The following is a 271,773-nucleotide window of genomic DNA, read 5'->3' as shown; positions in this document are numbered from 1 at the left end:
ATGGAGATGAGTTAGTTGTAGCCTCTCTTTTTAGCCGTTAAGCAGTTCCTGTTTGCACTGGAGCTGTGGATGTTCAAACAGCTATCAGTGGATCAACCCATGGCCTCGGGGACACCCCAGAGTGCTGTTTTTTTATGCAGATGTATGGATATTCACAATTCATATCAAAGATATTGCCATATCGGAAAAGTGTACAACCTTGCCACTGCCATGGGATGAAAGAGACCAAAAACTATACTCTATACTCTAGACCAGTGGTTCCCAACAGGTCCAGCCAAAAGGTCCACACGGTTTAATATGTTTCTCTCACTTTGCAGCAGGAAATGGCACTTCAAAATAAAAGCTCTGTGCCAGAAATTCAGTGTACCAAGAAAAAAATTAAGTGTGTTTTTTTTACAAACACAACATGTTTTCAGGTCACTGGTGGTCCATGCAGAATGGACCCACGACCCGCTTTTGGACCGTGACTGGTCCACCAGTTGGGAACCACTGCTCTATACTATAAACAGGGTATACCCACCTCTTTTTCTGGCTGTCTACAGTATACCCATCATTTAGCCAAAAAGCCATTGGAATGTATAGAAGTATACCCACTTCCTCCTCGGTAACCTACTCATCTACCTTGGAGTACACCCACCTCATCAGCTACCACTACACCACTGCCAAAAACAGATGAGTATCGTGTTTGATAATCAGTGAGTCCTGAGTCAAGGCTTTTTAACTTTTATGTCTGACAGTGACAAATGTTTTTTTCCAAGTAACAGACTGCAGTTCTTAAACTTGACTTGACTATGATCCAGAGCTCCTGTCTGAGACGTGACGTCTCCGCCTACGGCATTTAATGCTTTTATTTTCCTTTGCAGGTTCATGTCATAGCAATGAGGGGTGTGTGTGTGTGCACGTGTGTGTGAGAGAGAGGGTGATTATGGTGTCATGACGTCTGCTGGTGTTAGGGCTGAACCCGAGAAAACGTTCAGACTTAGCAACCCCCTTCCCAAACACAAACACTTACCCCTTTCCCTCACTTAAACACACATGCAAGAGGACTCACACTCCACAAGCACACTCGCACACGCTCGCACACACTCTCACACACGTGATTTTGCAATAAACGGGTCTTCATAGTGGGTGAGTGTGTTTGGGGGACTGCAGACCCTTGACAGCTGATGTTTGGAGAGCTTTCTGTCGGTAACAGCCACATCAAGCTGAAAGTCAACTCGCTGAGAGACTGACTGAGTGTATATGTATTTATGTTTCAGATGTGTATGTGAGTGTGTAAACAGTGTATGTGACTGATACTGAGTTGCTATGAAGGCAAATTACTTTTATGACTGTGAAGTAAACTGCACTGCCCTGCAGTACTCTACAATAAAGTCAAGACTTCGGCTAAACTTACACACATGTGGATATGGACATACAGTATACATACATGAAAACAGACACACAAACACACACACATACACACATGCTGCAGTAGGTTAGGGGGGGAATTAAAGGAAAAGTGAATTGCTTTTTGTTGAGAGTTAGATGAGAAAAGTGATTCCACTCTAATGGCTATCACCAGCAGCTGGTTAGCTTTGTTTAGCACAAAGACTGGAAGCAGAGAGAAACAGCTAGCCTGGCTCTGTCCAGAGTTTTAAAGTACACCTACTAGGTGCTGTTAGAGGAGGTTATGCACATTTAGATTTCAGCTGGGACAAGGGGCATATAATCCCTTGTAAATGGCTAACTGTTGTTTTTACAGATACATTTTTGTACATATTGAACAAATGAGTTATAAAAGCTCTGACACACAGAGCCCACAGTTGGCCGTTGGTCAGTGTCGGGCTGTTGGAGGGCACTGGGGCCCTAGTTTTTGTGGTACGTCAGCCGTTGTCGGCCAATTCAGCATACGGAAACATCGGACATTGGAGACAGTGCAGCCTGTTGGTGAATGAAATCACTCTGAATGGTAGTTCATTTTAGTGCACGAGAAGAGAAAACGGAAGTCAAGAGGGCATTAGATTGAAACAAAGTTGTTATATGAGGTACAATTTTTTTTTAGCCATTGAGGTCTTTAGCAGAAACAGGTTGTAATTGTTTGTATTATTGTTTGCTTGCGCATGGAAAATATCCTTTGTTCTTTCACTTCAGGTTTTGCTGTTAATGTGCTAACTGGCTGACTGACATCTTGAATCTGTCCTGTCAGTCTTCTGGTTTCTCCATAGTCTGAATACAGACTATGGCCACCTGCTGGCATGGAGATATATTTCCTCTCACACAGGCGCAGAAGATTTGTGCTGGTTGGCTGTCTGCTGTAGTCTTTGCGATGTGTTCAAGTTGTACTTTTTGGCTGAGACACAGGAGATGCAAGGAGACACAACCACTGACTGTCATCACCACTAGTACTTTGATGTTGTTTTGGTGTGTCTGGGCCTTAACATGTTAATTACTGAACCTTAGAAGTGCTGGCAGGCTGATTTTGAGACCTGTGGTCACAAACAGGCTAGCCTTTTCCTCTCTGTGTGCTAAACTAAGCTAACCACTTGCTTGTGATTGCTTCATATTAGCATACAGACAAGGTATCAATCTTTTCATCTAACTCTGAGTAAGAAATATAATATGCTTATTTCTCTAAAGGCAGAACTATCCGTTTATAAGAATGTAATTAATCCACAAATGTAAATTAAATGGAAGGCCATATCAAGAAATACATAGAAACATTGAGAGCCACTGTCAATTAGGAGAATAAGACGGATAGCAGCATCAACCGTCAACCAGCACAAATTTTGAAGTCACATTTTCATATTTGTGTTCAATAAGGCAGAATTCGCAGTATTGAATTTGTCTACTTTCTGTATTATAAGATTCTAAGCATATCTTCAATTTCCCCAAAAACAAAACCAAAGCAGTGACTCATTACCATACATGTTCTCAGATGCTTGATATGTGGTAGGTTCCTCAGAAATAATAATCTGCGGTTTGTCATGGCGCTGGGTTAAGGGAATCTGGGACGTTTGTATGAGTCAGAAAACTCCCATTTCTCTCGGTTATGGAATTTCAAAAATCTATTCCCCATTCAGACATAAGATCCAACAACTTCGGACTGTTTCCTCAAGTAAGTGATAGCACAGTATAGTATAGTATAGTACAGTACAGTATAGTAGAGTATAGGTGTATGTTTATAGTATAGGTGGTGCACCTAAAATACGTGCACCTCCCCTCTTCCTGCATACTTAAAAGACAGTGAATGTCATTCAGCATTACCTATCAGTTTTTGATCTGCTAACATGTGTGGTCAATTGTGATATTACTGCATCATGGGAATTTGTGTAAAACTGAGGGCTTGTTTGAAGCCATGACCTTTGCATAGGTTTCTCACACAAAGGCAGATTCCACGCCAAAATTTCTGGTCTATATTATTATAGGAGGAAGAGAGAGAAGGAATGAATGGAGGGATGGTTAGTTGGATGGGTGGTGCACATTTATCCACATAAAGAACAGGCTGAACTACAACATAAGAGCAAGCTGCAGTGTGGCTTTGTGGTTACAGTAGTGCTTGTGGTTGGGATAGTAAATCAGAAATGAATGTGGAAATTAAACATTCAGTTTCAATTCCTGGACTCTGACATTACTTAGTTTCTAACATGGTCTTTTTTCAAATCTCCAGCTGTCCAAATCTGAGTCCAAATCTAAATCTGAGTTTCAGTAGATCTTGAAAGTTCAAACCTTTGTCAAAATTAATTGGTTATGCCTAGTTTCATTGATAATATGAATATTTTCAGGATGATCAACTTTATGTCTTGATTTACACGGTGGCCAACAAAGGCAACGATGCTGCAAATAGACAAAACACAAGCAAGTACAGAAAAATCCCCAACTTAAAGACATACGTGGCATTTAGAAAACATTCACCAACCCCACAATACACAAAAACATCAACATCCAAGCTCAACTTTATGGAATGCGCAAAAGGCTAATGTCAGTTTAATAGCAGATCCTCAATCTGCAATAATATCTACTAGGGTCACAATGTTAAAATAAGCCAATAAAACTCTTAAAGTGATTTTTCCAACACTACTGATGGATAGCTGACTTCAATAACTTCACAAGCCAAAAGCCATGATAACAACAAGCATGTCCCAGCCGCGTGCATTACTTTTTAGTGTCCCCTGCAAAGTTTCTAATATATTTTGGGCTGCTTGCAAATGTTTTTGTGTGTTGTCGAGTATATTTTTCTGATTTTACCATTGTCAAGTTCATGAAGATGTGTCTTAATTTGCTTGTGTTGTGTCTATTTGGTTTTGCCCTCGTTGACCACCGTAGATTTACAGCAAGAACATGATCCGCTTCCCATTTTCAGAGGAAATTAGTTTCCTGTATTAATTCTGAAAACGGCCATGTTATTAAAAAATGTTTGATAGAGCCTTTGATCGTATTTGCAGCATATGAATCATACAGGGATTCATCACTCTCTGAGAAGTTGAAAAAAGGTGTAAGTTTCAGGTTATTCATTGAGGATATAACGCACAAACTTCCTACATCTCCTTCTCCGCCCCTCTGTCTTTCTCCCTCAGATACACACACACACACACACACACACTAGTGTTGTGCTGGCTGAGAAAATGTTTGTATCCTTTGTGGTTTACTGAGTGTTTAGTCTAGAATAACACCAAAGCCGGCCAGCAGTCCAAAAGCTTAAGTGTGTCACAGCCTCAAGGGTCTGCTTTGCCCCTGGTTGGCTACACAGAGAACTTTCATGTAGTATGTATGAATTACTGTTGTTAAATGTTACCCAGAAGAAACAAAGAATCTCAAACCATCTTTGAAAAGTGGCATTATGCAACTTGGAGTTTACCACATGCTTTGAACAAGAAATGTTTCTGACTGACTGAAGGATGAAAAGAAGACTGCATGATATTCAGACATTTTTTTCTTTAATCACAATTTCAAACCACTGCAAAGGTTTCCCTCAAAATTGCATGGGAGCAACTCCAAAGATATTCATTCTGTGGTTTCAGGTCATGGATGCAAAAGATTGTTTCAAGCTCCACTAGAAAACAGTCCAGCTGATTATTAACAAGGGGCATCTGCTAGTAACTTTTTTCATAACTAAAGCATTACAGTGTTTTTCACGTCATATGGAGAAATGTATGGGATAATAGGAAAAACAAAGAAATGCTGAAGCCTTGCTGTTAAATTACCAGGTGAGAATGACACGGTAGTCCGGTAGGGTGAGAGAGAGCAGGGGTGATTTTCCCAAACAGATTTAGTGCCTTGATCTCTTTCAGTCTTTTGTTCAGTGGATGGAGGACTAAGGGTTTATAATGTTACTGAGCTTTTGGGAAAGTCACTCATGCTTGGGAATGAAGGGGAACTTACGTTACTGCATGTGTGTAAAAAAAAAAAACAACTGACCATCCTTTATTTCCCATGAGACAAGAGCTTCTTGTATTATTTCTTATATCTAGAGGTTAGCACAGGTTTACTCTATGTCTAATGCTCCCCAGCTCTTTAAAGGATATCAACATTTAGCTTTCTGCTATACATTAATAATATATAGGAATACAAGGCTTCACCACAGACTGTACAAAAGAAGTGGACATAGCAACAGTGTTGTCATCCATTAGTTTTTTGACTCTTGTTTTGAAGCCTTGAGTTTGGCATTTTGGCCATTGACATCTTGGTGTTTTGGCAATACTTTCTCACTCAGACCTTGTCACATGGACGTTTGGTCATGGACCTTCCATGACAACATATGATGTGAAAGGTACCCTGGGTGTGTTGATTGTTGACCCCATTTTGCAAACTTTGAATGGGCATATCTCATGCCCCGTATGTCAGAGACATGAAACTTTGCACAAACAAATTTCAAATCGATCTCTTCCTAGGAAGTTTGACCGATCTGCATGAAACTCGCTGAACATAATCTAGGGACCAATATCTAAAGTTCCTTCTTGGCAAAAGTTGGAAAACTTATTAAAACTGAGCTTCCATAAGGCAATGAATATTGCAGAGGGCGTTGCTCATCACATAAAGGTAGGCATATTACCACACATAATCTGAGAGGACCCCTCCATTATTGACCCAATCAAACAAAATGGGGGCGCTAGAGAGCTCATTTCTTATCTAGGCCTAACCGCCATATCGATTTTTACTAAACTTGATAGATATGTAGAACAGGATGCCTCAAGGTGACTGGAGAAATTTAACTCTAATTGGCAACTGGGTGGCGCTATAACAACAGAAAAATGCTTAAAAATGGCTAAAATGCAGCCGATCGCTGTGGCTGCCCCTGTGGCCCAATGTTTGTTTGTTTTTTCTAATTTTTGGTATGACTAAGTCATGGTATGGTATGCTGTACATAATCACGGAAACTGTGTCATTCTATCAGTCAGTCATTCTGTCTGTCCCACGTTTTTCTACTCACTGACGTGGTTAATCTATGTGAAACTGCACTTAAGCATTGAGGATTGGCATAGGTAGAAGGTGACAAAGCTACCAATGGGTATGTACTAGCTACTAGTATTTATCAGATAAAAGAGGCAAATCCAGTGCAGCAGCCTTGCACAGGTCAGGTACTTGCAGGGGTGTTTCTAGGATTGAGCACAATCAGGGCTTAACCTGGACCTCTGCTGGGGTGTCCTGGGGATCCTCCCCTGCATGGGCATAGATTTCAGGGGGAACACAGGGAACACATCCTCTCAATAATTAGAACATGTGCATTTGTCATCCATCCCCCCACCCCTTCAATAAGAACATCACAACAAAGTATCTGAGGACTTTTATTTTCCCAAACTGGAAGACATTTACACCATAAATTGATACAGAAAAGGCCCAAACAAAGGTACCCGTCAATACTGAAATGCCCTTGCTCCCCTGGAACCTTTTTAATGAACAAGCTCTATTTTGATGCATTTTATGTACTCTGGCACCTTATTTACATTCAAAGTACAAAGAATGTGTGAATCAATTTATTTTCATTGTGAATTAGAGTCGTCGGGCCACCCAGCATCCGATCAAAGGCCACATTTAGCCTGCGGGCTATAAGGTGAGCATGGCTACCCTGAGGTGCATCCTGCTTTATTGTCTTTTTTACTCTACATTGGACCTTATCTTACAAAATAAACACTAGTGATTGGGTCCATAAACTTATTAGGAAAATGTTTACTGAGGTAATAAATCATATGAGAAGTAGGTTCATTTTCTCGTAGTCCTGTTGGCCATTAGAAACAATGCAGGTTTAGGGCACTTCGGCATTAGCTTCACTTTTCTGACCCAGAGATAACCTCCTGGGTTTCACTGACTCAGACTGACAAAGGTAGATATTTACATAAGTACAGACGAGGAGAGAGGCCAGTCTCTCTATGGCTCCTCTAATGTTATTTTATTTATTTCCCTGGCATTTTCTGTCTGTGTGTCCTCACTTTACTTGGCTAAAATTGCCGGTCACAGCTATGTTTAGTGTTAAATTACACACAAACATCACATCAGATCCTCATTTAGGATGGATAAATACCTGGCAGGACATGACATTGCAGGTAATTTTATCACTGTGACTTATGTGCTAGACAGACAGTAAGTCTGAGCTGACTAAGGGTGACATACTGCCCAGAAGTTTCGGTCTCTGTGTTACATGGGAATATTTTTGTTGGAGATGACAGTGGGCTAAAAGCTTAAGTACTCCCTTTTAAGCTTCTGTACTCCAAAAGCAATTATTTTAGTATGTACCTATGACGCTGAGATATAAAATGCATTTTGAATTGCTGCCTCTTTCCCCCCTTTCTTTATCTCTCCATCTCTCCTCTCTTCCCATATATCTTCTTATTCTGCTGCTTTACTTTAAGCATGTCTTTGTTCTCGTCTGAATTTCATTTTAGATATTGGATTTAAGAAAAAAGATAACACTGCACATTAGAAGTCATTGTAATTCAGATAGGAATTTGGAGCGCATGAATGAGCTCAGACGAAATGACGTTTCAAATGATGATGAAGAGATTAAAAAGCTGTGTGATCTGTGCTCAATGGTTTGATTCCCAGCAGTCTGTCACTTTGATCTTGGCTTTTAAGGTCTCTCTTGCTCATCTGTGTTCAAGTCATTTAAAAAAGGGAGGGGCGGATTGCCTGTCGAGTCACTCTTATCTTTTTAAAACCTTTGCATCTCCATAAATGTAAAAAATTTTAAGAACTGGTGTCAAACTTTTTCACATCAGCAGTTCATTAAAATAATATGAAGGCATTGAAAGTCACACAGTTTGGCAGGACAGTGATGAAATCTGTTTGTGTCCTTGTGTTGTCATAGCGAACACATTGTACTGAGAGCAGAACACTGTAACTAGTGTTCAAGACGGTAACCTCTCATCCATTTGGCCCCAAAACACTCTCAGTTTTTGTGCTGTGGCAGAGATAGAGCACTATTCTGAAATCATTATATGCTCTTTTTAAGAATTTTTGACAGTGAGGGAATACAGAAACATTGGATTATTGCTTACTCTGGACTGTGAACACAATACAATCATTGTAAAAAGTAAATCAGCCTTTGTTTGAACAGGCTTGGATTTCTGAAGTGTATTTCCACCTGGCTTCATTTTCTTATGCAGTATCTTCTTGAATATAGAGTAGAGAGTAGCCCCATGAAGTCCAGTCATATCACACTATGTGCACTTGGCACTGAGGCGATATACAGTATTGTCATTTTTCATTTTGCCTCCTTGTCAGTAACTGCCCACAAGTTACAGATTAAATAGACTAAGATTCTCAGATTGAGCATAGATAGCAGGAACAGCTGCATCAACTTCCTCCAACTTCCTCCTCATGCATTTTTGCACTTACACAGACTGAATATTCCAGACAGAGGATCCAGGGTAGCAGGCTACATCAGAGGAGCAGGTTCTCTGTGGAGCTATCAGTGTGAGCAGTCACGCAGATCTTCGCTGACAGTCTCTGTCCCAGTGGTTTTGATCCACCAAGATCATCTTTCAAACCCTGAAATGAGTCCATAAAGAGCATGAACGCAGCCTCGTTGAGTGGATGCTTGGGTGGCCACTTGTCCTGAGAACTGTAGAAAACTTTGTCGAAATGACAAATGAATATGTATAAACTTTTGCATTGCTGTAAAGGTCATTTGGGTGATAAATTGTCTAAATCAGGACACTCTCAGGTTTCTACAAGTAAGTGACCAGCATTAGCAAAAAAAAATCTGAGCTCTTTCTTTATTTCAAGTTACCAAAGATCCACTCAAAGACAGTATAAGAGCATGACGTTAATCTCTCTGAGGCTTTATTAACCTAATCTTTGAAAATGGGTGGAGAAATACAAAGACATTTTCTTGTCTGTGCATTTGGCCACTGCTCAATTCGGTGTCCAAATATTGTATATACAGTGTACTTAATTGACTTTATCTATGAAAACAATGAGGAGAGGTGCACAGGCTCCAGCTGTGTGTTTTACTGAATTCCTACTAATAATGTCCATGAATAAACTGACTGCCATGAGATTATATTACTGTACTCACTGCAGCTATGAAATATATGGATTTCTTTAAACTAGAAAGCTACCAAACTGTTTCTTCTGACTGATGAAAATGCATTTGTTATAAATAAATTTTGTGGATTTAAACAAACCAGACACAAAACAGTCAATGAAGCACAAATTTATTATTTATTTTTTTGATCTTATTTTATTTTTTGTCACTTGGGAGCAGCACATCAAGCTCCAAATACAACACCAACACATTATCACCTTATACAGCTCATAGTTGTCCCTATGAGCTGTATAAGGTGTTGCCCATAACACATCCAGCAGACACAGAGCAATATGTTTCATTTGGAGTGCTGTTTTTGGACACATGGGAAATATAAGTTCAATATTTAGCTGCTAAATGCTCCAAATTGTTTACAAGCTTGTCACTATGACTTTGTCTGTCTGCTTGTTGGCACTGTGCAGGTAGTGTACAGCCAGCTAATCAGAGTTTTTCCACTGAAAACAGTTGCTTAATGTTGCTGGAAACAACATTGATGAGAGCGGTAATCGTGAAGCAAACAGTAAAGTTATGGGCCAGACAAGCAAAACAATGAGCTCAAAGACATATAAACGCACTACAGTTAGTGTATATTAATGACATGAAAGAGGCATGGAATTGTGACCCGTTCCTATACGCAGATGACTCAGCTCTGGTGGTTGTTGACAAAAACTTGGCTCAGCTCCAATAAAGGCTCAGTGAACAGCTGACTAGCATCAGTGTATGGCTCTCTAATAATAAACTCTCTTTACGCCTTGGGAAAACAGAATTAACTCTGTGTGGCTCTAAACCCAGATTAAACAAAACTAAGGACCTCAAATTACATCATAAGGGGAATAACATTTTCCTTAAAACATCTGTCCATTACTTGGGCTGTACACTCAACAGCAATGCAGGGGGTGCAGTAATGGCCCAGAGAGTGGTAGGAAAATGAATGCCTGAACTAAGTTCTTAGCCAGAAAATTAATTTTCCTGGATAGGGAAAGCCTAAAACTCATGGCATCCAGCTTAATCCAGTGCCACTCATGATGCCAGCATTATCTTCCAAGCCATGGGAGATAAAAACCCAAAATAAATTGTTCAAAATGGTCTTCAGTCTCGGCCCATAAGAGCAGTTTTAGTTACTGGAGTGCCCATGATTAGAGCAGGGTTTCTTATAGCTTTAAACAGACTGGGAACCCAGTCAGAATTGAAAAACTGGCTTATAGCCCCTGTAAAGACAGTTGTGTTGGCAGGGTCATATATAATCCATGTCATGGACCAGTTTGAGGATAGTGGGAAGTGTGTACTTAACTACAACGAGGACCACAATTACGTTTTTAATTGTGCACGTAAACTGGTGTTACAACCATGGATATGTCTTCTGAAAATACACTGTCAAATGAACTAAACAAAAATAGAGCTGATCAAAATTGCAGTTGGTGGATTATTCATTGTTGGTTTGTCACTATTAGCAACCCTTTTCACATTATACATGATCATTTGATCCATTGTTAATGTAAAAATATTAATTAGTGCAGTTTTAAATGGTGGAACACTGTGTTTTTAGAGTGTAGACCTATCGGTAAGACTTTGAGACTATAGGGTCATAAGTGTAGCTATAATTTAGTAAAGTGAAATCAGATAGCCGCTGTGGCTTCTTTAAAGTGCGTACTCTTCGTAATGGCACATATGTCATAGTTTTAAACCCAGTTCACAGCTGTGATGTACAGCATACTTACTTAAAAGCTCCCATTCATTCCCCATTCCTTGTCATTGTCGTCAGATGAAAAAGAAAATGTAATAAAGGGAATATTTTAACAGGCCAGACTTGCGGCTTGAACGCAGTGACTTGGAGAAGTGTGCCATGGGGACTTATGATAGATATAAACGCTCAGCAGGATCTTGTTCTGTGTGTGTGTGTGTGTGTGTGTGTGTGTGTGTGTGTGTGTGTGTGTGTGAGACAAGATTATTTCAGTAGCCTTGTAAGGAGCATAGGCCAGTGCTGACTGCAACACACACTGCTCCCTCTCTTTGTGTTTCTTTCTTTATGAACCTGATTATTTCACTGTTTCTGACTTTTTTGATTTGTCACACACAGGCTTACCCCACTTTCTGTATGAGTGTGTGTGTGTGTGTGTGTGTGGGTGGGTGTGTTACAATTTTTACTGTCCTGCTTGTGTGAGTAGAAGAGAAGAAAACGTCCTGTCCTACTGGGAGGGGTGGGTTTGAAAAAGGTCTTTTCTGATGTCACACACATGCTGGTGGAATTACAGCTGACGAGCATTTGAAGCTTCTAAGAAATACAGAAATCCATGCAGCACACACACAGACGCACAAAAGTTGACGCGCACTTTCAGTCCTTCAGGAACCAGGAAGTCCCCTTGTTGTTCATGAAACATCTGGAGCACAGAATCCCCGAATCCCGGGTTCCCCTGGCAACACTAAATCAACAGCCAGACCACTGCCTGCCCTAGATATGTGTGTGTGTGTGTGTGTGTGTGTGTGTGTGTGTGTGTGTGTGTGTGTGTGGAAGCATGTTATATATAAACACACACACACACACACATATATATATATACATATATATGTACACACACTCACAAATATATATGTATGTAACTGCAGCAAACATGCCCTCTTTGGTGTCCTTCCAGTGGAGAAAATGTGATTGAGTGCCCTACAGGGTGCCCTTCTCATAGGAAAAACATGATTAAGTGTTCTCCAGGGTTCCCTTCCAGTGGAGAAAACGTGATGGAGTGTTCTCCAGTGTTCCCTTCCAATGAAGAAATTGTGACAAAGTGTCCTCTAGGGTTCCCTTCCAGTGGAGAAAATGTGATGAAGTGCCCGGCATGGTGCCCTTCCAATGGAGAAATTGTTATGAAGTGTCCTCTAGAGTGCCCTTCCAGTGGAAAAATCATAATGGAGATCCCTTCAGGATTTCCTCCCGGTGGATTTTGAACATTTTGAAGGGCCCTCCAAGGTGCCCTTCAAGTGAAGAAAACCTGATGAAGTGTCCTCCAGGGTTCCCTTCCAGTGGCGAGGGCATGATAAAGTGCTCTCTAGAATGCCTGTACAATTAAGAAAATGTGATGCAGGGCCATATAGGCTGCCCTATTCTTTGTGCACTGGTGCCCGACTGCATGGAACTGGTGCCCTTTCTATTTTTTTCGCCTCTGCCCCCAGACAGCCTGAGTCTGCCACTGGACAAAGCCCATATTCAATTTACAGCCTCAGACACTTTTTGCTGTCCAAACAGAAGACTCTACTGTGTATTCAGATGTTCATGCATGAATAGTTCATACATTCATTCATTCATTTTCTGTAACTGCTTATCCTCTTGAGGGTCGTGGGTGTGCTGGAGCCTGTCCCAGCTGACATTGGGTGAGAGGCAGGGTACACCCAGGACAGGTTGCCAGACTATCGAAGGGCTGACGTATAGAGGCAGACAACCACTATAGGTATTTTGAGTCATCAATTAACCTAATCTTTGGACTGTGGGAGGAAGCTGGAGTACCTGGCGAAAACTGAAGCTGACATGAGAACATGCAAACTCCGCACAGAATGCAGAGAACCCATCCTGTTAAACTGCAGGGCCCCAAGTATTAGTAGCATTGTTCTGCTTGCAGTCAAATTATTTCAAAGTCCCTTTTAAGGAAAAAATATAAGGTTCCATGAGCCTCTTGTGTGTAGTGGCAGGCTAAATGAGGCATGTCTGACCTTGGGAACATGGAAGCACGGAGTCTGAGGTCGTTTCCCTGTAGTCTGACCCAGTCATCCCCTCTTAATCTCCCTGGGAGGGAACTGCCAAACAGTTTTATCTCTTCTTCCCATCTTTACTCCCCTCACAGTGAAAGTCACATAGTTATTTTTTCTTCTTTTCTTTATTTACACATAGTTTTATTGACATTTAAATACTTCATAAGTAAGTTTCCAACCTAATGTGCTGTGAACGTGTAGGATGATAAAAATAAAAAATAAAAACAAGCTATCTTCAGTGTTTATTAGCGTCATTATTAACCAAAGTGTTTTCGACCTCTGGTCCTAATCCTCTCAGCCTTGTATCTCTGACTCATTTCCCTTCATCCTTTCCAAAAGGGAGTCAAAATGACATGAGCCACACCACAGAGACATCTGAGAGCCAGAATCAATGTGTTGCATTGTTGAGAATCAAACCATCAGCCACAAATGACAGTGCTTCTAAATCTCATTGATATAGTCCTGCTATTTGAGTCATTGTTTCATCTGACCTCATCTGAAGTTTCTTAATTTCTCTGAGAATTGAAACCAAGAGTCTCTACGCTAAGAACAAACAGAGAGTGTATTATTGTGTGAGAGTGTGTGCAGAAGCATTTGAATGAGTGTGTTTGATGAGGAGAACTTTGGATTTGGTTGTGGCATGGGTACAGCAGCTACAGCACGTCCTCCTCTCAAAACCATGGGCCAAAACGGCACATTGATCTGACAAAGCTTTTCTTGGCGGACAACAGCAACTTAACAGCCACTCATCATCAAGACCCAAAATCATTCCAATGTTCTTCCCTTGTAAAAGCACACAAACACACACACACACACACACACACACACACACTAAATCAAACAACACAAGAGCAGTCCTGGTTGAGTTAGAGTTTGCAAATCAAATCAAGCACATTATTTTTGCCATATCTCAGCTAGCCTGACTCTGTCCAAGGAAACACGTCTTAAGCTCATTAATTTACATGCATCTCATTTGTCTAATCCGTACAGAAACCAGAGGTGTAAAAACAACAATTTACTGTTTTAGAGGGGATAATTCTACCAAACTATTTCTTGGCCTGGACCAGTAATTTCCAGTCTCCGCTGGTTGCCTTGCAATTTGTCGTTGCCAAGAAATAGTTTGGCACATAAGCTCTCATAAAACGGCAAATTGCCATTTTTACACTTTGGTTTTTGTAATTTGTTAATTTTTAAGCTTCAGAGGGGCTGGTGTGCAGATTTTGTTGCAGTTGGACGGAGCCAGGCTAGCTGTTCCTCCCTGTTTCCAGTCTTTGCACTGAGCTAAGTTAGCCAGGTCCTGGTTACAGGTTTATATATAAGACAGACATTAGAATTGTATCAGTCTTCTCGGCCAAAATATTCTCACTCTAACCTTCTTACATATTGACATTTGGTCATGGACTTTCCACGTCCAGATATGATGTGCAAGGTACCATGGGTGCGTTGGTTGTTGAGTGTCAAGTTATGCCTGTTACATGCATTGTCTTCTTTTGAGATACACATCCGTTTTCACAGGAAATTCAACATTTACATATAGTCTCTTTCAAAATAAATGCACTATGTCAGTACAACACCGCCAACTGATGTTTTTTTTTCCTTAAGCAACTAATGCACATATTTTAAGGTTTTCTCATATTCAGACAGTCTAAATATAAGAAAACCTTAAAATATTCTAAATAAGAAGACAGTATGAACCTTATCAATCAACTAATGCACATGGTTGGGTTTAGGAAAAAAGAACAGGATTTTGGCTTTATAATCTCACGGGACCGCTCTCCCTGGTGAAGGTCTGTGTTTGTAGGATCCATCCACCACCCCTCACGCCCACCCTACTCGGACTTTCACTGCCTTAACTTTCCTTCTTGACCAGTCGGGTCCCCCTGACGCCACCAAGCGCTGTTAAACTATAACAGTGACAGGCTGCGCATTCATGCCGACATTTTTCATTGGTGTCTGACACCACAAGTCACTGTCCAAGCGCCAAATTTTGCTAACCTTGGAGTGAGGCCAGGTTGTCTCGGTAAAAATGCGAATAAGTTCATTCCCAAAACTGTCAATTTTTCCTTGAAACATGATTGTAAGACAACTATAAATACGCCTCTGCTGTTGTGTAGGGAGTACATTAATTTAATTTTGAGGAAATTGGATGAAGTTTGACAGAAACATGTTAACTTTAAGAAACTGTTATGAAAAAGATTTCTGATTTTTCATTCATCACATGTCACATAAAGAAAAGGTTTAGAATGAGTCATATTTAAAACACGTACACACTGTTGTACCACCAAACTCGCTACACCTTGAGAGAAAAGGTCTGTAGCTCGCTGATTTACCGCACATGTTACATCATCTACAAACACCACAATCCAGGCAGTTCCTTTTAGACTGAAATTGCTGTGGGTACATATTGTAACCCTCATATTGCTCATGTTACAATCAAGTCAAGTCACGTCCTTCGAACCCCCTTGCTTTGAAGACCTCAACTGCATCTGTAACTGGTAAATGGTCAGCTTCCATTTCCATGAATACATTTCTCTTTAAGATGGTCCTTGTGATTTCTATTTGTGACTATTAATACCGTCTGTTGGCTCTTGCAGAAAAACTTGCTTATTCTATTTGGGAGATGACCCCATGAGAAAGGGGGCAGGAGGCTCAGAGGAGAATGGTGTGCGTTCACACGAGAACCTGGGGCGAGAAAATAATGTGTCCGTTGTGGGTTTGTGAACCTTGATGTCACCTAGTGAATCTAATCTTCCTGTATCGTACATATAGTGCACGCATATGTACACACGGCAAATAGCACTGTAAAACCTTTGCCTGAGGGAGAAGGTTTAACTTCATTTTAAGCTTTGAAGGATTAAATTATTAGTGTCTGAATCAGATGGCCTTCTGAAGCATCCGCCTGGGTTTAGAGTGCCATAAAAATTGTGAACATGTAATTACAGTATATTCACAACGACTATTAATCATTACTAACTATTAGGTGGAGTGGAATTAGCTTTCCTCATGTTCTGCGTTGCAGTTTAAAGTGTATGCATGGGGCTGAAGTGAACTTTTGTGGTAGCCTATCAGTTCATGTATGACATACGCAAATTAACATTCCTTAATTGAACTATTAAGTGTGAACTAAAAACATAAAGTCATAGTGACTTGATCATTTCATGGTGAGCAACAGAAATTCTTGATACACCCTGCACTAATTTATGCATTTAATCGCCATGAGTCATACATTTGTTAGGCATTACTTAAGTGTATGACCGCGTATGCACTGACATGTTGGTAACACATCTTACTGATAAGATACAGCTGGATTTCCCAACATGACTCTGACCTTATAACTCCGTCAGTGTCCACGCCCTGTGACACTCACCTGTCTTTAATTCTGAAATATTGCTCCACGGTCCTGATTATTTTTCCTGCTGCTCTTCTTTATTTTAGATGATTGGGGGCGGCAGTAGCTCAGGCTGTGGGGAACCAGAGGGTCACCGGTTCAAGTCCCCAAATGGACTAAGTATGGACTGACAGCTGGAGAGGTGCCTGGTTTGCCTCCTGTGAACTGCAGAGGTGCCCTTGAGGAAAGCATCCAACCCTGCAACTGCTCCAGGGGCGGCGTACCATGGTGCTGTGCCATGGCTGACCCTGCACTATCTTGTAATTGCATGTGTGTGGTGTGTATAGAGAGGGATATGCAAAAGATACATTTCAACTGCCAATTAGATTGGATTGACATATAATAAAATATTATAATCATTCATTGTCTGACTGTTTAGTTATTGTATTGTTGTATTTTTACATATTACATGAACTTTGCGTGTACTTTTATTCAAAGCAACTCAAGTATTTGAAACAGTTCTCTGTTTTAAAAGAATATAAGTCAATCTTTACATCAAACATATGCCTTTTGTTACATACAAATTTTACTGACATAATAAAAGTCATGTCTGTCCGATACGCCAGTCATCAAATTTAGGATCTGTTCAAATTGCTTAACTTAATAAGACCCTTTGATTATTTGCTTTCATTTTAGTTTAATTGTTTATTCAAAGCACATGAGCTGAAGTTAAGTGAGTTACCTTGAGTCAGTGTTTTGTTTGTGTAAATGCGTCAAGTAAGTATTTCCAAGGTCAAGAAAGAAAGAAAGAAACCCCACTGTGAATTACAATATTAGAGTGTGTTTTGTTTATGTTCCTATTGTTGGTCCAGTTCTGAATCAGAGTCCTTGATGGTTTTTTTATACACCCATTGAAGTCCAAGTTGTGGTGGTGCTCCCAGACTTGCACGAGAGAAAGCAGAATCTGTCCGTCTGAATTCTGTCATGACTGTCTGTTGTCAAGATGTGCGTGCCCTGTGCTCCCTTCATCTCGGGGGTTTCTCAGCATTCTACATTGTTTTCAGCTATAATAATAATGCTCTCGCTGTTTATCCCGGTGGGGTTTTTGGTGTTCAAACACATAAAGCTGCTCCACCCTCATTACTCATTATCATCATTGACAGCATTAGACAAATGCTGCTTTGGTTAATGGTTTTATTGTGGATGTTAACCCAATCCTAAACATTCTTGTATTTGTGGAAAAGATGATTCAAATGCCCACAGTATTGTCCTGGAAAAATAAAAACATATTCTGCCCAAGTTAAGGTTAAAATGTCCATACATATACTCCACTAGCTTCTGCTTTATATTACTTCAAGCTTGCATAGAGGATTTTTTTTCACTGTATGTCCACACAGTCCCCATACTGTCGTCATCTTTATCACCATCCAGAACCTGAAGTGGTCATCAAGCACACATAAGGAGACCCTCCCTTACAAGAGTCAGTGGTCCTTTAATCAGCTTCCACTGGGAGAGGTCAAATTTACTCAGCTTTATTAAATTAGAGTGTGTGCAATGTGCACTATGGGATTCAGGTGGTTTGTGTGTGTGTGTGTGTGTGTGTGAGACAGAGAAAGAGACAGACAGCAAACAAGAGGAAAAAATAGAGATACACAGAGAAAGAAAAGGAAAGAGGACACATGGGTCCTGTTAGGCAGGGAAGACTGGCTATACTCTGCAAATTGATAATTACACACACCCTCAGACAACAAGCATGTACACAACTCATGTTCAGTGTGATCGCCACCCTCGGTCCCATTTCTCGCTGTGGGCCCAATTTAGAGCTTGACTATCTGCCAGTTAAGACTGAGGTTACAGTACAAGCAGTAAAATGAGGCCTCCTGCAAGAAGAAGTGATTAAGATACAGATTTATTTTTTCCACACTCATATTATGAATCAGAGACTGTTTCTGCATGTAGTTTATTTATATACTTGTTTCTTTTTGCGCTTAAAACTCTGATTCATATATCTCCCCAAACATGACTGGTGCGTACAGTGACTGTTAATGCACCGAGCCTACAAAACAAGGTCATAGGGAAAAAAATGATGTAATTCCACTGACGTGTAATTGATATAAGACCAATGCAATGAGCCATATGAGCAGAAAATTATACTATTCCAAAACGTAATTTTCATACAGAAACTTAATTTAATTTTTGGGTAACAGCAGTGACACAGAAGGAAAAGTTTAATTCCCCTGATCTGTCTACACAGAAGGTCTGCATAGAAAAAAAATAAACCAAATTGTGTTCCTTATGAAGATTGACTTTTTTTTCACAACACACAGTCAAACATTACTCACCATTCTCCCAAAGGCAGTCAGTGAGGAGAGACTGACAGTCACACAGATACACACACTTATACTCTGTGCTTCATCCTCCCAGCTGTGACCTCCTCTCCAGGCATTAAGGCATCACTTTATTTTCACCTCCCTATGGGAATTCAGCTGCAGCTGGAGATCTCTTTCTCTGTCTGTCTCTCTGTCTCTCACATTTTGAGTGCATGCATACACACACAGTACACACACACACACACAGATATAACACATAGGTGTACCCCAGTGACCTTTACTTGCTACAGGTTGGTATTTGGTGATGCTAGCTGTCAGTGGTGGGAAGTAACTTAAGTACATTTACATCAGTATGATACTTAAATACAAATTTGAGCTGCTTGTACCTTACTTGAGTATTTCACTTTATGCTTCTACTCCACTGCATTTTAGAGGACAATATTGTACTTCTTACCCAGCACATTTTTCAGTGCTTAAAGAATACAATGCATTGTCAACTACTAAACAAAAAGCAAAGATCTGATCAAAAATTAAAAAAATATATGATAACTAAAAAAAAAATTACACTGACAGGAAAGCAGAAGTTTTTAATTTGTACCTCTCCCATTAGTCATCACACAACCCTTCAGATTTATCCTTTTGCTCTTTGGAGAAACCTCACCCCTACATGCTGCTGAACTGCTGAACAAAATAGCCAAACTGTATATTAAGCAGTTAAAATTTGAATTAACAGTAAAATTATACTTACACATTAATGCTTTAGTATTAACAGTCTAATAATATGTAATGTACAAATTGTGTAAAAATTAGGGTTGTCAAGCGATTAAAAAAGTCATCTAATTAATTACATGCTCTGTAATTATTTAATCTTAATTGCTTGCATACATCATTTTTTGCTGTGAAAGTATTTTAAAATTCACCAAAACAGGTCTACAGTCCATTGGAATCCATTTTGCTTAGGGAGTTATTTAGTCGCTCAAAGGTAGACTTACTCAGCTTGCGTTTGACTGCCTGGTCCAGTGTGGTTCAACTGTCTTTAGGCTGTGCTAGCTTGGACCTCCAGGTTGCTGCCAAATGCTGTGCATTGAGGTGATATCTTAAGCTTGAAATACTTCAATGGTACAAAAATCCCTCACTGCAGAATTTGCAGAGAACAGTGCTCCTATCAACAGTTCCACCGGGGCGCTGGTGACATAAAATGCATGCTACAGCTTGCTCCCACTTCCTAGCAGAGTAAACACAGCAATAAGTGAAGTTATTGCAGAAGTAGTCAGTAACAACACTTAAGAACAAGAGTATGAACTTGCAGAGTTTCTTGGAGGATAAGATATTTTCACCATTCTTCTGACTAGATTTGGCAGAAGCATGATTTATCAGCTGGCTCCGCTGGTGATGAAGATGTTTCCTAGTGTTTTGGTTCGTTGATTGGTTGAAGAAGTTTGAGTGTCAAGGTGAGTACTCCCACCCACTGAAAGTGTTTGGGACAGCACTCGGGCCAAACTGATACGAAGAGCGAAACACAATGTTGAGCTCACGTCATAAGGATGGTCTTACTAGGCTATTAAAGGGATACTTTGCCAATTTTCAACTAGATTTGTGACTCACCATAGTGTGGGCATATGAACAATGTTGCACGCCCACACCCTAAACAAAAATCTGTCATCCGGTGAATTCTGGCTGGAAGATGGGCGGGAAGCTTGATGGCATAGGGGAGAGCACCTTAACACCATTTATCAACCAACACTCCCCACACCGGGGTGACACAGACCTGGCTGAAAACTGGCAAAGTATCAGTTTAAGTGCATTTAGTTTAATATACTTATGTACTTTTACTTAAGAAGGATTTTGATTGCTCAACTTTTACTCATAGAGAAGTAGTTTTCATCATGTTATTGGTACTTGCAGCCAAATAAAGGATCTGAATATTTCCTCTTCATTGTGTCATTATAGCAAAACCTTTACCAACCTCACACTTGTTTTTATCACTCGTAATGTTTATAAGGGCATTTACCTTCCCAGGTGAATTGTAGAGATGGAGGTGTTAAATGTGTGAGTAATATCCGAACCGATAGAACAAAGACATTAGGACTGAGAACTAAGCGGCTTTACATCAGCTCACTGTGTGTTAAAACTAGAGAGCCTGCTAAGCTGTGGGTGGTCAATCATTTGGCCATGGCGTAGCAGGCGTCTGGACTCTACCAATGTCACCCACTAAAGCTGCAACTCCACAGACTGACAAAAACCATCATCAAACATCATAAATTATAAACAGCATCATTTTTGTCTTTTTATGAAGGCTTCTGTGCAAAACAAATCATGTGATAGTTAAACTTCAATTGTGTGGTGCATGCCGTGCAAAAAGAGTTTTACTATCATCAATGACTGCTTTAATTCTTTCTGAGTCATTTGAACACATGGGAGTTTTTAAAACAATTAGCCCTGCTGAATGAGGCTCATTATGTGGTTAGAGGGTTCAGAGGAGAGGAAAAGGAAGAGAAGGGTACAATGGAGTATGATGGAGGTGAGAGACAGAAAAAGGAGACTAAAGAAAGAACCAAAGCAGGATTGAATGAGGTGGAGGAGGAAGAATCATGGTGGAGAAGGACACAGGGGTGGAGGCTTCACTTAGATTATTCTACAGCACAGGGGTGTATGGGCTGCATCAAATTGTGGAAAACACTGCAGGTCAACTATCAAAGACCCCAGGACCAGTTACCATCATGCGCTGATGTCAAATGTACGGCTGGCTCTGGAAAAAAAAAAATCATATTTATAAAAAACTAAACAGCTTAGAGCTAGGACAACTGAAATGTTTGAACAAATGTTTATCAGTAAAGAAAACAAGAAACCAGGAGACCAGTCTTTGAAGGGATCAGCTGCTGGCAGCGATGTGGTCCTATCACCTCCCTGAAACCTGTGGCAGACTCTGGAAAAGAACCTGATCCTGATCTCAGCTAAAGCCATCCAATCCACTCCTGCAAAAGCAGCTGTACAGCAGCCCAGTCCCCAAAGGAAAAATTGGCATTGTACATTTATGCAAACCACAGATATGTCAGATTTGTGCCTTATGCATATCATATCAACGTTTGTGACGTAGGTCTACAAACATGTGCGCTGACTTTCATGAGGAGGATGAGGGAATGATGGATGTCGTGACACCTAGGCAAGACAGCTGCCAAGCTGCAGACCACTGTTCGAGATCAAAAAACAATAAAAGTTTTTCTTTTTCTTTTTCTTTTTTTTAGCAAGACATTGGCGGCATTTTCAGTGGCCACTAAACTGGTGTTCAACTCATGTTTCATGTTACTCAACACGTGTTTCTTTGCCAGGCATCGACAAATTTCTGGCCATGACTGTGGCACCAAAACTGGGTATTTTAAGCCAAAACATGATCTTCTCCAAACCATTACTGATGGGTTTTTGTGCCTAAACCTAATCGTAAGTTAACCACAGCAACGTAACGCAACGAAATGTAAAGAAATGTAAAGTTTCAACATATCTGTTCCATAACAACATATAAATGTTACATATCCGTGGTTTGCAGAAACATACAGACTCAACAATCAGCAAATCATTTTCATTAATCTTTAAATGCTAAATTGGAGGATACTGGTTTTTCCAGAACATTGTCACCCCCAACTAGTCAAACACAGCAAATTGTTAGTGGCCCTAACTATGGCATTCTAGGTACCCCTAGCATCAGCTCTGGATATGTCCGTTTCCACTCATTACATGCATACAGTATCTTTTCTTTCTTTCTTTCTTTCTTTTTTAAGACTATTTTTTGGGCGTTTTTGCCTTTGCTGATAGGACAGCTTCAGCTGGAAAGGAAAGGTGGGGGAGAGGGAGGAATGACATGCAACAGAGGGCCGTGTGTCAGAATCAAACCAAGCTGTTGGCAGAGGGCTATATGGGGCTTACACTCTACAGATGAGCTAGAGGTCACCCCATACAGTCTTTTTGAAATAAACTCCCATGTTCACAGGAAACATAGGTTTCAGCACAAGAACTTCTTGGTTATGTTAATATATATGTAAAAATCATGGTTTGGGTAAGAATATCATTGACTTTTGGTTTCACATGGGACATGGACAGCAGTCTTCTGGGTGAAACTCCTGTCCAGTCCTGACCTGTCCACCACTCTCACCCCATCCCAATATGGATCCTCAGTCTTTATACCATGTCAGTTGCTCTGACAATATTGCCATGGATGGGTTTACATTGAAGTCTCATACAGACACTCGAGGGTGCTTTGTGCATCAGGCGCTAAGAGGCATCACAAAGAGTTGCATTTGTGGACCCAAGAATGAGACTGTGTTGGTTTATCTATAAATCACAATCATATACAGTATGTATCAATACAACGTCCTCTTTCTTTCCACCTCCGTGACACACTCCTTTCTTGAAGGGGCTGCTGCACATCTTTTACCCACAAGTATCTTAAAATGAAATGTGAAGCCTACAATTAAAACTCCAAAGCCTCTTGTAGGGAATTAATTACACTAACACAATCAGGAAGTAACATAAGGCATAAGCTTACACGTACTATAAAGTCTATAGCCAAGTTTGTGGCCAGTTTGCCTTCCAATTTTACAGCCCCCTCTTTAACTAAACCTCTGGTGCACAAAACAAAGAGCTGCTGTCACCGAATTTTCCATGCAACACCTTTAATCTAACTTGAGTGAGAACTCTTTCTGGTCTTCTAGCCTAAAATTTTCCATCCTGTTCATGTACTGTGTAATTTATAGCTACTCTTTCGCACATGTTGCTCCAGTATTTAGAGTGTATTGTGACATCATACTGCACATAATGCATACCCAGTGCTGAAAATGTATTTGCAGATTCACCTATTTATGTACAGTTTATATCAACTAACAGTATTCACTGGAATATATGTTTCATAATTTGGCACATCTGCATTATACATCAATGTTGCTGGCAATCTGTGGGTAAATACAGCATTAAAGATGACCGTGGTGCATGCCAGCAATCAGAAGCTGATGCAGTTATCCTACTGGAACAAAGAATTTCATATGCATCAAATAAACATCAAGTCATACATTTACTTTATAGATTTTTTTTCAGTGTCTAACATCGTCTGATGCGGGAAACATATTCTCAGTGGAGGGACTGAAGGTTCGTCCACTAGCTCTGCTTAACATCACAAATAATCTGGCAAAGTTTCACCGCCAGCTGAACTACCAGTCATTCTTCTGAGTAGTCTGAATGGAAAAAGGCGGCAGGTCAATGCAAAGCAGCTTGTTCCATGGATGGATGTTATTACTGCCAATATTCTGTCCAGAATGTGTCATACTGTGTGAGTGGGTGGGTAGGAGATTGTGTATATTACAGACGTGACGTATTTTTGATCAAAAATGATTAATGTATTTTAAATTTGATCCTCAAGTTTCCTAAAGGCTGATAATAGATTTAGGCAAAGGTGAGTTTTTTTCTTTTTATTCATTCATAAACAGCATAGCCATCCTTTGCAAGCTTGTAGTCCCATTCGGCAATGGTTTGTACCATACAAACCATTGCTGAATGACTGATGAATGATGTTACATACTTAATGTAAAGTTACTAACTTAATGTAAAGTTACATAGGGTAGGTTTAGGCAAGTCAAGTCATGTAAGTTAGGTTTAGAAAAAGATACATGGTGACGACATACATTAAAATAACTCAAGCTTCACAAGGTTCAAACAACGGTCTCCTGGGCAAAAGTCCTGGTGGATAGTGCTGTGTTTTGTCCACCACCCCAAATTGACTCCTCATGCGGACCACTTACTTCTTAACTCCCATCAGTGCATTGCTCACATTATTGTAGCCTTCCCAATTACAATAGTTATACACAAATTACTGGCTCATGATTACATAGATTTAATACAAATTTTGGTGCATTACTTTTCCTACATGTACGTACAAACAGTGCATAAGAACAACCTGTTTCATTAGGTACTGATCCCTGTGTGTTGCCAAGTTGTTCTCCTTGTCGTTGTTGTCTGACCCTTTTAGATGTCTGTTTATGATGTGTTATGCCAGACAGTCGATGAACATGAGCAGAGAGAAAAATAAGGTTTCTTTAATTTTTTGGTGTGAGACTGTACCCATGTGTGCACTCTGTACTAAAGGCTCATCTAATAACAGATTAGTGTTTAAATAAAACCACAAACGCAAGTCAGGATAGCCTGGGCTAAAATAGTTTTATTCTTTTATTTATCAAACTAAAGATCAGCCAGAAGTACAAGTTTTCTTCATCAACTAACTGCACCTTACAAGTCAAGGACAGACAAATGTTAGGATGGGAGCAGTCCTGAAGAATAAGCATGTGAATTTAGCATGTGGACTGACTGATCTTGACTTTTGCAGGTAAATTTTCAAGCTTTTTCTTTGTGCTGCAGCTAACAAGGTAATTAGCTATGTAGCCTGCAAGTGACACAAGCAGTGCGCTTCTATGAAGTTACTTGATCACACTGATTTAAGAAAATCTAGCAGTTCTACTCACTGGTTTACAACATGCCAACATAATCCTACAGTAACACAACCAGAGATGTAGGCCTAAATGAAAGCTACCTCTGTGCAAGTGGAAGAGCTAAATCTTTACTGGCTGACACATCTTTATCCCCTCACAATGTATAATATTGCTCGACTATAATACTCAGATACCTCAAAAACATTTGAACCATTAAACACAGTCATGTCAGTGATGGGAATCTATCATATTTTGATTTGATCATTTTTAGCATTTCACAAAAAGTACCGAAGAAAAACACATGTCTAAAGCCCAAGTCTGTGCTCTCAGATGCAGAAGTACAACCTTCCAAAGGTTATGGTCCAACGCATACAAAAGGCATTAGACATAGTACACCACATGGGAGTTGTGAACAGATCTTTATGTCAGCCAAGTTGTGCAAAGTTTAAGACTCTGTGGTGCAATCTGTCCTTGCTGAAGTACGCTGTTGTAACATTGCAATTAAAAGTACAGTAGGTAGGGTTATGGTTAGGGTTTAGGGGTAAGGGTAGGCTGTGGGGTAGGGGAAGGCAGTGAAGTTGCAAAGCCCTTAGAAAAGTAGCGACCAGCTGAGAGGGACAAGCAGGGTATGATTCAGTCAGCTGCTGGAGACAGTTTGCCAGTAGGGAACCATTAGCTAGCAAGCAACAGCGCTAAGCAGTGCTGTAATGTATTTGGCAGAGACAAAGCAGTGATGGCGTTGACTGCTGACGCACTGAGAGAAAAGCCTGGCTGCTTCTACCGTGCTGCTGCTCTGCCCACATGTGCTATTCTCCTCTGCATGGATGAGAATTACTTCACTGAGAGGCACAACACAAGAGACACAGAAACAGAGAAAATACAACAGAGAGACGTTGTAAAAGAGTTGGTGAAGATTTTATATTACATGTTGTGTGGGAGTTGTGGCTGGGCAAGGTAGAGAAAAAGACAGTTTAAATACTTTCAGCTGTGAGAAAGGAACACAAGACAGTGGCAAGTTGTGATTGAGGCACTGGGAAATGACTATACTCTTGTGCACAGTGGCAGAAGTCCACACAGCTACTGATTTTAAATGTATACAAGATTAAAAGCAAATCTGAAAATGATTTACGCATGGTCATTATTCAGAAATGTTGGGATGTAAAAGGTGTATTAACAAATTTCACTGAGAAGAATACAACCATCCACATACCGTAATAATTTAGGACCCCTTTTCCCAAAACATAGTAAGATGGAAAATGGGGTATTTTGGGACTTCAGTGATATTTTTCAATTAATTGTTAATTGTCTGTCCACTGAAATGTCCCCTTAGTTAGGCACTGTAAGTGAAAGTTAACTGTGCGGGCCTAAGTATCAATAATTTTTTTCGTACAGTATTCTATAACTCTCCACACAGACTGTAATCTAATTCTTTCACTTATATTCAACTTAAGTATTACACTCTGAGAATAATGGTTGGAAAATTTTTAGAATGCAAACGTATATTTTATGTTTTGGGTCATTAAAGGATACAGTAGGTGTTTGTCATTAACCAAGGTCAGAGTTGTATGGTTTCTTAGCCTGTCTGTGGCACCATGTGAGGACATACATTTTTAAGAACAGGTCACTAATATATAGATTTATTTTTCATCCATATTTATTCTTAAAATAGGCTATGTCATCTCCTAAAACAGCAGGGCACTGTAGTTTTTACTCTCCCTCTCCCTTACCCTCATTACTCCAAAAGAGGGACTATTTTTATCTGTGGATTAAAACCTATTTAGTGCTCCAGTGAGTAGTTCAGGAATAACACATGTCAGGCTTTGGCTACGTAGGCAATACTTGTTCACTGGATCCATTCATTGTTGGTTTTGGACTTTCATGCATAATGCAAGGCTTTTCCTTTAATGCTATGATAGATAATTTCACCTAATATATAGCACTAATGGTAATGCAAAGAACATTCTTAGTAACATCAATTGAAAAAGCAATTTTCAAAACTCAAGTTATCAGGGGCTGCAGATCGTGTAAAGTTTCCATTATTGGTGCCAGCAAAGACAGCCAGCAGAGGAAGTCTGACAGTGAATGAAGAAACACTGTAAAACAAACAAAGAGACAGACAGATTTTTCTCACAAGGTAATTCATATCACCAATAGTGATTTAATGTCTGACTTTGAAAACAATTTTAGCAGCATTAGGACATCCACTTCCCTGAACCCAAATATCTGACTGGGACTGTATGCGTGTGTGTGTGTGTGTGTGTGTGTGTGTGTGTGTGTGTGTGTGTGTGTAGACTTGTATTACTCATGTTGTGAGGACATGAATCAGTTTACACAGTCACATTGTGGGGACTTGCCTTCCTTATGGGGACAAATTGGGGCTAGTTCTGTGTTAAATCAGACAAGTCAAGAGAAGGAGAAGAGAGGTTCTTTATCCACTAGTGTATCAGAGGGTGGACCGTTGTCAGGGCAGAAGTAAACTTATTTACTAGATACACACAAACCACACAAACCACACACACACACACACACACACACACACACACACACACACACACATTTTCTAGCTAAAACAAGCCATCACCAGTCAGCCAAATCACTGTGATCACTGTGTCCCAAATTACGTGTGTTTGCACATGTTGGGCTGTATTTTTCTTGATGTCCATAAATTTATGTATCTGTATTCCCCCTGTAGTTTTGGTTGCACACACTTATTGTAACACACATAAACACATACAGTTTTCTATTAGGGGCCCTAGATCCAAATCCGTGCTTGGAATGGCCATCTGGGAATTCTGGCAAAATTCAGATGGGTTGACTCACCTTTGGACTGCACACTTTCTCACAACTTACTTATTTACTAATCGTAGCATATTGTTTCATTTTAAAATTAAAAGCTGAGAGGTGTATCCATTATATTGCAGTTCACATAAAAGTTGGTGCTGGACTTCGAGCTCTCCAAAAGTAATAATTCAAATTTCTCCCAATTCCCACAAGTCTCTTAACAGCATTTCAGGGAAAGGTCTCCTATACACAGAAGTGATGCGTCATTGTATGAGCAGTGATGACCCCTGCTAGGCTACTGTCCAGACAAAAATGGCCATATAAAGAAACTTAGATCAAATTAAAGCCAATGAAAGAGAGCAAAATTACACTAATGGCCATGGTAAAGCTCACATGGTACAAACAGAACCACTTTGGTGCCCTAGATGGGATTAGGGTTCATTGTATTTTATTTTTTCTGTTTTATTTTATTTTTTGGAGGGCTTGCAGCTGCGCTCCCAACAGCGTGTGGTGCCCTAGGCGACCGCCTATATGGCCTATGCCAAGAGCTGGCCCTGGGTACAAATACTACTTTACACTTTAGGTCATCTGTTTGTCTGAATTAAACTCTACATAGTTAGATTATACAGCAAATATTTTAATAATTTGATTGTAAATGGTGACAAATACAGAGCTCTTATACTGAAGCTTTTCATCAGAGTTATGACTTTACTGTTGGTTTGTTGATTCACTGAGATGTTATAAAGTCACGTTACTGGCTTGTTTTATAGCTTTATGGCTTTAGCAAGTGAGGCTTTTATTGATTTTGGTGGATGATATGGGCCAGGTTTACTCCAAAATGAATTGTTGAATTAATTAAATCAAATTATTCAAATTTAACATTTTTTATTCCAACAATTTACACATACTCTTGCCAATCCCACACCTCCCACACATGACCACAGGTGGAAAGACTGTACTCTACTTATCTAAATGGTCAGTTTTCTTGCACAGAATCCTCTACGTTTAAAGGGAAATTTCGGTTTATTTCAACCCGTCTCCTATCATCCTAAATTTGTTTCAAGTCACTAGTGACATAGAAATAATAGTTAGCATGTTAGCCATTAGCCTAGATACAGCCGTAGCGTCAGACCTGTTAAAACGTAACTGAACGGGCATCCTTTCAAGTGCAAAGTTAGTCCACTAAACAAGCTTTTTCTCCACAAAGACCGCCTCATATCGTTAGGATAAATATCAGAGAACATATAGAAAACGACATGTAAACGTGTTGTCTTACCTTACCGGTGTGGTGCCATGTTTGCTGTTTACCATTTAGCTAAGGCTGCAACCGGTCCCATTCCTTGCAACAGAGGCATTCCTCTTCTGTGGACATTGGGGTACAGCATTCACAGGTAATGTTACACCACTGAGCTCCAGAGCTAAATTCTTCCAGCAGCCATTCCTCCTCTGTCGTCCTCTACCTGTTGTGCCTCTCGCTCTCTCCTCCTCCATTCTTCAATTTCACAAAGCTCTTTGTCAGCGTATTCTGGCTCAAATAAATATCGCCTCTCGATGTGGAAAGCCTATATACTAACATTCCACATTTAGGTGGTCTTCAGAGTTGTTGTCTTACCTTACCATGTGTTTACCATTTACCTCTGCTTCCCAAAGCGTGGCCGAAATATCGTGAGAACAACAGCGATATCATACCGTGTCTGAAATCTAATGAGAACACGCCGCAGCAGCTGCAAGGCAGAACCGGACAGTAGCCTGAAAGATTCATTCATTTATTTTATGAAAGATTTATAGAATAATGGCTGACTTTTTGCCAGACTTCGACTTTGTGAAGGAGGAATTTGATTTTGCAGAGTTTTATGGCCGCCCTTATTTATTTGAGCCAGAATACACTGACGAAGAGCTTTGTGAAATTGAAGAACGGAGGAGGAGAGAGAGAGGGGCGCAACAGGTAACGTTAGAGGACGAGAGAGGAGGAGTGGCTGCTGGAAGGATTTAGCTCTGGAGATTGGTGGTGTAACATTACCTGTGAATGCTGTACCCCAATGCCCACAGAAGAGGAATACCTCTGTTGCAAGGAATGGGACCGGTTGCAGCCTTAGCTAAATGGTAAACAACAAACATGGCACCACACCAGTAAGGTAAGACAACACGTTTACATGTCGTTTTCTATATGTTCTCTGATATTTATCCTAAAGATATGAGGCGGTCTTTGTGGAGAAAAAGCTTGTTTAGTGGACTAACTTTGCACTTGAAAGGATGCCTGTTCAATTAAGTTTTAACAGGTCTGACGCTACGGCTGTATCTAGGCTAACGGCTAACATGCTAACTATTATTTCTATGTCACTAGTGACTTGAAACAAATTTAGGACGATAGGAGACGGGTTGAAATAAACCGAAATTTCCCTTTAAGGTGGCAGATGTATATAAGTATTACTCTTGAGGTAACTGTCCTGGCAAAACTGACAAAAGCTGATCACAATAAAAAAGAAGAAAGAAAAGATCACATTAAGTGTTTTAGCTTTTCTCCAGTCCAAATTGTCAAAGTCAAAGAGATGGTGATTGGATGAAAGTGTATATGGAAAATGTTGATTTCTTTGATTGTTATGTTCTTGGTAAACAAATAGCTTTAGTTTAAGCTGTTGCAGAAATATATTTTCAACACATCTTCAAAATAGATCTGGGTTTCTCTATGCTAGTTGCAAGAAAACCTGTTCCAGTTAACTTACCTTAACCTGGCTAGTTTTTTTCTGAGTGCTGTGATAAGTTTTTATCAGTGTGATACCCTTCACCTGCATCATGAGCTCTTACTGTGCTACTATGTTTATGAGATGGAGAAGTTTCTTGCTTTAACTTTCAAATAACACAACTCCAAAACTAGATGGAGGAAGAGGTCCAAGTATGAAGATCTGATGAAGGAGTGTTGCTACCACAGGTGGAGCTCCCAGTGCTATGCTGGCTTTAGTCTCCTGGAAATGATCAGTCATTAGGAGTGCCATTGAGGCATTGGAAAGATCTGCTAGATGGTTTTGGATCAAATGGAGCTAGCCTAAGTGCTACTATGACATAATTCAAGGTTTGATCAAACCCAGTGCAACCAGGGTGTCTGAAGTTGAAAGACCCAAACAGGCTGTTCTCATGCACTGTTCGTACATGTTCTTATGAAAAATAATTCAACAAAATGTGCACATATTACGTATCGCCCACGTAATCATGATCCAGTAGTTTGTGTATAACCCGAGCATTTGGGAAGGCTGACAGGAGTAAGGAAGGACGCATTGCTTGTCAGGAGACAGGTTGGGGAGGTGGATGGGTCACAAAACACAAGACTTTCCTAAGGACACTGGTACTCAGAACTGTGTGAGCTTTGAGTGAACTTTGAGTCATTTTAAGGTACATCATCACCATGTTTCTTTTCCTAAACCAGTGATTTATGTGCCCAAACCTAAAGTTGTCCAACCATGATTCTTTTCCTAAACCTAACCATAGTTCTTTTACACACCTAAACATAACCTCCATAATAAGTATGTAACTTAACATTAAGCTTGTAACATCATTCATTAGGGCACTTATTTGTAGGATATCATACGGACCATTGTGTGTGCATTTTCATAGGATATCATATGAACAATTGCATGAGGATACATTGACTCAAATCACCCAATGCCCCCTCGTAACACCAATCATTGATTATATGTCCCCACACCAAAGATCCATCATATGAATAAATGAAAATCTGGATAAAAACTCCAACACCAGCAAATTGAAACAATATTTGTTTTTATTTGGCACAACACAAAAGTGCTTTACAATAACACTGCCCATGACTAGTTTGGCATGAAAACAACCTCATGGTTCATTGTTGGTCGCATTCATATAACCTCAGAATAAAACCTGTCTTTATAAGTGTATAAAAATGACCCTCAGTTTTTCTTTTGTTATTGCTCAGTAAGGCACCTTACAATTTTTCAACACATCATTTGCAGATAATTACATTTTGTGCAAATGTTATCGATTAAAGTTTTCAGTCTGTATTGGCTTTATTGTTTGTTGTATTATGGACTCAACATACCGTTGGTTAGTGTTTCAACACTGCAAAAAAATTTAAGCCTAGCAATAATGTTCACATGTTATATATATTAGAAAAAATTCTAAATGTACTTATTGTTTTTGCAGTGTAGGCCTATGGAACATTAGGGGTCTTATATAACAGAGGACATCTTGCTAAGTACAGAATCCTATAAACCACAGAATATTTTTACATAAATATGCTGGTTTTCTATCTAAGTACAAAGTACAAAAACACAGGTTCATCACTTCTCTTGAAATCAATAACTTATCCCTACAAATTGCATTTTTATTGTTGTTATTGCAGACAAACCCCCCAGCTCATAATTTCACATTGTTTGGTCAGATATACAAGTCATTGTCAGAACAGTTGAAAGCACAACAAATACATTTTCCCATTTTTCTTATAAAAACATGAGTGAAAATAAAGAATCTTTGGTAGCTAAGCAAAAATAGAATAAAAATGTCTACATATAAAATGCATCGAAATACAAAGTAACAAGAAGTAAACGGCTACAGCAAAAGGCCGACAAGGCAGAGAAATCCAGCTTTGACTTAATAAGGAAATGCGTATAAAAAAAGGACACCTTTATATTTAATATCACAAACAGATCATAAATTACTTGAGACCTTCAGAATGCATCAGTCTTTGGACGGCATCCTTATGCCTTGATACAATGCAAAGAGAACCACTGAGGTATTTCATCTTAATTACGTCAAGCATCATGCTGGACGACAGGACAGACATAAAAGTGCATAAGTAATAAACTCATGTCTGCTCCTGGTCTGTAGCAAACACTGGACTCGTTTCATTCCAAAATGCTGTTCCCTTCCATCAAGTGCCCTTATTCAAATTCCTGTTATCAGGTAGTACTTTTCTCCCATTTGGTGCTTAATGTATTCCTCTTACATTTGCTTCTTCCCTCGCAGATAAGGGAAGCAGGAAGCAAGGAATAGGAGGGATGTCACTACACTATTCTCAATACAGTATGTGAAAGAAAGGAAGAGAACAAGGGCATACAGAAGGCAAAAAAATAACAAAATCTTTGGACTGGAACACGTCCACCGTGTCTACTTGGTGGTTATCATTCAACTTGGTAGAAAGAAATACATTAACAAAAATAGTGTTAAAACCATTTTGCAACATACACCCACTATTCATAATAAAAAAAAGAAAAACAAAAGTCATTGTTTCTGTAAAAAATAAAACAGTCACAGCAGCAATGATTCACCATCTCTCTTCTGGTCACATGTTCACCTGGTCACCTGATCCGGAGGAGATTATATCTACCAATCAGTGATCAGTTTGAGATTCTTCACTTTGTAAACGTCAAGAAAAAATACTGCATTCACGTCATATGGGAATAACAAAACTTGTAAGTGTCCAGACATTCAGACATAATGGATTTTGCAGCCCCTTAATAGCATGAATGGATACTTCTATGGATGCCTCACCTTTTCACATTCAACATACAGTATAGACACCAAAGTGAGCAATGTGTTTCATTTTAAACTGCATTTCAAGAATTGTAATGTCAAGGACAAACACAACCTGCATCAAATAGCTGTGCGCTGCCATTGAACTATAGGAGTTGCAATTATGAATTGAGTTAAATGTTACACAAAAGTTCCTCTGTTGAAACAGATAAATACATTAATAAATGTATGAAGACTATGAGAAAGTATCTTTCCCATATGACATGAGTGCAACAGAAGAAAGAGAGCAGCTTTTTTTTAAATTTTAAAGCCCTTTCTGTACCCTTTCACTCTTCGTAAATTGATACCATAGCTCTTCCTAAGAGCTCTTAAAACACCGGAAAGGTAAACCAATGCTTTGCCCTCAGAGCTAAGAACTTTGAAGTTGTGTCATTAAATCTTTAAACTGATGCAATTTAACTTCTTAATTTTAGGGTTTTAATGGTAAAGTGGCTAACCTCACCTCTTCACAAGATCCAGAGACCATCCAGATACTTTCAGATTACAATTACACTAACCAGATTGTAATGGCAGCAGTCTCTCTCAAGACCTTTAGGAGTTAAGAATGTAATCCTTGACAGTGGAGACAGCCTGGCATGGCAGGGTGCTAGTTTGACTTCAACTTGAAGGTATGTGGTGTGTTTTGCTTTTGTTTTTGTTTTTTTGCTTCCCTTGGTGGGACAATATGTAGATTTGCTTATAGTCAGGCTGTAATGACATTTCTTGGAGACACAATGATGCTCTGGAGGTAAAATATTCTCATTGGCAATGGCGAAATATTTCATAGGGGTGGCCAGATGGGACCACTGAAAATCTTGGCATGGCACACCAAAACCAAAAGCAATAACTGAATTTCAGAAATTCTATTATGTTGTTCACGTTTAAAGGCTTGTTGAAAACTATGTCAGTATGAGAGTTAAAGAAAAGGACACTGATATGCATTGGTTTCTTATTTAACAGTTAATTATATTAATTATCTAATGTGCACAGAGTAATACCTTGGTCCACCCCCTTGGCGGTGCCACTGCTTACTGATCAAGTTAAACCCCAACGGGTTGTGATAAAAATCCACAGTTTCTTTGGCTGGGTTGCAAATGTTAAACTGGAGCCCAGTGGAAGTGACATGGGAAAGAGGTAGCTAATATTACAAAGCCTAGCACTCTTGCTGCCAACTGCATTATATTCAACCATGCAATTCTGACTTATCAGAAGTTTAGCTAATTAGTTTACAGTATCTGACCTTTAGCTAAACATGTTAGATCAAAAAAATGTGTTAAGCTAATTAGCTAGCATGCTGATGTTCCAAGATTGTGATAACTATGGTCATGCATGAACCAGAAAAAAAAGCAGCCACTGCCATGTTTTTGCCATTCAAGTTTGGAAAAAAACCTGGTTCTTTGCCCATTTTGGTTGAACTCAACCAATTTTGCCTCCAGAGCTGCTCTGCATCTGCAAAACATTTGTATAATAACAACATGGTGTGAGTGAAAAACAACCCATAAGAGAGTTCAGTGGTAAATGATGACAGTAAGTCATACATCCAGCACCATGTCATAGTGTGTTTCCTTCTTCCTCTTCCCACACTTATTTATAAGAACTGTATACAATGTCAACAGTATGACCCAGTAACTGGCATAGACGACTGCTCCTATGACCAGAACAATCTTTTCTGATTCAGGAAAGGGTTTTCTAGTCTGTAGGATTACTGTGTAGATAATCCCAATGAAGAGAATGGTGAACCAAACTGATATAGGAATCAGACCAATGAAGTTCACTACTATTGTTTTCCTCCCAGAGGTCCCCCATCCAGACTTGTTGATGGTTGCTATTGCAAACATTTTGGCTGGCAACAGGCTTGACATGTACAGTACAGAATAGAACGACATAAACACCATGACAATGTTACCTCTGAGGCAGCTGGCAAACGAAGCCTTGATCAGCGCCACCGCCTGCACAATGAGCAGAAACAACAGAATATTCCAGAGCCTTCCTTGGTAGAAGAGTTGGATTGCAGTGGCAATGAGGAAAAACGGGAAGAAGCCCGTGATCACAGCCTCATAAGTCATCCATAGATGGTGTTTGTGGAACCACATGGAGTTGTATAGCCATTCTCTGAAATATGACTTACTCCATCGAGTTTGTTGATTGAGCCACCGCAGGTATGTAATTGGCGTCTCGGTGAGGCACTTTGATCGAGCAGTATATTTGGTTGCATACCCAAGGCTTAGAACTCTGTTCGTGAGATGGCGGTCATCCCCAAAACTGCAGTGGGATCCCATAAAAGTCTGATTGTACCAGTCCTCAAGGAACTCGTGCAGGAGAGAGTTCCGGTACATTCCTAAAGGCCCACTGATGCACTGCACACAACCAAAGTAAGACTGGCATGCCCGCTCAATGTTGAAGGCCATCCAGTACCGCACACTGCTCAGGAAGGAGATCCATGACTCATATTTATTTAGGATCTAAGGAAGAAGTGTTGGAGGAAAAGTTGGAGGTTAACCATGAAAATGTAATCTATATGAAATATTCAGTTTGTAAAATTTATCACATGCAAGGAATGAGGAAATATTCGTAGTTATGTTACCAACCTGCACATCTCCTCCGACCCCTCCCACCATAGGGTCTTCTTCTAGAACCTTCACCATCTCCACCGATGATGCTGGGTCCAACATAGTGTCAGAGTCACACACCTGAGTAAAAGCCACAAAATAAATACTGATTAACCTGGGTTATAGGGCCAAAGGTCCTCTTTTATTGTCACTTAAAAAAGACAAACATCTTGGCAAGTTTTTCCCATAGTCATTTTGCCCATGGACGTAGCTATTATTAGTTGTGGACTCCCACTTGGAAATTTGAGTTCGGCATTTTGGAGACAGCTTCTAGGTGCCATGCAGGGAACTGCAGTTTTTGACACTCCCGCATTGGTTCATTTTTCAGCTCCAGACATTGCCACTTGTTTTTTTTTTATCTTAACCAAATCGAGGGTCTAAGGATAGAAGATGTCATGTGTTGTATTGTAAAGCCCCTTGAGGCAAATTTGCAATTAAAGGCTACAGAAATAAAACTGACTTGCCCTGAATTGACATCACTGTAACCAGTGGATGATCTCCTGCAACCAAGATTAACTGCTTAAAACTAAATCACTACCCACTATCTTTCTGATGACCCCTTTTCTTAGCTCTCTCTATTTTCTACTATAAATGGTAATTTTCCTCCCTAACAAAATCAGGTGATGAAAATAAACCTAGAGCCCAATTCCCCAGTAACAAAACACATCTGTTACAGGCTGAGCCTGATGATAGTAAAACCGCAAACAACACTGTCCCTCCTTTGTTGAAGAGTACTGGCATGATTTCTGGCAGCACTGCAGTAAGTTCTTTTGAAATCTCTGTTAAACAGGAGGTTTCTGGCAAGCTGTATCCAGCTGCAGGTGTTAGACAGCATCATTTCAAAGGGTGTTTAAGCCTCAAGTCCCCTTTTTGTGATGCAAACTCATTAGAATGGTTCCAAATGTTATTAGAGAAATAATGTTTCTGTTCAGATTTACTCATGTCTTTAAGTAATACCACCAGCTGAATATTTCAGCCCAAATGTGACATGATTACACTTTGTGTTTTGGCCAAACAATTTAAGTTACATGGTTTTATATTTCTTTTCTGGATACAGGATAAAAATCAGTACTTCTTTAGCTTGTGTGTTTCCAAGCTTGGCATTGTGATTAATGCTTTTAGCTCCTGTTTATATTCTCAGCCGCACCACCACCACCACACAGTATTGGCATTAACACACTGTATTGGCCAGCCAAACACCCTTGGGAACTAGCTTTTCCAAATAAATAATTTAGGTGTCCTTAACAGGTCTGTCTCAGTCAAGTTAAACTCTAACCTAGTTGATAAGTTTTTCACCAGCAAACAGATGCATACCAATGTGACCTTTCTTTGAAAACTGTTTTGGGTCTTGACTCTGAATACCACTCATGTAGATGATGTAACACTCAGCTCTGTGAAACAGATCTGTTATTACACTTAGACATAAGCTACTGCTGCCCTCCTTCACGCTACACTTCACAACACGATGCACACAGCCACTGTCCGTCTAAAAGCAGCACAAAAGACTCTTTGTGGACCCCATGTTTGGTTTGGCAGAGCCCCCCCTTCCCCTCTCCAGCCATCTCTTTCTCCATCTCTCTTTCTCTTCCCTTTCAATCCCATCTTCAGCTCACACTGATGTCAGCTGTCCTTGTCTTACCTGTGTGTGTTTGTACATCATCCATTTTATCTGTTATGTAATGGTGTCTAATTTGCACCACTGACACTATTGTTCCCCCCTTTCCCTTAGTCTCTCTTTTGTTTTTATGCATTCAATCTATCCATGTCCACTATCCATCCTTCCATCCTTTCACCATTCCTTTATTTCCCTTATTTAAACCCCCTTATTAACAACCATTTCTAGTGTCAGTGTCTTACCTGCACATAGTCCATGCTCCTCCCCAGTGCTTTGAAGGCTGTATACATGACCTCTCTCTTCCCTCCCCACTTCTGCATGATGCACACACACTTGTTGTTCAGCACCAGCCTGGAGACCTGCTGAAGGCTCTCAGCGTAGCTCTCATCTGTCTCCTCTGGCCCTCGGCTGTGATAGTTACTCCGCCACACGTATGTGGCCGACTTGTCCCATCCCATAATCTCTTTAAAAATCTCCATCATGTACAAGTCGTCGTCCGCGTTCCCGTCGATCACCATGATCACTTTGATCCCCGGGTATGTCAGCCTCTTCACTGACACCAGGCATTTCCTCAGGTAGTTTGGGTCCTCTTGATACGCTGCAATGCACAACGCCAAGGATTTGTTGAGTTTGATTGGCGTCTCTAAGGACCGCCTCATGTTTCGGTGTTCTAAAAGCGCAAAGAGACTCTGGATGATGAGGTGGACAACCAAGATGGCACCGTACAGGCCGAAGGATAGGTGATTGCGGGCTGTTGTGAAGAACTGGTAGCCCATGATGTAGGCTGTGGAGATGCCCACCAGGAGGGACACGCCAAACATGGTGGTCCCAAATATCCGCAGGTAGGTGAGGACTCTTTGACACCTCATCTGGGGACACAATGTGGAGAAAAGGGTTACATTCAGTCAATGGAGTACAAAAATTGTAGGACTTTTGTGCATCAATTACATGCCTAATGCAATGGGATGAATAATTAATTTAAATAATTTATTCCTGTTTTACTTTGTACAAACATCGGATGACCATCCTATGATTAGGAGAGGGTAAATGAAAAAGAAAACATTTATGTTAACATATATATAGTAGTTTTTCACATGGTGTACCTGAAAAACACTGATTTCCATACCAGCAATAAAACGTATTAAGCATTATTAAGATACAACATATAAAATAATGCTTATTCGCAGCTTTTCATTAAACTCTATGGCACACATAACTTTGTTTTATTACAACAAACCCAGGTAGAGAGAGGGTAATAAACTTTCTCCTCCTTTTTTTTACTCCCTCATTGCCCCTCTCCTTCCCTCTTCCCCTTCCCAAAATCCCTGTCTAAATGTCAGACAGTTGTGAGTAGCCGATTGTTCTAACTCTCCTTTAGTGTGGGTGGGCGCACATTACAAGTTTTCTTGACCTAATTAACCAACAAGCTGGCTGCCCCTGCCAAACGTCCAAGTGCTCTCTAAATGCCTGGGAGAAACTATTATGATATTTTTTTCTTTCTTTTGTGTTGTGAAGAAGGGGTTGAAAAAGATGTTCAGGACCCAGACCATGACGGATTATTCTGTGTGTCTTTATGTGTGGACAAGTGAGGAACATTCCCTGCTTTTGTGTCTAAACTGTGTGCGACATGAACCCTGCTGCACAAAATCTTCTGCTCAGAATCCTGAAGTTTCTTTCCAGCCCTCATTATGTTGCTACCGCCATCTGTTTGGCAGACCAGCGGAGACCCACTCAGTGTGGCTCAGCTCGGCTCAACGCAGAGCGGACCACCCTGTGATGTCATCTGTTTATATCTCCGTGGGAAGAAGAAGACAAGAGCCTTTTAGATTTTCTAATGCTGCACGTGTGCTTCTTCCCCTCTGTGTCTCCCCATAAAAAGTACAACAAGAACATCATTTTTGGGGCTAAATAGATACAAAGATAAAGATGCACATTTAGCAGAGGAAGGGTATAATGTATTGCTTTAAACATCATAAAAAAACATGCTTTTTTTAGTGTAGCGAAAAAAGGACTGACAGGAGTTTGACCCTTTGACATTATGGAGGTCAAAGTTTGCTTCTCTGGTGATTGAGTCAATAGGATGCCCCCTTGTGGTACATATTTATTTGCATATGTCATCGTCACATATCATTACCTGTAAGTTACGCATGTAAGTTTAGTGAAGACGAGCAAGACATGTAAATCAGAACAAGCAATAAAGTCATCAAAAGAAGAGTACACAAAGCCCAGCAGTGTTTGTGACTTGGCAAGAGGTTTTCACACCACACCTAAACACACAAGACAGATGGAGGGAGGGAGAGAGCAACAGACAGCGAGAAGAAGAGAAAGACTTGTAAAGACAGAAGTGAAGAGGGGCAGAGGACGGCAGAGCCAGAGAGAATGAAAGGAAGGACAGGAAAGTGGGTAAAAGCAGACGACATTGAACAGAAAAGAAGACTGATATCTAGAAAGACTGCAAGAAAGAACAAAGCAAGAGACACTGAGAGCAGCAGAAGCAGAGAGAGAGGCTGAGCTGAGAGAGAGGAATATGCACACACACCCCTTGGCTCAGACATAATGCCTTGTTCATTTGATCGGTGGATGAGAAGGCCACAACCAGTATTGCAGGCCTCCTCTGGCACGTGGCAAGGCTCTTAACGTCAGCCGCTCATTTACAAGACCCCTGACACACGCTACACACACACACACACACACACACACACACACACACACAAATGCACATATAAAAGCTTATTACACCAGGGAAGAGAGAGGAGTGTGTGTCTGTAAAAAAATATGCATTTTTTAATTGTGTTAAGCTGAGGGTGCGTTTCACCTTAGACCTCCTTTGGTTTGCGCACTACAGTGTGTGCGTCTGATGTTTTACAACTATATAAGGTAGTGCAGAACAAACTCTCTAACCCTGTCTCCCTGCATCAACTTTATATGAACTCAGCCACTGCTTAGGAGAAGACATATTTCACCATAACTATACCTAATGATTTGTGAACTGTGTTTGGGTTATAGATTATATTGTTAAAAGGTATTTGGTGTAAGGGATGGAAGTCATTGCAAATCGTTTGATATACCCTCACGACCAGGGCGTGACAGACACATTCACACATACTGGGAATTTACAGGTTCCATTTCACCCAACCTGCACATGTTTGGACTGTGGGAAATATGAGAACTTGGAGGAAACCACTGCAGACACATGGAGAACATGTAAACTCCACACTGTGTTTGCTGCTTTTTGACGGTTTGTTTATTTACGATCCGCACTTTAGTGACGATGAAACGCTCGCTCTGGTTAAAGGTTTGTGGTTAAAATATAAATCCTAACTTTTTAATTCAACTCAGGTCATAATCCTCAGATGTAAAGTTTTTGCTCTTTTCTCGACGCAGATCAACTTTGTGCTCAGTTTTGTAAAATTCAGTTATTCTGAGCAAAAACACACAGCTCAGACATTACCTCTTGTTCGGATACTTTGCTCTTCATAGCGTCTCATACACCCCTGAGCACATGATCCAAAGGTCAAGACTGACAATTAGCTCAGAGTGCAGGATTATTAACTGCAGACTAAAAACTATCAGTCATGATGGTCATCCAAACTTGGCTCCAGCCCCTGAGATATAAAAGCCTCTAATCACAACAGCATCTGTGACAGAGAAGGTGTCAGTGACATATGTGAGAGTGTATCTACGCATGTCAGTATATGACGTGTGAGAGCAAGCTGAAGGTGTCATTAGCACATGTGGATGATGCCTGTTTGTTTTTATATCTTGGTACAGTTGACCTAAAGAGCCCAATCACTACCTCTGTGTGTGTGTCCAACCCTACAGTGACCTTGGGTTGGATGCTTTCGCAGTCCCACTCTAACGTCATTAACAGTCTCTTGGGTAAAATTCTCACTGGCTCTGTCTCAGAGGTAATTTTACAAAAATGAAGGTTCACATGGATGGAGAGTAGATGTGGGTTAGCAAAAAGATGAACTGATGAATGAATGAAAGAGATGTCTGTGTCCTCTGGTGAAAACTCCATTTGGCTCAGTTTGAAATAAGATTACAGTTTTACGTGGCTTGCTGAGATTTAACAGTCAAAACAATGGTTTAATAGTAACTGGCGTGAGTACCTAGGCTAGATGGGAAAATGAGTACGCGCCCAGACATCACTGACAAATGTACTAAACCCTCCAAACTGTAACAGAAGTTAGATGTTGATAATTGTACTTCCCACTGTTGCGCTCACTGTGAAGCAGGAACATTTCTGGAGACGATTCAAACATATGATCTGTTTTAGTCATTTGAGCTATATGATCCGAGCTTATACCCCTATTAAATATGAATAGGCCTTCACATACCCTTTATGCAGAGCAAACGTTAACTGTACATTGTGTACTGTGATGCACAGTTTATTGTTTAACTCAATTATACCATATTACCATACCTCTAACATGTCTTACTGAAATCTTTACTGTACTTACACATACTTCAATCATTTGTGCATTTATATTGAAAATATGTCCAATATGTAAAGGATAGCTGGCACTGAGTTGTGTGGTTACTGACAAACAAGACCAAGACTCATGGTGGGGTTACCACAAATGTGAACCTCATGGTAGTGCCAGAGGGGATGTCAGGGGACCACCAGAGTCAGTAGGATTCATTGTCTGGGAACCATGAAAATGCAGACAAACATGCTAGAGACATGTAGGAGATATCATACTGGATAAATCAAAACTCTGAACAAGTCTTGCTAGAGGTAAAATCAGGGGATCATCCACCAAAGTCAACCTGATTCATCCTCTGAGGACCATGATTGTCCATACAAGATTTTATGGCAACCTGTCCAATAGATGTGAAGATATTTCTCTCTGTACTTCAGTGGTGAACCATCCAAACATCAGATCGGCATTGCTGTCCATAGAACTGCTAGCATGACTGACAGTGCAAACTCAAAAAACAGTTTTCAACACCATGTATTTATGTAAAAAATAATGTCAGCCAGTACGGATACAACAGCGTTCATGGGTATAAAAACAGGTATTCATCTAACTTTTATCAAGTCTTTTAAATATCCGTGTATAACTGTGTGTGTAAAAAGTTTGACAGTGCACTGAATTAAGCATATCAGCACTTCTGGAACATGGGGAACTCTGTGACCCATATAGGTCCTTTCGTATAAGTAGTGATTTAGTAGAGACATGAGAATCACCACATGCTGTAACAACTCTTATGTATGTTACGCAACAGTGGATAGATGTCAGAAATATATGTGGTTTGTCTGCTTAAATGTTGTCTCATCGTTGCAGCTGAATGCTGGCCCTGTGTGCACGTGTATCTATATGTGCAAATGCGTGAGCTAAGCATAATATGTTCAGTACATGTATTTAGCCAGCGTGCATACATGCACACAGGAAGGGATGTATGTGTGTGAGCGTATGTGCGCTGCAGAGAGGAAGAGATGGTTTGGCAGACTCTCAGGAGAGCAGTGGAATCCCTGTCAGCAGGGTCCCAGTTCCAAGGCCTGTGATGGAACGTAAAATCTAACAACGCTCGCCAGACTGTGTGTGAGTGTGTGTCTTTATACAGTAAGTATATGTGAATGTGTTTGTGTGTGTGTGTGTGATTACTGTATGCTCTGCACAGGCAGTATAAATCTAGAAGTGGAGCCAAAAAAGACAGCTTGCTGGTCCGTGTGGAGCTGAGATAACATAAAGCTTACATCTTTATTGTGACTCAGCAGTCACTGACTAGAAGTGTAACATTCGTAAATCAGCTGCTGTGGCCAGATGAGTGCTGTTCACATATAAAAATTTAATGTTGCTCTGAAGAGTGAGCCAGCTCACACCTGTGGCTGGTATACTTTGGGTATGGATACAGTATAAGACTGAGAATGGGCTACAATTCAATAAACTGAGGGCATATTTACAACAGTGACATTATCTCTATCAATCTACAATATATACAGGCAACTGTGAATATGTCAGTGATATTTATGGGTTGCTTAAAGCGTCTTAGTGTTGATCCATTAAAGAAATATTGGACAAAATCTGTGTTATCACCAGGACTGTATCCGAAAGTATGAGAAAAACAGACCTGCTGAGGTCATACACACCTTTGAAATCTCAAACGCATGATGTCCTGCCAACAGAAAACGCACACATGCAAAAATGGAAAGATACATAGTTTGGAACCTGAACAAGCAATGCACATATGGGACCTGTGTGTGCATTAGTTTGTTTGTGCATGTGTGTGTGTGTGTGTGTGTGTGTGTGTGTGTGTGTGTGTGTAGGGGCAAGGCTGGAAAAGACCAGGAAGCATTTTAAAGGCATTAAAATGTGGAGATGGCCCTCGTGACAGTTCTAGCAGGATGCAGGAAAAGGCTCACATGTTCCTAAGCAGATGATGAGGCAGAGGAGAGGGAGCGGCTGGGAAAAAGAGAGAGTTGGCTGCTGACTTATAGGCGAGACGCACTTGACATACTCAAGGCCAGCTTGTACACTTCTGGCTTGCTTTCATGAGCTGCTTTCTAAAACGGGGTCAACTTTATGCATGATAGATTTGTTTTAAACAATCAAATCTTAGTCAGATGAGTCTGTAAAGATAATGTGAATGCAGAATTACATGGCGAAAATATGAAATAGGCTATAAACACAGAGTATTTTTAAATATGGATGTAAAATCAGAAACAGTTGTGTAGCTAAATCTGAATTTTACTCATCTTGTATCGCTGCAGTTAAACGGGTACTTCACTGTTTTAGCCCAGTATGAATGAAACTGCACACTCCAACTGAACCAAAAGGTCATGAGAGTTTTCAAAGGCACCGCTAGGAAGTCACTAACCCTCCTCACTCCTCCCCTTTCTCCTCCTCATCCTTCTCCTTCTCATAAACCCCCCATGTGGTCAGAGTGCGCTGTTGTTGCGGGAGCATTGTCTTTATAAGAACCAGAGCTAAACTGTAACACCACCCACTGCGCTAACGCCGCACTGCTCCTTACATGATTGGAATCAGGTGGACAGGGCCACAACTGGCAAAGGTACAGTGTTACAACGTAACATGGGAGTTGACTTTTACATTCCCCATCTCCTCCTCTGTCTCTTTATATCCTCACCTTCTGTGTGCTATTAGAATCAGGTGTGATAAGGCTGGCAAAGACACAAAGGTTACAATATCCAAGGAGACTGTTTTGTGTTACTCAAACATCTTGTTCCTTTACCACAGCAGTTAGTGTTGCATCATTTCAGTTTTATTTGATGTAAAAGTAAAGGTGGGCAGTGAAGCTGCAACTCATTATTTAATAAAACACTATGGTACATCCATTCTCAATTTTTAAGCCAAACTATGCTGTTTGGTATTTTGGCATGTTGTCCTCCCTTTGACTCATCCCTAGCTCTCTCTCTTTTTTGTGAATGAGCAGGAGGAAGTGATGCAGCCATACTACAGAGAAAAAGATGGAAAAGGGAAGAGCAGCAGAAGGGGATGGAGGAGAACTGTATGAGGGGAAAGTAGGTTGTAATGAAGTGAGTTAGTAAGAGAGAGAGCGGCATGGCAGACACCAAAAGAAGGAGGGGGGAGACTGCGAGGCACGGTGGTGGACTTGGCTCAGTCCACTGCCAGCTGAGGCACTGGACTCCTGCCACTGTGGCAAGCTCCAAGATTTTCAGCCAAATTACAGATGCGACTCAGTCGAGAATGGCGCTCCTCTGTCAGGCTGTTTGTTTGGTTTCTTTCTTATATGGAATTTTCACAATAAATATCACAAAAGCCCCTGTTTGGTTTCTCCTGCTTCTGAAGGCCAGAACATTTCTGCCATAAAAGTTTTTAATTGTTTTTTTTGTTCTTTTCTTTGAATCCAGCCATTCTCTGTCATCCATTAATCCAACACTTTCTCTTATCTGACAACAGACAGTTATCAACAGTGCTAAAATTTTAGGCTTCCTCCCTACATGGGAGAAAATTCTATTCAAGCACTCTATTATCACAGCTAAGAGATAACTTAAGAGATGGAAACCCAGAGGCAGGCTGAATGGCTGAATGAAATAATAGTCAGAGGTATTAAGAAAGAAAAAGATTTGACTGTGACTGAAGTTTTAAATTTCTGAACTTTTGTCGTCTGATCTTTTCAACAAGATGACACCATAAGTAATATAGCCACTAAGATCAAAATAAAAATGTCCAGGAGCCAACTATATATGCTGTGCTGCAAACACAGCTTGCTTTATACAGCTCCTGGGTTACTTTATGGTATACCGTAACTCCTGGACCTATGCATTAACACTGGCATCAGCCTTCCCTGTGAGACCCTGTGACTCAGTATGAGGTAGTGGGAATCTAACTCAGAACCTCACTGACATCCAAATTTTCACTTTTACTGGCTGGCTGTAATGCTGCTTCATTGCTACTTTACCAAGGGAAGCTGGAAAAAAACTGTGGCATTAATGCAGAATAGATGAGGTAGGTGGTGGTGCCGTGGATGTGATGTGTTGGGAGGGGCTGCACATACACTATGCACTCTATGCTTAACTTCAGTAGTTACACCATGCCGGCCCCAAGGCCCTATACACTGACAGACCCATGCTGTGAGCAGTAATGGCACGTGAGACGTGTTGTGAGCCCTAATGGAGACCAGCCATGGAATGCCTTCCTCTGTTAAGTAGTAAACTGCTCTGTGCGCTGTGTGGAAGAACATCCTGTAGCACTGATGAGTCTATAGACTGAGTCACCTATTGAAGAGTGCAAAAAAGTTGCTTTTCTTCCTGTTCTGGCATCAGCAGCTATAGTAGGCAACCTTTGTGGACTACCCACATTGCTGCACATACGTATTAAATCTCTCTTTGAGTGCTTAATGTTCCACTAACAGGCACCAGACATGAATTGCCCCCCTCACAGTGGCACACTGAGCCAAATGCTCAGCAGAGGAGCTCCCTCGAGGGCTCAGATTAGGGACAGTATGTTGGTATTACTCCAGATACATGTGTGCATTGACAGAGGGCACTGATTATACAAAGAACTCCTGCTCTTAAACTATTATTTTGAAATACAATGTATGTCATACATATTGATGCATTTTAAACAAAGTAAATGCTTATTAGTGGCTACTGTAAGTTTCTCCAGTGGTGCAGTAGTACATATTCTTTTAAAAATGCACTGCAGAAGAGCAGCTAATATGAAGAACATGTGGTGGGTAAACTGTATCAGTGTTTCAGATAGGAAAAGCCAGCAAGTTTAAGTTCCTACACAGTAGAGAAGGTGGAGAACTCCCACGCTGATATATTTGTATTGACAGTGGATTAAATGCTTCATCACTCCCGACAGGTGGATGTCACGGTGGTTCCAACGTGCACTGTGTGAGCACTAAAATGCATTATGAAAGGAAAACCTAGCCAGGTCAGTAGAAAGAGGATTCCGTGTGTAGGATAGAAACTCTGTACTGTGCATTATAGATCTATGAAGGAATGTTTAGACATCCAGCTTGCAGATGGGCATTCCTTGTGTGGGTTTTTTTATGAGCCACTAGTTGTATCTGCACACAGAGAGAGATCAGGGTAGGTGGATGGAGAGTATGTCAAAGGGGTGAAACAGATGTTCATTTGCATTCATTTATATGTGCATAATGCACGTTGTGGGTGTTTGGGGAAGTTGTAATGCCAACAGTTAGGCGAGAAATGTGCAAACATTTTGTCCAAATTACACTGTGTTGAGGCGGCACCTACATAAGCTTCCCATGATGTTTGCATGCATCTATACTTTTGTGATTCCCCTACCCCTACCCAGCCACTCAGAGCACATTAATATGAACAGTTATTAAAGTATTATCTAAAACGCGAAGGCCATTCAGTTTTCACGTGTGCGCAAAAAGCTGTCTTTCACATTTGGTATCAAATTACGCGCTCCGACCACGAGGCACGCTGAACGTGTCCAAATCCAGCCTTCCCATTGGCTCGCAAACCTCAAAGAATGACGTGTAAATGTGACGTCATCAATTTAGGTTTTTTTTTTTTTTCTCAGGCTGACGGTGATGACTGGCTCAGCAAAGACCTGGTGAGGTTTTGTATGATTAGAAGTCTAATCTGGGCGGACAAGTGTGACACATTTCCACAGCTGGCACTGCCGGGCAAGGAGGAATGCATTCCAGTTAGGACATATTAAACTTTTGAGACACATATTTTCTTCATTTTACAGTAAAATTTTAATACAGCAGTTAACATATATGGCAGAAAGAGATGAAATTGCTTTTCAGCTTAACACCTGTAAGAGATGCTATTCGCGTTTTACGCACGACCCATAAAGGCGCATAAGAAAAAAAGCACTACTTTTGTGACAGCTGGCATGTCCCCCAACTTCAAGCATCACGCCCTTTATTGAGCCTTGATATTGGACAACATCCTTACCATCTATAATCATGACAAAAACCTCATATATATTCTAAATATGTTCTAAAGTGTGGAGTATCAATATGTCCAGAAATAAATACAATACAGTTATTTCTGACTGGTTCCTGATGGAACATTTATCACTGTCTGTCAGCAAGCTGCAGACTCACCAGACCAAATGATCACTGACCGCCTACCTTGAAGCAGCTGTCGTCCTCTCGTTCGCCCTTGAGGAAGGATGCGGTCAGCTCCGGCGGCTCTGGTACCGCTCCACAGGGAGAAAAAGTCTCGACAAAGTTTCAAAGGAAACTCGTTTAGTAATGAGTCTCATGAATCCGCTGACACTGATCCTCATTAATGAGAAGGAAAAAAGATAAGACGCACGTTCCTCTTAAGTTTGCTCAGTTGGATGCTCAAACAAACAAAAAAAAAAATTCACGACTGCTTGTCTTCTCTAGTTTCTAACAGCCTGTCTGCAGTCAATAACTACACACCGCATGCTTCTTAGGTGTACAAACACAAACATCATGTCAGTCAACTTTGGCATCATTCATGTAAAAAAGTATAAATAAAGAGTAGACTATGCAAAAATGATAAATATTTTTCTCCATCAACTTCTGACAGTTTCATTCATTTCTCAAAAGTTTTTAAAAGTTACAAAAACGCCATCAACCCTGGCACCGTCAATGACACTCAATTTTTAAAAAATAGCCTCCAGCTATGACTCTAATAATCAAATATGAATCAAATCATTTGTATTTGCTGTCTTAAAGGGGTGTGTAAGTATTTCTATAGTTTCCCCAAGCATCCAGGTTACACAGAGCGCAGAGAAGTGGCCAAAAGTCTCTCTGCCGCTGATGTCTAATTCCTTCCAGACGACTGTGTGTGTGTGTGGAGCCTCCTTTATGGCTGCTTCGGCTCCCAAACCCCTTTTACCGGGCTACAACAGATTGGCGTGTTGTTTTAATAAGAGGGGATGGTTTGGGGGGTATAAGGAGGAGCGAAGAGAGAGAGAGACCCACTCATTCAAACTCCTGAGGTAGCGACAGCATGGAGAGAAAGAGAGAGAGAGGGAGGCTGTCCATTCAAACCTGAGCTCAGAGCAGGATTATAGCATGTTCCTGAGAGGCTGTTAAACCTCCATGTTTTGTCTTTAATTGCCCATATACATAGTGTGAAAACTGGCACATGCTCAGAGTTTAGCACTGGGCTTTACACTGAGCCAGTGTAAATTGCCTGACAATAAAAAATGATGAATATGATCAGAAATATTCATGCAAGGAGAAGTTTCTCACTGAGAGAACAGCTGGAAGCAGAATAGCAATCCAGACAGTCATCTGCGTCAGGAGCGCACATACTGTAGGCACGTGTAGACCGGGGCTTGGATGTTATGGAATTTCAGTCATTTCATTGATTCACTGGAGCGCAGTTCCCACCTTTGACCAGCAGGCAGTGCTGCACATTGCAGAACCCAGAGTCTGGTCTCTGCGATGTACAGTGGCTCCTCTGAAAGGCGATGTAAAGGGATTACCCAACCAAAACCAGGAATCATGTCCCACCTACCACCATGAGACAAGAAGTAATCATCATCATCAGGAACTCTTCTGTTATTCATGGAAATCTCTGCAGTTAGGAGAAAAAAAGATATCACACTGTTACTGCCTAGTGAAAATCTGGTCGTTATATATTTAGATAATCTGGATAGCCTATATGTGGCACTCAAGAAGGTAATTACTTAAAAGGCCTTCAATGACTCGTGGCTATTTAGTTATAATAGTTAAAACCATGTCCATGTCTATCTGTTGTAGCTATTATAGGGCCTTCATCAGGGCAAGTACAAAACGGTCAACTTTACACTGTCCCTATACATGCTGCCAAGTGGTCACATGATCAGTATGTTGTAAGGCATCACATAATTAGTGTAGACAGGTTAAGTCACATGACAGACCATGTTCAGCAGAGAAACCACTCCAATCAAAAAAATCTAAATCAGTGACAGAAAAGGCAGACGTCAGGTTCCCCATTCTGTCTTCAAGCTGTATGAAAATATTTTGTCGCAAACCTGAAATAAAATTAAATGTTCAGTGTAGGATTTAGGGGGATATATTGACAGAAATGGAATATAATATAATAAGTATGTTGTTGTTGTGACTTTGGTGTATAGTAGCCTGAAAATAACAGTGATATGTTTTCGTTACCTTAGAATGAGACATTATTATCTATACAGATCAGGTCCTCATCTATGGAGATCACCATGTTGCGCTGCCATGTTTCAACAGTAGCCCAGAATGGACAAACCAAATACTGTCTCTAGATGAGGCCATCAACATTTTTGCATTTTCACATTGGCCACCATAACCAGCTTCAACCAGATGAAATTTCTCCATAACCTGGAGAAGTTTCAGCTGGTTGCAATCTGCTATCTTCACCACTAGATGCCACTAAATCCCCTTGAATCTTACACACTGTCTCTTTAACAGTTTGCAGATTCACAGTTATCACAGGATAGTGATATATGTGTGGATCCACAGATATCTAGGTACAGTATACAGTTGCTTGTTCTCATTTCTGGATGGTATTGTCCATCTTTATTTGCAGGTATCTGTACATAAACCATGACCTAACACAACACTCCCGCTATATTTATTTAGAAATCCTCATTGAGATCAAGATGTCTTTCACAAGAGAGACATTAAGTAAAACTTAAAAGTCCCTCAGAAGGATATATGTCTCTAACTTCAGTTTATTTTGCAGTTCCAGTAGTGTGATGCACACCAGAAGCCAGTCTTCTCACATCATTATTTTCCCAAACTTTGGAAAGCTTCTCCAGCCTAGATGTTATTCAACTAGTGTCACAGGCTGAGTAGTAAAGCAAATGTATAAAATTTGAGTTTTAATATATTTAGCTTTAAACTGAATCAGTATCAGATGAAGCGAGTATGATGCAAGTTTTTCTTATCTGAATTAAGGTTCTTGTATAAATCATAGTCTGTTAAGGCAATATAAAATAAAAAAATAAATAAATGAAACTGACTTATCTTAAGAATAATGTCATGAGCCTAAAGGTTTTCGCTCTTAATGATGTCATTTCTGTGCCAACTCTGGAATGTTTTTCAAAGAGCCAAACTCACATGAAAAGCATCCTTTTTGTAAAACATCACGTTCGGAACATGAGCGTGTATGAGACGAAGTGATGAATAGAAATGGGGCCTGTGGTAGGAAATCCCCTGTAGACTCGCATTGTTTATGTGTGGTGCAGTAAAAACACACAGCGTCCAAGCTCCAGTTGGTCTCTCCCTGACTGTACCAGCCAGTGAGCGACATTACTGTCACAGGGGCCATATATTGTTTGGAGCCAAATGAGTCCACTGCGCTTTGCTCTTGTACAAGCTCATTAACTCAAGTATTTATTTAAACAAGGAAATACACAATCACGTGCAGACCTAAAGGCTTCCTGGAAGAGAGTGTAGAGTTAGAACAGAGATGTCACTGGCATCAAGGGAAACTTCCAAAGTGAGGGCCTCAATGATTGCTTAAAGGTTTCTGTTGTTGGACTGTCATTTAAATAGTATAACGGCAAAGCAGTTTTGGGGGTCTTTGTTGAAGAGCTGAAATAGTTTTATCTACTTGGGGGATAGTTGCATTTAAGTGAACCATGAGTGCCTTTTCTTAAGCCAGACAATGTTGGACATTTTCTTTCCTGCTTGTCAGAGTATCAACAGGACATGTCATTCGTAAACAGCAAGAGCTGATGGGAGCAAATGGTAACATCTGACCACTGAAGAAAAGCTGTGCTCTGGGTATAATGTTGCTTTCAATGCCTCTAAGACCCAAATGTATTCTTTAAATAACCAGACATGGATTGCTATTTACCATGTGTGTACACTGGGTGTTGCTGTGCTTGTATCTTGGGGTCAGGTATAAAGGCAGGAAGGTCACTGTTGTGGTCAGGTGTTTGATCCAGAAGGGTGAAGGGTTCTTGACTGCTGTAGCGCTAATTAATTGTTTGTCACACTGTAAGTTGTGTGTTTGGCTTTTTGATGGAAACAAAGAAAATTGACTTTAATCCCCTTCATGCATGATGTAATGAATAAACAGGATTGTTTATATATGCAATCAAAGCCCAGTTCCTTTACTGAACGCAACACACAACAAAAGGTAGTTGACAGAATCAAATCCAAGCAAGCATGTCGGTCAGGTCACTTCTTGGTCAGACATTTCAGTAACTCAGTAAGATATAGACATAGCTCCTTCAATGCCAGTATTTATCAATAGTCGTCATAAACTGTGTGCTTAGAATGAAAAGTGTTGTTTGTAACACCTATTGCACCACGCACCAGTTGTATAGTCAGATTGCCCATATGGAAATACACAGACTCTATGTTCTATGTTTTCTGTTATACTGTGAGACTCTACAGGCAGGAAACAGCAGGAGAGCATTGGGGAATATTCGGAGCAATTATTCTGGGAGGTATGGTTAGCTGTGGGCCTACGTTCACAAAACATGTCATCCTGTCAATCTGAGGTTTGTTTTACTTTCGCCTCATCGAGTATGGCAGCCTGAGATTGAACACAAATCCCCCACACTGACGCAACCAGCCCTCAACCAACATGTAGCTTGAACATTAGAGAAGCCACATCATTCACAGAATACATCTGATTCAAGTATCCAAATCAAGACACTGTCGCAGTTTCAAGCTATGATCTGGAGCAGGTAAAGGTATGAGGAAACAACAGTTAATGATACCAGGTGAGCCAGCTGACTAATCAGGTGCATTAATTAGGCTGATGATGTCACACGTCCTACAGATCATTAACTGATATCATCAACATGTGTATCAACACCAAGTGCTCATGTATATCTTTTTAATATAAAGTTTGTTCAGGTTTCAAGTCTGCTTGTTATGTTTGGCCTTCTTGCATACCCACTTTAACTGGAAACTAGGGGCGTGCCATATCATCCCGTTCACGATAATATCGTGAAAAATTCATATAGTGATACTCGCGATATTTCGACCTGTTGACATATTGACATCATACTGTTACCCACGGCAACAACAAGCATGGCTGAAGGCGAAATTATTACGGACTGGTGGTTCCAAAAAGAGGGGCAGCGTCAGTAGTGTGGAATAAACTGTGGCATCCTGAATGTTGTATTATGAACAGCCCTGGACTTCTCAGACTCTTTTAGTGCATTGCCACTCAAAAGGAACTCATTTAGCGGCTCTGTCAAGTGGTGTCGTCAGCAGAAAACTGCATATATGTGAATGTGCAATAGTTATGGTGGCATAACAGCCTGTCACAGGTTACATGTTATATTAGGGCCATATCGCCCACCCCTACTGGAAAAGCAGCAGTCACTTAACCTTTTTTAAGTAATATTTTACTGTACTTTTAAATACTTTCATTATCCAGACCACAAAGGAAAAAACACTGTATAGAGAAAACTGCACAGGTCTTCATTTTAAAACAAAAAATAGACATCCTATTTCCATTTTCTCATATTTGTATTGTACATTTTTCTATTTTCTATATTTTGTTCTTGACTTTGCAGTATTTGATTTTTCCCTCTTGCATGAAAACAGGCAAATTCCTAGAAGCCTTATGTGAAAACTGTCTTGGCAATAAACCTGATCTTGATTCTGAAAGGGTTAATACTGCAGCGGTGTCTCAGCCAATCAGAGGGCGGACGAGACTGCATACGGAGGTCAGACGCTGGGTGACACTGTAGAGCAAAGAAGTAACTGCAGAGCCACGGGAGTGAAACTTGACAAGTAAAAAGACGATATAATGTTTTAAAATATGAGCCGCAACAGCATACATTTTGTTATAAGCCAATATATGTTCGCTAGAGAGGCCCAACTCACTGAAACCTGTCGAGTGAAAGAGTGGAACTTATGAACTGGTGAGTGGCATAACATTACAAAGAAATAAATACACTAACATTATGCTAACGTTACCCCATGAGCAGCAATGCAAAGTTTGCTTTGCTGAAACTGTGGTTTTGACAATTGAAGTGTTAAATGTCATTTGTACAGTGTTTAATTGCAGTGTTTTTTTTCAGTGGGTGGTTAAGTTACCTAAAGTATTTTATGCTAAAGTAGTGGTTCCCAACTCCAAAAGTGACTCACAAATATGTCAAGCTTGTAAAAAAACACTTTATTTTAAAGTACAGTGAATTTCTGGCACAGCGTCTACATTTAGAGGTGCTGTTTCTTGCTATAGAGTGGTTGAATAATGTACTTGACAAATATGACAAACTAGCTTAATGACATGGCCAAACACAAATATGACACCAAATATATTGAACTGTGTGGGCCTTGAACCAATGACTAAGGAGAAATATGGACCCTGTGGCTGGACCAGTTGGGAATAACTACGCTAAAGCAACATTTTAGATATATTTTGTCAAATTTTCAGTTAATTTAAAATGAGAGAAATTTACTTAAGCACAGTACTGTGTGTAATCTTCACATTGAACTGTTACTGGTTGTAGAAAATAATCAACAGATGATAAATTCTGGCCACGTTAATAACTGCAGGTCAGATCACTGGAGTTGACTGATGGAGAGGCAGCCCAGTCCAGACCTGTAGATCCCTGGAGTCCTGAGCTGAAGATCCTAGAGCCAAGACCTGCCGAACTCACCCTCTTCCTGCCACGGCACAAGGATAAATCCAAGGTTAGCACCACACATATGCTCAACCAGCTCCACTTTCACTGACCCCGATTACAGCCAGGTTTGACTTGACTTGGAGGAGACTATTTCACTGCATAACTCTTTGAACTAATTCCCTGTGTTTGTGGGAGAACTAATTCATGAACCATCACTGGTTAAGTGGATGGACTGAGCATTCATGTACGGTGTGTTATTGTTGTCCCTTTCGTACAGTGATTTTGTTGCTGTTACCCTATAGTGGATCGCTGTGAGGTTGGATTGATGTGTGATAGTTGAATATTGCAATAGTCTTTTCTCCCTCCTGTTTACTGGTATTTTCTGAATGTCGTCTGTGGCAAATATTATCACTAGTAGCTCTAAATTGTAGTCACTCAAAGTGCTGCCCCTGGGCCAATGGTGACTCTCATGAACATTTTGTGCAGCCCCCAGATGACATGAAATGCATGCATTACATTTTGATCATCATCATCATGGTCCATTTCAATATATTTACCTTCAATAGCATTCATTTAATACTCCACATGGTTAGTACATCAAACTGTGCACCCCTAACACGTGTCTATCATGCTAGGAAGAACTTGGAGAAAGCTAATGGTTGCATGGCAGCTAGTGGCCCCTGTCATGGGAATTATCATCAGTGCTAGTGCTAATATCTAAAGTTAGCGATTTCTGCAGACAGCCGAGTAGTTTAATGTGGAAGTGAGATGTGTGCATTTCCCGCATGCGGCCCTCAGTTATATGCTGGCTACCTTGCCTGGTTTCATAAACTTTGAGAACCCCTACTCTAAACAGTAATTTAATGTTTTATGTCCACTACAATCAAAATTAGGAGACGTGTGCTACATTTAGGTGTAGGATTTTCTGTGGATATGAAGTATGCTTGTAGTCCTAGGCTATATTGTTATGAACTTGACTTATGTAGTTAAATTAAAGTTCTAATTGTTGATAGAAATCCTGCTAGAATTTGTTGTCAGCATCTTCCAGTAAACAGTAGATGGATCCATATCATAGGTCAACAGTCCGTCTTGGTGTTACAACATGGTTTATCTCTGCAGAACAAAGTAAAAGCAGTAAATAAGGTGAGCCCAAGCAAAATACTATCATAGAAAATACATTCAGAGTTTCAAAAAAATAGTTCAGCTTGGTCACCTTGAAGAAATGCTGTTAGTAATTAAAGCTGTGTTAATAATACGTTGCTTCCAGCTCTATAATTTTTACTGTATTTACAAATGTCTGTAGTATTGCTCTATGTTGGCTTCAGGTGTGGAGATGAAAGGTTGCAGGTGTGTAATGGTGCTGAAAACACTGTAGCTAGCTGTCTTCTCTTGCTCTTCTAACCTTAAGGTTTGTGCTTGTGTGTGTGTGTGTGTGTCTGTGTGCGCGCACTGTTTTACTCATCCTACAGTGACCTCTTTGAAGTGAGGACCATTCGTATGATCTCTCATCAACCCTTTGGTTATGCAGTGTTTGAATTGACCAGTTGTGGTCCCTTTTTTTTTTCCACTGACATGCCCCTATAGCCCTGCCAGATGAACTTAAGTACCCCTTTATCAACTCCATGTGTCTTGTTCCAAATGTGTTCCTTTGAACTGATTTTAAACTGGATACTGTTTAACACTTGTTAGTGCAAGATATTAGATAATGTTGCAGCTAAAGATGGGAATTGATAAGATTTTATTGATACCAATGTCTTTATTGATCCTGCTTATTGGTTTGATTCCTTATTCATTTCCTTATTGATTCCTGATCTGTTTTGTGCATGGAAAAAAGTAGGCCTACACAAGTTTTCAGCATCAACTCATTGGTTTTATTATCTCTGAGTCTGAACACAATGTAGATGAAATGACAGAGTATTTGTACAGAATTCATGTTCAAGCCTGCCTCCTTGGCCCAATGTTATTATAACTGGACATTTACCCTCAGTAATGGATGTGCAGCTTGGTTGGGAAGCAGCGGCACTCGTGCATAGTGTCAAATATAATGCGTTTCCAGAATTTAAGCCCATGTTTCTGCATATTGCTGTTGTTTCTACTTGAGACTGATATTTTTTAGACACTACAAGCAGCGTTGTTGTCTTTCTTTGTGAAATGAAGGCAGGCTTTGGACCGTTTCCTCCTCTCTGCCATGACTGCTTGTTGTTGCAAGTTTCCAGCAGCATAGATGCATCAGTCTGATATCATTTTTTTGTAATGCGTCAAATGTCAGAAACATGCCTGGCATCGATTAAATGAATTGATAAGCTCAGAGGCATATGATTCTGATGGATCGGACAGTTTGGAACCAGTTCTGTGATCCCTGGCTGCAGCTTTTGTTATACACTTGAACTGGCAATGTTTAGGTCAGTCAAATAACCATTTCCCTGTTAAAAAAAAAAATCAATTAATTAATTAAAAATTCCCTGTTATGTTTTTCGTACGTAAAGGATGATCAAAAACTGATTTGAAAGTATTTCCTAAACTTAATGTATTTTGCTTGTTGACATGATTTCTTTCAGTTGTTTCTTGTGTTTTTAGCATTCAAAAACTTTGATTTTGATTTGATTTTGATTTTTTTTTATTTATTTCGAACATGTAAACAGAAATGTCATAAGAAAAAAAGCAAACAAAAGACTCTCAACACAATTTCGCAATTCGGTTTACATTTCCAAAAAGGAGTGGGAGGAAGTACATACTTATTTAATCCCACCCCCTATCCATAAATCCATTTTTTGTTAATTAACTAGCTTCCCATTACAATAATTAACAACATAAACTTTTCCTTTCAATTAACAAAGTCTTACAAAATATTTCAAAAACATAAATTCAGTCAACATATACCAAAATACAGTTTTACAAAACAAATGTGAGGTAATCTAGGAAAATAACTAGCACCATAAATAAATAAGGCAAACAATATACAAATAAACTTAATTGCAGTGTCAACAGAGCGATTTTTCTCCATCATGTTTATCTATTAGATTTGATTTGTTTGTTGCTTATGCACAGTTTCAGGGTGTTTGTTGTATGAGCGTAATAAATAACTTAATTAGATTTATTGTAGGAGGCATATATCAACTTGTGTGCTGGAAAATCTACATCCAAAGTAGCTGTCTGGTGCTAAAAGGGCAGTCAGTACACATGGGTTGAAACTGGGTCAGATATTAAAAAAAAGACTCCATGTCCAAGGGATCGGCCTTGAGTTTGATTGACTGTAGTTGAATGGTTGGGTGGTATAAATCAGAGCTCAGTCAAGTTTAACCACAGTCACAAATCAGCTGTGTCTCCGGGCGTGGTTTTAGGGCGTGAAGTGTTGTTCCGAGACAGCTCAATCAGAAAGCCACTAAAAAAAGGCCGCTGATTGGATGTTGACATCGAGTCTTGCGACTGGTGGGATTATGTCAGAGACGGAGACACAAGCACTGACACACACATACACAAAATGGGTTGAGACATACATGAAAAGGGTTGAGTTGGGCGTGACACAGTCATATAGTAATACCCTGCACACACACACACACACACACACACACACAAAGTAGGCTCCATTAGTTTCCCTTCCTCTGTCCTCCCTGACATAAAGTTTAGGTCCAATTGGTACCACGTGTCTGTGCTTTCAAATACATGGCAACCTTCAGTCTGTGATTTCCTCACGTCTCTCTGGAGGGCTGTATGTTAAACTGTGATTTTCCCAAATTTAGGAAAATGGGGAAAATGTTCTTTGCCGTCCTTCCAAGAAGCGCAATCAGTCAGAAGGAGGGAATGATATTTATGCAGGGCAGAAGTCAAGCAGGGACTTTGTCCGATTAAAAAGCCGTAAATGTAACTGTTATCTTACACACACACAGATACATCTTGCACAAACTACCATTTTCAGCAGAGAGGGCTCCAGAATTGTTTAAACTTTATTGTGTTCACAAAGTTACAGCCATGATCTTGGGAAAATGTTGATCCTTTCACACCCAGATGGATGCTGGAACTCGTCCATCAAAGCTATGGTTGAATGGCAGCTGGAATGGATATTATAAAAGCTGATCCAGCAGTTTTCCTCCTCAAAACATGGTGACATTTAGAGCCGTAATTTATGACAGCAGTGTGACCAAAGCAGAGGCTGAGTAAACCAATCAGAGATCTTTGGTGACGTCTTTCATTTGCACTGAAACCTTGTTTAAACCCAAGGAGCTCAAAGTTGAAAAAAATAATTACATTTTCTTTAAAATAGCACGTTATATTCACTATGTCATAGCTAATGTTCACCTCCTCAGAAATGTACCATCATACGCACACCAGTACTATGTTGGCTATGGAGATATCACCTGGAGACCTGTGAGAGACCTGTGATTGGTCTGCTTGAGTTGAGTTTCCTGCTACAAGTTTCTGATGCTGGTAGAGATTGTTGAGAGCGATGATGACAAAGGGCTTGAAAAAAAGCCTCAGTTAACGTCTCTTTTTTCATGTAACACACATCTAGCTGAGCCAACTCCTTTTGCTTACCTCACCGCAAGCAACGCTCTATTAGAATTAATGAAAGGACAGAAATACGGTGACTGCAGGGAATTGTCTCATATTCAGTTATGAAACAAGGCGGGCTTTATCACCCCTGTGTATCACAAATTGATTAAAAGAATGAAAACACAGTGACTTTGGAGAGCATAATTAAAGCACTCATGATACGATCATCAAATGTTGTTGTAGTGATATCAACTGGAGAAATCAATCTCTGAACTATGAATGACAGTTTGGGTTCAACAGAAAGAAAAACAAACATAAATCGAACGGTGCCGACGTGCCTACGTGCAGTCTTCAACAAAGATTCAGCAGAAGTTGTGTTAAGCAAACGGGCTTGTAGGCTGTAACCCTACTGAGATATGGAGTGTTTAACATGTAGAGCAACAGAGGAGTAAAGACACTGTCTGCAACCTCCAGTGATCCTGATGAGACAGGGACGAAACCACACACACATGCACATACACACTTTAATCTCTTCCTCCACACAGACAGTCAGTTGAGGTGGAGCAGTGTCGGTAATGGACAGAAATAACCTTTGAACTCCAAGAGGAAAGCATCTTCCTCCTCCTCCCTCCTTCCTCTGTGTGCTGGCTCAGAGTTTCCACCAATGCCATGATGACCTGGTCAGCTGCTTTCGTGTGTGGGTAGAACCTATAGTCAGACACACACACACACACACACACACACACACACACACACACACACAATCATCAGCTTGGCCACGGAAAAGAGAGTGAGCAAGAGAGAGACTTGTTTTTTGGGAAAGAGCGGGAGAGAGCAGAAGATTGAAGCAATCAGGATGGTACTTGTGTTGATTTGCTTAAAGTGAGTGTGTGCACTCATTCGGGAGTTGTGGTTAGACATGAATGCCTCAGTGCAGGAGAGTATGTGTGTGTGTGTGTTGAGAGGCAGCATAACCGGGGAAAGAGGGTCTGGACGGGGATACCCCACCCATCTTGTTGTGGTATTGTTACCATGGTGATTTCTAAAACCAGACCACCGTGCAGAATTAGGAGAGTAATTTAAAAGTTTTAAAGGATAACGCTCTCCTTACACTTTCATTTGTCTGTCTCTCTCAGTCTGTCCCTCCTTTCTTTTCCCATACTGTTTCCATATCTCACCACCCCCCACCCCCTTCTCTTCTCCTCCAGTGGCCCCAGTTCTTCTCAGTCTGACGTCTCAGCCTCTGCTGGGTGTTATTTGAGGTCACACAGACCTCAGGGCCAAAACCTGTGAGAATTACAGTTGACATGTATTCAATCATCATCCCCCCCTCACAGGACAATGAGCAGCATTTACTAACAGCTCCATATGTTTGCAACATGGCAGCACAGAGAGATTATAATATTACAAGCCAAACATTACTCACATGTAGATGTGTGTCAAATGTTGGTGATGAGTATACTGTACTTTGTGACTGGCAGAAACATTTCTGTTAACATTTCAGCACAGACAAGCTAATTAAAACCTTTTTCAGATATGAAATATGTTAACATATTCCACTTCTCCTTAATGAATCCCTTAATATAGAGGGATAAGCTTATTAGAGTGCTCTCAATAATGCAAACAAGATGTGCTTTTAATTTCTCTGACGACATTCATTTTAGATGTGTGTTGTGTTCAATGTGTTACAGAAATGTTGCCAGGTCTGACCTAGTAAGATTACAGTCATGGCTTTTATGTTAAAGTGACTCCAGAACTTGTTCAGACATGAGACCGACATGTTTAATTGCCCTAACATTTACATATTGAGCTGCATGTCTGACAGGGCTAAATCATAATTTATCAAATATGTCCATTCCCTGAATGTATTTGTGAAGAATATGGTTTGTTCAGTCACGCTTGTATTGACTGATTGACATCAGCTGTTTGCACTGTTTTTGATTGGCTCATTTAGAGTTGTGGGGCTAGTAACATGCAGTCATATTCATGCAGGTGTACAGCACAGACATTGTAACCTTACACTTATCACTGTTACTCTGATAATCATTCATGTCAACGCAGTTTGCTGCCACAGCTCCCTCCACCAACGCAACCTCCCCCTTTTGTGATATTTCATATTATTGATTTACCCCAGTTTAAATGTTCATGTGTTTATTAAGGGGGATTGGCTCTCTTAGAAGAATCCTTGTAAATGTGCAGTCCTTAGGAGTTCCCACAAACAGCACAACCACTTCCATATAACTATCATTTACTGTAAATGGTCATTGTCTTCACATTTTTTTAACAGAGCAAACAATGTAAAACTAAATCAGGGTGAAAGGCATAAAAGATTCTCAACCTTTTTGTGTCAGGAGGTGTCAGGTGTCAGGACACCTATATTGATACACATTGGCCTATGGACCCCCATTTGATAAGATTTCACTTTAGGGACCTCCACCTAAAAAGATTTTGATTGTTAGATATGATTAAGACCAGACATCTATAGTTGTTGTCAACGACAGGTGAGGAGATAACTGTGGAGGAAGTGAAACCTATGATCAGAATAATCACTGATACGACTTTTACTCACACTGGGCCCACTTCTACTGAAAATTAAATAGTGAAATTAAACTATTTCCCATTTTTCTGGGGACTCCCTGAAACTCAAGGACCCCTAGTTGAGAACCCCTGTTTTGAATATGCTCATTCATACATGTAACACAGTGTATTTTTGCCAACCCTGGTGTACTGAATGGATAAACATTCCTAACTTTTGTGCTATTAATGTACAGCATGTAGTGTTTTCCGAGTTGCAGAAATGCAACTGAACGAAATCACAAAACATGTCATAGCTAGTCACTGTTCTTGTATAAAGGATAAATACTTTGTCATTGTCTGTAGCTGACTTCTAAATCATATCATCAATTTAAAATCAGGTGTCTGAGCAATTCTCATGAATATAGAAAAAGTCTTTAAGTATAGACGTGATTTAAAAGATTTAAACATGGCCCAGGGTCTTCAGGAAAGCAAAAAAAAACATTAAGGTTAGCATATTTGTTTCATCGAGGTAAGAAAAATAGTTGAAATGGTTTTGAGTACACAGATGATAATAAAGTTAGTTTACATTGTCTATAAATGTTGACGTATCTCCTCGATTTATCTGGCCGCTTGCTGAGAACAGAGGATGCTGTGATGCACTCATGACACATCAGCTCTGATGCCATGTTGTCATTTGTGTAAAATACCACACCACCATCACATTTGGGTCATCTGCTCCTGTAACTTTTTCTAACATGCACACACAATAGTTTACATTTGGGGTAGGACTAGGACTACAGATTTTGTTTTTATCAAATTTATTCAAAGACCACCAGAGCTATAGAAGCCACGGTTTATAAATAATGACTTGTCAGTCTCCTTCACCAGCAATTATCATTTTCAAGACAGATTGAGACACAAATATTCCCTGTGCAAAGAACAAGTGCACAGTGATTCGACACTCAGTCCAAGATGTTGGCATGATTAATAATCTTCAGAGTATTTAAGACAACATGGAATTAAAGACTCAAATTGATTGACTGCTCCATATATAATTCCAGGTGAAATATGTCATCAGAGCCCCCCGTAAAGTCCTCTGAGAAACATCCATCTTCTTTAACAGCCTCACAGTTCCAATGCCAAGACATTGAAATGTTGGCTGAACTTTTTACATTATGTTTGATGGATTGGTTCAGTCATTAGAATGCTATATCTTGAAACTCTAAGGATGTCAAAGGGGCACTCCACAAATTTTACATATGAAGTCCAGTTTACTTGTTGTGAAGAGATTTACTCAGCCTGTAAAGACGGTTGTATAAAGCTTTCTACAGTAGGAAGTTTTCCAATGTTAGGAAAAAAAACCATTGATGTCACAGTGATGTAATCAGGGTTACTTTACCTTGGGCTTGAGACTAGGGCTGTGTCCAAAATTACTCCCAAAGTACAATAACACCCACAATATTCACTGTCAATTATTTTTTATTAGAGTGTCTGAATTCAGAATGTTAAAATTTTTCCACTTTGCCCAAATATTCAACAATGGGATGAAAAAGCAGTCTCCGTCGCATGTACACTACTTTCTGCTAAGATTCCCACGAGGCAATGTGCTGTGTTTTATAGATGAGAAAATGACTGTTGCGCAAGTCCACCATAGATCTGTATATATATATATATATATATGGCATCAATATGCCAATGCCAAGTGAGCAACTCTATAGGACTGCACCATCTTAGCATCTGGTATCTAGTTTCTAGTAGTACCTAGTCTTATATATATATATATATATATATATATATATATATATATATATATATATATATATATATATACTTCATACAACAATAGCTCCACAGTCCATAATGACTTGAAGATGATGGAGTACGTGACAGTAATAAGGGTGGGCTGTTTGCTGTTTCAAAGCATCATGGTGATTTCTGTGACATGTTGCTCAAAGCACAAACCATTTCCATAACATGAGAGGGAAAAGTGCCATAATACCTATGTTACCATATTTTGGTCAGTTAGGGTTAGGTAGCATTGTTTTGCTTATGCTTAGTATTATAAGTCAGGGCACATAAATTTGGATGGCCTCACAATAAAAAGACCTAGTCAAGGTAAAGGCTTTATTAAAGGACAACTTCGGTATTTTTCAACCTGGGCTCTATTTCCCCATGTGTATGTGTGCGTATGAATCATGGGTACCACTCGTTCTAAAATTGGCTCAGTATTGAGCCGCGAAACGAGCTAAAATAGTAATGGGGGCAATTGCGTCCCATATAAAAGTGCTTTTTTTTGCCACTGACCGGTTCAGATCGCCAGTTTTATCTCTGTAGATAGCATATTGTAGCGGCCCTGGGGCAGTGGTGAGTGTGAATGAGTGGAGTCAGCTGTCAGTCAGTGTTGGAGCAGAGAGGCGGAGGGCATCCCCGCTCGGTATTGTAATGAGTCTCAATACTGAACCAATTTTAGAACGAGTGGTACCCATGAATCATATGCACACATACACATGGGGAAATAGAGCCCAGGTTGAAAAATACTGAAGCTGTCCTTTAAGGTTTAGGTTTGATGCATTTGTGAAACAAAATTCATATGAGACTGCACGCTCATCTTGGTGTTAGTAAAAAAAACTTGCAGTATCAGTCCTTCAAGTGTAGAGAAAAATGGAAATCTAAACAACAACAATCCCACCACAGCTGGGAAAAGCAACTAAATCAGGCTTGCGGTGTGACTTTTTTGTCAACATTCACATGAGCACATTGGTTCAAAAAATGAAATATAGTGGGTCTGCAAAGTAATCGTGCCATTCTTTGGCAGCAAAATAGGTTGTGACACCACATCACAGATCAGTTTCTTTGCTGTTTCATGTGATTAACGATGTCATATAGTTTCTGTCTTTGTGGTACAGATCCATTACACCATGTGCACTGAGCTGCACCACCCCACTCGTCTCCTTTATGTGGCCGGTACCAATGTAAACGTGTCTCACTTCTCATCATTTACAGCCAGTTGACGGCAAAAACAGCAAAAAAAAAATTATGTCTACAAACAAGTAAAAACTTAGTTGTTAACCTTAACCCACTTTTAATAAGGATGTTGAAGTATGATAATAATCACGATCCATTACGCTATGGACAATATTAAAGTGATAAAACATTAAAGACTGTTTGGTCATTATTTCATCAAACACTCATAGTCATCATTTAGGTCTATAATAAGAGTCATATTTCTCATGGAGTACTTGCTCCATCCTTTGTAGCATGCATTACAGGAAGCATCCCACACTGAGGCCTGTTTGCTTTTAATATCCCCTTCCACTCTCACTGTTGCTAGTGAAAAATGTTGTCATGCTCATTTACCAGACAAGGGCTGGGTTCCATTGCAGCGTCTGGAAGTGCTTTCAGCTTTAAGATACAAAACTGAAGTCAAAGCCAGCAGTTGAGTAATTAGTAATGTGTCTTTACAGAAGAGAGTGAGATAGAGAACAATGTTACTTTTAGTGTTGTAAGTTCGAATTACTTGTAATTCTTAACATTTATGTCATCACTCAACCCCAGTGAAAGTTGGACATCTCTTGGAAATAAAGGTCTTCAGGCTGGCTTATGAAAAACATCTTGTAATCCTGAAACACAACATCTATAATAGTTCTGACAACACACTGTATGTCTGTTAACCAACAGTTAAAAGGTCAAACAAAGTCAAAAGGAACCCATTAGTAACTTACAGCTGTCACTCAGCTCTCAGATAAAAGCCACTGAGTCCCCTGAGCGCGACCATTACCCTGATAACGGCTGCTCTTTGAAGCTAGGCAGAGGACAGCAGAGGCAGTAAAGAATGACCAGCAGACTTCCTGCTTCACACATGTTGTTCAGACCTGCTCAGTTAGGGGAGTGTGTTTTAGACTGCGACCATCAAAGAGGAAGTGTAAGCGAGTATTCATTAATACTACATCAATATGCCAATGCCAAGTGAGCAACTCTATAGGACTGCACCATCTTAGCATCTGGTATCTAGTTTCTAGTATATATATATATATATATATATATATATATATATGTATATATATTAGACTAGGTACTAGGTACATAGTCTATATATATATATATATATATATATATGGCATCAATATGCCAATGCCAAGTGAGCAACTCTATAGGACTGCACCATCTTAGCATCTGGTATCTAGTTTCTAGTAGTACCTAGTCTAATATGTATATATATATTGCCCCCATTACTATTTTAGCTCGTTTCGCGGCTCAATACTGAGCCAATTTTAGAACGAGTGGTACCCATGATTCATATGCACACATACACATGGGGAAATAGAGCCCAGGTTGAAAAATACCGAAGTTGTCCTTTAATAAAGCCTTTACCTTGACTAGGTCTTTTTATTGTGAGGCCATCCAAATTTATGTGCCCTGACTTATAATACTAAGCATAAGCAAAACAATGCTACCTAACCCTAACTGACCAAAATATGGTAACATAGGTATTATGGCACTTTTCCCTCTCATGTTATGGAAATGGTTTGTGCTTTGAGCAACATGTCACAGAAATCACCATGATGCTTTGAAACAGCAAACAGCCCACCCTTATTACTGTCACGTACTCCATCATCTTCAAGTCATTATGGACTGTGGAGCTATTGTTGTATGAAGTATACTTGCACTACTGACTGCACTGTCCTAATGCACAGAACTACTTTGTGTTATGAGCAGAAATTCAATTAAATCCAGTTTTTATGTTGGATAAAACAACAGAATGAAGAAACTGGATAATGATTTGAATGGCAGTGGAGAGTATGAGATTTGAGAACACTCGGGACTCGTTTTTTGTAATTTTAAGAATTACCAGATTATGTGTTCTCAACCTCTTGTCCTTTCTTGAATACTGTAACATTTTCAAATTAAAAGTCACATTTAGACACACTATTTCCGCTGCAAATAGAAATACAGACTGTCAGCAGAAAATTTGCTTTTTTCATTTACTGGTTTGGTATCAGCTCATCAAAAACAAACAAGATTTCTCTATAGAGCTGCAGGTAGCAGACATGTTGCTCTTTTTCTCAATTGTAAAAACAATAAGACTCTTACTGACAACCAGAAGCCTCGATCAGGACATTCCTGACACAGACTGACAACTGATGGGTAAGAATTCTTCTTTAAAGGACTGCCTATTCATTGGTTTTGATTTACAGTAGAATGTGTTAAAACTATTCATCAAATTAATCGGCTTGATACATTCAATCAGTCAGAGAATGAATGAAACAATTACTTTGACACACGAGATGGGAGAACAGGTGGAGGAGGGCCTGCTGTGTAGATCACAAGACTTAAACACACACTTCATAGAAAAGCCTTAAACTCAACTGTTCAACAGTCACAAAGCACACAGTGGGTGATCACAAGCATGACATTAGTTACTGATGTTTCACCAGTGACCTGCCCTTCATTTATCATTCTGTGTTATGTAAGAGGTCTTCATAAGGGCAGGTAAGACATGCAGAAATTATGAATGTATTGTGAATTGCCCACAGTGACTGTCTCAATCTACCAATAAATGTTCCGTCACTGCTTGTTTGTAAATGTGTGGAAAATACAACCTGAATTTGAACCTAGTTTTTAGTTTTGTGCTGCACCAGCTGATTATTCTCAAGAAGTGGGGTGTGATGGAGAATATGGGAGACACAATATGACATACAATGAACTGGATATGAACCCAGGCACACATGCATTTATCATGTGACCTCTGGAATCCTGCATTAAAGGGATATCCTGCAGTTTAGTACTTTTACAAATCAAATTTAGGACAAAGAGGACATCTATTACGCAACCAACTACGTCAGCTGCTAATCCACACTGCCTTTATTCTTGTGTTAGCTTTATTTTTGTGGGGTGAATGTTATCTACAGCCTATTTTAACCTGTTAATTATCGTAATCTGTATGTTGTCTTAATTTTGCATTTTCCTCGGGGTGTCGGTGGCTTAGTGGTAGAGCAGGCGTCCCATGTACAAGGCTGTTGCTGCAGCGGCCCGGGTTCGACTCCAGCCTGTGGCCCTGTGCTGCATGTCACTCCCTCTCTCTCCCCCTTTCACACGTGTCTGTCCTATCCATTAAAGGCTAAAAATGCCTCAAAAAATATCTTAACAAACAAACAAAAAAAAATTTGTGATTTCCTGGGTTCGGGTTCAGCTGCAATGACGCAATAAAAACATCCAAACTCATCTCTTACCTTATTTGTGATCTGGACTCTTTGATGATGTTGGCATGTGATATGGGGGCTTTAACCCATTACATTATCAGAGTACCCTGCTGTCTGACCACGCTGTGGACCCTTTTCTGTGTTCGTTGGTCTTATCTGAACAGACAGGTGAACATGTGACAGAACTGGACCCCTGCTAGTCCAGGATCAGAGAAAGTTTGGGTCAAATTCTTCTCTCTGCAACACCTCCACCTTTGGTGTGAGACACATCAGCTCTCTCATGTAGAAATTCACACGCACGCACGCACACACACACACACACACACACACACACACACACACACTCTCTTAAGTCTTCCCAAAGATGATTTGTTGACTGGTTGGCCATAATTATCTGCCTAACACACTCGCACACAAACCAACCAAAGCTCTGCTTTTCCTTTGATTCAGATGTGGTCAGTGGCCAGACATAATTGCCAGCGTGATCCCTAGCCTCAGAGGTCGAAGTGCAGAATGTTCAGGATCCCAGAAGTTCAGGGGTCACATGTGACCCTTCAGGGCTGTGGTCACAGAACCAGCTGGAAAGTAATGTATGAAAGAGCTACAAAATGAAGGGTTCTGAGACCTTTATAAGCCTCTAGCAAAAAGTCTGAAAAGGCTGCAATATATAGAGGTCTGGACCCTTTTTTGGCCTGTGGTGCAAAGTTGTCTTTTTAGAAAGTGGTGGTGCTTTTATTCCAGATGAATATTTGAGTCACAGTTTGCACCAGCTCTGCACATTATTACACACTGAATTACTGACAGTCATACTCTACTGAGCATTATATCAGAAAGTCTGGAGAACTGTTGGTTTCCTCAGTGATTTTACTGCCATTTCTTTTCTGTTTTCCCACAACATTTGTAGTTTTGGCATACATATCCCTGTTTTATTTTATCAGGAGTCAGCCATCAATGTGGTCTCTCCCAGCTGCTTGTCATGAAGTCATCCACCTCAGTTTCTTCTGCTTCCGTTGGTCTGAATCTCTCCCAATGCAGGGATTAGGACCCCATGGGATCTGTTGATGTGAAAGTGGAGATGGATAATGTAATATGATGACTAATATCACCTGACTCCATCTTGGTTGATATGAGGACATAAAATTAAGGTCATGACATGTAGTTTCCTTCATTTAAAATGTGGGAAAAGAGACCAAAAAACACACACCCACAGAGTGGCCTATCAGCTCTACATCTCCTAGATACATCACTGTCACTGATTTGTAAACACTGCTTCCCACTTGAGGATCCTTTGGTGCTGTCGCTCCAACCAGCCACCCTTCAGGATACCTGTTAAGTCAGTGATAAGAGGCACAAAGAACATCCATGGTGTTGTAGGCAGTGGCTGACAGAGAAGAATGTGTACCTACTAATGGGAAGGTATTTAAATTGCACTTTTTCTTTCTGCAGTCCTGTCTTGTCACAGCTTTTTAAAGAGAAGGCCTGTCAGTCTTGTTGTTTTCATTCCTCTCCCAGCAGGCCTGGTGGAGATAAAGCAAAGACAATATAGGCCAAGCAGTTGAGGTGCAGGTATATTTCACCCTAAGGTCAGAGTGGACAAGCCACAGCTGTACAGGGGTCAGTTAGGCTGGTGCCTGTAGTCATCAATAATCTGGAGGTTCCTGCCACCAACCCCCACCTCCCCACCCTTAACCCGCTGACCGACCCATTGATCTCTCACTTTGTGGCTCTTAAGACCTTCTCATTCATGGTCAGCTGATCTTTCATACTAATTCACCCGACCCAGAAACTGAAGTCTCTCAATCAGTACTTTACTTCTGTGTCTCTGTGTCTGTCTTATGTGTTTCTTGTGTTTAACATCATTTCACTAATGATTACACCTTTCATTTCTTTAGCCCCCCCTTTTAAATAATTTCTACTTCTCTGTGCCATCAAATAGATTTTCCTTTAATTTAACTTCACTCATGATTCTGTCTGCATATTTCCAAAGGAATTTTAGCATTTTGATGAATAAATTTAGCTCTGGAGTAAAAGGAATATAATACAAAAGCTTTTTTTTATTTCCAAAAATCATCACACATCTTAAACCATCCACTAGGGGAGTTTTTCCTTATCTGCTGCGAGGGTCCTAAGGACAGAGGGATGTCGTATGCTGTAAAGCCCTGTGAGGCAAATTGTGATTTGTGATATTGGGCTTTATAAATAAAATTGATTGATTGATTGACATAAGGACTTATAGGGAAAAAAGTCAGAACAAGACTATGATCACATTCAGACCAACTTCAGCCCTGCATGCCCCTTTATTCATTGGAATAGGGTGCCAATGCAAAATAGTTGAACCTGGCACTGTGGTGGCCGGTCAAATACACATAATCACACATTTGGTAGATTACTTTAGTGTATTTCTAAATAGGGGAAATAGAAAAGAAATGTATATTTCTACTATTTCCCTCATGATTGAAAACAAATGCTGCTGTACCTTTCCTGAGTTGTAAAATCCTGTCTCAGGGTATTTTAAACACCATGAAGTGTTTTTGCATCTGTTAACCTTTAAATTCATGGTTCTGTAACATTGGACCTACTGTTGCACTCTAATGCAACTTTATTCTTGGTCTTAACTCTTTCTAGGAGTCCAACCATGCCAGCAGCCTTGCGAGGCTGTATATAGGCACAGTGGTACCTTGAGCTAAAAGCTAACAGCAGCATGCCAACATGCTCACAATGACAATGCTAACATACTGATGTTCAGCTGGTATAATGTTTACATAAGTTCGGCATGTTAGTGTGGCATGCCAGCACGCTAACATTGCTAACAAAGTACTTTATTTTTTTTTTGTAGGTGTAAGTGTAGGTGAACCAAAGTTTTGTACAAATAGGATCTTAACCATGTTAGAATGCTTCGGGTTTCATCTAAGATTAACACTGGGCTACCACTGATAAGTTGTTGACATACCCTGATATGTCATGTTTATGACATATCAGGGTATGCCTAATTGAACCTGATATATGTGTTCCTACAACACTTTTTCAAATTTGTTCAAGAACGGAAAGAAAGATGAAAGATGTTTTAGGGATAAATATAACAGAACTACCAGCAAGCGCCTACCATCCAATTCAAGAATGCATTTAAAACTAAAACCTCTGAATCTATTGTACACTGATGCAAAACTTTGATTTGTTCAGATTTTAAGTGATTACTGACTGAAGTACTTCTACCACTTATTTAACCACCAGACAACAGTCAGGTTAGAGGTTGAAGAAAATGGAGCCAGTCTCCAGTGAAGAAGATGTCCTGGTGCTCTTAGCGTAATCCTTGGTATGAAGGCAGGTTAAAGGTCAGCTGATGTCTATCTTGGCCCTCTTGTTCGCAGTCTAAAACTGTCCGGCGTCATATGAACAAATGATGTGAAGTATCTGTTTTGGAAGAGGAAGTACGGTTTAGCTACTGAGCTAATGGACTTATGGAGCTTCCGTGGTAAGCAAAGTGAATCATTTCTCTGCTTGGTCAGTTTGCCTTGTTTGACTTTGTCCTTTGAAGAAAGTGATTAACGCCTTCAGGGCAAATCCATCATCACTTTGTGTCAGCCATGGTATGAGTCCAATTAGAAGGGCAACAGATCTTTTTTGCCGAGTAATTCCTCACCTAGAGACCTTGTCTAAACTGACAACATTTGACACTCACTCAGCCTTTTTTGGCCCATTGTCCAGCTGGCACTTTACACACACAAAAATGCATTTGTATTTAGCTTTACTAGCATAAAATAATGGTTTGATTGACAAAAATGTAGCAGTGAAATCACTATGTTGTACTTGTTCTGTTTTCAGATAATGAAAACAGAAAAATGTGTCAATGGGAATGCCTGTCTGGCAGAATGTATGTTTAAACTGCTGGAACTAAGTGTACTAAAGGGGCTGTGTCCGTGCCTCTCCTTACCAGATAGTGGCTGCAATGCAGTTTGTTTTTTGCAAACTTAAAAGGAAGGAAATAGGTTTGATTTTTGTCCTTTGTCTTTGTGTGTTTGGATGGAGAACTTTTTGAAAACAGCTGAAAAACACTGGCGTGGACATTTTCAGCTTTACCTTATTTAATTAGACCAAATCAAAGAAAATATATTTATATACTAATGGTTTAAAGAGGCAACAGATAGGATTCGTTTTTGTTTTTTTTTTTAGCTTGGCATCACCTAGCGTCAGCGGTGTTGCTCACACTGTTGCAACAACCAAATTGACCGTGGGGATCAGAGATAATCAATAAAATGTAGGCTGTAAAGCCACCAGTATATCTCTATGTATATGTAGAATGAGAAGGTGTGTGGACACTCTACTAAATAAATGAGTAAAGAGACCGAGCAACAATTATCAGATTTATCTGAAGAAAAAACACATAATAATGCAAATAATTATACCAGAATGCACAGTACCAGTACAAACAACTCACAGTAAATTATACCAATATGTACAGTATCAGTACAAACAACAGTAGACACGTAAGGGATGATGGATAGTGAGCCAGTGACTGTTGAAAAATAACTCCCGACAGGGGAATGGAACCTCAACGCACAGCCGAGTTATTTTTCAACTGTCACCGGCTCACTATACATTATCCTGCTTAGAACATGGCTTACTACTAAAAGATTCAAATGTTACAACTGGCATCAATATTATTAAACTGCTGGCAGAGTGTATTGACAGAGGAGAGGCGTTCACCAGACAAACGGGAGCAGAGGAGAGGATTTTACTCCACTTCTCCCGGTCGGAAATGCTGGGTGTCCAGTAGCTGCTGCGGCGGTGGCGTGGGGGTAATCACTGTCCGAGGGCTGCCGTAGAATGGCAACGAGGATGTCAGCCGACCAACACTCATTACCCAGTCCCCGGTTGCAGTGATCTGCAATGGTGGCCAGATAGGAATTAACTAGTAGCCAGTACAGTACAGTCCTCTCTCGTCTAGCTAACATTAAGCCGTGTTACTTACTGATCCATTAGAAAGAAAGCTAGCTGGACACCGGTTTTGAAGCCTCTTTGGTCACGGAGCTCCCTCCATCTCTTCAACGCCTGACTGAGGTTTACTCTTGTTTTTCCTCTTCTTTTATCACTCTGCTTTTTGCTCTTCTTTTCCTCCTCAGACAGAGGAGCTTGTTTTTTCTTTCGCTAGGCCGTTTTTCACTTGTTTCCAAACTTTGTCCGTCTGCATTTATGCTCGTGACTCAACTATGTCATGCCCAACTCCTCATAAGGACCAGCTCCAGTCCCTGATTGGCTGACTGACCAGTTTCACAATACACAGGGCTCGACAGTGCAAGCGTTTCACTCGCATTTGCGACTAAAAATAGGTGTGTGCGAACTGTAAAAAATATTTAGGGGCACATGTGCGCATAAAAAAAATCAGCCGGAGCAGCCTATATTTTTGTCAATAAAAAAATATCATAATCTAACCGCAAATGTTGGAGGAACTCCAGCCGCCTTCCCTCTTCCCTCTTCCCCGTGTGACACGGTTATGGGCGGTTTTCCAAGCCACTGTCGGCACAATGAATATAAGGCCCACTGTCGGCAGGGTGGAAATAAGTCAAAGTGTGGAGGAAGCGGCGGACCTACGGGGAAGCCTGCTCTGTTCTCCCCGCAGTTAGGGACCGTTCGCTATGGTACCACTGCTGGGCAGGGTGGAAATAAAGCCCTTTTCACACAGAGCGCGCAAAGCACAGACCTCCGCCGATGAACCCATTCATTGTGTATGTGCTACCGCGGCGCAAGAGCGTGCCGAGCTAAGCGGCGTGTGAGAGGATAAGATAATCATATTGCAAAGATAATATAAGATAAAAACATTAAAGACAAAATTAAATTGCAATACTTTTTCAAAACTTGATTATTTTACCATTCTGTACATTTTGTATACAAATTCATTAAATAATTTTGCTTGTAAATGTCTATTTGCATCACGTTTATTATGGAAAACACATTATTTGATCAATTTACATTGTGCCCCTAAAGTTCTTTGTGTGCTCCTTACTTTTTCAACTTTGGAGCACATGTGCTCCTTGGGAAAAAAGTTAGCGTCAAGCTAATGACACATGATACATGACGCATTTCCTGCCGTAAAGCAGATTTCTTTTCTGCGAAATTTCGCACCCAATGGCAGAAGCTTATTACAAAGATTGCAAAGCCACTAAGTAACCTATGTAAACGCTGATAGTTACTGTTACCACTAGTTAATGTGGCCACTACCATGTGCAACCCACATTACTTTCATAATGATATATTTAGGAAAAGATGCTATCTGTTGCCCGTACTTTGATTAAAGGTGACACATTATGCTCATTTCTGCTTCCTGACATGGTTCCCTGATGTCTAAATGGAATGTTAGTAACATGTTTGGTCGAAAAAGCTGAAGGATTGAGCACAGCAGGGTTCTTGAAACACCAGATGGCTGGTTTCAGTGCCTTTTCCTTTAAATGCTAATGAGCTACTGCGTGTGCCGCCCAAAGACGGTATTTACGCTGCCCACCTCTTCCTGCCTGCGGAAGACGTGAGGCCGGCATCGTGTGACCATGGCAATGGCTGAGTTTGTGGAAGAAATTCCAGCTGAACCACCGACTGCGGTGCAACCGTACATGTTCGAGCCGGAGTCCGACCCAGAACAACAAGAGGCTCCAGAAGAAAGTCAGCAGCCAAGAATGAACATGGATGTTTCTCAGTGGTTAGTAGTTAAGTTTGTTACCTCGACATTACTTTTATGTTACTGCATAGACTAACGAAAGTTTTACGGGCTTAGTGGCCATCTTCCTATATTGTTACAGATCACAACCCCCTTCTCCTGCCTCGAGTGTTTACATTATAAAGCTTCGCCAAACCTCGGCTGGCATTTACTGCTGGTTCAGTTGCAGTAACACGGATGCAATTGAGCACTCGCCCATACTAGAGAAAAGCATAACCCCATATTATTTATTTATTTTAATTTACCTTTATGTAAGTCAATTGAGAACCTGCTCTTATTTGCGGTGATGACCTGTAATTAGCTACTGCCAGCAATTTTCAACAACTGTAGTTTTCAGTAAGCCACAGTTTCCTCCCATCACCTCTCTACCAGCAGTATTGTTTTTGAACCGGCTCCAACAGTTTATAATCTTTAAATAAATATTACAAAAGAAACAACGCGATGTGATTGATTAGCTATGTAGTTTCCAATGAATAATACAAATTCTGCTTAAAAACAGGTGTTCCTGTGGCAATTGTGAACAAATGCCTACAGAGCCCGAGAATATCTGCTGTATGGAAATACCACAAGCAAGTGTGAACACTGGGCAAACATGGTTGTCATTTTACAGTCTCTCTTTTCTGTAATCCATTGTCACTCAGTTACCTTTCATAATTTCTAGGTTACACGAAGACTACAGCAGCTTCCTGAGCCACCATCATGCATGGTGGACCATCCTGGCCTAGAACCTGTCTGCCTGAATGTATTTTCACTGCAGAATGCACTGAACATTAATCGGGCAGACTATGGACCTTTACATCTGAGGGGAGTAGTGCAGTAAGCTTTTAGTCCCATAAATACTATTAATTTATTGCAAAAGTGTTATGATGAAAAGTACATAACTGCTTTCTCTATCTTACATTGCTTATAGTTTATCTTTACTATATTTTATTTGGTAACATGAAAACTACATATCAAACAGTGAAAACACACAGAACAATTAGTAAAAATGTTTTATTGCAAGAAACATTTGTAGACATACAAAATAAATATCTGAGGTGGAACAGTTGAACTTGCCAGTTGCCATAGATGTGAACATTCAGTGCTGACTTTCTATTGAATTGTGTCCAGCCAATATAGATACCTAGCCTACAGAAGCTTTGTAAGTTGGTGCTGGGGCTTTCTGGGGCGGAGAGTGAGAGTTGTGTTGCCTGCCTGCGTGGTGCTGAGGATTCGTTCAGAGTTCCCTGACGCAGAAGGACAGTATGTTGGGTTCAGACCTGTCCTTGGTTGAACCTTGACACGTAACTGGCTATAACGTCCAGCTTGTCGGGTCTTTCATACTGAGCCGAGAGGTCTTCAGGGATTGTAAGTTTCAGCACCTCATTCACATATGGGGCAGGGTCCTGGAAAACCACCTCGAAGATCAGGTCCAACAGTGCATCAACGTAGTCTGCAGTGCAATAAACAAAAATTAATGTTTACAAGAAAACTGCACTTGCACACCAAAAAGCCTTGTGCTGCAGTGTTGTAAAGTGTCTCTTTTTATTTCTCCTAATTTATACATTCTCCTTATTTATTATTTATTTTGAAAACCATCTTAAAAGAATTCAGATTTTATTTGTTTGTGTTTATTTTCAACCTTTTGTGTTATGCCTGTGTGTCCATGTTTATTTTAATTTGTGGGGTTCAAATAAAAGATTGTAAAACTTACGGAATGTTGGCTCTGCTTTCACAGGCTTTGCGGTGCATTCTGTGGTGCGGTGCATTGACTCTGTACAGCAGCTCTCCACTTGTAGATGTTGCCTGTGGTCGACCACTATTTTCATTGTGATGCAGGGCAGCCAGGTAGAGTCTTGGGTGGAAAAATAGTACTTTAAAAATCATAGCAAGCACACTAAACTATAATGAACTAAACAGACAGTGATGTTTTATTCACCTGCATAACATTCCAAGGTAGGGGAAGAAAACATTCTTGGGTGCAAACTGCAGAATGACGCTGTGAAATGCCTCCAGCGATGAGGTCTGATAGTGAGGGCTGAGCTTTTCCACATCTTTCAGAATTCTCTTATTAGTCAACGCCTTTACTAGCCTGCAGAAAGCTGGTGTTCCTGGAAAAAAAAAAATCACATGAATTCAAATGGTTTAAACATCTTTTAGATATATAAAAAGACATATTTTACACACAGTACACACAGTTTTGTGTATGTATCTACCTGCTGTCAACCATTTGCTCTAGTCTCTAGAGGTGCACTGCAGATGCAAGCACTGGGGGAAAGCAGGATCTTGATGTGTGTGGATGTCTTGGACATGGTTAAGAATGGAGGTCCACTTAGCCACTCTCTCTGGCCCTGACATAGAGGAGGCTGCTGTCCAGTACACATAGTTCTTTATGCTGCGAAGCCACTTCTTCAGCTTCTCGCAATTTTTGTTCTGGGCTATCTTGATCAGTTTCTTGGACAGTCCTAATAAAACAATATTTCAGTCACGTTCAGACAAACAGTATATGTTGAAAACAAAATACCTAACCCTAACCCATGTAACACATTAGTAATTATGATAGTAGGAAAATATAGTGTGTGGACCTGTGAGCAAGGGCTTTTTATCCTGATTTTCACCTTCTAACACACAAACACAGTAACGAATACCTTTTTCCATGTGCCAGACATTGTAGTACTGTGTCACTTTGGCCTCCCTCAGGAACTTCTGGATCTGAGGGTGATGGTCTGTGACAATGCTGTCCAATGCAACACCACGTGCCTCCAAGAGAGCAAGGCTCCTCTTCAGACCTTCTTTCTCCATGTGATAACTTCCACCAACTTCGTTGCTCTGATCAGAAAAACACAAAAACAGAACATAAGTCTATTAAACAAAAATGATTTTTAAAAGCAGATTAGTTAACTTGAATACAGATCACACCTTTGAACTCACCTGAACCAGCTGTATGTCAATAATAGTGTTGCTCCTCAGGTCCATCACTGAGTAACTGCCAAACTTGGCAGAGTGGCCTTCAAAAATAAATGTATCATTTCACAAAAATTACATTTTACATATCACTTTGTTGTACTTCATAATAACCACTTTTCTAAACAAAAAATTAGAGTAAAATGTATCAGAGAATCTTGTATACCTGGTGAGTCAGCCCTTAAGTTGCCATCTAGGATAACACTCTCCTGCTGACTAAGCTGCTCCATCATGCCGTCCTATGTATGTCCGTGCATGACGGTGAAAAGTGTCATACTGAAACATCTTCAGCTGCATTGCCTGGAAGATCTGAGGACAGACGACAAGATGTGTCATAAGTACTGCTCTATACAACATACCGTCCTCTCTGCGTGTTCACGGCGGAACAATAGCTCACCGTCCGTGAACAACTGAGACCATTTCATACCATCTGCTCGGCCGTGAGCATGTGGAGGAGACGGTATCCCATGCGTGTTCTCGTCGGAACAGTAGCAGTAACAACTGACAAGTTGTTCGCGGACGGTGAGCGCTAGCTAGCCGGTGAACCACTGCTCGGCCGTGAACATGCTAGCGCTAGCAGCTTGATTAATAGCTAGCAGCCTTGATTAATGATTGTCCTCCTAAGTATGAGCACTTAACACAACTAGAAAAGTGCACTCAGTAGAGTGCACATGTCCACCAGGCCGCCGCCAGTGTCAGTCACAGCCACTCAAGACAGTTCTTGTAATTCCAGCAAATGTGCCGAAGCATGTTTCAGAAGTGTCCCAAAAATTAATAAAAATACACATCTTGTCTATTTGTGACTGAGCCACAGGGCATTGCACAGAGCGGATCGAGTTCTTCTGCTAGCAGGCACAGTGTGTGAAATGTAAATATGATGTAATTTTGATTATATGTAATTATGGCCACGGAACAACCAAGTTAGAAAATTTATGGTCCCTACCGGCCGGCTTTGAATAGTAGAGCGGTCAGCAGTCAATGACGAAGTAAAACAGTCAATAAAGCAGGTTTTTTAACAACTGTCAATCACTGCAATGACAAGTCATAAATATGCACACCAAATATTAGGCCCATTGGTCCAGTAGTTTGAGATTAACTGCAGAAAGACCGATACACACACTTCTATACTTAGAAGCACACACATGGCAAAACAATGATCCCCTCCAGGCTTGAAATCCTCCTTCCTGGGGTGGAGGTGTCGATGGGACGTTACAGAAAATTACTCTCCAGTCAGATATGGTTACAGGAGTTGTGGTCCAATTGAGGTTTGACACAAACTTTCTGAGAAGTAAAGTGAAATCTGTCATTGACTGATGAAAAGCAGACTGGACACTCAAGCAGAACTTGTCAAGAATGCTGCCAATATAAATGCTCAAAGGGTGTGGCTAACATTTCAGGTGCTACAGATGGTCTATATGATACAGGCCTGTTTTACCTCAAGAAGTGATTTTGTTTTTTTAAAAGCCAAAATATATTTTCAAGCCATGTTTAGCTGACAGGTAGTATTGGCCCTTGAATCCAAAGACAAGACAATGTTTAATTCAGATTGAATGTTATCCACAGATAATCAGCCAGTGTTCATCAGAATAAAGAACTGTGTCTGTTTCAAGGAAGAATTTAGGTCCATGTTTCAGTAGGATTATCTTTATCAGATGATGATGATGCAGCCCACCTGTTATATCTCTAATAGAGATTTATTATGGCCTGATTAGTAACAATCGATTGATTTGTGCCTTTCACCATGTGTGGCACATGACAATTTATGATCTTTTACTCTTTTCACCTGCTGAGGGTCACTGGAGCATTTCAGTAAGCTCTACATTAAGGATCTATTGGCTCCATTTTAGATGGCAGCAGATTAAGTAATGTATCCTGAAAAGTGTCCTGGTTATCGTCACTCACTACTTAATACATAATGGTCAGGAAAGTTCACAGTTTGAATGACAATGTCTCATAAGTCGAGATAATGTGGGCATACTGAGGTTCTTGGAAATCTGGATCTTGTAACAAGAGAATGAGACGCTGAGCAAATCATACTTCAGGTCCATAAAAAATTTATGTGATACAGTTCTGCTAACCTCATTTCACCTCTTTTTTTTTGCCCCAAAGGGTTCTCTTTTAGGGGGGCAGCACTGTACAGCAAGCATCATAACTATGTACAGTATATCTTGACATTTATTAGGTGGTTGTCTTACAATAAAAATGGACAGAAACAAAACCTGAATTACCCAGATTCCTCTGTGTGAAAGAGGGCACAGATATCCAGCAGTGCAGCAGTATTTAAGGGTCAGCCAGGTCTGGGAACCAACTGACAAAATGTGACCTACCTGGATTTAACATGGCGAGGCTTAGCTCTGGAGCCTCATAACTAGTGCATTTTTATTTTAAATTATGCAATACTGCTCCTAACATGGCTCTTTATAATTAGAACCACATCTTGGTGAAACTCTGTCTTTAAGAATCTTTGAGACATCATGTTGAGCAATCGAGGTTTAGCCTAGAGGTAGGTTTTTTAAGGCTGTATTATTCAAAAACAGAAACATCTCAGTCAGAGACATTTACTTCAAGGAATTCATTATTCATAGTAAAATGGTGATACAGTCAGGTTTGGCGGAAAAGCCGCCACTTTTTAAGGAGGGCTTTCAAAAACTGGACAGCTAATCCCCCTTACGAAACATATACATGAACATAAATCTCAGTAAAGTCAAAGGTTAGGGTGGTGGAGGGAGCTGCAGCAGCTTTGACATAAGCGTATTAGCAGAATAATTGTGAGACTTGTCAGGTTCAAATGGCAAAACTGTACACTTATGGTTGAACAATACTCATCAGCTGGTTGCCAAGCAGCCAGTGAATGGGAATAATAAATCAAACAGGTGATGCCAGCAAGCTAATGCAAGCACATCTTTAGATCTAAAGCTGTTTATGTGCTTCTTCAGACATCATCTATAAGAAGTAAAACATGCTCTTAAGTCAAAGAAAGAAATGTCACGGATGGGCGTCAGTCATTTTCAGATCACTTTTTGCGAGGGAAGACTTGCTATCTACTGCTTGTACTTGTAGCTTTTGTAAGAAGAGGTGACCTTTGAACTTGTTGGGCAGATTTTTTTCTGAAGAATGTGTTTGTGCAGTATGGATTGAATTTACACCTCATTGAGGTCTGATCACAATGCAAACCAGACCAACTTAAGACCGCAATATAGTCTGATAACACTGTTTTCTGCGTGCATTAAACCTTGCCTGGACATGTGTTTTTCTTTCGTCAGATGCAGACACAGATGTAAAAGGGTCTGTGGTGACATAGCTTTTTGTCGTTGTTCTCAAAGCCCACATATTCACCTTTACAGTGTTTTTAAAGTGTCACTCTTGCCTCGTGTCCACAGTACCGACTGTGAGTTTTATTTTGTTTCCATTTGTTCCAGAAGTCCAAACTTCATCTCCATGATCTTATGAAGTTATCTAATAACAGTATTACAGTCCAGTAATCAGAACCATTATTAGCAAGAAAAATCAGAGAGACCTCATGTTTCCAAGCATTCTTTATTCTGTGCACAGACACAGGGATCAATTAGGCCGGTGACGTCATGATGCTGTGAATGCGTCAAGAGCAGAGTTGCCTTTGATAATACTCATTTACACCAGGGAAATGGTGTGTTTATTGTGATGATGTGAGACAGATACTAATAGAAGGACTTAGGATAAGAGAGAAAGTTGGCTGTGGCACAGCAGTGGTTCACTTGGGATCTCTTGTTTCATCCTCTGATTTCCCAACATTAAACATGAACATATGAGCCTCACAACCCCTTTTTTCCACTCTGTCTTCTCCACTTTCTTTGAGTTTCACATTTACCTTCTTGTGTTACACCTTCCTGTCGCTCTGTCACCTCCCTCTCTTCTGTTTCTATCTGCCTTTCTGCCTGCCTCACACAGGGGACAACTCCAACTCCAAACACTGCAGAGTTAAAACAAACCCATTTTGCCACAGTGAAAATAAACCACTTTCTCTTCTTCTCTCCCACTCTCTTTCTCTTCCTCTCTCTCTCTCAGTCCCCCCTATTTAGCTGCAGTGAAAATAAACTGCTCGGTCTCTATTTATTTTTCATAGGAAGACCTGACCACCGCAGAGTTTCCTTTGGGCCATTTCATCCTTAACCTGCTTAATTTCTCTGTTAGAACAATGTAATCTGGAACCTTACGCTGCTAATTTGTGACGTGTGAACTTATTAGGAAACCAATTAGATGTCAGTAACCTCTCATGCCAAAGTCCATCATCCCAATTTGGCGATTACCCTTTACTTGATCTCACAGCAGATGTGATTTCCTAAATAAGGAAATGTTGTTTTAAAGTGCTACGTGTACACTGATGATGCATTGTCCTATGTCAGAAACTTTTGAGGTCAGCGGTGAAACTTAGCAGCTTTTTCCTCTATTCCTGAAAAGGTGACACATTACAGATGCCAGGAAGTGCAGCATATATGTGGACGTCAGTGAATCCATGGCTCATGTGCAGGAGATGCAGGGAGAATAATGATAGCTTTGCACGTGGGTGTGTTGTGGCCAAGCATGCGAAGGGGGTTTCAGCAAGTGTTAATGACCCAGGAGTCCCAGGACACACCGATCTTACTCATTTTGGCTTCAGCAGTCGAAACAACTCAACAGTTGCTGTGGTTACACGAGCCAAATGTTTTCTGTCTAAATAAAATTGATGGCTACCACCAAGGTATTTGCATGAGTGCTGAATAAAATGATGGGATAAGGTGTCCTTTTTACACACTCTACAGCAAGTCATTTGAAAAAGGAGCTCTGACATGCATAATAGTCTAAATCCAGCACTTCATCATGGGCGAGGTTTAGATAGAAATAAAACACACACCAACTGCACTAATATTGGTTTACATGTGTAAGCAAGAATATCAATGAAGAAACCAACGATGTATCCAGAAATTCATGAAAAGTAACAGAAGTCTCATAATCCAAGCATGGATACTATTATGAAAAGACGAAGTAATGGAAAAGAGTAGCATGACATGTTTACATGACTATTTAAATCTGGTTACAGTTTATCATGATTAAGGTGATTACATGACACCTTTTTGAGACTTCAACTACACTGAGTGACCAATGATATAGGGAAATTTTTAGAATGTAATTCAGTGCAAACCAATAGCCCTTAATGGATAACTAAATATTAGGTATGGTGTATGTTGGCACTGCTGCGTTTCTGTTACTGATTAAACTTCTTATTTTGTGCATTGTTAGGGTTCATGTCCATGTTGGTCAGTAAAGGTTGAGCTTGACAGTTCATTCTTGACCATGAAAATGCTGTTTGAGAGAACAATATGAACTCAAAGTCTCCTTACTTGCTTGTTATGGATTTCTAATCAGGATCTTTTTACCATTGAGTGAATTTATGCCTCTACACCGGCGGTAGCCATAGCTGGAGGTGTTATGTTTTTGGGTTGTACATCCATATGTTCATCCGTACCACGCTTGATATCTCAAGAACACCTCAAGGAAATTACTTCACATTTGGCACAAATATCCACTTGGACTTAATGAGCTGATTACTTTTGATGGTCAAAGGTCAAGATCAAGGTGACCTTACGTCTATCTCATTCTCCTGAACGCAATGTCTCAAGAACAATTTTAGGGAATTGCTTCAAACTTGGCACAAACTTTCCCTTGGATTCAAGGCTAAACTGACTAGATTTTGGTGGTCAACGGCCAAAGGTCAAAGTTGCTGTGACCTTACGTCTATCACATTCTCGTAAATGCAGTATCGCAAGAACACCTTGAAGGAATTTCTCACATTTTTTAAATCTTTGTGACATGCATTACCTGTCCTCTAGCAACCATATCGCAACTTTGCAATGACTGAAAATGGTGTCAATGAGGCCTTTTGGTTCGGGCAAAACCAAGGTGTTATCTCCGGGTCTGAAAAGTGAAGCTTTAAACCTGCATTCTTTCTAATGGCCAGCAGGGGATGACTCCACTGATTAAAAAAAGACATCTGATTGCATCAGTCAATCAGTAATTTATTTGTCACATTTAATTACACAAAGTACAACTCCAGTGATGTGATAAAGAGGTCTATGTAGAAATTACCCTACTTCTAGTCACTTCTGGCTCCAAAATAAAAGATGAAGACAAAATGCCAGACTCAAGGCCTCAGAAAAGTAGTCCACAAACCAAGGGGAGACAATGGCTATATCCACTTTTTTATACAATCTATGAACAAAATAACCCATAAATAACAGAAAAATTGGCTAACGTGATCATCAGGCTGAATGAACGGAGTGAAACAACAGCAACTCTGACAATCAAGTTTGATATTGCAGCTGGAATTAGACTGTATGTTGGAGGATCAGTATTTCAATATAATAGTTCTCCATGCAGTCTAAAAAAATAAATAACAAATTGGCATCTAAATAATAACCTGAAGTGGAGCAGATAAACCCTCTGACACAGTGTCAACAACGTTTTAAAAAGTCTCAGTTTCACAGCAGTGATGTATTACATTGTTGGCTTACTAGCGTCTGTATTTTTCCATTTACTCAGTGTAAATGCAGCTAATGTGTTTTGAATGAAACTTCTATTCACTTTATTTGAGACTGCATAGCTCACATGCTCTGTCAACAAATCAGCAAACATTTTATCCGCACATCATTTGTTCAGGCTGATTGTAGGTTGATAAATGTACTGTAAGTATTCTCTGCCATCAACTGTAGAAGGTTGGCAGCTCCATGTGCACCAAAAATGTTGATACTAGTGCCAGAAATTTTCTGTACAGCATAAATTTTGCCATGTTTTATTTATGAATTCTCTCATGCTGTATCTCTTACTCCCTCGTGCCACTTTTCATTCTCCCTTCTTTTGTTGCTTTTCTGCATTCTCCCACCTCTGTCTTTTGGTCTCACCGGACTCTCTTTGAGTTTCTCCTACTTTCACACTTATCTCCCCCCAGCTCTCATTTTTCCATCCCATTTCCCGGGAGCTCTCGTATCTGTTTCTCCTTGCCTCTCCATCTCCCTCTCACACACTGCCAGCTCTCCTCTGTTTTCCAGCTACACCATTATATCATCATCATCATCATCATCATGTAGATGTAGTATGGTGCATTGTTCTACAGTAGAGCTTGAACTGTGTAAGAAAAAGACAGACTACCTTTTGTCTTGTAAAATCACTACCAGCTTGTTTCCAGTTTGTTGGCCATGCCTGTATTTGGGTGATAAACAGCACTGTCTCCTCTTCCCAGAATCCCATCTACTTTGAGTTGATTGTTACTCACTGAATGAGTCATTAATCACTATTTACCCTCTTTGAGGGTTTCTTCTTTGGGGGTAACATATACACTTTTTTCTGTTAGTGTTTAATATGTTATCTTTCCCATAAGACAGTAGTGGGAAAGGCCTGAATCTGCCACAGATATGTTTTATCAAGCCAGTGTGTGCTCTACTGTTTGTGCTGTGAAAGGCTCACATTATTTTTAAGGACACTAACCTTAACTGAAATAGGAAAAGGATGGTTGGAGCATCAACCTTGTACTGACAGCATGTTCAATATAATACCGGCACACAAAGTAAAATGTGAATGGGATGTGTCTTTGTGCACATGCATATGTGTGTACACACTTCCAAGAAATCTGGACAGAGAGCTTATTCATCTGTGCGTCTTGTGTGAGCCTTTAAAATGGAGATAGTGGGTCTGCGGTGTGTCACTTTGCCGGATCAAATGAGGAACACATTGAGGGAAAACTGTGTGTGTGTGTGTGTGTGTGTGTGTGTGTGTGTGTGTGTGTGTGTGCGTGTGCATGTGTATGTGTATGTGTGTGTGTGCGTGCGCATGTGTTTGTGTATGTGTGTTAAAAGCCAATCTAGTAGACAGCTACCCTGGCAACATCTGGCTATGCATCCTTTTTAGCTCCTTTAGCAGAGAGAAAGACAGTATTGTTTTGAGGCAATTACACTAACACACACAAACATCCTGCAGCAAAGCATGTGTGTGTGATTGACCTACCAGAATGTAGGCATACATGGGAGTATTTAAGTGGGCAGTTTAGTGTAGGACAGCGGTGTGTACTTTGACAGTTGATATTAACATGTAACTTCTGTGTATGTATTGCTACAGTTGGATTTAAAACAAAACAAAACATTAAAACACAATACAATTTATGCTTTCTCATAATATATCATCATTAGTTCCTGATGCCATTTTGGAGCATAAAAATAAACACTTGAGTGTAAAGTGCAAGAGACCTTAAATACTCTGAATCAAAGGTTGTTAAGAGGCACTATCAAGCAGTGCTTTCTGCCAAAACTGTCTGCTGCTGCAAACTACATTTGCTGAACTAAACTGTGTCTGAACAGCTCTGGGTTTACACAGTACCTGTCGTCTTGACAACAGTGACCCATGATTGCCTTATGACATCATTGCTGGGTCTAATTAGGTTGCTGGGGAAAATCCCCTGCTCTCAGCCCAAACAGCCAGACCACCACGTTTCACATCAGCTAGCTAGCATTCTAGGAAACACTCTGTGTTTGGGTGGAAACTCGTACACACATTAGAGCCTGCACTAAGATAAAGATGCACTCAAAGACGTTTGACATGCCTACCGCTGGAAGACAGTGTGCAGATTTTACTAAAGTATAAATAAATAGACCTCATAATGTCCAAATACTTTTCAGATTACAATATATATGTATTTTTGCACATTTATCTGTTTACACACATACACATGCACTTGTGTGCATGAACAGCACAGCAGCTGTGAGTAGAGGGAGCCAAATGACAAAAGCACCCCACTTCTTAGAAGGAAGGAAATTGCTCCAACCTTTTCTACCTCACCAAATGTTTTAAAGCAACACATGCATGCTTCAAGCACATACAGCATGTCACATCTGCAGCATAAAGGCCCTCTGTTTCTTCATCACTGTTTTCAAGAACAGAAATTGCTGCTTAATGAGAGACATTTATAATGTTTTGAGTCCATCAAACTTTTTTGTACTTGGTTATTCTGGCTAACCCCCCTCTTTACTTCTGTAATTAACCATTTTTTTAATAGTGCAGTTAAATTAAAACATGCTCTCTTAAACTGAGAATACCAAGCCAAAAGACAACAATAGCTATTAGGTAAAATATTTTAGAAGATTAGTTTCAAAAGATTTTGTTCATTTCCTCAAACTGCAGCTGTCAGCTGACAGAAATAATATGTGTCAGACTTTTTTTATTACACTCAACTTTCCAAATATTGTATAAATGAAGATTTATTTTGCAGAGATGAGAGGAAAAATGTTTTGGAACGCAGTGTCAATATTGAGCCAACGACAAGACACATAAACAGTAAAAAAAGAGGAGAACATGGGTTAATGAGTCTCTGAACAACTTGGCATGTTCAGTGATTCATCTGTCAGTAAATCCTCTTTGTGTGGGTTTTTGTGTGTCTGTGCATGTGAGTTTGTGTGCACGTGTGTGTGTGTGTGTGTGGGTGTGTGTGTGGGTGCTGCACAAAATGCCAAATCACCCTCATTGATATTACCCGATGGGAAAATGGGTTCTTACCCACTTTGTCCAATTGGAACCTGAGCCAGAGAAAACAGGGGTGTAACCTCGTAATGCATCAAGGCGTGACTCCACCAGGGTGTGGTGCCTCAAATTTATCTGTAACTGCATGTGTATGTGTGTTAGAGAGAGAGTGTGTGGGTGCCTCAGTCTGTGTGTTGCAGAAAGATAAGGTGGATGAGAGAAAAGAAGGAAAAAGAAAATGTACAAGGTGGATGGAAAATTGGGAATGAAGGAGAGAGGAAAAATCACAAGAAGAGAAGTACAGAGAGCAAGAAAAGCAGAGGGACAGAAAAAAAGAGCAGAGACGGAGAAGGAAAAGGAAACATGTTCATTATGATGTGGTTTTAGTGATTCACTGATTGATTGATTGATTAACTGACTGATTTATTGTTTATTTGTCTCAAAGACCAGTGACTTAAATCTGAAAAACCAACTAAAATCACAGTCAGGAGCCTGGACAGCTGATTTAGTGTTTTTGCTATTGACTCATCTCAAGTATGATTAATCATATCAATCCATGAATGTCAGAAGAAAGAAACTGGAAAAGTAAATAAAGTGAATAAGCATATTTCCCAAAATGTCAGACTGTTTCTTAGTAGACAAGCATGCATGTTTTAGTGCCAAGAAAAAAATGAAGCTTTCTCTGATATTCTTAAATGGACCAATGGATTGGCACACCTGGGGTGTTAAAGTAGAGGGCTTTAGCATAAAAACATAAACAAGGGAAAAAAAAAAAAAAAGTTGATCCTGGCTCAACCTCTTCCCTCAACCAGCCTTGTACTGTTTACCATGCCGTTGTCTAAACAGAGACAGTTAAAATAATTGCCTCCAAGATGACTTCCAAGATTGGTAAAATGTTGTCTTGTAGCACAAACCATTGTGATGTTTTTAGCATCTGGTAAGTCTTCAAATTTATCTATCTCTATCAAACATGACCCTTGTGGGTTACATTTTTAACCCATTAAGCTCAATCTGCTTCATTAGGACTTTGTGGGTGTGGTGTGGTTTGATTGGATTTTATTGACAGCACTGGCAAGATTAGGAACAACCTTACAGCTGTCAAAATGTTTGATTTAAACGTAATGTTATGGAGATATGTATCATCACCTGTAAGCAAGTTGTAAAGAGAACAGAAGCATATTATCAGCTTTTAAGTTTAGACCATAAACTTGTTAGTGGACAACTGCATATTTACAAGTCCAGTTATCTCTACATATGTATATGCAGAATCTGTATGGGACAAGAATGGGGCAAGATTTTGGTATCGAATAGAGCTGCCCTCTGAAAGTCAGAGATTTGAATCATCAGTCGGAGATCCCTCAGTCAACTGAGATTCCTTCAAGTTTTTTTTCTTTTGGTGAGTCAGTGTGCGGTGTACTTCCCACATTTTGGAACAGGCAGCTAGGGACACGGTGGCACGGCCCAGAGGAGGAGATGTTTTGCCCTTTCAGGCTCAGAGATGACACTATCATCTGCCTTCTGCTTCGAAGTGGTGAATTAACAGCTCACAACTTAATACAATACAGTGCCTGACTTTTATTTGATGTTTGGTGTCGGCAAAAAATGTTTTTGTACATTTCTGAACCGTTGTAAACGCAGTTAACTTATTTACTGTATTACCTGAATGTCACTGTCACTCTAAACATCCTTCTGAACCCCTTTCAAACTCTTACACTCTACGTTGGAAAAAATTTGAACAAATAGTTGAATATTTGTATTGAATAGCCAAAAATGTGGAAGAGAAAGTCTTGGCCCAAATATGGCTACACCTGACCCCTCAAAATAATGGCTGTTGCCCCCAGAGTCTTACTGTTGTCAGATTGATACCTGCAGGGTTCCGAGATTGCACATCCACCAGACACAAAGCAATTTTAGCATTTATTTGTAGATGTGATTCTGCACAGCCGACAAATATAAGCACGGTTATCACACTTTTGTAAACTTTGTTTTGGTCTCCACCAATTCCTGAGGGACGTATCTGGCCCCTTAGCTGCTCTACTACATATATTCACCAGCTGGTTGCTAACTGTGTCTGTCTGCTGCTTTGGTGCTGGGCAGGGAGTGTACAGTGGGATTTTAAGCTTTTGTTTTTTCTGAAAACAGCGGCCTACTTTGGCAAATTAAAAAGATGATACAAGACCAGCAAGAGTGAACCAAGATAGTAAAGGTGCAGATTGGGAAATAGGAACAATGGGCTGCATGATGCTGTGAAGCTCAGTACAGCACACAGGAACCTTTTATAGTGATGTGATTATTTGCTATGTGTTCATCACTAACATTGATCCATTTCATATCACACACAGTGAACAGCTACATTTTTCAAACCAGTTTGATATTAAGCCAAACACCAGATTGGGCCGACATATTGAATTTTACCAGGTGTCATGGCTCCCGAGTGGTACATAATGCACTGTGTTCCAACAGCAAACAAGTGGCAGTCTGTTGTGTCACATCACCTAACATAGGAGCTCCCTGTGCACACCGAATCCCTTGAATATGCACTTGTGTTACTCCATGTAAACAAATCAAGTAAATAGCAGCTGTTTGCTCTAGATCAGATTAAGGACATAACCGCTTCAAAGATGGGCAAGTAGACTATTTGCTATCTTCCTACTTTGTAATGTTACTTTTTCTAAACAAAAAACACACATTATATTTCATGGAAATGACATACATAGCCAACAGCTAGTGGCCTAGCTTGTTATTAGCAAGGGTCATTTAGCCCACCAGACATGTTCAGCTCCCTGGTGATCTTTCTCCAGCCAGCCATCACCTTATTTAGGTTTTTTTATGGTGAAATCATGAGGTTTCATGAAGATAATTCCTCAACTTAATTTCATTAATCAACTGTTCATCATCCATTGTGTTTCAAATCAAGCGACAGATATAAATAGAAAGATGCCATCCAAAAAGATAAAAAAAAAAACCCAGAAGTTTGGCTGCATCACCTGCTGTCATTTAGGACAACTCTTATGTCTGCTTCAAATCCAAAATGTTGCCATATTGGTGCAGTTTGTGTTTTCTTTGCATGTCTCCTCTGGTTACCCCAAAACACATAAACTTTGTTATAAACAAATACCACATGTGCCACTCTGCCTCTCCCATCTCCTAAAATGTTATCTCAGTCATGTTGCCAACACCAACCTCAGCTCACACCTGGTCAGACACTATTGGCTTCATTAGTCCATTTATAAACTCATTAATATGTTAATCACATTGTCATATTGCTTATTATTAATGCAATACATGTTGGCTTTAGCGCTGCAATGCCATCAGCACAAGTTCCCAATTTAGGCTACGTTTTACAGGGCTCGACAGTGCGAGCATTTCACTCGCATTTGCGACTAAAAATAGGTGTGTGTGAACTGTAAAAAAATATTTAGGGGCACATGTGCGCATAAAAAACAGCCGAAGCAGCCTATATTTTTGTCAATAAAAAAATATAATCTAATTGCGCTCAAATTGAAAATTTTTTAATTTCACCGCAACGCGCCGTAACGACACCTCGGCGGGTCCAGTAGTAGAGAAGAGCCTGAAGTAGACCCGGAAGCGGTCACCATGGAGCTGTACCTCTTGAACGAGCCTGTACTCCCCCAAATCCTGTCTTGCGCGCCTTGCTCTCCGCTTGCTCTGCGCTCTACGCTGCGGTGGGCGCCGTGAAAGTCGCGCTCTGTGTGAAAGAGGCTTAAGTCCTGCAGAGAGAGGATAGTAATAACATTATATAAGATAATCATATTGCAAAGATAATATAAGATAATAACATTAAAGGCAAAATTAAATTGCAATACTTTTTCAAAACTTGATGATTTTACCTTTTTGTACATTTTGTATACAAATTCATTAAATAATTTTGCTTGTAAATGTCTATTTGCATCATGTTTATTACAGAAAACACATTATTTGATCAATTTACATTGTGCCCCCCAAAGTTCTTTGTGCGCTCCTTACTTTTTCAACTTAGGAGCACATGTGCTCCTTGGGAAAAAGTTAGCGTCAAGCCCTGTTTTAATTTACCAGAATGTGTTAAAATGAGAAATTTTGTTTCAGTCAATTTGCATAAAATCTAACTGGTTTAAGCTCGTACACCTGACTGGGCCAGCAAAACCGGAAATTGACCCAACTCTAGCAGGTTTAAAAATGACATAATTTATAACTACATTGCAAATTTATAAAATCTTGATCAAAATTTAAAAAGAAATTAAGATTGACTGAATAGACTAATTAATAAATAATTAATAATTAATTTCTCTCTTAAGTCAGTTGAACCAAGACCCCTACAGTACTTGAATAAATAATATAAATATTTTTTGTGAGCAAATCAATTTTGAATATTTGTCTTGACGTGGATGAGTCAAAAATGTGATGATAACTTGATAGTTGGAAATTTGATTTAATGAAATGAGCTGCCCTGTCTCCAGACAGTTTGTAAGAACTCATTAACGGTTTCTGTCATCCAGAAACGTGCTTGTTGAATGCTGTCACCTCTCTCTATTCCATGATGCCATTCTTCTCCTAGCACGGCTGTTGCTTTGGCTAATGGCTCCCATGAGATCACTTCAAAGCCAGCTTCGAAGCCCACTGAAAACTGTCTGTTGATGGAGACAGGGTCAGAGTGACACACATACACAACATTCACACATCCAGGCATGCATGCGCAGACACAAACGGTCAAATGCTCAGAGCACAGAGTCCCGTCTGTCTGTGTTGCTAGCTGACGTCACCTTTTTATGAAGTGCACCCTGTTTTACAGTGGCTCAGACCTTGTTTGGATTGGGCTGAGCTATGAATTGAGCCAGGCTGAAAGTAATACTGCTGAAGGGAGGATCAGGGGAAGGAAACCTGGAGGTGTGACTTAGAGAACGTAACCAGACCTGAGGCCAGGGCATTTTAGGTCTGGGGAAGTTGGGGCCAGAGCAAAGGTTAGTAGGCAGGCCAGAGCATCTAAAGCTGGAGATGGGATTGATTTAGTGGTGGAAGGGGGATGGCTCCTGCTCTGGCTTGGAGCACTTAGCGCAAATACGGGTATTTGTTGGTGCTCAAGGGCAGGATCTCAGAGGGAGTGGGGGTGGGGTGGGGTGCGGGGGGGGGGGGGTGTTTAGTATTGCACTGTTAGGTTTGGTTTGGTTTATACTTATGAATGGTAAGCTGGAGTTACAGAGTTAAAAACAGTAACAGATTTACTCATTTTATTTAATTTAAAAGTGGGCTCTGCCCTATTACAGACAGCACTTGTTGGAGGAGGAGCCATTGTATCCTAATTCTTTTTCTCAGCTGGAGTTTAACCAGCAACCATCCAGGCACCTTCCTAACCAGATGAGCAGGGTAGGAAACATGGGACCTGAGCTGGAGAATGGATCTGAGAATAAAACTCCCCAAGTTGAAATCACATTATATCACATCATTAATCTCACTCATTTTACACTACTCATCATGGCTCTGACGAGAGCAAGGCGCTGCAGTTGGCAGGCCAGCATGTTGAGATAGACATTTTCCAGCAGGCTCTCGGCACACTCTGAAGCAGTCTTTTCAGAGGATTAGACGGACCTTGTGGTATGGTGGTATGTCTCTCATACCTCAGCTGCTCTCACCGCAGTTAAAAGGTTTTTGTCAGGAATGCATCTGGGTGGGTAGCTGTGGGCATGTCAGTCAATGCGTCAGTTTTAGCTGCTAAAAGAGACAGAGAGAGTGACTGAGATAAAGCTAAAGGCCAGTGACATTTATCTAAGCTGCTGTAAAAAAAAAAACCTCCTTGTCATTTTTGATATTTAAAGCACTGAAAAACTGAATTTGAACTCAACAGAAATGTGTCTTTTTAAAACCATGCACTGGTTACTCAAGTTCATATGCAGGGTATAAATTACACAGCTCCTTTCATGCAGTTAATGTGCTCTTCTTGAGCTTTGTGAGCTTCTCTGTTGCTACGGCTACACATAGGTGAGCCTGATTATTCCTCAGTCTGACTGTCACACCTGATCACAGTCAACTGGTTATCCTCCTGGCCATGGAAAAAGACAATCACCATCCTGCCCCAACAAGCCATAAAGAAAAACATTCCACAGTATGTTTGTTATTGCATCTAAAGACAGTCTTTTTCTTTTCCACAATCAAATAATTGCAAATATGGTTGGGTACAAAATCAGTATTTTTAAGGGTACAAATTGAGTTACATTGGTAGTACCGAGTACCCATTCACGTTAAAGTCATCTGTGCCAAACAGATGCCTGAGGGTGCATCTGGGTGAGAAACACTAGATTTAGACAAAAGGTGGAGGTGCTGTGTAGTGCTCCAAGGCCTGAAAACCAGTCACAGAGCTCAGATGCCAACAAAGAAGCTCCACAGGGCTGCCGGATTCAACTTGGGGGCAGAAGTGCCCAAAAGCCATGAAGCCTGCCATGTGGCCGCCTTGTTGGCTTCCTAGCTAGCCAAAACGATTGCTGCAGCATGATCTGGCACGACAGTTTCGGCGTCTGGTCTGTTTCCTTAATAACCCTCTATCACTGCTAGATGAGCAGACGCATACTTAACACATACACAAGCAAGACAGACAAAGACTGAAGATCAGCTTAGCTTAGAAAGTAAGTACCGAAAAAATGTGTGGTGACAGTTCTGCAGTTCTTCCCATGGTGCTGACATAGGAAGAAATGTTGTCAAGGAGCTCTGTAACAGGCAGTCCCATTGTGATTGTATTTTTCAATAAACTAACACCCACTGACTACAGCAAATTGCCTCAGGAAATTTAACAGCTGCCATTGCTGCTACAAACAACGTAGCAGTGTGAAATAACCTGAAAGTTTAATCTACCCTTTGCTAAACACCTACCTAGAACAGCTACTGTCCAGTCCTATGTTGGCAACTGTAACTAGGGTCGGTAGGCCTGTCAAACTTTCAGAACAACGGAAAATGCCAAAACAGTATGCACAAGGACCTTTCATGTCTTGACAGAGAAAGGTGTCTTATTTTTCACTTTTCTGAAGCCAAAAGTGCTAGAGGAGAGATGTGAAAGATCTCACTCCTTTGTTTGTTCCAAGCTTAGACACTAACTAAGGCTAGACATGAGACATAGACATGAGCACATCAAGGCAGTTGAACATTGATTAGAAGTTACTGAGGTTTTAACTTTCAGTTAGGTAATTGTAGCAATACCATTTGAAGTTGGTTGTGCTTTAAATTAATTGAAAAGTAGGATTATTTAGTTTTGCTAGCTATGAGTTAAAACATGTATAAGTTAGACAATGAAAGACAAATTCAGTCATAAATAAACATTGGCAATATTCTGACTTACCCTGCTGGGCAAGAACATTGTTGTTCTGGTTAATGTTTGTCCTTCACGTGAATTGCCAAGATGTGGGGTGCCTGATGCTTATATCGGGACCAGTGAGCTTTTCCCAGTATTTTTTGTCCTCTTCATTCACAGTACTCTGCTGACAAGCTCTCAAATGCACATTGTAGTCTATTCTGTCTACTCCGCACTGATAACCATTATTTCAGAAATTTGCTGTTATGTCCTTTTGAATATCTTTCACTCATAGAGTTAAAGATGACATATTGACATGCAAGGTGCAAAAGCTTGACAGGTTTGACAACAGTAACTAAGTGGGGCAAGACTTAGCAAAGGGTCTGTTTCATCAGAGACATTAACATTTAACATTCACGGTATACTGTCTAAAATGGATCTCTTAAGTGCAACACACACCGCCGCAAAAGGCTGTGCGTCAAAATGTCCGTCTCCATTATATTCTATGAACAAACCCACACCGGCGCCAGACGACGCGCTGCTCTGCTTCAGCCCACTGCTCTATTTCCAGCAAGGCCGGCTTTCAAAGGGGTATCTGGATGCTTAACGTTAAGTTTTTCAAATTTTTAATAAGAGGATTTTGATAAGAACTCCCCCGTGAAATCTAAGTTGTTGTTGCCTCAAAGTTTTTCCTCTTCTTCTTCCGTTACTAGCAGTTGGCAACCATTGGCAACTAGTGTAGGTACAGCCACCTAGCGGGCTGGGGTGGGAAATACACTTTAGTGTCGATGGTGCCGCTGCGCGCTGCTGCCAGTGTGTGTTGGGGGGTGGCACTTGACGGCCACAGCACTACGCCGGCGGCAGTGTGTGTCCCACTTTAGAATGTTGTTTTTGTCTGTGCACTTAAGCATAATATTGGTTGCTAACAGTACAGAAGCTGGGTGGTGGCTCATGGCTCAAGAGCTATACTTGTGTTTGTATAAATATATGTGATTGTACTTTTCTGAAGAGTTTGTTACTATGGATACTCTGCTGCTTATTTTAAACATCAGTGTTCATCAATCATCAGTGATTCAGCTTGTCATGTCTGATCGTGTCTGTGGATGCTTTTTTACGTACTGAACAACTTTAAGGTCATTGGGCATGAGATTACTGATGGGTCTCAGATGAGTTGACATAGCATGCATATGATATAGTTATAATGTTGATGACCTTATATTTAAATGTTCAGGTCATCAGTTACGTGCTAAGACATGTTTTCTAGCAGGGTCTGTTATTGGGTCTATATGTCCAGTGTTCACCACTGACCTCTATATAACATGTTCTCTCAGTAATGCTGGAAAGAGGTAAGAAAATGGGATTTCCCCATGGCTGCATTTGTAGCTTTTGTTTTCATTTGCTTTACCTTCTGTTGGCCATGTGTGTGCACTGATTATTTATGAAGTCATGGAAATGCATAACGATATTCAGAGTACTACTTGTACTGAGCAAATGAACTGTGAGAGTTGGGGTTATGTTTTGATTGTCACTTATATCACCACGTCACAATGGCAACTTAACATAAATGCTCTTTAACTCGCTCAAAACCTGTAACCTCTCTGATATTGGTAACAGAAGTTCCTTTGGCGAGCAGTTTACCTAGAGCCAGTAGAAGAAAGCTTTCAAGCAACTAAATCCAGATGATTTATTTCTTCAGCAATCTCCCTACCTCACCATTAGCAAATGAACAAACTTGGATTAATGATTTTTTTCAGCATATATCACAGAATAAAATTCCAGTAGGTAAAGTACACTTGAAAATGTCAGTCAAATATATATCTGCATTCATGTCTGAGACCCTGCAATTGCTTTGGGAGGAGGTTTGGGCAAAAGGAGAAACATATTTGAAAGTAAAAACATTACGCTTCTCATTATATGATATCAAATACTACTGATTTCCCACTATTAGTGGTATTGTGGGTGACTACTGTATTACAGTTATTCACTTCTAGCAAAGATCAGCATGATTTGGTTTTGCTTTGGCAGAGGAACACTTCTTTTTTAAAGACTGTTGAGAGATAAAGTGGACATAATTCTAACTTGAGTGAAAGACTTAGATCCCCCCTGTTGTTTGGTGAGTGAGTTTCTGAATGAGATCATTTTGGTCATGAGTGATAGCCCTCTTTTCAATTGAAGTCAAAGTGAATTCATCATTTTAGGATATATGCATGAAGCCACTGATATAGGACTGTTGGCTCATGCAAGTGTTAGTGGAAGGAGAAAAAGAAAGAGGGAGAATAAGAAGAAGAAAAAGAAAGAGCTTTTCAGTCCTATAAAGATGTCCCAGGCTAATTGAAACTACAGTGAGGGATTATGCTGACAAAAAAAAACTGCAAGAAAAAAGTGAGGGCAGATCACATACTTTGCGAATTAGTGTGATTGCCAATACACACACTTTTGAGAGGTGATGTGAAAATAATGTGAATAGTCTGAAGACTGATGAATTCTCAGAACACTTTATTTTTCAAAGCTTCTAGGAACGCTCTGAAGGGACTCTGTGGCTTCACGGTTGTTGTTCGCCAACAGGAAGTGCTTGCAAGGATAGTGGTCAGTTTATTTGGTCAGAGTTGGAATGTGTTTATGGCAGATTGACACATTTTCAACACTGATTTGGTTCCATTTTCTGTCAAAGAAGCTGTCATCCAGAGCCATCTGCCTAAGAGTCTTTGGCCAAACAAGTTTCCACCAACAGTTAGTCATTTATACCCCACAGAGTGAAGAAATATAATGTGTTGAGGGATGGTAGTGGAGGATAATCAGTAGTTCTACATTTACTACTACATTTATCAAGACTTTAAACTTTATGTCATATTTGATTGTACCTTACGGAAAAGTATGAAAGAGAGAATAACGCTATTCAGCAAAAGTAGTATATGACAATCAAAGTAACAGTATGATAGACACAGGAAATACACCAAGGTACTATGTCAAAGGTGAAGGTCTTTACACACTGGAGGCATGACATGTAACATGAAAACAACAGCAATGTGAATTTGCTTAATTTTGAACCACTCAAAAAAGGTTTTGATGCAAATAGATTGATAGATGCAAATTTGTGACAACCGAATCTGTCGACTGTCCGGCAGTCTGTCTCAGGTGTTGTTGCATTGCCTAAGATACTGAAAGATGTTTTATAATGTTTTCTTTTAGCTAAATGCCACAGATAAATTAATGTGTATGAAACCATGGAGTGGATATGGTATGTGCTGCCTTTGTCAAGGTTGAAAGGAATAATAAAGTTTGCTGTCTTGGTTTAGACTATGGAGCCTCCGTGTTGTTTATTAATCTTTCTAAGTATAGGTGCATTGGCGTGATTAGTTGATTTCTTTATTTGCAGTACAAAAGCTCAGAAAAATCAACTTTGTTACGAAAAATAATTACGCTGCTTTTTGTCACATAATATTCATGTTCTGCATCAAAGTACTCTTGACAAAAAAAGTTTTTCAATGTGTGAAATAATTAAACAAAAAAAAGATATGCCCCCTGATGTGCCTGATGTTTAGTCTGTTCTTTCTTGGTCTGGAGTACAGATTCAATGCTGCTCAGGTCAACTTTTGTCATTTAAATCCAATGCCATAGTTATGAAGCTACCAAAACTTTTTGTAATCACAATTTTCAAGCTCAAAGGTTGGAGCTTTATGTATCTGTTCACCTCAGGCTGAGAGTAGCTGACTTTTCACAGTGACACAGCAATATTTGCTGACCATAACATCTAGCTTTCACAGGGGTTCTGTGGAACTTGTTGCTAACATCTGTGAACTGTAAAGAGACAGATTGACCCTGATGAAGGCCACAAGCCAAAACATATCTGTCTTGCAGTAACATTGTTCTGTGTGCTACAAGTATTGCTAGACTTGCAACTTCTTCTGACTTCTTTCCCTTCTCCATGCACCCTTGGAGGTAGGCGAAGTTGAACCAGAAACCCCCACTCAACATCTGTGATTTGCCACAACTCTAACCATTAAATTATTGCCGCAGTAAATTCCAGTCAACTTCAACCTTCTCCCCCTGACTCCTATTAGAAATAGTGTAGCGCAAATGAGGCTTTGTGAAGAGTATAACCAAGTATAACCAAGTATGGACCACTGATACCTCTGAATGCCGACCAAATAATATCTCTGATTAGGAGAGATGAAGCCATAGAGGTCAATTAAACAGTGCATTTTAATTTGTTCCATCTGTCCCAACATATCACTGGGTAGCTGAGCTTGCCCCAAAGCCTGAAAAATATTGAGATTGATTTTTTTACCATACCTTCCAGCTGCACTTGGGAGTTGCAGTTATTTTATGGAGCTATCTATCACACAATTATAGGTAAATTACAGATGATTTTCTGTCATGTGAAACACATATTATTCAAACACATTAATACAAGAACCCTCTTTGAAAGAAACAGTCACCTAAATGAAATCCCATATGGTTATTTGGAGAAACCTTTTAGACCTAAAATAGATGCATCTGCCTGCAAGGACCTTTGGATTAGCATGGTGACTTTTGCCCCACATTTGAGGCCACATCCTCTCCTGTGATCTCCAACTTTAATGTCTCCTTTCCTTCCCCTCTCCCTTCACTCTCTTTTCACCTCTTCCCTTGCACCCCTGCCCCCCTGCCCCTTTCTCTCCGAGAACCTCCTTTTTCTCAATTTTCTCTACCCTCTTTTCTAGTTCTCTTGCCTTTCCCTCCTCTCTTCACCCCCCACCTCCTCGACCTATCCTTTTGGTATGTTAGTAACTAATGTTCCTGGGGGGGCTGTTCAATTTGCAGAAAGCCTTACCCCCTGCATTGACATCTGTTGCCTGCTACCAGTGAGTCACACATGAGCACGCACACACACACACACACACACACACACACACACACACACACACACACACACACACACACTACCTCTGCTTCTCTTAAATTGTGTTAACCCCCTCACATTCTCACTTCTTCTACAATCCTCCAAGACCCTGTTTGTCCCCCTCTTTCTCCATCACTCACTCATCAATTTCCTCCCTTTTTGCAAGCTCCCTCTCTCCTATTTATTTCTGGCCTGCTCTTACCCCCCACTTTTGTCTTTATCTCTCCCATCAGGTCTGTTAGGGGAACAGGGCTACCCCGAGACCAAGACTGTAAAACAGTAGATATTGCACAAGATACATCACCTTTGGTCATTCACAGTCCTTCTGTTTAACTCTGATTCACAGTCTGGGTCTAATGTGCACGGAGGTTGTTGGCTGTTAGTATTCCAAAAGTCCATTAATACGCTCTCAGTGTGTGTGGTGAAAAATGGCCCTTGACCCTTTTCCTATTAGCTTCCTTTCATTTTAACCACTGCTCATGGGTTACTCATCTACAGTCAAAGAAGTCATTCGACTCATTGTACAAAATAGTTTCAACAGAGTGGATGAGAAATGTATTTCTCTTTCTTGTCATGTTATCCACGATAATTTCTTCAGTAATAACCTCAATTGCCTCCAGTTTTTAGATGTTTTAGCTATGTGACTTCATGGGTGGCTATGTTGGTTGGTCTTCTTTGGTTCAGACTGAAATATCTCAACAAACACAAATTTATACAAGGTATACAAGTTTATGTAGACATTCATGGTCTCTCAAGCATTTGGTGATCCCCTTACTTTCCATTTAGTGCCACCATCAAATCAACGAGTCATTTGTCAAATACTTGTAAAGTTTGTTACATCACATCATCCTGTGCTATGCTATGCTTTGCTAATAAGCAATTTTAGCATGCTAACAGGTGAAAATAGTAGCATTCTAAACTAAGATGGTGAACACAGAAAACTTTACCTGTTAATACATCAACATGTCAGCACTGTCACTGTGAGCATGTCAACGTTTCACTAAAAAGCACTGCTGTGCCTCAGCGAAGCCTCGAGGCTTCTAGCATGGCTGTAGTATGTAGTTTGAAATGATTTATTGTAGAAATTTTAACTCTTAAGGCAGACAAACTCCTTTCAAAACCTCCCTTAAGAACTGCAGAAAATGCATGCTGGGGGCAATATACAGTCACATGCCTTAGTTAAGCAAACACATGTAACAAACACACGTTGACTGACCAGAAGTGTCACATTGCAAAAACACACATTTGACACACCTTCGTTTAAGGTAGGAATTAGGTGTTGCTTAATCTCGATAAATAGATATTTACATATGTATACAGAATCTAGGCAACGGGACAAGATTTTGGTACCAGAAGCATTCTGGTTTCCCTTTGTAGTCCAAGTAGTATTGACCAGTCAACTTTGAGTGGGCTTTGGTTGCATGCAGCTTAACAGTCCCAGCGGAAACCCAAAGAGGCGGAACGCTTTAGCTGAAATGCAATCCAGGAGCCCATTGGCTATGGTCTGAAAATGATTTATCTTTTTTTCAAATTCATCTGCATTCATTTGCAGATATCTGTTTATGGAGATTAGTTACAATGTTGTCTGCAAATGTTATATCATTGTCATGCCATAAGCCATAGGTTTAGAGACTGCAGTCTCTAAACTATGGCAAGTTTGATTTCAACAGCACCCATGGGTCAAACTTGTGCTTTTCCATGACATTCAACACTGGAAGTACACAGGGCCACCCTGTTATGTAACCCACACAGTTCAATCCCCACAGTCCTCACTGAAATAATCGAATTCGGTTGAATATATTTGAAAAGTAAGTGTAATGAAAATCAGACTGTCTGATCATTTTTATATTATAGAACCAGGTTTAAGGCCAGCTATGCCCTTTATAGTAGAGCACCACTCACAGAGAATAGGACTGAGAGAGTTAACAGGCAACTTTGCGCAATCAAAGATGCTCTTTGCCAGGTGGCATGTTATCTATTAGCTGTTAACTGTTGGCAGATGTACTTTTCCTGATCAAGTGTTAGTTCATCCCATTCATGTTAATTCACTTTCAGTACCAGGCTTCATCACATTTTCAGTTCCTTTGATTGATGTTGTCTGAGGGGGTCCCGGGGGGAAAGAGAGAGAGGAAGTCAAAGAGAGAGAGCGAAAGAAACAAACCCTTCTATCCATCATGATCACTGATCAAATCCATGTCTGAGCCTTATGCCAAGTGAAAATCAAAACATTCCCCCCTTCAGGATTTAAATGAAAACTCCAAATCTTACAGTCAGAGAGCCAGAGGAACTTGTTGTACCCTAAGATACAAGTAAACCACCTCATTGGCCTGCGGGAAGATCAATGGGTGGTCTTATACACAGGCTTTGAGTGGCTCCAGAAGGTTAAGCTGCTGATCTTGTTTAATGAAAACACAAGGAGGAGTGGTTTTCCAAAATCATACAGGTATTATTTTCTTATTTAACCTATATTACTATGGCTGTTCCTGTTTAGCACCTAGTTTCAGACTCCTGTATTGTGTAATTGTCATGTCACATATCAACAGCAGTTATCCAAGTCAAATTCAAAGTGCTCTTATTGCACATGACAAATAAAACTTATACTGTATCTTCAGAGATGCTGTCATTTGACAGATCTGAGTTGTATCAATATGTTGGCTCTGCACCCCCGCACAAGTGTTTTCACTTATGAACATTTTTGGTCTTTAAAGCTCTAAATTGTCTGTCTGTGGATGTGTCTCCATGTGCGATACAGGCCCACCAGCTGACATCAAAAGATCTCATTTTTCTCACAATCAACATTTTTCATCTGGGACAGTTCAGAGTTGTATAGTGTATAGGGTTCTTTCAAGACACTTTAGAAAGGGCAACTTAGTTCAAGGGTTGCATGAGCAAATCACTTTAGTAAGCTAGGTCTGAACAACTTTGTATAAATTTTGTCATGATATTGTAATTTCAAACATTGATACAATACCCTGAAAAATATTCAATACCATTTTCAGTACTACAGGGGAAAATTGACATTGAGACTATACAAGACAAAAAGATAGGAACCATTTAACTTGGAGAGCGTTAGGGCGTGCGCTTTTATGGCACCTGAGGATTATGGCAACTAGTATTCTGACACAACACCCTTTTAGCCTCTGATTTTTATCACTGGACCTTTACAAACTAAAAGAATATTAATAATTGAGGAACGGACACATATTCAGACGTTGCAGTACAACAAACTGAACAATTAAATTGTAGAAGTTTTAACTAACCTAAAGGTATGTATAATGTCCATATTGACAACAGTTTAAATATTTAAATCTGTATGCATGATCTGAGCAGCAAACTAACATTAACTCTAGCAGGTAGCTGAAGACCCGATGGGCTTCATATAGTTTTATACATCCAAAGAACCAGAAACAACCAGATCCAGTGTATAACTGAGACCTCCATTTATTTGTGAAAACATGTAGCCATACCCGGCTGATGAAAATTTGATTGAGCCTCAGCTTTGACAACAGCAGAATGACTGTAGCTGGTACAGGTGTAACGATACTGCAGAAAATTAGTAGAATAACTGTCTCAGATATTTAGAATTTATATATATATTGATGAATACATTTTTGTACACCACCACTCTGTCTTTATTTGGTTACAATGGATAAATAATTGGATGTAAGACTGTCCATAGTGGAACATCACAGGCTTGCAGCAGGGACACAGTATTGTCAGTATTAGTTGTCATTATGAATTAAACCCCTGCTCTTGTGTTTTTTACAACTCTAAAGTTGGTCTCAACATTTTTATTGCTATAACCAACTCACTTAGAGGCATGAATTGCATGATTGGCTTGGAAGAAATTCCTCAAATTATAATATGTGCATAAAGTTGGATTTCAGCCACAATCCTGGCAAACCACTAACACTGGGAAAATTTCTGCATTTCTTTCACGCATAATTAAATTGTCCCTGCCACTTTGGGAATAGACCGTTGAATTTGCCAAGAGCCAAGATGTGTTAATGATTACGCAGTTTGATTTTAATATAGATCAAACAAGACAATGCTTCTCGCAATATTAGGCTCATTTCAGCTTTTGTACTTTTTTCCGTATATGTAGGGTATTTTCATTGTGTTTAGAAGCTATCCTCATAGGGCACATTGCTACAGAGACAGGTATAGCATCTGTGGTGTGATTTTGGTGCTTGCATTAGATTAGTTACAGTAATACTGAGGTTTGATTAAGACATTTTGCAAGTGCAGGGCACCAACTGTGTGTACCCATGATGTCACTGGGCTTGTGGCTATGCTACTTTTCAAGAGACGCATTCACACATGCTGAAGCTCGATGTTTCCACAGGGGACAATAATTGTCAACTTTAACAAGAAAACTCATCAAATTGTGCAAAACACTTCTACTGTAGATTTGATGCACAACGCAAAGCTCCACTGACATTCTGCAGAACGCAATGTGCACAGTATGCCAAAATGAAAGACGTCACCTACATTATATCTTTCTGTGAGTTCATTGTAAATAAATCTAAATCGTTAAGGTTTGTTCAGATCTCACCAGTGTTGGTGTAATCATAGGAAAGTACCACAGCTATATGTTTAGTTTGTATGTATTCAAATTTTGGTGTTTTCCTTTTGCTGATCCATCCCTTTGGCTTCTTCTCCCCCTTCCTGTGTTCATTCTGCAGCCGTCCCTGCCTCTTCTTCGCAGCGCTTTAACGCTGTTCCTCAGCTCCATCGTCATGTCTACCATATGCTGCGTATGTTTCCGGGACTGCAGCCAAAGTTGAGTCAGGGAATTACATTGAGATTTACTGGTGCCAAGAAACACAGCAGTGTGTTGCTTTAGACACAGACACTTGTCCAGTTCTCTGGAGGGAAAAATCAAGTATTTGGCTATGATGTAATGGTATTCCCCCTGAATAGACAACTAAAAATGACACATGCTTCATGTTCAATTAAGAGTCAAAATTAGGACTTTGAAGAGTATGTTTTTGACAATGATTTAGAATCCAGATTTGGTTCATTTTTGAAGCTACTTAATGGAAACTACGGAGTGAATAAAGTTCTCTTAATGGTAAATACAAGTGAATTGTATTACCAGTGAAATGAAATGAAACCATTAATAACAAAACTCACAGTGCTCATGCTCAGGGTGTTACACTGAACCATGCTACTGAACAGAACCAGAGTGAAACAGCTATTCTGAATCATATCCACAATTTTAACATCAGTTAGACTGCTAGGAGTGAGTCAAGGTTGAGTCAACAATCATTGTTCTGAATAAGAAATTACACTGAGGCCTGCAAATAAGTGTATTTAATGCTTCCCACATTTCTTAACAATTAAGCTGTATATATAAAGTGTTTGTGATCACACATTGTGTCGTCATGACCTCTGGGAAAGTTTATCTTACTTTAAAAATTAAAATTATTGCCATGTTTTTTTGGGATGTTGAAGCTTGACGTTCCATTGTAGTTTGTTTCCTCTGATACAGTCAGATGTCTGTCATTTGAAGAAATGTGTGGGTGTGTTCGTGTCTGTTTGTTTTAGTCATACACTGTAGAGAAATGTAACACATTTGCTGCTACGTAGGTTTTGGGGGAGTTTGACACAGCATAGAACAAATAAAAAAAATGTGTCTGTTTATCAGACTAATCTGCCTAAACTCAGTAGTTCAGAAGCAATGACGGTTAAGTTTCCTTGTTAATTTATAACAGCAGACGTTGCAACATGACATTACAGGAATGACTTCCTGGGTGGGACTATGGCCCTAAAGGTAGCTCTGTGTATTTTGCCGTTTTTGTATTGTTAAACAGTATTTGTCATGTCACAGAAATCATTCTGAGTGGATCTTGGGATTTGAATGTTACCTTACTGTCGGATATGTTGGTGTTTGTGTTAACGTGCTCTGTACAGATTTGACACCTGCCTGCCCTTGTTCTCGGCTCTCTAAAGCTTTGTGCGCCTATTGCAAGTTGTGCTGGCTGTGGCACGGAGGTCCTTGAACACTGCTAGTGGACGATAACCTTATAATTTTAGGTATATAAAATGTACCTGAATTCACAAATATATAGGTTATTACTATGAACATTCCTGTAATCTTATGTTGCAACATCTGCACTCACAAATTAACTGGGAAACGTAGCCATCATTGCAACTAGCTGATCTGACCAGCTAGAAGTTGGCAGGCGCGCATTTGGTGGTTGACCAGCCTGGTCAAGTAGCCTTGTAGCTATTGCAGTGTATTTCACAATTGGAAGTGCAGGAGGGGTGGTGCACCACCACCCTTAATGGCCCATATGCCACTGCTCAAATTGTCATTAAACTTTATAGAGTAGTTAATCAGACAAAACTTACAACAGATAAAGATGCTAAAGAGGTTAAGGTTTATGCTTGAAATGTACTAGTTCATAGGACATGCTGTCCATCTTCGACAGAAGGTCAAGTGTTTATAGCTGTTCTTAATGGCCTGACCCAAAGGCGAGGTAAAACGATGCAGTAATTTTTCTAGTGGGGATAAAGTCGCAAGCTTTCAGAAATCTCATGTGGAAGATATTCAGTATTGCACTTGGTTGTATACATTAAAATGCCAGTAATAGTGGTGTATAGAAAGAAACACGAGAGCATGAGTGATATGTTTAAACTCTCCCTGTTTTTTTACCTTCATGCACCGAATAAATTGCTTCATGAAGTGGGTGTGAATGCTGGATTGTTCATTATGGACAGTTATTGATAATGTCAGACGCAAAGTTTAAGATACTGATCGACCATCCAAAAAGGACTTTGATTGGAGTATACAGTATTTGTGCACTCATTCAACAAACTACAAAGCAGTAAAGGAGCAACATAATATTGATACAGTAGCAAATCTTGTCCTGTGACAAATGTCTGGCAAAGAAAAATAAGATTTAAAATTCAATGGCAATAACTGACTTCTTAACAAGGACTTAATCTTAACAAGGACCTTCCACAATGGGAGGAATTTGTGGCACAGTTTCAGAAGATAATTTTTAGCACTTAACCACCCACTTGGCTTTCCCACAGATCTGCCAGACCAAGATTCACTCTCCAGTGCAGAAGCCAATCAGTCTCTTGGCGAAATTAGTATAATTCGACACAATCTGTAACTCCTTGAAAACGTTTTATTACCAGTAGTGTGTAACCACAATCATAGATCTATATTTCAGCCTGGTCTTGCCTTTATATTCTTTGGACATGAGGACAGCCTCTCTCATGGCCAAGTTATAAAAGGTTTCATGAACAGCTACAACCGCGCTGATGATAATGATACACAAAGCATCTGCTGGTGGTCTGCATCCAAACCAAAGCTATATAAAATGGTTACACTAATGGATCATTTTGTCTCAAAGCAAATATATCAGTGCTTCAGTATGGTAAGAGCTGGCTTGTGCTGATGTTTCACACACTCAAGTCTTAAAATGTATTCAGCAGTGTGCAGGACATAAAATGCACTTTATATCCTGCAGAAATGTGACAGAGAAGCTTTCGGAACACTGAAAAACGTGGTTCAATATCCGTTTGACCGTCATGCGTCTTGGCATTTTAAAGTGCTCCACCGTTAGCTTGATTCATGATTGAAGAAACATTCAGCTGTACAAATGCGGCGTTGTCAAAAGTCAATGTCAGGCAAAAAATTACAGACATAAAGTTTTTGTGGGGTGCTGAAAATAGAATACCTTTGAACATACAAATTCAGTATATCAGTGATCTGTGTAGCAGGTGTTTGTGACCAGCCGTGGGATCCAGGCTCTGAAAAAGATATGTGGGTGTCTTCATGTTCAGACAAATACTCAAAGAAATGTTGCCATATGTGATGTTTCATGAGGAGCTGAACATCCCGACAGGCACTGGTTTACCAGTTCTTGATAATTTATCTCCCTGTGGAGTTGGATATCTGTGGTGTGAATATCATCTGGGAACCACTCCCATGATATACGGTCAGCACTGTTAATCCAGCTGACTTCTTCTTTTGTTTTTTTTGGGTTTTTTTCCCCTGAATACTTTGGCATGTTGGACCGCTCTCCACATGGGGCACAATGACAGATTACTTTGTTAGATGGGACCAGTGTATATCCAGATGTAAATGTACTGCACCTGAATCTTTGGCTGCAGTTCCATTTGGATGCATTCCTAGAACAGGACATAATTCATATACTGTATGTATCATGGTCAGAGCACTGATTTTTCACTTGGCTAGTTGACAGATTTGGCACTGCAAATCAGAGTGATGGGTATCACATAAAGAAATACGATGATGCTATACCGTTTCTGTCGGCATCTCAGTCAGGACGCTCTGCTCTGACCATTCAAATTGGATTGTGTCTTTTGCATCACTCACAATGCAACACACTATGAAAAAACGTCAGATCCAGGGTGAAGGGAGTGCTGAGCAGAATCTGTGCTGCTACAAAGTGCTATGTTGGAGTTTGTCTGGTGTGACAACTTGACAGTGTGATTGTGTTGAGGGTGAAATTTCGGACCTCTATTTTTTCTCATGCTTCTGCATTTGAAGTTACCAATGTAGCTAAATAGTTCCTGAAGCCTGCGTCGTTACCACGCCAGTGCAGATGGGTTGGTGATGTCTGGACACAAAATCACTTGCAAATAACAGTGCGAATAACAGATCTGATTCTAAAAATGAATCTTATTTGCCTGCAAGTCAAAAGCCTATCTGAGTGTGGGCATGTGTCATCCATGATGGAGGCATCTGTTTTAGAGAGGGAAAATTCTGGTTTATTTGGTCTTGGGTCTTGTTTTTGTAGCTTTGGCCAATGATACTTACACCAAGTTTTAATGATATCTGAGAATATGGTAATAAAGTCCAAGGTCGAAAGGTGGCAACTGTGTCGTCAGTTTACCCTGAACACTTAATCTGGAAGTTAAACTGAAAGTGATTGCACCCCAACATATATGTAATAATTCCTCATTACACAGGAGAATTATGCCTGCACAACTACAGCAATTGTTTTCAGACTGGGCTACTTTTTTTTATTGGGCGGGAGAAATTGTTTTGGGTGGGTTGCTTAATTTTGGATATTTTATTACCGTTTGGGTGGTTTCCACCAATGAAAAGTTAGGCTATATTCCAATAAATCAGCCCTTTCTCTCATCTGAGTAGTATGACTGAAAATGTAAGGGCACTAAGTTCAGCAGGCTCAGCTCGTCACACAGTGCCTGCTAACTGATGACCGTCAATTACCAAATATCATTTCAGTTTACTACGAGTATGCAAAACTCTTTTTTTTCTTTTCCGAAGTGCATATCACAGCCAATACACTGGCTAAACTATTAACAAATGATCCTGATTATAATCAAACAGAGTTATACTTACAATGTTAATTCAGTATGATAGAAAGAATGTTTCCTTCTGTGTACTTACACCATTCAGACATGAAAATCTCTAAAGCCGGTAGACACGTTTCCTTTTACATGTCAGAGGTCATGATGCTCCAGCTGTGATGCATTTGGATTACATTTCACATTAATATGATGGAGAGTAAAGAGACTCTTCTCACAAAAACACCTTGACTATTGAACGCAACATTTTGGACAGCTCTCATTTAGATAACACACGTTAAAGTGAATCAGTCCCAGTGTCATTAGTCTCACTGTGATATGTTTTACATGGCTCCGTGCCATGTCTCACATACTTTCACAGTTGGAACAGTGTTTTTCATCAGATCACCAGAGGGGTTACAGTAGCTGTTCATTTTTAAAAGTCTGCCTGTAAATTTCAATATCCTCCTCTGCAGCTCGGCTTGTCAGGTATACAGTTTATCAAACAAAGACTGATGATGTCCAACTGGCTGGGGAAGTTTTTATTCTTATCGATATGATAAAGACCCTTTGCTACAAAAATATTATATCTTTTTAATTCTTCTAACTTGCTTTATTTGTATTTATTTTTTACAGTGTTCTCTAACCTGGCACCAGTTTTAATCTGACCTGTGGCAGCAGAGAGAGCATGACGCACATATGCATTGCTAACACTGTAGTCAATTCATTGAGTTGTTAGCTTCAAAGTACAGGAACAGTATGCCAAGTTAAGGCCTGTAGCACAAAAACCTACGTACTCACACACTCACACACAACCTTTCATCCCTCTAAATGCATTCAGCTGCCCAAAGTGACCCTCCCTGCTGTTCTTACACCATCTCGTACTCAGAGGAAATGAAGGAGGCCAGTGCGGCTCTTAATTGCTGGCAACCGATAACACGCAGCATTGGGGATGCACATGGCACTTACAAAAAGTCACAGATGTACCACAATAAGAGCAGTGCAGTATTATCTTATCAGCAGTCACTGGACCAATTTATCTAAATAAGTCAAATGTCTAGTCAGACGGCTGTTCAAGCTCCCATCACACCTTTTCTTATCACAGAGGAGAAGGAGTCTGTGGAGTCCTGTAGTTCAGGGACAAACATTTCAATCATCGAAACAAATGCTGCCATTGTGTGTTTCTGCAAAGCATGAATATGTTACATTTGTACATTTCATGTGCAGTGGATGTATTAAAATTTAACTTTTTTTACATTACAATTTAATTTTTTTGTTGAGTTTGTTATGTTAAAGCCTGGTTAGGTTTAGGTACAAGAACCACTTGGTTAGGGTCAGGAAGACATGTTTTGGCTTAAAATACCAGGTTTGGTCGCCCCAAAGACAGATGGACATGTCTCAAACTGTTGTGAAGAAACACCTGCTTTTGTTGCTACATGTACAACTGGACATGTCTCATTCTGTCATTAAAAAACACCCACTTTTGTCAATACACATACGGCTGGACACGTCCCAAACTGTCATGAAAAACTAGGGCTGTATCCAACTCAGACTTTTGTCAGTCGAATCAGATTCGGCCATTTAATGTGAATAGCCAACAATTCAGGGTTTTTTTTGCCATAAAAAGTTTTAAAGTTTGATCTGGCTCAGTGGACGTTCAGTGTGGCAGTGGTGTTCATGTAATATAGTAAACAAGCTAATGGTACTAATAATAGATAAGAAATGTGCAACATTTTTTGCCAACACTAGATATCAAATAAAAACCAAATACTGTGTTGTATAAAGCACCTGTGAGCTGTAAAGTTACCACTTCCAAGCAGAAGGGGGAAGATAATGTTATTTTGAAGCCTTAGGCCTGATTTACACCGCAAGCGATTTGTTCGCATAGCGCTCACGAACGGTCGCTGTTTACTCGCATTTTTATTTCAGCGAGCATGTTAACAGGTTAGAGCATTCACGCCGCATCCGTTCTACACGCTGCTCGACTTGCGCTGCTTTCGTGAGCAAGCTCGAAAACTGTGTTTGCGTGTGTTGTGACCTCTCTCGGCCACCGCAGACATCTCCCCCTTGACCAAACGAGACCTGACAGCTACATGTTTCATGTTTTGGAGATGGACGACCACAGATTAATCAAGGAGGTCGAAAAGCATGTTGACCTTTATGATGTCCGATAGGGCTGTGATGGTATGTATTTTTTCTCACAGCGGTGACAGAGTGACGTATCACCACCATACCGCGCCCCCACCCCGTCGTATTTCCTCGAGAAACTGATACATCTTTCCGACAAATACGGCATATTGCCTCATCCAAATTCACTGGCTGCTCCTTGTCATCTGGCACAAATCCAAAATGTGCCCAAATTGGCGACTTAAAGGAATACTCCGACGATGTGGGAGTTATGCCCTTTCCCTATCATTTTCATATTGAGACAACATGATGGATATCGTTGCCTACAGTAAAAGTGAACAAATAAACATTACAGAAACCCTGAAGCTGGCATTTCTGCACGTGCATTTAAAATAAACGTGTTTAAACATTAATTCAAAAAACGAGAGTCCGTTTTAGTCGTTTTAGAAGAGTTTCGATACACGGAACTATAGTGTGTTTACGTCCTGTGCGGAGGGATACACCGGTGAGCAACAGCTGCAGCTGGCTCTGGGACAGGTACGCTAGGTCACTCTGTAAAAGCAATCAGAGACACGACACGGACGATATTACTCACTTGACTGAAAGCTGTTCATGAGCTCCTGCGGGCCTGGGCATTTTTTCCAGTTTAACTTAGTGATTGCTGTAAAGTTTTCACTCCTTGTGATGCACTCTCTGTGGCGGTTTTCCTCCTGATAATATATCTCCCCAACGATGGTAGCACCGAATCCCATTGTGTGCAGCAAAATGATTCCACCTCCATAGGAATATGTTAGCTAGCCCCACAGCTACACCACCAGTCCTCCCCTGATCTCCGTCTCCCCTTGGCCTGTGGCCTCTCTTCTCGCCCACTCAGCATCCAACACCTGGGAGTTCCTCATCTGTATGCTCCGGCTCAAACAGGTATGGCTCTGGGTCTGTGTCCGCTCCAAGAAACTCCTCAAAATCGCGTTCAGAGTCGTCCATTGCAGCTACTATAGTCCGGAGATATCGCTAGGCTAAATAAACAGCTGAGTCTTGTTTACAGGCTACGTCTGTGCCTGTGCCTGCTCACCGGTGTATCCCTCCGTGGATCACAGCGCAGGATGTACTGACCACAATGCTAACCGCTGAGACCCAGCCACTGGACGTACAGACACACAAAAACGATATCCATCATGTTGTCTGAATATAAAAATGATAGTGAAAGGGCATAACTTCCAAATCGTTGGAGTATTCTTTTAGCATTTGGCTTGGGAACCAGATCCGCTGCCATGACGAATCAGCTTTTTTTTTTTTTTTTTTTTTGTGCGGTGATGACCTCTTCACCGCGGTAGGCATCACGTGACCGCGGTATTGCGGTGATGCAGTTATTGTCACAACCCTAATGTCCGACATCCATTGTATAAAGACAACCGAAGGAAGGACGAGGCATGGGCAGCGGTCGCCACAGCAATTGGCTTTGATAATCCTAAGTAGCTAATACAGTTTTGCCATGTATGCTTTGTGACAGTTATGCACATGCTAGCGCAAACCTGTCCAACCTGGGTTTTGGGTCCAAACTCACTTCTTCTTCTACTACCACCAACTGTTAAGGTGTGGTTTGTATTTCGATGGGACAGCAGCGGTGACTTCGCAATGCGTCTGTTTGGTTTTGGTGTGAATACATGTGTGCTGCCGCTACGCTTGTTGACCGCTTTGCAACCGCTTTGCTAACGCATCGCTTGTGGTGTAAATGAGGCCTCATGGAGTCCCATTCCCCACCCATCTGTGCTGTTGGATCACATCCACTGCTGACTGTACCAAAGAGTATTGTGAAAGTCAAGAGCGCTCACTTCGCAGCAAAATCTTAGGACCAAAACATCCCCAGAAGTACACTACACATCCCACTGACTAGCAAAAAACAAACAGAAACGACTGCTCGACTTGAAGCAATCTCAGTCGAATGAGGGGTCTTTGACTGATTATCTGCATCTCTGACTTTCAAGGGGCAGCCCGTTTAAAAAAAACCCCAAAAAAACCCAGCATTTTTGTCACTACAAATACGGCTGGACATGTCCTAAAAAAAACCTGCATTTGTTGTACGTAGGGATGGGTATCGTTAAGATTTTAACGGTACTACTACTCTTATCGATACTGCTTATTGATCCGGTATTTTAACGGTACTCTTATCGATACTTTTTGAGAAAGAAAAAAACAAATTAAGAACATAAATTGCTTTATTTTCTCAATTCTCATTATGCAACAAAATGTTTTTTTAACAAAACATTTTACTTTTTACAACTTGAAATGTAAAATACATAAAATAATAGTCTTGTCACGGTACCAAAATTGGGACCCACGGTATGATACCAGTGAAAGTATCACGGTACCACAGCAAAAATGAGGCGGATGTGCCTTTTGTCATTTATAAAAAGATAAATCACTTTTCTATAATACATCAATGATATTTCAATGGAATAAATTACTTATTGACTTATTCATAATTCAAAAACAGCATCAAGAAGTGATTAACATAGGGGGGATCAAAGTAAAATAAATAAATAAAATAAAAATCAACAAGCCACCCTCCTCCCCTGACAAGTAAAGAACAGTCCCTTCATAAGTAAAGAACAGTCCCTAAAGTGCGCTGAGGTTTGTGGGCCGTTACCTGCCACAAAGAGAGAAATGTGAATGGCTTGTTTCCCCTCTGACATGTCACATACCTGTGTGCCGCCATGGCTCTGCTGTTCAGGTACTTCTGGACAGTCATGACACCAACAAAGAGGAAAATATTGGACCTGGAGCCGGGCTTCTCCATCGCTGGTAAGCCATTATCTTGCGCCACGGACCACTATAGCCGCCGTATTTGACAGGAATACGTATTCCTGTCTGTGTCTGTGACCCCCGTTCAACCCACAACCGACAGGATTCGCCTGCTGCTGTTTGAAATCTGTACTCACACAGCGTGCTCCTGAATGATTTCTTTTACTTGCACAAAACTATTTTTATTCACAAATGCAGTGAAATGCTCGCACCGTAGAGCTCTCTCGAAAACAAATCACTGTATCATATATAAACAAATCTAACCTACAAGTAAAAATATTAGATATTCTAGGTATGTTGGTATTCTAGGTATTTTATATGGTGGTGTAACATTAATCAGTATGGATATATAGACCGGGGGGGGGAAATCCCACGCACCCAGCCCAGGCTATAATTATGGTTATATTCATGTATTTAGAAGTATCTGAAAAATTCACACAAAAAAAATCCCAAATCTGAAACCCTATTTAGTAAATAGGGTCGCAAAACAGGTAATGGTTATTAACTCCACGTGTTGGCTGCTACCATAATGTTACAAACCTGGACTGGACGTAGATGAACTAGCTGTCAAATACTGTACATATTTCTTTCTGAATATGATGCACTTTCGCAAGGTGTTTTGACAAATTACTAGTGTTGCCGCCCTTACATGCAAAACATTTGTCACACTTGTGACAACGCACTGTGTCTGCATCAACTATTGTAAAGTAAAGCCACAATTTTGACCTTTTGGCTCTCTCCGCCATCATTATCTATCTAAAGGTAGGCTACGAGCTTGACTTGGTGTATGCGCTGTCTTGTGTGTGTGTGTGTGTGTGTGTGTGTGTGTGTCACTGGAACAACAGCCCTGCCCCCCTGCTCTCCACTCACACACAACAGGCAGCCAGGGTGAGCAACACAGATCTCTTGTCTTCAGGGAGAATAGCAAAAATTATGATACAATGACGGATAATTGACAGAGTTGGTGAGATAAATGTGCAAGAAAACGTTTATCTTGTTTAAAAACAAAAAAAAAAGTACCGATAGCAGAACTGTTAAGGTCAGAGCTTATCAGTACTGCGGTCTTGAAGAATGTAGCCCCAGGGCTCGTTCAATACCGGAGTTCGGTACCCATCCCTAGTTGTACAGTTGGAAAATTTTGTGAGTTGTTGTTAAAAAACACCTGCTCCAACATTTAAATGTTGTATTCAACATTTTTTTCTGCCGACTGGGTTGGGACAAATTAAACTTTGTGTACAGTGTATATCCTATGTTTATTTAAATGTGTTTATTTAGTCATTTACATTAAAATTAGTAGGGCTGTACCCAAATATTCGGATATTCGAATATTTGTTTCTATGGGTAGGTATTCCTTATGAAAATTTGGTATTCGATATTTGTTTTTGTTTTATTTACTTCTTTTTGTTGTTGGTAAATGTAGGTTATCAATAAAAATCAAAACTTTTAAATTGCATTGTTAAAAAATGTGAAAATATAGTATAGCCTACCAACTGAGCTTGTGCGCACAGCAAGCTTGAGCGCATCTGTCTGAGGCTGTGGATCAAAGCCAAGTTTTAACACTTTATCACTATTCCCTCTAACTTGTAGCTGTTTTTTTGTTATCTTTTGAATTTAATATGAATTATGGAACCGTTTTTGTCAACGTTTTTTTCCCCCGTTTTGTACAATAAATTATTGTATAAAGTTTCAACAAGTTTCTTTTGGAGTGTGTGACACAAGTGTGTTTTGAAAACGGCCGCGGACTGTCACCTGCTCAACGCATCAGTACCTTCAGATGCCATGACAGTAATAGCCAATAATGTCAAAATATCATTTACAGACTGATTTAACAGACGATCAGTGCTGCCCAACCCACAGGTCCATTTGCGGGTCCTGCGGGTTCCGCGGGTTACGAGTCGACTGCTCACCTCAGTCTATAAAGGCTGTACACAACAGTAGACACTATATTCTATTCAGGCCGGCAGAACCAGCAGCGCATCAGCTCTACAGTGCACGGTACTGCTGATTAACCATTTAATTGCAGCACAGAGTGTCTGCCAGCAACCAATTACTTGCAGAGGCTTCCTACAACTTGTTTCAATGGTTCAGATTTAATCAGAAGACAAATTAAACAGGATGACTAGCCAATGTGAAAATCAAAAGAAAGCATAGAATAATGTACTGAAGGAGACATCACATTTTTTTGTGGTTTGAGAGCAAAGATCCGGTCGCTGCTGTGCAAAACTCCGCAATACAATTAGGTCCGCAAAAACCCCGGAGGAGTGCTTCGCAAGGAGTCTTTGAAAGGAGCCGAGCCTGGCGCAGCAGCTGCCTGCCCCCGCCCTGTCGTGAACGAATATTCTTTATAAATTCTGCCGAAAGACACATTAACTGTGTATAAGTAAGCATATTGACATCACATATAACTTGTTTTGAAGTAACCACTGTGATGTTTTTTCTCACTAACTAACCATAGAGCCTGTTCCCAGAGACTTAAAGAAGACAAAACATTAGGACAGCTTCCCTATATAAACATGCCTGATTTACCAGCATCAGAAGAGAGAAATTTTTGGGGGTTTTCGTGTCAGTTGTCAACAAGTGTGATAAGAAAAGAAACTTGCTGCCTGCAAGATTACATCAAACCAGTCACTTTATGGCAGTATTTGGATTTTACCACTAACTCACTGGAGTGACGAAGTTCGTAATCTCTATTTCAAATTCAAGCCATGGCAGGGCCTGCGCAGCCACCCAACACCAAATTTCATTGTGTCTGTTGTATTTATTCAAGGATTGGGCCATTCCCTCCTTTTCATCAAGCGCTGTGTTATAACTGGCGGCCACTCTGAAAAGTAAAGACACAGACAAATTGAAGCGATTTTCATTTTGTCAGCTTACTGTGAGCTTGTCCAGAATGAGAAATTAGATCTGTTATTGTTCAAATAAAACAGCAGTGGGAAACTTCAAACTGTTCAATTTGTGTTTCTCCCTGCAGACGAGACAGAAGCCAATCCAGCTGGGGAAGAAAAAACCCTGCAGTTCAGGAGTCAAGATGTTTTGCCAAATCAATATGAAAGAATTACAGGAGAGCCAGCTTGTTAGAGTTGTTATGGTTCTGAGTGAAAAGGTTCACGACTGCTAAAAGATAATTTCAGTTGTGGTCAACATTTCGCTCAGCATGATTGGAGTGGTCACATTTGGATGTTACAGTTGACCCTCTGAGCTCATAGCATGGAATAAATTTGCTAAATCAAATTAGTGCTTACATTAGAATTAACGTTGGTTTTGCTTTACACAAAATATGACAATTGACCATTTTCTGAGCCTTCAGCCTTTAGTTCCTGTTCCTTCTTTCTGCCAGGTTTATGCTCCTGCACAGCACATGTGCAGTTTACAATGTCAGTAGTGCCAGATTTAAAACTCAAAAAATGTATTTTATTTATTCATTTTTATTGTCAAACAATGGGTCCCTAATGTCAGACATTGACAGAAGCAGGTTAACTATTGATTTTGTTGGTGAAAAGTACCACTGCTGCTGGCATATTTTATCTGCTGTTGTTGTCTAGCTAATTAAGCATAAGTTAGCTCCCTGAGTTTAAATGCTGTCTCTGCAAACTTGTTTAAAAACAGGAATGAAAGAAAACCATTGTTCTTGCACTGCAGTGTGAGGTAGTTTGCCCTATTATCAAAATTCAACAAAAAAAAAAAAAGAAGAAGAAGAAATCGGGCTATTTCATGCAAACATAAAAGACAGAGTATAGTAAAGGAATAGTGTGTGAGATTTAGGGGGCTTTAGCGGCATTTTGTGGTGAGGATTACAGACTGCAACCATCTGATAATTCTCCCGGTTAGAATTCTTTCGGTGTTCATTATTCAGGAGGTTGTAACAAAGAGCTGAATTATCTGCATAGGCTTCTTCCTCTCTAAAACAGCCAGACCGGGTGATTAAAACCGATAAAAACACTGAATAAAGCAGTTCCATGTTGCAAATCAGTGTTTCTCTGACACCGTTCGACATACTGGGGACAGGCCGCTAGCCCAGCACCGGCTAGTGTGTGCTCAGCTTTTTCTCTACTAACTCAACATTCAGACGTTCAGGAGATTTTTAGCAGGAGCCGAATTATCCGCAGAGGTCTCTTCCTCTCCAAAACAACCAGACCCAGTGACTGAATAAAGATGTTTCACTTTAAAAAAATCTTTGTTTTTACAACACCTTCATTGCATAGGCCTGCTAACTACAGTGGCCGACACGAAAACGCAAGTGGATCTATCTGGAGAAAATTATTTTTATTTTCAGAAAACATACTTACTATATTATATTCCATTTCTGCCAATATATCCCCCTAAATCCAAACAGCATGTTTCAGTTTTCACTTTACAAGAGAAAGGGCATTCAGGTGGTAAACCAGCGGATGCGTTTGGCAAATTTATTGCTTTAATGTTAAATTTTGGATAACTTTTTTTGGCTGGGATTGCTGGATTACAATGTTCCCAAGTTCAATAAAGAGCAGGACAGAGCTAACGTTAGCCTAAACTATGATAGGCTACTGTATCATCCAGAACCAGCTTCTACATGGTGGATATGCTGATCATGAATGGAGCTTTTCCAAATGTAAAAAAGACACCCCCCCTTCACACTCTTTAAAGTATCGTATTACCACAGCCCCATGCACACCACTACGCCATGTGGAGAAAGCATGTCAGGCCTGCCATGCCTAGTTACATTTGCTAAGATATGATTGGATAACTGCTGTTCAGAGGAAGAGTTTAGTGTATAATAAATTGTCTCCTTTGCAATAATTCCAGCAACACTGTTATCTGGGTTTGTTTTCTTACCTTCAGAGGCCACACTTCTGTCATGCACAGTAGAAAAGCAACTTCCACAGACCTGAAAATTTGCCTGAGCTCCATAATCCATCACAGTAATGACGAGGCCTTTATTTGGCTTTGTCAAAGTTTTTGTTTTATCGTTATTTCATTTTGCCTTAGTTGTGTGTTTTGGTATTAGTGTGTGCATTGTGTTATGCTCTGCTTACAGCCAATCACCTGCAGGATGAAATGGAAGTCTCTGCCAGGAAATAATCCCTCACAACATGACATCTTACAGCCTGATTTGTCACATGTATTTTTACTCCAGGCTTCATTTTTGCCCTGACAACAAAAAGTGATAATTTATATTTCATGTTAAAGGGGAAATAAATTCTTTTTAAAAACAAGATTTATGTTAAAATTGCATTAAACAACGCTTGGGGAATTCTAATAAAACAATAGCATATGAGACAAACACAAAACTAAATGGCACCTATAATTTTCATCCTATTACTGTGTTTAAACACTTGTTTTCTTACATGTTTTATTTTATGTAGAAATAAGAATCCAGTATAAGTTTTCCATTGTGACCACCTTTTTAACATGGCCGGCTTTTCACTGTGTTGGTAATCTTTTAGATAATGTCCGCTGCATGGCTCCTTGGGGTGCAGGGCATGGCTGTAAATAGATATGAAAAGGAAACTAAGTGGGTGATCATGTTGTTTCAGCCTTGTTAACAACACACTAGCGGGGACTTCCCCCACCATGTGCCCACACATCACCCAAACTCCCTATTCCCAAGCTGATTGACAGTTTGCAAACGTCATCTGTCAACCATCCAGTCAGCTGGCTGCCAAGCCACCAATAATATTCTCTGTTTGTCAGCCGGCCGGTCAGTTGTTCAGGCTTTCAGCCACCCAGAGAGCAAGTCAAAAAACAGTGCTTCAACCAGCCAGCCGCTCAGTCAGTCAACACCTTTTGGTTCTTGCTATCAGGAAGAATTTCCTGTCACTGTCCTCCCCTCCTTTAACACCTGGAAACACACACACATGCATGCATGCAGGCACTTGCAGAAAGACGGACACACACAGGCACAAGCCAGCCAAATGGCAGTCCCGCCACACTTTGTTACAACTTACTCTCAAACACACAGCAGTCTCACATCCTTTCAACAGATGTTTCTCTTTCAAATAATCAGATGGTCTACCTTCAGAGCTCTGCGGTCGCTTTGGCTCGCATGTATTCCGTTATGAAAAACCACAGGACATGGAAGGATCTTTGCACTATAGTTGGCTGTTTTAGCTCATGATCTTATCCAGCATGACTCACCATGAGTGAGCAGGACAGATTTTAGTGTTGCCTCAGATGAGCTATCACAGGATGAGCACGATGTCTTATGCAGGGATCAAACCACTGAACTCTATTTGGTGTCTGATCACCACAGTGGGCGGGTTATTTCTCACCTTTTAGATGTACAAGTTTAAAGGTTCACGAGAAATTACAAGGCTGCAACAGTAAGAGTGTTTATATTCAGCTACTCTGAAGACGTTCCTCATAAACAGCAGCTGGTCAGATCAGAATCACTTTGTTACTTGTAAAGATGCAATATATTTAGTTTCAATAACCTCTAGATGTGACAGTTTAATGACGTCACATACACACACAGCTGGCCTTTGCACAACAAGTAAACACAAGCAAGACATTACTTGCACACAGACAAAAAAATTCCATTCCAAATCACATCTCCAACTACATGCACACACTTTCACACTCTGAGCAGGTGTATGCATGTTCCCATGAGACACATTCAAGCCAAAACAACCAGGAAGCAAATGGCTATAGCCAATAAAACAATCCAACTTCTCCAGTTGCTTTTTCACTACCTCGTCTAGACAGAAACGCTCATTTTCTAACAGCCTTCCCAGAGTCTGAAATCTTCTGTAAAAAGCATTGTGAGCTGGTCTGATTCCTGCTCTAAATCCTGCTCATAATTTCCCACCTCTTCTGCATCCATAAAACAAATCTTTTGAAATTGTTTTGGCTGAAGGTCATAAATCTATAACTGTGGTTTAAGAAGGGGGATATATGTCCATTATATTTCAACTACCTCTGGGTAGTAGTGCAAATTTACAGGTTCTTATGGTCTTCTAGTTTTGGATTTGATAATATTCGAACTGTTTAGTGTAGTCACATATTCCTCATGGCTTTAGCACATTATATGATCACTGAAACCTAAAATGCATAATTGTCATTATGATGTTTTTATTTAAACTTTTCTCTATAAATCCTTCATCTGTTTGCACAGTATTTACAGATGTTTCGTCTGAAGTCCATGTTGATATTGAAGTAATATGAATCAGATGCATTCTTAGTTCTGCTGCACATGGGATATGTTCTACATGTTGTCTGATGATGTACGAATTGAACGAACTCCGTCATCTGTCTATCGCCTCTTTCAGCTGTAATGCCCAGCTGTGGTTTTTCCAGTTTTATAGTGTATATAGGTTCAGTGTTTGTAGTACAGGCAACATTATGTCATCATCGTCTCCTTGCTTTCCCAGCTAGTTTGCTGTTTATTGGCTTTCTCGAGCCTGGACTACGTACACCATGGTAAACTGCAGCAACAGGAGCCAAACATATGGCGCCAGTAATGTTAATAGTTGGGAAACACAGGAGAGATCAGACAGAAGACAAGGAAGCCATTCAGATCTTCTCTTACAATACCTCTGGTAGCTATATTTTCCATGCAGTGCAAAAACACTCTGGAAAACAGACAGAGTGGTTTCCTCTGATCACACTGATCACTGATCACATCTAAATAATATTTCTGATTGTGACACTTTGAATTTTAGCACATTATGCTTGACAAAAGGCAGGGCAGACTATCACCCTAGATCATATTTTAAAATCATTGTCCCATTTAGGTAATATTTTACAGGGTTTTTCTGATGGCACCAAAGGGTTTTGACTATCAAAGTGTGTGCAAAAATCAAATGGACCAGCTTGTTGTACTTTGTACTAACAAAAAGAGAACATTTAAAGGAGTAAACAGTTGGGGGGGGGGGGGGGGGTCTCAGCACACTCCACCTCTGCAGGGAGGGCTGACAGTAAATAATGAAGCTGTATGATAATTGGTGATTAGCTCACACCGCTTCAGACTCATTTCTTTGCTAGCTCTTATTGGTTATTGCTGCTTAGTGCTCTTGAAATATTTTAGAAATAACTAATTTTATCATACAACACCTGCTCTCAGATTTCTGCCCTGGCCTCTGCTTAGTTTCAGAATTTATTACAAACTCCACCCATATACAAAGCCCAGAACTAACTTGCTCCACGGTTATAGCAGTCTGACCTACTCAATAAATCTAAACAGAGCTCTTGTTTCATTTCTCTCAGGTCTTCTAGTTGTTCTGAGGGTCACATCAAAAGTTGGTGAAGCCAAGATTAACAGCTTTTAATAGCAGACTGAAAACTTTCCTATTCTCCTCTGCACTTGATTAGTTTTTTTAAATTGTGTTTAAAGTGTATTGGATTGTTGTAGTTGCTTGTTTCTATAGTGTCTACACACGTGAATGTTTTGCATGTGCATACATATGTTTTTATGTGATGTTGTCGGAGTTACAATCTCAAAGATCTCAATTTGTTCTCATTGGCGGCACCAGGGCAATAAATGCAATTGCAGATGTACTTTTAGATATCACCAGAGATTTAACTAGTGTTGCCTGTGTGATGTCATGTCATGTCAGTGAGTGTGTTGCATTAACTTCGCCTTCCCTCTCTGGCAGACCAACCACACAGTGCACCACTACCCAGTACATTGCACTGGCTTTCATCAGTGGGCCATAAGCTCAATCACCATTGTGTTACCTCATTAAGTGATAGACAGTGACTTAACAGATATTTATTAAATGAAAATCTTCAGGATTATTACCTTAAATCTCACCTTGAATGAATGAAATGGGCCATATAATAATGTTTGCTTAGGAGAAGAAGTGGAAGACTTGGGCCCAATCCCAACACACCCCTTGCCCTCACCACTTATCCCTTACCCCTCATTTTGCGCGATCATGTCTCGGAGTAGGGTGTCCTAATTGTTGATGGAATAGAGGGGCACAGAGGTTTTTCAGAGCCTTATTCCAAACCATGTGTTATGAAAAATCATTGGCAGAATGGCTGTACAAGCAACAAGAGAAACCTACAAATGTATTGTCTTTGTTAATAAAGATTTTACATTTAAGATAATAATGTATTATCTTAGGTTATTGTCATTTCAATATATTATGGTCTGTTTTTGTTATTGGATGGTTTTTGCATGACAGTCTCACATTTTGATATATTTTCATGTTGCACCCCTGATTGATGGCATGTGACGCCCCAAATTTAACTAAAGTCCCGCAGCAAAGTTGCTGCATTGGTTAATGCTCCTCTAATATCAATGCAGACTATTGGGGTAGGGGCACAGTTTGCCTAGATGCCTAGTAATGAAGCAGCTTTCAGGTCTGTATATGTAAACACTAGCATACCGATAGAATATCAGGGTCTTGAGGGTTGTCCCATTTCACAGGGGACGTTCTCAACCACTACCCCTTGTAACTCTGTTCTGAGGGGCAAGGTGAAAGGTAGAAGGTTAAAATATGAACTGGGATTAGGCCTAAGAAGGAGGAGGAGGAGGAGCAGAAAAAGGCCCACCAGGACTATCTGACAGCACTTTGTCCCTTCTCCATGACTAACCGCAATAATAACTGCTTATAAAGCAGGTACAGGTCGACCTGCTTAAGTCCTCAGCTCCACTGAATGACCGCCAACATGGGAGCAACTTTACAACGTGAGCTATGTTTCAACATGACAAGGCCTTGGTTATAATGCCTCCTCCTTGTATTACAGTGCTCAGTGCAAGCTTGGGACAGTGTCAACTCAGCATCTGCTACTGTGCTTAGGATCCAAAACTTTTTACTCTTAGATACTTAGAGCATGGTTTATTTCTCTCTGTACATTGACCAGCCAGAGAGTAACAAGTTCTTGTCTTTTACTCAGCCACAGTTACCATTATAACGTGTGGCTGTTTCTTCAGGACATCAACCTCAATATTTTCATTTGTGTCCATCACCGTATAATGATTTTAGTTTGATGATTCTGATGAAGTGCTTGTTTCTGCTGCTACACTTGGTCAAAAAGGATTAACTAGGATAACATATCAAAAAATCTATATGAAGCACAGTGCTCCACAGAGGATGGAATTATTGTAGACACATGTTTCCAATCAGTGCCATGATTTATAATTTGCATGTGAGGAAATACTCTCAAAGAGGCCATAACAGCTTTATTGTAAAAATGTAGATAGACGAGCACAACCACAGTGCTTCATTTAAGAGCATTTGAGTCAGTGCAAGCATATGCTGCCTATTAATGTCATGATCTGATACATATGCTTTGCTTATCATAATGATGTGGTCCATCAACACTGGGCAGATTTGTTACAGCAGCTTGAAAAACAAACCACCATCTACACAGCATACTGCAAAGTGTGCATGTCGAGGGCCAGTATTTGAGCCTCCTTTTTAGTGTGTTTCTCTGCAAAGTTGTGGCGAGCCTCACTGTGAACCACACCTAAGCATGTTGTAAAGACGACTCACATGCATTCCTGTGCTATACACAATAGCAGCTGGAACAGCCGTCTTTACCAGGCTATGGCTGTGGTATTGTTGACACGTGCACCCTCACAATTAAAAGATAACGCTGGTGTGGTTTTATGATTTTCTCACTTAATGCCCATGAAAAGCTTAAACTAACTAATGCAGCCCATCAGAGTCAAAGCTACAGCTGTCTTTCATGTGATGCCAGGAGGAAAGGAGGTTTTCTACGACTCTTAAACATCACAGACTCCCATTGTTTCTAAAGAACAGCTGCACTTATACATGTAGCTGCTTGACTCATGTAATACATCACCACATGTATTGCAGTTTTTCCTAACATGACTTAATAACACAGCTAATTATTGAATTTAATGGTTACTACAATCACTTTTTCCATTACAGCGCACAGTTATTCACCTCTAGTGGCAGTGAAGAGGCAGACAGTCTTGAATACCCACACAGGTGTTGGGAGTTAGTTCTGGTTAATTGCCCCTCTGCTCAGGATGATTATGGGTGGGGCCATGTTGGCAATTATGTGAAGTGCCCAAATCCTGGACACACCAGGATTTACAATAATGACAATGAAATTGTCATAATCAGAGAATCCGGTGGACAAGGCAAAATTAAGCCATGCAAATGTTCTGTGCACAGTTGGACTTTGATTAACTTCGACACGCAAATTAGCGCTGTCCACCAATAACAAATTGTCTTGACAGTGACTTGACCTTTAAGAGGATGGAGAGTCCAAAATAGAGGAAGCTATTGTAGCTTGTGTGTTGTCATTCATTTTCATTTAACCTCCTCTGTTCCTCAAAAAAGAAATGGACAGTTTGGAAACAGGAGTCAATGGTACAAATATGTCTTGTAAATGAATGTCAAGCTACCCTGCAGTTGAGTTTTCAGTCTTGACCAAAGTGATGGACAGACCAAATAAGCCAGCATAGCCAATGGGAGATTTTAAATCTATATGTGCAGGGTTACAAAAAGAGCTGTTTCTTCTGGAAAAATAATGGTGGAATTGACTATTAATGTAACTATATAATAGGGCTCTTGTACTATGGCCAATATTTATTGCAGCATACAAGATCCATTGTGTCAGCAGCTTAAAAGATGAATCCAACAGTTAGATAGAATAAAATGGAAGCATAAGTCCATTGTATAATACATCCAGTGGTGCTATGCTTTACTGTACAACTCATTTTGTTGAAAAGTAATATTTGGATCAGTTTTCACCTACTTTCATCATTTTAACCGCCTCATCACTTTGACCACCTTTCCACTGTAAAAAACTACGGGCAATTATGCCTTTTAACTTCCATTTTACAACCACATCTTATGGCCATATTGCCCTTGTTCACCCATACAATAGATGGCCCATTACTGTCCATGAAATTACTCTCCTCCTCACTTGTATGTTAAAGCTATTCCCCCACTCTGTGGTCATAAGTTATCTGTGTGGGAGAAGACAGCCCACCAATGGTGCTCTGTTACTGTAACAATTTGGCATGTTATGCTTGAGAGCGAGGGAAACCGATAGAGAAGCAGGAAAGGGTAGATAGGGGGGAGATCAGCAGAGTGGACAATGTTTTAAGTGTTGGAGCTTTTATATTACCAAGTTTTGAAACATCATATCTCAGTTTACAAAAGATGGATGTAGAGCCAACTGTTGAACAAATCTTTCCTCTTGCTCTCATTTGTCTATCTTCTTTTTTTATCCCCATCTCTTCTTTTCTGTATTTACCGTGTATATTTATGCTGACTTGAGTATGCAAATACTGCATCAAGATTCATGCTGTGTCACAACTTGCAAATGTTATGCCATCCTTTGGTTATAGCTCTGGGTATAGATCTAACTACTTTGGATTACTATCTATCTATCTATCTATCTATCTATCTTTTAGGTTTGATAAGCAGATAAGCTCTATTGTCAAAACGAGCTTCTTCCAGCTAAGACTATCAGCAAAAGTAAAGGCATATCTCCCCCAAGATTATTTTGAGAAAGTTATTCACACCTTTGTTACATCACGCCTAGACTACTGTAACTCTTTGTTTGTTGGTCTTGACCAGTCAGCACTGGGCCGTTTACAGGTAGTCCAAAATGTAGCCGCCCGCCTGCTGACTGGAAAGAAACGGTGTGATCACATCAGTCCCATCCTTGCATCTTTGCACTGGCTGCCTGTTAATTTTAGGATCCAGTTCAAGGTTTTATTAATTGTTTTTAAGTGTTTAAATGGTCTGGCACCGTCTTATTTATCAGAGCTTGTACAGCCTCACAATACTTCTAGAGCACTTAGGTCGTCAAACCAGCTGCTCCTGGCAGTACCTCGGTCCAGACTCTTCACTCGTGGAGACAGAGCCTTCTCAGTGGCGGCCCCAAAGCTGTGGAACAACCTACCTTTCCAGGTTAGAGCTGCACAGTCTGTTGAGCACTTTAAAGAAGAAGAATCCTTGGCTTTTACTCTTTTTACTCTTTTATTTCCTTTTTTAATCTAATTTTTAGTTTTTTAATTGAGCTCTTACTATTTCCTTTGTTTTATTTATTATGATATTTGTGTATGATTATTTTATATTTCAATAACTGTACAGCACTTTGGTCAACTAAGGTTGTTTTTAAATGTGCTTTATAAATAAAGTTTGACTTGACTTGACTTTGACTTGACTATCTATCTATCTATGCAGTTGCAACACATACAGATTATTAGAGATGTCTGAAAACAGTTTTGTGAACACATGTGCTGATAACAACAAAAAATCCTGTCTTGTATATGGTATTACATCATTTCCCATGTCATTTCTTGCATGTGTTAACATGACAAGACACATTTTGAAACCAGACATACTTATCAGGGATTCCTCCTTGGGAAAGATCTTGTCATGTGTGACCTCCTACTGCCGATTGTGTGAAAACCACAATGACTTAAAGGCTCCAGATTACAAGTCAGCGAGTTGTGGAGTGTGAACAGTACAGCAGTTTGACTTTGAAAGTTGACTTTAAACATCTTGAGGACAGCTGTAGGCCAGGAAGTTATGTAGTCTATTACTTGTGGTTGTCATAGTTTGATTCCTAGCTCATCCTGTCCACATGTTGAAGACCCTTGAGCAAGACTAGATTAACAGGCCAGCGCTTTGCATGGCTGCTTTGCTGCCATCACTGTGTGAGTGTGAGAGTGAATTAGAGGCCTTGTGAAGCACATGTCTTGTTGTCAGGTTGAAAAAGTGCCACGTATGTGTCTTTTACTGTCTGAAAGTCTAACATCTTCATATTCGATGTATGTAGTATGTAGTTATGTAGTTTTCTCTTTTTGTGAGTGATTGTCCACATGACTGAGCAGTCAGAGGTATATGTTGCGGTAATCAACCTCTGCTGTTTCGGGATTAAGTTTGTCAGAAAACACGTTGTGTTCTGATGTTTTGCATGTGGCTGTATCACATGCTAAACATTAGAGCCTGTTTAGCATTAAAGTGTTCAGGAGTACAGTAGAACATCAGTGGTTGTGTGTAGCATTTACACACATAGAATACACGTGTACACACAGACATACACGTAAACACACACACACACACACACACACACACACATTTGCACACATATGTAGTAGCATTTACATCTGAATATTGCAGCCATATGCAATCTCACCCATATGTTACACTAACGTGTGTACAGATGCTGTTGCACATTAATGACGTTCATCCACAGCGCCTAACTGTTACATTTCCTTCCGACCGGACCATTATCCACCATTTACATTGCAATTAACAGTATTTGCGTAAATAGTGGCCAGTGCCATAATGGAAACCACCTACACTTGTTACAGCACCATGACCATGTGATACCAACTTGTTACAAGACTGTTCAGGAGGTCAACCTCATAGCATCTAGTTGAGAATATAAACATTGGAAAAGGGAAAAAAATTGTTGCTAGGAAAATAAAGCAATACAAACAAGTACAAATACAGCTGAGAAAAGAAAAGGAGAAAATAATAATGGCAAAATCCTGAAAGATGCAACTTGACTTCCTACAGAGAAAGAGCAACCAGATCTTTTAAATTTCAGTTAATTAACAGTTGTACACCGCATGAACGTTTAAATATTAATTTTTAATGATAGCTGAGAGTTTGCATGGAAACTTGCAGTCAGTCTGACTGCAGTTGGGAGCAAACAATCTCTTGAAACCATCATAGTCATGCTTGTTCCAAACATGTTCACTCACCGCACTTGGCCAGACTTAAATTGTATGCAGCCTGCAAAGGGTCTGCTGGTAGAGTTTTTTTTTTTGTCTTGACCAAAGGCATCACAATATAAATTTATATACTTGTAATGTAAGTGCTTCCAATTTTAGTCACTCTCAGTTACTGTGTGTGTGTCATGATATAGAGTAGATGTTTTACAGAACAGTAAGGGTCATAAAATTGGTTTTGTTGACTCATGTTCCTGTAAACTTACAGGCACGTTGTTTTAAATCAGTCTGTATTATAATTATGATATATAAAGAATGCAGACACAGTGAGCTGGGGGTGGAATTTTGATTTCAGAGGTGGTGGGGGACACAATTAGTGCAGGTGCAAACCCTCTAATGGGGCTGTAGTTCAGTCAGATACCCCTTTCCAAGGTAGAACAAAACACAACCATGTTTTTTCATAATTTTGATGTGACCCCCTCATTAAATGGATGGTCGTGGGGCATCAGTAGCTTTGTGGGTAGAGCAGGCGCTCCATGTGCAAGGCTGTTGCTGCAGCGGCCCGGGTTCAAGTCCAGCCTGTGGCCCTTTGCTGCTTGTCATCCCCCCCCTCTCTCTCCCCCTTTCAAACTTACCTGTCCTGTCCATTAAAGGCAAAAATGCCCTAAAAAATATCTTAAAAAAAAAAGAAAAAAGGATGGTCGTAACAAAAATATTTATCACAGCAAGACAGCAGAAAGATGAAATTGATCACTATATTGATCACAGTAGACCAGCAACTCCAGTGTTCTGCAAAGTAAAATTACTGTTTTTGTCAGTGGAGTCTGGTGGCAGTGAGATTACAGCTTTAGTTCCCCCTCGGAAATGGTTTGTGTGACAACAGGGTAAAGCAGTGAAAATATTTTAAACATAGCGTACTTAAACTGATATTGATTTTTTTTTTGTGGAGCCTTTTGGCTAAAAATTAACTATTTGTGGCAGTATTTGCACAGCACTGTTTAATTTATGTTACTTTAGGTTTTTCTACCCTGAAGTTATTGTAAATAAACAGTGTGATTCGGTCTATAAGCCTACAAACACCATTTCAACTTCTTTACCTTCAGAATTACACAAACACATGGCATTTTCTACGGCTTGCTGACGTAAAGATGTATACAAAGTGTAATGTAATCGTAATGTAACATTAGCTAATGTAAAATAGATTGTTTCCGAAGTAGGGATGTCAGTTTGGCTTAGCCAGCATGAATAGCCTGACAACATTAATTGGCTACTAACTAGTTAATTTTTTTTAAGGGGGAAAAAAAAAACATGCAAAATGATGTGAGAAACAAGAGGCCTTTCCTTTAGGTCCTGTACATCATTGAGTCAGTGTGACCTTTAGCATCTCGTTTCAAAGCAGGTAGCCTTGGCTGCTCTGCATTGCACACCACCAGGCCCCCAGGAAATTTTCATAGTGGCTAAACAATGGTACTGCAATTTCTGAGGTTCGTCACGCTATACCATTGGGCCCAAAAAGACTTTTTCCCACAGACATACATTAGAAGAGACATCTTTAAATCACCCCGCGAAATTACTTGTTTTACTATTACGATTTAATCCATTCAGTCCAATAACATTTGGAAAGTCTAGAAGAGCAGCAAGATTAAATCATTTCATCCTCATTTAAGTTAGCGAAGCGCTAAACCAGAGGTAGTTGACTCAGCTGTTATGTAGTGCACTTGCTCTGTGGGCCCAATGATGGGGAAGCAGTGGCGATCATTTGGGTAATTTCATACCATGGAAGTAGAGCTTTTTTGGCTTCATGTGCAACTGAACAGCTTTCATAAGAATGAACAGGGTCCTGCCTTCAATGCTGTATCCAGGTCTCTTAACACTTCCATGCATACCACCCAACTTGGGTGGGAGCTAGCTAACAGTGCCACTCATTCACAGTTACCACTGGTAATGCCATCTCACCAACAGGACGGCATTGCAGCAACAAAGTAGCTACTTGCTGGTCAACCTCCATGTAAGTTGGAGACAGTGAGTAAGCAGCTTCATTTTGAGCTGCAAAATCCCTCAAGGACTGTTAACTATGTTAGTACCACTGTCAATGCAGAGACTGCTAATGGTGCGAACAGTGATTACATAGTTAGCAATGCTAAAGGGGTTCTGCAGCTCAAAATTGAGCACTTCTGAGCGGGTGGTGATGTGGGACTGGGAGTTTGACCAGATGCTGTGTCTGCATGGTCCTAGTGCCTGCAGTTTCTACTGTTTTTGGATTGTAAAAAGTGGAAGGGTCCAACTGCCCTCTGATACAGAGCAGAGGACATGCCCCCTGTGTTCCTCCCGTAACTTACGCCTTGGTTTGAGCACGAGAACAGGCTTAACTTTGGACACAAATTATTTGTGAGGTAAAGGTGAAACTTACTGTTTCTCTTCCTGTGTGAACCCAGACTGGGGGGTGTGGTGCTCCTTTGTTATGGTTTCTGAAAAACAATCACAATACAATAGAAAACAGCTGCCCAGCGATACACAGTTACTGGTGAATGTGCATCTGAACGGTTGCATGTGTGTGTGAGTGTGTGTGTGTGTTAAGGCCAAAGGAAATAAACACAGGGCAAGAATCTAATTGTCTCCAATGTCATACAGCACACAGACTGACTGTTAAAAGATTTCTGTGGATCATTTCTCACTGTGTAAAGTTTATCTGAGATGTGTGCATGAGACAGCTGTATCACTTTCAATGTGTGTGTTTGGGTGTAGATATGTGTGTGAGTGCATGTATTTGTGTGTATATGTTTGTGTTTGAACGAGTGGGTGGGCGGAAGTATTGATTATGAGTTGTGTGAGTGTGTGTGTGTTTGTGTGTGTGTATTTTGTCACTGACAGCTGTCATCTCCCATCTGTGGGAAAAATACCTTCCCTCCTGTCTGCAGGGGGTATGACACACAAACAGACACAAATAAACACACACAAACATGTGAATGATTTATTTACAACCACGTCAATTATGAATATCACACCATCATAAACAGTCAAACACAAAAAAATACAATACTTGTCAGTTCCACATGTGCTCATTTGACAGTCATCACAATACAAAATGGATTGGCAGCAAATGCGAAACACAATAGCACAGCACTGTCTTCCCATACGCGCGCGCACACACACACACACACACACACACACACACACACACACAAACACACTCTGTCAGTGTGGGTGGGATTGCTGCTGGAGCAGACACACTCCGTCAAACAGAGCTGTGTAGTTTACAGCTTGATCATATCATCCTGTTGATTGGCTGGCCAAACTAAAAAAAAAAAAAAAAAAGGTCATCCTGGGACAATGCTCAGAATCCCAACTGTTCTGTGTGTCCGTACAGATTTGATTGTGTGTATATTTGTGTGTGACAGAGTAAAAACACTAGTTTACACCATTTTAGTCTACTTTTTCACATTTCATATCCAGATTTCAGACTGTAGACCGACAGATGCTTAAATCCTTACAGTGAAAAATCTGGTAAAATTTAACAAAAATACATTTGATGTTCGGTCTACTTACATGCTTTATCGTGAGCTTTCATCCACATCTCATCACCAGCAGTGGAGTTTCACAGTCCACAAGAGTTATAAATGTCTGACAATAGAAATCATTAACCAGCTAAAGCTGCACAGACATTTTGATCACTCCCAGAGTTGCTCAATAGTACTAACTATCATCCATCTGACTATATTTACCAACTGTGTGTGTGTGTGTGTGTGTGTGTGTGTGTGTGTGTGTGTGGTCCAATGTTTATTGTATAATAACTGAGAAATGCACAGGTAAGTCCAGCTTGCGGCGGTGGTGGATTTTAAATAGAAACTAGAAACTTTAAATAGAAACAAATCGGCTTAAACTGCAAATTCGAATTAATCGATAAAATCGATTTATCGCCCAGCCCTACCAGAATGTCTATTAAGCTCACTTTGTTGGGTGGTAAGAGCTGTATTTGCACATTCAGCCACCTTTAAGGGCACCTGGTGATGCTTGTTGCTATGGTCACCACGCCTAAAACATCTTATGTCAGGTAATGGTGCATAACAACTTATGAAGCAGGTATTTGTGTTGGGTAATGTCGATGTCATACAATTTATTAAAAAAAGAAGAGTAGAACAGTTTAAAAGATGTTTTCAATTAGTGGATTTTGCTGAAATACATTTTGTTTATATGCGAAAATATTAATGTACTGTATTAATCTAAGTTAGTTCAGACAAGAAAGACAAAAATTAAAGAAAACTTAAGATATATATATATATATATATATACACACACATATAAAAGCAGCTTATTTGTGATCCTTCCAGGGACCTGTATATGGAGCCTATATTATATATAATAAGAGACAGATGGAGCACCAGATAGGTGGCAAACCTAAAAAAATTGCTTTTTTTCCATACTGATACACCTTTCTGACATTACACTGCGATATACAGTATGATGTAACTGACCTACTTGTGGTAGAAGTCATTGTAGTATGTATGTCATTGTCTAGCTGATGTTGTGATTCTCATATGCAGTTAGCCTACTTAGTTGAGTCTTGCTGGGTTTAAATACTTACGGCCCATTGAATTTTGATTAGATAAGAAAAAAGCGCCTTACTTGCTGGAGGACCCGATGACACTTGTTGCCATTGCAGACACCAACACATCACTGGGCTCAACAGAGGTGACGTGTGAAAGAAAGTCATGTGGCTAATAAATTGCTTTTGTAGTTGGAACTTTTGTAGTTATGATAATGAGTGTCTGTTAGATGTGGGTGTGGTTTAGACAGGTGGTAGGAGGCAAGGTCAACACTGATGTCACACTTGGGGGTTGGTGGCATTGACTCATTAGCTGCCATCAGTGACCTGTGAGAGATGTTTGGAGGCCTCTGACTGTGAACGAGCACGCCACGAGGGATACCCAAAACAATACATTCTGAGGACAAAAGACACTTAGAAAGCAGTTTGACGCACACCACAGCAAACTATCAATGTATATACATCTTTTACTCTGGATAACCACTTCAAAGAGTGAGCTGGCCAACTGGATTGACAGAAATGCACCCAAGGGGTGTTCAAAGTCGTCTCCAAGCTCGTCGTGGGAAGCAAGAGCGGTAGCCAAGCGGTGAGTCAACCGCACACGGCCTGTGATTTCAGTCACAGGCTTCTAGAGGTAGATTAGTTTTGACTTATTTTACATTCAAAGAAGTGGCCTTAGGACGTGGAACTTTGTGGCAACAGCACATTTAAACTTATTATAACTAAATTCTTGCCAGTCATTCAATAAAATATTTTCAGTAAAACTGCTTAATGCATTCAGTGCCTCATTATGGAGGGACCTGTGAGACAAGCATCCGACAGATGTGTCACAAAGGTCCATATGATTTGATGACTTCCTCTTTTATGTTTGAAGAGGAATTAAAATGACCACTGTGTTTATCTTATTCCTATAGTTTAGCCTAACTTTTAATCATTTGACTCCTCCATTGCTATATATTGGCTCTGAATGAAAGACATCATTGTGAGAGAAAGACAGATATTATGTAAGTGTGTGTTTGTGTTGCGGAGAGTCTTCCAGTAACTGTCAGTAATTCATGGAAGTTTCTGCATCGCTGCCATGTAATACATAGAAATCCACAATGACCCACAAGCTTGGATGCAGTTTTTGTATACAGTAAACCCACAAGCAAATTACTTCACAGATGCAAGAATGCATGGATACGCACACACACACACACACACACACACACCCGTGCATACACTTACAGCTGTGCAAGTTTAATTTGGGTTTCAGCTTTCCATGAACATACATCAGGCGTTAGGCTCCCATCTCCTCTCTCAGCACAGGAGAGCATCAGCCAAAACCAACACGTGTGTGTGTGTGTGTGTGTGTGTGTGTGTGTGTGTGTGTGTGTGTGTGTGTGTGTGTGTGTGTGTGTGTGTGTGTGTGTGAGTGAGAGAGAGAGAGTGAGACAAGGAGATACTCACACAGAAAACAGACCAAGAGTGTGAATGAGCAAATGTGTGTGTGCTCGTTCACTCATACCTCTTTGTATTTACATATGCGATCATGCACGTGAGCATTTAAAGATGGCAGCTTCTCAAACCCCCCACAGATATAAAACATGAGTAATGCAGCTGGGGAATCATGTCTTTTTTTCCCTCCTCATATTTCTCTCCTCTCCTTCCTCTCTGCTGGCTGGATATTGTAATGCAGTAATTACCCTCAGCATGAGATTTATAGAGAGGCTTACACCAACTGTAATGTTTGTGAAGATTGTGGGGGAGGCAGGGAGACCCGCATTTCACAGCACGGTTCCACTCAACATTGACACATCACTGGTGGTAAAAATCATGCTGACCAAACAGTATTAATGCTGATTCTGATTTGAACTTGCACCAGCTTGGATGAGCAGAGATTATTAAGTAAGAACAGACAAGACACACTGGCCACGTTGCTGACTTTTTCATGAGTAATTTTGTTTTTTTGTCGAGTCAGGTCAAAACCATGCAGTATTAGGGCAAATGGATGTCTTTTTTTTTAACAAGTCTAGGAGACCAAATTGTCAAAGACTTTACCTCTCTTGATTTTTAGAGCTGCTCTAATCAATGTTTTTCTATGACCAATGAGTCAAATGAGCACAAGTAATGTCAACAAGTTCCTCGTACTGATAAACACTCTGCAGTCCTCCTCAGTTCTACAGAGGCTTTTTGCATCTCTCAGGTTCATGATAAACTTTGAGCATATTGTCATTTAAGTAGACTGAACTACACTTCTGCAGCTCCTCTTGGCTCTGCTTTTAGGCTTCAGAAAATCTAGGCTGTGACGGGAGACTTACGCCAATCCCAGGACATTTCAGAGAGAGGGCGTTTCTATTTGCTGTTTCTATTGGCGCATCGCTTCAGTGAAAGCCTGATTCAATGATGGAGAATCCTGCAAAGAAAGTTGCTATTGCCACATTGGTTACAACTGCATACACTGCAAAGCAACCCAGAAGAAAGGAAGACATACTTATCAAAAAGAGAGTCTAAAAGAGATTCTGACAATAAACAAACAAAAACACTTGTCAATATTGGTAGAGACTGAGAGAAAATGTTGCTAATAGTTTAGTCTTCTGCAAACCAGAGCTAAAAGCTCAAGACTGTGGCTTCAAGTTCATGTATACGTAGCTAATGTTAGCTAGAGCCTTGAATCAGAGTGTGTTCCCTGCCTCAGTCCCTGCCACTGCAAACCACTTCACCAAGGGGAGAGCAGCTCTGGAGAGGAACCCACAGTTAGCGGCTGCAGCACCCCGAATCAAGACGGAGCAAACCCCAGATAGCTCAGACTCCCGTCCACTTCAGCAAACTTTCTGTTACAGCCACGACACAGTTTAGACCTGGCATTGCCACTGGCCAACAACCTACTGAGAGACCATTCACCAAGGGGTTTTCGCTAGCTAAATTTGAGCCACTACAACCAAGGGTCCGTGTCCCTAACGGGTGCTGCCTGCTCTCCTCCTGGGGAAGTGGTCCAAAGGGAGCAAGGCAGAGGGATTGGACTTGTCTGATAGCTAATCTTTGTCTCATATTTGGACTGATAGAGAGACAGAGAGTGGCAAGGAGGGACTGAGCAAATACACTGTGGGCAACTCCACAATGAAACAAGATTAAATAAATCAGTGGATGGGAAACACTGGGTTACTGTATGAAGAGTGTGCATGTTCCTGTGATCATCTGGTGGTAGGGGCTTAAGGCAGAGAGGGGAACTGCAGGAGGACGGTGTATTGTCAAATTCTGCCTTTTTTTAATGCCTCTACACCAGTGAAAGCCGTGGCCAGAGGCAATATGTTTACAGGTTGTCTGTCTGTCCTGTTCTTGTTAACGTGATACCTCAAGAATGTCAGGGCATTCTTGAGATATCACATTAACAAGAACAGGACAGACAGACAGACAACCCGTAAATATATTGCCTCCAAGAATTTCGTCAAATTTGGTACAAATGCCCACTGGGACTCAACGATGAACTGATTAGAATGTGGAGATCAAATGTCAAGGTCGCTGTCACCTGGTCCATCTCATTTTCATGAAGGCAATATCTCAAGAACACTCTTTGGGAATCTCCTCAAATGTGGCCTACAATGTCCACTTGGACTCAAGGAGGAACTGATTACATTTTGGTGGTCAAAGGTCTCTGTGACTTCAATATGTTTTGGGCCATACTTAAGAATACACACACTTATAATGGCAAAATTTTCACAAATTTCTAATTGGATAAAATGACGTGATAACATTCTATATCCAAAAGGTCAAAGGTTAACTTCACTGTGACATCATAGACACTTTTGTGTCCATTAGTCATTGTCACATCTCAGGAAAGGAAGGGGAGACATTTGGTTGGTTGAAGATGTGTGTAAAGCATTGATGTTTTCAGAATATGTAGCGTCTTTGCAGCAACATCCATATTGAAGCATTATCTACTGTAATGGCTACATATGATTCTGACTGGTTCGTGGAGGCATAAAACTGCGAGGCGGTATTTCTAGTTTTTTATGCCTCTGAGCCAGCAATAGCCGTAGCCAGTGGCATTATGTTTTTGGGTTGTCAATCTGTCCCATTATTGTGAACATGATATCTCAAGAACACCTTAAAGGGATAGGGCACCCAAAAACGAAAATTCAGCCATTAAATACTCACCCATATGTTGATGGAGGCTCAGGTGAAGTTTTAGAGTCCTCACATCACTTGCAGAGATCCCAGGGGAGAGGGGGTAGCAACACAACTCCACGTAATGGAGGCTTACGGTGCCCCAGATTCAAACGTCCAAAAACACATAATTGAAACCACAAAATATCTCCATACTGCTCGTCTGTAGTGATCCAAGTGTCCTGAAGCCCCTACATAAAAAGTTGTTTGGAAAAACGTCATTTTAGCCTCATTGTAGCCTCATTGTAGCTTGTAGCTCTAACTGCCTCTCTGTACACCGCGCTCACGTGTGCGCGCTTGCGCGTGAGACCAGCGAAAGCATGTGAACACACGTGAACACTGTGCCCATGTCTGACGGTCTCATCTAAAAGGAGGATGGATATTAGACTTTTACTAGACAACACTAGACAGTTGTTGGATGGCCAAAAAAAAAAAAACTCCAAATGAATTAAAGTCTACCTTACTAATTTTATGAGGCAGTAACCATATGTTCCCAAGAAAAATATTAATGCAGGTTTAATGAAACAAATCCACTCATTCAGCAAAATAATATACATTATTTCTGTGTAAATGTGCATGTTTGCTTGTACAGTGCAGGTTAGGGAAATTACCTGTACAGCCCTTTTCCAATAACATATCTAAAATTTTGCCAGGATTAGTTACAAACTAGACATTGCAAATTATAATGTAATTAAATGTTGCACCATTTGTTTCATTGTGACCATTTCATGCCGTTTTACTATTAGTGTCTTAGTGGTGACTTCACTAGGGCTTAGTGGTTACAGTTATATCTGCAGCGTGAGAGCTGCCAAAACAAGAAAAACATGCTACAACAGGGGATCAGAAACCTTGTGAATGTTGTTGACGTTATTTACCATGATGTCACTAAACCAAAGAGCGTCACAAGTGATTACTGAAAGGAAGATGCAAAGATATTGATGACAAGCATCAAAAGATATGTGGTATAACACAACAGAAAGTCCCCCAGCTTTCGCACTTCCTGCGAGTATGACCACATCGCCATTTATGTACAATTTGCAAGTTTAATATGCAATGCCAGTTGCATGTGTAGGTGGATTGGTGTGGGGTGTGTCTGGGTGTCTGTTTTTTGTTTGGTTGTTTTTCTGAACAACTTTATTGTGCGGTGCGGTGAGGCTAATGACATTGAATAATGTAGTTTGCATCATCCAGTAACAACAGAACACATCATGGTCATCAGTGTTTCCAGGCCTCTGTCTTTTGTGTGGTGTAATGTTGAAGTTTGTGAACAGAGGCTGCATTGACTCATGAACATGACCCAGATAGTAAGCAGTAGGGTTGGGTACCGTTCATAATTGAACCGATACGGTACCGGTATCTGGAATTCGGTACCGGTACCAAGCGGTACCTTATTTCGGTACTTTTTAAAGTCTAAACTTCTCAGTTTCAACATTTTATTGAGAACATTTAGGAACAGTGCTGCACGTTAACTTTTGTCTGCACATGCATTTATTTTGAAAATTCAATAAAAAGATTTAAATAGAAATAAATACAACATTTAGGACCAGATCAATAGGTCAACATCACAACAAACAAGTGCAACAGGGTTTAGGAGGCGAAGCAAGACCTCTCTCTTCCTCAATAAGCAATAAAGTATTGCACAACTTTTTGAAAAAATAAGGCATTCTTCTGCGCCAGGGTGAAAGGAGTCACCTCTGCCGCTCTCGCTGTGACACGGGGCGCGGGGGCTGAGTGTGGGCCAGGGCGACCTACCCAATAAAACATGTGCTTAATGTGCTTAACAATTAATGATAACGTCATAATACTAGCTTAGCTATAGCTGAGCGCTAACTAACTAGCTAGCTAGCTTAGCTAACATGATAAGCCAAGACAAAAAAAAGCTTATGTTATTTCCAACAACTTATTCACCTAGTTGGTTAGCTAATAATTACCTGAACATGTCGATGATGAACTGGATTCATCACTCGGGACACTTGCTCCTTGACTGGCCTTGGGGGGGTGCCAGACCCGGTGCTGCTTCTAGTCTGCTTCTAGTTACTAGCAACGTTGCTAGCTGACAGTGACGATGCAGCTGCAGCCGTCCCTCTCCAGGCGTCAAACATGGTACAATCCTCTGCTTTTAAATAAATGCTGTGTTTGACCAGGTGCTTCCTTAAATTGGAAGTGTTTCCCCCACCTGCCTTGCGCATTGCGTGTGTGCTTGTGCGAGTCATGCGCTCTCGCTCCGCCTCCACCTCAGGTACTGAAATTTGGCACTGATTCATTTTAAGTGAATCGGTACTCGGTAGTACCGACGTGAATCGGTACCAAGAACAAAAAGTACCGAGTTTTGGTACCCAACCCTAGTAAGCAGGGGAGGCCGCCAATAGATCAGTGTTTATAAGATCGAGATCTGATCGACCCTGAGCTGTGTGCCGCCTGTTATTGTAGAATCTCTTCACAGCTTTGGCCAAACAACTTCCTCAGTGTGTTTATAGCTGCAAGACTCACTCATGCTGCTTTCATCACGAAGGATGATATAGAGAAAACCTAAAACACTGTGTGACACTGCTTTGTGTTAACCTTTAGTTTTCTTCTCATCCTACATACGCAGTTATTTTAACTGAAACCAAAACATTTCAGAGGTTTAGAATGAAGATCCCGAGGCTCCTGGATGTCTTAGTAACAGTGATGAGAGGTAATTAAATGTATTCAAAGAATCACTGTGATCTTTAGAGGAGAGGACAGGGGGCAGAAATGTCAAAGCCTGGATTTACGCAGTAAATAAACTATTCACATCACAGATTTGAGCTTATTGTGCAGGGATTTTCACTCAAAATTTGACAGTTTGTGGTAATATATATGCAAACTATACCCCACCACTGCACACAGTTTAGAGTGATTGTGCGATTTTCTGTCATTAAATGGTGAATTGTTATATATGAGGGAGAGGCGTATAAGGAACCAATTCAAATATCACACTTGGCAGACACATAACTTGCCACACATCTATATTGGCAAGTGAGGCAAACTGACCTTATGAGATCAACACAATTAAAATGGGATATTTCATACACCAATGTTCTGTTCGGAGGAAACTGTGCATGGAATTGGCGTATCAAAAATTGCGACCTCTGTGCATCTGTAAATTATTTGTTAATGTTTCAACCACATCATATTTAATTATTTGTGTTTTTAATGTTTGTAATTACTCTCAGTGACTTTTAAATGACCTACAATTTATTAATGATAACAAGCTGTTTACTGATCAATTACTAATTTAAATAAATTATTTCTCTGTGAGTAGATTATCATTAATAGGTTTTCAGATGATGTACAACAGATGTGATTTGATCATTCCTATAAAGTGTCAAGAAACTCATAAAAGGCATCACTGTTGCTTTCAGTTGGTTTTCTTATTACAGCGAGCTCATAAAACATGTGGACAGTGTTACTCTTCTCTTTCATCCACATCCTTATAATATCATGACTGTATCAATGGTTGGCAGCAGCAGAAATGTCCCTATACTATAGTCCTGGCTTTACCCCTTAAACATGACCACTGCCCTTTTATTTATGTTTCACTCCTGACCTACTTTTTGGTTAACTCCCATCACTCTCATCAGTCGGAGCCAACACACTGCTCTTTGGTGATATCAGTTTTCACAGATCTGCTCAAAACACTTCCAGCCATACAAATTAGTGATGGAGATCAATAAAAAAACAAATGTCAGTATATGGAGAAATGGCCAAACACACAGTGACAGATTGTGCAATCTGTGTGCACACAGCTCACATGCATCCAACTGTAAGGTCATGGACCTCCATCAACGCTTGGACAAATAACGCTGGACTTTTTTGTCACTTGGTTTCATAACTTACATTAATTACCCTAAGACTAAACATGAGCTAACCCCGATCCTCACCCTGATCTTCACACTTAAACCAGAGCTTAACCCTAAAATTTAAAGAAATAGTTCAATGTTTCAAGGAATACAAAAAAATCTTAGAAAAGAATCATACTTTCACATCTGTTCATTAAATCTGAAGCTAAAGCCAGGAGACAGTTAGCTTTGCGGAAGACTAGTTGTCACGGTGAGATTGCCAGACAACCAGCAGAGACTCTGTGGGCTCTAGTTTCCCGGCGCGGTGCAGGGTGGCGCAGGGTGGTGAACCCTGCGCAGCGCTAGTTTCGAGCAGGGCAACCCGAGGCACGCTCAGTTTGGTAGTTTGGCAGACCGAGGTGCGCTGAGATGGGTGTGGTGGGGGCAGCAGCAGGGGGAGGTGTTGACAGATCCAGCTTGGCGCAGTGACAGTTTCATACCAAAAGGCTTCGCTGAAGGTGTGCTAAAAGCTTGCCAGCTGAAACCAGGTCTACTGTCAGTGCAGGTGGCGCGGAGCCAGTGTAAGCTGAAGTTTGGCTGACCGGCGGACAGTGTGCACACGTCACCAAAACCTCACAGGCAGGTTTCCAGAATATCAGGCACATTAACAATGCAATAAATACCCCAAAAAACATTATTCAATGTAACTATCTGCAATCAGCACATAATTGTATCTCTATATCGACTGTCCCGTCACATCTGATGTCAGATCAAAGGGGATTGGCACCGTTTGGCACGTTTGGCACGCATAATGGAAACCCAACCTGATTTGATTATCACAGCTGCAAACTAATGAGTTCACATCCCTCTCAGCCAACCACAAACAGCCACAGCATCAGATAGGGAGTATATATTCAGCATCTGTCATCTTAGAAAAGTCAAAAGAAAAGAAACAGAGTGACACTGCGAGAGAGAAAGAGAGAGTGCGCGCGCATGAGAGAAACGCAACATTGATTTATGATTGTGGTGACCTCCTCCCAGGCTACCTTTGCATCATCAGCCCGTGGAGGTCTGCTCGCAGTTCCTTATCCTTATCCGCTGTGAGGGTCCAAAGGACAGAGGGATGTCATATGCTGTGAAGCCCTGTGAGGCAAATTGTGATTTGTGATATTGGGCTTTATAAATAAAATTGAATTGAGTTCCATATATTCGGACACTGCGAGCTTGGACCTCCTGGACCAAAACATCAGTTTCCTCCTGGGAGAAGTTTGGCCGTCTGACACTGCAGCTCTCTTCTGCCATGGCGAATTGAGTAAACTCTCATTACGCCTTCACGCGGTGCATTTAAGGGCGAGGAGAGGGGCTCATTTGATTGGTGTGATGTGTGTAAATCTGGAAACCTGCCTGTGAGGTTTTGGTGATGTGTGCGCACTGTCCGCCGGTCAGCCAAACTTCGGCTGCGCTCCGCCTGCGCTGACAGTAGACCTGGTTTCAGCTAGCGAGCTTTTAGTGCACCTTCGCGGAAGCCTTTTGGCACGAAACTGTCACTGTGCCAAGCTGGATCTGTCAACACCTCCCCCTGCTGCACCGCCACACCCATCTCAGCGCACCTCGGTCTGCCAAACTACCAAACTGGGTGAGCCTAGGGTTGCGCTGCGCGAAACTAGCTCTGCGTGGGGTTCGCCACCCTGCGCTGCGCCAGGAAACTAGAACTCTCAGTCACACATGTCACATGTCACTCTCAGCAGGGAAAGTGTATTTCCAAAAGTGTGAAACTGTTGTTGACCTGTGTTTGTCCTTAAATGGCTATATGAGAAACTCACAGTATATGAGTTGTCTGGACATGGTTGTCAACATGGAGGTGGCTGAACCAGGAGCTGGCAGCTAATGGTGCCTACTCTATAAACAGGGCCAAACAACAGCAACAGTGCTGACAGAGTTTAGAGTGTTAACCAGGGGGGAACTGAAGGGTGGGGGTTTGACTTTGCACTGACGCCATCCGTATATCAGCAGTAACCACCATATGAGTGCAGTGGTGGTGGTGATAAGGTAGCCAGTAGGATACATACATGCCCTAACATGCTTACCACAACAAGCCAGAGAGAAGCTCAGATTGCAAAACACACAATGGTAGCGTGACTTCTCTGCTCAGGATGTCCTTACTCCACTATATCTTTATATATCAAATAATGGGTTGCTGCTATATTTATACTCTGAATGTTGCAAACAGAACCTTTAAATTGGTGGTGAGTATGTAAAATCATCTGCATCAGGATAGAAATGGAGCAAAAGATTAGAAAAATGGTAAGCACTACGTTTGGTTTTGTGATGGAGGTGGCTGTGAGGACTTTAAAAGTTTTAAACAGTGAATCTGTTCATTGGAAATGTTTCCTGTATTATCAAAGGATATGTCTGTTTCTCTGACAAAACAGCTTGAAACTGAGGAAATCTGAGGAAAGAGGAAATCTCGACCCATCTAAGAGATTATCATGTCTAACCACCTACTAAAAGTCCCTCAAATCATCATCATCATCGTCGGATCAGTTATAAAAAGTGTTATGCAACTTATCATAAGGTCCAAGCCTTGCTCTTCAACAGACCTGAGTGTCCGCCCTGCTTAAGTGTCCTTGAGCACGGTTTCCATGTAAATCAAACTCTGGATACCAGTAGAAGCTGTCAGAGCATGGGTCCTGACCGGATCCACAGTTTGAGAAACACCTTCTCTCTCCAGCCTTTTAGATTTTCTCACAATTATCCACGAGGAACACCCTGGTGAGTATCTCTCTGCCAGACCTCTACATATGTTGGCCAGACAGCAACACACGCATTTAGTCCAGGTTGTGGAAGCAGAGGCGCCACACCCTGCAAGACAACCAGCTTGTCAATGAATTTGGCAGGCTTGTTTATGCATATCCAAATGTATCCTTTATTCTCTTTCCTTTTTTCGTTGAATTTGATTTTTCAATCAACAAAGCGGATGAGAAAATCTGGGTTTGTGCAGAGAATACCGACACACCTAGTTTAGGATGGGGGAGGAGGAGGTATAGGCGGAGGTTTCTCTGTGACCTCTTGCAGTTGTAGCCGGCCTTCAGCGGAGTGGCAGATGTAGGTTAGGATGACAGCAGCAGACAACAGAAAGTGGTTTTAGAGAGGTCAATGCGGGGTTAAAGACAGGCAGGGTGGGTCTGTTTTTCCCCGCCAGGAAAATTTCTCCCATCTGGGACCCCTCCCTCACAACACAGGAATAGCTTTCAATAGTTCTTAATAGCTTTTCAATATTACCTCTGCTCCGGTTGATTGTGTCATTTGAAAGCCTCGTTGAAGGACATTTTGATGGTTGTCTGCTAAGATTTCTTTGGTCTGCCTGTCATCATTCAAGTGATACATTTATCCAACTTTTACTGGGAAAAAAAAAAAAGAATAATTTGAGTTCCACGTCACCTACTGAGAACATGATACAGCTGTTAGAACAATACACAAATGATTTGTGAAAAGAGAGAGAGAGAGAGAGAGAGAGAGAGAGAGAGAAGTTATGACAAAACAAAAAAGGCCAGGGGTGGCTTGTAGGAAAAACAGTTTCGTCAGCAGAGCCAGCTGTGAGGCCAGCAGTCTGAGCGAGCAGTCAACTGTGATGATAAGGAGAGTAGCAGCAGATAAAGAGGTCTAAACTGTTTGAGTTGGCCTGGCTCGGCCTGGCTCTGGACGGTGCTGCTAAAATAAGGTTAAGAGAAGAGAGCCAGGGAGATAAATGTTTGTGAGAAAGAGAGACTGAGACAGAGGGACTGATATTGACCAGAGGTGACACATACACAAAAACACAAGGAGTTGCAGAGACACAGACAGAGTCACAGGACTCTGGAGGAGTCAGGAGTTTATTGTCAGTTTCCTGTTGGCCTTTTGTTTTTTAGAGTCCCACTGAATGTAGTTTACAGACTTTTCTTTACAACCTCTGTGTGCATCTGTGCAGTTTACGATCAGTATCTGGTCAGCTATCTTTCTCATCTCTGTTCAGGAAACTAAACCAGTTCATTAATGGGTGGAGTACTAAACAAAAAGAGAGAAACAGCACTCACTAATAATTCATTATAAAATGGCAAAATTCAGTTTTTTTCTGAGTACTTTTAACATGATCCACATATCAGGTTTGCAGGATGCTAAGAGGTATTCAGAACAGAGCAGAGCGGTACAGCTCACATCCCACCCACCTCTTATGGGAAACCAGCCTGTAATGGTTCAGTCTGCCTGGCAACCAGCCCAAAATAACAGTCTGGATTGAGGATTAGAAAATTGTGTTAGATTTAAAAGACGTCTACAGTTCTGTGTGGCAACTGGACTAGTGCTAGAGTTGTGGTTACTGTAATTTAGCTATTTGGACTTCATGTTGATTGTGGTTCCAGGGCAGGTCCCATGAACAGCATGTTTTCTCACTGCTGTAAGTAAGATCAGGATAGCGTTGTCCTCTGTGATGATGTGATGATCTACGAAGCGTGGAGAGATTTTGTGCAGCTTTTCAGGACAGAGATTAATTGATGGGGTGGCTGCGGCTCAGGAGGTAGAGCAGGTTGTCTATTAATCGTAGGGTTAGTTGTTGTATCTCAGGTTCCTCCTGACCGCATGAACCCCAGATTGCTCCCAATGGCCAGGCAAGCTCCATCAGTATCGGTGTGTGTGGGAACAAGTGAGGAGGGGGGAGAGAAACATTTTAAAGTGCCTCGTCCTCTGAGGCACAAAGCACTATCCAAGTGTAGACCATTTACCATGGAAAGGTGTAATATGATGTATTACATAGCTTAACAAGTCTGTGTAAAAGCCAAAGGGTTGTGTTATTTCTGGCTGGGTAATTTGTTTGTTGCTTGTTTAATATGTGGAATAAATGTATTATGACAATGTCTGTCCCTACTGAGAGCAGCACTGCAGTGGTAAAATAAAGAGTGTGTAAACCCTACCTTACGTCAGATACTCTTTGGTGGGATGCAAGGGCCTTGATGATAAAAGATGGACCTACAGTTTGAGTGTCCGTTTTACAAAATAATCTCAAATATAATCTTCACTACAGAACCTTTAAATCTCTACGAACAGAACTGATGACAACATCACTTACAGCATAAGAAAACAATACATGATTAAAGTAGGTTCATGAAATCTAATCTAAGCATTATACAGCAGGCTCCAGTCTTGTGTTTTTCTGCCCTCTCAGAATTTGTAGCCTCCATGTCTCTCTATCACCTGACTGCTGGGCTGGTTCTGAGTCAGCTCCTCTCTTTTCCTTCATCTTTACTTCCTTCATGTTTCTGTCTCTAATGTTGCATCCTGAGTTTCTCCCTCACTTCTTCTCTCTTGAAGGAGAAGGCTAACTCCGGTTTGTAATTCAGGTTAAAGTGTGAAGAAGCAGCGGATCCGTCTGGCAGCTGAGTGAAGTGGAGTCTGAGGAGGAAGCACCGGTTAGCCTCGATTTCACTACAGGCAGATTCACTCGCTGCAGGGGCGAGGAAATAAAACCTAAATAGCCAACTTAGTTTGGCTTAGTTTAGCAGTTAGCGTTGTCTTTCACTCACTCTCAGTCTCTGCTGTGTTTAGCTATTCCCCTGCCTACTTCAATGATGATGGTACCTGTAATAAATGTAATATATTTGCTGTGATGGAGGCGAGGCTCAGTGACTAGAAGACCTGGTAGAAGTGCTCCATAGCTGTAAGTTACTCCAGTACCCGGTGGCAGCTGACTAGTGCTAACTGCTAATGCTCCTGGGAGCTAACGCTAACGTTCCTACTCTTCTCCGTGAGCCCGTCAGGCCCGTGAGCCCGTGAGCTCACGGAGAAGAGTAGGAACATTAGCGTTAGCTATCTCTAGTTGGCTGCCACGCTAACGTTCCTACTCTTCTCACGAAGAAGAGTTAGTGTTAGCTCCCAGAGTTAGCACTAGTCGGCTGCCACCGGCTACTGGAGCAACTTACAGCTATGGAGCGCTTCTACCAGCTCTTCTAGTCACTGAGCCTCACCTCCATCTCAGTAAGTATATTACATTTATTACAGGTACCATCATGCCATCTGCCATTGCTCACTGGCTGTAGCCTTTTATAGGGAGGGAGGGAGGGCAAAGGGCTCTGAGAAGAGGGAGGAGGCGGCGATTCGCATGAACGTACATGAACGCGCAGCCGGACCGGCTTGTAAACAAGGGCCTGGAGATCAACACAAAGAGAGAGTGTGTGAGGTCATGCTATACTCCAGATGAAGTAACACCCCTAGTTCTTCACATAGCGATTTTTTAATTCCTTCAATCTAGAAATGATGAATTTCGCTTATTGCCCCTTTAAATACTGGCGTAAAATTTAAAATCAGTACTTCAGCTGTAAATTCCTGTGTGAAACAAGAATCCTGCTGAGTCCGGCTCCAACTTCACTGTGAGACGACCTATAATCCTTTGACCTCTTCTAAAGCTTCTGCTCCTTGCCTTCCTCTTATAACACTTATTACTTTGGACCCCCCACCAAAGCCCAATCTTCAGACTTGATTAAGTTTGCTCACTTTCTTGGATGCTGGAAACATATTATTGCTTTGCTGTTTTAATTTAAGCTTTAAGTTGTTGTTATGTAGTTACAGATGCTTCAGGGCAGTTTTACAGATTGCTTTGTCTGACACAGTTTCATGCTCTGAGCAGATTTCACACTTGACGAAAAGCGACTGTGGAGGACGCGTGAACAGACATTAAAGGACTCTTAACGCTAATCTGTTTGCCATCATAGAAGCTATGCTAAAACAGGATTTTTCACCCTTGTTGAAAATTCAGACCTCAGATTTTTCCCGCCAGTCATTGTTTGTTATCTTTATTCTGAATAATATGTTGAAGGCTGAATATGTGAAGGTGAAATGTGGGCAATTCTAACACTGCCAAATACTACGAGATTATTCAAAAGGTTTTCGCAAAAAAAAATCTCCAGTAAAGACTTACCTCAGGATGCACGTATGTGTGCATACACAGTTTGTTTGTCGGGTCAAACCTTTTCCTTTTTAACACAGTATAAAACCTCCTAAATGGATGTGATGCATATGGGCCAACATTAGATTGTTTCATTTTTTCCCCAGTGAAGATGTTGTAACCTGCTCCATGCGTTTGTGAACAGGCTAAGCAACATGTTGCTCACTTGAAAAACTGTTTGCCCTGACTCTATTTTGCAATGCCTCGAGCACTTCCAGCTAGAGCTGTGCGATATGGACAAAAAATAATATCTCGATATTTTGGGGGATTTTGAAGATAACGATAATTAGACGATATTCTTTTAAATATGTGTTTTTAACAGCCTCAGTTATAGCTCATTAAATGTTTCTCATGGATGATATTAAGGAAAAATGTTCTTAACATTTCTTGCTGCTTTTTTACCTGCTCGCTCTGTTTGACTCTGGTGACGGCCTGTTGTAGCGTCAATTCCGGGTCCATTTACAACTGTTCAGATAGGCGTTTATCCCGCAGACTCAGCACAAGCCTGTCCCTCACCATCTCATCATGTAGAGCCCCGTAACCGCAGTGCTCCGCCAGGCAGTGCAGCGCCATAATGAAACTGTCTCGCCTGTTTCTTGATGCCGCTGATTAAACTTTGCTCTCTCAAAGATCACATTCCTGCGATTCTCTTCTGCTTGCGTCTCCAATCCAGAAGCAATGCGGAATCTGTCGAAGCGTTTAATCCATTTAGGCCGGTCTTCAGCCTTGAAGGTGAACTTTTCCGGCGGGGAGAGTTGAAACTGTGCCACGTCACCGCTTCGTTCAGCTAACTGTGGCTAGACTAGGTAGCTCCGTAGATGGTCTTCCGGTACTGCGAACTTTAGCCTGACAGGCTGGGACCTATCACTACAGTTGACCCATGTCTTCTGAAGCTGCTGGAACAACCGTGGGCGGTGGTGTTGCTATGTTGTCTCGCTATTGTTTGGTTAGCAGCAGGCTGACCTGCTGGGAAGGTGCCAGTGAGAGATCATGTGACCACCTAGGCGTACTGCAGCGTGCTGCTGCACGCAAGTTACGTAACTCTTGTTCAGTGAATGAATGGGGTTTCAACCTTTCAACGTGTGTTTTCAGTTATTTTTGTGAAGTCATTTGCATACTCGATAACGTAAATTTGCACATCGTTAAAACAACGACGATATTATCGTTAAAGATATATATCGCCCACCCCTACTTCCAGCCTATTTTCAGAGCAACAGCAAGCCATTCCTCTGGTTCCATCATCAGGGCTATATAAGCTCTCTGAATGTTGCTGTCACTTGTGGTATATCTGGACACTTTATTGCGCTCCATCCACCAGAGTTTGTTTGCTCGCTGTATGTTAGGAATAGGTGCAAGGATACAAGCATTTATGTTCCAGGTTTTTCAAGGCTTCCATGCAGAAGATTAATGAAGACATTACACATTTGAAGGATTTGATACTGTTTTTCAGTAGCTTTGTACTCTGATAATGCAGTGTGTGTGTGTGTGTGTGTGTGTGCGCAGTGGATGCATCCAACATCTTTATCAATTGTTATCAACTATGAGGTCTGTGTACACACAAATATGTGTGTGTGGGCATGAGACCAGAACAGAAAGAAAGGAGAGAGCCAGTGAAAGACAGTGAGAAAGTATTGGTTATCTGATTGTAGCAGCTTTTTAAGGACAGAAATAACCCAAGCCTTCAAGCCCGCTCCCCCACAACTGTAACCTGACTCAGCATGATGACATTTTAGGCGAATTACCTTCCACCCCGTCACGGTCAAATCGATTATCCTCAACATCTCTGTAACATAGACTGTGCTTACGAAATCAAAGTCAAACTGTCTGGCTCAACCTCCATCATAGAGTTTAGCACAGATATGGAAAAACAGAGTCCAACTTAATGTGAAACGGAGTCAAGCATGATGGAGACACAGTGAGAAATTATGTGACAGAAAGAGGACGGTACAAAGTGTGCGGTAAATGTGGTGCACAAAGAAACATAGACACAACAGAGCGACCATATTGTGAGAACGCAGCCTTGTAATGAATCCCATGTGTATAACAATGAAACTAAATCATCATATTAGCCAGAGGGAGACAAAATACTACTGGGAAAAGAAAGTTAGATTCTTTTTTAAGATTAGCTTAAAGGTGAACGGAAATCAAAATTACTTTTTGCTAAGAAATCAGTATAGTTTTGAGGTTTGTTTTGCTTTTTGTGGTTAAGTGGTGAAAGTAATTACCTGGGGAAAAAAAGGAAAATTTGGTTACTAGAGTTGGCAGCACTGTCAGAGTGTGGTCACTATCTATGTAGCATTCAGCTTGGCAGTGGTTATCACAAATAAGTGGCACCGGCTTTTTTGCAGCTCAAAACTCACAGGGGGTGACTTAACTCAGGGGAGGCCAGAGGTTGGCCACCACATCTGTGCAGCTACAATGCCCTGATGGTGGGATTGCGTTACCAGTGTTAATTGCAAAAGTCTGGTGCAGCCAGGTAGCTCCCACCTGACCCTGGTGGTGCACAGTGCAAAGCAGCCATGACTAGCTAACCTGTGGAGACCACAGTGTGGGCAATGGGCACTGTGTATCCGCAGGTTTATGTGGCTGGTCGGCTGTCTGTCAGCAAAGCCAACAGAAAATAAGATAAAAGGTAAGACATTTACAACACAAAACATTAACATTTTACCATCTCTATATGGATAGCGCTTTAAAAATACACCGCTAAAGCTCACTGATTCAATGAGTGCCAGACTAAATGCCTCTTGTTTTTGACATTATTTTGCCTTTTTAATTTTTTTCTCTTTAAAACTAACTAGTTAGTTACTGATTAATGGATGTCAGGCAATTGAAAGCAAAATTAACCAAAATTGACATCCCTATTACCAATGGAAACTAGTTACTCTAACTTTTTGAGCTGAATAAAAACTAAACAGCCCAGTGGGTCCTCCCAAATGTTGAATGTCCTGAAGATGATGTATTAAATTGGTAACCATTGTGTGGACATATTGGGTAAAAAAAAGGGAACCAAAACAAACATTTTTGTCAAAGACATTTCTAGCAAGTCCTAGTTTCCTGTTATTTTTTTTAGTCACTTTAATGTGTCACCTGACCTGGCATCTCAGGCAGGTGTGCTAAGTGAGTGTGAAACGTGGGAGATGCAATGGAGTTACAGTATTTCACTGCTGCCTATTTGGTTAATCTTAGTTTTTATTGTTTGATGAAGTCTTAATACCCCATTGAGTTGAACTTTGTGTAGTAAAAGCCTTTTTTTGGGGAGTGTCTGTTTGGGGATTTTTGTTTTCATTTTTTGAACACGTCAGTCAAGACGATCAGTTCATAGCATCATCCTCCAACTCTCCATACATACTGCAAATCTATCAACTCTTAAATCAACCAAAGCAGCCTAGATCATCAAACCGTGATCTAGTACAAAACTGGGACTCAGTTGTGGAGGAAAACACAAGACACCAAGAGCAATTTATCATATCCAAATATTTACTTAGGAGGTCAGGGGTCAAACACATGATGGCAGTCAGCCAAGGCAGAAAGGTCCATTCAAGGAAATCACACAAAAAGCAAAGTCCACAAATCCAAGCAGAGTCAAAAACCAAGAAATCAAAGATGACACAGATGAAACACATGAAGATGGGAAAACTCTGGAAGTAAAAGAAACACTAAACACAATGAGCACACATTTCAATATTAAACAGGGAGAAGACACAAATACATGAGCATAAACTTCACAGAATATCACACAGAGAGTAAAATTAAACCAAGGACAGCGAGTTTATCATATCTCCCGGTATTGTGTCTGTGGGCGGCTATCTGAACTTATTTGGGAGCTGCAATCATTTTCTATCAACGTTTCTATACAGCTGTACAGGGCGATGAGATACTCCAGTCAATAGCACACCACAGAAGCTGAGGTCAGTTGTTAGTCAGCCACCCAGAGGCCTAAAGCATAGACACTATATCCACAATATATGTCCAAAACCAGTTTTATACATATTTGTAAAAATGTAGAGATATGTATAGTACCATTAAAGTCTGTACACAAAAATTCAATTCAAATATCAATTCATCTTTAAGATCACAACAAGGAAGAGTTTCTAGGGTAACACAAATGCATCTGTCCTAAATAAATTCTAATTTGCCATCCCCAAATCACAGGGGCTATGTAAGCTGTTGTTTAGAAAATTGTGCAGATATTCAAGCATAAACACCAATCACAGAACAGTGACAATCATTCGGACCACCGTTACGTGTGATGCAGACCGCCACGTTCGACATTACCTGCTGTTTATTGAGGCCCAGTGGACCACAGGTGACCCCTTGTTACATAACCCACACAGACAAGCTTAGCTTTGTATCATGGGGCGAAGAATATCCATTTCACTTTGGGGACTCGGCTCTTCTTATTTTCTCCTTGCTCATATCAGACTGTCAGATCTCACTTTCTCCATGCAGATCGGCATCAGCTTGCCTGAAGGATAACAATATTAGTGTATATTGGTTCCATAATAACTCTAAATATGACCTAGTTTCTCCTGTCGTATCGCTCTGTCGATCTGAGGGTCTGCCTGTATTGAGTTAGCGAGATTGACATGGTGGTGTGTTTGGGGGGCCTAAGCTGCCTTCTGTATTACCACACACTGTCAGGTCTGGCTTACATATCCCATTAAGGGTGGAAAAAGAGATAGTCAAAGAGGGATGGAGCGAGATTGGAGGGCTGGTAAGAGTCAACATAGGAAGAGTAAAGGATGGATAGAGGAATTAAAATAGAAGGGGTCAGAGATTTAAGAAAATTGGAAGCAGCAGATCGAGAGAGGCCCGAGGGTAGAGATGGGGATGTGTTATCAAACAAAAATAAGGATGCAAAGACAGACAGCTGGGGCTAAGAAGTTTTTATACCATCACAAAACCTCTTCAAATACGATCACATTATCCTTCTGTTCAACCAAATTGCTGTGCATTGTTGGTTAGAGTGATGCAACCGTTTGTGTTGTATTAACTACCCTGTCTCATAAAAAATAAGTTTATATACTACTATTTGGTATGGCCAGTTTAATTTTGTGGGAAGATGGAATAGCTGCCTGGATTATGTTGTGTGGCAACGTTTTTTCAAGTAAGGGAAATGCTATGTTTTTTTTTACCAAACCTACCTAAGTCACTCGTGTGGCTACATTTAGGTTGTGGTTAAACTCAGGAAAAGACTGTGTTATGGGTAAACATGACGTGTCCTGTGCTTCAAGTCATTGTTGACTTCTCCAGTAATCCATGATCTACTCGAACCTTAACCAAGAGCTGAGTCCCTAAACATAACTATAAAAAAGCTACATGTAAAGTACAAGTACATATTGTATTGCAAGAGTAAATGTTGTAGGAAAACAAATGAAATACACTGTCAGTAAATATTTAACTGATGCGTGCTGTAGAAGCAATTTGCGACTTGCCAGATAATTAAAAATGTTTCTTAATAATTATACAACAAAAAAGACTGTTCTCCCCCCTTAAAAATGACTGTAGGTTATTTTTACAAGCAACATATTATGACTCATATTTACGTTCAGTATACGTGGCAAGGAAGTCAGGTGACCTAGTATAAGTGTCCATTGCCTGCTGAGGCAATATTCATGCTGAATGTGGGCAGTGTGCGGTGTGATGCACATGGAAAGTTAACTTGCTAATGATTACCACCAGTTATGATGTTAATGGCACATTTTCCATTTTCTTACATTCCATGCCTGTCTCCTGACTCACTGCCAACCAGGCGGCATCTCTTATGTGGGGCAGTTTGCATTAGACATAGCAACATTGTATCATCCACACATACTTCTTTGCTATTGATAGAGGCTGCGCCGTCACCAGTCAAATGTCACCAAAGTTGAACTTTGAATTTGCTCTGCCACGTGAAGCAAATGTTTTATTTGCACCTTTACTCACACTGAATTGAAGTGAGCAGGAGGTGAATATTTTCCAATGTTGATTTCATGCAGTTTCTCTTAAAACAAAGAGTGATAAAGTCAGCAGAGATTGATGGGTCAAACGACACAGGACTTTGAGCCAGGAGAATGACCCAACTACAAGTTGAGTTATTTTAGGTTATGTACGTAACTTCTCATTACATACTTAAATATCACATTGTCAAGTACTTAACGTCACATTGTCACATTACATTACAAGTACATAACATGACAGCAATCAACCATGATACTTTTCCTGACCCTTACCTAACTCGTAGGGGTGCTAATTTAGGAAATGCTCCTTTGGGTTGTATTAGAGGGTAGGAACAAGTAATGTCTGTGGTCATATTGGTTGGAGAACTTACTGTTAGAAACATAATTGTAAAGCAGCATTTTGTTTCCTTTAAAACATATTTGCTGTTGCATATTTGTAGTATAAAGACATAATTTGTAGGAGACAGGGTTGGTGTTAAGCATGATTATGTAACATGGTGGAATAACCTCCTCATATCCATTTTCACAGTGCATCGCAGTCTCTGATGGCCCTCCATCCACACCTGCATGATCAAAGTGTGACAAAAGTGAACTCAAGTAACAGGGTGGCACAGGGGAGATGAATGGAACTGGAAAGAAGGATGGGAAATGGGGCAAAGTAGGAATAGAGACGGCAATAAGAGGTTGGGCGCTAAGGAAGGAAGAGGAAATGGAAACCATCTGCAGGCACATAGAATTTGTGTCAACATCTCACTGAGAGATAGAATTGGATGGTAGAAAGGAGAGAAGGGTTGTTGAGTGAAAGAGAGATATCAAGAGGGCCAGCGGTGTGGTTCCTCTTATCCTCAAAGCTTCTCTTTTTCCCTCAGTGAGATACCACCATCTGAAAGTGGGCCAAGGGGGGAAAACACACATGGAGTTAATGCCTTTAATGATAAATAGTGCTTGTAGGCTTCTCTGGTTTGTATTTCTGAAAGTAAAAACACACCGTAATAAAGTCCACAGGGCCAACATTATGTTTCTATATTTTCAGCCAATCACATTCTCAAATCTTAGAACTGATCCTGAGAAAAACATAAACTACAGACCTGGTTGTTTTATAATGTCAGCCACACAGCAGTGTCTGTTTTCCACAGTTTAAATGATTTTTGTTTAGACCAGTATTGGTATCTTGTATTGCATAATTCATGCCCTAGAGAGGCTGTAGGGGTGGAGCAGGGGAGGACAAACCTCACTTAGCGTACAAAGATGGAAGGCCGACAATATACAAAAAAATAAAAAATTGAAATACTTGAATTAAAAATCTAGAACTAAAATCACATGTCAAAACAATACTTCGGCATGCTTTCTTTATACAAAGATTTTATTGTAGTTGGCTGTCCATAGTTTAGCTCCAGAACCTGTCACTTGTGAATTAAATGTGAGATTCAAGACAAGGCCTCTAAATTGCCTAAAAGAATAAAAATTTCACCCAGTTTCTAACAATTAATTTAATTATCTATGTGCTTGCATGTACTGTTAATTAGATATGGTATCTTATGGTATTAATATATCTTCTTTTTATATCATTTAGTGCACAATTTTCAATGACTGCAACTAAGGCTGTGTTTGGATGGACCACAGCACTGCATGAAGAAACTCTTATTCAATTCAATGAGGCCAGGTACCAATACAGACAGCTCAGTTCCTGGAAAATGACATGATTGGCGTACTTCTTTCGCTGATCTGCTAATAATGGCAACATAGGATAAGAAGATTGTCAATGTGAAAATCTTGCATTAACTTCTACGCCTTACCAGGACACCAACCTTTCCTAATCAGAATCAGAATCTGAAATACTTTATTGATCCCCCGAGGGAAATTGTGAAACTATGAATAATGTTATTAGGGGGCCAAGCCCGCGGGGGCCTGGGGAACGCGTATGCAAGCAAACGCGTTTCCCAGGGCCAGCGGTGCTGGGAACCCTATTGTAATTGTAAGGATTTCTATTATTTTCCATCTCTATTTTTATTTTTCCGTTGATAAAAGTGTCGCTGTAGGCTACACCGTGCATGGGAGAGCGGTGCAATTTGGAGGTTGGTCTAGACTCCTGCACGTACCTCAGATGCAAAAAAATGACACATGTATGCCTATAGGGGGCGCTATAACTAAGGCCAGCGTGTTTTGGTCTATAACTTCCAAACGATATGTCGCACATTCAAAAGCCTTATATCCTTGGATTCCTTGAATGGAGCTGCATCACATAGGCTAGGCCACGCCCATTTCCGCTTTACGTACTTTTTCCCTGCCAAAATTGCGGAAACTGCAAAACCCACTTTTTCAAACTCCTCCTAGGGATTTCGTCCGATCTGCATGAAACTTGGCATGTACACTCCCGACATGGACCTGATCTAAAGTTGATTTGCATGAAAGCATGATGTGGGGTCAGTCCTGAGGCCAGCCGCAAAGTTTGGTAATGATTGGTGAAAGTGGGCGTGACTTATTGCAACAAACGCATTCAGCCTTTGGCACTTCAGTGCACTTCACATTATGGTGAATACTGCAGCTCAGACATTGGCCTGTGTCCTGATGGTCGCCCCGAGCCCGTCGTCCTTTTGGGCCGACTTTCGTGGGCTCCATGGGGCGTGGAGGCCGAGTTGCACGGGGAGGCTTGGACCCCGTTCATAACTGCTTGCAGTTCTAGTTTTATGTTATAATTTTTCATCAGCAAGACACATTTGGGTGAATATTATGGACCAGCATTATGTTCTTTTTTGATGTACCTGATGGGACATGTTCACATCGGACTGCATAACATTTACTACCAAGACTTTACAGTTGCATTTTCTGTCAATATATGTGTATTAGACAACCAAAGGTGGTTGAAGATTCACAAGAATGAGATTTTCACTGTCTTCTTTGAGTTTAGAAACTCAACACAGTTCACAGTTGGGATGAAAAACACCATCAAAGTTATGGTTGTAGATGAGGTTAAAAATCTCTAAGGCTTGGAAATAATCGTGGTCTTGTCAACACCAGATAATGGTTGCCAGGTTGCCATTGGCAAGTGATAAATAGATGAACTAAGGGCCAAGTGCAACCACACAGCCTCCACCCCGTTACTTTCCCTTGCACTATATGAAATTCATACTACTCCCAACATTGTCTTTAAATGTGCTGTAAAACGCTGGTGCAGAATATTACCATTTCCTAGGTAGCACAGAAGGCCATTTGCCAAGCTGCTCTTTTAGCAAACCATCTGCATACAGTACAGTCTCACTCCTACCTGCTTGCCTCGTGTTCCTGATCATGGGGCTATGAGGGGGGGATGTTACCTGGACTTTTCAGTTGAAATACCACCTCTATACATTATACATTATACATTATACATTATGTTAACCCTTTGCACTTTTGATGTGGTGCATTAAACACAAAAAGATCTGCTTTAACCCTTTGACCTTTGGCTGACCTGTTAAAGGATCTGACTCAACCTTAAAGTGTCCATCATTTACTGAGTCACTTCCACATGCTTGACACAGACACCACTTCCAAGAAAGAGCCACATGTGATGGCTGTGCCCTCCAAGATAAAAAAAAAAGACACAAGAGATATACGAGATATACAAGAGATAATCTTCTCCCATGTATGTTTCAGTAAGTTAAGCTGACAATGTAAATCCCTTTGGCCTTTAAGTGATGTGTCAAAGCAGTATATTTAACTGTGAGTGTTATATCAGTCCTGCTGCAACATCTGCACGTTTGATGACCCCAGACACTGCCGGGCCATAAAGTGTAGATCAATGTGACATGAAACTTCCTATACAACCCTAACCAATAATTGAAACAACATTATATTAAGATTGATGACACTGTATTATAGGTGCTGTGTAGGTGAGCAAAGGTGCTGTAAATTTTCCCACCACACCAACTCTGAAAAAAAGCCTGAAAAATTCATCAAAGTGCGACTCACTGCTGGGAGGTGAGATGTGGAGATAGATCACTCAGCAGACTCCTGCTGGCGTAACCTGGCTGCCCCAGCATATGATTCATGAAAATGGTCCTTTTAAGTTCAGTTTGGCCACCTTTTCAACCTATAGAGGGCTAATACATAATACATAATATACACAGAACTTGTTCTTACATAAGAGGCTTTGAAATGTGATATAATAAGGCTGATTACACCCCTGCTGTCTTTGTTCAGTGGCTGTGACATTAGAGGAACAAAGAGGACAGATTTTGGTTGTTCTTCAAAAAAGTAAAAGAAAATTTGGGGTGTGTCTCGTTCTTGTTTTGGCAATATTTATTTCAAATCGCTCTTGTTGTGAGGGCCAGTGATATTCCTGGAAACACTAAGTATTACTCAATATCACTGGGCAACCACTCAAGGATTCCTTCAGATATTTATCCACTAATGCACGCTGAATCCTCAATGAAAATATTTAGTCTCAAGATCAGGTCTAATGAAACTATATATCCAACCTCTCTTATCATGCAGAAAACCATTTTGGGTCCTAAATATTTAAAATTACTCAAAATAATGTTACTTTTCATTCCCTCAAGTGCAGCACAGACAAACTTTTGTCTGAAGTAGTGGTTTAGTATGGGAAGCCAACTGTTTCAGAACATTCTGGATCAATTAAAAACAGGGGAGGGGGTCTCACTGTGACGTTGTACTATAACACAGTACAGCACATCTGTTGGTGTGTGTGCATGTGTGTTTGCAGCTCTAAATCAGCCTGTGTGTGTGAGTACCACTGAGTCTTTCTCAGCATTTAGGCGTGTCTTTCTAGTGCATTTGTCTGTGTATGTCTACATCTGTTTGTAGCTCTATATGTTTTTGTAGAAAGCTGCTTTGATACTTCAGCTGGCTCACTACAAACCCTCTAGGGACAAAAAGTCACAGAATAAAGGAAACCACAGCTTTTTAAATTTGTCGTTTCATTAAGGGGCCTGGCACAAATACAATGGAAGCTGAATTTTTCAGAAATTACAGAAATCTTTTAACTTTCTCCTCATAAGATCAAAACTTGTGCACACTCACCATCAATAGAGTAACAGTTAACATAATTAACATGCAGTATTCAAAAGTTACAATCTGTTATATATAAATAGATGTGGCATCTTTCAACTCTTTTTTACGCCCTCTGGGGCTGTACCAAAATGCTCTGCACTGTTAAATGTTGTGAAAGACATCTACAACTGCACAAGGTTTCCATTATTCCATCATTACAATTTTTCTTCCTCACATTATGTGACAAAGCAGGAAAGGTTCAATGTCACTGATGCAAACGCTGCGAAAACTTTTAACAATAGCTTAAGGAAAGCTCAGGGCCAAACATTTGGGCTGTCTATGTTTAATCTTCACATAAAAGAATGTCAAACTCATTATGAATCCTTTGGTTCACAATATGTCAGGATATAAAATAGGAAATGAATCCTGTTATATTGAGGAAGGTAAAATGCAGCACATTGGTAAAATGGCACAATGTCAGGTTCAGGTTTGCTCTCATATTCCCAAGTCCATTCTAAAAGTTTGCTGTAATTACATCTTATATTCATGCCTTGTCACCGATACTTTTATAAAGGTGTTGTTTTCCCCTTTTGTACCTGTAGATGTAGGGCTCTAGTTTCCCGGCGCAGCGCAGGGTGGCGAACCCCGCGCAGAGCTAGTTTCGAGCAGGGCAACCTGAGGCACGCTCAGTTTGGTAGTTTGGCAGACTACCAAGCGCTGAGATGGGTGTGGCAGCGCAGCAGGGGGAGGTGTCGACAGATCCAGCTTGGCGCAGTGACAGTTTTGTGCCAAATGTTCCGTATATTCGGACACTGCGAGCTTGGACCTCCCGGACCAAAACATCAGTTTCCTCCTGGGAGAAGTTTGGCTGTCTGACGCCACTGCTGTCTTCTGCCATGGCGAATTAAGTAAACTCTCATTATGCCTTTGCGCGGCGCATTTAAGGGCGAGGTGAGGGGCTCATTTGATTGGTGTGATGTGTGTAAAACCCACTCCACGCCTTCTCTCCTCCCTCTTTCCGACTTGCGCAGGTAGGAGGGACGGAGGTGAGAAAGAGGAGTAGTTGCGCCAGGCGCACGGTGTGCCAAACTTGCAAAATCCGCCTGGCCACACCCAGTTGGCGAAGCACAGGTGCACTGCGCCTCCACCTCGCCCGGTCTGCGAAACTAGAGCCCATAATGTCAAAAGAACAAGTGAGGAAAAAACATTAATGACAAATGAGATAAAATGACTATTTTCCCAGTTATGTTGCAGATAGACTTTTAGACACAAAAGCTAATATCAACCGATCATTCATTTATTTGACACATGGAATTTTACAATGTCCAGCTCCAGTGAAAAGTGGTGCAACCAGTTCCTTTGACTTCGCTGCATTTCAGTCCTTTTTCCATCCTCTGACATTGTCAGCTGCTATGTAATTGTCCACTTTTACGGGTGGTTCTGGTCATAGTTTCTGCATGTGGAATGATGTTACTGTCAGCACATCCTGACCCCAACAAGCATCACTCCCTCTGAATACGGGCAACACTCTGTAGCTGGGGTCCCAACTCAACAGTGTTGCCGTGGAAACATTGTGCCCACTCTCTGGTCTTCCCCCAGGTCGCCCTGTTAGTTGAGCTAACATTGTTGATGGTACTAACAGAACTAACAGTGATGTTAAAATGCAAAAGGGGGTTTGTGGCTGAAAATTTACCCAATTACTAACCAGAGCCGACGTGGGTGGAGATCAGAGGGTGGTCACCATGTTTCCTCAGCAACTCCGTCCCACCACCGATACAGTGTTGCCAGCAGTAATTGGAGAATGATCAGCGCAGCCAGCTTGCTCTCACCCGACTTGGGTGGTGGGCAGTGTAGACCAGCTAAGGCTAATTTTAGCTTACCAGTGAAGACCAGAGGATACTATGTCTCTGGATTTAAAGTCACTAGCCAGCTGTCTGTCAGCAAAGCCACCAGAAAATAAAATAAAGGGCCAGACATTTACAACAAAAAACATTAAAATTTCACCACCTCTAAATGGATAGCGCTTTGAAATGTGGTGCTAAAGCCCACACTGAGTAAATGGAGCACCGGACTAAAAGGAAAGGCGTCTTGTATTTTACATAATTTTGTTATTTTCTTTTAAATGAAGTGCTTAGTTAACTGACATCCCTAATGTATTAAGTGATCAATCAACTCAATTCAAATTCAGTTTAAAACACTTTATTTATCCCCAAGGGGCAATTTGCAAAGGCACATAAAGTAGTACATTAAAAAAGTACAGCAGAAAGAAGTAAAAATTGTCGCAGGAGCCAACAAGTAATCAGAACCCTTCTCATTAGTGGAACGAGCAGCTCCTGTACCACGCTGCCTCCAGCTGCTGACACTGATGACATGCAACCTTGACTTTCTCTACCATCACCAGTATCAGGACTCTGTGACATTTATGGCATGCAGGGTCCGACATTAACGGTTGCCCGAATGCCCGGGGCAAGTAAAAATAGCCAGCGGATCAGTAGACCCTGTGCAGACATGCCTGATTGGGCAAGCAGCACCGACTCGGATTATTATTTTTTTTTCTAATCGCAGGGCAGGAATTATGCCAGGGCAAAATGGCCAGTGCCGTGGTATAGCCGGTATAGAGTATAGAGTGTGGCCGTAATGCCCCTCCTACCCATACGTCCAGTGTAGCATGCCCTGTTTTTTTTTTTGGTTTTTTTGGGGTTTTTTTTACATTAACATGACAAACACCAAGGCTACGGCTAACAAGTTAACGTACTGACACTCCTCAGACAGACAGACAGACAGACACACACACACACACACATACACACATATACTGGACAGCCTCTCAGTCCTTAGCCGCTAACGTTAGCTTATGTACAACACAGGTACCACACAGAAACTTTTACAAAGGGTCATGATGTGCTTCTAGTGACTGTCAAATTGCCAGCGAAAGTTGTTTAAAATGCGGACATGGAGAGCAGCTGTTGGTGCCTGCTCTCATGGGACAAAGATCCTCTGAGAAGAAAGACGGTTTACTCTGCTCTGCCGCCAGGAACAAACTGGGAGGCAAAGATCCTCTCTGAGGAAGAGGGTTCACTTTGCTGCAGGGCTCACCAAAACATTTTTTTGTTATACATACAAGATCCTGTAGAGAATTAATACATATAATACAATACAATAAACACTGTCAAATTAGAGACATATAAATAATTATATAATTAAAGATATGTAGGCTATGTTAGGTGAATACTCCTGTCAGTGACCCTGACCACTGGCATTGGCAAAAGAACTGGAGTTGGTCCCCGGACGCTGCACTGCGGCTGCCCACTGCTCCTAGTGTATACAGTAGGATGGGTCTGGTGAACATCCAGGGAAAGGACATTGAGATGGTGACATCTTATAAGTACCTGGGTGTTCATCTTAACAATAAACTGGACTGGACTAACCACATAACAGCACTGTACAGAAAAGGCCAAAGCAGACTCTACCTTCTGAGGCGGCCCTGCTTTTGGAGTTCAGGGGGCACTCCTGAAGACCTTCTTTGACACTGTGGTGGCATCAGCCATCTTTTACGGAGTGGTCTGCTGGGGCAGCAGGGTCTCGGCTGCAGATAGGAAGAGACTGGACAAGCTGATCAAGAAGGCCAGCTCTGTCCTGGGATGCTCTCTGGACTCTGTGCAGGTGGTGGGAGAAAGGAGGATGACAGCCAAGCTGTCATCTCTGAGGACTAATGACTCCCATCCTCTGCAGGAGGAGATAAAAGCTTTGGAGAGCTCCTTCAGAGATAGACTGATTCACGGGCGGCACGGTGGTGTGGTGGTTAGAACTGTTGCCTCACAGCAAGAGGGTTGCCGGTTCGATCCCGGGTGTGGGAGCCCTTCTGTGCGGAGTTTGCATGTTCTCCCCGTGTCAGCGTGGGTTCTCTCCGGGCACTCCGGCTTCCTCCCACAGACATGCAGTTTGGGGATAGGTTAATTGATAACTCTAAATTGTCCATAGATGTGAATGTGAGTGTGAATGGTTGTTTGTCTCTATGTGTTAGCCCTGTGATAGTCTGGTGACCTGTCCAGGGTGTACCCTGCCTCTCGCCCGATGTCAGCTGGGATAGGCTCCAGCCCCCCCGCGACCCTCAAGAGGATGAAGCGGTTAGAAGATAAATGAATGAATAAATATGTTCACTTTAATCCATTGCTCACTTTTTTATCCACTGCTCATTATTATTATTATTGTTATTATTTATTGCTGTTTCTTGTATCTTTTGTACTTTTTTCTGCATGCCTAGTTTTTTAAGTTTTTAAATATTGAAATCTTTAATTTGACTCTTTCCCCTTGACTGCTGTAACACTGGAATTTCTCAATTGTGGGATCAATAAAGGTGTATTTTATCTGATCTTATCTTATCAAATGCAGGGATCAAATTTCGTTTCAATGTATGTAATGTGCTGAGAAAGGACAATAAAGAAAATTCTTCTTCTAATTATTTCTTAATAACTAGGAGATAACAAAAAAAATAAAGAGATTTCAAAGACTTAAAAAATAAGGGACATGAATCAAAACTACAAGAAACGAGATTTATCCCCAGTCATGCACATCCAGTTTTAATAAACTCAGTACTGTTTTTCAACACATATATTGTTTTGTCTTCATTCAATGTAATTAGCACATATTGTTATTGCGCCATTGGTTTTGGCCTTAGTGCCCCACATTTTGGCCATGATGCCCCAATAAATTTGTATTTATCAAAGGCCAAAGTCGCCTTGCCCTAAAAATTACTTAATTCCAGGCCTGTAATCGTGTATTTCCTCTCCTGTTTCTGTCCTTGGAGGGGCCAGTTGCAGTGTGCTGCTTTTTTATGTGCTGCCGCCTCCATTGGCTGAGCGTCTCTGCTGACGTAAATTATAAGTCATGAGCGAAAATATGCACCACACAGCCAGAAAAAGAACCTCTTAGGCAGGGCAAGTAAGAATTTAGATGGGGCAAGTAGATTTGAGAAGTACTTGCCCGGCACGGCAAGTAGGAAAAAACCTTAACGTCGGACCCTGGAATGTTTTCTTATGTTATGGCCATTAATCCTACAGTAGATAAACCCTAATTTAAAAATTAACATTTTATAATTGATGCTTTATAAACGAGTCCCTCCCTTGTTTAAATGCTCCAGAGTACAGCACCAATCCATACCCTGTCAAAATGAATCCGAAACAAATGAAAGAGACTTTTGGCCAGTTACAGTTAGCACCACCTTTCAGTCAGCAGGCAGCCAGCAGTGAACTAACTGTGATGGATGGATGCTAAGAAAGAAAAGATACATTAGTCACAACTAACCTCATTAACCCCAACCGCCTCTGATGTCCTCATACAGCCTGACCTCCCTCAAACACAGGGTTAACTGCCGCAGCTTTTTGAGAGGCTAAGTTGGTCATTTGGGGACTCATGGTGTGGTAGCGGGAACCTTGTGACCCTACATCCTTTTTAAATTTAAATAGAAAGCATGGCTGATTGAGAAACCTGACTGTATCTGGATTTGTTGCTCACATCTTTCAAAGAACCAAATCCTTCTCCTTCTGCAGAGTGTTTGAGTCTGTCATCAAGATGGACAATCTGCGTCAATTGTTTTTAAAGCTGTGGGGAGGAAGGCTTCATAAATGTCAAATCTAAACACCCCATCATCATCAGAGACATGGCCATCCACGAGTCCTTCTTTGTGAACCAGAAAGTGACACACTAAATATTTGTGTTCAGTAATTGCATTGAAAAATTAAGCACTCCCAGTGATTATTTTCGTGGCTCTGCAACTTCCAGATGTCTCTAATTCTGGTGTACATTTAACACTTGCTGACAGATCACACATGATGACTTATACAATAATGTATATCAATACAGTGTTTGTACAGTAAGCCCTTGTACTGAGAGTTCAGCCAGTCATTAGGAGAGTGACAAAAATAAATACTCAGCAAAGTTCTTGTCATGTGATGAGAGCCACCCAGGACCTGAAAGCTTTGCACACAGTAGCACTGGTTGTAATTATGGCTGTGCTTTATGGTTGAGCTTTACAATGTTTTCCTATTTGTTTATCGGAAGGGAAACCACAACCTGCTGTAAACCGTGTGGATTAGTTAGATTTTAGATTAAAAAGTACTTTATGTGGCTCCTGCTTGTTATCACCAAGTGCTATAAGATTTTCCACTAGCCCCACTGTCTGTGGTTTAATGTAAACCCAAACACAAACACAAGCTGATTATTATTCTGGTAAAATATTACTAATACTAGAGTGCGTTTGTGTCTTTGTGTGTGTGTGTGTGTGTGTGTGTGTGTGTGTGTGTGTGTGTGTGTGTGTGTGTGTGTGTGCAGAGTTCATGCATTCATATTCAGGGAATTACACCCCCCCCCAGTTGGACAATGTTGACAGCAGATCAAGTTTTGTTTCTGTGGAGAATATAGTCCTAAAAACGGAGCTGGATCATTGAATGCCAGAAAAGACATTTCCCAACACTAGTACACAAAAAGCACCACTGGCTTCTCTGAATTGGATGTGCCGAAGCCAAAACTCATTTTACTGTCTTCATGGGAGTGACTGAGGTTTAAACAGAAATAAATGATGGGTAAAACCTCAGCAGTCTACAACCAGAACAAGTTAACATCTTTATGATGTAATGTGTTGTAGCTTCAGACAGTTTAGTACTGACCCTACAATCAGCTGTTTTTAAAACATTTCCCTCAACATTCTGAGCTCTTTCCAGATTTGGTTTCATTGCAAGACATTTAATTTAAAATTCTGTTGCCAAAGAAATTAGTGTGCATATTCTTGCTGTTTGTTTTGACATGTATTTACCTATTTTGTGAAAGTTGTAATGACCACAAAGAAGAAAGTAATGTCTTTGAATTTCTGCATTATTAGCTCCCCTCACATACTTCAGGGGGCATAAAGTTTTGTTTTTTCTTCTCTGTTGTTATTTATCCCCCCTTTGTGCCAGGGAAACAAATAAATCTTCATTATAAAAAATGGAGCCCAGCTGACATTTGGCAAGAGGCAGGGTGTACCCTGGACAGGTTGCCAGACTATCGCAGGGCTGACGCATAGAAACAGACAACCATTCATGCTGACATACACACCCACGGGCAATTTAGAGTTAATTAACCTAGCCTGCATGTCTTTGGATGGTGGGACGAGGCTGTAGTACCTGAAGAGAACCCACGCTGACACTGGGAGAACATGCAGACTTCACACAACTCCACCGCAAGGCTCAAACCCCCCACCCCGGGTTTGAATGAGGAACACTCTAGCTGTGAGGTGACAATGCTAACCACCAAGCCCAACACAGATTTGTTGTTCACATTGTAGCATTATCATGGAAACAGCAGGGTGCGTCTGCTAATGCAAAAATATTGAGTTTATGGCATCCTTTCATCCCAACGGCATCCCGGGAAAGATCTCTGTTCGTCCTTAACACATTTTGTATCCTCCCTGGGTGACAGGATGCTGTTAGTCTCAAGTCCTGCTTTTTAGCTTGTGCAAAATTGATGTGACACAACAGAAAAACAGCAGCAGCCACTGAACTCACCAGTGTAGTAACATTTTGCCTTCTCTGTGAGTTATGTTAACAGTGAACTTGTCGTTGATGGAAAAGCTATAGTTTGCAGGCTATGCTAGTGACGTGACAGTGAAATTGAAACAAAGATGTGGTGGCTGAAAATCAAACTGTTGTAAAGCAGCCTTCTGCCATCTAGTAATTTATTTATTTTTTGCTCCTAATTAATTGTTAAAATAAGTTATTGTCGTTAAATTTTAAATCAGTGATTTTAATATTATTATTATTATTATTATTATTATTGTTGTTATATTATATTATTATATTATTATAATTATATTATTATTATATATTATTTTATATTATATGTTATTTTACCTTATGGCCTTAGCATGGTACATTCCAAAAATATATGGCAGTTACATCACAGTTGTACAGCTGTCAGGACATGAAAACTAATGATCTGTTATAAATTGAATTGTGACCTTAAAATCCAAAGTCAAATCGAATCATGACTTTGGAGAATCGTGACACCCCAGGTGATCAGTAAATATTTTCTTACATCTGTATGGGCGGACACAACAAATTGTTTATAGGGCAAAATCACTTCAGTGTCGACAGCCACACAGGCAGTTAACCAGCTGGGGAGCTGATGTTGTTAGCCGTTTTTTAGTCCCCCTCCCATCTGTGATTTGATCACCCCCTGCTTGCTGCTCTCAGTGCATGTGACAAAGCCATGAAAGCTGAGCAAGCAACCCTACATCGACTTCTGACACAGAACTGGGTGTAAAAATTGCCAAAGCATTAAAAGTTTCCAGGAGCAAAGGATGTTTCAACATTTTCAACCACTGTGAGTTTTCCTGGAGCTAATTACTGTGTGCCAGTAGAAATAATAGTGCCGCTTTTGTGCCAGCCCACACGTGCACACGCACACACACACACACACACACACACACACACACACACACACACTTCCTGTTACACACTGGCTCGCACACAAACACAGTGTCCAATTTTGTCCCTTTTTGCATTCAAGTGGGATATCAGCTGACAGTCACTGCAGCTGTTCCTGCCTCCTACTACACCTGATAACCACCCTGGGAGGAAAACACAAGCACACACAGAAACATTGACGTATCTCATTCTGTAAGACACGAGATAGGGAGCAGTCACTTTTCCATTGGGCTGGTCACTGAGTCTGTTTCACGTCTTTCATTGCCTCACACACACACACACACACACACACACACACACACACACACACACACACACACACAGCGCCACAAAGACACAAATGCACAAATGCAGTCCAGTATTGTGTTATTGTACCAGAATAATAATTAGCTTTTAATTGTGTTTGGATTTACATTAAACCACAGACAGTGGGGCTAGTGGAAAATCTTACGGCACTTGGTGATAACAAGCAGGAACCATATAAAGTACTCTTTAATCTAAAATCTAACTAATCCACATGGTTTACAGCAGGTTGTGGTTTCCCTTCCATTCCCAACAAATAGGAAAACAGTGTAAAGCTCATTTACTGTACAAGGACATTCAGACAACTGGTAGCTGTGATAAATAGAGAACCAAATTGTTGGTGTTTCCCTATTACTCAGGTTGGTCTTGAAGGGGCACCCAGTGGCTCAGTGGTTAGGGCGGGTGCCCTGCATAAAAAGGCAAAGTCCTTGCTGCAGCGGCCCTGGCTTTGATTTCAGCCTGTGGCCCTTTGCTGCATGTCATCCCCTCTCTCTGTCTCTCCTCCTGTCACACTTAACTTTGTCCTGTCAAATAAAGGCAAAAGCCAGAAAAAAGTCTTTAAAAAAAAGTGATGGTCTTTGGTTGATTAGGCAGTCTGATTAGAGCTGATCAGATCAGACTGATGGATGAGAGGAGCAGCTGCTGCAGCACGCACAATGAACGGTTTCACTTTCACTGCCCTGACTGTGTCCAGAGCACACTCTGTTCTGCGAGAGTATAGAGCAATGTACAACAAAACAGTGTGTATAATCCAACAGTGCTCCTAATGAACAGTCTAGCTCCAGACAGAGAAAATCAGAATGTGGCGGCAGATGTTTTAATCGTAGCAGGCTGCCTCAAATGTGTGGGAAACCCTCGGTTTATACTGCACTAAACACTGCACCAACATAAAATTTTAAATCATAAAATTTTAAATCTTTGTTATCAGTGAATAAGATAAATAACAAAAGAATAAAAGTGTTTATTAATTAAAAGGAAGAGTATATAATCTTAACAACAAGAAGCAAAACTTTTATTCTATCAGATCATTTTTTTCCTTTGAATTTAGTTTTTAAGTGGAATTTGTAGCCTTTGTGAATAGTCATTGTTTGAATTGATTGACCATGACTTTGGTGAAACTTCTTTGATATGTGTTTATTGTGTGGGAGTAATCATCAGTCGAAAGACAGACATATTCAGTTATAAAGTTTCTGCTGATCGTCAAACCTTTTTCAAGTAAGTGGATAAACTCTTGGCTCTAATTCTAGCTAAGTGAACTGTAATGCTAAATGACAAAGGCAGTGTTACTATTATCACCATTACTGTTATGAAGTTAAATGACACTGACTATAGAGTAATGTTGTGCACATTTTCTAAGAAGTAAATCATTTCTTTCCAAGAAGAATCTTTCCCCAAAGGCCACCCACCCAAAATTATACTATTAAGTTCAGTGACTTTTGAACTCAGTTGGCATTAGTCAGGTAAAATGGTAAAAACGCATGTCTCAGCCCCAAGCAGACATCCTAGATCCCACACCCATAATGACTACAGCCTGATTCTACAGATCCCGCTTTAACTTTCATGACCGCAATTTTCTGTTTGATTACTTCCTCTCCTCTGAAGATGAAAACTCATTCGCAGAGAATAGAGCTCAGGTTGGAGAGCTGTGGTATGTGGGCATGTGTGTATGTTTCATCTACATCCATGCAGGCTGTAGAATATGTGTGTGCCCATATGCATTAGTGTTTATTTCTGTGTGTGACATTCAAGGCAACAGCTGGTTTTCAGATCTATGTGTTTGAGTTCACTCTACCTTCAGGCACTGCACCTCATTCTGGGTCAAGTGTCTATCAAGGTTAACATGCAAAGATCTTACGTTTCACTTTGTGTAATTAAAACTGGAGGTTTGTTTATGACACATTCACCTCAAAACCAGTCACTCTCATCTGCTGATGATTGATGGCCTATTGCATAGAGAGAAAAGTATGAATGTGTGTAATGACAGGACTGGCAAAGTTCATACCCATAGTGAAGTTTTTGTTGTTGTTGTTGTTGTTGTTGTTGTTGTTGTTTTAAGTGAAGATAAGACCAGAAATGAGGCGATCAATTATCAGCTGTGTACTAAGGTATTGTTTGCACTGGATTCTACAGATTCTTCTTCAACCTTTCCATGGTACTCTCATTCAACTCAACGTTTTTATTATTTGCTGATTTGCTTTACAACACATACATAATACATACGTGTTGTATCCTTGAAAACGCCTACTGTGTGATTATATTTGATATATTTATTGACAGCAGCTTGTAAATCAAGCAGTTGCAGCAGGAGTTGGAGTAAAACCTCAGTGATTTAAGACTATTCACACTCAGTTTGTATGAATGTCTAATAGGATTAAATGATGATGTGATGGCATTTTATATCCAAAGGGTCAAAGGTCAACTTAACTTTGACATCATAATATTCTGCAAAAAATGCTTTTCTGGCCATTACTCAACATCATAACTCAGGAGCAGGTGGGGGGACATTTGATGACATACTGAATTGGTGACTCTAATTTTAGGTGTCCACCTTGAAACTGTGCTTGTGGTATAAATCTTCTGTGTAGCTGGACGGAAGATATGCGTGAAGAAACCATGTTTTCACAGACATGAATGTAAATTGTAAGTGCAACTTGAGTGGTTCACAGGCATACAGCCACAAGGCAATATTTCTGCACACCTAATACTCGCTTTTAGAGCAGACTAGTTGTAACAATGGTATACATGGCAAATGTAGTGAGGTAAACAGTATATTAATTGCTCAGAATTATACTCAAGCAAAGAAGAAAAGTGCAGTTCTAATAAGGACCATAAAAAGAACTCCTTATAAAAATATTATTTTTACTCATTGCTACTTGTAACGTGTTACTACCCACCCCTGCTGGGTCATCAACAAGAATTTAAAAGAACTCTTTGACCAAACTCATCGCTTAGCTGGCATCAGTCGCTCCAGAGTCCAGGAAGTCCTGACTAAGAAATATTCCTGCACATAATGGCCATAAAGCTGTGAAAAGACATTGTAATGCTTTTGTTTCTGTACAGATGAAAGATATAACATAATTATAAATGACTATTAGAGATTCTGATTGGTTGACTTTTTTTTTTTTACCTTTGGACAGAGCCAGCCTGTATTCCCCTGATTCCAGCCTTTAAGCTAAGCTAAACCAAATAGCTTTTCATTTCAGCTTTGTATTTATTCTTCTCTTGGCAGAAAAAACTAATAAGCGAATTTTCCAAAATATTGAGTTGTTTCTTTAAGCTGACTACAGCCCCATTGTTCATAAAAGACAAAACTGCCAGCTTTTAACAACCACCTTGCAAACCTACAGGAATGAGATTTGAATACTAAGATACATTTTGGATGAAGTACAATTTTAATGATGCTGCTATGTTGAACTTCAGCCATGTTTGTGAGAGGATGACAAGTTGAGAAGAATAAGTCAACGTTTTTGAAAATATTTCTCTTGGACTTACACTTAAATAAAGAGCATGAAAAGGCCAAAAACACTTAAAAAATTAAAGAGAATGCTGATTATTGCGAAAGGGGACAGAGAGAGCAAAGTAGGAGAAAAACCAGAAAAAGACAGTGAATGAAAGGGAGGGGCTTCCTGCGAGTAAAAGAGAGATTAGTTTTGGAGTAGTTCCTGTCGTAATTTTAAGGGGATTTCCCCCCTGAGCCACACAGCTGATTACACAAGGGCTTTTAACTTTAAAAGGACGATTGAGGACAAGAGGACAGTGATGAAACTGATGTTGACAGTGCAAGAGAGGACGGTATTTGGATAACGACCATGGTGGTAGTGGTCATTATGACGGAGATGAGCTTGAACACTGAGAGGCTTTGAAATATGGATGTGGCTATGAACATAATATTGAAAATAATGATGAGGATCTCTTATGCACTGATCAAAGAGGAAATTAGGCAGGGGTCGATCCTAAAGTAAATAGTCCCATGACCCAGAGCTCGATTCACATGTTAAGACTTAGTCGGCGTATTAGCTTGAGGCAAGTTAACAACATGGGAGTCTACCTGTCTGTCTATTTCTGGTTAAAGAAGATTAAATTGGCGCCAGTGACATGGATGCTCCAGGTGTATGTGTGTGTGTCACAGGTACCGCTTCTCAAGGGCAAAGGCAAAAATCCCATTTTGTATGTATGTATGAGTGTGTCTCTGTGTTCACTTGAATAACTGGTTGGAGTTGATTGGTCACAGATCTGTCAGCCGACCCTCGTCTCCAAGCCCTAAGGCTCTACACAACACACACTCGTGCCCACACACATTCACATAATGCAAGGCCACCCCCTACATAGCAGCTGCTCTATATCCGTGTGCCAGGTCTTGTCCCTGGCATCGTTGGCGGTTGCCCCTGTACCATGGACAAGCAGGAGAATATCAACAGTGAGATCTCCCTCCAATGGGACTGTCCAATGCACACACTGTACGCACACACAGCGCTGGCCAACGCTGGTTGAGCTGTTCCCAATGTTTTTGAAGTGTGAAATTGAGCCCAGATGCTCAATAAAGCAGTGGGAACGAGGAGACAATGTGTGTGCGTGTGTGTGTGTGTGTGTGTGTGTGTGTGTGTGTGTGTGTGTGTGTGTTTGTAGAGCACAGATTCCCTGCCCAGGACTATTCATGCCAGACTTGAAACAACTGTATCAGTCAGCCATGTTTTTATTGTGTTAATGTTTACTCAAAAACAATGTTAAATCACACCTTAGAACACATTTATCACAAGAGATGTGAACTAAATTGTCTGTGTGAGCTCAAAATCAACCCTTCGCTCTTCCCATGATCACTTGCACTCTCTCTCTCTCTCTCTCTCTCTCTCTCTCTCTCTCTCTCTCTCTCTCTCACTCACACACACACACACACACACACATACATGTATGTACAGTAAATGCAGTGCCTTATTTCCGATCTAGTAGTCCACCCTTAATTTTCCCTCTGATGTGGACCGGAGAGAGGTCACAGACGCACAGAAGAAGTGTTTCCACTGGAAAATGAGCTCACGAGACGGGACTGTGTACGTAAAGACGCTCTGGCATCTTGTGAGTTTCCGCCTCTGCTAATCACCAGTTGGAACAGAGTCACAAAGGTTGCCTATCGCTGTCTGCGTGTGCATGTGTGAGTGTTATCCACTTCCGTCTGTAATTTAATTTTAGAAGGAGCCAGCTTGGGTTCCCTAACACATCCATCCACACATATACACACACACAGATTTAGACACATTCTTGCAGGTGGAATTTGCTGTTTTTGTCTAAGAGATGACAGTAGACCACAGATTTGATGGATGTAACAATTTTGACTGCTTCTAGAGACCTGTCATACTTATTTTCAGTTTTCTACTTGAATATTTTTACCCGTTTTAATGATCAAAAAAGACTTTATTTTGCATTACACTGTCACTGCTGGAACACCTGTATTCATCCTCTATCTGAAACTTTAGCATCTGTCTCGTAGCCCCCCTCCAGAAAAAGCCCTGTCTCCTTTGAATTGTCAGTGTTTCCAGGTCTTCCATATCTCGGCATCTCTGCACTGGCATTGCAGCCCAGGGAATGACTGTAACAGAGTAAAGGAACACGTTCTACCATTGAAAATCACCAATTATGGCTTCCAAACTCAACCAGACATGTCCCAGCCTGAATCTGATTGGAAATTGGAGAAAAATTAACATCAGTGGCAAAGATTATATCTTTCCCTGACGTTAGCAATGTAGCTACATGTAGCAGTGTAGGCTACATAATGTAAACACTTAGAGTTGCGTGCCTGGAACAGATGAGCACATAAAGAAAGCCATCATGAGCCCATGTCAGCAGTATTCAGAACAGTCTGAGGCCTGAGGTTTTTGCTCACAGAGTTTACAATAACACACATTTACCTCATTATTTGAAACATTGACCATGTTTAATATGAACATCCAACACTGTAACATTAGGACAGATAATAAGGAAAAGTGTAATAGGTCCCTTGTAAAGGAACACCTGATGTCATTCCACAGCACACCAGTAAGAACAGTGATATGGTTTGTTGTCAGCTATCACTGCTCTGAGTGGGCTCCTTATCCCCAACCAAAGTGTGGCCCCTTGTGATCACTTGTGTTCCACCAGACCATCCAGTCTTATCTGGCTGACCACTGCTTACTGAGATGCAGCTAAAGGGCGTCAACACCAACATGAGATATATTTCTCCAGTATACAGGATATAATTAACCTTTCTTGGGGACAGGCACTGAAAGCCTCTTATGATGCTAGAACATAGTAAGATAACTGTGACCTTAAAAATTGGGATTTTATGGCAACCACTTCGATTCTTTTAACAAACTGACAGGTGGTCAACTGTCCACACATGCGTCATGAGACTGTGATGCAAGTCCAGCTTATATCAGCCAATGATGTAATCATGAGTCATTAAATAATCCTCAGTGATATATAGCCTGTTTCTAGGTGAGAAAACATCAACATTGAAATTTGAAAAACAAACTTGGGTTATTTTACTGAGATGCACTGTTTTACACCACATTTGTCATAAAGCTTTGTTGCTGCCAGTAGGCGGATAGCGTACTTTAGCATCAAGCTAGCCTGCCAGCAAAAAGTCCATCTACCAACACCTCTAAACACCAATAACACATTATCACCACTGTTCTTTTAAACATGGAAAAGTCCAGTAGAAAGACACAGAATCAACTGCAAAGACTAAAGTCCAAAAAGCTTTTTTTTTTAAATCGGAAACGGTGGCAACTTAAAGGAAAACATAAACATACTTAAGTAGATACACATATATAATATGCTACTCCTAAACTGAAGTCCCTATGTGCTAGTGGCCAAGTTTCCAGACCCCAACAATGGTGAGTTCTGTGTCCCACTGAAATCATGTGGGACACAGAACAAATGGCTGAGATGCGATGTGCAGGCTGTGACCAATGGACAGGAGTGGGATAAAGATCCACAGCTGACTGTTCAGCAGCTGTGTAATGGACATTGAGATCACTGCTCCCTTGTGGAGCATCTATTCACTGTGAGGACAGTCCTGTCAATAGATAAATCTACATTTCCTGCTGTGTAGCATTTTTTTTTATTGTGTTGAATTTCCAGTCAAAGAACACTCAGCTGTTAACCGCAGTTATACGTCAGAAATTTATAACGTGGCTCTGTATGATGTGGATGAGTTTTGACCATGTGTTTAGAGTGTGTATGCATTCTTGTCTTTGTATGTTAATGTATTTAACTTCACTGATTTGGGAAACATGTAAGCAGTGTGCACAGATGTGTGTGTGTGTGTGTCTGTGTGTGAAGGGGGAAGAGTTATATTGAAAAACAACTTTTTCATGACTTCATCATGGGGTGTGAGGCCGCCTTTAGTTTCACTGCCAACCATGGCACATATCCCATCCAGGGCACGGGCCAATCGCAAATGAGTAATCATCGTTGTGGAAACGTGCTGACAAATAGGCTGATGTAGTGAGAGCGACTGTGATTATGCTGAGGTCAAAACAATTAGCTGCATCCGTCTGACAGTTCATTGTGCTCAGTCACACAACATTGTATGCATTGGGAATTTGAAAAAAATTGTCCAGGCAATAATCTTTATCCATAATGTTACTTTGCGTAACTAAAACACTCCAATGTAGAAACAGATGTCAACCCTGGTGAGTGAAGCAAGCACAGATCTGCAGCATATAACACTGTTCAAAACACTCTGACCATGGCCAAGTAAACTGTATCTTTATGTTTTGTAATTCCATCTCTGTAGAGTTGAGTATTACGCTGTGTGTTGCAATGGAGTTGGGTCAGTTTTATATACAGTATTATATCCCACATGTTGCTATTTAGCTCTAAAAAAAAAGTGTCTCCCATTGCACCCAAGCTGTTAATACCTTACGCATGCATGTGATGCCAAAGACACCAGTGTTAGGCAATAGCAACAGTGATTGGACTTACACTTGGCTGAGATTCATCTAGCAGAGTGAAACACTACTTTAATGTCACAGAAATGAGTTGGGACAGACAAAGCTGCATGGATATCAAGTGGAGTGGAGTCAGGCTGCCCAAGTGCATCAGCAGTTGGCATAAATGCATTTAAAAGTGACTGAACTGTGAGGTATAAATGTGCAGCTTCAAACCCAGATAGCTGTGCCAGTGTCATTTCAGTAGAATAATCGTTAAATAAATAACTTTAATGACGGAGTCACACAGATTAATTGCAGTTGGTCCCGCTCGGTCCCACAGTGACATCATAGATGCTTTAGGCTTTGCCAATCTGTCGCTCTGTATTGTGTGAATCAATATATGAAGTGATTACTATATTCAGTACCCACTTGAAGTCATCAGTGTAATGCTTGGTGTTTGGCAAATAAATGTCACATCTCTGGTTCAGTTTGGTGTGGAGGTGGTTTGTGGAGCCATCATATCATTAAAAATAAATTAATGCCCTTGGGAATATGATATAAAAGCACTCAGTAAATTTTAACGGCAATCTGCCAGTTACTGTGGATTGTGCAAAATCACTGGCCTAAATACCCAGCCAGTGGCAGGTTTACAGCCACAGTCTAAATCCAGTGACACTGCAAAATGGGGCTCTTCAAGGGTTAATCCTCTCTGAGCATGACCATGAATATGCAAAGTTTCTTTCATGGCAATGTGTACATCAGATGTTGGTGTATTTTCTCTGCATAGTGAAAATTAGAGGGTGGTGATAGATTAGGAAAGGTCAAAGGGTTCACTGAAGATACAGGCATTCACCCTCTGGGGACCAGTGATGTGCACATGGAAGTCTCATGGAAATCGGATTTCATGATCATTTAATTTCTCCTCTATGTCCCTTGTAGATGAAGTCAGCATGATACCCAACAGACAGACAATAAACAAAGGCTATTGTTGTTGCTTTCTGCTTATATTCTGGCTTTTCTGTGCTTAAAGTTACCTTGGCAGCAGGGGAATTACACTGACTGGTGAGCGTTTGAATCCACTCTTGTTGTGGCATCACATGGGAGTCTTGGGGGTAACCACCCACAGACACACAAAAAATACACACGTCAACAGTCGTCAGCAGCAGCATTGGGTAACTGTGTCACCTTGTGAGTCACTGTGACCGGGAACACCCACACAGCAGATTCTAGGGAGCCCTGGGAGTGTAAGTCAGTGTGTGTCTGTGTGAGGGTGCTTGTGTGTGAGTGTGTATGAGTCTGTGGGGGGATTAAGGGCTTGCCCAAACAGTTGAGCAATCCGATCTTCGGGGGGGACTGGTGATAAAGAGAAGCTTGTTTCACTCTGTTGCTCTCGGCCTCGGCTCTTACTACTTTTACTAACTTTCTGTCTTCCCTCTTCTTTATCATCTCTCTCAGTATAAAATCAATACAGCTGATGGGGATTTTTAGCAGCAGCTGGAGAGTTAGTCAGAATGTTGGGTTGATAGTTGCTGGTTTGTTCGTTTAGTTGTTGGTTTTTGATTTTACGTGCTTCTGACTTGATCTGATCTGACGTCTTTTCTACTGAATCACTTTGGTACACTGCATTGTGCAATCATATCGTTGCTGGAGCCTTTCAGTGGCTCTAATGTTTTCCACTGACTGAGAGACACCATACCAGTGTCACAGCTCTCCTGTAGAGTTACATGATGATTTAGACTGTTCCCTGTTAATCAACCGGAGTGAGCTTGATGTTAACATGCTGCCTGATGTAACTGAAGATGTTAAACTGAGCATTACAGACTTTAATGACCTCAAATTTATTGTTGATTGTCTTATACAGTTTGAGAAAAGATATGCAAGATGTGAATACTGTGCTCATATGGATTGGATCATGCAGAGTCTGCAGTATGTTTGTATTCAAGTCCATACTACAAACAACTTTTTATGGCACTCCACTGTGTTGTAGGCACGGAGCCCAACACACTGAACACATTGACTTTATATAGAAAGGAGTTATTTTCTAAATCTCTTCTAAAAAAGAGCATTGAGTACCGATTATCTTAGTAATTAATGAGTCAAATGTTTTACAGTGTGACTGTGTTTCTGACTGACGGTGACAGCCCATCTGTTCGCCATCGTCAAGAGAAATTTGTCTGCCACATATTTCACTGCACTGTCACTGTTTCAATGCTATTGTCAGTACTTTGGTATCCAAGGTCACCATGCGCTTTATTCATTTATGCATGACAACCATTTAACTCATCAGTCATCTTCCTATCCTTGTACATGCTTTAAAGAGGTGCCAGCTGCAGAGACTGATCATGTGCGTGTGCCCATGCTCCACACTGGTCAGTCTTCGCAGAGGGAGTCTAAATATTTTTTCATAAAGCAACACTCATGCATTATGAAAAAAGGAAATGTTTACCAAAATAATGTTGGCTTGCGGTTTCCTAAAACACATTGTCAGGAAACCACAAGCCAACACTGTTTGTTAAACTCTACACAGCAAGTAAATGAATGGGAACCACACAATTAGGAGAATGTAATACTGCCAATTAATTCAACATATCTTTATGTTTTCTTTACAGTCCCTGTTTTATTGTTGATTTTGACAATTGTTTATCCATGTACTAGTGTATATGTGGTTGAGAACATTCCTTTAGCACATGACACCTAAACTCCACTCATTCATAAACACATTCACACCAGCAACTGTAGGTAACATTGTTGTGTTGTAAGGGAATAAACAAACTGTTTCTGATGTTTTTGGCTCTGATGCTGCTGTGCCATATCATCACAGCATCATGTAGCTGGGAGCAAACGTTACTGGCTTGAACTTTCTCATCATTATCGTATCTCTCTATCTGTGCCATCAGCAACTCTTAATAGATCACACATCCTTGGACAGGAAATATGTTTGGCTTTTCACAGTCTGCAGCGAGTAGGTTTCTTTTTCTGGGCACCAGCACTGATTTGGTTATGTTGCAATGCACAGTGGTTTGGAGAATTGGGATGTGCAGTGTTTAGGTGGTTGTCCTAAACAGCCTGCCTTAAGAAAACAGAGTGTGTCCTTGTACATCTGGCTGTAGGGTATCAAAGACTTAAAAACTTAAAGGGCCTGAAAATGAATTAAACATATGTCCTAACTATGGACAATGGGATCCTACAGCACACCATTTTCTGCTTAAGTTAGAATAGCCTTTTTAACATTCATTCACAAGATTTCTTTTTTTGTTTTGTTTTTTATGTCTTTCTACATACAAAAGGCTGTCTCAATTTGAAATTATGAGGCAGAATAGCTTTGCTGCTCTTACACAAGATACTGGTATGGGAAGGATTTAACAAGCGGTTAAAAAAAAAAGGGTGGTAAAAACATCAAGTTTCTGTTTACATTTAGTGTTACTCAGCAAAATGCATTGTGTGTATCCTTGAGGTCTAACAAACATGGTGGTGAACATATTTCTTTCCTTGTAAAAACATTTGCAGCACAGATTTCTCTTTAAAGTTTGAAAGTTTGCTTTGTTTACATCTATGTTTACTGGCTTGCAGCCTTCTCTACTGCCTTTGTTGATTTAAGTGTTTCTTGACATGTTACTGCCACCTGTAGATCAGTGGAGTAGTGTAAATACCATTGGCTGGATTGAGCTAACAAAATGGAAACCCACTCATTAAAGTGTTGCCTAATGGCATTAATACTGGTCAAAAACTCTGCAGGGGAGCCTTTGATATACAATGAAAAAAGTAGTAGTAGCTGTTTGGTGCGGTTTAGTTGAACTCAAGTTCGTTTCACCTTTAAATGCGGTTTGTTTGGGCAGGTGTGAACATAGCACTCGGGTGCATGCCAGAACAACTGGACCGAGACCTTCTTAAAGTGGTGGTTTTTTGGTCTGGTTACAAACAAAATTCCTTTGTGGTGAGAACGTGTTCAGACCTCAATCCGAACCAACTGCAGTCACATTACTTATTGTTTGGGTTAAACAAGAGCATGTTACAGTCCCGGAGGATAATTAATGTGCGCCTCCTCCTGCACTGCCTTAATATGCACATTCGGCACATCCAATGCACCAAAATATTGTTTTCTAATTGGAGCCACGCCGTGTTTTCAAACTGCATGGTTTGACTAAAATGAACAATGCAAGCAATATATTACACAATGACCAGCGCTAAAATCAACCCATGTAGTTGTCCCTCCATTGTGATGTTAGAAGGTGTCACATTTACCATATTTAACCATTTAACCAACAGTTACAGGCCGCCACACCAAAATATCGCCATTCCGACAGTCCGCCATCCCAAATTCTGGTCCCTGAGTCCTGACAGTGAGCTATGGTGAGCCTGGAGAAGCTGTATTCCCCATGCATGTCAGCGATTTTCACCGGGGACGCACGCGAGTATTTCAGGCTGACATTACCTGTTTTTCAGCGAACTCTTCTGGTAATTTTATTAAAAGCCATGGCATATAGGTCCACAGTAACTTATTATTATTATTATTGGGTCTTATAAGAGTGGGCTATGAGTACTGGGCTAACCGACCTTTAAATTCTCTCCACTACGGATATTGGAATTTCATAAATTGACAATGGCCACATTAACCTAGGATATAGCCCAAATTGCAAACACCACAACTTCAACTTTCCTGGAAGTTCTGATTTATCTATTCTATCCAATCCTTCTGCCACATCTTTCCTAAATTTCACCACCTGTTCCTCATCATTCAACTCCACATTGTACCACCTACCTAAGCTCTTCACTGACTTTTCCCTAATTGTTGAGATTGCCTCATCATCTATGACAGACTTCCTATCACTTAACTTCCCTCTACGTATCGAAATGCTTCTAGATTTACTAGGCTTGATCTTCATGCTGGCCCACTTGAGGTTCTTATTTACCTTCTCTAATAGCCTCTTTGTACATGGCATTGTTGTGGTCACCAGTGTCATGTCATCCATGTAAGCCCTAACTGGTGGAAAATGCAACCCGTTCTGTCATCTCTCCCCACCTACCACCCACTTAGAAGTCCTGATGATTACTTCCATTGCCATAGTAAATGCTAATGGAGAAACTGTACACCCTGCCATGATGCCTATTTCTAGCCTCTGCCAACCTGTTGTGAAACCCGCTGTATAGACACAACCTAATATCCTGAAAATATGCTTTCACTAAGTTAACAAATACCTGTGGCACTCTGAAGTAGTCAAACACACTCCAAATGAGGCTATGCGGTACTGAACCAAACACATTTGCAAGATCTAGAAATACTACATGCAGGTCCCTTTTCTTAATCTTCGCTGCCTGAATCTGGTGCCAGATCATGCTAGTATGCTCTAAACACCCTGAAAAACCTGGTATTCCTGCCTTCTGCACCATGGTATCTATTAAGCTATTCCTTTCTAAGTAGCTAGCTAATCTCTGCGCAGCTACACTAAAGAAAATCTTCCCCTCTACATTCAAGAGAGAAATCATCCGGAACTGGCCAAGGTCCACAGACTCCTTCTCCTTAGGAATGAGGACAACCCCTGCCCTGCGCCATGCTCTTGGTATAATTTGTTTCTCCCAAACTATTCTTAGCTGTTTCCACAAAAATTTAAGGGTATCAGGTGCACTTTTATAAACCCGGTAGAGGACTCCATTAGGCCCTGGGGCCGAAGAAGCATTTGCATGCCTGACCACCTCCTGAACTTCCTTCCACCTAGGTGGTCTGACATCCATCTCATGCTCTATCCCTTCTAATGGAGGGATATCGGGTGGGAAACCTACTATCCTATTCTTCTCTAAATCTGAATATGTATTTCTCAAATATTCTTCAACCTCTAGCCTTTCTGCTTTGAGCTGCCCTCCCTTTTCCTGGCTGAACAATCCTTTAACAAACTTAAAAGGGTCCCTGAAAAAACCTGTCCTTACATGTTCCTCCTCTTTTTCCTGAGATGCTCTGCCCTTCTAAGAACTGCTAGCCTGCTTCTCAGCTCCTCTTGCAACACCTTAATTCCCTCCCTTTCTTCTTCTGTAGCCTTTCTCCACACCTTTCTTAACTGTCTCCTTTCCTTGACTAGCTCCTCTATTTCTCTTTGCCACCTAGACTTCCCTGACTGTACCCTCTCACTCCTCTTTCTCTCATGCAACCCAAACCTTTCTACACCATATGAGTAAATTATATCTCCCATCTTTTCTAACCTTTCTATTGCATTTCCTCTAAGCCTACTTAAGATTACTGACAAATCTCTATTAACTATCTCCCATTCTTTACTGTCATTTGCCCTCGGCCATCTAACTCTAACCTTTTGCTCCATGGTTCTCTCTCTGACTGGCACACTGGCCTCAGTGTCACCTGCATCCTCTCTTACTACCCCCTCCTCCTCCTCAGTGGCAGCGTTACTGATATCCTGCAAACTGTGGTTTTCTACCTGCCGCTGGACTCCATCTGACTGACTCGACTGACTTCTTAGGAAGTACTGATCAATGCGGCTACTCTGCCCTTTCTTTGCCACACACTTCTTCTTTCCCTGATGAGTTCTGAGGCCTTTTACTGATGTTACTTTCTGCCAGCCACAAGGACAAACCTGAAGCATCTTGTTCTCAACTGTGCTACTTTAATCTTCTACAGATGCGCTCGCCTTTCCCTGAGTGCTGCTAATTCTAGCCCTGGTGGATAGGTCCATGCCCCTATCCTTCACTGAGTCACAGATCCAATGCGTAGTCATGTCCGTTTCAATGTGTGTTACCGTGTGATCCACCTGTGAGTCATCTTCCACCCCTGCTCTCGCTGACTCTTGGGGTATTTTTCCTATGTTGGCTGTAACTAATTTTGTTTGTAGTAAGGCTGCTAGGCCTCACCACTGCTACCATGGATTGCTAGCCCACGCCAGCACCTTTGGGGTCTTTTCCCTCCTGTCAGCTGTCTTTCCAAGCGGTCACATGGTCTTTCCCTTGTTGTCCGGCGGCTATTTGCCATCGGGCGACTATTTGGAAATATACGGTATCTTGCTAGTGTACTCTTCTTCAACGTTTTGTTTACTTCCTGGATTTTTGCCACACGGAAATTCTGACCAATCAAGAGTAGCTTTCTCGTACAGGCATTTTATGCTGCTGTGAGAACACAAACCAACTCTAGGCGATTTTGCAACTTTGTAACAAAATTTTTCGCTGATTTGGACCAAAGCAAGCAAACCCTAGGTCTGAAAGCACCCTTAGACTGTAAAAAGTTAGGTTTGATCCGAAACAACATTTAATGCCATTATCACTGTTTATCCTGTTATGACAGTTCTTCATAGCATCTCCACAGAGTTCATAATTTGGTTCAAGATGTGATGAAGGAGCCAAACTGCAACTTCATGATCCCTATGCGTGGTAAATACCCCAGGACGCCCCGAGCATCCTCCATTTTATAATGCAGCATACTTTTTAACTCATGTTTGGTGTGTTTTCTAAACAAACCTCTGACTCAAACTGGGGCCGTGAAAATCAATGCATCAGAAACATGTGGTGGACTACAGCAAATAGAGGGTTACAATGGACAGACGAGGGACCCTCTTAAAGGAAATCTGATTTCATCAGTTAGTAAAAAGCTTCAACATCCTGTCTGTCTGATAAGCATGACAAGATTCAGTGCTGTTTGGTAATTCCTAGCAGAAATGTAGGTTAGGGTCTATGACAGTGCCCTATATACTATAGAGTAATGTTTTTTTTCTACATTTTCAAAACAATTTGTAGGCTCCATGTGAAAACTTCTTGTATGTATATGTATATGTATATGTAATAATATAATTTTTACATATTTTTGCCGTAATGTTGAGCAGCCATTTTTATTCTGTTGTCTGACCTCTGCTTCATCCTATTTCATGCTGAGGTGTAAAATGACCAAAATATTTTCATCTTAATTCCTGACCACCAACTTCACAGATAATTCTCTAAAGATAAATTTAAGTGCATACAGATGGTGCATACTGTGAGATGTGGTTGAGTGGAACAGAAAAGCAATGAGAGACTATAATGTATAGATTTTGCGGGAGGGAAGACAAAGTGAAATCCCTCAGGCCGACAGCATAAGAAGGCAGCATTAATGCTAAAGACCATGTGGTAAACTCACCGAGGTGCTACACTGATGCTTTGAAGAAAACAGCTTGAGCCTTGTTTTGATAGACACATGCCAAGTTCAGACACCCAAAAAATAGAGAAAAATTAAAATGTGCTCCATGTGCTTCCAACTTGAGCACTTCATGGCCTAATCCACACAACAGATAATCTGAAACAGGGCTCAGAATAAAATTATGTCTTCTACAATAATTAAAATTTAGAAAGAAAAGATTCTGTCAAAAAAATGAAAAGGAAATAACTTGAAATTAATGTCCTGTTTCCCCATATTAATTCCCCACAACCTTGTGGAGTCAAGATTCACCAAAAAAGCTGACGTTTTAGATATAATCTCACATTCTACTGAACACATGAACCCCTCATCCTCTCAAAAACTGAGCTTTACTGTAAGTGCTGCCAATAGCCTTTATCCCTCTAAAACATGCACACAAACTTTAAATTGAGACTTTTTGGAGATGGAACTGATTATTCTGCCTCCTAACAGCGTCATTGATCATTTTCATTGTTCACCATTTTAGTACATGACTAATAAAGACAGTTTATTAAAAACACAAGGAGTGGGCACATTAGAAAACATTAAATAAAACCCATTTGGAGGAAAATAATTTAATACATCACAACAGTTTCTGTTGTCTATGGCTTAAAAGTTTTCTAGAATTTTTCTAGCAACCCCCTAAAAAGAGACTTTCTGCTAATTAGCCTGAATTTATGTTTTGATTCTAAATGTTTTTTGTTTTTTTTCCTCAAAAACAAAAGTTTTTATTGAACCCCCCAAAGAGACTACTTGGTTATGTAGTTCAGCTGGGGATGCAGGCAGCGGGTCACAGGAGCTGGTGAGGTCATGGACATGGTTTGTACAGGTGAGGAATAGATAGGTCTGAAAAAAATATACAGACAGGATACAACAGAAGACTTTTACTGTAGTTTTCTTAAACTAATTCTATAACCAAATTGCATGCATAGTGCTTAACTTCATTACAACAGAAAAATATTTGATTTATTTATGTAAATTACTGATGGCCAGACTGTACGGACATGGTCACATACAATATAGTCACAAGACAGTTTTTGAAGAGACGTGTTTGTAGTTTCATAGATCACTTTTCACACATTGTTCTCATTTTGAGTCAGACTGAATTTACTATTCAAGATATCTTCTGAGGGATGTCTTAATGAAAAGTTTGAGATGAAATTTCATCATAAAATCAGATCTAAAGACCTAAAAACAAGCACAATATGCTTTTTTCTCTTAGCTGTAAACAAACTGCATGTGTAAGGTATCAAGTGTGAAAGGAAAATATGTAATGTGAGTGTTTCTGACAGAAATGAAGTGACAGGATATACCCCGAGATCATAGCCAGATGTTTAACTTGACAATTCTAGGAAGGTGTGTGTCTGCATATGCACTCCAGTTCCCTGTGATCATATAAATAGTCATGATGGCAGTGGAATGTGGGCACACAGGTCAGTTGTTTTGTACTGTCAGTGTCTCTCACATCAACCATCAGAGCAAAGCATTACAAACATACATATTTATCATGTGAATGGAGGAAATCATACATATTCATCCATAAGTTCTCGTATACGAGTTGTCAACATGCACATTCCTGCACTTTCAAATACAAACAAAACCACAAAGTTTTCAATAGTTCATATTACCAGCTGACTTACAGATGATGGCAATATCACAGGCAGACGGAGAGAGGCTGAATCACAGTGACAGATGTAAGGAGGTAGTTCCCACATGTAAGGCCTAGATCATTTACTGTGATGGGGTCAAGAGGGGTGACAACAGGGAGTGGTTTCTCCCCTTAGAGGGAGACGAGATTACGACAGTTGCCACTGATCAATAATCAGAATAAATTAAGAAATGAAGAAGTAAATAACAAAAGGAAACAAAAGTGCCCACAGTGGTCAGAGAAGGTACAGGGAGGTCTCCATCACTGTCAGGATTTGTGGTTGTAAACAGCAGCAGTGAGAGGACACATCTTTTAGGAAGCAGCATGAGGTGTGCAGTCTGTCTGAATATGTTTCTGAGTGTACACATGCTCCTCTGTCTATCCTAAAATCCAAATGATAAACTGATGGTCCAGATGGAAGTGGTACAGGAGTTTGGGAGTCAGAATGAGGCTGCGTTGTGTTAAAAGCTGATGGAAACAGAAGCAGGCCTCTCAAGGTGTTTATGAACAGAGTCAAAATGTAAAAGCTGGAAACAGCAGGAAACTTGTCTGCGTGATACTGTGCGCATGCTGAAATAGGGACATTTCCAGCACTACTAGGACATACAGTTTATTGTTACTGAAATACTTTCATGTTAGGGCTGCACGGTATATGCGGTAGACGGTAGAAGTGATATAAATTTGGCCCACGGTAGAGATTTGCGCTCTACCGTCCTATCGTCGATGACGTCATCGCACCTGCCTCAGTGTGAAAATGGCTGCAAGCACAGAGACAGCGGAGCAAGAGGAGCTGGTTCACGTCCGTGATTTAGCGTAGCATGTGCAACATGTGTTGCTGGAGAACTTGTGAGTGAGTGAGTTAATGTTTTATGAACAGCCCCGGACTTCTCAGACTCTTTTAGCGACTTACCACTCAGAGGGAACTCATTCAGTGTCTCCTCTGGCAGCAGCACAGCGTCTTGCCCTCTCCTCTCTCGCCGTGCGCACACGGGTGTTGGTTTTCGGCAAGAGAGTTTGTCATAAACCTTTGGTAATGTAAACCTATGTGACGCTAGGGGCTCCACAAAAAACTCCATATGTGAATGTGTGATAGTTGTGGTATCATAGCAGCCGGTCACAGGTTACAGCGTGATGATTAGAGGAGAAATGGCAGAGCATAAAGGTTCAGGTGGAAAAAACACAACTCAGTCATTTAGGATTTTGCTAAAAGAAGGAAATTACCTTTTGATATAGATCCCAGGGGACATTTTGCACCATAGAGTACTGGGTTTTAATTATGAGTTTTGAGATCTGCATTCTGCACAATAAATGCTCTAAAAAAATGCATTATATCTTTGCTTTTGTTGTTGTTGTTGTTGTTGTTTTTTTTTATCAATTTAGCTTTGCTAAGGGACTACAAAACCCATTCAGAAACACTTCTATTATAACTTTTACACTTAAATTTATACCACGATATATACCGTTACCGTGAAGGGATTCGATTTATACTGTGATATAAATTTTAGGTCATACCGCCCAGCCCTATTTCATGTCTACAAATATTTCACTACACACCAACTGCATGAAGTGAACTTCTAGTCCATGTGAAAATGTGAAAACTGACTTGTTGGCAATGTCAATTAGTTGGTTGACTCATTACTTTGGTCTACAGTGGAATATGTAGACCACTATTGGCTGGATTGTTGTGGAATTCTTTACATTCATAACCTCCAGGGTATGAATCCTACTGATTCCCTGGCTTTACCTTTTGTGCCACCATGAAGCTGGGATGTGAGTGAAATATCTCTACAACAATTGGATGGATTGCCATGACATTGGTAGGAACATTTATGTAGGTGCTTAGGTGATTTCCTAACTTTTCTTCTAGTGCCATCATCATGTCAAAATTTGATAAAATATAAGACTTTGGTCAATGGCCAAAGACTTGCAAACTAATGACATTCCCATCAACCTCAGCTGTACTGTGCTTAGATTGTGTTAAGATACTAACATAATTAACATGTCATTGTGACCATGGTATCATGCTAACATTGGCATAAAGCTCAAAGTGAGCACAACACAGAATCAGAATTAGAAATACTTTATTGATCCCCGAGGGGAAATTATTTGTGTTACAGGTGCTCCTTGCAAAAGAGGAAAGATACGTGAAAATATAAGAAATTTAAACAGTAGTATTTACACAGTCAGTTTGTTTGATCTCTTCACTGGTTTGGTGTTACAGGCTCACAGAGCTGGAAGCTGGGCTGCTTTCTTTGTCCTCTCATGCTCCTGCAGCATGACTCTTACAGTCATTTATAACACAGATTTTCTCGTAAATAATATTTAAAAAGATACACTGAATCTGAAACACCTACAGAGGTCATTCAGGAACCCCAGGCTTAACCTTTAAATACATGAGTGTTTTTTCAAACATTCCTACATACCTTGGGTGATTAGCAACCCAGCGCCAATATAATGCAGATTAAGTCATATGTCAAAATCGTCTTGCTTCTCAGAATATGTTATTAGGAATAAAAAATAAACAAAATATATTTTGGAAGTTTCAATGTTATAAAATGAGTTTGTTTTTTCAAAACTCATTAACATATTTAAGCATAGCCTCTTATTATTCATGTTAATACTGTACTATCTTGCACATAGCCTACTGTAACTTTTAACGTACTGGCTTCAACCAAACCTAAATAAATCTGCACAGTAGTCACAACTCATGGTCACTTGCTTGTGGTTATTGCAACATAATTTGTGCACTGTAAATACAGCTCCAATGTTTCACAGTTGAGTGTAGATGGACATATAAGATGTCTCCAGTATAATGTGGGAGTTCCTCAGCTGCAGCAGTTCTGTTACTTGATAAACTAAAGACTTCAAGAGAATCCCTGAGCCTTTGGAACTCCTCACACCTGTTTCCCTTTCTTCAGACACAGCAGGTGAAGGCTGAGCTTTTCCAGGAAAGTCTGGCGCTTGCGAGATCATCTGGCTTCCTGAATTGGAAATTTGGCCCAGAGAGGCACTTGTGTGTCTGTAGCAGTAAGGCTGAGACAGTTTAGGTAACTATATTGGTTCCATCATCAGTCCCAACTTCCCATGGGACTGCTATGTGAACAACATCTTGACCGTCACACCAGAGCTCATGTCCTCCAAGCTAGTGTCGTCATTCTTATGCTCCAGTTCTTGCTTTTAAGTAATCTGATTCATAAATGGCACAAAAATATCCCTCAGTATCATTAGCCGTATCTTTATAACTACAAGAGTTACAAAACCCTCCAACAACCAACTCCGACAACCAGGTGCTGCACGGTCATGTCACTGCAAAAGTTGGTTAATATAAACAAATTTTTTCATCAATGTGTCTATTTATTCATGGTAACAGTGAGAAAACTATGCCATCATGAGGCCAAACAGGAAAACACAGTATTACCTGCTATCGCTTACATCCAGTATGCCATTAAAAAAATATAACTTTACATACCTTAAGTCTTTAGTGACCATATAAACTTTTAAGAGAAAATCATTTGAAAAACAATGCTTAGTATAGTTTTTGACGTGTTGATACCAGAACATTGTTAAAGACAAATACTTGTAGTTTGAGAAATACCTGGAAGTTGACTGCTTAGTTGAATGAAATTAATAAATTAGACAGGGTGTGAAATAGCTACGGTTGCTAAAGACCTGGGGCCGTATTCACAAAACATATTAGCGCTAAGAGTTGCTCCTAGTGGCAAAATTTAAAGAAAATTGTGATGTTTTCTTAGAATTTCCACTTAAAGTTAAGACTAGGTCCTTGTAAAGATAAAAGTTATTCACAAAGCATTTTGGACCGTAAAAGAGCTCCTAAGGTGAAAAACTGTTAGGAGCAGGGAGGAGGACTTTTAAGAGGCTTAAGAGTTTCATAAAGCTACACAATGGAGGATTGCTCTTTTTACCCCACGGGATCCCCCTACAGACAAAAAGACGGTATTGTCTGTTACAACTGTCACAAAAATCTTTCTGCGCGTGCATTTGTTGACAAGCCAACGATACCAGTGAACTTCCTGAAGCTGGCCGTGTAATGCGCGATCATCATGTCTTCAGAACAGGTAAAGTAGCCTTATAGCATTTTGTACATGCATGATTAGGCCGATTGCTTTATTTATTTATTCATTTTCGAAACTCAGAAATGAGTCGCTCTCTGCATGTCAGGGCTGGCCTCCTTCTCACAGCGCACGTGCGCACGCACGCACACACACACACACACACACACACACACACACACACACAAACTCAACGTAGTGAAGTCAGACAACAGCAGAGAGGCCGCAGTGCAGATGAAGAGAATATAACTTCAAGATTACTCTAGTTGACGACAACTACGCTTGTTACTGTACGTAAGTGCGATAAAACCTCTGCCAGCCAAGCCAATACTTTATCAATACATGTGATCAGCATGTAGAAAGCCATATTTCAGTCTGCTCTGTCCGCAGTCTCTCATTCACCACTATTATGATTTATGATCGTAGTTGACACAAGCGCATTGTGCTCGCGGTGCTAACAGCAAACTGTTAAAGACAAACTAAAATGAAAGCTGTCTGTATGGAGGCTAACACTTTATCTTAAAATGTACCTGAGGCAGCCGACCTGCAGACAGTGAGTCTCCTAAGTAGAGGGTAACAGCAGTAACAGCGCCAGGTCACCATCGGTCGGGCATTCCTCCTCCTCTTTCAGCTCTCGCCAGCGTGTGAAAGCCGGGCCAATATTAATCCTTGTTCGAGCTTTTGTTTTATCGCTCTCCCGTTTTTTTTTTTGTCTCCTCGGACAACACCTTCACCTTCTTACTTTTCTTTGTCGCATCAGCCATGACAACCATGTCGAACTTTGTTCACCATGGTTCAGCTACGCTACTGTAAAGAGAGGAGGGGGATATGACGTATGCCGTAAAGCATCCAAATTTTGTAGTCTTTTTTGTGTCTGGGTTCCTGCCTGAACCCCGAAACTGCATAGTGTCAGTGCAAGCGAAACAGATGCTCTCAATCAATGACAGAGGTGTCATCCAACATATTGTGAGTCGATGTACCATCACAAGGATCTTGGATATATATTTTGAGAGCTCAGAAACTTCATTGTGTTGCTTTAATCAGATGATAAAATGGTGGAGAAATGGTCTCTAAACACAAAATGACAGTGAGTCAATGAAATGCTACAGATGAGATTGTGCAGGGATAATGTTTTTGGTCAATCTCACAAAATAACACTATAACGCCAGAAATAAAATTATCATAATACTAAGATATTTGAAAAACTGGAAAAATGCAACAGTGCAGCAGTGATGATTTTTGTCTGTCCCAACCTTCATCAGCAGACTGATTACACGAACACTGACAACACTGTCAAACTCATATTGTGATGCAGTTCATTTCATGTCCACTGGGTGTCCTCACACCTTGCAGGCCCACAAAAGGGCGTGTCTGTGACAACCAATCACATTTGTTAAAAGAAAGCATCACACCTAGCAGTGAGATAAAAGTTTCTATCCCTTCCTTGTTCAGAGTTGCTCTTAGAACTTTCCTAAATCACTCCTAAGCTAGGACTCCTTACCAGAAATTTTTAGTCTAAGCTCTCTGAGAGTATTTAGGCATTTAAAGGTTAATGAAAACACTTTCATCCATTGAAATAACAGTAACTTAGTGTTATGTCTGATGTTAGCCAGCCTGGTGGAGACATTGAATGACAGGCTGGCAGTTCTTAACTTTATTGTCATCAGGCATTATTCAATCCTTTTTTTCAATTGAACTTGATTCAATAGGTCATTTTTTGAACAACTGAAATAAGGCTACACTCATGGGAAGCTATATGATTATTTGTCCTAAATAAAGTTTCTCCTCTGCCACCCTACCATCCATCTTTCTTTATCATCTCCTCTCTCTATTGATAGCTTTATTCTTCACATCCTCTACCCAGCTTTTACTTTCTCCCTGTTTATAAGTTCTCCCTCTACACTCATCTGTTCTTCTCTCTTTACTCTTCCTCGCTCTGATACTGTTTATTAGACTCTTTCTGTTTCCTCTATTTGTTCATTAGTTAAAGCCTCTTGATTTATGGTGGGTGTCACTAGCAACGAAATCCTAACATCTGGACCTCTGCAGGACCTCTGTGATCGCTCACATCAACATGAAACATTTCATAAGTGCGCACAAAACACAGAGCCTACAAGTTCACAAGTGCACAGCTGAATGCACAAACACAGCAATAAAAGCATACAGATACACTGATTTAATTTACACACGCGCACACACACACACACACACACACACACACACACACACACAAATCGCAACCTTTCCAACATACAGTGCGCACATCTCCATTTATTGCCATGACAATGATCAAAAACATTCCCACCCTTTCTTCCTTGTGAACCCCCTGAAGTCAATCACACACGCGCAACACACACAAGAGTTGTGTGGAGTCATGAATCAGACCACAGTGTACAGATCCAAGACCCTGAGCAGCAAAAACATGCTGTAGGTGTTGCCACACATTGCACAGGTCACTGGACAGTCATGATAAATTACCAGGTTTTTGTTTGTTTCTTTTTCTGGTGTTTATACAGGATGTTACTCACTGTCCGGTTGCTTACCATAATGTGTATAATTATAACTCCCTTCTGAATGCTTGGTAAATTCCTTGCAATGATGTAAACTGTCCGGTATATATGTGTGTGATTTCTAGAAAATAGGCAAAAACATTATGGTCTCAAGGCACCTCATGGTTCTGTTCTGATTCAGAGGACTATGATGCGATCATAAAATGATTATTGATGCATCTCAAAGAATCAACATTTTGATTTCTGTACATGGTTTAGTCTTCTCACAGTGCGACTACTTGCTTCTCTTCAAACATAACTTATTTGTAATCATCCACAAATATATAAACTGATGAATGTACTTGTATGCAGTGTGACTTTTGTCCTTGCCTCTTTCCCTTCAATGTCACAGAAGCCAAAATGCCTCTGTACACTAGCTTTTAAACCAGGAGGTAGCAGTCAGAAAGTATCCATCTGCAGTTGCTCTCGCTAACCCGGTATGAGATATTTATACCCACATAGTGTCCAGTGTTTGCATACTGTAATATTTCACTGTATATAGTATCATGCAGTTTACATACTGTTGGTTTCATACTAAGGTTTTGGACACACTAACAAATTTCACTTAGACTACTGTTTTAGCAAATTAAATACATGCCAAACCATCACTGGTGTCCTTATTCCGCTGAAATAAAATCTGAAACATTACCAGCAATTGACATAAATGGGCCACAGCCTTTTTATTTTAAAAAGTTAACTGCATTAATTAATAAATTAATTCATTTGAAGACACCTGTCTCTTGCTTTTATGAGAATAACAAAATAAGGGAGATGCGGCGTGCTCTGCTGTGTTGTTATGAATGTTTTGTCTCCAGCAGTGGAAAGTAGCGTCTCTGCTGTACTGTTACCTCGGGAGATAGCTAAGACGCTGAGCAGGCCAGGCACAGGGTTTTTGAATCAAAACAGACTGCGCATAGAGTTTATTTCTTCACCACAAAAATACTTTGAGTTGTTTAATGCTGCAATGTGTTTTTCAGCTGGTCTCATTTTGTTATCGTTACTGCTGATCGCTGCTCTGCTCCAGTAATAATGATGGCGTAGATAGTTGTCACAATATACTTCACATTCGCCTCACAAATGTAATTATTTAGACTGTAGATTAAAACATGCTTGTAACCTCTGTCTTTTGTTGAAATACTAATGAATGCTAACTTGAGTGTGTCCAAGCTGTAGACTGTTGAGGTGTTGCACTGCCTTTGCAGGTGAGTTCTGCCTCTTTCATTCCGTCAGGTTATTTACTAACACTAATTTAGATAATCGATTACTGACATTTGTAAATCAATACCGGATCATCCACATCCGCATCAGGATGCATCCAAGAATCTTTTATCTTTTGTTGTTTAACTACCCCAACCCTTGTTTTATGTGGGAAAACTATGTTGAACAAAATATTAATCACAGCAGAGGAAAACGAGTAGGAAAGGGACTTTAACTTCATGGTGGCACTTATTCATTGTTTGAAGACTGGACAGTTGTTGTCTTTGGGTTTGTGGACAGAAGTTAAGAGTTGTTTTGATTTAGTCAACTCAGAAGTCAACAGATTTGTGACATGTCATGTGAGTCCACACCTCTGCTTTATAGAATTGAGTAAGAGCATCCTAATGGCCAAGGCAAGGCATCCCCATGATGACAGAAGTGCTCTAACATTTATGCTCCCCTTCTTTATATGCTTTTTTGGTAATATTTCCATGTCCAGGTTGAGATATAAAAATGCACCTGCAGTACCTAATTTTGACAGTAAGGTCATGTGGAAGTGTCACTTTGTCACTGCCAAAACATCAGCTCAACTCAATTCAGCTTGTAGTAGGTGTTTAAAACGCTGCTGACACCAGAGCAACACTCCTTCATCCATTAACGCCTCTTTATCTCTTTTCTTTCTCCCCCTGTCTCCCCTCATTTTTGGTGTTTTCCTGATGGTTTTGGACTCAGCGCTGCCATAACAAATACATTGTTGCTATGGTTAACTTTTGTCAAAGTCCCAGGAAAACCCGGCAGAGCATCATTTCTGAGAATGACCTCCCTACATCCCTGGGCTACAAGTGTTGCTTAACACTATATGATTATTAATAAATATTTTAAAATACCAGTATTTTAAATTTTATTGTACTTTATTTCAGTTTGGTGGGGCAGAAGATTTAAAAAGTATTGGTTTCTATTATGTTGATTGCCTGACAAGTGTCACAAAAGCCTAATGTTTTGTGTTTTTTTCTGTTATGTCAAGCTGTCTCTGTATGATTTTCCCAGATGAGCTCACCTACTTTCTGCTCCTTGACACACCTGACCACAGCTGATGTCTGGTTAATGTAACAGATGTCAAGTGTATGAGGACTGTCTGTGTGTGAGGGTATTGTGGTGTGTCTCGGGGATAGTAAAAGGTAGCAGCAGGGTTTAGGGCAATGAAAATTTAATTCACGATACATTCCCCACAGAATTTCTGGATTTATCCATGAACAAGTGCTTGATGCCTCGTAGCTTGAATGTAATGGTGTATGTGCTGCTTGTGTGTGATCGTGCTGTGGGGAGTCTACTGAGCTGAGGGACTGAGGTGTGGCAGGGTTAAGAGGTTAAAGGTGGTCTCATATTCCGGAGTCACTGGTTATTCCCTGGAGATGAGAAAAACAAGTGAAGCCTTGGCCAGCTGTGGCAAACTTCCCATTATGCATTGACTTGCTATGATGCTTCAGACTGCAGGAGCTTAATATCAGTCTACAGTGTTATTTCCACAGTATTCCTATGTTTCGATAACACTGAACTGCAGCTACTGCACATGGCAAAAACATTCTTAGTTAGCAGGCCCTTTAAGCAAAATTGTGTCTGCAGTTTTTCCAGACTTTTTTCCAGATTTTTCCCCACAATGTGAAAACAACAGAAAACTAAAATAGACTGAATACAAGTAGAAATGTTGAGGTCCCCATTTCTCCTTTGAAGTTAGGCGTTCTCACAAATTCGTTCATCAAGATGACAAAACAGACTGAAATAACAGAAACAGTGTAGCCCCACATTTTCACTGTCACTTCACTTCCACGTATTCTTGGGATCCCCTCAAGCCTAATTTGGTCATTAGAAGAAAACTCACCACCTCACATGCTGTTGGATATTACTGTCTGCTGGTGTTTTTGAGTAGTTTACATAACCTTGTGTCAAATTCCTCCTACTGATTACAGCATTACGTAGCAGCACTCCAGCTCTCTGTTTTTGTGCAGTGAAGGTTAACTTCTCATGCTTTCAGTGTCAGCACATGTGCATGTGTGTATGGTTGTGGAAGTGCTGGTACTTATTCTTTGTTATATTTGGGTAGTGTCATGGCAGAGTAAATAACACTACAGGTCCATGTTTCTTGCAGTGCACATATAGAAACACTTGAGGTGAGTTTGGGTCAATTTGGTAAAGTCTTTTGAAGCTCGAGTCCTTGAGCTATCACTGTGGTTTCAAAACTGGCATTATGGTGGTTGGATAATGATGTTTTTAGCTTGCGTTTTCAGACAGAGAAGTAGCTGGATTTTACCACATCAAAGCCACAACATCAACATGGGTAAGGTAAGCGTTTAAGCAATGACATATGGGCTACAGTGTTAACTTCCTTATTATCTAGTCGTCACCAATGTTATTTTTTGTCACTTTTGTGGCTAATGGCAGACATTTATTTACATTTCATTGATTCATGTTGTTCAAAGCGACATACAAAAGAGGTACAATCCAAGCCACAGTTGATCAAAGAGAAGTAATTGAGAATAAAGAAAGAGAAAGGTATATCAGGTGACTAAGTCCTCACAGGGAGGGAGGCCTTCCAGTGTTTTTTGAAGACAGAAAGAGATTCTGCAGACCAAACTGAGTTAGGTAACTTCCAACAATGAGGTACCACACAGGAGAAGAGTTTAGAATGAGGTTCCCCATCTTGCACAGACTGTAGGGCTTGCTGATGTTCATCGGCTGGTCCAAACAATAAGGTTTGTATTGTAGCTGTCGTTCATAGAGGCAAGCATTAGTGAGTTGAACGTAATGCAAGCAGCATCATTAAAAGAGGAGTTAGATGCTGTTTTTTACAGAAAGGATAGAGCTGGGTATCATCAGCAAAAAATATATAAAAAAAAACATGTGAGCAGATAATTGGATTAAGAGAGGTGGTTTATATTAAGAGAAGGGGTCCAAGGACGAATCCTTAGGGTACACCAGTGAAAGAAAGTGACGCTTGAACTCTTTTCCTTGCCTTGCCGCTCTGATGGATTGCCCTGTGATGGAGGACTCAAACCAAAGTAGCACTTGACCTGAGATGCCTAGTTTGGATATGGTTGACAGGAGGTTTATCATGTCAAAGGTTGCTGACAGGTCCAGCAAGATAAGATCTTATACCTGGGCATCATTTCTTACTGACTGTGTTACATAGGGTTAGTGTTAGTGATTAGAATCAAGTATTCGTCAAAGCTAGGCAATAATCAGCCATAACCTGTGATGCATTGTCACAGATTCAGTGAGACCTTTGACTGTGAGAACCAAGAGGGTGAGAAACATGTAGTTTGTAGTCCCCACCCATGTTTTCCCAAGAGTTCCTTCTTGGGACCCCTCTGTCTGAGGCTAACCAGGTTCAAAAACACACACACACACACACACACACAGCCTTGCTCAGATGCAAACACAGTTACAATCACATATATGAGCACAAGTGTGCTAATGCATATCTCCAAGTTGACATACGGACGTTTGGCCCTCTAGAGGATACTGTGAAAGCGCACATGCAACCCCTCTTAAGCCAGTGGAAATGATGTAAGTTAAAGCATACAAACAATGCACACACTAAATCCCGTCTCTGGTCAAACCTATAAAATGCGATATGTCCTTTAACACACTCAGCTGAAGCCGTGTTAAACGTAGACGTAAAAGCTGTGTTTCCATTGGGGCTTAAATAAAGATTTTACTGCAGTCGTGGAGCAGTTTGAATCATTAACCTATTTCAACACCCAAGGTAACACTATGAGCAGCTCGAGTCTCATCAAAGACCAGCTCTGTCAGTTGTAGTGTTACTCACAGAAAACAGAACACAAACTAAATTACAGCCAATTGTTGATGAGCATTTGATAAACACAAAGTTGTTTTTTCTTAATTCAGACTTTGACATGACAGTATAATGGTTGCAAGGAGGGCAGTGGAAACTGACCTAGTGTGGTGTTAGGAGAAGGTTGACATCAGGTCCTGTATGTAATGGCTTTTGCTTCAAACATATCCTGGAAAGGCTGGTGAGCTCATGGAAAACCTTGATCTTTTACAAAGAGTCTGCAGATCCCAGCTGGTTTTCTGGCTTCCCTTTAATGGCTGAATCACAGGATGGCAACAAACTACTGAAATGCTTTTGGGGGCAGCAGTAGCCAGATGATTAGTAGAAGAGACATTTACGTGGAATGTAGCCGGCTTAAATTCCAGGAAAGGCTGGAAAAGTGTGTGTGGTGGACGCGACTTAGCACGAGGTCCTTTCTTCTCCCCTAACGGCTCCTGCCAGAGTGCCCATCAGCAAGGCACAGAACAATTGCTCATCCCCAAACAGAACAATGCTTCATTGATTGGCATGTGTAAACACTTATTTTCACACAGGGAAATAAATTCTAGTTTCTCAGCAAATCTAAATGAATATCAAGTTTGATTTCAGTGATTTTATCTTGCCTAAAGTCAAATTCAAACAACTCACAGTCATATTGTTCAGTGTCCTTAAATATTTTGGATTGTAGATGTCCAGTCAGTGTTAATGGTAAATGTAGTGATTTAAAGCACTTAATTTCACAGTACCTGCTATATTGACCAAGAAAGCTGAATTGTCCTCCACACAGAGCCAGAGGTAGTGCCTACATATACCAGGTGAGGTTAGGCTTTCTCGGGGTTGGCATCGGTGAGGGCATCCATCACAAACTGCCCATGCTGAGATTTGTCGTGGAAGTGATTCAAGTTTATGTTGGAATTGCATGGCAATTTAAGCAAAGACACCACTATTCGGTATCAGCTCTCTGCAGCTCAGGCTCTGGAGGGTCCCCACCAGCCATTTCTTCTTATTCGGCTCATGAAGCTGCACCCTCGGTCTCTTCACACTGCATTTCTTCAGCCATATAGTCTGGTTTGAATAAATACAAGGCAGGTGAAATCCAGCCTGCAGTTATTCCTGCTTCCAGCTTTGTCAATTTCTCGTCAAATTACTTTGCTGGATGCAGGAAGACCAAAGGGTTTTGCAGCTGCAATCTCAGCTTTCTCTGTCAACATGGCACACGCTGAGGAATTTATTACTTGAATCGACAGCATTTACCATCAACACTGTCCAGACATCCAATTAAAGGGTGTCAAATTCTCACTTTGAAGCTGCATTTCTTTTACTTCAGAGTCAGTATGTTGTCAAGACAACGCTGCTATAAATTTATTTTATAAACTGGATGTGTTGAAAATGTTAGCAAACAGTTGGCTGATGACTTATCTGTCAAACATGGAGTAATATTAGCACTGACATTAATTGTAAGTCAGTTTTAAGTCACTTTTTTAAGACACTTTGCTGGCCAACTTCTGATGGGAATAGCTGACTCTATAGCAACTAATTACTGCACTTTGTTCATCAGCTATTTGATAACTGTATCTGTGAACAGTTTGGTGCTGAGCAAGCAGTGGATTTTTACAGCTACCTGCTGTTTTTCTTTTTAAGTGACACAAGGGAGATTAGAGCTGTGAGAGTCAGAACAATACACTTTTGGGCCAAAAAAACAAAACAGTGAGCTCAAAGATGTTAAAGTGCTCTGTAGAGCTGAGGGGAACTGCAGAGTTGGGTGACAGCTGTTGGTTTGTACATACAAGTGACACCTTTCACAGTACACACAGTCATTTGACCCATTGTTAATGTAAACATTTATTTGTGCAGCTTTAACTTAGATAAGAGAACGCTATTGCCTTCGTACAATTCCTCAGAGCTTTCAGGAAGCACTTATAATCACTGCTGTATCAATTCACACTATCAGACATGATGAATTATCATTTGATAAACTCTTTAGAGAGGCTGTTGTAAATATTAGTGTCAAAAAGAGATAAATTGTCTGTCGTATCTCTTCTTAGAAAGATCCTTTGCTTATAAGTTCAAAAAGGTAAATCCAAAGTATTTATTAGCTCTTCTTCGGATTTATGTATAGGGAAGTCCGCTGTTTTTGAACTTAGACAAATGGAGGTGAAGTGTTTACTACGTTCTTTTCATTTATCATTAGAGCTTTCAAGTGTGTTTTGGTAGTTTTGGAGACAAATTGAAGGGAATGTTTACTGCTCAGCACAATTTGGGGCCCTGATCTACTGACCCACAGAAGAGGATATGAGAGGAGGAGGAGAGGGTGATAAGGAAAGACTTAACGAGATATGAAAAGGTGTTTCAAGGCAAAGCTGGCAGCCATTCAAACAATGAGTCCATTACAGTTATTAAGCCACAGCCACACATACAATAACCTGCATTGATTTAACAGTAACGGAGCAATTAGGAGGTTATTGCTCCCATTTCTTTGCTTGCTTGTTAGTGTGTTAGTAGGCTATCTAAAACACATGTTAACACATTTTTGTAATATGGAATCTAAATGTTTAATGAAATTTTGGATCCGTGTGCAAATTAAATGTTTTTAAGTATGTTCCTTAAGAAAGAGTGCAACATTTTGGAAAAAATGCGTATTATTTAAACAAAGGTGATATAATGTGGTAACAAGTGAGCTGTAAATCTGCCGGACTATGCTCAGGATTTTCTATGAGTCTGTGGTGGCCAGTGCTATCCTCTATGCTGTTGTGTGCTGGGGCAGCAAGCTGAGGGTGGCGGATGCCAACAGACTCAACAAACTGATCCGCAAGGCCAGTGACGTTGTGGGAACGGAGTGTGACTCTGATGGTGGTGTCAGAGAGGAGGATGCTGTCTAAGCTACGAACTATCTTGAACAATGTCTCACACCCACTCCACCATGTGCTGGTCAGGCACAAGAGTACTTTCAGTGGGAGACTCATACCACCAAGATGTACCACTGAGTGCCACAGGAAATCATTCCTGCCTGTGGCCATCAAACTGTACAACTCCTCCCTCTGAGTGGCCCTGAGACTTTTTCACACACTGCAATAATCTAATTTAACTTGTGCAATAACCCCATTCACCCTGACATTCAGTCAGTATTCAGTATTCTGTTTGTGTAAGTAATCTTGTTTAGTTTCCAATAAATATATATATATATATATATATATATATATATATATATATATATATATTTATGTACGTTTACGTTTGTTAATAATTCCTGTTTATTTAACTATATATTTGTAAATACTGTTGTTTAAATTTCTTATATTTTCACGTATCTTTCCTCTCTTGCAAGGAGCACCTGTAACATAAATAATTTCCCCTCGGGGATCAATAAAGTATTTCTGATTCTGATTCTGATAAAGATGCTAGTAGGTGGATTTTGTTGCATTTGGAATGAGCCAGACTAATTGTTTTCCTTTGTGTCCAGTCTTTATGCTAAGCTAAGCTAACCAGCTGCTAAGAACAGACAGACATTTAACTCTTGGCAAGAAAACAAATTAGCATGAATAAGCATGCTTCCCAAAATGTTGAACTATTCTTTTAATATTGCGGAAATAGTTTAATTTTTTCCCCCATTTAAACTATTACATTAACTTCAATAAAAAAAACTGGCATGTGTGTTTATGTGGACATGTGTTTGCAGAGGTGCATACAGTACGTGTGCTGTGTGCCCACATGTTCATATGTTGTTTTACCCATTTTAAATTTATTTGTGAGGTCCAGAAGTTCTCAGTAGGACATTACATATACTACTTTTGGCTTCTCTCAGTCCTTCGGGGTCAATGTTAGGATTAGCCCTGAGTTAGTGTCTGTATATGTTTCTGTGTGTGGCTGTGTGTGAGTTTCCATTACTTCAAAGGCTGTCTGTGGCCCCTGAGGCCCTCATAGACACCACGCAGGTGTTTTCTTTGAGTAGACACATACTGTCAACATTTAAGTCAGGAGCCAAAAGCTCTCACACTATAAACCCTGGAAGGACACCCGCTTCTTTAAGTATAAAGGCTCTTCACCCACCAAACACTTGTGCTTTAGCTTAAAGCAATCAACATCTGCTGGAGTGAAGTGTTAGATATGGCTCCTGCTGTTGCTATAACATGTGAAAAAGCTTTTAAAAGTTCATTCCTTAAAGTTATACACTTTCACAGCCTGTTGCTTTGAGAATAAAAGCATGCTCAGGTCACACAGACACACCCACTAACTACTTAGCTAAGGTGATATAACACTAATGTTTTTATAGGCCCTGGGGTAGACAGAGTTTAACACGTGTGAAATACTTCAGGTCCATGAACCAAATAGTTTGAGAGAATTTTTAGGTCAGAGAATGCTTACAAAAAAAAAGGTCTAGGTGAAGGACAGATCTTCAGACAGACAACATGGACCCCTGTCACAACATTGTACTGTCTGTTGCTCAGTCAGCAGCACAATCCTCCAGATGCTCTCGCTCAGTTATTTTTTCTCTTGAGTCTCAGTGTGTAAAGCACACACTAACAGGAGTGGGCCAATGACCTCTCTCACCTGGAGGGTGAACAGTAACAGGGCATGTTGTCTGTCTGGCCGTCTGGATGGATGATCGCATGGCTGGCTGCTTGGCAGACTGTCTGTCCACCTCTGACTCTCTGTCTTTCTGACTTGTGCTGTCTCTGTCATGCTACATTTACTCAGAGGGATGTTTCTGGGCAGGAAGTTATAGGAATCTCATTAGTATTAAATTGTCTGGACAGAGATATATAGCTGTAGTCTAAAGACTCATTTATATTCCCTTTATGTATGAAAATAGATTAATTCATTTCAAACCTTGTGACCATCACTGCCTACACACTTCCATGCGTCCTTTATGTTGGCATAGAAACATCCACCAGATGGCGCTCGAGGGCAGAGTCAAAAGTTTATAACAACAAACATTGCAGCAGTGGAGGTTGTGTTAATGTACCTTTTAACAGTGGCAGCGTCGTAGATGTTTGTTTTTATCCACCATTTTTAAAATGTCTTCATCGTGTCCAAAATTTGTGTCTCATTTGACGATTTTTGGTGGTACTACTCTGTTTCTTCTGTGTCCTTAAGCTTTCAGAAAATGTACAAAGATTAGAGCAGAGTATGGACAGAAGGCTCTGTCCATGTCTGTATACGTATCTAACATTGAGCGTAAATGAGCCCTAATATGGCTTTTCCAGTGGCAAGTCAAACCATGCCATGTTGATGTGCATTTCCATTACCAATTGAGGCATGTTGAGTTGCGCTCAAGATGGACCCGAAGTTGGGTTAAAGTGGGCCTAGTCTCCCCCAAGCAGGTTGCGGTGATGTCAGATAGGCTTTGTCATCATTCAGGGATGATTCAGTGACATGTTTAAATAGCCTCTGCTGCTGTTGCCAGAAATAGCAGATACTTAAACGAAATCATAACAACAGCCTGGAAATCCATGATGACACTTAGCCGTCTACCAACAACCACTTCACAGAGCAATAGTAAACAGCACACATGAGGGCATTGCTTTTAAACGTCATTGACTCAAGACAAGCAGATAATCACCTAAAGACACACCTTCATGTAGGTAGCCCTGTAGAACTGAGTCAAGCCAATCCAGCACGTGTATGGAAAAGGGTTATAGATGATACCTCACCTCCAAACTGGTGAAAGCAGCAAGTCACAAGGACATATTTTGCCACCAAGACCCCACATTACTGCCATCATCTAATATAGTAACAATGAGCAATTCCATTAAAACGTATTGCGGTTGGACACAGTGGTTCATTTTGATATTGTCCCAACACTAATTTACCTAAAATAAAATTACCTGGATTTTTAATCTACTATGAAACATTTAAGTCTTCATAACAAAATTGTGTAATTTCTTGATTTTCATTGCTCGTCCACCAAGAATAACTCATTTGTTTTCAAGTTCAAAAGGTCAACCTAATGTCTCATTAGCCTGCCAGAATGAAGAAATCAAAAGTATTAGTCAGGAGAGACTCATTAGCGATGTTTAGTCTGAAGAGAGGGAAGACATGACTGGGTCAAATGGTCCGTTCAGATCACAGTCAAATGATAAGTAGCCACACCTTGAAGAAGAAAAGTTTTTCTTGGAAGGCCACTGATTGAAGCCAAAATTTTAAAAGTCATGCTAGAGAAGAGATTAGAGAGAGAAAAAAAAACTATCATTTAGTATCTATGGCAAATCATACAGGATGGGAAGCCTATGACACAGCTTTTGTCTTGAATAAGACAAAAGTTTAAAATATGCCCCCGGTCTACATTTGGCACCTGCTGATACTATAGAATTTACAACACATACACCTAAATCTCCCATATGGGCAGCAGAACTTTGAGGGTCTAGTTACAGTGTAATCTTATTAAATTCTTCCCAGCCCCCCTTCAGCCTAGTGGTCACAGTTTAACCCACAGGGGCCCTGCAGCTGAACCTGATGAGGGCACCTCCCTGTGGGTTCACCGCAGGATAAAATATCATAAGGATCTTGTGCACTGTCCTAGCAGCTTATACTGTACAACTGAGTTTGTCTACATAAAGAAAAAGGAGGCATTGACATAAACATGAGCTATAACGCTGTGCTAAAACTGCAGACATAGTTCAAAGAGTCCTTCTTAAAATCATTCTCGTGCACCAGAAATGTACCTTTGATATTTCTGGAATGTACAATGTTGTCAAATGGCTTACAGAATACAGTTACCATGTAGTTGGTGGTGTTATCCTAAAACAAAGCCTTGAGTCTGTGGTGCAAAACCCAAACAGTCTGGAAGTCCAAGCAGTCATTTTCCCATGTCCTGATGAAGGCCAACTGGCTGGTTTGTTCATGGTGACATGGCCAAATAAACCCTCTGCATTTGGTGTTTTTATCTTGAATACTCGCAGGCATCAAAAACTGCACATATGTCAGTGTAAATCTATGGCAAAGCATATATACAATGATGACAGTGTATGCTTTACACCTGTGTGTGTGTTTGTGTGAAAAAGCCATTTAACAGCCTTTTTTTTGTGCACTAAATGAGCCAAGGTATGATGCAATATTCCCTTGGTAACAAAGTCAGTTTAACATCTAACATTGGCTAATTCAACACTGAAACCGGAGGGATATGCCAAACAGGAATATGGTGTGTCCCAGAGGCTCTAGTGTCTGTGACCAGTAAAATGCTCAGTTTTCACTTTTGGCAGTTGTGTTCTTTAAAGGGAATATTGAATGATTGTTAAGGGTCATACACCATTTCATGCGCAAAACAAATCCCAGCAAGCTGTTTGCAGAACAGTGCAGTAGTTTCTTAGTAGTAATGCAGTCCAAGGGTTGTAATTGGCTGCAGTGAAAATAATGATGATCTGTAAAAATACAGGTGTGTAATATGTAGTAGTGTCTGAAGTACACACTCACTCTGTGGACATATTTCCTATCTCTAGTCTGCAGTGTGTCGACGTGCATGTTATGATCATGTGGCAAACCCAAGGTCTTTATGATCCTGTGGACTTTGTCTCATTATATTCATGTTATCTTCCTAAACTTGTTTAAGCCTGATTGAATTAATCTGTAAGTCCAGATGGTAATATGTCTGTCAGGACTGTAGAAGACAAACATAATGGGCAAGAAGGCATAGAGATGCTTCTGCAACTGTTGTGATGGTATTTAACTATTGCATTTGTAATTTATGATCATGTTAATAATGAGTGAAATCACTCAAATACATTATGTCTACGAATACCTCATTTTGTTATGCCTCCATCCTGGTGACATTGGCATGACATGGCATTATGTTTTTACGTTGTCCGCATTTGCATCTGTATGGCACAGTCTCATGAATGGGATATTTCAAGAACGCCTTGAGGAAAGTTTTTCAAATTTGGCACACCTGTCCACTTGGACTCATCGATGAACGGATTAGATTTTGTTGGTCAAAGGTCAAAGTCACTGTGACCTCACAAAATATGTTTTTGGCAATGATTCAAGAATTCTTATGCTAATTATGACAACATTTCACACAGATAGATGACAAATAGATGATAAATTGATGACATTTTATTTCCAAAAAGTCAAAGGCCAACTTCATTGTGACACCATAATGTTATGCAAAAACACCTTTCTGGCCATTGCTAAACACAGTAACTCAGGAACAGAAGGGGAGACATTCTAAAACGACTAAAAAGGACTCTCGTTTTTTGAATTAATGTTTAAAGAAGCAACAGATAGCATTTTTGCCTATATATATCATTATGATAATAATGTGGGTTGCACAGGGTAGTGTACACAGTAAAATCAGACTATCAGCATTTACATAGGTTACTTAATGGCTTTGCAATCTTTGCAATAAGCTTCTGCCACCGGGGACAAATTTTTGCAGAAAAAATCTGCTTTACGGCAGGAAATGCATCGTGTATTGCCAAACTGGTCGGTCAGCCAATTGGGGACTGGAGCTGGTCCTTATGAGGAACTGGCCAGGGCATGAGATAGTTGAGTCAGGAGCACAATGGCAGACAGACAAAGTTTGGAGATAAGTGAAAAACGGCCTCCCAAAAGAAAACGAGCTAATCTGTCTGAGGAGGTGAGGATGCACAAAAAGCAGAGTGATAAAAGAAGAGGAAAAACAAGAGTAAACCTCAGTCAGGCGTTGAAGAGATGGAGGGAGCTCCGTGACCAAAGAGGCTTCAAAACCGGTGTCCAGCTAGCTTTCTTTCTAATGGATCAGTAAGTAACACGGCTTAATGTTAGCTAGACGAGAGAGGACTGTACTGTACTGGCTACTAGTTAATTCCTATCTGGCCACCATTGCAGATCACTGCAACCAGGGACTGGGTAGTGAGTGTTGGTCGGCTGACATCCTCGTTGCCATTCTACGGCAGCCCTCGGACAGTGATTACCCCCACGCCACCGCCGCAGCAGCTACTGGACACCCAGCATTTCCGACCGGGAGAAGTGGAGTAAAATCCTCTCCTCTGCTCCTGTTTGTCTGGTGAACGCCTCTCCTCTGTCAATACACTCTGCCAGCAGTTTAATAATATTGATGCCAGTTGTAACATTTGAATCTTTTAGTAGTAAGCCATGTTCTAAGCAGGATAATGTATAGTGAGCCGGTGACAGTTGAAAAATAACTCGGCTGTGCGTTGAGGTTCCATTCCCCTGTCGGGAGTTATTTTTCAACAGTCACTGGCTCACTATCCATCATCCCTTACGTGTCTACTGTTGTTTGTACTGATACTGTACATATTGGTATAATTTACTGTGAGTTGTTTGTACTGGTACTGTGCATTCTGGTATAATTATTTGCATTACTATTTGTTTTTTCTTCAGATAAATCTGATAATTGTCGCTCGGTCTCTTCACTCTCATAGCATTTAGTAGAGTGTCCACACACCCTCTCATTCTACATATACATAGAGGTATACTGGTGGCTTTACAGCCTACATTTTATTGATTATCTCTGATCCCCACAGTCAATTTGGTCTTTGCGACATTGCAAGCAACACTGCTGACGCTAGGTGAGGCCATGCTAAAAAAAAACAAATCCTATCTGTTGCCTCTTTAAACATTTATTTTATTTTATTTTAAATGCACATGTAGAAATACTAGCTTCGGGGTTTCTGTAATATTTATTTGTTCACTTTTACCGAGGAGGCTGCTGACCCCCTATAGACTTCAATCTTCAATTGTATTCACTAAGCTAAGCCGCACTGCTAACCACTGAGACCCAGCCACTGGACGTACAGACATAAAAAAGATATCGATCATGTTGTCTCAATATGAAAATGATAGAGAAAGGGCATAACTCCCAAATCGTCGGAGTATTCCTTTAAAGTGTCTAGCTACCACCACTGACGCATGCTTTTTGGTGCTGGTGTGTTTTGGCCTTTACTTGTCTGGAGGCATCCAACCGCGAGGCAGTAATGCCAGTCTTTTATTGAGATCATACTACCAATTGCATGTCATTTATCCAATAATATGAAGCATGAATTATTTTTCTTCAAAAACACAATACAATGTGATGTCTAAAATGAAACATAGTATATACAGCCATACTAACAAAATGCAGTCAGCAACAAAACAATAGGCAACAGTAAAACAAAAGCAGCCTTTGCGTAAATGAAAACAAAGCTTTGTCTTTTTCCCAAAACAAATGCAAATGACAAACATATAAAACACACAGCACATCCACACAGATTGTACACGTTCACACAGCTGTCATCGAGGTTCTTACATTTACTTTCCACAGCACATCATGAGCGCTTTGATCATCAGAAGTAATGTTTACCTGCAGTGTCTCATATGGCGTCCGCTCTGTGCCCCTTATCACAGCCAAAGTGAGTGAAACCATCAGGTGACCTCATGCTAAGATGTGGCCCGTTTTCCCGCTTTGGTTTACATCCAAACTTCCTGTCTTCTCGGCAATGAACGCAACTTAGAGACCACGAAGAGTAGGGGCGTGTGTGTGTGTGTGTAGACAACGATGAGAAAATTACATTTGTGGCTTTTGAGACTTAAAATTCAGATTATTTGAACCTGTGTGCCTGCCAAAGAACGTATGTATATATGTATGACATGCGGGTTAAAACGAGAGACAGAGACAGAGGGAAAAAAGGTTACATAGAGGGAGGACTTATGAGTTATGACATATGGATTATACACAGATAAAGATAAAGAACAACGCAGAGAGAGAAGAGGGACCGACCATATGCTCAGATGACATAAGGGTTTGATTCCACACTCCAATGAATTATAACATTGTTTGGTTTCTCTACACAGTGAAATGATTTCCACACTGTTACCCGCTACTCCTCTTTGCAGGGATGGAGCCCTGTGGATATGTGTTCATGGGAGAGGCAGAGTGCCGACCCTGGAAAGGCTCATCCTGCTGTGAAGGCTGTTGTGCACTCGAGAGTCTCCATATGGACTTTACTACTGACAAGATCTGACCAACATCAGTGCATGACTGTTATAGGATAAGACAGTGTGTGCCTGTGTCTGCATGTACGCACACATACAAGCCACACCTGTAATCATTATATTGATGTAACAATACAGTCAGTACATGTTGCATAACACATGTTTTTGCTGTATGTGGACACAAAGCACACAGTGTTTTACATTGTGTAAGTGGAAGAATGTCAGACAGAATATCCCCAAAAATGAGCACAGCAGTTATTACTGCAAGGAAGGGTTTATTTAGAGCAACAGTTAAGGTTTAGAGCGAGGATTAAGGCCAGTTTAAGGTCATGACTTACCCATAAAATACAGGCTTGGGTTGTTGCATCAGCCTCCTACATCTGTTATCTTTTTTTCCCACTCTGCTCATAATTATGGAAAGGCAGATATGTCAATTCTCATTCAGAGTATGCAAAAATTAAGCAGTATAATTTTTCCCAATGGTGTCAAATTCACAACAAACTAATCAAGATAAGGTGGAGTAAGATTCTGTCACATGAAGTCATACAAGGTACAAATCCAGTGAAATGCAATCCCATCAGCTCCTTTAACTTGTGCACTGTAATTTAGTCCTTTTTTTTGCCTCTTCTTACATTGTAGGCTGCTGCTTTATAATTGTCCCTGTTTCTAGGTGGTTCTGGTAATCCATGGTTTCTGGTTGTGGAAAGATTTAACTGTAGTTTTGGGGACAGTTGCTTCTATTGTTTTACAAATTAAATCCACCACCACAGAATTCGTTGATGTCATAGGTGACGTTGACAGCGGTGTCCTGGAACAGGCTCCAGACTTGGCTGGAGATTGGCTCCATCTCAAACGCCACTGGGGGTGTGCGCTGTAGTTTGTTTTAATATCTTGACCTCAACAAGATGGCTGCATGGTTGCCCCCCTAAACTGTTCACTGCAGCCACCTCAAACAGTGTTTAACAATGCTCCAGAGTGGTTATTCCCCTTGTGGTGCACAGGGAGTTAGAACAGGGAGTTGGGACAGCAACCTCCATTCTATCATCTCTTGCCAGAGTCCTCTGCTCTGTTAGAAAAAGAGTCACCTGATAAAATGGCACTGTCCAGGATTTAGCCAAGTTTTGGTGAAACAAAGGATATTACAATTCCTGATATACTGTTGGAAACTGATGTGGGCACAGAAGTTGTCCAGTTTATTATCTAACGCCTGTACAATGGCTAGCAGGATGCTAATTCAGCAATAAGATCCACGCAATCTGGATCACAGCTTTTGTTTGAGTCCTCCATGCTTGCCACAGGGCCTTCAGTGTACGTATGGACGCAGAGATGGTCTTGCTTGTCCATGTGGTCAGGATCACAGCTGGTGCTCATCTTCCTCACCTTTTCCTCAATGTTTAGTGATGTTTACGTCACCATAACCAAGTGTTTTAGTTCCCTAACTTAAACTCATGTAGCTTGTGTGTACAGATATTGTACAAAGCAGGAAAGAGACAGAAGGGATGAACATCTGCTAATCCAAACCAGAAGATGAGAGATACGTTGGGATGTAAAGAAAGGCAATTAACAGGAAGATGAAAGAAATGTATTTTCAAAGCTGTGATTGATGTGCAAAGTTTTCATTTTGTGCAGACATTGTGCACACTGTAGTCCAAAGCCAGTACAGCTTGGTATTTTCTCCAACTTTGTCCTTTAATTTATAAATACCTGCCAAGCTTTGTTCCCACAGCTAATCTATTGCGAGGCATCTAGTGTTTAAATTGGCGTGTGTGTGTGTGTGTGTGTGTGTGTGTGTGTGTGTGTGTGTGTGTGTGGATAATTGCATATGACACAGAAGCAGACGGTTTAAGTGTCTTTGAAGTCCCTGTCTAACCTGGCAGATCCCACAATGTGGTTCCCATCAGTACCAAGCGTGACTCTGCAGGGGGGCAGAGAGCGAGCGCGGTGGAAGCCATGGTAGCTACAGTAATTACAGCAGTGCACTGTCAGTCACAGGCCTCACTTCTGTGAAGTCAGAGGACACACAGACCAACATTATATTAATATATAGGTAATGCGAGAGAAGAGTGGCTGGAGAGCAAAGCGTGTGGAAGAAAGGGATTAAAAGAAGAAAGAAAAACCACACTTCCTGGAGGGTATGGAGAGCATACCCAGTGGCTGGAAATGATTAAGTGATTTAGAAATTTATAATAAGCACTGGTTTTTTTACTCTGGGAAAACTCTGGGAGAAACAGGGTCAAACTATTAGCCTTAATCAAACCTGATCCACTGGCATTGAGGGGTTTTAGTTTCATATGAGTAGCGGTCCACCTAAATGAGCTGCCAGAGGACGGCCCTGCTCAAAACTGTGTCACAGCACCACTGTGCATGTGGTCCAATAAAGAAAATGTATGTAGACAAATTTCACTATGCAGACATGATTTTGCTATCGCCTGAGGCAGTTGCTTTTGGAAATTCTGACCACATTCTCAATCATGTCCTCTAACAATGAATTACATTTTGTGGTATAAAATCACCCATAATACTGGAAAACATATGTCTCCTGATTATTGTGAATGAATTTAAATGACATTCAGTAGCAGCATTTCTTCCTCATGTCAACCAATGTGGATTGTGGAGAAATGTTATATACTATTCTCACTATTTAACATTTACAAGCAAACAAAACAATAAAAAAGGTTTATAATACACTATTTTGTGTATATATGATTCGCTGTGGAAACAGAGCGAGGTAATTATTAATTGAAGAACAAAATTAAAGAAAATACAAAGCCCTGCATCACACATTTGCTTGTGTTACCAGCCCTGCATATCAGTTTGTCAAAGTTGCAATGTTGCACACGCTCTTGCCATCAAGCCTTTGTTACCTCTTACCCAAAATCCTGTAACCTGGAGTCTGCACTTTCCATAGACTGTACAAAAATAATGGCAGTCACCACCATGATGTCAACTGTTGGGTTGTGTGGACTCCCGTATTGAAGCCTTGAGTTTGGGATGTTGGCCGTCGCCATCTGGCCATCTCCCTGGAGTCCCTCGCTGGTTTGCTGCTTCTCGTGGTGCTGGAGAGAGCACACCTATTGGTTGCTGTCAGTGTTCATGTCATTGAACTTATGATAGTATTAAACATGTGTGATTTTGTTGGAACTTCAAGATGGGAAAAAGACGAACGTCAGACAGTTTGGACTGAGTTTTATGACCACCTTACACCAGAGAGTAAGATTAAACTTAAAACTGTTCTGGCGTTAACACAAAGTACTAACTGTGCAGCAGGCTCCGACTTCTCCCTCCTTATAGATGCCTCAGATTTGGATATCTTTCAGAGAATACTGCAGTTGTCAAACTGTGTAAATCCTTATCACCTCACAGGTTAATGTATTGTCAGCTCAAGTCTAGCCCCACCACACTGTACGTGGCTACACGTGAGTCCGGTTAAACTCATAAGCATCATCAACCTGATCAGCAGATTCTTTGTTTTGCCACTGTGATGCATGAAGCGGTTGTATGATATGAGAAATGTGAGAGAGTGTGAGTGGAAATTACATTTCAAACCCTGCCAACACCTAAAATGACTTTGCAGAGTTTATGGACATTTGTCTGAGTGACAAAGGAAACAGTGTAACTTTATGACTGTTAATGGAAAAAGGTGTCAGTGACGGACTCTCTCACTCTCTGTATGAGGCGGGATGCTGTTATTTTTACCTTTGTAACAGCTCTCTCCATGATGATTCACTCTCCTCTTTAACTTGAATTAAAACACGTGTGCCTATGTATGCGCATGTCCGTAAGTACTTGAGTGTGTTGTTTTGAAAGCTGCAGAGACCCTGGTTGCATGGTGTAGGACCCTGGTTGACCTGTCCGACTGAGGGATTGTGAGGAAGGCTTAAATTCATCAAGAGCAGGAGGGGAAAAGTTGAAGAGAGGCCAGCACTTGATTCAGTCACTCTATCTGCCTTTGATTAGCACAAGGGCATTTGTGTGTGTTCATACAGATATGGATGTGGTTTGAAGAAGGAAGTCATGCATTTAAACTTATTTTATTTATTGTTTAAATTATACTGCTATTAGCAATGGTTTGGTTTAATCATTGGAGACATGAAAAGCTCTACATGTTGCTTGTGGCACATTTTAAAAGGTATCAGACTGAGATTTTAGCTTCTTTCCATATATTTTAGAGCCTTTTAGATTACAGATCATGTACACACACACACACACACCTGGAGGCATGCCCAAAAATACACACAAGGCTTAATGAGCAGTAGATTGAACCTTGAACACAGTATTCTGTGTTGTTTCATCATTAGCTCTGTCTCAAACAGTCTTTTTCAACACAAGGACATGAGACAATAATGTAATGTTTCTTTGTAGTGAATAACCTCATTTTCTGTGTACATCAGCCTTGAAGAATCATTTTAATGAAACACATATGCAGAATGAAACGATAACATATATATTGTATTTACAGTCCCATAAATTGTACAGCGCAGATCAGCAGTGAATAGATCAACTCTGTCACAACTGGCTATTCAGCTCTTTATGGAGTTTGAGCAAAACAATGCAACAAGATGAAAAACATCTTGATAGATTTTAACAATGCAGCGTGTGTGTGATTTGGAAACCCTGCAGTGGTGGAAAGCCCCAGAATATAATACTGTACACTTCAATGAGCTGACTTTTATTTAAATGACTGTGCTTCTACCTTATCAGGTTTTTCTTTGACCTCTTTAGCCGATGTTTACATGGGCTCAGTGTTTGGAAATCACTGATTTGGACTTGATTAGGATTTTGGATTTGACTTTGTGTCTGGTTGCATTCAATAAAACTGGCATCTTTTCCTACTTTGTTGTCAGAAGTCTTGTCCTTGATGCGCCCTCAGTGCGGAGACCCTTCCTGTGACCTTCTGCAGGTGCCATGGGTGCTTTTTGTGGGTCACTGAGTTGCAACATAGGATATATAGCATAAGTGATAATGACTGAGTGGAGCTACCACTCACCTCCAGTGACCTAGAAAAATAGAAACGAGTAAATCCACGGCCATGTTAGTGACCCTGAGGCTGTATTTGAGCTAAAATGATACCATCAGATCAAGCTGATTCTAAACAGTTACGAATTTACCATGTTCACCATCCTAGTTTAGTGTGTTAGCATGCTAACTGCTAACTGCACTAAAGGCCCAGTCCCAAGACCCCTTGTCCCTAACACGTTGCCCTTACCCCTACGTTTTGCATGTTCACATCTAGGAGTAGGGTGTCCTGATTCTTGTTGGAATAATGGAGTATGCCTAAGTGTTAGGGCTACATGGCCCCTTTCACACAGAGGTTTCTCAGAGGCACACTCCAAAACTTTTGTTAATGAGATATCGTCAGCAAGACACCTATATTTTTCTATGTATTATGGTCCTTTTTTTTTAAAGCTGCTACAAGGAACTTTTAACTGGATATGCAAAAGTCTCTCGTTTCTGCTGATGTCTGTGCGTGACCTACAACAGCAAATGAGACCATCGGTGTGAAGATAAGCTACTTCTATATAGTGTATATCCATACCTTTAGGAAACTGTGTACGGGTCCGCCCCAGGTCGCTTGCAGGACGAAGCAATTTACAGCACTCAGACGGCACACTGCATCTTACCTAGCTGCTTACATTTATAAATAGTCGCTATTCCTCCTCCTTGACCCAACGTCCGTGGGGAGTTAAAATAGCAGCAATCATCGGGTAAAAGTTCTGTGAAAGCACTGGACTCACCAACAGTCAGCCACGTCTCAGTCACACAGAGAAAATCCAATCCTCGGGAAGTCAGGAAATCCTTCTGGATAAACGTTTTGTTCGCTAGCGATCTAGCATTTACCAGCCCAATCCTGGCAGGAGCTGGCGGGTCCGTGGCGTTAGCTGTCCGGGGAGCCACACACAGAGGCCTCAGGCTGCGCAGATTCACCCCCCGCCAGCGGAGACGAGGAGAGCAAGGGCGGCGGGGCTGGAACACCTCATCCGGGCCGATGACAGGTACCAGCCAGGCGTCGACAGTCCAGCAAGTGCCGAGAAATAAAGAGGCGAGGCACCGCTCCATACTCAGTCCAAGAAGCCGTGGAAGTGCTCGCCAAACAAGCTTTCATCTTTACCAGCTGACCGCTGCATTTACCCCAGCGGCAGTGGCACTTATGCCAGAGAGGTGGAGCTGGGGTGCGGCAGAGGTGAGCGGGGGCAAAGTTTTCCCGTCTTGTTGTTTCATTCATCCCCAAAACAAACACATGCGCGAGCCAGGTAAGCGTCTTTACGACAATACGCGCTAGAGCTCATGGGAAATGTAGGCTTCATTCCGGCAAAACACTACCGCTTTTGTCCACAGGGTCGCCAAAATCAACTCAAAATGAAAGTTCCTTGTGGGGGCTTTAAATAACAAGCAGAACTAAATAAATTGCTAGTATGCCAATGCGTTAGGAGCTAAAGTGCTAGCTAGCTAATGTGACATTTTTATTGCAGCTTTGTGCATGGCACATATTTCCATGTCGCATTCCCCCCTATTTGATGGTATATGATGCTCAAAATTTAAGTCAAGTCAAAGTTGCTACACTTGTTACTACTTCTCTGACATCAGTACAGACTGGCAGGACAGGAGCACAAGTGGTTAACATTAGACTACAGAGCACGACTAGTTGCCTGGTAATGGAGCATTGTTCCTTTTTTTGATGACTTGTTTGATCAATTGATAGCGTGAAACTTGGTTGGGAATGAATGGCCAGCATCCTTACAACGGCAAAAGGCTGCCTGTAGCCCACACAAAAGAAAACCACCACTGCAGAAGACGGCATTTTTTGCAATGTCTGACAACACTCGTTATGTCTGTTTAAGTAAATGCCAGCATAGCGATGATGTACGTTCCATTTCACAGGGAAGGTTTTCAACCACCATCCCTTGTAACTCTGTTCTGTGGGGCAAGGTGGCCAAAAACGAGGGGTAGGGGTAAAAATATTAAATGAGATTGGATCAAAGTAAAGTTGCGGCTGATAGGAATGTCATTAGTCTTGCAGGTATTTGATCTAAAAATCAAAGTATTGGCCACTTAAAATTTAGATCAGATGATGAGACTATGGAGAATGACTGGATCACAGATTCATCCTGAGGATGAATAGTGCTGCAGTACTAATTTCAAAAAGGCTGTAATGTTGCAACAACAGTTTTAAAGGTAGGATATACTATGCAGGAATTGTCAGCTACTATTTGTCAACAGCAACGCCAGCAAAAGAGAAAGTGAAAGCCAACCCCAGCTTTGTCCGCTTGGCGTTTCGCCTTGCTATTTTGCAGTTTTTCAGTGCTGTGTCTGATTTTTGAAGCTTCCTCTTAGATGTTTGCTGCTTACGGTCTTGCACCTGGATGCTACCTCTTATGAGGTCTCAACCTCACCTGAGTGCTGTGCCCAGGAACGACCCAAACACAAAAGAAAATGAAGAAAACACGGGAGGAGGACGGAGTCTCTGCAGCAAATACACAGCAGGGTGTCGGTGGCTTAGTGGTTAGAGCAGGTGCCCCATGTGCAAGGCTGTTGCCGCAGCGGCCCGGGTTCAACTCCAGCCTGTGGCCCTTTGCTGCATGTCATTCCCCCTCTCTCTTCCCCTTTCAAACATATCTGTCCTATCAATTAAAGGCAAAAAGAAAATACACTGCTTCTTGTGGGTCCTAAGTGACATCTGAAGAGGATTACTTTTGTATGAGTCTATTGTTTTTTTTTATCAAAATCCTGTATTGTATAACTTTAAAGAAGTGTGGATTCAATCTAATGATAATTTGGGAGGCTGTTGTTTGAGGTGAGGTGCTTTTGAGTTGTACTTCATTCTACTGTAAAGTTTGTTATATTATGTTATATATTATGTTATCAGTGAGGTTACACTAAAACAGACACTGAACGTTCTAACTTTTATGAAGGAAAGCTTAATTGCAGGAGTGTTGTATTAGATTTAGCTAGGTGTACCTAAAAGTGTAAGTGAGTGTAAATGGTTGTACCCAATTTGATGGCACTTCATCCAACAATTGTTGAGACATTTTACTCAAACTGTCTGCAAACTTTTGTGCCAGTTCTTTTCATAGTTGTTGAGATATTTCAATGGATAAATAGAAACTTTTACCTGCTGGTGGCATTAGAGGAAACCTTGGAGGATCACCAAAGCCAGTACCTTTCATCCTATGGTGACCATTTATAATACACTACATTTCATGGCAACCTATCCAACAGACAAGTAGCCTGAGTGTCAGACTGAAGCTCGCAGAACCTTCAGTCTGACATGGCTTCCATTGAAGGCGATTTACAAGGGGGAGGGAATTTGATTTTTCCCTAACCAATCAGTAGAGATCAACAACTCACCCAGAATCTGACGTCATTAGTATCCATGCCTCGGGGGTGCCAAAAACAAGCGAGCATTGCCCGTTTAAAATGTCTCTGTCGTCGTGCACGCCCAGCTGCATCGCCGTTAAATCCAGTTTAGCAGCTTCCTTAATTTGGTCCTCCATTAACGCGAGTAGTGGCGAAATACCTCGATAGCATAGTTAATGTGGTCTGTAGGATCTGTAGCGTCGCCATTGTTGCTATCCTCACCAGTTACCCACCGGCGTACAGCTTGACATCAGCGTGGCGCTGATTGGCTAATCGCTAGACCCCCGGCGTTCATTGGTCCGTCCAGCGTTTGGACGAGATAAATCGCAAATTCATTGAAGTAGAACAGACCAGAGATGCAAGCCTACTCAGTTGAGTGGGCGGGGTCTATGGTCTGGAACCAGGCTAACAGACAAGTGTAGGACCAATCAACTGACAGGCCGACGTTCCCATCCCTAGAACCATGCCACTAGCATGGCTGAAAGAAAAAACAGTAATCGTGCATTAGGTTGTTGGGAAATTTTTCCAATGGTAAACATCAGTTGAATGATGCAACTGTGATCTCATGCTGATGTAATAATGTGGATTTCTAGACCACAATCTTTACACTGTCCATAGGTCCATTAGGCTTTCTCTTATCTAAGAAAGGGCCAGAAATACAGATAAATGTGGCTGTGTGATTTATGACAGGAGTAGCTGTTGAGTCTTCCCATCTGAGACACCAGTGACTCAGAGCTGTTGCATGAAAGCAGTTTTGTTTAATTGACCTAAAACCCTGAAATTTCTGTGTATATACTGTATGAGTCTGAGTCACTAAGTCCAATGAATGACTGTAATAAAGAAACAAGTAAAGCATGTTCGTGAAGAATGCAGTTGTGGAAAAGGTCTTCTTTTTGCTCTCGTCCCCTCTGCCAATCTTATATTCTTTTTCTGGATACAGCTTTAGCAATACCCCCCAAGTGGTCCACTACAACAATACCCTATTGTGTCAACAAGCCAAATGTACAGTATGGCAGGTTTCAGAACTTTTTATGACGGTGAAAGGCTGCCAAAAATGACTGGTAATTTGTCTTTGTGTGGTTTGGTGTGTTTACAATGTGCTGTGGATTGACAAAGTTCATAAGAAACTGCCCTGTATACTTGGGAGATCACATTGGTTCAGTTTAAAGTGTTAGAAAATGCAGTTTATCGGTCAAACATTTAGCTCGGTGACTACTACATTTACAAGTGTCAGGGAATTGCACTGTTCTATAGTTACAAATGATAATCTAATAATAATCTCTCCTATAGATGAATGCAGTGTGAACTTCTCCTCTACTCTCCTCTTGCCAGAAAAGCACACTCATGTAGTTATAAATCATTCACAGTGTCCGTTTTAAAGGTTAAATCAACACTGGTTCACAGATGGCAGAAATGCATCTGACCACACCTAGCTCAGTGTTGGGCTACAGGTGTTTCCCATCAAGTGTTAAAGGGAAAACACCTGCTGTGACATCACTGGGGTGTGACCAGAAATGTGCTTAAAAGTTTCAACTCACGGCAGATGATTCCTGTAGTATGTGATGAACTTTTCTTTTAAGCAGCAGTTTTGGCCGATAGGTCCATTCTCTAAAAATATTTTATATCAATGGCTTGAAATATTTGATGTAATAATGTCTAATCAATGTGTTTAATTGATTGAATGAAAGGCATTGAGAATTTTTGTAACGATGGTTGCAATAAAAGTAAAATACAGCTTTGTTTTCCCACCAAAATGCCAATATTTGCAGAGCATTTAGTACATAATGAAAGTCACCAAACGAATATGTTTGCATTGTAAGTTTCTGCAAACCATGAGTATGTTAGATTTGCATGCTCCATGTATATCATATTAATGTTTCTAAAGTGATGTAATATATGAGCTGACTTATTCATTGGGAGTTGGAGGGGATGGTGGATGGCATGTCATTTAGATGAGACGCCTGCCAAACTGCAGACCAATGTTTGAAACCAATGAAAAAAACCAGCAGTTGTCTTCTGGAGACGCTTCCCAGCATTTCCACCAATGTTTGTGGCACAGAACCTGGTTGTTTTTGCACATTGCGGTGTTTCCCAGCAGCGTTTGAGCCATCAAATATGGGTATTTACACCAAAACATGATGTTTCCCTAACCATAATCAAATGGTTTTTGTGCCCTAACCACACCATTACCACAGCATTGTTGAGAAGTTTAAATGTATACGCCACAAAATAACGTACAAATGTAACGTATATGTGGTTTGCAGAAACATTCAATTTGAACATTTTTTTTTCTGGCGATTGGGTTACCATTGTAGTTCTCTTATCCCTCTTATTATAGATGTCTCATGGTGATTGAATCATTGTGTTTTTGGCAAGACTTCCCTCCTCTTGAAACCTCACCAACTAACAGCTTGAGTCACAGGAACTATTCTGACAAGCTTGAACAACCCAGGTTCAACAAAAGATAGTCTCACGTGTCAAGGGCCCATCTGAGAGATAACCAAGGCCAACTGAAGTTCATTGTACTGTATGGTAACACAGTTCTCAGACTCTTACACATCTCATAAGTAACGTCAGATATGGGTCTGCTGCTGAATAAAATCTGGATGTGTTATTATTTATTCTGGCAAAACAAACAACTATTCTGCTGTTGATCATAACTTCCTGATCTCTGACCCCTAACACTGCGTTAGTGGTGCGATAAGGAGTCCAGTTTAACAGCCATGAAAGAACAAAAGGCCCATCAGAGAAAAAAGCCTTACACAGCCTGCAAATTTATAAAGAGCACATGCACTTAATTTAATTTTATAGATTAATCACACTAAATAAAAAGGGAAGCTGTCGATACAGGGAAGAAAACCGATTGAAGAAGAAGCCTCGAGGCAACAAACGTGTGTCGTGAAAAAATGTGGTGCAAATAGACTGATTTAAATATTTGGATTGTGTGCATTTGCCAGACCAGCTACATGCTATTTCACAGTGACTGAGTATTACAATAAGCATTTCTCCTTTATGGCAACCCTGGGGAAAAAAAGAAAGTGTAATGCAATCTCATGTCAAAACTATGGTAATGACATCATCATCTTGTTTGAAAAATTTGTGTGTGAAAATTTGCAGTTTAGGAATAAAGACATATTGTCTCACTTCCCCCAAACAGTGCTCTTTTGTTAAGTAGTTACAGAGTAAACAGAAGAATTGGAAATAAAAAGGATAATCTGTGGCGAAGATTGATAGGTGCTGTTAAGTTTGTTACAGCCCGGAAAAGAGAAAAGGGGCATGAGGTTCATTAAGTGATGTTCTGTCAAAAAGCAAAACCAGCAAATCCATTTGCAGCAGGGGCATCAAGACTTGGGCAGTAGTACAGTGTGGTTTGTTGTTTTAAGGATTGGCATCCTTTGTTTTGTCGCTCTGGTCTCCATCAGAGAAGCCCAGAGCTGGGTTGGATGCACATATGGAACTGTTACGTTCTCCCTGTGTGTTTATGTTGCTCAACATCTGTTGAAAGTAACAACACTGACCACAAAACTCTGTGCCAAAACATTAGTTCAATATTAGCATATGGGGGGATTCAAAAGCACACTGAGTGAAAGCTGTTACAGGAGATAAAAGCATGAAACAGTGTCACTTCTCAATAGCTTTTTAAGATACTTGGTTTTATTGAATTCATAGAAGGTCTAGAGATGGTTATAAAAGCAATGGATGGGTTTGAAACCAAACATTATTTCAAAAATGACCTGCTGAGCAACCACATGTCCATGCTGTCCTATACCTCCATATGTTACTCTGCTATGTAAAAGAAAACAACTGCCCAAAGCATTTTGTTTTACTTGTGCACTGTAGAACTACATTATACACACAAAAACACTGTATGTCTTTCTTTTTATTGTCAGTGTTGAACTCCTCCAGCCTCACAGGGGATTTCTTCATAAAATCAGATTGTGTTCAAGTCTGGACACACATTAGAGACACGAGCAGCATGCTGCAGAGGTCTCTGTATCACTGATGGAGGCTGGACAACTTCCACCGTGCTGCCAGTGTGTAAACGAAGCATTACTGTGAGCAGCTCTGGTGCACATTAGTGATAGTGCTGCAGTTGACTCAAGGACACAGACAGAGAAGGAAAGCGCGAAGGGAGAAAAGGGGCTTTCCATTGCCCTAGTTTCCATGACCCAGTGTGTGTGTGTGTGTGTGTGTGTGTGTGTGTGTGTGTGTGTGTGTGTGTGTGTGTGTGTGTGTGTGTGTGTGTGTGTGTGTGCGCGTGATGGAGAGTATGATCAGCTCTTTGACAAGAACTGCAGCTTTAACTGGCTCACATTCAAAAGACAAGTGAGAGAGAAAATGTGATCAACAGGACAATAAGATACGCAAAGGAAAAGAAAAGACAGAAAAACTGTGAAATCGTGTGTGTCTGTGTCTGTGTGTGTCTGTGTGAGAATGGGTGTGTGTTTGCACTCTCACAGGTGGGCCAAATGCACATCATTCTTGTGAAGTTACTTTGCAACCACAAACTCTCCTGTTACTTCCAGCACTTTAGTTGCAGTAAAACTCATCAAGCATCAAAGAGCATTCCCATAACTGGATTAACGCAGCGACAGTGAGTGATGCTGGTGAGGAAGACAGGCTGCCGGAGACAAGAGAGCCGGGACTAAATATTTGTGGTGAATATTAACGGTATTAAATTCCAAGGGGTCCACTAAGAACCTTCTGCTCAATTATTGAAGCCAAACGATTGTGAATCACCAGCGTTGTTCCACACTTAGTATACTGTACTGTGAGTTATGATATCCCTCTGGTATAATTTAAATAACAGTAAGAGTATACAGCCACACTAGCAGCTCTGTGAGGCACAGCAGTGCTTTGAGCTAAACACTAATGCCATAATGGTAGCATGCTCACAGTGAAAATGCTAACAACCTGATATTTAGCGGGTATACTGTTTAACATGTTCACCTTAGTTTGGCAAAACTATAAGCTAATGAGTTGTTTATTAACTTAATCTTATCCCAAGAACAAACCTACAGGAGACCCTACACCCTACTGTAATGTCAGACAGACAGTTTTTTTTTTCTTCTTTTTCTGTGATCATCAATTAACAACCATACACTTGGATTTTTCCTCCTCGTTGTTACTGGTACGGCTCCAACTGCGACTTCCCTGCAGATTTCAAATCACTTTTACCCAACTGCTGATAAATTCTCAAACTGACCATCATTATACAAAAAAGTATGAAGGCTGCTAATCGTGTTTTATATTTGGTCACAAACCAATATGGGCCGCATGGCAACTGATAGTCTGCCTTGTAAGCCTGTCTGGGCAGGGCATGTAACGTTATTGATTCAAGATACTACATTGATATCAGAATACAGACCCCCCCCCATTTGAGTAGATTTTTATTGTTGGACATAATTAAGTTCATCTAAAAATCAATATATTTTAGCACTATTTCGTTGTAGGATTATATTCTGTGTGCCGTTATACTTGCAGTGTGTATGATTCAATCTAGTTTGACTAATATTACTTTTTTTTTTTTTAAATAATTCTCGCCCATACTTTGCCACACATTCCAACTTTTCATTTTCGTATTACAAAGTCATTTAGGATTTTCATTCTACGCTCAGGACTTGCGTTCTGCTCACCTAAGCATGCACTGCTACTTCCTGCAAAACCACGCCCATGCAGGTGAAACTGTGTTTTTAGGGAGCCCGAGGCTGATGGACATGTCATTTGGTTTGCAGGTGTATACCAAAGAATTGGACAAATTAAAATTTAGACGTGATGATTATGTTAGAGGAAAATTCAGTAGATAATGAATGTCTGTACTAAATATCATGACAACAGTTGATTAGATGTTTCATTCAAAGCCACAAATGTTAACCTTGTAATAGTGCTACACTTGAAGTCAGAGGATCACCAAAGTCATTAGGATTCATCCTCTGGGAACCTTGAATTTCTGTTAAAAAATTATAGAAATCCACTCAGTAGTTGTCGAGATCAGCTGTTTTTTTCACTCTTGTAGAAAGGTATTTTAACCTTTTTTTTTTTTTTTTTTACCTATTTTTTTACCAAGTAAGATTGAGAAATAGATTTCTATGGAAATAAGTCATTCTGTGCTACACAATGTCATGTAACCTCAAGTGCCCCCCTTGGCTGTGCCCAAATTACCTCTCATCTCAGTGCTGTTCCCAAGGGTTTGATTACACCACTGCTATAATCATATGAAATTATTCAGAACCCTATTTTCAGCTTTTTGTTTGAGCAGTCCTAAAACAACAGATTATACATGCAGTTGCAGCAGTTTTCCAAGCAGTAAATGTTTTGATGCAACACATAGGCTGAATCTTATACATGCCAGACAACTTTCTTTTAGTGTCAAATCAGGTAGCAGTCTTTCTGGAACATAATGAAACCAATCAGACAACCCACGCCAAGCTTTGATTAAGTAGTATGGATTCACAGATGATCTGGGGTACTTTGGGAGCTGCTGCTATGGGAGAAAATAGGGTTACTTTTCCGCTCTCTCTCTGCCCATTACAGGCCATCAAGCCATTTCCACATTAGACATACTGTAACTGTGGGATACAAAATAAAATACAATTTAAGAAGGCAAATGTGCACTGATTACAGTTCAATCTGCAATCTTTGCAACAAATGAAGTTAACATAAGATTCTACATTGTAGCCCAGCCATTTACTACGAATCACAAGCTGATCCAACATAGACTGCGTTCCAGTAAACTGTCACTTATAAGAAGCAGTTTGCTGCTGGCCTGCAGCCTGCTGCTCTACACAAAACACTTGCTCCACATTCATCATGGGAACCTGCTCTACATTGCAGTGGGTGTATTTTGTTTTTTAGTACATTTTAGGATGTAGAAATGTAGTGAGTAGAGCTTGTAAACATGAGGAATAAACAAACAATAAACAACAGAAAACAGCCTGTTTGGAGCTGATTTACAGTCGGCTTCCTGAAGACTGTCAACAAAGACGCCATTTACTCCAGTTCACTCCTGGTTTCTGTAATTAAGGGTCAAGACCCCCAAAATTGCAGTTCCCTACTTGACAAGAGTCAGAAGTCATTATCAGGAGAAAATGAATCTCATTCATGAACTGAGGAAAACCTGAACAGGCAATGTTTTGAAGCTTGGATTCAGGTTAACTGCAGACAAAAAGTAAAATTAGCAACAAGGCCTTACCCTGTCGAGGGAAAAAACTCATTTGCGATTTTCTTGTGACCATGCAGCGGCCATTAGAGGAATTCCCTCTTTGGGATTAGATCAAGTCATGTTGGCTACCAGGCTGCTTATGGTTGCCATCCATTCATTTGAAAAACTAGCATGACTAAGAGTATACAGTCACTGTAAGCATAGCACTGCTTACTGCTAAATGCTAACATGCTTACAAAGACAACTATTTAGCAGTGTGTTTATCATAAGCATCTTAGTTTAGCCTGTTAGCATGCTAACATTTGCTAATTAGCGCTATGGCCAGCTGTGTTCCACATTTTGTATACTGTACTGCAGCTCTGTGAGGCACATCAGTGCTTTGGAATAAATGCTATGCCATCAGTACAAAATTATCACAATGAAAATGCTCACTAGCTGACGTTAGCAGGTGTAAAGTTAACCATGTTCATCTTAAGTGGGATTTATACTTGTGCCTCAGCTCTATGCAGAGCCTACACCGTAGCCCATTCGTGTGGCCTACGACGTTGTGAGCATTTATACTTGTGTGGTGGTGTGTCTGTGTCACTCTGCAGTTACACCCGTTGATTCAAAACACACCAAAAAAACACATTAAACATGGCTTAATAGAGACAATTTCAAACACAAGTACACAAATCAGCTTTGCTGTAACTCGCAGAATTCACAGCATTTGTCATTTGCTGGACACATTTTCCCCCAAAATACAACATGCTAATGTTTTTAGCACAAGCCTACGGCATTTTACACTGTATAAATTAGCCTTGCAGCTAGTGGACTTTTACTCTACTCATATGAAGCCAGGGACAACAACAACATTTAACAAAGGTAATGTTACAAATTCAGCTCCATTACAACTCACAAGGTTCACTGACAAAACAACTGTCTTATACTAAACACGTTTTCCAAACAAATACAACATGCTACCATAATAAGCACAAGCCTATGGCCTTTTACATTGTATAAATTAGCCTAGCTACTAGCGGAGATTTCCTCTACTCATATGACGCTATGAGAAATCACACACAGGGCTTAAAATTCAATTTTAGTGCAGGCTTTATTGTCTGTGGAACAAAAAAGAATATAAAAGTTTCCAAAAATAGACAGGTCTGTGTTGTCGCAATGTGTAGTTACATTTCTGGGTATGGCGTAGAGTACAGCGTAGGGTACGGGGTATGGCTTAGGGTACAGCGAAGGCTTTACGTCAACACAAAGCCTATGCCATAGGTACGGTGTTGATTTGACGCAGGAGTGTAAATCCTGTTTTAGTTAGGCAAGTTAGCATGCTAAAATTTGATTAATAGCACAATTCAACTGAAGCTGATGGGAATGTCAGTTTTGCAGGTATTTGGTCATAAATTAAAGTATTAGACAAACTGAAATGAATGTATCCATTCATGGCAGTCAAACTAATAGTTGTGGGGACTTGTCACTAAAATACAAAAATGTTATCCTCATGTCGTAACCTAAGTGGTCGACCAACAGACAAGCGACCATCAGACCATAAAGCCTTGCTGCTAGCATGACTAAAAGTGTATGACATTTGTCAAAAGCAGGGCTGGCTTTCCCCACTAATGTCGTCATGATAATATCTACGTTTTTTGAGGGTTCCCCCTAAAAACACGTAAATTGCTTTTTTGTGCTCTCCTTCATAAGGGTGTTATCAAGTGTAGATTTGTTTATAACAAATGTGTCATCCATACATTATTTGAATCATATGTATGGCTATTCCCACATGTCACATTACACGCAACACACTATGTTTATCGACCTAAATAACATACATGGGCGTGTTGAAAATGACAGCACACACAGGTACGAGGCTGTGATGTTGCTGTTTGACATCAGTTTATCTCTTAGATCAGTCCCACATTGCAGTGCTCACTCAGCACTTTGTAACTAAACCCAGATGTTGGCCGGATGCTATGCACTGTTAGAGTGACATCACACCAAAGAGTTGTCATATTTACACACCTGGTCCACAGCTACTACACTGATTAGATTAGAGCCTCCTCATTAGTGCGAGTCCTTCCAGCACCCACAGTCACACACTACACAAACCGCATCATGAATTTTGTATAGGCTGTGATTCATTAGTGTAATGCTCTATTAAACTAATACATGACAGGCACCCCAACTTCCTTAAAGAGCCTTGCAACAGGATAACATGTCCGAGGCAATGTCCAGATTTGCTGCTGAGGGAAGACAGCTAGTATTTACACAACCTCAAGAGGTCACCTCTTAGAAAAACATAAACATAGATCGTTTAACACTTGTGAATAAATGAGCAATGTTGTCGTTATTCTGGTGAGGAGCCTCTGTTTTAAATGGCAGAGTTTGGGAACTCAGCCTTTTTTTGGCAAGTTACAATTTCAAAGTGAAATACTGAACTCGATTGTTTACCACGATAGATTTGCACTGATTACAGTGTACTGATTACACTTTCACTGACAGGGGCAGTGACTCTGATAGGATTTAATTTCTTTGGATGTCCATCTGTCCATTACCTATAGAATACATATGATTGAATACAGCATGTGATCTGACTTACCCTTACAATCTTGCATTTTAAGTCTGAGTATGCTACATTTGCTAACTTGCTTTTGACAAAACCTCAGACATCATGATTTTCACCACTGAATTCCAGCATCTAAAATGGCATACAATGACCCAAGAAGAAACTGCATTGCTGTGCAGTTTACAACAATTTTGCATAGTGGCCCACATTAAGACTCTGTCATTGAATGAGACAGCACTGTTCTATGAAATTACCAAATGTGGTATTAATCTGTTAAATTTTCAGTTTTGTTTTCTTTGAGACACACTAGCGCAAATATTAATATGGCAGAATTCATCATTCTCATTCAGTCGCAGCAAATGAGGTGGTTATGCTCTTGTGTGACATCCTAGGGAGACGCCAACTCTTCTGTTTATCAAGCAACCATCTCCATAGCGATAAAGGGAATAGTGTCCAAATCCAGAGCTGATGTTGCAATATTTAATCCTCTGATTGAATTACCAGGGAGGAGCAGAGAGAGAGGGAGAGAGAAAGGAGGAGTAAAGTTACTCCAATTCTATAAACACTCACTCTGGTGAGGCTGTATCTAACAGTGTGAAGGGTCCAGTCGTCACTAAGGAGGGTGTGCCATCATCAGTACTACTGACAAGTTCATGTTTGCTGTCACTGTAAAAGGCCTTTTTATTGCTACAACGCCTCTGCCTTGTCTTATCCAAACTGGAAACTCCTCCTGGAGTTTTTCTCAGAACACTCTGAAATTATTGGAAATGGTAAGGTGTATATTCTGTAAAATCTTGTACTGAGTTTTAAAGCTGCAGTAATCAATAGTTTTATATTATCAGCAACAAAGAACTGTATCTAATGTGAAAAGTGTCGGCTGCTGTGACAAACCTACACATTATAATCACCCTCCTCTGCATTTCCTTGCAACCTTCCATCCATTCAGATGGGATAAACATTACATGGGGAATAGACATAGATATTCAGCAGGACAAAGCCTCCCCAGTGGGTCGCACAGGAAAAGATGTGCGTGAGAAAATTTGAGTCACAAATCGTACTCTTTCATGGTGTCATAACTGAGTAATATCGTAACACTAAGACATGATACACATGTTGATATCATTCACTGTGATTTACACTTCCCAAGGATATCATCATTTTCATCCATCATGAATAAATGTTCACTAATCCACTTAGAAATCAGAAAAAAAAGAAGTTTTAGAACTTTCCTGGGAATCATTAGGCTTTGTCAGTCTTCTTCAATATCAAAGTAATCCAGTGATAGTTGTCTGTACATCTGTGGGTGCATTGAAAACAGAAACTGCTAATAGCTCATTCAGCATACTTTGGTGCCAATTTGCAAAACTGGAAAATCTGGGGCTCAAAACAGAATACCACCTGTAGCTGACATTACATAAGCCCATTTGATGAGATTTTACGGTTTTGCTCTCCCGATGGCTCCAATTTTTTTATGCCTCCCCGCCAATGATAGCCGTGGCCTGAGTTTCCGTATGAACACACACGTCTGTCTGTCCATCCATCCCATTCTTGTAAACACAATGTCTCATGAACACCTTGAGGGAATTTCTTCAAATTTGGCACAAATGTCCACTTGGACTCACAAATGAACTGATTGGAATTTGGTGGTTGAAGGTCAAAGATAAAGGTCACTGTGACCTCACAAAACATGTTTTTGGCTGTAACTTGAGAAATTATACGCTAATTATGACAAAAATTTCACCCAAATGTCTAATAAGATAAAATGACTAAGTGATGGCATTTTATATCCACAAGGTGAAAGGTCAACTTCACTATAACATCATAGTGTTCCTCAAAAACACTTAAATCAGTGTCATATCTTAGGGAGACATTTGGTCATATACTGAATTGGTGACACTAATCTTGGGTGTCCACCTTGAAACTGTGCTGATTGTATAGATCCGCCGAGCTGCTGGGAGGAAGATGTGTGTGAAGCATCTATGTTTTCATAGACATAGATGTTAACTGTAAGTGCAACTTGACTGGTTCGTGGAGGCATACAACCACAAAGCTGCAATTCTAGTCTGTTGTTATATTGGTTCCCAAGTAGGGCTATGTGTTGGTTTTATTGTTTCTCAGCACATTTATCAAAATACCTTCCTAAAGTTATAACACATCAGATTATCTGTGTTCAGATTGTCTTCACACCCCCAAGTTGCCATAACATCTATTAGCTAATGCCACTTTTACTTAACTCATTATATTGGTTATTTCAGGTATTGACTTTTGTACAACTGAGCTTAATATAATTATTCTTTTTAAGTCTTGATTCTGACATAGACATGATTGTGAGGACTGAATGCAACACTATGCAAAAATCTATAAACAAAACATAAATGTTATAAAGCAGATTAAATGAGGTGAATAGTTGTAATTGAAGTAATTGGAGCAGCTGTGCTGCAGATTCATAAATGTGATGTTATGAAAATGTTGGCAGGAAATAGACAACTACTTGTAAGTAACAATGTGAGAACCTTTGCCTTATTTGGCCGAGTGACAGGATAGCAAGTCCTTTAATTCTATTATTGTAGCCATTAAATTCTCTTTCATATGCACACATATTTTTCCCACCCCCTCATTACCCCCGCTCTCGTTCACTCCCTCATTTGCCCCATACTCGTCCACCCCGCCCCCCCTCTCTGAGTGGGTTGTATACACAGTGTGGTTACAGTCTCCCCAGCCCTTTAAACTGTATGGAAGCAGTGTGAGTCTCTGTATTGTTGGTGAAGTCCAGTCCTCTGAGGGCCTTGTTGTGTGTTATTGCACAAATTCATCACCATTAGGCAATCATGGCACAGCACTCCAGTGTGGTTTAAATACACACTGACAGAAGCTGCCAAGAAGAGAAAGTGTGTTCTGTCTATGTAAAGTTATGTATAAGGAATTCATTTAGGACACTAAAATGATTCATTATTTCCTATATCCTAACATAATAATGGCACATATTCTGCTTTTACAAATGACAAAAAATACTGTATGATGCATGCCTGCATATATTTAACCCAGCCTTACTACCATTTTGCGGAGATGACACAATAAAAAATCTGCTTATACGGGCATTGACCAAAAGCAGACTCTCCAGAGCGGGTAATGCAAATTTGATTTAACAGCCAGTTGACAGATTGTGGCTGCAATAAAAATGACCATAAGAGAGAATTTTTGTCTCTATTCCATGAAATGAAGAAATGCTTGGCTGGTAGAAACTGTAGGAGTAATCCGCAGCAGAGTGCCAGTGCATATTCAGCGCCATAGAAGCTCACACAAATGTGCGAACATGGATTAGATGACATGGAAAACAATTAGAAATTTAAATTTAACAAGCTAACTGGGAGATAGAAATGACACACACTAGAGGAGATGAGTTACTTCCGCTTCACAGCAATAGTCTTTTTCTGTCATTATGCTATTTCTTGCCAAGAGTTTAATGAGAAAATTAATATATGTTTTCATGCTAAATATGAGGCTAGGACCAAAGCATGCTTAGCTTAGCTTTAGCTAAAGGATTTGGGGCAATAGCAGGTGGAAACTAGAACATAACTCCTCTTAAAACCACCAACTGTCATTTTTGCATTTTGTTTTTAGATTACTATTAAACAAACAGCATACAGTGTGTTAAATAGTGAGCTGTTTCTTCCTGCTTCCAGCCGATATGCTAAGCTAACGTAGTGTCCCCTGGCTTTAGTTTGATATTTGATGTATGGATATGACATTGGTATCGATCTTCTTGTCTATGCAATCTCTCACAAAGAAAGCATAAAAGCAGACTTTTTATTAGCTGTTTAATAAATAGCCTGAGGTATAAGATAAATAAGAAGACTACTAGCACTTAAACTGGTATTGTTCTCTTATAACAGTACTAAAAAGAAATTGAGCTATAACATTAAATGTTTCCAAGAAGCCAAATAATACCACACTGTCTTAATACTCTGTCTGTAATCCCTCACATTACCTCTCCCATCATCTCTGCCCTGGCTCTCACTCTCTCATGGCTGCATGTAGAGCACCAGGCTCCCATCCAGATCTATTTAATGGTCCATAATGCCGCACCACACAGACATGCACACACATAAACATAAACAGTAAGAGCACGAAAGAAAAAGAGAAAGTTTTCATGCCTTCTGCCAAGTAGGTTGTTTATATGTTGCAAATGCACCCACTTACCTCTGTGTTAAAATCATTCCCACTGACATTATCTCTGTTGTTTGTCTTTGCACCAAGTTCATAGAGCCACAGTTGCATGTAAATTTGTTGTTACAATACTTTTATTGTTATTATATGAATATAATGTTAGGTTGACACAATGGCATATTTGTTTACCCCCCTTCTGCTATGTAATTTAGGATTGCAGAAGATTGAAGAAGTGAGGGTTCATGTGACTATATTGTTTCAGGGCTCTTGCACCATTTTAAAAGTCAAGTTCAATAGTTTTTAAGACCTCAATTAAGACTAAAAAAATGTCAAAACAATTTCTTTGATAGAAAAGAGGGGCAACTTATTGAGCCCATTTTCCTTCATGTGTTCAGCACTGAGAATACTGTAAGGTCAAACTTTTCCATTCTCACAATAACAAGTCAGAGAACAGGTCAAGCATGACAGTAAGTTTACAGGTATAATATGCAGGAATTGTGGGTGTCTGTTTGTAAACACGTGCTTCAAACTTGGCAGCTCCTCCCTATAGCTGATTGGATGTACACTGCAAGGTACTGGGCTGTCGTAGGAAGTAAAGTAAAAGCCAAACACAGATTCACTCTCATTCTGGAACAGGCTTTGTCCGTTTGATGTTTCACCTCACTATATTTACGTTTGTTCAGTGCTGTGTCTGCGATTTCTTGGATTTGTGCTGCTTAAGGTCTGGCAAATGGTTGCTACCTTTTTATGAAGTCCCAAACTCACCTACATGTTGTATTGGCTAGAGGCTTCACACCACTGCCCAAAAGTTGTAGCCCAGAAATGTCCCAAACACAGCAAAATGAGAAGATAAAAAGAAAATTCAGGCAGCAGGCAGGGTCTCTGCAGATAAATACATCGCCACACACTTCTGATGGGTCAAGTGATATTTGAAAGGGATTACTGGAGAGACCAGTTCCCTCCAAGGATCCACTCAAGTACACTGAGGTCAACAGAGGCTCCTTACAAGAAGAGGCCAAGGTGCGATACTGGAGGATCCTTGTGATTGTGTGTGTGTGTGTGTTAAAGCATTTTACAGGAACTTGTAACTTAACATATAGTCATTGCCATTTAGGTCAAGTTTAGGCCATATTGGTAGTATTTCAGATGGCCTGAGCACTTGCATGTTTTTGCAACTTAGGTCTTTTTTTCTCAGGGTTGTTTTGACCATTGTTTCTATTGATTATGATAACATTATATTCAACAGATTAATTGCTAAGATTTGGGACACATGACAATTTCAAAAAATAAGTCCTGTTGTGTAAGAAACAAGCAGCATAGGCCCCAGCTCAGCCAGGTTATTACCCACACTACTGTAAAAAGTATTTTAGTTCCTTTGGGGTTGAAAGATGTTTTTAGAAACTTTGTATCTTGCATTTGTTGTGAGCTTTCAATCACAGCAGCTAACCCAGAGTCACAGCCATGAAAAGATGTCAGACCTTCTCTCTGGTCCCTCATCACTCTCTTTTTGTCTCTCAGATCATACTGAAGCAGCTTGTTGATGCAGCACTGGACCTTCAGGGTCAGCTCATCTTCACTGTGACATTAAGGTGGAGAAAATCCTGATTGGGACATTTGCACGGGATTAAGATCACAGATGACCTTTAGATTATTACAGATCATCAGAGGTCCCCAGGTAATACTTGAGCCATGCAAATAGGGTTGAAGATAGACAACACTTCTGTACAACAGTGTCTGAACACTGAACAAACACAAGGCAACAGGTCATACTAGGCTATAAAACTGAAAAACATCATATTCTATGAAAGTTAAAATACCAAAATACATATAATAATACAAACTCAAACTTGTGCATTAGGAGCATTTCAATTAATTCCACCATGGCTATATTGAAACATAATAATTTGTAGGTACAAAAAGCTCATTCTAAGGTAGCGAAAACACATTGACTAGGACTACTAGGGCTAGGGCTGCCACTTAATAGTCAACCAGACAGAGCTGGCAGACATGTCCAAGAGGTCATCAGATGTGTGGTTGTACTTTAAATTATGCCCCGACAACCCCCAGAAAGCAGAGTGCCAGATTTGCCAAAAGCAATAAAGGTATTTTTTACTGGTGAGTTAAGGGAGAATAGCCTATATATCTCAGACAAGGAAATAGAAAGCCCGACGCACAATAGAGACCTGCTATTATCCTGCTTGAACACAGACAACTAAATTATTTCAACAATGTGACTCAAAATAATGATAAAATAGATTTTATTGATGTAAAATATGCATTTTCCAGTTCCACCAGTCCGCTCTGAGTCTGGTGTCAGAGACACTTCTGATACTCTGAGTTGCACATCTGTTTGATTATGCTGCAGTGTGCGCTGAGGGTTTTAATTTAGTGTTCAATCAAAAGTTAAACACTACTTATCACTGACCATGAGTGTTTTTTTCATTTGTGAATATTTTTATCTTAATTCTAGTGTTGGAAGAAACTATGTTTTCGCCATATTTTTTTTTTTTTTAAACCATAACCATTAATACCGTAAACATGCAGCCAACTAGTCAACTAATGGCCCTAAATGACAACTATTAGTCGAATAGAAAAATTCTTAGTCGGGGCAGCCCTTCTAGCAACACATGTCATTTCTGCCAATATCAAAAGTTGCCAGCCCACACCCGCTCTCGGGCTCTGTGTCACACTGTCACGCTGCCCAAACAAATCACAGTAAATGCAAAGAAGTCTTAAAGCCACTCCTTAATGAAAATATGCAGTTAGCGTGAAATAGGTTAAATAGGCTTTCTCTGCACACAGGCCAAAGCCTGAAAATTAGGCTTTTCCAAATTTTATGAAGCACACACAGACCTTATTAAAATCACTAAACACATTTCACGTATGTTGAGTTTTGCCTTGTTCACTTTGCTCTACAATTTCAACTTTCAGTGCGGTCAAGACAGAGTGCATCACAGGTTAGTTTAATGAGGCTCACTAATAATGTCTCCTCATGCCACTATATGTAGTCTTGGTTTTGCCAAAGTTAACGGGTCCACTGAAGTTTTGTTTGTTGATTACAGCTGTTTGTAGGATTCTTTTGTCTGAGTTTATTCAATACCTGCAGCCATCATACAGCAGCAGGATCGATATGAGTATCTCCAAAGTGCTGTGTGCGTTTACTTTGCACTACAGTGGCAAAAAGATGTAACAATGAAAGCACATTTTACTGTACCACAAATTGCTGTAGCAAAATTGAAAAGGTCAGGCCACCTCAATTCCAACTAAAATTACTATTTTCTCAATAGCCTCTTGTGTCTTTCATCTAGACAGTTTTTTGTCCAGGTTTTGAAGGTTTGTAGATGATTGGAATTTTTTGTCAAGCTCACAGTACTTTAGAAAAGCATTTAAAATTCAACTTCTTTTCAGAATCAGCACCCAATACAATGGAGCTGGTAGATACTCCACAGAATTCTCTACAGAAGAAACGGTCTGTATGAAACTGAGGTCAGTTGAAAATTGCATCTCTATTGTGTTGGGAGAAATCTCTAAGACTCCAACACCACCACCACCCCCGCCAAAAACACAATCTCTCTCCAGCTAGTAGTTGAAAGACCCTCACTCTCTCTATCACTCAAGCTCATAAACACAGATGGGCGCGCACACACACTCTCTCACACACACACACACACAGTGCTCTCTGTCTCCATCTGTGACCACCCACTCCCCCGATCTCTGCAGGAAGTTACTAATCCGTCGGTCAGACTTGATCATGATGTAAACACGGGCAGTGTACCCCCTCTCCCAAAACCTCCCACTCCTGTTTCTGCCTTTTAACAATTCATTTGCCTGCTCAACTACTTAGCAGCAAATTACTGGCATCCAGGATTTATCTGACCCCCCAGCCCTCGCTGCATCATTAACTATGATCATTAGTGGCTTATCCACAGCAGGGCTCAGTGAGATTTGCTATAACCAAGACTGGTTTTGAAAATTAGAATTAATGCCAACTAAGCAATGCTGAAAATGAATCGCATTTTCAATGTTACCACAGTGGTTTTTCAGACAGCATCAAAATGCATTTTAAGGTATGCCAAAAAAACAAACAAACATTTTTCGCTCAGATAAATTGAATTTCTCATTCCTTAGACATTCTTCAGACTCTCCCAGCACACTGATGCTGGGTCAGTGGCATTAATGACATTTCCAAAAGCCTCCACAACAATGGCATCTGTTGTAAATTGTGCATCACTGTCTCACCACTACACTGCCTTTGGTGCCTGTGCTTATTTACATATTCCCACAACATCCCTCATCAGCCGACATGGGAAAATGTTGGATGCAGTCTGCAGTGGGCATCTATCAAAGTCAGCAAATTTAAGTTGCATTTTTTCACCCACATTAACCCTTGAACATGTTTTTGTTTGTTTGTCTTTTCAAACATTCCTGTGCACGAACCTGCAAGTTAAAATACATTTCAGCATGTTTGTACTATACTACAAATCGCAGTCACTTGCTTGTGGTCAGTGCAACATGGTTGTGTGCAACGCTACGCCGTTTGTTGGTCAAGCACGGGTGGACAGCGTATCTGTGGGACTGCCTCAGCTGCAGCGGTTCTGTTTCTGGTTAAGACTTTAAGAGCATCTCCGGCTTTTGGAAGTCCTTGCACCTCTTTCCTTTTCTCTAGCCACAGCCACAACAGCTGAAGGCCGAGCTTTTCCAGGAAAGAGTGTCACTTGTGAGATCTTATGGCTTCCCAAGTTGGAAATTTGGCCAGGAAAAGTACTCACACATTTATAGCGGTAAGGTCGAGGTAGCTGACGTAACTATATAAGGTTTATTCATTAGCTCCGACTTCACTTGGAATCGCTACTTGAGCGGTATCTTGTCTGTTGTCTCATTCAGAGCTCTTGTTGTCTGAGCTAGCTTCGTCATTCTCATGCTCCAGCTCTGCTTTCAGAGGATCTGATTTATAAATGGCACAAAAACAAATTTAACATTGTCAGTAGCCTGGGGTACATCTTCATTTCCAAGGCTGCCGTCATCAAAACCCTTCAAAATCAAAGAAAGTTAAGTTAAACCTGACACCCAGGTGCTGTCCCATGATGTAACTGCAATAGTTAGTTAATGTAAACAAACTTTTTCATCATTGTGTATTTATTTATTCATAGTAACAGTGACAAAACAGTGCCATCATGAGGCCAAACAGGAAAACACAAGACATCATCACTTGCATCCAGCATGCAATGAATAAAAAATAAATAAAATGTAACTTGAATATATCTCAAGTCTCCAGTGACCATATAACCTTTTAAGAGAAAATCAGTAGAAAAATATTTTTATCATTTTGACTCCAGAATATTGTTATAGACAAATATTTTGAGTACTTCCAGGGGGTTGAGTTCTTAATTGAATAAAATGAATAAATCAGATCGGGTGAAATATAGTCCTGAGTCACTGAGGATTTGAGGTATGCGTTTAGTTAACAAACCAGATTGTATTTTTCAGACAAGATATTAGTGTTGGGTGTGAGCTTTTTTTGGAACAGAGTTAAGCGAGAGGGCTGAGTTCAAACTAAAGAGCTTTTTAGTGGAAAATTGGAAATGCCAAAACAAAAGGGATCAGCACAGAGCTACATTACTTCTCTCTTCTTTGTTGACTTTGTAGCAAACAGCTCCACAGTGGTGAGGCTTCCAATGTATACAGAGGGAAGATATCATTTGTGTTCACTGATATAAGTTGTACAGTTTCATTTTGTTTGTACGTACTAACCACATGATGGTTAGTGGCTCAGGAGATAGAGCAGGCCATCCACTGATTGAAAAATTAGTTCGAACCCCTGTGCTGCAGTTCATATGTGAGAGTATACTGAACCCCAAAATAATGTGTATAAGTGCATGTGGCACCTTGTACGGTCGCCCAAGGCAGTGGTTTCCAACTGGTCCACGTGGTCCAGATTTCTCCTTTGTCATTAGTTCATGGTCCAAACAGTTTTATACATTTAGTGTCATACTTGTGGTTGGCCATGTCGTCAAGCCAGTTTGCTGTCTCTGTCAATTAACTGTCCATTCGTCACTCACTCTTCAGAAAGAAACGGCACTTCACAATAAAAAGCTTTACAAACTTGACACGTTTGACTTGACCACTTGTGGGTTCATGGGTTCAAAATGGAGCCATGACCCACTTTTGGAACAAGATCCACCAGTTGAGAACCACTGGCCTAAGGCACTAGTAGCCTCAGCCACCAGTGTATGAATACGTATGTGTGGGAATGGGTGAATGTAGCATGTAGTGTAAAAAGGCCTTTGGAGGACTAGAAGAGTGCAATACAAATGCAAGTCCATTGACCATCTTGTTGACTGCCCTCCTGAAATAAATGGTGTGACCAAGACACATGCTATTCAGTGACCCATTTGCAGAGGAAAATGACCAGAACTTGGCTAGACATAATATTCCAAAACCCAGTTCACTTTTAGACAATGTATTTCCAGACTCTTTTACATCAGAACATAGATGAGGTCAGAGTTATAGATGTAAACTGGAAGCAAATACTGCTCTTGGCTGATTGTATATTACTTTGTGGCCTAAAGGAGTCAAATGTTATCACAGTGGGTGAAAGATATTCATATCACTGTGATTCACTTCACCTTGAGTCAAGCTATGCTGTGGCCAGACACAGATTTTGAGTATTTAACTTGATTTATTACACTTCCTCCACGGGCTGCATCTCTGTCTCAAAGTCAGGGAGCATATAATTGCATTAAGTGTCCTGGATGTTTTCTTAGAGACACTGGGGAATAGAGCCAGTCGCACACCCTTACAGATCAAAGGGCACAATGGAAAAGAGATAAAAAATTAGACATAGAGAAAGTGAAGCCAAAGGAATCACCATCATCATGATTGAAATGATTATTTTTAAGTGATAAAATATCTTGGTGGTGTCCTGCTGCGACTGATATTGCGTGTGAAGCTAAGGGCTGATAACACAAACAAGGACCGCTGTGGGACTTACTCATCAAATACACAAAACAAAACTGTGCAGTGATGGTTTTCTCAGCTCAAATGACAATGCAGAAGTGCTGGCAGATAAACGCTGACAGGGAAAATGGTTAAAATACTGAACTCGTATCCAAAACAATTCAGAGAATTTAAAGTCAGGGGAGATTTTATTCAGCTACTTCTGTTGCAGAAGGATTTCATTAGTGTAACAGCCAGTGCTGTGCATTTTTAACCATTGTGAAACCAGCCTCATCTGTGAACAGCTGAACTAAAGTGATATATTTTGTTTCACTTAAAGCATTAAATGCTTTAAGTGAAAGTGTATCCGCTAAAAGACTGGCACTGTCACTAATGATCTCCCTGTAGAGGCACTGTGGCCTTAGTGAACTCAGAGGTAAGTTTCAGCCAAGTGAAGCACACAAGTGCAGTGTTAAGTGTTGGATACAACAGTCCAGTATACAGTTCTCCCAAATCATACAAAAAACAGATTTTCTCACTTATCTTAGAGGTTTTTGGCCATGCATGCCATACACTTTAAGGGACTATTTCTTCATTTGAAAACAGTTTCATGTCAGCAGTTTTCAGCTAGAGATGTGAATGATTCAGAGCAAGTGAGACATGGGTGTTTTTTAAGGCATGTTACAGTTTTTTAAATTTGAAAGTGCTTTGAGAAACACAAACAAAATTCCACTTTCCTAAATTGTATTAAGATACCACTGAAGCAAAGTGGGAAAATGTAGGATATATATATATATATATATATATATATATATATATATATATATATATATTTATATATATATATATATATAAATACACACACACACACACACACACACACACATAATATATATATATATACAGTACAGGCCAAAAGTTTGGACACACCTTCTCATTCAATGCGTTTTCTTTATTTTCATGACTATTTACATTGTAGATTCTCACTGAAGGCATCAACACTATGAATGAACACATGTGGAGTTATGTACTTAACAAAAAAAGGTGAAATAACTGAAAACATGTTTTATATTCTAGTTTCTTCAAAATAGCCACCCTTTGCTCTGATTACTGCTTTGCACACTCTTGGCATTCTCTCCATGAGCTTCAAGAGGTAGTCACCTGAAATGGTTTCCACTTCACAGGTGTGCCTTATCAGGGTTAATTAGTGGAATTTCTTGCTTTATCAATGGGGTTGGGACCATCAGTTGTGTTGTGCAGAAGTCAGGTTAATACACAGCCGACAGCCCTATTGGACAACTGTTAAAATTCATATTATGGCAAGAACCAATCAGCTAACTAAAGAAAAACGAGTGGCCATCATTACTTTAAGAAATGAAGGTCAGTCAGTCCGGAAAACTGCAAAAACTTTAAATGTGTCCCCAAGTGGAGTCGCAAAAACCATCAAGCGCTACAACGAAACTGGCACACATGAGGACCGACCCAGGAAAGGAAGACCAAGAGTCACCTCTGCTTCTGAGGATAAGTTCATCCGAGTCACCAGCCTCAGAAATCGCAAGTTAACAGCAGCTCAGATCAGAGACCAGATGAATGCCACACAGAGTTCTAGTAGCAGACCCATCTCTAGAACAACTGTTAAGAGGAGACTGCGCGAATCAGGCCTTCATGGTCAAATAGCTGCTAGGAAACCACTGCTAAGGAGAGGCAACAAGCAGAAGAGATTTGTTTGGGCCAAGAAACACAAGGAATGGACATTAGACCAGTGGAAATCTGTGCTTTGGTCTGATGAGTCCAAATTTGAGATCTTTGGTTCCAACCGCCGTGTCTTTGTGAGACGCAGAAAAGGTGAACGGATGGATTCCACATGCCTGGTTCCCACTGTGAAGCATGGAGGAGGAGGTGTGATGGTGTGGGGGTGTTTTGCTGGTGACACTGTTGGGGATTTATTCAAAATTGAAGGCACACTGAACCAGCATGGCTACCACAGCATCCTGCAGCGACATGCCATCCCATCCGGTTTGCCTTTAGTTGGACGATCATTTATTTTTCAACAGGACAATGACCCCAAACACACCTCCAGGCTGTGTAAGGCCTATTTGACCAAGAAGGAGAGTGATGGAGTGCTGCGGCAGATGACCTGGCCTCCACAGTCACCAGACCTGAACCCAATCGAGATGGTTTGGGGTGAGCTGGACCACAGAGTGAAGGCAAAGGGGCCAACAAGTGCTAAACACCTCTGGGAACTCCTTCAAGACTGTTGGAAAACCATTTCAGGTGACTACCTCTTGAAGCTCATGGAGAGAATGCCAAGAGTGTGCAAAGCAGTAATCAGAGCAAAGGGTGGCTATTTTGAAGAAACTAGAATATAAAACATGTTTTCAGTTATTTCACCTTTTTTTGTTAAGTACATAACTCCACGTGTTCATTCATAGTTTTGATGCCTTCAGTGAGAATCTACAATGTAAATAGTCATGAAAATAAAGAAAACGCATTGAATGAGAAGGTGTGTCCAAAAGTTTGGACACACCTTTTGGCCTGTACTGTATATGTGTGTGTGTGTGTGTGTGTGTGTGTGTGTGTGTGTGTGTGTGTGTGTGTGTGTGTAAGGCTAGGGTCAATTGGTGACACTAAATTGGCTGTAGGTGTGAATGGTTTTGTCTGTCTCTATGTGTCAGCCCTGTGATAGTCTGGTGACCTGTCCAGGGTGTACCCCACCTCTCCCCCAATGTCAGCTGGGATATCCTCCAGCAACCCCTACCAGGATAAGTGGTTACGGAAAATGAATGAATGAACCATTACTGTTAGTATGTATTTTTACATCTTCACTGACCAGTGGATACTAGGTCAAAGAACCCCTGCGGATCATGTTCCGCCAGGACAGCTTTCATAGCATCAGAAGTGCTAAATGGACAAGTTAGACTAATTTTAGTTGGTCTAAGGCCAAGTTAAATTTGGCAAAACACTATTTAGGTAACTGTGTACCTGACACCAGCCTATAAATACTGTCTCTCTCTCTCTGTTCACATCATCACACATAGCTTCTGCATGTAGCCATTGTTGATCCAAGCTCGTAATAAATGTGCGTTAAGAAAGAACTCCGTGATCGGCCTCATCCTTGCATTCTCCAGATCATCACAGAAACCCCTACTCTCAATTACCGAATACAAAAATCAAGCTTGAATAAACTCAAAACATTTTTAAAGTCTTACTGTGTTTAAGTTCTTAATGATCAGTGATGACAAAAAATGCACAGGTGATATAAAACACTGACTGATGCTTTTATCATAAGTGTATGTCTGCATGCATGTCAAAAAATAAATAATCTATCTCCTTAAAACTGTTATTAGATTATTAAAAGCCAGAACTATTTTAAGATCAACACGATCACACATGTAAACACAAATACAGACATACACTTGTACGTGTGTTGTGTTTTTTAAGAACTAATGCACTTAAAGCTTTTGAGAGGTTTTCCCATAAGAGGTTGATCCTGCCAGAAACATTCAAGATGTACTTTGGCTTCACTGTCTGAATGATCATATGTTTTATTTCTGATGCCAGAGTTTGTCCTGACCTCTTTTTTTTCTTTTTTTTTTGCTGCTTTAAAACAATAGATACTCTGTTTGACAAAACCTAAAGAAACTTTACGATGAGTGATTTATTCTGAATGTCCGACTCCAAAGTCCGTGAATCACTAAGACTATTTTTTGTTGTCACCTTTGATACTATTTTGTAACTTATGTCAGAGCTAAGGGAAGAAATTTATCCCATATGTTTAAGTTTAGCTGTTGGAGTGCTGAGCCTTTTCAGAGGATGGATAGCTATTATAGTCCACCTTATACTTGATTAGCTGTGACAGGAATATGCTAACTTTGGCAAAAAAACATTTTTTTTTATTAAGAACCCCAGTATCAGGTCCCCTCTGTGAGGTGTACTGTAACTTAGCCTACTGCCCTACAAAGACAAAACAAGGTAACTATGTATGCTGCTCAAAAATTAAGGGAACACTAAAATCACACTTCAGATGCTGATGAATAAATTATTCTTTCACTTCTTTCTCACTTTACTGATGTACATTGTATAATTTGTTGAGAACAAAATGATGTAACATCAGTCAATAGAAACAAAATCATCACCCCACTGAGGGCTCGATTCAAAATCATAATGAAAATAGAAGTAAAAAATTGAAATCACAGGCTGATCCAACTTGTCTGAATTTTATCATGGCAACTCATAATGTGACTCAGTAGTGTGTACAGCCCCCGCGTACCTATATGCACTCTCAACAAAGTCTGGGCATGCTCCTGATGAGTTGGTGGATGGTGTGTGGGGGGATCTCCACCTCGACCTGGATCAGGGTATCAGTGAGCTCCTCGAGAGTCTGTGGTGGTACTTGGCGGCATGGGATGCACCGATACATAACTTCCCATAGGTGCTCAATTGGATTCAGGTCAGGGGAACAAGAGGGCCAGTCAATGGCATCAATGCCTTCTCCATCTAAGAACTGCCTACACTCTCTGGCCACAAGAGGCCAGGCATTGTCCTGCACCAGGAGGAACCCAGGGCCCACTGCACCATTGTAAGGTCTGACAGTTGCTCTCAGGATTTCATCCCAGTACCTAACAGCAGTCAGGGTACCGTTGGCTATGACATGGAGGTCTGTGCGACCCTCTAAGGATAGGCCTCCCCAGACCATCAATTACCCACTACCAAACCGGTCATGCTGGATGATGCTACAGGCAGCTTAACGTTCACCATGGCATCTCCAGACTCTTTCACGCCTGTCACATGTGCTCAGTGTGAACCTGCTCTCATCTGTGAAGAGAACAGGGTGCCTGTGGTGGGCCTGCCAATTCTGGTGTTCTCTGGCTAATGCCAGTTGAGCTGCACAATGCTGGGCTGTGAGCACAGGTCCCACTAGAGGACGTCGAGCCCTCATGCCACCCCCATGGATTCTGTTTCTGACAGTTGGTCAGAAACATGCACACCAGTAGCCTGCTGGAGGTCATTTGGTAGGGCTCTGGCAGTGCTCCTCCTGTTCCTCCTCACACAAGGGAGCAGATACTGGTCCTGTTTCTGGGTTGATGCCCTTCTACGGCCCTGTCCAGCTCTCCTCGTGTAATGGCCGGTCTCCTGGTATCTCCTCCATGCTCTTGAGGCTGTGCTGGGAGACACAGCAAACCTTTTGGTGACCCCACGTATGGATGTGCAATCTGGGAGGAGCTGGACTATACCTGTGCAAGCTAATTGGGCTGCAGGACACTAACAGAACACAAAACTAGAGAATAATCCGTCAGCAAGGATAACAAGAGAGCAACCACATGTAAAACCATGCCCTTTTTGGAGGTTGTCTTGCTTTTGCCTGTCCATTGCACCTGCTGTCACTTTCATTTGCACCAAATCAGGTGAAACTGATTTATAATCACATGTACTGAAAAGAACTGACTTGGTTTTATGCTGTGACAATTAAGTGTTCCCTTGATTTATTTGAGCATGTATTAGTCATGGTGAAGACATGGATTTGCAGTAACTACAAAAGCTTAAAACCAAACTAAACTGCAGTAATTGCATTATGGCTCGGACTCTAGAAGATGCTGTCGCACTCACTGCGCTTTCTCTGAGAGACAGGCAGGTAGACAGCTGACACAGGCAATATCAAGCTAAAGCTAGCTTGTGAGACCAGGCCTAGAAGAAAATTCGCTGAGCTTTGAAGCCAATTTTCACAGTGGAATTACACCATCATGTGATGCCCTGCAGCAGAAAAAGACTTTTTCCCATTGACTTACATTGTAATAGAGTCATCTATAAGTCAGTGGATACATTTTTTGAGCATCACAACAAGTTAATAGGGTGATCAACTGGAAGTAGCCAGCTTGGCTGTTGGAAGTCTCCAGTGCGCCTGCTCAGTGACCCAAATGATGTGGAGCCAGCGCCAATCATTTGGGTAATTTTATACACAGCAGCTGAAAGTTTTAGCTTTATACGACACTCAGCAACTTTCATACAAATAAATATTGTCCAGCCTCCGATGCTGTAACCAGGTCTCTTTGTTCACCCATGGTAGCTGCCACCTCAGCTTGTAACTAACTGTGTTGAAAAGCTACCTTTAAATCACATATTTTATGTCCTACACTGTTAATTAATTTATGAAATTGGTTTCATTCCAAATATTAATAGTAGATGAACAAACATCACCTGACATTGATTAAAACTTGATTAAAGAATTTAATTAGCATTATCTATTATGTGTTATTCCACACTCACACACATAGCCTTCAGACAAGGTCAGTGTCTTTTGACATTTTCATTTAGCCACAGTGGGATATTTTGTATATTTGTTCTTTGTTTGATTTGGTGGCTGCACTCCACTGTTCACCTTCATCATTAAATCAAGCATTAACAGGTGGATTATGCGTGCTTCTCAGAGATCACACAGTATTCGCCTGCTGTGAGTGCACACTTACTGCCTCCACTGTGTCTGCACAAGAGGAAGTGTGTCTGTTATTTGACTGTGTGCGTGTATCGCTGCCTGTTCTTCCTCATCACACAGAGCCTGCTAGAATGAAAAACTAGCCGGCTAATTAGTATTTGGCCTTTGGATTCTCTCTGACGACCCCATGGCGTTCTGTGTCCTGATTGGCTCTGACACTGCAGGTCAGCCACTAATTGGATCAACACAATTACTCACATTCTTCCCGTGTTGAGGGTTTTGCCTCATGTGTTGAATTTCATTACAAACCCATGAAAACACACAAACACAGACATGCATGTACACACATGTCAAACACTTCTACTCAACTTTCCATATGCACACACCAATGCTATTGTAATCTCTGACCTACATCTCATTCTCATACTGTTTGTCGTACATTTGATGATAAGGTGCTGTAAGCGGTTTGCAGAAAGTTGTAATCATATATGTTGAGTAAGTAGAGATTTAAGGAGAGTTAAGATTAAGAGTCGGCTAAGTGCTTTGCTGACAGCCCAAGCTTATAGGAAATCCTTTTTCAACTCCAGTTTCATAACTTTTAAACCAACATGTCAAATATTTCACTACCTCTCTGATTTGACTGTTTTTACAACCCCTTACTTATGTTTTGTGTTTAGCGGTCTTGCCCGCGGGTTCCTCTTTTCTCTCCTCTGCATGTTCATGTTTGTGTTTTTACTCGAACTTTTTTCGCTTACAAAAATACTCCTTTGCCTCTGTCTGCTCGCTCTGTGTGTTTCAGAAATTCTTATCATAAAAGCCAAACAGATTGTGGTGTATTTTGTTAAATCAATACAGTCACTTCAGACATTTAGATGTCACCTTGTGTAACATCTGCATATTTCCGCTGCTTCTTTTTAAGTGGTAGGCAGACATTTTCTAGTGGTTGCTTTATGTGTTGAAATACGTGGCAATATGATGACATGGGCGCAGACGCTTCAAGTCGCCACTCTCCGTTAGCTTTGCTAAATTTGTGCTAAATATATGCTCTTGTGTCTGTTTTACTATTTTGGTGCTTTTTGTGTTTGGTGTTGGACGATGGTGGTGTGTGGCTGAAAGTCAGCTCTCAGCATGAGGAAATTAACTCACCACTCTTATAACTGTCCTCCCTTAGAGTTATGCTAGCTGGCTAGGTCGAGGTTTTCAAATTGAAACATCACTAAACAGGAAAAGATGGAGAAGATGGGCACCAACTACGGATCCCGATCACAGAGAAAAGCAAGTCCATCTCTGCATGCAAAGCTACACCAGAGGCAATGTAACAAGTGTGGAGGAATCAGACACAGACTGTGATGACTGTGTGAATATTTCTGCTGAAGTAGCATCCTGCTAGCCATTGATTCACTGATACCAAAGACGGTGGATAAACCAAGACGGGCCACTGCGAGTCAGTTTCCTGTATCAGTGTCACGTGGGGTTCGTGATCACCACACCCCTTTAGGAGACTAACAGCAGGTCCTGAGCCCATTGACTTCAGTGGGAGAGATGAACGTGATTACAGATTATGGCCGATTATGGCGGTAGGAGATGATTGCTTCATGGTGAATAAGGACTGATGTAGGGCTGAAACGATTCCTGGAGTAACTTGAATAATTTGATTACTCAGAAGGCTTCGTTAAATCCAGTACAAATATACAGTGCTTTGTATTTCGCATGGATTGTTGTTTCTGTTGTACAACGCGCCTGTTATTTTCACTGCTGATAGCCCACACAGCTGTAACGTGGATGTAAAGCGCGATTGCAAAACTATGGAGGAGGAGGGACATGAAAAGAGCAAGAGACAAAAAGAGGTGACACACAAAAGAAAATGACTAAGTGTCAAGGGTTTAGGATCATTACAAGTTAAAACAAAAAGAAAACAGTTCAGTGTGTAGTGGAAAACGGAGTTAGCATACCACAACAGCACGTCCTGATTGTCACAGCATCTAACTAGGAACCATCCACTGTATGCATTGAATTCGCCGAACGGATCCGACATAACAGGGTACGTTAATGTCACATTTAATTGCATTTAACCTTAATCAATGATAGCTAGCTGAGATTCAGACTGCATGTAAAGAGCGTACGTGAATTATGACTTGATAATTGCTGATGAATAACAGAAATCAATGCGCTGGCTAGTATTACCTGACAGTGTATCATGTGTATTACCCAAGTTTTGTTGGAGAAAATTGGATTGCACGGAAGATAGAATGCTGCAGTCAATTTGTTAGAGCCTCAGCTTCATTCATGTTGTTAGTCACACACAAATTAACACACATGCACCCCTTACTCACTCAGTCACGCACTCATGCACACATGCACTCCCTAAATCACTCTCAGACACACAGAGAAAGTTGAAAATGGAGCCTAAATGCACAAATTCAGTACAGCAGGTATATTAATTTGGATTGCATTAAGAGGGGTCAGCAAGTGTAAGGCACCCTTTGACCACAGTGAATGAGTCTAAACTATTCACAGGAACTTAAAGTATGATAATTATGAAGACCATGTAATCAATATCAATAAAAAAAAAAAATAATTATACTCTAAAGTCGCAGAGTTGTACTTTGGACAGCTTTATCCAGAGGGTTCTTCCATGTTCAACTGAGCAAGAACAAAGTTGTTGCTCATTTATCTAATTTCAGAGACTTTTATTTTATCTTTTATATATTACTATTGCACTTAAATAAAGCTAAAGTAATTTAATGAAAACAGGCAGTATTTTTTATTCGAGTACTCAGTTATTCGCCACAATAATTGACAGAATACTAGATTACTAAAAGAATCGACAGCTGCAGCCCTAGACTGATGTGACAATGGGCATGCGGCGTGCTGTCCCCTTCCTGTTCGCCCTGCGCCACAAAGGCTGGGTGGACACACTGGATTGTTGCTGTGCACTGTTTAGGGACAGATGCAGAGCAGACTTCTTGCCCGCGTTCGCAGGGAGTGACCATATGGCCATCTTGTTGAGGTCGAGATATGTAAACAAACTATTACACCTGCCCCAAGTGATGTCAGAGATGGAGCCAATCTGAGTCTGAAGCATGTTACAGTAACACCACCGCTGACGTCGCAGATGACATAAATGAATTCACTGAGACTGTGGTGGATTTGATGCTTAAAACAACAGAAGCAACTGTACCAAAAACTGCAGTTAAATTATGCCACAACCAGAAACCATGGATCACCAGAACCCTCCAGGATGCTCTCATCAATCTGGTTTACAGCTGATAAGCTTGCTGTATGCTACCTGGTGGGCACCAAATGACAGACCAAGTTAGCGACAAGCTGGTGGATACGGAAGCATTTAGCAGAGAGCCAGAAGAGTTGTCAGAGATGAATCAGTCTAAAAAGAAAAGTAATGTTGTATATTTTTCAGGTGGCCAAAAAAACTCCAGATGCTAATGTAGCAAAGTGTCTGTTTTGTAGCACAATCTTCCTTTTAGAATTTATAGGGACTAATATGCTGCCGTGTGGCCAAAAAAAACCAAAACAAAAAAATACAGTAATTTCGGTATGTGTTCAGTTTAATTTAACTGAGTCCAGGTTGAAGTTCTTTAATGATGCTGTGATATATAGGTCAGTAAATCACATGTGGAGAGAGAACAAAGGAGGAAATGTAGACATATACCACAAACTAATTAGATATAAATCTACTGAAAAAGACAGGAAAAGAAAAGAAAGGAGCAATGAAGAAAGAGTGTGTGTGTGAGAGAGTGAGTGTCCGCACTACAGAGCAAACCACTTCAGTTCATCTGCTGCCCATTTGGCTCCAATTAGCATGCAGCCCCCTCTAGCTCCAGCTCTCTTTCTCTCCCTCCCTCCTTCCTTGCCTCCTCTGTTCTCTCTCTGCAGCTCCCCCTCATTCGCTCTGCTTCCTACACCATACATCCCTGACACAATTACCTCCAGTAGCCCTTCTGATCAGGCGGTCTGGGTGGAAAAGAAAAAGCGACTACGTGCACAGATGCACGTGTGTATCTTAGTCTCTTTGGGGGTATATTTGTGTATGTGTGTGTGTGTGTGTGTCTAGCCTCCTGCTGCCTTTTTCCTTTTTCCATAACAGGCCACCACCAAGGCAGACCCCCCCTGTCTGTTTTAAAGCACACACACTCACAGACTGAACAAAGCCCCCACAGTTAGTCAGTCAGTCCACTGAGCTGCACAGGGGTAGGGGTTTGTAAATGGTAACATATTCCCTTAACTGCATGGGCATAATGAGCACTTATGGGGATTTCAACATGCTAGATCAAAAGATGGCTCAATGGCGATCCATTTTCACATGGGGGAAACAAAACCATACTTTGTCTTACTGTTAAATTGTAAAATTTTACACACAACTGTGAATAGTTCAAACCCAGATGTGTTTAAATGGCAGCATTACTTTCCTTAATTTGACACCAGTACAGCTTTGTGCAAGTCAGTGTTGAGAATTTTGCAGTTTCAGTATTATGTCATGTTTTTGTATGTGGTCAATTGTGTTGTCATCGTAATCAGTCAAAATATCAATTATATTTCTGCACGTTAGAGCACAGGGATGTGTTTGTGTTACAGGATGTGACTCCATAACTATTAATTGGTTGTTTAACCACTGTGACCTTTCATATTAAGATGACATCATTCTGTACACACACGCACATCCATGGTCAAGTTATTAATTCAGGTTCTCTCTTGGTTGCTTGTGTTTGTGCTCACTCTGATTAGCCTCGGGTCCCCTCAGGATGAGCTCTTATTGAGTCATTTGGAACCCTGATCATTTCAGACCACCCAATGATGAGCACTGCACATGACCTCTGACTTCTACTGTGCATCACGCCCTTTCTCCGTGGTATCTGTTCCAGTCAATATTTAATATCAATACAGGAGGTCACGAAAACAGCCTCAACATGAAAGTACCAAGCAATTGAGACTCTGAGTTGTGTGGTCGCTACATCTGCTCACCATTTCTGTTAATGTAAAGAGGGCTCACTTTGCAGATCCTCAGAAAGACTAAACAAGGCCAAGGGTCAGTCGTGCTAGGAGCATGTAGGCACAGTGGTGCATTGAGCTAAATGCTAACAACAGCATGCTAACATGCTCACAATGATGGAATCAGAATCAAGCTTTAATGGCCGAGTAAGTGAGTACACATACATGGAATTTGACTCTGTTTTTGTTGTGTTCTTGATGTACACAGAAATAGACATACAGTTAAAACAAGGACAACAAAACTGAACAAACATTTGACTCCTATCAGAATCAGAATCAGAAATACTTTATTGATCCCCAAGGGGAAATTATTTGCATTACAGTGCTCCTTGCAAGAGTGGAAAGATAAGTGAAAATATAAGAAATTTAACAAGAGTATTTACAAATATATAGTTCAAATAAACAGGATTATTATATATATATATATATATATATATATACAGTACAGGCCAAAAGTTTGGACACACCTTTTCATTCAATGCATTTTCTTTATTTTCATGACTATTTACATTGTAGATTCTCACTGAAGGCATCAAAACTATGAATGAACACATGTGGAGTTATGTACTTGACAAAAAAAGGTGAAATAACTGAAAACATGTTTTATATTCTAGTTTCTTCAAAATAGCCACCCTTTGCTCTGATTACTGCTTTGCACACTCTTGGCATTCTCTCCATGAGCTTCAAGAGGTAGTCACCTGAAATGGTTTCCACTTCACAGGTGTGCCTTATCAGGGTAATTAGTGGAATTTCTTGCTTTATCAATGGGGTTGGGACCATCAGTTGTGTTGTGCAGAAGTCAGGTTAATACACAGCCGACAGCCCTATTGGACAACTGTTAAAATTCATATTATGGCAAGAACCAATCAGCTAACTCAAGAAAAACGAGTGGCCATCATTACTTTAAGAAATGAAGGTCAGTCAGTCCGTAAAATTGCAAAAACTTTCAATGTGTCCCCAAGTGGAGTCGCAAAAACCATCAAGCGCTACAACGAAACTGGCACACATGAGGACCGACCCAGGAAAGGAAGACCAAGAGTCACCTCTGCTTCTGAGGATAAGTTCATCTGAGTCACCAGCCTCAGAAATCGCAAGTTAACAGCAGCTCAGATCAGAGACCAGATGAATGCCACACACAGTTCTAGCAGCAGACCCATCTCTAGAACAACTGTTAAGAGGAGACTGCGCGAATCAGGCCTTCATGGTCAAATAGCTGCTAGGAAACCACTGCTAAGGAGAGGCAACAAGCAGAAGAGATTTGTTTGGGCCAAGAAACACAAGGAATGGACATTAGACCAGTGGAAATCTGTGCTTTGGTCTGATGAGTCCAAATTTGAGATCTTTGGTTCCAACCGCCGTGTCTTTGTGAGACGCAGAAAAGGTGAACGGATGGATTCCACATGCCTGGTTCCCACTGTGAAGCATGGGGGAGGAGGTGTGATGGTGTGGGGGTGTTTTGCTGGTGACACTGTTGGGGATTTATTCAAAATTGAAGGCACACTGAACCAGCATGGCTACCACAGCATCCTGCAGTGACATGCCATCCCATCCGGTTTGCGTTTAGTTGGACGATCATTTATTTTTCAACAGGACAATGACCCCAAACACACCTCCAGGCTGTGTAAGGGCTATTTGACCAAGAAGGAGAGTGATGGAGTGCTGCGGCAGATGACCTGGCCTCCACAGTCACCGGACCTGAACCCAGTCGAGATGGTTTGGGGTGAGCTGGACCGCAGAGTGAAGGCAAAGGGGCCAACAAGTGCTAAACACCTCTGGGAACTCCTTCAAGACTGTTGGAAAACCATTTCAGGTGACTACCTCTTGAAGCTCATGGAGAGAATGCCAAGAGTGTGCAAAGCAGTAATCAGAGCAAAGGGTGGCTATTTTGAAGAAACTAGAATATAAAACATGTTTTCAGTTATTTCACCTTTTTTGTTAAGTACATAACTCCACATGTGTTCATTCATAGTTTTGATGCCTTCAGTGAGAATCTACAATGTAAATAGTCATGAAAATAAAGAAAACGCATTGAATGAGAAGGTGTGTCCAAACTTTTGGCCTGTACTGTATATATGTATATATATATATATATATAGAATAAATAGATAATACACAGAATATATACAGTCAAGGTGAAATGGGGTTATTGCACAAGTTAAATTAAATTATTGCACATGTTGACAGTGGGTGAAATAGTCTCAGGGTCACTCAGAGGGAGGAGCTGTACAGTTTGATGGCCACAGGCAGGAATGATTTCCTGTGCCTCTTGTGCCTGACCAGCACATGGTGGAGTGCTATAAACATCTGACTACTATGTACAGGCATGCTGTTAGCAGGCATAATGCTTACCATTTTCACCATTTTATTTTAGCACGTTAGCATGCTTATATTTGCTAATTAGCACTAAATACAAAGTACAGCTGAGGCTGGTGAGAATGTCATTGGTTTTGCATGTATTTGGTCATATACCAATATATGAAATAAATTGAACTAACTTTGGCCTTCTGGCCCTGTCTACACATGTACAGATATTTCTAAAAGACGATATTTTCCCCCGAGGTTAAAAAAAAAAAAAAAAAATGTCCACATGACCATTGTTTTACATAATATCTCTTTACACACTATAATGCAAAAACAAATCCAAATGCTTGCTGGCGTTAGCTCTTTGGCAGTTTCCACTTGTTGCAACGTTACTAAACTGCACAGAGCAACATTACCTTTCTCAAGAAAACAACTTGAAATTTAATCACCATTGATTCCCCTTTAATATAAGGATGAAGGAGCTCTCGCAACAATACCAGTGTCATAACCCGGCCCAAAGGCAATGACAAACATGGAGAGACACAGCGCGAACTCAAATACAAAAGTGTATTTATTTAAATAAAGCAATGTAAATAAACATAATGCAGGTATGGGGTGTGTTAGTCAGTGTGATCAGTAGTGTACATGTGGATGTGTGGAGCATGTGAGATGTAATGTTGTGGAGATAACCTAAAATAAAATAGAAAAGCCAAACGAAGTCTGTCCAGGCACCGGGCTCAGGTGCTCATGATCCGGACAATTAAACAGCTGATGACCTCAGGGAAAAGACAAGACATCATGTCACCAATTACATCATCAACATAGCATGAACTAAACCAACCAACGCAGCCAAGCAGGGGCCGTCACACCAGTGATGCTCTGGACATTCAAAAGTTTTCCTTCCACTCCTGATCGACAACACCCCACTCTTGAACATGTAAATGGTGAATGGATCTGCATTTGTATAGCGCCTTTCTAGTCATCCGACCACTCAAAGCGCTTTTTACACTACGAGTCACATTCACCCATTCACACACACATTCATACACTGGTGGCCAAGGCTACCATACAAGGTGCCACCTGCTACTCAGTTTTTTTTAACACACTGATGGAACAGCCATCAGGAGCAATTTGGGGCTCAGTATCTTGCTCAAGGATTCCTCGACATGCAGACTGGAGGAGCCCAGGATCGAACTGCTGATCTTCCAATTAATGACCCGCTCTAACTCTGAGCCACAGCTGCCGCACCATCTGTTGTTACTGTTTCTTTTGCATGCTCATTACACAAAGTATCAATTGACATGCGCACATTGTCTAGATGACATCATCATTTTCCAAACATCAAGTTTCACATGTCCACACAGATTCACAGTAACTGGAGTCTCTAAATATCTGCATCTTAGAAGGCGCTAAAAATTTTTTATTGACGTAAAACTCCACTCCACTCCAGAGCTCAAAACAAACTAGTAAATGTAAATATCTGTATACATGTAGAGAAGGGCTTATAGTACTGATTCAATCTTAAATCTCTGGACACCACAGACATTTCTACCAAGTTGCAGGACTTTCTGTCCAATAATTGTAGACAAATTTTACGAAAAACAAAAAATGTCCACCTCATGGTGGCACTAAGGGACAAGTCGGGGGTTTGAATGTTAGTACAAAAATTTCATGGCAGTCCGTTGCCATAGTTGTTGAAGTATTTCCGTCCTGACCAAAGTGGTAAACCAACTTTGGTCAGACCTACATCATCATTCTAAGAGCCACATGTATAGTATGGCTACAAATTGTCAACAAATGAACTTGAAATAAGCTATCAGCTGTTTTTGCTTTAGCTTGTTTACTTTGGTAGCTGCTGATTTTAGATTGAGGTCAGATTAAAGCAGTTTGTGGCAGCATCAGACCTCAAGGCTTGAAGGTTTTACTTTTCTGTCCACCGTCGGAGAACAGGATGTTGCCGCACTGTGCAGATGTTCTATGAAATATTCCTACCCTGCTCACCTTCATCCAGCTAAATCTCTTTGTTAAGTGTACAACTTTTCCTTTTTGGCTGTCACTCTTATTGTAGTATATGGGCTTTTAGAAATGTCTGTTATGCATTCATATCACATCAGACCCTGGTCATCGGTCCCTTGGGATAAATAAAGTTCTATCTTAACTTATCTTACCCTCTGTGTACAGGATGTGATGTGAATGCCTCCATTAAACTTTGCATGATGCAACACTGATGAGATGAATTGCATTGTCACTTTCATAATACTGTACACTGTTGGGCTTTTTTACAACTGCAGAGTTTTCCCTCAGTTGTAATGGTTGTAATGTGTTGAGTCACTATGTGTCATTGTTCAGGGTTACAAAGTGTTTATCTGGTGTGTCAGGTTTGGGGATTTTCTCTTAACTTATCTCTTGGATAGGACAGAACATCCATGGAGGAAGTTAAGGTTGACAAGATGAATAGTTGCTAAACAAAACCCAGTTTTAGCTGGTCTGATCAAAGTGGGACTTGATGAGTCATGAGTGAGTGAGCATGTATCCCAAGTCAAATGCAGAGTTTTGATGTTTGTACTGGACAGAAAGTTGGGCATGAGTCCAGCTTACACTCTTAATTTTCTGATTTATACCATATTTGAGTGCCATCATGCACAACAAATCATATATACGTTACATCCCTAGAGGATTTGGATTGATGCGCACTCCAGGCAGCTGGTGGTTTTCATCTGTTTCAATACTATATCAAAGTCATCTTGCAAAGGAGAGAATTTGACAACATCTCCAGAACAGCTGCCATGATTTCCCAGTTTGAAAACTGGAGGCAGAGAGGGGGTCAAATGTCCAGTCAGGCATAGGGAGAGTTTATGGTGATCTCTGAGTGGAGGACAAAACTGTCAGTCATGTGTCGTACAGCCTATTTTAAATGACTGCGGTGGCTCATGCAAAAATTGTGGTATACAAACAGTTAACTGCCACAGGAAACTAGTTACATTAATGCAATGTGTGCTATGTCCATATCACTATCCAGTGACTTCATTTGGCTTTGACCAGAAAGCTACAGTACATGTGTTTGGTAATGAGCACAATGCACAAAAGATATCCAGAGGCTGACCATTATGTTTTTTTTAACCAGATACGGATGTGAATCATTCTTCATTGTAATGCTCAGCCTCAGTTTAAATATTCAGATTCAGAGAATGGCCTGAGGACTACGTTAACTCAATATTTAGAAAGCACTTCAAAGAAACCACCAAATGGCATAAAATGCTCCAGCCTGCAGATGGTGAAGGTACAGCAGTGTGGTTCACCTTCTCAAAGCTGGTACAGATGTCCAGTGGTTTTTATTTTGGGTTAGAGTGGGGACAGAGGCTAACCAACTGACAGTTAACAAATGGTCTCCCAGCTTTTATTGAGCTGGGGAAAGGAAACCAGAATGCCACTCAACTTCCTCTAGCCGCCACACACACAGACATACAGTGGCTCCCATACATGCCACTAAAAAGAGATGAGGAGGGGACTGACTGCGGTCACATTTACAAGAAGACTCAACAGCAGCCTACAGTTTCAGTTTCCCAGGCAGATTTATGAGGGATTATATTTCAGTTTGGGGTTAGTGAATATCCTGCTAAGCACAGATACTCTGATCTTATCAGCTCCTGCTTCAGATTTGTGATTGTGTTATTTCAGGAGACAGATAGACAAGGAGCAGCTTGTGACAGTAATGTATTTTGGATGGGGCCTTAAAGGGGCCCAGAAGTGGACAGGGGCCCTGAACGTGTCAAAGGTTCATGACATGTATTATGTCACAAGTGTTGCTGAAATGTTTTCAGGGGGCCCAGGATTTCCCCAGAGATCAAATACCTCCACCAGGACTGCGCAATCCTCTAAGTTTATATTATTGTTAATAATAGAAAATGTTGTCCAAAATGTTGTTTTTATGGGGGTTTTTAAGTTCTTTTTTTATTTGCTGCAATTCATATGCAAAAAAAACCCCAAAACAATGTTAGATACAAGTACTGATTTTTTTAAAATAACTAAATAAATACCCTGCTACAGTCTCCACTCAGGGAATACTTACTTGTTTTGGAGCTTCTGACTGTATCTCACAGTCTTCATCAGCAGATTACTGTTGTCAGAATCCTCCATTATTTATAGTACTTTAAGGACTTCTGGTCTATGTTGGCTTAAAAGTTGACCCTGACAGTGTATTCTTGACCTTCGAGGCAGCAGTGGACAAAACAGTTTCCAATCAAGATCCACTTACTTGCTTGTTCTGGGACTTTTGACCATATTGCATGGTCTTTATCAGCAGATTACTGTTGTCAGAATGATCCAGCTACCAATAAGCATGGTCTATGTTGGCTTAAGGCCTTACACAGTGTATTCTTTTGCGAGGCAGCAGTGGATTTGCAGCAATCAAGTCCACTTACTTGCTTTTTCGGTCTTTATCAGTAGAAGATGTGATATGATCAGCTACCAATAAAGCATGGGATCTTAAGGCCTTACACACTGGGGGTGTTTTTGCGTGCAGTTAATTTGCATGTCAGTATATTTTTTTTCATGTTGATTTGTCATGACTACTTTCATACAGAATGCCAATATTACTCTGTGAAAAAGCAACGTAATTGTTTTTTTTTTTTTCAGAACTTGGTTAATTTTTTATGAGCTTTTGTAACACAAATAAAGGCATCAGTCGTTTATGTTGTGCCTATTTATGAGGCTTATAAGACAACATGAAGGCTCTTAAGTCCAAACCAGTGCAGCTAACTTGATTACTTTTTTTGCTTTCAACCTTGACAAAGCAGTGTAGATCAGGGTATTTATCAAGCCTCTTATCAAAATGCATTAGATAGATATGAGTGAATAGGGTAGCATGCAAGCAAATAAAAAAGAAGGACTGCATACCAGTGCGCATGGAGCAGGCCTTGAAAGCTGCAATTTCAGTTTTTTTTAACATGGCTCGTAAGCGTTTGGCTGAACTTGCCTTTAATGATGAGCTTCCTTTCCTCGGTTAACTCCACTAATAATAGTATATCTTCTTCTCTCCAGTTTGGTTTTCTTTTTGATTCCATGTTGGTTTCAGCTTGGTGGACTGTGGCTGCAGTATATAGAGCCACTCAATTAACCGCACACCAGTTTCAAGTAAGTTGCCTAATTAATGAATTGAAAAGATAAGGAAACATTTATTTTTTATTCAGTGCCAATGTATGTTTTGTATTATTTTGTAGATTATTGTCAAAATATACACTCCCATTGTCCATTTAACTATTCACTGAGATATTTCTAAGATATTTCTATATTCTTAGATAAGGGATTCCCTTCAGTGATTGGTCATTTCTATGGACTTGGAAGTGACATCACCTAAAATTCTGTTTACGGCACATAGTACTGTCATAATTCAGCTCTGAGACCGACACTTACGATTCAGTCCTACACTTCACTAAAAGAGTGAGTAAGACTCTTGATAACTAACTTTTAAGTGCAGCTTTCAGCAAAGAAGTTTTTTATTCATAAGTCGACTCTTAGCAATGCTCTTAGGAGTATTTCTAAGAAGCTTGATAAATACGGGCCCAGATCCACTTCTTTCATTCTTACCTTTCACAATAAAAGCCCTAACATTCCTGTACTGTGGAACTGTTTATCAAAGGGAACTCATATTTACTCAGAGCATTTTGATAAAGAAGACTCAATAAAACAGCTTACAGTCACTTAGGCTTCACAACAGCTTATCTCAAACAGACTGCCAGAACAGACTGCCAGACATTGCTCCTGGTCAAAAGGCTCACGATAATGATGGTTTTCGCAAATTTGCATCACTGCTGGCAAATCATTTCACATCAAAACCTTTTATTGAACAATCGTTGCAAATGTCTATTGCTGCCAGTGTGAATAGTTTTGATATGAAATATTCACAGGTAAGAATTTTGCATTTTTGTGTTGTTTATTCGTCACACCCCTGATGTGTTAAGGTCTTTATTCTTCAATCGTAAGCAAACATGGAGACAGAGCAGCTTTCTCTTACCTCCCCCTGCACTCATCTCTTACTGACTGTAGCCAGTGTAGCCTATATAGATACTACAGGCAGCACCTTTGATTATGACCACTCTAACAGGATCAAATGACACCAAGATTAAGTCCTGAACCAAAAGGATGACGCTGTTAATCTATGCAGGTTTGTCACTTTCAGACAGTGCACATCTTTAAGTCCAGCTTCAGTATAATAGAGATGCACAGTACAGTACAGTGTATCCACTCCCCCAGGCACTATGGCGACCTCCTAAATGACCAGCCAAAACTAAATTTGTTACACAACACCGAGAGGAAACAGCATGAAATCAGGTAGTACTCCAGATCCCATACTGGACATCAAACAGCGTTCTCAAAGTTCAAACAATTTTCCGTTTCAGCGACCACATGTCCATTCACTCCTGTTCCTGTCCATTATTCGAGGAAGCTGTTTAACCCGTGTCTGTGACCGTGGGTCAGTCATTTAATTAAACCAGTAAATCTGAGTGAATCAAGCTGGAATAAATCTTGCTTCCCAGGTGAGTCCAATTCAAGTTGACCGGCTCAGGCTGCGGTCACAGCAGTGCCCCCGTTCACTCGTTTGTTGGGTTTGGTTCACTTGGCTGTAAACGGACACCATTAGCTGGTAGGGTTGTTAAGCCACTTTAGGCCAATTAAGTTTCCTTTACACGCAACACGCCCAGCTGGAAGGCGCATGTTTGGGTTTCTGCAAAGAGAAAAGGAGAGGAAGACAGAGAGGAGAACAAGATGTGGAAATATTTTTCCCCCGCATTTTTACATTTACATTTTTTGATCTTGCATTTAGCTCAGAGTTTATTATTGTGCAATGTTGGTGTACTAATTAAAGACTGGCATGACCATCTTCTGGTGCAGGAGTTACCACGGTTATTGTTATGATGTAGATGAGACAGCATAGGGAGTGAGAGGGTGGATAGGAGATTGAGAAGGAACAGCTCGGCAGAAAGGTCAGCTGAGGTGAGACTGAAAAAGTTAAAGCAAGTTAGGGAGGAGTGGGAAAGGAAGAGGAGAGGAAGCAAGGCGGCGAAACAGAACTTTGGTGTTGTTTTTATTCTGTATCCCACGGTAATTTGTAATATTTCAGTCTTACTGGAGGATTTTGACATGCCTGACTTGACTAAATATTCACCGTCGTTGTTTATTCAATATCTACAAGACATAGAGGGAAAAGCAAAATGAAGCAGGTTTAGAAGTGAGAGCTGACAGAGGTAACAGATGGTGCTTTCAGATATGTGTCTTCCTAGTAACTTTCTTTTTTTTTTTTTTGTGCTTCTTGTGGGATGACATGTTACTTATACTGTGAACATTTACATCCTCCTGGACAATAATTTGCACATTCCTGCACAACTGTACACTGTAAAAACTGACAATTTATTAACATGTGTACATCTTACATATTACTATATTTTTCTATATCCTATTCATCAAACCATTGTTTATTCAGGGAAAATTGACTGAGCATTAATGCCCTGAGATCACATTCAATGGGGGATCTTTAAGGGATAAAGGTGTATAATAGCAATCACAATGAAGTGATGGAAAAAGCCCATAAAAACAAATAAATAGCAGCAATGTCTATCAAGACTACTCGTTACATTTATTTGGTGCAAAAAACTAAAAGCTAATTTACTAAGCTCAGTACTGATCTGAGGAGTTTCAAGGGACTGATTAAATATGGATTTGATTTTTAAAAGAGAAGTGAGGTAGAAGGGTAACTTTCCAAATGATGCCTTTTTTCCCCTCTATCAGTGATAGAACACCACCCTATATTCTTACGTAGCTCACAGTGGTGTGGTAAATCGGAGAACTGTGGTAGTCATATCAAGTGATTTCAGTGTGAACTGAGCTGCATGCATATACAAAATACCACTATAATCTAAGACTGATATTATAGTAGATGGAGTAATTGTCCTTCTATTTTCTAAAGAGAAGCATGGCCAAAATATGTACTATGCACCCAATTCAATTCGGACTTTCTTTGTGAGCTTAAGCACATGTGTTTTGAATCTTGTCATCTAGCCAGATGCCAAGATATTTGTAATCTGTCATGCGTTCAGTGTGGGCGCCATTCAGGGAACAGATAGAGTATGCATCATGATCACACTTCCTTGACCTTGTGAACATGAATTTAGTTCTAGGTTCATCAATTAGTCTAAGGTTTTTTTTTAAGGATTTCAGCATGCAGTCAAATGCACACTGAAGGTTTGAAACAGCTTCCTCTATAGAAGGTGCACAAGCATAAAGAATCATATCATCTGCATAAAAATGTGCTTTACAGTTTTCTATAGATGCATAGATATCATTTATGTACTAAGTGAACAACAATGGGCCTAAAATTGAATCTTGTGGCACACCATTTTTTAATCAAAAAACCACTGAATTCACTCCTGCAGCTTTTATACACTGGGTTCTATCAGTGAGGAAATTCTGAAACCATTTAAAGGAGACTTGATCAAAACCCAGCAAAGCCAATTTATCCAGAAGCAGCATGTGATCAACAATATCAAAGGCCTTTGACAAGTCTATAAATAAGGCTGCACAGTGTCTGCTACGATCTAGAGCTGAAACTATGTCATTTACAACCACAGCTGCTGCTGTAATGGTGCCATGGCCGGATCTGAACCCAGACTGACAGGGATTTAATAACATTTGCAGACAAAAAAGTACAAAGCTGTTTATTTACAAAAGATTCACATTCACAACACTTTAGCTAGACATGATAGTTTGAAGATAGTCTTATAGCTGTTCAGATCATTTGTGTCTCCTCCTTAATGTAGAGGAGTCACCTGGGCTGACCTCCAGACCTTTGGAATTGAACCAGAGCAGAGCGTTAGATTAAAGATATGCATCAAGGGCACAGCAATGATGGGGGCAGCGAGCTTTAAGAGACATGAGTGTAACTGGTCTGCATCCAAGGAGCTTTTCATGCACTTGGAATTACACAAAGCGTGACAGACTTCAAAATGGTTAAGTGGTCTAAATGGGAAAAGAAACATTTCTTGAAATTAAGACCCCCTCTCTGACATAATAGAGACATTATCATGAGGCTCTGGTGTGTCATATATGGCATTTAGTTGATCAGAGAGCCTGATTTGATAAAATGATCATTAAAAGCATTACACATTTCCAGCACAATCTGTTAAGGGAGGAAAGATGAAGTAATGCAATTAAAGAGATTTAACCACTTTCCAGAATTTTGCTATTTTGAATTGTCTTATTTTTATTTTATATTAAGTCTATACTTTTGCACCCTTTATTGTTATGATCCAAATAACCAAGTCAAATTCCTTGTATGTGCAAACCTGCCTGGACATAAATCATTTCTGATTCTGACATCTGTGAAATAGGATGTGAAAGCTGAAACTTCAAAATACAGTTGGGATATCTGTAATCAGAGACCAAAATGATAACATGTACAAACAGATAAAGGACTAAAAAATGCTGTGGCTTCTAAATAACAGAGGAGAGAGGAAGACAGCGAAAGCGAAGACGGAAACACTTTAATGACTCTGAGAAATACTGTATATACTGAACAAGAACAAGCAGAAACAGCAAGACAGATGGGAATGTTGTGAAGATTTAGTGTTCTTTAAGAGATTATAGCCTTACTCCCGGGCCCTGCAATAAAAAACGTAACAATAAAAAAAAATCCAAACTATTTACTAAATGTATCCACAGCACTGTTTACAGCCTTGTCTTAATTCTACTGCTGGATGCATGTCAAGTTCCTACCAGACGGGCAAGAGGAGGCTCTCCGAAACACTATATACACAGACATGAAAGGGAAAACACACCCCGTAATAGCCAGCACATTGCAACAGATTACATGACGTTTGTCTTGTATACTTTGATTACAGAGCAACAGCGCAAGTGCATCATGCATATGTAAACCACGTAGATACACACCGAAACCAAGGGAAGAGAGGGGTATCTGCACGTACAAATGACTTGCAGGAAACCAAGTATCAGTGACAAATGGGATAGTTGCACAACAGAATGATACCGTATTATAATTTGATATAACACAATGCTTTAAACAGTAACTGTGTCTGTCAGGCATGTCCAGACTGCTGCACTTAATAAGCCGCAAAGAGAGTATTGTTACTGTGTGTATGTTGTTTTCTCCCTGCTGAACCACACTGAAGTAAACTTACAGGCTCTTTTGGCTTTACACGGTTTTTAAGTTGAATGTTTTCAATAAATGCTGTTCAGTAAATTGCATATCAAAATTCTGAGGTCTTGGGAGTGATCCATGCAAAATACTTTTGAACATAATTTGCACAATAGATGTTTTATTTTTTATTATAGTGAGTAGATAAAAGTGATAGAAGTGCAAGAATATTGCTGCCCTAGGTATTACTTAATATCATCTTCTTTCTCTTGTTCTTCCCCGTCTTCACTGTGGCGTCCTCATCCTGGACACTGAACAAGCTCATCCATCCATTCATTTATTTCCCTCTGCTTATCTTAGTCTGATTCATGCTGGCAGCAGTTTTATTATGTACATCTCCTATTCTCTAGTTCCTCCTGGGGGATCCTTAGATGATCCCAGACCAGATGAGATAATACTTAATAATACTTCCAGCATGGTTTGCTGCAGGGTCTCCTCCCAGTTGGATATGCCTGGAATAGCTCCACAGTTTGATGTCCAGGAGGCATCCTAATCAGAAGCCAGAATCACCTCAACTTGCTCTTTCTATACTGAGGAGCAGTGCTTCTACTTCAAGCTCCCTCCGAATGTCTGATCTCCTAACCCTATCTCTAAGGGTTAGCCCAACCCATTGCGACCTTACAGTGAGTGTCCACATTGTAAGGGACACTCAGTTTGGTTGCTTGTATCTGCAGTCTTTCAGTTGTTACCCAAAGCTCATGACCATAGGTGAGAGTTGGAATGTAGATCAACTGGCAAACAAAGAGCTTCACCTTCGGGATCATCTTCCTCCTTTCTGCAACAATCCTGTACAGTGTCTGTATTACTTTGGCAGCACCAATCCACTGGTAATTCTCACGCTTCATCTTAGAGTGCCAGTATGATCCAACTTAGGTGCTTGATGGATAGCTCAACATTGTCTGGAACCACATCCATCCACACCTCTTTGGCGTCAGAATTAGCAGGGCTGCAGCCAATACTTTCTGTAGCTTGCTGAAACCGAACATCCGACATTGATGCCCACTTCACATAGTGATAAGCCAGGCGAGAAGGCAGATAGGATTTGAACTCTCAGGCTCTTTTTATTTGTTGTCAACACAACATTTCGGATATGCAGAGAGGTATTGTGTCTCATCTGTCTTTATAAAGGCAGGCTTTTCATGCCATCTTTGAGTGCAGCCATTCTGAACAGCCAAAAATACTTTTGCATTTTCAACATGGTGGGATGACATGTCAGACAAACAATCACCTTAAGGCCTTACAAGTGAGCCTAGCAACCCTGTGAATGAAAATCATTTCAGCCACTTTTGCCTGTGGTTTGAATCTTTGGTACTAACTCAAGCTCATGGCCATCAGTGAGGGTTTGAAAGATGATCGACCATTAAATTGAGAGGCTCAGCAGCCTTTTTACCGCGACAGTGCGGTTACTGCTGACGAGCTATTGAAGGTCAATCTCACGTACCATTTTACCCTCACACATGAACAAGAAAATGCTTGAACTCTTTTATTTGGGGGAGTTACTTGCTCACAAGCTGAAGGGAGCAATCCACTGATTTCCAGCAGAGCACTGTGGCCTCAGATGGGGGCGGACAGTCATGGTCTCATGAAGTCAGCACAGCCACATCATCTGCAAAAAGCACACATGCAATCCTGGGGCCATCACACCAGTATTTCAACATATGCTTACGTGTCACGCCCCCTCTGTGTCTCATAGTGATGTGAAGGCCACAGAGCTGAAACACATTGTAATATGTGGGTAATGCTGCGAGTCGTGGTTACATTCAGGTAACAAAACTACTTGGTTAGGTTTTGAGAAAAGATCACGTTTACATTTAAAATCAGTATGTAACGAGACATACATATGTCGTCTGAGTTACATCAGTGTATGACGACCTTACATTAATTGCCCAGTGTTACCTTTAAACAACACTGACTTAAGGTTTCACACTGGACATAAACTGTGGTCTCCTGGCTGAAAGTCCAGTTTTGTTTGACCCATCCACCTCCACTCCCACCCACCCTTCATAACTATTTTAGATTTAGTCTTAGTCTTAGTCTTAGTCTTGAGATGAAAAATACTAGTATACTAGTTCTGGTCACTTTTTAGGCATTTTTATCCTTCATAGTTTTAGTCGACCAAAATTCATGATATTTTATTCATTACTTTATGTCAGTATGTTTTCTATATGTTTTTTTTTATCTTTAAACTAATCCACTTAGGGTACTTCATGTATGAAAATATGAAAAATTAGAATCAAGGTGACAAGTTGTTTAAAATTTTCTTTTGACAAATAATTTATGAACAAACTGACATTTCTCCAGCATTTTTCGACAGGTGTAAGTTGTGATTTATAAGCACACACTAACTGATCATCATTTGAAAAGCTCAATATCTCTCTATTTATAGTTTCAAAAACTTTGACACAACAAATAACTAATCTGAGACAACTAGGATTTGTACCCAGGTTCATTGTAAACTCTGACTGATCGATTTCACTGTTAAAAATACCTTGATTAAAGCCTGAATTCGTTCGAAATCTGCAACATGTTAGTCTAGAGGTTGTAACTCGTGTCCTTTCACAGAGTTAAACTAAAGTTTCATCTATGTCAGAGAAAACTTATCTGAGTTCAGACTGTTTACTTACAGCACAGCTACACTCACAGATACCTGCTGCTCCGATGTGAGGGTTTTTATTGGCTAGCAAAACATCCTGGTGCAGACTATTTACTGGTGTTCACCAGCCTGTCGCTCATGCAGCATTTAAAGATAATTACAAGCACCATTCTAGGCTTTCAATGTCCGATAGTCAACCACTAACATTTTCGTTTCATTTTTGTTGACAAGATGAGATGTCATCTTGTCAACAAAAATGAAACATAGATTTCGTCTTTCGTTATCAAGATCTATTTTTAGGTCATTTCAGTTATGGAGAAAAAAAAAGAGGTTGAAGAAAAATGTTTGTCAAAGTTTTCATCAACAAAATGAACATTGCTTTTCAGACTTTATTGCTATTGCTTTATACTACACCAGTTGCTCTCAGCATCAACTATTGCCACAGATGGGTTTACACTTGAGATAGCTGACAGCCCGTTGTGTCTCACAAAGATACCAGAGGCTGCCTTTGGTGCCAATATCACACACCAAAGGGCGTGACAAAGCAGCGATATTTGACACCCTGTGAGTGAGAATAGGCTGGGTATCCTCCACACTGTGAGTGCCATATAGTTAAAAGATGACCAGTAACACCTGAAAGGAAAAAGAGGATATAAAAGAGAAGCTGCCAGGAACCCCTCTTTTTGCTCTTTTTGCGACCTGTTTTCTTTCTCATCATTCTTATTTCCATTCTCTGCTTGTCCTCATCCACCAATTTCATTTTCTTTCCATCTCAACTCCATGTCTTCTACCTCTTCTTTTTCCTCCCTTCTCCTCCTCACCTCTTTCTGCTTACCTCTCTGACTTCACCCTATTTGTTTCACCTCCACTATCTCTCGCTACGCTTTCCTTTCTCTCTTTTCTTCTGTTACTGAAAGCCATATGGTGTGATTGTAACCATGTGTGTGTTTGATGATTACAGTGGTAGCTCTGTCAGGCTCTGAGAAACTTAACTATAACACACACACATGTTCACATACTTGCATCATGCCAGCGATGACTCAAGACAAAAGATGCACATTTCAAACACAAAGCGGAAGCAATTCCAGAGAATCTCCTCCCAATTCATGTCATTGTGGTAAATATTTTCATATCATGTTTTTGTGAAGTGACAATAACCTAAACCACAAGGATAAGCGTTTCACAGAAATGGAAATGGGGTGATGAATAGTCTGGTAAATTGCCCTCTTCCTCTTTTGGTGTGCCTTGGGGAAAAATAATCGTGCCAAGCTCTGTGTATTGTGCTGCTACTTTGCTCAATTAGAAAGAATGCTGTTTTTGTCTTGCAAAACAAAAGAATTACGTAGAATTGAAATCAAAGAAAGCTGAGTTAAACAAGGACAGAGGTAAGAGTGGAGAGAGTGAGAGAGGAGGAGAACAGTGATCTGGTTTCCTCTTTGTAATGACTTGTAGGATTTTCAGGCTACGGAACACACTCTTCTTCATCAGGTTAATAAAAAGAGATAGCGTGTTTAAAAAACACTGTATGATAGTGTATTGTATATTCTCACACTGTGTGAAATCACTGTGTGCAAGCCAAGGAAATCATCTGAGGAATGTTGCTCCTTTGAGCAGTGTACAGTAGAAAGATGAGCCAAAGAGTTCGGAGTCAAGCTCCTCACCTGAGCCAATAAGACAATATTCAGTATTGTTTAAAAGGCACAACTCCATTGTAAATAGTTTAACACAAGGCTTGGTCCTTTTCTGTGAAACTAGCCATCAGTGATTCTGTGTATTTCCTAAATCTACCAGCACAGTGAACTTAATTGACCTTGAGCATCTCTGGACTCAATTATTTTAAGCACTCCTCTCCTGTGACTGAGAGAGGGTCTGTGCAGTAGTCTTTTCCAGAAAATGTCCTCTGCTGTACTATTCTACTCTTCATTGTGTTTGGTGTCTAGCTCTTAGAGACTTCAGCGTGATACTTTGCCAGAACACATTGTGGGAGCACAGCTGTGGCAGGATGGTCTCTTTAGCCGCTAGGTCATCCCTTCCTTCTCCTCGTGCTCTTGTGACATGAACAGTACGGAAATAGAAAAGTCACAATCATTTGTGTCTCTCCTCCTCTTCTTTTGCTGTAACAGCTGTGTCATGGTTAAACCTGGATGTGGGAATGGAAGTTGCTTTGAGGTTACAGTGGTGATAACAGGATTTATAAAAAAACGCCCACTGGATGAGCTGTCTGTGAACGCATCGTTACCAAACAGCTTTCTTGACTATGATCCAACTGTCTTCTGTCTGAAGTGGCCAAAGCTGCTCGCAGGGGAAGTACATGCACAACCTGCAGACACACACACATTAGCACATTCACAAATGCACACTAACTCAAAACAAGTCATTACAACTACAGCATCTCCATTAAACAGTGTAATCTTAACAATGAAATACGGCAATAGTAAAACACACTTTTATTGTAAATATAGGAAAGCCATCTGGTCAACTGACTGTTTGCTAAGCCCCACCCCTCTTAGTTGCTGTTGCTACACCTTACGCTTTGCTGTCTAGCACAACACCAATCTCAAAACCCGCTGTCTATCGGTCTGCGCCTCTGGGGGCAACAACCAATATTTTAGTTGTTCCTATGTAGCCAGCAGATATCCTGATACCTAGATAACAGATGTCTGGGCCCAAACTTTCTCTTCTATGTGCCGGTCATTGTTTACAGACCAATTAGCAACTTGAGACCCTATATACACAGAGTCATGGCTCCCTATAAACAGATATCTGCATGTGATGCAAAGAATTTTTAAAAACAGCTAACAAAACAATAAATTGTCATCAAATGATAGCAGATGGGATCCAAGATTGCATTTCGGCCAGTGCATTCTGCCTCTTTTGCTCAGATTGTATAGCAGTTTGTTTACCTTTACCTTACCTTGTTTACCTGGGGAGCGTGTCTGTGAGAGAGACCTATATTCCCTCAAATCAGTACCTCTGCCAGTGAGGTAATGTTTTCACAATTGTAATAACATGAGAAACCCTAACCCCAAATCCTAACCCGGTCATGGACGGGTTGGCTCTGATGCTGAGGGAATGTAGGACCTAATTTTGGATGAAAAAAAGAGTTCATGAGGGAGCATTGGGCTGACCCCCCTGTGTGCAGCCAGAACCTCCTCAAATGTGAATGACCAATACCACTCGGACTACAAACAGAAACCACAATGCTTCTGATACCAAAATCTTGTCCTGTTGTCGAGATTCTGCATTCATATGCAAATATGAGTTTATAGAGATAAGCACAATGCTACAGTTTACAGTAACTGGGCATATTTATTACACAAATCTACAATATATTTTAATGTATTTTAATTTTATTCTAAAACTATGGGTCTTTGATTTCAGACAGACAGACATGTCATTTTTATCTCACCACTGCCGACAGATTTTTTTTTTTCAAATGTAGCTAGCTAAGTGGTTCTTGAGCTCTTTAAGTTGTGTACAAACTCTGTTCTCAGTTAACTTTTTAATTTATTCTACTGAGTCATTTGAAAATGAAGATCTTGAGAAATGTTTTTAAATATGCATTTGTTATCTGCATACAGCATGCTAACTCTGCGCCATCTCGTGATACCATAAAGACTGAGGCAAAAGAAACCAGATCCGAGGCAAAAAGTGAGCGTCCTCATCACTTGATTATCCAAGAAATAAATATCAGCTTTGTTTTAGTGTTGCAAAGTAGAGCTAGTCAGCTCTGGTGTTATAGTTATATGAAAAAGAAGCAATTTATATTTAGATGCTTATTATGGAAAAGCATATTTGGATAGGAAACTGTCGATTAAAAACCTTAGCCCTTTCAGCTAACTTGTGTGCATTTACATTTGTTAAAATGTTGATTCATTTACATTGTCCCTTCTCAAGTAAAGAAATAATTAAATGTTAACACAAAGGGCAGATTGATGCTTTATTGTTAGCATTTTCAGACAATTTGAGGATGTATGTATGTGTAACTAATGAGTCTGGAAAACAAATCTCAGATAAACTACAATTCAGTAAAAAGCAAAAGACAGATCTATTGCTCAAAACTTTGCTAAACATGTGGGACTGATCCTCAGATAGTGTAGGTTGTACCAGTCCTGTAGAAAGCTTTTGCTGATGTTATTCCACAAAATAGCGTAGTTAGCTAATGTAATGCTACTGTTCTTTGAAAGTAACTGTAGGTTTTAGTTTTGGAGAGGAGGAAAAAAAATCATGATCTTCCACACTCATTGTGGACTGAGTATCATTATAGTGGTGCTCCATGCACTCCTCATTAGCTTGTTGAGAAATCCGAGGCTTGATAGAACTGCTGTGCTGAGTTACAGTTGCTTAACATTTGCGTCAGTGGCAATCAGCAGCATCTTAAAAAACCACATCGTGGACAAACAAAACAACAGATGAACAGAAGGAAAGATCTCCGCTGATGTCATCCTGTGGACAAATAAAATACCAAGGAGAGCAAGAGAGAGGAGATGCTATCCAAGTCTGGTATTCCCTGCGTGTGTTCACATGCACGCCATCTATTATGGGCCAACACAACTTCTGTCTGACCACACACTGACACTTGAACTCCTAATGAACTATTGCGACCAAGTCTTCTCTAATGTAATCTATCGTCTTAATTCTACTCCCCTCGTTCTCTCTCTTTGTCTCATCCGCTTCACTTCCAGCCTTTAATCTCAGCGTTGTCAACTTTCCAGTTCCTGAAGTGATTTTAACCCTGTCATGTTAATAAGTAACAAGTAAAAATGACCATACACTCTTTTATTACTAAAGCAAATATAACGGTTGAAGACTTTGTTGTAAAGATGAACTGTAAATGATGTGAATAACCTCCAGTGACAGCAGTTATGAATATGTTTCAAGATGGTTTAAATATAAGCAAAGTTAGATGCTCTGAAAGTTGGTAGCACTTCCACCGTCAGTGTGCCTCAGATAACAAGAATACAACCAGTTCAGTCCCAGATGGCAGGTTTAGGGATCCTACATAGGAGTGGTTGAGCAGCCATGTAGCACCATCTAGTGACCTTCTGTTTTTATCACATTATAGATACACACACACAATTTACTGTCTATGGGATTATGTGTTTTTCTACCTTTATTCTTTCTCAAGGGCAACCTGACGAGAAAATCTAAGTTAAAGAATTGATTTTTTTTTTTTTAAACAAAACTGTTAGATAAAAGACACAACAAAGTCTGTCTGTCTGTCTGTACAGCAACCCAAATTCATATCACCTGGGAGCCCATGAACACCTTAATCATGTTCACTCTTCCTTTCATCATCTGTTTTCAATTAATCAGCTGGATGTGAGCTTGTCAAAGGAAAGTATGCTTCTAAAAGATGCTGTACTTTGTATCCCTGCAGGGTAGGACACTTGTGGCGAGAAATGGCAGTGAAGGAACAGAAAATTAGCACCAGGGTGACCATGAAATCAAAAGATTATGGTCCAGTTGTAAAAAAAAAAAAAAAAAAAAACAGAAGAAAAAAAAGTGTTATAAGTGTTCTTAATATTACAATTCACAGGAGCCACAGTTGCTATGGAGAAGAGGTGAGTCAAAGGCATGAATCAAAGCTGTAGCCTACCAGAATCAAAAGTCTTCATTGCACTTGGGAACAAAACACTCTCCCATCATAATCCAAAATAAACCCAAAATCTAGAAGGGATGTCATTTATTATCCTGAATGTATCTCTCAGGTATCTACAAAACATAAACTTAAGCTCTGGCTCGTCGTTAGTCTTGTGTACTACAGAATTTTGAGCTGGGTGATGATGATGTTTCATAAATGCACCACTGGGGTGATAGCTAATTTTTTTCCTTGTATTTTAAATTTACACAGGCTTGTATCTCTGACTTTTTATTAAAGAACCAGGTATTTTCCAGCTCAGCTGCTCATATTTTGTAGTGCTGATTTAAAGGACCAGTGTGTAGGATTTAGGAGGATCTATTGGCAGAAATTAACACAATATTCATAATAGGAATCGTGTTTTTTGTAAGCTTAGAATGAACCCTTTGTATCTGCATAGGGCAATGCATCCTTGTACAGCAGTTTATATAATATCTAACAAATTAGCACCCCACAAATGGCATTCTCACGTGACATACTTGATGTAAAGCTACGTAGATTAGGTTTAGGAAAAGAAACATTGTGACAAAGTACCTTCAAATAACTCACTTGGTTTTACAAGGTCACAAACACCTGTCTCCTAGGGGAATGTCCTGTGTGGGTTGACCCATCCACCACACAAACCTGCCTCGCTTGTTGACTCGCTCCTTACTTCCTTCTTTACATCTGTCAGTGCATTGGTCACGTAAATGAAGCCTTCCCGATCATGTAGGTCATGTACAAATTACTTTATCATGATTATGTGTGTTATATACAGTATGAATTGTAGTGCAATACTTGTCATAGGTATATGTACAAACAGTGCATAAGAGCAGCTTGCATGGGGAGTGGATCCTCTTCCAAGGAGCCCACCATGTTGGACTGCCATTATCCTACAGAGGCTCAGAAAAGACAAACCAAACACTGAGTCCAGAGAGGGCCTTTTGCATTTTTACATTACCTGAAGGCCACCATAGTTTCTTCACACTTGAGAAGGGAGAGGTGAAAGGTGAGGATATTCAATTTGTTGCAGTCTGTAACCTTACCACTAGATGGCACTAAATCCCACAGACTGGACCTGTAACCTGTAGTGTTTAATGCCCATCCAAGCCTTGGATGTGTCCCGGATGCCAAACATGTCACTACAGTAAGAAATGCTTTGAAGGACTTTTTAAAAAGAGAATAAAAAAAGGAAACTTACTCACTGTAACTTCAATCACTGCGGATTCTTGACTGAAGCTTATGTAGTTTGGCACATCTTGTGTTTGTATTTTTGTTCTGTTTCACAAGTCATTTCACATTTTCTATTTTTCAAAACTTAACCCTGGAAATGTTAGCATCTCTCAGTCAGTACAATATTAGAGCATGACTGCAGCAGCACTGTGCACACATACAGAGTGCTTTGCTGTCTGACCTTATGAGAACAATGTGCATGATCTGGTCGTGTAAATGTAAAATACTCTGACAAAGTTGTACTTGATTTAGAGATGTGACTGCTCAGTCCTGTGAAGGTGAAGTCTGACCCTCAGCTGTGAGGTGGTTGTTTTGTCCCAACTAGTCTCCGCTGTTTCGGCTCCTACTGGTCAAGTATGAAGCTGTTTTGCTCTGTCTGGCCTGAGTTTTGATGGATGAGTTCACAGAGTAGAGAATATCCAGACCAGCAAGTAAACATCTCTCTTTCGCATTCTGACTTGGTCCTCCTTTGGAGTATATCTCTGAGACTGGTAAGAGACAAGAAGGCTTGTGACACTTTGTCAGCTCAATTGCTTTCACATACTGTAAAAGAAGAATGAGATTGGTGTATTGCAGGTGAACTGTGTCTTGTACAGAACCCAGACCAAGTGATCAACAAAGCAGATGCCTTGGTGGATGAAAGCACTTCACAAGCATTCCACTGATAAGGATTCACACTGAAACACACACTGAACAGGAATGATTTGGAAAAACATCAGTGAACTGAAGTCTAATAGATAAATTGACCACTTTAACTGATTCAAATAGTTTGTAAAGTGGTTTTGTGTGAAAGGATCAAAGCAGACCCATTGACAGCTTCATAAAAGATATTTTGGTCACAGAAAAGACCTGAATATTAAAAATCTTAACCTCCACACAAGGTTTCAATGCCAGGGCCCGAAGAGACATGAAAACCTGAATCAACACCAAAATAAAATATTCTGGAGGTGAAACTGTCCTTCAGAGCAAGGTTACAGAAACATACTGCTCTTGAGCTTAACTATGCCCTGATGTTTTAGCATTTCCACTCATAATATTGTTGGACAGGCAATTTATCAGCCTTCCTTTTATGTTTATTTTCATCTAGCCGAGGGAATTTGTCTCCATGTTCTGGTCTGAGTGCAAGGAACAGTGTTGAAAATACTCAAGCAGAATATCAAAAACAGTATACTCAGTTTGACGTGTGGCTTCAGGAATAGCTACACCAATATTGGTCAGTCACAAACTGAGCACGCACTGCTGGATAGATAATGGATAAAATCATATAAAGACATGTTGTTGCCCTTGTACAAACAACTGTTTCTGGTGAACCTTTGTGGTGAACTATTCTTCATATTAAAAGTGATTTGTGGTTACACTTGGAATACAAATCCAGCTGACGCCACCATTTGAAATGAACCCAAAGCTCCCAGCAGCCAGAGATACCTTGCTCTGCTAATAGTAATTAAATACAAACGACATTGACATCGCAGAGCAGACGACTGTGCACTCAATTACAGTCAGGTTGGAACCGAATAAACCAGATTAGACTTAAGTAGATTAGCCTTTACACTGCACAAGTACAACAT

At 40.5% G+C, this 271,773-nt stretch overlaps 1 protein-coding gene and 1 long non-coding RNA gene across 3 annotated transcripts; one reads left to right on the top strand and one right to left on the bottom strand.

Annotated features, from left to right (window-relative positions):
• Positions 1 to 31,934: 31,934 nt before the first annotated feature.
• has2 (hyaluronan synthase 2) lies at positions 31,935 to 49,178 on the bottom strand. Its single transcript, XM_049584774.1, has 4 exons — positions 48,463 to 49,178; positions 38,151 to 38,777; positions 36,273 to 36,374; positions 31,935 to 36,146 (listed from the first exon to the last, which is right to left on the bottom strand). Exons 2-4 carry the CDS (start codon positions 38,775 to 38,777, stop codon positions 35,217 to 35,219), a joined length of 1,659 nt encoding a protein of 552 aa, XP_049440731.1. The 5' UTR covers positions 48,463 to 49,178; the 3' UTR covers positions 31,935 to 35,216.
• Positions 49,179 to 54,006: 4,828 nt separating this feature from the next.
• On the top strand, positions 54,007 to 207,985 carry LOC125893294 (uncharacterized). 2 transcript variants are annotated; one of them, XR_007449854.1, is made up of 3 exons: positions 54,007 to 54,170; positions 54,808 to 54,945; positions 207,542 to 207,985. It is a non-coding gene; the product is annotated as an uncharacterized LOC125893294 (long non-coding RNA). The 2 variants fall into 2 exon arrangements; XR_007449855.1 differs by lacking the exon at positions 207,542 to 207,985 and adding an exon at positions 104,095 to 104,317.
• Positions 207,986 to 271,773: the final 63,788 nt, after the last annotated feature.

The sequence above is a fragment of the Epinephelus fuscoguttatus genome, linkage group LG8 (assembly GCF_011397635.1).
Source record: "Epinephelus fuscoguttatus linkage group LG8, E.fuscoguttatus.final_Chr_v1".
Lineage (NCBI taxonomy): Eukaryota > Metazoa > Chordata > Actinopteri > Perciformes > Serranidae > Epinephelus > Epinephelus fuscoguttatus.
The sequence above is the reverse complement of the archived record's forward strand: the minus strand, read 5'-3'. Positions and strand labels throughout refer to the sequence as shown.

Coding starts and splice junctions, on each gene's coding strand:
- has2 (XM_049584774.1), bottom strand. CDS start 38,777: ATGAGGTGTCAAAGAGTCCTCACCTACCTGCGGATATTTGGGACCACC. Junction 36,375..38,150: donor GGAGCATGGACTATGTGCAG/GTAAGACACTGA, acceptor GCTTTTACTCAG/GTGTGTGACTCTGACACTAT. Junction 36,147..36,272: donor GGGTCGGAGGAGATGTGCAG/GTTGGTAACATA, acceptor CTTCTTCCTTAG/ATCCTAAATAAATATGAGTC.